General features: G+C 40.0%; 6 protein-coding genes and 1 non-coding gene across 9 annotated transcripts in view; 2 read left to right on the top strand and 5 right to left on the bottom strand.

The window, feature by feature from the left end:
* Positions 1–5,071: 5,071 nt before the first annotated feature.
* DRP2 (dystrophin related protein 2) lies at positions 5,072–31,931 on the bottom strand. Its single transcript, XM_015542894.2, has 22 exons — positions 31,781–31,931; positions 27,488–27,651; positions 25,477–25,633; positions 23,931–24,051; positions 22,072–22,340; positions 21,539–21,685; positions 21,027–21,105; positions 19,297–19,357; positions 18,934–18,995; positions 17,833–17,907; positions 16,696–16,897; positions 16,380–16,465; positions 14,546–14,703; positions 14,056–14,222; positions 12,296–12,407; positions 10,871–11,007; positions 10,497–10,562; positions 10,180–10,245; positions 9,213–9,356; positions 7,332–7,569; positions 5,797–5,917; positions 5,072–5,511 (listed from the first exon to the last, which is right to left on the bottom strand). Exons 1-22 carry the CDS (start codon positions 31,895–31,897, stop codon positions 5,387–5,389), a joined length of 2,874 nt encoding a protein of 957 aa, XP_015398380.2. The 5' UTR covers positions 31,898–31,931; the 3' UTR covers positions 5,072–5,386.
* A 55,400-nt stretch (positions 31,932–87,331) lies between these two features.
* Positions 87,332–168,294, bottom strand: CENPI (centromere protein I). 3 transcript variants are annotated; one of them, XM_042975066.1, is made up of 21 exons: positions 166,905–168,294; positions 165,883–166,020; positions 161,775–161,893; positions 161,380–161,487; positions 145,871–145,919; positions 140,491–140,537; positions 135,266–135,355; positions 134,592–134,720; positions 134,192–134,359; positions 133,919–134,039; positions 125,868–125,959; positions 124,254–124,371; positions 124,102–124,166; positions 119,350–119,444; positions 108,740–108,875; positions 107,900–108,024; positions 105,997–106,045; positions 105,647–105,865; positions 91,417–91,458; positions 90,698–90,714; positions 87,392–87,446 (listed from the first exon to the last, which is right to left on the bottom strand). In XM_042975066.1, the coding sequence occupies exons 1-21, from the start codon at positions 167,233–167,235 to the stop codon at positions 87,440–87,442; spliced, it is 2,265 nt and encodes a 754-aa protein (XP_042831000.1). In that variant the 5' UTR covers positions 167,236–168,294; the 3' UTR covers positions 87,392–87,439. The 3 variants fall into 3 exon arrangements, with proteins under 3 accessions (XP_042830999.1, XP_042831000.1, XP_015398385.2); XM_042975065.1 differs by lacking the exon at positions 90,698–90,714 and having other exon boundaries at positions 87,332–87,446; XM_015542899.2 differs by lacking the exon at positions 87,392–87,446 and having other exon boundaries at positions 89,812–90,714.
* A 2,026-nt stretch (positions 168,295–170,320) lies between these two features.
* On the bottom strand, positions 170,321–182,747 carry TMEM35A (transmembrane protein 35A). The gene is made up of 2 exons (XM_007094076.3): positions 182,518–182,747; positions 170,321–172,119 (listed from the first exon to the last, which is right to left on the bottom strand). Exons 1-2 carry the CDS (start codon positions 182,635–182,637, stop codon positions 171,712–171,714), a joined length of 528 nt encoding a protein of 175 aa, XP_007094138.1. The 5' UTR covers positions 182,638–182,747; the 3' UTR covers positions 170,321–171,711.
* Positions 182,748–196,557: 13,810 nt separating this feature from the next.
* On the top strand, positions 196,558–232,318 carry TRMT2B (tRNA methyltransferase 2 homolog B). Its single transcript, XM_042973959.1, is given in 11 exon segments — positions 196,558–196,608; positions 196,796–196,994; positions 206,100–206,170; positions 217,560–217,663; positions 217,665–217,704; positions 220,270–220,379; positions 220,715–220,929; positions 221,091–221,192; positions 221,956–222,075; positions 222,302–222,401; positions 231,115–232,318. Coding segments are annotated over 11 exon segments (1,236 nt in total). The 3' UTR covers positions 231,239–232,318.
* Positions 213,887–213,989, bottom strand: LOC122235581. The gene has a single exon (XR_006213633.1). It is a non-coding gene; the product is annotated as a U6 spliceosomal RNA (small nuclear RNA).
* Positions 232,319–233,781: 1,463 nt separating the features above from the next.
* Positions 233,782–258,750, bottom strand: ARL13A (ADP ribosylation factor like GTPase 13A). The gene is given in 14 exon segments (XM_042974503.1): positions 233,782–234,506; positions 236,687–236,956; positions 243,990–244,044; positions 245,089–245,181; positions 245,397–245,482; positions 247,522–247,701; positions 247,797–247,887; positions 248,537–248,724; positions 249,256–249,361; positions 250,463–250,712; positions 256,087–256,157; positions 256,539–256,611; positions 257,332–257,444; positions 258,639–258,750. Coding segments are annotated over 8 exon segments (1,011 nt in total). The 5' UTR covers positions 256,598–256,611; positions 257,332–257,444; positions 258,639–258,750; the 3' UTR covers positions 233,782–234,506; positions 236,687–236,956; positions 243,990–244,044; positions 245,089–245,181; positions 245,397–245,416.
* Positions 258,751–288,207: 29,457 nt separating this feature from the next.
* Positions 288,208–288,358, top strand: part of XKRX (XK related X-linked) — a 13,473-nt gene continuing 13,322 nt past the window's right edge. The window contains exon 1 of the mRNA XM_007094075.3: positions 288,208–288,358. This exon is cut by the window's right edge and continues 906 nt beyond it. The gene's annotated coding sequence lies outside the window, so the exon portion shown is untranslated.

The raw sequence follows: 288,358 nt of genomic DNA, 5'->3' as shown, positions 1-288,358 counted from the left end.
AAGTGTACAGCTGGAGGCCATAAAAATAGTATGTCCCACCATCCATGTTGCATGTCCTTGGGCCCCTTTTGTTTCAGTGGCAACCTGTGGAACAAGGGATGCAGGGAGGTGATACCATTGCTGATCTTGCTTTGGCTGTCTTCTATGAGTAGTAAATTGTCTGGATCTGTGTGGGTCTCTTGTTTCTTTCCAGCTGAATTTATCAGCCTGTTTGACAATTTCTAAGACTTAGTTAAAAAAAAGGAATATAAAATATCTCATTGTATACTGATTTCATGTTGAAATGATGTTTTGGATATACTGGGTTAAATGTTAAAGTTAATATCACCTGTTTATTTTTATTTGATATATTTTTAAGTTTATTTATGTTTTGAGAGAGAGTGGGGGAGGGGCAGAGAGGGGGAGGACGGGATCCGAAGCAGGTTCCATGCTGACAGCAGAGAGCCCGAAGTGGGGCTCGAACTCACGAACCACAAGATCATGACCTGAGCAGAAGTCAGATGCTTAACTGACTGGGCCACCCATGTGCTCCTCACCTGTTTATTTATTTGTTTATTTTTATGTATTTAAAAAAAATTTAATGTTTATTTTTGAGAGACAGAGAGAGAGAGAGAATGCAAGTGGGGGAGGGGCAGAGAGAGAGGGAGACACAGAATCCGAAGCAGGCTCCAGGCTCTGAGCTGTCAGCACAGAGCCCATTGTGGGGCTTGAACCCATGAGCGGCGAGATCATGACCTGAGCCGAAGTGAGATGCCCAACCGACTGAGCCATCCAAGCGCCCCATTCACCTGTTTATTTTTTAAATATGGCTGCTAGAAAATTGTGTATGTGGCTCTCATTATATTTCTATTGGACAGTGGTGTTATAGATTGGTGAGAAAAGAAAAATGGGTGTTGGGGAAGAGGGACTCCCAGGGTCTTATTTTGCTAGAAAAATGGCATTAAAAAAAAAACTGCCATAGTTTCTTTGCCCCAGTTACAGGGACATTTTAACACTCCAAAAAATTATATGCCGATAATAAAATATAGGCCTTTAAATTGAGTAAATGTATCTTTATGGAAAGTCACTGCATTGTCCTGATTTTTCTCACATTGCTTCAGGCTGGTGAAAACTCCCTCAGATTGATGAGGATGGTTATTTAAGAATCATTGGTATAGAAAGTTCGTCCCATGAGGGGATAACTGGCTAATTTGTATAGGATCTTGAGAGGTAACCAATCCAGGTAACAGTAGTGGATGGGGCTACTACAGGTGGGTTGGTTTTTGTTTTGTCCAGCAGGTGTTGAACTCATTTGGTAGCCCATGTTTTGCAGTATCCCTGTGGCTTCTTGGCCCACCCTCTCTTCCTACACCCAAATAAGGGAAGGATGTGGAACGTCAGAGTCAGAGTATAACCAGAAGAACCAAAGTAAACAAATACAAATTTATTCTTTTCAAAGCAGAATTCAAGGGAAAGGGGAAAAGCACCACAGTGAGTGGCAATCAAAGTTAACCAATTTGTTCCCAGCCCCACCCACTTTGTCCCATTTCTAGACCTGTGTGCCACCCTGGCCACCTCCCCCCTGCCCTGGATCCCTTCCCCAACTTCCATTCCTGAGACCAGTTGTTGCAGCCAGCAAACAGCATAGCAAGCTCCACTTTGGGCCCCAATACTGCCCTGGAGACAGCAAGAACATTCAGCAGCCACCCCCCCCCCATGCCCGCAAATGCAGCAGCTGTGGGATGAGATGGAGGCTGGGAGCTGATTCCTGGCCTTGAGCCTTTCCCTCTCCCACAGCCATTGGTGTTAAAAGAGTAAGAAAGAGCTGAAGTATTCCTTTGTTTCCAGGGCCAGATTTTGGCAGGGAGGCCCAGAGATAGAGCTGCCCAGCTGAGCAGCTCAGTCTCCACAGCCCGGGGGTAGGGCCCCCCAGTTTCTCTCCCAGGACTGTTTGCCTTAAGGTAGCTTACTTTCTTGGCTGTCACCTATGCCAGTGGAACTTTAATGAGATTCTTGGCCTGAAACGGTCTCAGAGACCTCAAGTTGGCCATTGAGAATGTGTGTTACAGGAATGTTCTAGCATGAAGCTGGACATGGAGCCCAGATTCCAAACACACACCTCAGGCAGCATGGGTATTCCTCAAAATTAACCTGAAGGGAAAACGTCTATCTCCCAGCATTGGCCTCTGCCTGACGTCAGGGTTTCTCATTACTGTGGCCTTGCCAGCCCAGTTCCTGGAGCATGAGAAACTCAAACAGGTTTCTCTACAGAGAAATATTTTTAAAGTTTGGGCCTTGATAGAAATGGGCACTTGAGAGCCTTGATTTCAGCCTTGCCATTCTGGAGGGAAGGGCATGTGTCCTCCTGGGTAGGGCCCTCTTTAGGGAACCATCCAACAAACAGCTTGATGTTCTGCAGCCAGCCTTTTTTAACAAGTTCCCAGTCAACATGACCCTGCTCTGCTCTCAATTTGAGCAGAGGCACCTTCATAACAGCTTTTTGGCCTCTGCCAAATCCTGTCGAGAATAAATCGCCTATCAGTCCTAACTGTTCCCTGATACTACTTGACAACAACCCCAGCAAACACTCATGTTCCTTCTCACAAGTCAGAGGCTTTCCTTAGGCTGCCTACCCAGAAAACTCCCCCTTTACCATTCCTCCAGTACAGGGCCATAAATTATGCAGCATCACACAAAAAAGATACCTCTAGGAGACATGATACATGACAGATGCTTAACAACATACAACACATCTCAGTAAATCTCACCCTAATTTGGATTCACCGTGTCCAAGGATCCATTTACCTCACTGAGGGCAAACCGCCCACACATGCTGCAGTGACTGTCACTGGACCCTTGAGTGATACACTCACCTCAGGCATTAAGGTACACACAGGACCACACACACAGTGTCAGTGACCCCATTAGTGAGAATTCAACCTGCTGCTTCGGTCCACCTACAGCACAAATCCTACATAGCAAGATCTACATCTTCTCTACTATGCCTAGCCCACCGCAGTTGCCATAGGCCCTTGGCAGCCCAAGATCTCTTGGGTGAGGTGGGGGTTATGGGAAGGATTTTCTAAGACTTTCCCGGTCAAAGATTGTTTCATAACATCTGCCCTCTTAAGCCTTAGGCAGGATATGCCTCAAAGACCCTGTGCTCCCTGACCTATAGCAAATGTCTTCTCCCCCATTCCTGCCTACAAACTATGCCCCTACAAATACAGCCTCCTTCCCATGGACAGATGCCCATGCCCTGTGTTTGTTGCCCACCCACAACCTGTTCACCATACATCCAGATACCCAGGCCTCCCATCCAGAGACTTCATGGGCACTAAGGCAGATGCGGTTAGCCCTGGACCTGTGGCTTAGTGCTCCCTGGAAATTCTAGAAGGAGGTAATCCTAGGCTTCTGGATCAAAGCTGCTGCCCTCCTTCCCCTGCAGCAGATAAATCTAACCTCCCAGAAGCTCTACCCACTGGCCTACTGCTTTATTATAACAGAGCACCCCAACTATCTCATACCTTCCTGACCTTGGTGGCAACTGCTGCTTTCTTTGAGTCCCTGAGCCAGACTTATGACCTGGAAGGGGCTGGAGGGTATTCTCTGCGTCAAAGCCTGGCAAAGGTCAATAAAGGCCCATCTGTTCCTTCTTGTTTGCATGCGATGAGTAGAACTCACATTTGCTCTATTTTGGCACCTGAACCATTGTTTAGGGGAGCCCAGGAAAATTCATCCAAGGCCCAGGTGTCAAGGGAACGAAATTTGGAATGAGTGAAGAGAACAGAGTGACTCTTCCCGTTAGATTCCACTGTGGCCACAGGCTTCTGTTGGCTTTGGTCTTAAGGATAGCTTACCCCAGACATGAATGGAGAGACATCCTAGGGGGAGCAGCCAGGATGCGTCTATCAGTCCAACCAGAGGCTGGGGCTAACAAAGAGCAAGGCAGAACATTAATACTTTGAGAGGTATTAGAATTTAATGTGTGAGCAAGGCCAGGGGAGTACTGATGTACAGTAGGTATGCAGGATAGATATATATGTATATAAACTTAGGCAAATTAAGTCAATTGCGGGGCTCTAGGTTATAAAGCTTCTTTTGATAGAAAACTCCCCAAGTGGGCTTTGACTGTTCAAATTTCCCAAGCCCATTACCCACCCCCCCAACCCCGCTATCTACTTTGAACAGTTTCTGGATAAAAGGATTATGGTATATGTAGCCTAGGAAGAGTTAGTTTCCTTTGAGGATTGGATTCACCTTCCAGAGTTAGAAAGAACAGTTTTATGCAAAGGAAGGCCTTGCTGTTGTCTGGGTGGAACGTGGCCAGCTTCCTGATGTGTGGCCAGTGGCTCCTAGGAAGAGGCCACTATTTAAGGTTGCCACTCGCATCTGCCTTATGATTAGCTAGGGACAGTGAGTCACTTCATCTGATTCAGCCTAAAAGAAAGAAGGGTCACAGCCTGCAAGAGTGTTGGGCAGTCACACTCCTCCAGGCTGGTGAGTGGCTTCCCCTTCCTCACCCAAGTAGAGCAAGACTCGCTTGCTGAGCAAGCTGCTGCCTCTACCCCAGGGCTCTGAGGGCAGACCCAGAAGAGCCAAGGGTGGCTTCAGCTGGTTCCTAGAGCAACTCAGCTGGTGTCTCAGGATGCTGAAGCCTTCAAGAAAGAGGATGATTGGGGAAAAAACCAAAGCCCTAAGTATTTCTTTAATGCTTCCAAATGTAAAGTGTAAGTAGGAATCAGAACAAATTGTTCCCCCTCATTGAGGATAGTCTGCCAGGGCCTGAGGCAGAAGGAACTGCAGATATTCTAGGGGGAAACAACATCTAGGTAGCATCAGGATGACTAGAGATATGCTGTCAAACTATAGTATGCCACATGCTGCCCAGACATTTTCAGGGGCACTTTTTTGGGGGTAGGAGGGAGTCTCAGAGATACTCTTTTGCCTCCCTGAGCTGGGCCAGAGAGTAGGACTAACTCCTGCGGGTTCATAATGCTGGAACCCTGGAGTCATTGGGTTTCCTTATCTCCATAATTCCATGGAGAAGGGAAAGGGGCTGATGGGCACTGCTTAGCTCTGTAAGGCAGCTTCTCTGTCCCCATCTGAATGGCTTCCAAGTGCCATCTGCCTGGACCGCAACAGAGACATACTTAAGGGACTGATCTCAAACTTGTGGATTAAAGGGCACATTTCTATAATTGGAGGAATCATGCGTCTTCCTCCCCCAGTCCTCACACATCCAGTTCACATACTAGTGGATCCCTGCTGCTGCCCAGAGCCCAAATAACTCTGGCTGAGGAATGTGGGCCTGGTAGGGACTGGAAATGTTGGGTGAAGGCTGAAGGAAGACTTTGACCAGAAAGAACCAGAAGACTGTGGATTATAGGATGGGGAACTGGCTCCATCAAGAGGCCAGCAGGGTGTTGGCAGTCACATCAGAGCTTCGCACACTGGGGAAGGCATGGCGGAGCTTCTCCATGATGTCTTCTAAGCACAGGCTGACATCTTGGCTCTTTGACCCCACATCATCTATGTTGGAAAAGAGAGATTTGGGAAGAGAACTAGAGATTCCTTGATGAGGACAAGGGGCTGAAGTGGGATGTGGCCAGCTGAAGGACAAACCTACAGCATTTGTGTTGTTCCAGCACAATGCCTAGTATATAGAAGGTGCTCAATATACATGTGTAGAATAAGCAAACAAATGAATCCATCAATAAGCCCATCATCCCCGAAGCTAAGCTCAAAGCCATGAGGAGAAACCAGTCCCAGCCCTAGCAGCCATAGAAGGGGCTGGGAGGAGCCGGAGGAACTTACCTGCTGCCTCAGTATCTGGAGTAGTCTGTCCCTTCTCCTGGGGGTGACTGCCTTCTGACTGCTGTGGAGAGGAAGCTAGGGATGAGCCTGCAGAGCCATTGCCATCTGGTTCGGTGGGTGGCTAGCAAGAGGTAAGGCATGACTTAAATGGCTTTGTTTTCCTGACCTTACTTTAACAGACTCCTGAGCTTAGAAGGGAGACCTCATGCCCATCTCTTTGCCCTTGGACTTTAAGAATTTTTGGTAGTGCCCCAAACAGTGGCTCTTCCTTTTAAGAAACTTCTTAGAATATTTAGTTACCAGTTACCTTCTTCCTTCGACAACATGTGTCAAAGGTTACCAGTTTGTATAAGGATGGCACTGCACCTAAAGGTCTCTTGCTGTCATCTTGGCTATAATTAAGCTATTTAAAACCCAGTTCTCTCTGAAAATATAGAGTTGTACACCCGATCCTCTGTTCGTGATATAATATCATATGTTAAGACCTCCAGGAATTCATCTAGAGGCTATCCTTGGAGGATCTGGGGAAGAGGCATGGGGTGGTATTGGTACATAGAGTGACAATACAGTTTACCCTTGAACAATGTAGGGGTTACGGACACCAAACCCCCCCTGTGTTCAGTTAAAAATCCATATATAACTTTGGACTCTCTCCAAAACCTAACTCCTAATAGCCTACTGCTAACCAGAAGACTTACTGATAACATAGTGAACTGTTATATATATTATATGTATTATATATTATATCCTCACAATAAAGTCAGCTAAAGAAAATAAAAATGTTATTAAGAAAGTCATAAGAAAAAAAAGAAAGTCATAAGGAAGGGAACATACACTTACTGTACTGTAAAAAAAAATCCACATATAAGTGGACCCACATAGCTCAAACCTGTGTTGTTTAAAGGTCAGCTGTGATAAGTAACATTTACAAAGTATTTACTATTCCTGGCATCGTGCTAAATTCTTTAAATTCATTGTCTCATTACATGCTCACAATTCCAGGAAGTTGATATATTATTATCCCTGTTTTACAGATGAGGGAACTGGGGATAAGTGAGGGTAAGTCACTCTTAACACCTGACAGGCGATGATTGGCAGAGTCACATTCAAACCCCAGGCTGTCTGACTCCATAGCTTCACTATATCACATATACTACTTCTCAAAGAGGAAAGGGACAAACATTAACAAAGAGCTCCCTTCCCAGAAAAACTCTTTTTCTTGGCCGTTCAAACCTGCTTCTTTCTAGAAAACATCATAGTAGCAAAATCAAGGTTTCAGATGATCCTTTGAACTTTGTTCTTTCAATACCAGATTCAAATGTGTCATTGGAGAAGTGAGCACCCAGAATTGGCCGAGCAATGAGACATACCAGCCCCTTCCTTCCTCCACCTTTCCTAATTGTCAGCCCAGTTCTCTTTAGAAAGTCATCCAACAGCCACTGCCAAGGAGCTCTTTCTTTCTACCCCTTTGCTGTGCTCTCCAGCTCTCCTCCCCTCGGGGGCTGCTCTGGTCCTCTCCCACGCTTCAGCCTCACCTGCAGGAGCAGCTCCCTTAGGCGCTGCAGCTGAGACTCTAGTTGCTTGTTGTGGTCTTCAAGAATCTGCATGCGTGTCTCCAGGCGGCTCTTGTGCTGCCGAAGGATCCGGGCCTCAGCCAGAAGCTCCTCATTGTGGTGGTCCTGTGCTACCTCGACAGAGCCTTCAGCCAGGGTGGGGGTCTCGGCAGCCTCCTCATGCTGCCACTTCAGGCGCCTCAGCTCTCCCTGGAGAATCCTGCCAAGGACAGAGGAGTTAAGACCTATGGCCCTAACAAAGTATTGACTGTCCAGGTCCCAGATGTCTGCTCATACCTCAGTGTGAGCAACCTCTTTGCTCTCTCACCCCCACCCCCACCCTAGCTGTGTTCTTGGTTGAACAGCCATATCCATTTCTTCTCCAGCACATATGTCATTTACTCTGCCATCCTTGGGCCTTGGAGCAGAGGGAGCTGACATTTCATATAACAAATGTCTTAGGGCTTTGATGTGCTGTTTCAGGGATTAATTCTGACCTTAAAATCAGACAGAAACACAGTCTGCAAATAAATGAGGCATTAGGGCCACTGACTCACCTACTCCATTTGTAGATTTTTAGATTCCAGTGGAAGATGTAAACAAAAGACCACCCATCTTGCCTCTTCTCTCCACTACCTGCCTTTTTGGCCCACTTTGAACACCCATGTTGAGTCATCAAGAAACAGGTTCCAAAGAGATGGTCTACTTTAGGGGACATTACTTTTGCAACAGAACCATTCCCTCACCAATGTTTTCCAGGGCCAGGCCACTGCTGATCTAATACAGTGCTTCTCAAACTATCTGTAACAAAATCCTGGGGCGGGGGTGGGGGGTGGTTTTCAAATTACTGTGAACCAGTAAGTGGTCCAAATGCGTATGGCTAGTACATAGCCCATGCCACACATGACATGCCACACAAGTTCAGCAACACTCAAATGGGTCTATACCTTATTCAATGAAAAGTCCACTAATTATGTGCTTGGATGACATGGCAGTGTCAAATTGCTATAAAAGTTCCTAAAATCTTATTCTCTACTTATCTTGTCTTGAACCAATAATGAAAATTTGGCAGACCAGTCCTGTTCTGAGGACTTTCCACTCCAAGTAGTCTGTGAGCCAGCAGCATGGGCATTTGCCCCTCCCTGGGAACTGGTTAAAAATATAGAACTCTGGCCCCACCCCAGACCTGTGAATTAAAATCTGCATTTTACCCAGTTCCCCAAGTGACTTGTATGCACACTAATGTTTGAGAAACACTGTTCTGAGGAATTCTTTGGGTTCTACTGAATTCCCCCAAAGTGGCTTGGACCCTCCTTAGACCCCTACTGCCATCCGTACTTTATGGACATCAGTGTCATCCTTGTAATCTTCACCTTCCCTCTGCCAGTCTTCAAACACTACATGCAGTGCCACTCTCCTCTTGTTTTATTACTTTCAGTAAGTGATAAGTACCTCTTTCCATTTCTAACACTGAAGATTCCTTGAGGGCAGAGACATGAATACTGTCTTCTGTAATTCTCTGTGTTTGCATTCTCTCTGCTTGCATCTACTGGGTACTTGAAAATATTTGGGTTGAGTTCAAAGGATTCAATTATTATAATAGCTAGTGTTTACTGAACGCTTATGATAATCCAGGTACTGGCTAACACATTTATATGCCTGATTTCCTTTGAAATTCTACAAGTGACCCTAGGAGGTAGATACTATTATCATAATCCCTATTTTATAGATGAGGAAATGGAGGACCACAGAATATAAGTAACTCATTCAAGGCCACATAGCTAGGATGTGGAAGCATCAAGACTCAAATTCAAACTGTTTGACTCTCAAACCCACACAGATCTGTGCCATCACCATACCCACCGGTTCTCATCCTCTAAGTGTGCCAGGATCTTCTGTAGCTCCCCCTTGCTTTCTGTGGCCATGCTGCATGGAGCCTGCTGTCCAAAGGCTGTCTCCCGGTCTGTAATGGGGCTGGAGTGCCGCAGCAGGTACTGGTCCTCATCTCTGCATGGGTGTGGGGAGAGGAAAAGGAGGTGGCCAGGCATTGAACCAAGAAACATCACAGGGCATGAGTTCTCAGCTTCCAGCTCAGGCCTCAGGAGACATATGCTGGAAGATTCACTTCTAAGTCACATAGAAAGGGAAAGGCTATATATTCAGGTTTAAGAGGGATGAAAAAATAAGATGGCAGAGGTCATGGTTGAAGGTATAAGAGAGAGGGTTTTCAGGATGCTGGGGCTTCTGGGTTCTACCTAAAGCTCCTTGGGAAACAATGGGCAAATCATTTCCCAGTCTGTGCTGTTCCCTGACCGTATCCTCCTTTGCTTCCTCACCCACCCAGGGGCTCACTGCCTAAGTCCCAATCAGGGCCAGCAGCTTCTAAGCCTCCTGAGCATGCCAGGAATCTCCCTAGGAATAAAGGGCCCCTTCTCTGACCTATAGCACCAGGGAATCTCTCAAGTCACAATTCAGTTAAGTCCCTGGTGTCTCCCAGGATGTGGCACTAGATGGGGCTTTGGCATCTTGAGCATAGGATAATGATTCATTTCTGCAACTTTAAATGAGGGCATATTCTTCTTCCTTCAAAACTAGGCATAGAAAGATGGGAGCTTACAAGAGGAAGGGACCTGGGCAGATGGCAGATCCATCAATAGAGAGCTTCTATTACCAAATACTGTGCACAGAAAGCAGCTTTCCTTCCTCAGGGCTTCTAGGACCCTAGCCACCATACTCCCCCCACCATCTTGAGGATATATCCTTCCCAAATGGTGGCAGGGGGATCCCAAAGAGAATTATTCCTGGAAAATAAGCAGCTGGGAAAACTTACATGCTGTCATCCGGGGACAGGCTATCATTAAAGAAGGAACAATTTTGACTTTCCATCTCAGCAAGCCTGGGAAGAAAGAGCAGGAACAGAAGGGAAAGCAGGATGTGGGTCCTGTTTTCATCTCAAGACTCTAATCCCACAGTGGGATCATTAGCTTTGATGGCTGCCCCAACTGCCTTTAAGTGTTGGGCGTCACTGGCTGCCACATACCCCACTATGCACATCCCTCTGGTCTTGACTCCATTCTCTTTGCCCTGACTGAAAACCCCGTCCCCCTTAGACTCTTGAAAATCTCCCTCCTCCAAACCCAGTGGTACCTGCTGGCAAAATGCTCAATGCGGGAGTGTGTGTCAGCGTGTGGCAACATCGGGGAAGAAGCCAGCCTAGAAGAAAGCAGCAGACTCAGGCAGCCAAAGAATGGGTAGCTGAGCAGTCTGTTACCTTACAACAACCCTCCCCACCCCCTACCACCAAATTAGGGAGATGGGAAAGAGTTGATGGGAACAGGATACAGAGACTGGATTCTAATCTATTTCTCAGGCCAGATTCCTGTCAGGCCCAAGCTGAACTTCCTTGTTACTAGTCAGGTTTGCCTTGGAACATTCCTCTAGCCCATGCGGGACTCAGCTCCTACACAGCACATCCCCAGCTCAGCAAGGCCTGCAGCCTGTGCCCACCCACTGGTACTCACGTCTCACTGTAGTCAGACTCCAGCACTGATTGCACAGGCAGATAACCTCGCTGAGGGTGTTTGCTGAAATAATGCTTTGAGCGGAATTTGTTCTTTAAAGTTGTGGCAAAGTCCCTCATGTTCTCACTGGATGTGGTCTAGGGGGAGACAGGGCAGAGGGACTCACCCTAATGGCTTCGAAGGTGCTCCCCTAGAGCAGGGAACATGACTGGTAATCTAATCTTAGCCCCACTCCCAGAAAAATTTCGAGAAGGGTACAATTCGAAACTGTGAACACTGGTTGCCTCTGGGAAATTGGACTGGAGAAGTGGGAGCAAGGCTGAGGAGAGAGGGGGACTTTTATATTTTATACACCTCTGTATTATTGGACTCTTTTACAGTAAGTATATATTTGTTAATGCAGGAGGTACAGCATTCTCAGTCTCTCATCTCCAGCCAGTTATCCATGCATGATTTTTATAATATTTATTTTCTTTTTTTTTGAGGGTATTTTTTTTTAATGTTTATTTATTTTTGAAAGAGCATAAGCGGAGAAGGGGCAGAGAGAGACGGAGACACAGAATCCAAAGCAGGCTCCAGGCTCTGAGCTGTTAGCACAGAGCCTGACTTAGGGTGCAAACCTATAATGTTTATTTTCAAGTGGTAATAAAATAAAAATAAAGGGCAAGCTCCCTGCTCCCACTGAGTCACACATGTTTCTGTGCCAACAGAATATGGAGAAGAGATGGTGATTTACAGGGATGGATTCTGGGGAAACAGGTTGAAAACTGGGGTGGTAGGGTGGGAGAAAGCAGTGGGGGGAGATGGCAATATACTTGGGACTTCAGGAGTATCCATGGGGCAGAAAGGGATAAAGGAGTTTGGGGAGTAGAGTTAGCTCAGGGAGCTAAGCACGGAGCTGTGCGTCCTGAATACAGCACAGGAGAAATTCTATGAGTGGAGTTCAGGAATGCTGACCCACCTGGACTCAGGTGGCAATGAAGGGCACAGTTTCCAATGAAAACCAAGTGGCATCTGGGGACCCAGGTAAAGAACATACCCTTTCTAACCTCCAAGAGACTGAGTAATTTGAGCACAAACCTTGGTATTGACTAGAAGGTATGGAAGAAATGACAAAGTAGCAGGTAAAGACCAGGTGACAGAGCAATTCAGGAAATTACGTAGGAAAAATTAAAGTAAGCAACGGGCCGGGAACTTCCTTTCTCTCTATTTTTTCCTGAAACTTTTCCCTGAAGGAAAATAGTGAATGCTTTTTTTTTTTTTTTTTTTTTAGAAAGAGAGAGAGACAGAGACAGAGACAGAGAAACAGAGAGAGTGCAACTGGGTGAGGGGCAGAATATAGTTAGTCCATGCTTGGCAAAATGGATCAAGGGCCTAGAACCTGAGAACTGCCTCCCCCTCCTGCCCGGCCCGGAGGCTCCATACCGGGGTGTAATACTCCATGATGGGGTAGTGCAGCTTGTTGCCTTTGCTGGCCCTGCCTGTCAAGAAGCAGGTCTGGCAGATGTCCACGTTAAATTCTTTCAGACTCCGGTACCTTGGGGAGATGAGAGGTGATAGGACAGAGGATCCAATGTACCATAGTGACCTCCCCATTTCCCTAACATCCAAATACACACACACACATTAGTAGAGGGCGGGACATGGAGTCACAATGCACTCAACCTCCTATACATAACAGTGGCTTCATCCTCACTAGATAACTAGACTTAGTCTAAAGACCACAAACCTCCATGAAATTACATGCTCAGACTCCTAGGAAGTGTGGGGAATAGCATTGCCTCACCATCTTTTTTAAAAGGGTTGAAGTGGGAAGGGATAAAGAGCTCACGATGTCAAATAGCTTTCTTTTTTTTTTTAATATAATTTATTGTCAAATTGGTTTCCATACAACACTCAGTGCTCATCCCAACAAGTGCCCTCCTCTATGCCCATTTCCCCTCTCCCCCACCCCCTATCAACCCTCGAACAGCTTTCTAAACAAAAATAGCCCCAAAGGGTTCAGTCTAACAGGTACCACTGCCTACGTTGGAGAACTTACACTTCCAATACAAAGGCCATTTATTCTACCAGCCTTGGGCAAGTCGGCTAAGTTATTTCCAAAACTTGTTTATAAAAATAACTCTATTATTACTAAATATTGACTAGCCCATAAGATCCAGGTCCAAAACCTGGCTGAACTCCCCAGCCCAGACCTAGTAGTACACAATGGTGAAATGCCTGGACTTAGAGAAGTCAAGAGGATCAAATGTCTATTCCTGGATCTATACTAACCAACGGTGAACCTGGGCAAGTCACATTCCACGTCTGTGCCTCATTTGCTTATAGAAAGCAGGGCAGTTGTAAAGAGAGTGACTTAAGGCTTTAAAAAGTTTTAAAATTGAGCATTTTATGATGAAAGCCTGGAGAATGTAACCAGGGAAACTTCAAATGTCTTGCAATAAGGCCTTCTTTCTTAAGCTTGGTGGTGGATGTTAAAAATTTCAGGGATTTTCCAAGCCAGTTGTTAAATACAACCATTATAAAAAATTACTAAACTCACAATTAAGTAAATAATATTAAAAACAAAGGTAACACATGCCCAGAACCCATCACCTCCTAATTATTTTCCTATTATCTATGCACTTGAGGTTGTTTAAATCTATCATCTATGCTATAAATAGTGTACAACCATGCATCTCTTCTCAACCTCTTGTGGGTACCTGGACATCAGCCACAGTGGGAGTATTTACATCATGGAAATTAGCAAATACTACACATTAGGTTTTGTTTTTTGTTTGTTTGCTTTGCTTTCTGGGGAGTCAGTTGTGAACCATTTGCCAGCATACCATTTGGTACACAGGTGATCTTATATGTCTACTTAATATTCCCTGGGAGACAATGAACAAACTACTTCCCTTTCTGTGCTATTTCGCCATCCCACCCCCTACTTTTCTATACATTTTTTGTCAGTCTGGAATACTTCATAATATAAACTAAAAGAAAAGAAAATATTTCATCATTTCTGATTTTCTAAAAACTTAAACATTCAGTAGTAGAAAGGATTGCAACAACATATAACAGCGTACCATAGATTAGCTGTAATTATATAATTATGGAATATGTACATTGTTTCATAATATATGATTTTATATGTAACATGGCCTATTTAACATTATCATTCTTGCAGGTATTTCTTTCCCTACCTGAAGCCCTTGATGGGGCACTGCCTACAGATAGAGCACTTGGTCTGATGCTTCACTTGCTCAGCAATGGTGACCCGATGCAGGACAGCCAACCACACCATGGATTGGGGCTCCAAGTTGACCCACTCAAGGAACTGTGAAGCTTCAATGACTGGCTTCCCAGTGCTCTAGGGAAACAAGAAGCCCAATGGCAATGAGTGGGGCCCAAAGTGTTCCTAGAATGGCACCCCTCACAGGGACAGGAGAACCAGCAAGGCCTGGGTTGGCCTATGGCCTATTCTAGAGAGGTGTACACCTACTGTCCTGTCCTAGTTGAGCTGGCACCCTCCCCAGTAGGACTCTGGACTTAAAAGCCCAGAGAACCCTCTATTTTGTTGTTCTGAAGAAACTCCTTTACATCTGAGTAGTTCAGATTGAAAGCCTCACCCGTAGTTCTCCCTCCCTTCCTCCCACCTTCCCTCTTATCATCCCTACCCAGTCCCATACTCACAAAACGGAAGCAACTACGGACACTGGGCTCCACGTTGCTGCCCCCAAAGGCTGCCACTTCCCCCAGCTGACGGGGCACCTGAATAGCCTCATGAAGCAGGACACCGAGGTGGCGCTGGTCACACTGGCTGCCTGAATTGGCTACTTGGCTGAAGAGGTCTGCTGGCCCCACCATAAGTCATGGCCAACCCCGATGCAGGAATGCCAGAGAATGGTGTGAGGAGAAGGAGCAGAAAAGGAAGACAGGGAAAGAGTACACAGACTTAGCTAATGACTTTTGAAACTGGAATACCTAAAGGTCTATCCCTGATCTTCTAGAAGCCCATGAGTTATAAAAAGAGCAATCTCCGTGTTCAGAGACAAAAAGCAAGACAGACACAAAGAGAGAGAGAGCATCAGAGAGAGAGAGAGAGAGAGAGAGAGAGAGAGATGAAGACAGAGAGCGGGCTGCATGTCAGACCAGTGCCAGACACAGATATGGCACTGCTGGGAAAACAGATTCTCAAGAAGCAAGATGAAGGAGTGTGGAGTTTAGGTGTGCCTGATCATGAGTCCCCTCCTGTTCACATAGCTCATGTCATCTGACACTACAGTAAACTCTCAACTCTTCACACAAATGGAAACAAACACTGACATGGATCATCCACAATTAGGAGATGATCACCTAATTGACTATGGTCTAATAGAACATAGTCTAATATGTGCAATAGACTATGGTACTCGAACATGGGCTATGGTATTCGAACATGGGCTATATCTGCCCTGTGAGAACTACCCCCATGCTACCGCAATCTTAGCAAAGCTCCTTCAGAGGTTCTTGTCTGTCTCATACATCACCTATGGCTTAGAAAATACTCAGAAGTGGAAGGCATATGGCTTGGATTTTAGCTCTGGGTCCATTACTGGCTAGCTTGTAAGACCTTGGATAAGTCATGAACCTCTCTATGTTGCAGTTTCCTCACTTGAAAATTGAGAAGAAATAATTACTATCCATTCCTTCTCAAAGGAATATTGGGAGAAATAAATAATATCATTGCTATGAACATGCTTTGCTATGTCTCCTTCCCTTTAAAGTTTTCCCAGGCCACTGTTATCCCTCTTCTGTGATCTAATATAGCACATATCCTTTGCCATTCAGATTATTCTAATTAACACTTTCAAAAATGCCTTCTGTGTACTTCTATCTCCTCCTCTGGACTATCAACAACCTAAGGCAGGGACCGTGTCTGACTGGACCTTGTACTCACCACATTTAGCACAACAGTCAACACACATTAAGCACTTGACAACTAACACTGCTGCTGCAGAAAAGTACAAAAAGCCATACAGAAGATGGAGGATGGAGGGGAAAGCAAAGGTAGTATAAACCAGAGAGGTTAAAAACTACAGAAATGCATACTATTCACCTCCCAGATATTGGGGATTATTGTGCCCTGCCCATGTAATCACATGGGACGTCTCTAGTAGAATGTGTGACATGGCTTGAGATTCAGACTAGGGGAGGGCTGAGCCTGATAGGTCACAGGAAAATAGCACTAGGAAGTCAGGCCCTTGGATACCCCAGGAAGCCAACTCAGAGCTTAGTCAACTAATTATATTAGGTCAGAAGAAGTCAAAATCCTTGGAGTAACACTGGAAATAATAACAGGTCTTAGACCCATCTTAGCCTTTGACTGTTGTAAGTTTTTGCATTAGCCTGGACCTCCGTTAGAATGTAGCCTGAGTAGTGCTCTGCTGAGTCATAAGACCTACCTTCTGCTTATTTTCACCCTTCCTCCTCCTATCACGCCTCTCCCTCCACCCAACTCCACTTCAGACTTTGGAGTTGTACTCACATTGCAATTTTTCCTTTACTTCAGTGCCACACAGGCATGCAATGCCGGTCTTAAAGGACAACGCCCGCATCTTTCCACTGCGACCACTAGGTTTAAGAGAAGAGACTGAGAACATGAATATATGTAAAGGGTTAACATCTTAGCATTAATTTCCCTGGCAGACTTTATCCCAGCAGGGCTCTGTGCCAACCATGCCCCAAGTTGAGCTAAGTCCAAGTCCACTGTGGGAGTGACCCCTTCTCACAATGCCCACTTCAGATATCCCATTGGATTTCATCCTGGAGGCTTCTGGGGGGGGAGGGGTACAGGCCCTTACCTATCAAAAACATTGAGGAGCCAGTTGAGGCTCATGTCCACACAGAGTGGCACATTGACCAGGATGCCTCTTTCCTCCTCCAGCCGTTCATATAAGGCCGTCAGGCAGTGAATGACCTCTACCACATCCATCACTTGCTCACTGGCCTGCAGATCATGCTCATTGAAGATCTCCAGGGCTGTGGTTAAAGTTACCAGGTCCACTGGGAAGGAAAAGAGAGGGAGAGTGGCCAAAAGTAGAACTCCTAGGACTACATGAGAAGATAACACCACTAGCATCACCAAATTTGACTGAATCTCCAGACCATCCATTTATAAGTATGATACAAGATTGCCCTTCACCAAGATCCTCATCCTGAAGAGGGAGATGGCAGTGAAAGGCCACGGAAATTAACCCCAAACATGTATATACCCATATGTTCTTTGGCATCAGTTTCAAGAAGATGGTAGGATGTGAGTAAATTCACCTCCTTTGTTGTATTAACTCCCAAGGAGTCAAATCCCATTTTACGTTTCTCTGTCTTTACACACATTTCAACAGCAAACAGGTTTGTTCATGAACCTTGTTCTGAGAACCTAGATACCAGTTATGAAGGCTCAGGTATGTCTGGGTAAATGTGACATGCCTCAAGAGGACTTTCTATTTATCTGGAATGATGGAACCAGCCTAGTCAGACATGCCTGGGCCAGGAAGACTGAATGGATAGCCTTCCTAAGAAAGGCCAGAAAGCACATTTTATCTATAGCCACATTGTCCCCTAACCACTGGCACTTGCTTCAATAGTTCTGCTACATTCAATAACCAACTCCAAGATGGCAAAAGAACACAAGCCCCTGATGGCTCCAAACCTTGGGCTGGACTACTTCCTGCCACAAAACAGTTGCTTGATTATCCATGCTGGGCAGGGAAGGGACAAGGAGGAGGATAGTTATGGGTTAATTTAGAAACAAGTCTGGGGCTTGGAAATAATGGAAGGCCCCTGGAAAGAGCAGGTGCCCACAACCAGCATACTCCAGCTTTTGGAGACAAGCCAATCAACAACCCTGGACAAGGTGGAATCAAAGTGGAAAACAGCTAGGAGATGAGGAAGAGTGGGAGTAGGGTGAAGGCTGCGGGGAAGTGAGATGGGAAACTTACAACGCAGCGCCTTCTGGACTCTGCGTAGCTTCATGGCAGTGCGGTAAGCTGAGAACTTAATGTTGTTCAGATCAGCTACAAATAATGGAAAGAGACACACTCAGATCAGGGAAATGCAAATTAAAACCACAAGATACCATATTACACCCACTGGATTGGCAAAAAAAAAAAAAAAAAAAAAAGAAACAGAAAGTGTTAGAAAAGATGTGGATAAATGAGGACCTGCTGGTGGAAGTATAAACTGATACAACCATCTCAGAAAACAACTTGGCAGTACCTAGTAAAATTGAACATTCACATATCCCACAACACATCTGGCTACATATCCTAGAGCAGTGATTTTCAAGCATTTATTGACCAAGATGCACAGTAAGACATTCATTTGATATCACCGTCCAATATGTACACCCTATGTGTGCATGTATAAATAAATGAATCACAATATTTCAGGAGATAATACCTTACTAGATTTTTGATAAAGTAAAAACATAACAAAATTAATATTGAATATGATTCTTGCAAAGGATCTGTTGCACTTTCAAATTTCCTAGTCTGTTCACAACACACTGAAATGATGTTAGACCTTTAGACTGAAAAACGTGCACATGTGCACCAGAAGACATGTACAAGAGGTTAGCAGCACTGTCCTTACTAGTTCCAAACTATAGACAACCCAAAAGTCCATCAACAGTAGACTGGATGAAGAAGCTGTTGTATATAAAATGGAACACTCTACAGCAAAGAAAGTGAATGAGCTATATTCACATGCATCAGCATGGATAAAATTTGCAACCTTAATGGTGAATCTCTTAGTAGCCAAAACTAAGGCACACGGAAGTCATATTCATCATAGCCTGGACAGTGTCTTTCAAAGCAGGTCTGTAAGAATAATTCCCTAATGTGATGGTAAAATGGTCTAGGAGGAATGTAGAGCCTCCAGTTGAGGGAGGTGCAGAGGAGAAAGGAAGGAAGGCCACTGGGTAAATGACAAGGTGCCCCCTTCTACCCCCACCTGTTTGTTGAATGGAATTCCCTTCTGTTCTTACAGGAAAAAGGCAGCTATATAGATCTCCACCCTATACAGGAACTCTGAATTCTTACCCAGGGTTTGGTATAACTCAGTCATCTTGGGATGGTCCCAGCAAGTGGTCTGAGCCTGGTGGCTACAAACAAAAGCATCAATAATACCAGGGTCCACACCACCCCCCACCCTCCCCACACACATATGCGCTTCACTCAGTGATAGTTTGGATGCAAGGAACTGCAGGATCCGAGGGTGGACCATTAATATCCCAAAGCACCTTTCCCCAGGCAGAATCTTGAGCTCTTGAGATGAGTAGGAGGAAAAACTGGACTGGATGGAGGAATCCCAACAGATAAGGAGTAACAGGGAGAAAAAAAGGATAGGCAAGGGAGGAGGGTGGGCAGGTGAATGACCCACTTCTAATTCAGATGGTCACTCACTTGATGTAGTAGGGAACTTTATTGGGTGAAATTGCTCTTTCCCAGGGAACCTGCACAGAGGCTGGTAAAGAAGAGAAAGAGAAAGAAGTTGGCCACTAATACTTTTTAGGTTCCTGTTGACTCCCCTGCTCTATCCTCCCAAATAGGTGGTTAAGTCCAAAACAGGGATGTCTGACTTGCATTACCAGCTCTTAATAGCCCCTGAAGGTGGGGCAAGACTAATAAACGTACTTCTCTCGCTGATGTTAGGGCAAGGGAAGAAGAAATTGTCACTGATACCCTCATGTGTCAATGATGTGGCAAGGGCATGAAGAGGACTATCTGGCCTCAGCCACCTTGATGATCTCTTCCCTGGGCAGCCTGCCATTTCTACCCATTCAGCTGCAGTGCTGCTAGAGATATGAAGTGGACTACTTTCCTGATGGGGCTCAAAAACTTTCCCTCAGAAGGCCAAGCTTCTCAGCCCTATGGGACAATGGGGAATGGTATTGCCCATTTCTTTCTGGTGAGGAATTCTGGAAAAGGATGCCCTTCTCTGCTCCATGTCTTTATCTTCCAGATGTTTGAGGAGAGGCTAAGTCACCTGGCAAACCTCCTCACTGCAGTTTCCCTGGATACAAGAGCCCTCTATAGGTATAGCTGCATGCCAGTGATTATTTAATAGCAATAGTTCTAACTGCCATTAACATTTATTGAGTTCCTACTATGAGCCAGATACTTTGCCAAATGCTTTGTGTACATATCTAATTTTCACATCTGTATATCCTCACCATCTCCACTGCTACCACCCTTACCTGGATCACCATAATCCCTCACCTGGATTATCACCATGTTGCCCTTCTGCTCAAACCCCTCCAAAGGTTCTCAATTCCATTCAGAGTAAAATCCCAAGTTCCTACCATAGCCTACAAGGCCTTCAGTGCTCTGGCCTCCTGCTACCCTTTTTGATCTCCCGCTTTCTCCTCTCCATATTACTTCTACACCTGCCTCTTTCCTGTTCCTCAGGCATACCCCTTCCTTGAGGTCCTTGAAGTTGCTGTTCCCTGTGCCTGGTGTGCTCTTCCCTCAATTATCCACGTGGCTCATTCCCTTGTCTCCTTGAGGTTTCTGTTCCGAGAGCTCTCAGTGAAGCCTTTCCTGACTACCCTATTCAAAATTGCAATGCCTCCCTCATTAAGTCCAGCACTGCCTTTTCATGCCTTCCCTGCTTTATTTTTTTTCCCACAGCACTTGTCACCAATTTACCTTATATAGATTTTACTTATTTGTTTATGTTCTGGCTTCCCTTACTAGTGTAGAAGTTCTATAAGTCTAAAGACTTGTCTGTTTTGTTCTCACTGATGTAGCTCCAGTGCCTGGAACACTACCTGGCCCACATTAGGTCTTCAATAAATATTGTTGAAAAATTCAAGTTATTTAATATTCCCATAACCCTATGAGTTAGGTAATATTTTCTCTTCTTTTTTCATATGGGAAAATTGATGTTCAGAAAGGTTAAGCTATTTTCTTCAGGCTTGCACAGCTATTAAATCAAGGAGCAGAGGCTCAGATCCAGGTCTCTCTGATTTGAGACCCTGTCCTTTCTTCCACTATACTGCACTGCTTTATCCTTACTGCTTCTTGGATGCCAAGATATATTGGGCTCCTACCAGACCCCCAAGGGACATGAGTAGACTCTCTTGTAAGGTATCTGCGGTTCTGGTAAGTGAAGTCTAGTTTGTCTCACGTACAGGAGAGGAAATGCTGAGACCCAGGCCCAAAGTCCCGGTGGGCATCCTGGAGCTGCTTAAGCCTCTCGCCAACTGACACCTATGGAAAGAGGCAGAGTGAATTCATTCCAGATATTTAGTGTGAGATTTCCAGGCACCTCCAGAAATCTTTGTGAAGTCCTTCACAAGCTAACTCGTCTCTGGCTCTAGATTCTTCCATGGCTCCTAGTGCTTCCACATCACTCCCAAGGGTCAGAGAAGAGCATTCTTAATTACAGGCCGCAGTCACTTCTTATCTGACCCTAAATGCCCACATTTAGACAGGCCCCTCTCAAATCTTCATTTCAATTACTTCCTGAAGCTTAGAGGTTGAGAAGACTGTTCCCTGGCCCCAAATGCTCTACTATTCTTTCCCCATGGAGGTCCCATCCCACTTTAATGCCCCTTCACTTTCTTTTGGCCAGAAGAAGATTCTCCCAAGCCTAGTTATATCAAAGCTCTTTCCATTGGCTCACTCCAGGCTTCTCTTCTACCTGTAGCTGTTTCCACCGAACATTGATCTGCTCCAGGGCGCGGGAATTCTCCATTGACAAGTGTACATCAGAAATGGCAAGTTGATGGGCCAGATCATTCACCAATTTCACTCCATCTTTCATAGGGGAGAATTCTTCTTTGAATAGCTATAGAACCAGGACCCAAGTCCCACAGCAAAGAGAAAGTAGGTAAGAGGAACCATTAGTCATTCATCTCAACTACTCCTTCTTCACCCAGACTTTTTTTCAATAGCACGATCCAGGTGCTTGCTATTAGGCCATTTGGATGAAGGTGAGGGGGGCCACTGTCCTTATCCGCTTCATTTTTTACTCTCAGAAAACACAAGGGAAAGAGAAGACCGTTAAAAGGACAGAGGAGACTCCAGCTAAACGGGCCCCAAAATCCAGCACATAAACTGGAAAAGGCTCAGTTACAACCTGGGACAACAATGAAGCTTCAGTAGCAGGGACATGGTCTGGGAGGAGTGTCAGGTTTCAGGGTGGACTTTAGCCAGGTTAGGGGGCCTGTATACCTTAAGAGCCTGGATGTGCTCAGGGAGTGAATCAATGAAGAGATCCCCAATGGGCTCCCAAGTGGCTCGGACTCCCTCAGCCTGGGTCAGAGTATTGCTTAATTCCTCCATTGCCCCTTGGATCTCCAATAGCTGCTCCAGAGTGTGCTCAATGTGGCGGTGCTGGTCGACACAGCGGGCTGTCAGCTTCTCCCATAGTTCACTGGCCACCGTTGCCTGCTTCCACACAAAGCGGCTAAGGTTCTGGATCCGCTGTCTGGGAGAAGTATCTGTAAGAGCAAGCAGGAAGCCAGGTCAGGCCAACCTGGCAGGGGCAGCCATGGGAAAGACAGAGGCAAAGATATACCTCTGTAAAATGTTCATGTGCCCCTATGTGTATATTTAGTTCTATGCGATTTACCACACATGTAGGTTCATGGATCCAACACCACAGTCAAGAGACCATGTTGTTACTTTCCACTTGCTAAGAGGATTTCTTCATATTCTTAAAAAAATGGGCAAGGTAAACAGTGAGTAAAATATTTTATTTTTTTAATTTTTTAAAAATGTTTTTATTTATTTTTGAAACAGAGAGACACAGAGCATGAGCCGGGAGGGGAAGAGAGAGAGGGAGACACAGAATCTGAAGCGGGCTCCAGGCTCTGAGCTGTCAGCACAGAGCCCGACGCAGGGCTCAAACTCACGGAGTGTGAGATCATGACCTGAGCTGAAGTCAGACGCTCAACCGACTGAGCCATCCAGGCACCCCAGTGAGTAAAATATTTTAAGAGGCACAGTGAGGCAAATCATCCAGAGTCCTATGCACATGACCCTGGAATGCCATTTTGCATTAGTGTCTGCTGCCCACTTCCATCCAAAGAAGGGAAGTATTTTATGCCTAGGAGAGGTTAGCATAACTTTCCCAGCTTTTCTATCTAGGCTCTTAAATTGTAGGTTTCTTCATCCTCCCTGGAACTCCCTTCAGAAGTAGATTCAGACACCCAAAACTCCAGGTTAATTGGAACTGTCCTGCTCTCTTTTGAACTTGTCCTATCTGAGGCCCATTGGATAGTAAATTGACTAATAGCCTCCTACTGAGGGGCTGGAAGTAAACCGAGAGAGTCAACAGCTTTAACAAAGAGCTCAGTTAACAAAGGATCCTTCCAGGCTATTCATAGCCAGTCTTGAAAGGTTGAGAACTCCTTCTGGAGAAGAGGGCTTGCTGGGCTACCCCAAGAATCCCACCCTGCTCCCTTATTTGAACCTAGACCTAGAGTGGCCTACTCTACTGAGGAAAGGGGCCAGAAGTCACCACAATAAAGACCCACAATAAATTTTCTCCTGAAATGTCATCACCTAACTTTTTAGATTTTAAAAAGATTTTTTATTTTCTCATTGATTAGAACATCACTGCATGTCTCTCTATGTCGGAATAAAGGAGTACACTTTTTATTTTATTTTATTTTATTTTATTTTATTTTATTTTATTTTATTTTTCTTTAAAGGAGTACGTTTTTAAAGGACATACTACTACTTTTATTCAGAGTCAGCTCAATGCATTTGAGTCTTTTGTTTTTTCTTTTTTATGTCTCATTAGAACGCCACATATGATGCTCCACATAGTCACATACAGCTTTGAGCCACCCATTGGTCTTCCCTGCTCCAGGTTCTGTTCTCTTTGCTTTTTCATTTTTCTTTTTCTTTCTTTTTTTCTTTTGTTCTCTTTGCTTTTTCTTGCAGTGTGAACCTTGCTCCTTCCCAACTTTGGACTCCTAAGAGAAAATTATTCTCCTAGATAATAGCTGAGAAACTGAGTTTGGGGAAGGATGGAAGGTGTTTAGCAGTTCAAGAAGAAGGTAAAAGAGAGGAAGACTACCCACCTTTGCTCTCAGAACGAGGCTCCTCTAATTCCTCAAATGGGTGCTGGGACAGGAAGGCCTGAGCTGACTCCAGAACAGAGTAGATATAAGGGCCCCGAGACTTGACATCTTCCATAAAGGCCTATGAAGTTTAGCAACATGGTCAATAGGGAAGTAAAGTCTTTAAACTGCTTCAAATTCTATTCTGCAATTGACAACCTTTCTTCCTTAGTGCAACTTGATCCTGTAGCATTATCATGCATCTTTGGGCTACCCAGACATAAAAAGCTGCAGTCCCTCTCTATAAGCAGAAGAGTGACTCTGACATAGGGAGATCTATTTAGTATGAAATGGGTCTGTATATGCCACAAGGTAGAGAGAAATGTAAGGATTTGGTGTTGAAAATCTTGGTTCTCTGGAAGACCCAGAAATTCCCCAGTAAGGGGCTTTAGAGAAATCAAAACCAGACAGGCAGGATTTATATCATAATTTTAATTAAAATTTGTCGAAATATAGAGAAGCGTACACAAATCAAAAGTGTACAGCTCGGTGAATTTCCATAAAGTAATTCCATGTCTGTAACCAGCACTGAGATCAAGAAACAGAACTCCACCAGCATCCCAGCAGGTATACTCAAGGGCCCCTTCTGGTCACTATATCACCACTTCCCCTTAGGTAACCAGTATCCTGACTTGTAATACCACTGATTAGTCTTGCCCATTTTTGAACACTTTGCATAAATGGTATTATGCAGTATGTACTCTTTTTGTACCTGGCTTTTTTTCACTAAACATACTGTTTTTAAGAGTAATCCATGCTGTGGCATTCAGTTATAGTTAATTTTTTTTGCTGTACTGTATTCCATTCTGTTTCCACTTTTTAAATTGATATATAATTGACATAGAAGATTGTGTAAGTTTAAGATATACAACATATTGATTTGGTACATTTATATTGCAATGTGATTGCCACTGTAGCCTTAGCTAACACCTCTACCATGTCACATAATTATTTCTCCTACTGCATTCTGTATTCATTTTTAAGAAATATCTGTTGTTAATTTCTGATTATAAGAGGTAATATATGTCACAGAAATCTTAGAAACTTCAGAAAAGCATGAAGAAGAAAAATTAAAAAGAACTCTAATTTTGTCACCAAGAGTTAACCATTGTGGGCTTTGTGATATAGTTCATTCTTATGTTTTTGTATGTGTGTATACATGTACACACATCTATATTTGTTTTTGTACAACTGAGATCCACCTGTATATAGTTTTTGTATCCTATGTTTTTTTTCACTTAACATTATATTATGTTCATTTTTCCATGTCCCCACTGAAAATCAGGGCAGGATTTTAAGAGAGGTCAGTATTTGATGAAAGGGCCAGGGAGAAGAGTTTTGACTTACTCTGGTGGTGTGATATCCAAAACCCAGTAAAACTGTATCCAGCTTCCTGTTACTTCAGATGTCTAAGCAGAGGTTAAGTGCTCATCTGTCAGAACACTGCAGAAAAGCTCCCTTCCCAGCTGAGAGGTGACACGCCACAGCCTCCGTAGTTCAAACCTACCGCATGTGTCTCCTTCTCCTGTTGCACCAGAGCCACATCCCCTTGCAGGGGCAGCTGAGCTGACAATTCCTCATCTTTCTGGCTGAGCCAGTCAATAATCTCTTGGAGAGGGAGCTGAAGCTTCCCACTGTGGTCTGAGAAGGCCTCTAGGCGAGCACTGCACACAATGCAAAAGACCAGTGATTTTCAACCTTCTTTTTAAGTGGCAAAACACTTTTTCCCCAAACACTTGTGTAGAACTTTAATATATATAAAACAGAGTAAAGAGGAGCTTCTCTGGTTGAAGTAGGAGGACGCCCAGAGCCCTCCATCTTACCCATCCACAGAGGTTCCCAATGTACCTTTGCATGGAGTACAGTACTAAAACCAATGGGTAGGTCCATGAGTGGGGAGGTGTGACAGTGTGGATGTCAGCTAATTCAGTTGCTTGCCCAGCATCAAGCTGGGAAGGGGAGGAAACTGAACAAGGGCATTAGGGGTGACAGCTGTCTGGTTACCCTCTTGCCCTTGAGGAACTCAAACCATGCCAAACTACTCATCAACAGAGGCTTCTCAGAGCCTGACCTCTGAGTAGGAAGAGGATACAGTAAGTGAAAGGGCAAATGAGGTGACTGAACATGGGTGCTCACTTGTGTGAGGACACATACAAATATACATAGCCCGAGGGTCCCAAAGGACGACAGCACCAGAGGCTAGAGATTTGACATATGGAAGGAGAAAAATGCATACACTATAATCATCTCTGTAAGCCATCCCCCACAAATGAACCATGAGCTGAGGACCAAGTGGTAGGAAGCTAGAGGCCAGCCTAGGTACAGCTATCAAGACCATTCCCCTTAGCTGACAATAATAACTATTCATTACTTCCCTACTACCTGGACCAAACCCTTACCTAAGTCAGTACTTCCACTAATTCTCAGAGCAGTGACCTTATGAGGTAGGTACTACTATTGCCTAAGAAGGTTAAGTAATTTGCCCAAGGTCACACAGTTAAATCACTGGTATAGCTATGATTTGAACTCAGGTTTATTTGATCCCAGAGCCTGCATTCTTTCAACTTCTCTACACTGTCTCATTCCAGCCAAAGCCTACCAAAAGCCAGGGGTTTGGGCTTTGATAATAGGGAGTGGAGAGGAAAAGTGTGGGGGTAGGTTATACAGAAGGGTAGGGAGAAGAGGGACAACTGATATAGGAATTGCCTTCATGCTCATACAGATTTGCCTTCAGTTTGGGGAGGAATAAGTGGGCTGATAACCAATGGATGGGAGTAGAAGGCATAAAAGGATGGGAAAGAGAGCAGATAATATCTACTGAGATGGAAGAAGGACAGTTATGAGAAGAAGAGGAGGAAGGAGCACACATATCTTTCATTTATACATGAGTGCTTTTAAGTTCAGAAAGCATTTTCATATCTTATAAGAATCCTTACAACACTGTGAAGTAGTTAGGAAAGTTCTTTCACTCATTTTTGTTTTTGTTTTTAAAAAAAAGAGAGTAAAATTCAGATAACTTAAACCACATATCCAAGGTGACACAACTACTTTAAAATGAAGCTCAGGGGGGCCTTGGGTGGCTAAGTCGGTTAAGCATGGGACTCTTGATATGGGCTCAGGTCATAATCTCAAGCTTCGTGAGATCGAGCCTCTTGTGAAGCTCTGTGTTGACAGCGTGTAGCCTGCTTGAGATTCTCTCTCTCTCTCTCTCTCTCTCTCTCTCTCTCTCTCTCTCTCCCTCTCTCTCTCTCTCTCTCTCTCTCTCAAAATAAATAAATAAATATTAAAAAAAAAAACCTTAGGCTCAAATCCAAGCCTCTTGACTTCTGACCCAGGGTCCTTTCCACAGTCCAGAGAAGGAAGTGGAGAAGTAGATGATGAAGCTGATGAGAGGATGAGAAGTGGATGATGAGGCTGACACAGGCTGAGAGGAGAATGACAAGTTGAAGAAGCAAAAGGAGCCCAACACCACCCCAGCCATTTGCCTAAGGCTCCTGTTTCTAAGGGCCAGGCCTTACCGGAGGTTGTGAGACTTTTTTTTGATTTCATTCCAACACAGATTCATGGCTCGTGGTTCGAGGGGTCCAGCGGCACCAACAGACCCGTTGAATAGCTTTGGGCTTAGGCAGGAAACCCCAGCACCATCCTGAGGAGGCGCAGGGGCAGTAGCAGCAACTCTAACCTGGACAGAAACATAGACATCCTGCAATCCCCAGAGTATGCCACACCCTGGTCTGCACCAAGCCAAGGATGGGACAAATGTGAACAAGGAGAGAGAAGCGCATGTCCCAGGGTATGTTTGGGGGTGGATTATTACTGTAAATTCTGCCAAGACTATTGCCCAGATGGGATTCTGGAAGTATTTTCCTTAGATAAGAGCAGCTCAGAATTGCCCAAACACTGGCAAACACAGCATTCAAGGTAAGCTGTAGGCTCAACCTCAGTGTCCCACACTGAAAAAGAAAAGAAAGCTGAGGGGCTGCATCAAAAGATTCAGGGAGAGAGAGTAGACCAGCCAGGGAAAGATATCAGTAATAGATGTCCTACTTCTCAAATAAATCCAGGCCTTGATGCCCCCTCTCCCTCTTCCCCACCTGCATTTTCCACCAGTCAGAAAGCCTGGAAATAGTCCTAAAGAGTACTGTTCATCTTCCATGGGTTGAGAGAGAACTAAAGCCATATTTTTGACCCTGATCTCCAGAGGATGCTGACCAGAGTCAGCAGTCAGGAGGACCATAGATCCTGCCAAAGGCTTCCCTTGAGCCCTAAATCTCAGAGCCCATCACTTCTTCACCCTGCAGGGAATTACAAGGTTTGGGGGAATGAGGGTTGTGCTAAATAAGTTAGCCACCTCTAGCACACTGCCAGGACTGCCCAGCCAAAGGCAGAAGGGAATTGAGGGAAGGGGAGTTTGGATGAGGAAATCTCAGCCTGTGCTGCTCAGTCCCAGACTTGGGAAACCCACCTGTCTGCCCACCTGTATACCTGCTTGCCTTTTGTAGAAAGAACATAGTTCTGTTGGTGGCTGAGACTCTTCTAGTCTCCCTTTCCCCCCAAACCATACTTCTTTCCCACACAAGACTCTTCCAACAATTTAAGAAAACAATCATCCCATTAAAACCACAGCTCACAGCCACACACTGAAAGGAAGTGAGGGAGCAACCAGGCTCAAGGGCAAAGTTCTGAACTCAGTCACCCTATATTCCCATGAGGTGACCCTACCTGTGCTGCCTGGGAACTCCACTGCAGGATTAGACAGCTCCATGATTATCCTTCAGCTTGCTTCCAGAATCAGTGTCTGGAGAGCCACAGGCAGAATCCTGACAGGCTCTAAGCAGGCTCCCTCAGGGAAGGCTGGCAGAGCTGAGCCAGGTCAGGAGGTGGGAGCTGTCACCCTGTTTGTTTACTGACCCCCCAGGAATCTAGAGGGGGCGGCTATGTCAGGGCTCAGCTGGTGAATCAGAGCTTTGTCCCTGGGGAATTCCAGCTCACTCCCATCTGAGCCCACCACACCGGGGCCAGGAAGGCCCTCCCAGGCTGGCAAGGATTGCGGGAGTGGAACTGGGCATTCCATGGTGTTGAGGAAGGGCATGCAGAAGGTAGTTTCTCTTGATTTATTTTCATTTTCTATGGAAGACACAAAGGACTCACTGCGTCCAGGCCTACCCCTCCCCTGAGGTGGAGTAAAGGATCAGACCACTTTGGTGACAAACCTCTGGTAAGCTATTTTCCCCAAGGCCTGGCAGAAGGATGGGCTTGGAAATAAGCCTTGTCTTTAACTAAGTGTCCTCAGAAGCAGTGAGGAATGTGTGTGGCACACCTGGGGACAGAGCCACAGGATGGTATGATCAGGAAGTTGAACAGCAGAAGATTCATCTGAGCCTACTATGAAAACAAGGGGGTGCTCTACCTTACCTTTGAGAGGCAGAGAGGAGTGAAGGGAGAGTCATTATCCACCTCCTCAGACCTCTCACTGCACTCTAAGGTTAGGGGGAAATAGATTTTTCTATGGGAATCCCCTTGAACCTCTGCAGGGGAGGGAGAAGGCAAAATGGAACTCAGTAGCTCTGTACAGGGATCCAGTGCCAGGGAGGCTCCTGTGCCCTGCTTGTGTTATCCTGGGCCACTGGCCTGTGGGGTAGGGCCCCTTCTGGAAGTGGTCACTCTTCTCTCTTTCAAGCAGACTTGCCTGGGGGAAATGTTAACATTCCCAAGCTAGGCCCCCACTCTTCGACACTGAGGGAAAACACTTCATTTTTACCAAAAAAGTGTTCTGTTCCTATCCTCATTAATCTCCCACAGAGTTTTCTGGGCTTTCCACAGTTCCACATTGTTTCCATGCTGAGGCCCACCTACAGGAATAGTTGGAGCAGCTGCCTGACCCTTTCTGGGGGTCTGGGGTGGAGCCATTCTGGGTGGATGGGGGATGGCAGGGGATGACAGGCCAAGAGCAGGCTCTAGTTCTGGGTCACAGTTTTGCTTATGCTGGGATAATTGGGCTCAAGCCAGTCTCACAGAATCCCCTAGACTGAGAGTTAGAAATGGCTCCTTGTAACTCAGCTACAACCAAGTTGTCCTGGTTCTGAGGGAAGCGCCCATGACGAACTTGGCTCCACCCATATTAGGTTTCATTCTCTTCAGACTTCTTCTTAGTTTCCTAAATCCCCACTTGGCCCCCTTACTATACTCCCTCACCCTGTTCTCCCCTCCTAGTCCTCCCTTATACTCACAAGTACCCCTAGCACAGCCAGGCACACAATAGGCAAATAATGAATAACGACATTTTTTGCTACCAATGGCCTTCTACTTCTGGATTTTATAGCCAAGATGTTTGTTTCTCACTCCACTCCCCAGAGGGCTCTCTCCTTATCTCTTGAAACTTCAAGACAAAGTCAGGGCCATAGGGAAGGGAGAGAAGAAAGTGGACAGTGGCAGAGGAGAGGGGTGGTTCTCACCATTCTCAATCACAAAATGAAGCCCTAGGTCCCTCTGTCTAGGTGGTGAAATTTGGAGGGGGTGGACAAATGTGCAGGGCAAGCCTTTTGGAAGGGCCCAGACTTCTCAATCCCTTGACCCTATGGCAGTCCCAGTCTGGGAAAGGGGTAGGTACACTGGGGAACTCCAAGTTGGCACTTGCCTGAGAATATGTTAGAGGCAGCAATTTCTCTCTGGTTAGATGTGGGAAGACAGCTCAGGAAGACCTGGATGTCATGCCTCTCTGGACTTTTCCTCATTATTCTCTTCAAAATGGACTCCCCAGCACCCACATTTTCCATCCCCGCTGCCGTTCTCCCTCCTTCCCTCCTCCCTGTATATTTAGCTGCTGTCTGCACCCCCAGCAGTGACTCAGCACCACAGCCCATCTGTGAGATACTAGGAGACATAGTACTTTTTCACACCCTTATGGCCTCTGGACCTCAAAGCATTGTAGGACAAGCCAAAATATGTTTATGCTTCCCCCTTGTCCAGTCAACTTTCCCATGGACCTCCCTCATTGTCAGTGAAGGGGGCTATCCTCTTGGGATTACTACCTCTCATACATCCTCTGCCCATCTACCAACATATATAGGCAGGAACACACAGTACCACCATTCCACTCCTAGGGGAGGAGAGAGAAAGGAGAGACAGCTATGAAGCTACAGGGATTCTGCCAGGAGCTGTAAGACTAAAGGCTTGAGAGGAAGAGCCCATGGAAGGAGAGAGAATATTCTTCAGGTGCAGAACATGAAGTATTCCATAAAGAAGTTAAAGCAAAGGAAGATCATGCCTTGCCCTAGGTGATACCCTGAAGGGTTACACTCTTCTGGGACTTTCCTTGGGAGGTCAACATGAAACTAGTCTCCCTCAGCCATTCTTGGCCCTTTCACTTATCCAGACCAACACATTTCTTTGCCCCATGCCCCCTATAAAAGGCTTCAAGGGAGCCCCTGAGTGACTCACTTGATTGAGCATCTGACTCTTGATTTTGGCTCAGGTCATGATCTTACACTTTGTGGGTTCAAGCCTCACATTGAGCTTGGCACTGACACTGAGGAGTCTGCTTGGGATTCTCTCTCATTCCCTCTCTCTCTGCCCCTCCCCTGCCCCCACGTTGTCTCTCTCTCTCTTTCTCAAAATAAATAAACTTTATTTTTAAAAACCTTCATGAGTGATAAGGGATGAGTCAGAAGGAGGTCCCATGCCCTCCAAACAGATTCATGTATATAGAGAGTGTCCCATAGCCTTAGGAAGCATGGACACCCACAAGAACACACACAGATCCTGTGTCTACCCTTTCTCCACAGGACTTTCTTTTGCCATCAGCCTCTTACCTGAGGCTGCAGGCAGGTGCTACGGAGGCTGCTGCTGTTATGGAACTGGTCAGCTGCCCGCCATTCATGACATCGAGGGAGGGTGTAAGGGCATCCCTGCATGACCATAGGTTGCATCAGAACCAAGGCTCATGGGGGGAGAGAATGGGCAGTGCACCAACTGTTGACCATAAGCACCTGGAAAAGTAACAAGGACAGATTTAGAGTCAAGACCTAGAAAAGGCTTATGAACCCAACACTTACCCAAGGGTACCTTGACCAGTTATGTAAATAAGTATTAAAGCTTACTGGTCTACCCAATAGTTTTTCCCAGGCCACCATGTACCATAAGAGGCTTTAATATTGACCAAAGAAGTATTTATTGTTCATCTATTGTGCTTTATGCTAGAGACACTAAGATGATTTGCTATCTGAGATCTCAGAGCCTGAGGAAGAGGGTCGGGGAGGTTGCAGGGTGGGAGGAGGCAGTCATATAAGCTCATAAAATGCTTATGTGGCAAGTGTTATAATCGAGATTTGACCAGAAGGCTTGGTGAGCACAGACTTGGGGACAACTAACTCTGAGAATGTGCAAAGATTTCAGAGAAATTGCATTTGAGATGAGTCTCAAAGGACAAGTAGATGTTTGTCTATGCAGAGAAGGGGAGTAAGAAAGAAGGGTCTCCCCAGTGGAGGAATGCACCTCTGTAAAGGTGGATATCACAAAAAAGCATAGCATGTTCAGAGAACAGTAAGTTCCATTTGGCTAGAGTTTAGGAGGCTCAGAGATGAAAAAGACATGGTGCCTATCCCTGAGGAGTTCACACACAGAAAGAACAGACCTAGAAAAAAATCAAGTCATAAAGTGTTATTTGCATTAATGGTAGAAGTATTTATGGGATGGAGTGAAGGGATAGGTGAGGTGAGTTCTACCTGGTCAGGTCAGGAAAAGTCTCCCTAGAGGAAATACACTTGAGTTGAGCCATGAGAGAGAAATCAGATCGTCATTAGGCAGGAGAGATAAAAAAAAAATTAATAAATAATTCCAAAAAGCACAAAATGAAATGTATGGTGTGACCAGAGTACAAGGTAGGTGCCTTGTGGGGAGCAGTAGACGAGTCTGAAAAATGAGGCTGTGGCCAGATTGGGTCATGCCTTGAATGACAAGCAGAGAATTCTAGGCTTTATCTTGTAGATAATAGGGAGGAACAGAAGATTTTAAGCAGGGGAGTGACTGGACCAGATTTGCATTTTAGAAAGAGCCCTCTGGCTGCCTTTTGGAGTGATTCTCCTAGGGGAAGAATCCACTAAAGAGCTGTTATAATAGGCAAGCAGTTGCAGGGAAGATGGAGCAGAGAGCATGGATTAAGAGATACACTGAAGAGGTAAAATACATTGGGTTCGGTGATCAATTGGATGTGAAGGGTGAAGGAAGTGAAGGAGTGAAAAGTTTCTAATTTGGGAGCTAGGTGGATAACATTACCAACAGCAAGAGAGGGAAGATTGGAGGAGGAGCAAATTTGGTAGGGTAGGGGATGAAGGCAGTGTTCCATAATAAGCTATGCTTGGGCAGTGTTCCATAATAAGCTATGCTTCAGACATATTCAGCTTTAGATGTCAGGAGCTAAGCTGAGAACAGGAAGATATGAGTGAAAAAGTTAGATGTACACAAGGAATGTACACAAGTGTGATGAGAATGGGTAACAAAGACAATGCTTGGAAATGCTAAAAGTCCTATCTTTTACTGTTGGGCAAAGACATGAAAACCCTGATCAAAAGGGCAGGACATAATCATCTTTGATTCCTGAAGTTGATGATTAAATAACCACCATTTGTAGTCTCTATTTCAGTGGTTCCCAACATTTTAGGTTTAAGGGCCCCTTCTTAAGAAAGATTAAAAAAAGAATCTCACTTCACCCACTCATACCTACAATAGTAGCTATACTTTTAGCACTTACAGAGTAAGAAAAAGCACTTATACATTTAAAGATCTGTGGACTCTTGCATTGAGTGCCCTTCCTTCCTCCTCAGGGGCCCATGGTCCAAGATTGGGGACTGTTACAGATCACAAAGATGCAAGAATTTAAGGTCAAAAGGACACTTAATTGTAGTCAAAGTCTCTAGAGATTACACAGCTATGTAGCTCCTCATCCCCAAAGAGATTCTCCAAAGAATGGTTGAAAATATGGCTCCCCTCTCATCTGACACCAACAGAAAACAGATAAAACAACAGATAAAAAATAATTACTATAGATGTGTCACAAGCATGAAGGCTACAAAATGCTTGCTTTCAGACCTCTTGTTATACCAACATTTTTATTTTTGCTGATTACACAAATAATGCATATTCTTTACAGAAAAACTGGAAAATACAAAAAACATCATAAGGATGGAAATTAAAATAACCTATAACACTACCACCCAGAAATAACTAATAGGTATGAAGCCTTATAGTAGTTTTTCTATGAAAAAAATATATCCATACATATCCAATTGCCATCATATGATATATATATATCATTTTGAATTGTGCTTTTTTCATTTATCATTTATATCATGATCATTTAAAATGTTTTTATGTTTATTCTTTTTTAATGTTTATTTATTTTTGAGACAGAGAGAGAACATGAACAGGGGAGGGTCAGAAAGAGAGGGAGACACAGAATCTGTAGCAGGCTCCAGGCTCTGAGCTGTCAGCACACAGCCCGACAGGGGGCTCGAACTCACAGACCGTGAGATCATGACCTGAGCCGAAGTCGGAAGCTCAACTGACTGAGCCACCCAGGTGCCCCAATGTTTATTTATTCTTGAGAGAGAGAGAGAGAGAGACAGACAGACAGAGTGCAAGTGGGGGAGGGGCAGATAGAGAGGGAGACACAGAATCTGAAGCAGGGTCCAGGCTCCAAGCTCTCAGCACAGAGCCCGATGCAGGTCTTGAACCCACGAATGGTGAGATCATGACCTGAGCCGAAGTCGGATGCTTAACAGACTGAGCCACCCAGGTGCCCCTATATCATGATCATTTTAGAATGTCACTATCTATTCCTCTAAAACATGATTTCTAATGACTGCAAAGGTGATAGAGCACTATGGTTGAGGCCATGGGCTTTGGCATCATACAGACCTAAATTCAGATCCACACTATTCAACTTAATAGCAGTGTGGCCTGGGATGAGTTAACTTCTCTCTGAGCTTCGGTATTCCCATCTGCAAGATGGAGAGGACAATGATACTGCCTTCATAGTTATTCTAATTATTAAAATTAATAATGTATTTAAATAACTTAGTACAGTGCCTGGCAATAGTATGTATACTGCTCAATAAATGTTAGCTGTAATCATTGTATCCTATTCAATTGAATGGATATACCATAATTTTAATAATTAGACTTAAGTCACACTGCAATGAACAGCCTTGTGCTTATTTGTGATTCTTTCCTTAGGATATTTTCCTAGAAGGAAAACTTCCTGGACCAAAGGGTATGAACCAATTTCAGGTTTGTGATGCTTCTAAATTGCCCTAGAAAAAAATAGATCACTTTATACTAATACCAGCAATGGATGAGAGTGCCAGTTTCCCAGCATACTTGCCAAGAGTGAGTATTCTTATTTTTAAAACATCTTTGCCAATTTTTTAAGAGAAGATGGCATCTTAAGGAGTACTCCATATTTCATTAATTACTAAAGATGCTTAAGTTTTTCCTATACTTTTTGTGGCCAGTTGTATTTCTTCTTTCATGAACTATCTTTGTCTCTTTTGAGGTTCACCTCTCTGCAGATTAACTTCCTTCCTTCTTATTCCTCTTCTGACCTGATATCAGGTTGATGCTTCACAAAACAAAAATAAAACAAACACAGGAGTCAGAGAATTCAGATAGTCTAATCCCAGTATAGGCAGAGAAGGAATAAACTCCTTCTAGTCCTACCTTGACTATCCTCTGCTGTTTCCAAACTTTGCCACTTGTGACCTCAAGTCATTTCATCTCTCTAGATCTTGGTTTGCTAACCTGTAAAACATTAATGTTTAAGAGTTGTCAAACATTGGGGTGCCTGGGTGGCTCAGTCCGTTGAGCATCTGACTCTTGGTTTCAGCTCAGGTCATAATCTCATGGTTTTTGGGTTCGAGCACTGCATCATCAGGCTTTGCACTGGTGGTATGGAGCCTGCTTGGGATTCTCTCTGCCCTCTCCCCTGCTTGTGCTCTCCGTCTCTCTCTCTCTCTCTCTCTCTCTCTCTCTCTCTCTCTCTCAAAATAAATACATTTTTAAAAATAAAAAAAGTTGTCACACATCAAAATGCTAGCATTCCCTTAAAAAAAAAAAGAAAGAAAATGCTAGCACCCCCTGTACTTGTATAACATGCTTTTGTAGCCTGCTATTGTCTTTCTTGATCCTTAATGCAACCTGGTAAGGATGGCCCAGGAAGGATTATGATCCTATTTGAGAGATGAAGATGCTGAGACACAAGTGAACCAGGGCACCTGACTCCTGACCAATGCTCTTTGTTCTGCACAAAGATTCTTATTTCTGCCTATTTATCTTCATGATGTCCCACATTACCACCTGTACATACTGATTCTCTTCCTATTTTTCTTTTTAATTTGCAGAGGCTGTGAGGAATTGGAGAGGAATCTTAGTCCCCAGATGGTCAAGTGTAGGAAATAAGACACATTTTTTAAAAGTATAACTTAAGGGAAAAAATGATTCATACCTTATGTGGGACACAGAAATCATGTCTTGAGAGGTCACAGAGAAGGAAGTGTTCACCTTAAGTTGGAGGGATTTAGGACGTATTTATGGAAGAGATGGTTTTGAGCTAAGGTGATTTGTACACATGGAGTAGTGTGAAGGATGCTTTGGGGGTGGAACTGACTCTTCTGTGTTCTCCCCTAGGATCCTGCTAGATACCAAATTGTGGCTTTTTGCTACTAGGAATGCCCTTCTTGGTTTTCAAAACCACACATACACCCTTTCAGGAAGATTAAGATGGGAGAAATTATTTCTCTTGGGCAGAGATAAAAGCTTTAAAAACATATGTGAAATACCAGGATTCCAACATGAAAGTAAAATTATTGGCTCATGGAAGATAAGATCCATGCCTGATATTTATTTATATCCCACATATTTTTTAAGACAGTGCCGGGTACAGAGCATTCACTCAGTGAATGTTTCCTGACTTGATTTATGGAATTAAACTCCAATTAGGTAAGCGTACAGGTTCTCAACTTTGTAGGTACAAATCCCAGGAGGCATGAAGAAAAATGCTTTGGATACACATATTTATTTGTATTTTGTGTAAAATGATGTATACAGAATGCTAGCATTTGAAGCAAGCCTTGAAATAGCCAAAAAAAAAAAAAAATGCAAACGACCTAAATGTCCATTACTAGGGGACTAGTTAAATAAATAATGGCATATCCATATAATGGAATTCTATACAGCTGTTAAAAACATAATTAAGAACTCTTTATGTGCCAAAATGGAATAATCTCTTGGGACATAATTTTAAGTAAAAAGAAAAGTAGAAAAAAATAAGGTAATTAGTTTACATTTGTGTAAAACCAAAAGAAATATATGTGCTTATGTATGCAAAAAGTTATATGCAATAAAAGTATACAAAAGAATCTGTTAATATTGATTGCTTTTGGAGAAGGGAGACAGATGGCTACTAGACAGGGGTGGGAGAATTCCTTCCGTTCCTGTGGGATTTTCTCTCAGTTTTAAAAACATACCTGCAGAAAATACATAAAGCATATGTATAAAATATATAGAATTATTATAAAGTAAATTCCCATATAGTCACTGCTTGGGTTGAAAAATAGAATAATTACCCACACTCACAAAAGCCCACCAACAAGAGATGTAGTTTTTACTGAATATCCTTTTGTACCATGTCAATATATTAGCTATTTAACAGCTACTTCCTCCCTCCCTTCCCCACTCCTCACCAAAATGTCATGGACTTCTTCAACTGTTTTATGTAATCATTAGTGTCACAGTTTTTCCATAGCCCAAATAAATAATAACAGTTAAAACTTATTGTATTCCATGTTTCACATAATTAACTAATCAGTCTACATACACCAACTTCTTTAATCTTCACAATAGCCCTATTAAGTGGTTTCTATTGTTTCCATTGTACAGCTAAGAACACAGAGGAACAGAGGCAGTAAGTAAGTGCTTCAGAGTGATATTGTGAATATGCGGTGAGAAGCTGGGATTTGTATCCAGGCAGGTGTGTCCAAGAATACAAATTCGTCACTGTTACACTATTCTGCCTCTGTATTCTAGAACACAGGCCCTGAGGCATTGTAGTCACTAACCTTAGCAAGCAGAGATTTTTTGGCTATGGGCCACCAGATGAGAGCCCAAGAACTGACTCAGTCATGCCTACTCAGGCAAAGATACAAGCAGCTTAGAGAAGGCAGTGAGTCTGGGGTCTGGGGTACCACCCAGCTGGCAAACCCTACGGAATATTTACATGACTTTCCTAGGACATTTGAGAAGTAAAATTCTGGTCAACTGTCCTAGCTTCTGAGCTTCTCCAGGGCTTTAGAACTCAGTAATTTTTTTTTAATGAATCAATAAGCTCTTTCTGCCTGTAAAACTAGAGAAGTCGAGGAACCTATCCTAGAGAAATACTTGCAGAAATGGATGAGGGTAGCTGCTGCAGCATTGTTTGCAATAGCAAAACTCTGTAATCGACTCAAATGTCTATTAACAGGGGACTGGTTAAGTGGACTGTGTCAGAGAGGTGGCACAGCATGACAGGTAACGGTGTGGGCTCTGAGCCAGGACACTCAGGTTTGCATCCTGGCTCCACTACTTATCAGCACAGGTTTGGATAAGCTCCCTGACCTTATTGTGCTTCAATTCCTGCACCTGTAGAATAGGGATAACAAAGAGGCCTACCTCGTAGCCTTGTTACAAGGAGTTAATTCATAGTTTCTGACACCTAGTAAGTACTCAAATCTTACCTATTATTGGAGCCACTCACAAAATGAAATATTATACAGCTGTTAAAAATAAATAGGTGGATCTATATACACTGATTTGAACAGACATTGAAGATACATATTTTAGATAAAAGAAAATAAGTTAGGAATAATATGTCTAATAGAACAACAATTATGCAAAAAGCTTTTGTAAAAAATCTACACGTGTATATGCATAGAAAGAAAGCCTGCAAGGATACACAAAACTGTTCAGTAACATTACTCTGGAGAGTTGTGTGAGGGAGAGTCTCCCTTTGATTTATATACTTTGTGTATGTATATATATGTACACACACAACTATGTATGTATGTATATATATATATATACACATACATGTACATATACATGTATGTATTTTATAATAAGCATGTATTATTCTTGGAAGAAAAATAAATAGGGAAGACTTCTAAATCATGAGAGGCTTGGAAAAAAAACAGAGCAGGGGGAAGAAGACTCCCTTCCCATGGGCTATAGATTCCTCTGTCCAATCCAAACTAACATGAAATGATGGGCCCCCCTCTCTCACAGCACTGACTTTCTACCTGACAGCATGGCACTAAGAGAGAAGACACACATTTCATTGGTACTGAACCTTGTTATCTGTTCCTAAAATAATTATTGCAATGTAGCCAAAAACTGAGGTTTTGCTTCAGATGCTCTCACTTAATGAATAAATCATGGAGCCTCAGATTGTCAAACTGGAAGGAATCTTAGAGATTATCTAGACCAACCCCCTCATTTACACACAGAAACAAGGACATGTGTTCCTGAGAAGTTAGCTGTCAAGCAATTTCGAGAAATGGAGTTTATTTTCCAGTGAAAAGAATCAGAGATGCATCCCCAAGGGGAGCATTTTATTCTAAGGCCAATTAACACAATACATCTGAAACCTTGATACACTGCTGGTGGGAGTATAAGTTAGTAAACCATTTTGCAGAGCAATTTGATGATATCTCCCAAAGGTGAAGATTCTCACACCCTGTGATGGAATGATTCTCTTCTAGATATATACACAATAGCAATAGTCACATAAGAATATCTACAAATGAATGATCATAATAGCCCTGTGAGCCAAAACTTGGAAATAGCCTAAATGTCCATAAACAGCAGAATGGATAAATAAATCAAGGCATATTTATTAAATGACATGTTATACAATAGTGAAAAAAATAAGTGACCTAGAGTCACATGTCACAACATGGATGATTTGTAACTATAACACTGAATTTTTAAAAATTGGACAAGAATATGTACCATTGATATAAAATTTTAAAACATGAAAAGAAATGGTGTGTGCTGTTTAAAGACACATACATATGTAGCAAAAGTATAAATAAATGCATAAGAATCATAAACACCAAATCTAGGAGAGTGGTTACTCTGGAGGGAGCTTTAATCATAGAAGGATAGACAAATGGTTTCAACTCTAATGGTGATGCTTTTTCTTAAGCTGGGTGATGGGTATTCTGATTTTCATTATATTATTCTTTATATCTTTTTGAGTGTATAAAGATTTTCACAATACATTGTTTGAAACAACGCAACAAATCTCATGCTGAAAAACATTCACTTTTCAGATATAACAAAATACTAAAAAAATGTATAAGATACAAATGCTGTACTCCAAATGACAGGATTATTCCTTAAAGCTGTTTGATTTTCCTGGGACTAGTGTCACAGGAGGGAACCTGCTAGAAAAGGAGCAGTGGACTGATAATCAGGAGATAAGGGTCCCACTCTCTCAGATACTTATCAGCTATGGAAAGGGGAACAATTTGATTAACCTCTCAATTTTTTTCACATTTAAAAATGCTGTGTTAGACTAGATTATCTTACACATTTTTCCATGTGACAATTTCTTCCAGCTTTTTGTTTGTTTGTTTGTTTGTTTTGAGAGCAGTTCCCAAAACTGTGTCTGTAGGATGCTAAAGTGTTTTCCATGTAGAAAACTGTTCCCTGGTCAAATCAGTTTGGGATATACCAGGTTAAACAAAATTAAAGAGATTTATTTATGGCACTATATCTCAGAGCTTTGAATATGTGTCCATACATTGTGACTCTCTAAGCAGAGAACTCTGTTATGAAGCATTTTCAACAAATTATTGGACCACAGAATGCACCCCCCCCCCCGCACTACTACCACCACCGCTCCTTACTTTAAAACACAATCTATTAACATTCTCTCAGAACAGTGTTCTATGAGACATCAGTTTGGTAAATGCTGTCCTAGAAGGATTTGTCTCACTTGCTATCTCTGTTGCCAGTGTGTGTTCAGAATCCTTTATAAGGGAGGAATGTGGTTTGATGGTATAGCTTTCCATACAGTGGGTTTCTTTTGGGTGAGTGTCCCTGGCAAGTTTAGAAGGATATCTTCTTGGGCTTCATTAGTTAGAGCTTAATCCTATCTGGCACTCTGGCAGATTTAACATCAGAAACTTCTGGGTATCTATATTGAGAAGTGCTGCATCCCTGACACACTCTACATCTGGGTCTTGGGCCTTTGTTAAGTTTTCTGCTTCCGGCCATGTTCTCCTCCTTTGGGTGATTTTGGAACTGAAGGATGCTCTGGGCCGGAGCTGAGAGATACTTGGCAAGAGCAGAATGCCTGGGGGAACAACTCTCATAGGAAGAGGGACCTTTTCCATATGTCTTCTTCCCCCAGCAAGAGTTTGCAGGAAGCAGGACTGCAGGGCAGAGGCTAACTCACCCAGCAAAAGAGGGGCTTGGTCTTCTCTCAGGGACAGGATACTTATCACTTTCACCTGCAGTATTTCCATTTCCTGGAGGGTTTCCTTGAGGCTCCAAAGTTCTCTGGAACCATCCCCCCACCCAAATCCCAGAGAGCAAATCTTCTGAGATTTGTGGTTCCCACAGGGTCTTTTAAAAGGTGTTTTACCTGAGGGCCTTTAATCTAGAAACAAGGATGCCTTTGGAAAAGTCAGGAACTAAGGTGAACTAGAAATAGAGGTGTTTTTTTTAAGGCTTTAGTTCTTTTGAACAATCACAAAGAAAACATAAGAGGAAAGTATGTTCTTTTCCATTCAGCATGCACCATGCTCTCAGTGGAAACAGGCAGCTACCACTGCCGCCCCTCCTTCTCTATTCCACTCCACCCAAGCCCAGCCCAGCTACCTGCTTGGACCCAACACCCATGAGGCCTAGCTCCACCTGCCTACCAAAGGCAGGACAAACCTTAACTACCCACACAGTCTCAAGCCCACTTACCAGGCTTGGACACTGGGCCTCGTGCCAGGAAAGGTGAGGAGACCAGAAGGAACAAGGTGTTTGACTCCAAGAGATGTAAGCCCCATTTCAAAGCACACCAAGCTATGCTCTCAGAAGTGGAGAGGTACCCTCCTGATTGCAGGAGTTAGAAAGGCAACCAAGGGAAGAAGCAAAGGACAAAATCCAACAGGGAAGATAAATTTAATCAGGAAGTAAGGGCAGATATCAGGATGTGCCTTCAGCACCAGGCTCCTAAATCAGAGCCCAGTTTACTCCAGGGAAGCACTCCTGTGTCCTGTCTGCTGACCAGACATTCATTTACTCAGGGAACCCGCTCTGAGGTCCCACATTTCCTCTCTCCTCCCTTTTCAATCAATGCTCTCCACACCCCTTCCCTTCCCTCCCACCAGGAAATCCACCCTTGGACAAAAGGCATGTCATTGAGAACAAACATAAATGAACAAACAAACAAACAAACAAACAAATAAATAATACCCTTCTCCCTCTCTAAGAAGCAAACCGTAGACCTTCCTCTTATTCATTAGTTGCACACATTGGCTTGTGTTTCTGTGCCAGGGCACCTTTTCTCTCCCCCTCTGAATCCAAGCAGTAGCTACTTCATTGTGGGCATTTTTAAAAGCAAGTTTTCCCCCAAAGGCACATGCAGGAAGCAGGCAGGCACGCACACACACACATACACACAAACACACACACACTCACACACACGCTTACACACATGCACACAGAGTCCTCTGGAGCTTCCCTTCCCTCAATCATTTCCTCTCAGCCAGCCTGAAAAGGGCGAGGCTTGGGAATCATTTCTCTGTGGCCTACCTTCTGATTCCTTCGGGTCTGAGGAGCAGGCTGCAACTGGGAGCTGGGAGGCTGGCGCTGGGCTGCCTCTGTGAATCAGCAAAGAAGTCCCTGAGACAGGAATGCCGACAGCTGCTGTATGCACACTCTCCCTCTGTCTCTCCCACCTTCCTGCCCTCTTCTCTTTCTCCTCCTCCTCCCCTCTCAGAGCCGCTCTGTGTTGCTATGCAATCACATCAGGACTAACAGCATCATTCCGACCTCCAGCAAAGATACCCTTGACTGGACAGAATGCAGAAAGAGCAAGGACAGTTCTGTAAAACTACCAGAGCCTTAGCGGCTCTCGGAGATTTCAATTCATTAGAAGCAGAGGAGGAAAGCGGAAGAGGCTGAGGCAGAGGGGGAGAGGGGGAGAGGCTTCCACTGGGGAGGAGGAGACAAAAGAGGCCTGGAGATCAATACAAGCTGCTGAGTTAGAAGCCTGGGCCCCAACTTCCACAGATCTAGCCCAGATCCAAAGCCAACTTCAGAGCCAGCAGCTGGCAGGGTCCCCCAGTAGCCAGTCCAGGATTCAACTTCTGTGTTGGAGGTTGAAACACTCTGCTCTAGAATCGTCACTGGTACTCAAGGCTCAGTCTTCCAGTCACCCATAAGTTCTATGCTTACCCCTGATAGATCTACATGTAGAAGAAAACCTCCACAATAAGGGAAACAGGATCCACATAAGAGTGAAACCATATGGTATCTGTCTTTCTCTGTATGGCTTATTTCACTTAGCATCACACATGGGGGAGGGGAAGGAAAAAAAAAAAAAAAGAGGTTAGAGTGGGAGAGAGCCAAAGCATGAGAGACTGTTAAAAACTGAGAACAAACTGAGGGTTGATGGGGGGTGGGAGGGAGGGCAGGGTGGGTGATGGGTATTGAGGAGGGCACCTTTTGGGATGAGCACTGGGTGTTGTATGGAAACCAATTTGACAGTAAATTTCATATATTAAAAAATAAAAAAAAAATAAAAAAATAAAAAAAAAAATAAGGGAAACAAAAGGGACCTTGAATGATTTGAGAAAATATATTTCCTCCATGCCTCTCCTCAGCAAATACCCCAGTTGCTCTCCCTCCTTCTGTCCATACCAGCCCTTACTCCTTTATTACCTCTGTTAAGAAGACAGTATAAGTTCCAAACACCCTGAGAGAACTCAGAAAAGCCACTAAGTGGATAGAGGGGATTGTATCCCTTTACAGAGTGCCCAGCACACAGTAGTTTACTTAATAAATATTTGTTGATTGAGTAAATTGAATGGATGGATGGATGGATGGATGGATGGATTGAATAGCAGCCAGAAAGTCACCATGTCCATCCTCCTACACAAATATACTCATACTTAAAGCTCTAGCAGCTCCAGGAGAGGGCAAAGGATAAGAGAAGCATTCTTCTTTCCTCCTTCCACTTCTGAGAACAGGGTGTGTATGAGAGAAACAGTGGTTTGGGGAAGGGGGGTTGTTGCGTAACTTCAAGAATTTGCATCTGGGGCACCTGGGTGGCTCAGTTGGTTAAGCATCTGACTTCAGCTCAGGTCATGATCTTGCAGTTGACGAGTTCAAGCCCCGTGTCAGGCTTTGTGCTGACAGCTCAGAGCCTGGAGCTTGCTTCAGATTCTGTGTCTCCCTCTCTCTGCGCCCCTCCCCAGCTTACGCTATCTTTCTGGTCTCTCAAAAATGAATGAACATTAAAAATTTTTTTTAATATATGAAAATTATTGTCAAATTGGTTTCCATACAACACCCAGTGCTCATCCCAAAAGATGCCCTCTTCAATACCCATCACCCACCCCCCATCAACCCTCAGTTTGTTCTCAGTTTTTTAAGAGTCTCTTATGCTTAAAATTTTTTTTTAAAAAGAATTTGCATCTAAAAATTTTATAAGCTCTGATGGCACTGGAATTTAGAACAGAACATATTTCCTGGCCCAAAGGACCTGGGTCTAGTGCTTACAAACTGTCTATAGGGACTGAGCATAATAATTATTATCATTATTATTATTGAAAACCCTCAGCTAAGAAATAATGTGTATGTGTTTTTTCTTTTGAGATGAAATTTTTAAAAACTTAGGCTGCTGGTTTCAGTAAAAGTTTAGCGACAAGGCGTAATCTCTTTAAAACAAGTGAACAGGGGCACCTGAGTGGCTCAGTTGGTTAAGCATCTGACTTTGGCTCACGTCATAATCTCAGCCTCGCATTGGGCTGTCTGCTGTCAGCACAAAGCCCGCTTCGGATCCTCTGACTCCCTCTCTCTCTGTCCCTCCCCCACTAGCACGCACTCTCTCTCTCAAAAATAAATAAACATTAAAAAATAAATAAATAAAACAAACAAACAAAATGGGAACAAACTGCCCCCTCCCCCAAGCTAGGCTTTTAGAGCTATGTTGAGTGACTCCTCCTGCTTGGCCAAAGCAGCAGCAGCCAAGCCTCTGTGCAGGTCCAGAAAAGGCCTTTGATTTCTGAAGGTGCTTTTGGGAGAACATCCAGCATCTCCATCGACATACCCTCAACAGAGCATTTCATTTCTTAGCAACCCAGCCTAGCCCAGGCCAGACCCTGAGTCTCAGCCCCAGTCTTAGCCCTGGCAGCTTGCAGGGTTTCTCAATACCATGCTGCCCCAGGAGTCCTTTACAACTGACTTGGAAGGACTTGGAGGGGAGAGTTGGCTAGAAGAAAGACCAGAGGGACCACTCTAAGAAACTGTTTGGGCTAGCACGGATGCAGAACGATGGCAAGAGACATACACCAAACACATGGCAACCTCACTATGCACCCTGGCACCAGCTCACCAGTAGGCCAAACAAAACCAGAGTCTTAGGTCTGGAAGGAGGAAGGAGAGTGAGCTGGATGGGGCACCCACTTTGACTATAGTTGGACTTATCCAGATCACAAGGAATACTTGGAATAATCCTTTTTCTACCTCTAGAGAAAGCATTCAGGCTGCAGATACAAAAGTACAGTACCAGCCTCCATGAAAATAAACCCACAGAGTTTGTTTTGAGGGATGTAACAAAAGGTGTCCCCAAATCTCTTCCCCACTGACCCCATCATGATGGAAAAGACCACCCCTCCTTATTTCTCTGTTTAAGGCAGCAAGGGCTCCTGTGAAAATGAGAATGTTACCTACCAGACAAAAAAACCCCACAAAACATTAGGTCATTATCAGCTAGCAATACCTAAGTTTAATTATTAGATTATACTAATAACAATTATAATGGTTAACATTATTGAGCATATATTTGAAGTGCTTTGCACACGTTATTTCATTTTATCCTCACAACACACTTAAAATAGCTTCTCTTGGAGCACCTGGGTGGCTCAGTTGGTTGAGCATCTGACTTCGGCTCAGATCAAGATCTCGCAGTCCATGAGTTCAAGCCCCATGTTGGGCTCTGTGCTGACAGCTCAGAACCTGGAGCCTGCTTCGGATTCTGTGTCTCCTTCTGTCTCTGCCCCTCCCCCTGCTTGCACTATGTCTCTCTGTCTCTCTCTCTCAAACATAAATAGCCATCAAAAAATTAAAAAAAAATAGCCTCTCTTATTGCCCCCATTTTACAGATAAAGCAGTGTAACAGGGAGGTTAAATGACTTGTCCAAGGTCACACAGCTAGTGTGCTATGGAGCTAAGGCTTATCCTAGACTTCGTGGGCAATGTCCACATGGTGAACCACTGCTATTCTGCCTCCATTCATCTAGCAGTGGCCTGAAGAGATGTCAGGCCTATGTAGGTCACTGAGACAAATGTGACTAGGGCAGAAGAATTTCCTCAGATAATTTTCCATCCTTTGTACTTTTTCTCAAGCTATTTCCTCTACTCAAATTGCCTTCTTTCCTTTAGAGGTTAGAGACACAGGGACCTTAGAGGTCAGACTTCTCTCTCTGAAGAGTCCCAAGTGAGCAGATCCCACCAAAAAAAAAAAAAAAAAAAAAAAAAAAAAGGTTAAGGCCATGAATGGAGTATCAAAAGGAAAAGACAAATGATCTTGAGATGAGGTAGAGTTCTCCAGTTTGCCATGGTCCCCACATAGCCTGCTGTCCTTCTCTACTTTACTGTATTTGTTCTACTGGCTTAGCTCCTGTGGGCTTTTCACCATGTGCCATCTCACAGGCCATTGAAGGCACATTCTTTACTGTTGTTGGTCTTCTGAGGTATTTGGAGAAGAGTTGTTTGTTTTCTTTCCTGGAGGGTATTGGGATAGACAGAGTCTCTAGTTGTATTGCAGGAGAGGTAACATCTTTCCTTACTAACTAGATAGATAAGCCCACTCTGACATTTAAGCCCCAATGAGACTCTTTCTCACCCAGGGAACATCTGGACAAACCAGAGCAAGCACATAAGCTAGCTTTAACTATTTCTCTGAGGAGGGCAAAGAAAAATCTAAGTAGTTTGGGCTACAAGCTTTGACTGCAGCTCTATCCTGATAACCAGTAGAAGGATGCTTGAGACCCATCCTGTATCATCGAACAGGACTTTGCTAGGTGGACACAGATAAGTAAAGCATTTCTAGGTAGGTAGAGAGAAAGCATGTGCAAAGGCACAAAGCTTAGAGAATTCAGCTTGCTGAGGGACTGCAAGTACTAGTTAAGATAGGGATACGGGTAGGAAATGGGAGGTGGCAGGAGGTGGCTATGGAAGCACACAAGAAGGTGTGCTAAGGATCATTTAAGAGTTTTTTAAAGGCAGGCAGCATGGTCAGATTTATGTTTTAGAAATATTATTCTAACGCCTTTCATCTAAAGAACAATTACTGAGCTCCTACTACATGCTAGGCCTGTGGTAGATCCCAGGGGCACAGAGAAGACTCAGAGACTCAGAAACTGCCTTGAAGTTGCTCATAGCCCAATGGGTTAGACAATTAAACACGAATGCAACAGAATGATAAGTGCAATGTAGGATGACTTGGAGGGGAGAAAGGCCAGAAGCTTGGATGCCGGGTAGGAGGCAGTTGTAGGTACTTATCAGCTGGGGGTCTGAAGCAGAGGAGTTGGTAGTGAGGGTGAACAGCACCCTCCCCCAGTGATTCCTCCTCATATTATCCTTTCCTTTTATCATTTCTTCCCAGCCTTACTACTTGCTAAGTTGCTAAAGAGAAATAAACAGTGAATAGCTTTTTTGTCCCTCGGGGGTGGGAGAGGTAGTATAGGGTCATTCCCATTGCCATTGGGTCCCTGACCATGTTTACCAAAACTACTTCAAATTGTTTCTACTCTTCTCAAATGCCCAACCCAAGCCCACCTACTTCAGCAAATAATCTCCATTCTTGCTTTACTGAGAAGGTGGGAGCTATCCCTGCAAAATTATTTTCTACCTCAGAATTTCTTCCAGTTTTCTTTCCCATCTATTATCCCCAGAGAAAGAAAACCCCTTTTTCTCCCCCTTCTTAAGGTCAATACCTTTGCTCATCATCTCACAAAATTCTCTTCCTATCTCCTCTAGAACTTTTTCCATAAATTTTCTTTCTCTTGCTTCCATCTTCAACCTTTTTCTTGCCTCTAACACTTTCTCTGCTGTCTAAAAACATGTGAGGAACAGGAATTTTGCTGACTTCTGTGAGCTGAGAAGTGGGAAGAATGTTTCCCTACTAGAGAAAGCCCCCCTCACACCCACCCCCCTGCCACAACCCACCACACACACACACACAACCACGTCAAGACTGTTTTTACAGACAAGTTGGAGAAAGTTTAGAGGAAAGTAAAAGTATCAGAGCAAGGAATTCCCAGGTTTTAGGTCAGGCTAGGAAGTAAAAAGCAGCACTAAGAAAATGAGAGGACAAGAATAACCCTCTGTCAGTTATTTACAGAGTGGTTTTTGCCACTTTATTTGTCTAGCAGAGGTTGCTTCCAATGAATTGGGGTTTCATGCAACAGAACCAAAAGGGTTAAGTACAGGGATAGACAAAGGTGAAATGCCTCAGGAGAAGTTGGGATGTGAGAATGAGTCAGACAGTAGGAGGAGGGGAGTGTGTATGACATAGACAAGGAAGCAGGAAATTAGGAGATAAGTTGGAGAAACATGTTAGGAATATAGGGCCACACTGCTGAAAAGGCTGAATTTTGTCATTGGAGTTGATAAGCAATAATGCAAAGCTATGATAGACCAAGAATTGAAGTCTCAGTGTTGTCCCAGTCAATGTTCTGAACATCCTCTGCAGCTTTTGTCAAACATCTCAAATGCAGAACTCATCTTACACACTTGGTTACCTTCCACCCTCTTTTACTGTTCTTAAAGCTTCTGCTAAACCAGAGCCAGCAGCTGGGATGTTATATAACCAAATATTATGTTCTGTTTGTTTTCAAATGTATTCCATTTAGGCCAAAACCATTTCAGTTACAGTTAAAGTGGAAAAAACACCAAATTAGGAGTTAGAAGACAAAGGTTCTAATCCCAAGTTTGCTACTACATTGCTGTTAACCTTTTGAGACATGGTTTTTTTTTTCTTCTTATGGAGAGGATAATACCTGCCTTGTTCAGTTGATTAGATTGTGAATCAAACAGGATAATGAATGTGAACATATATTGAATATACTGTATTTATAAAGTGCTATTCAAATGTAAAAGATTATTATTTCTATTGCTTCGAGGTCCTAGTGGTTTACCTACCTGCAAAAGACATAAAGACCCAGAGTAGATTATAGCAAAGGAAGCAGTGCCAGGAATGTAATTAGTTCCTGTTTCCATGATAGATCAGGTATTTTTCAAGTTTGCTTGTTTGTTTGTTTATTTAGAGAGTGTACAGGGGAGGAGCAGAGAGAGAGAGAGAGAGAGAGAGAGAGAGAGAGAATCCCAAGCAGGCTCCGTACTGTGCAGAGCCCAATACAGGGCTCAAACTCACGAACTGTTGAGATCATGACCCGAGCCGAAATGGAGAGTTGGATGCTTAACCGACTGATCTACCTAGGTGCCCCATAATAGGTCAGATATTATAGCACTTTAAGTAGACATACCAACAAGGCAGTCAGACTCTTATTAACCATCTTTATGTTATCAATCTTCCCATCCTCCTAGCCAACCCAGAATACTAGACACATGCACACATACTAACAATCTTTACATACGGGATTCCAGGATAGGATATACAATGCAATGAGAACTACTGGCTCTCTAGGCTAAAGAGAACAGCTAATGATTTCTACTTTGATTGTGTTTAGGTTGCTGGGGCAAGGTGGGCATTTCTTGCTTGTAGCTTGTATTGAGAGGAGAAGGGTATTAATATTTTCCTAGCTCATACCCTGTGCCAAACACAGTGTAAGGCACTTGCCATCTGTTACCTCCTGTAACTTTCACAACAATTTGGTGAAGTAAGGATTATTGTTCCCAACTCTGCAAATAAGGAAACTATATAGCTCAGAGATAAGTAGCTTGTTCAAATTTATTAAGCTAATAAGAAATGAAAGCTGGGATTCTACCCCAAATCCGTCTGACTCCAACGTTAATGCTCTTCCAACTTCTCTCCTCCCAGACAGGGCCTCAATATTAAAAGTAGGGCACATCCTAGAAATCACCACTTCTTGGTGCATTCAAAAGCACATAGTGGCATAATACCTGGCAAGTACTTTGGTCACCAACAGGTAGAGGCCCCTTTCAGGGATACTTTTAAATCCTGAACTTGTTTTGGAATCTAAAGCGAGCCTGGGCCTAAAAGACAAGCACCATCAGTGTTTTACATCTGGTAGTGATATCCATACAGTTACACTAAAGAAAGGCAAGATACTTGCCTAGCAGATGCAAAATTATAATTTCAAGGTGAGAATCTGTCAGTGATAAAAGGATGCCTCACACAGTGTTGTTCGGCCAATAACCAATCAAACTCAGAGTTACCACACTAGCCCCTCCTTAGTTAGGTTCAACTTTAAATTCAATCTTATAGGAGTGGATAGAGTCAGTAGGTACCAACTTGGTATGGTTTAAGGAGGATTAAAATGCCATTACTAATCAAAATGACTTCCTCCACCGGCCCTGCCATGAGACCTACAGTTTCCTATTAATCACTTCTCTCAGGTTAAGGCACTGTCAAAATATAAGTGCTATCTTCAGTCATTATACATTATACTCATTAGTTTATCACTTTCATTCTAATCACCAGACAGGTATGAGACACAAGGCAAATGACTATGAAGGGGAAGGCAGAGGGAAAGATTCAGTGTGACGTATGATGGGCAGCTAGAGTCCAGCAGGGCCAGATCAAGATACTTAGAAGCACCAAAGAGATAATGTTATAAACCCCACACACCCATATATAATTCAAGATATAAATAATACTAACCTGTAAAATAAGCATAAGATGGCTCAACAAAAATCTGATCTTTCCCATAATTACTACTATAATTCTTTTTTATTGCCATATAATTCACTCTTTAAAAGTGTACAACTTAGTGACTTTTAATATATTCGGAGTTGTGCAACCATCACCACAATCAACTTTAGAACATTTTTATCACTTACCCCCGCAAAACCCTTATCAGTCACTCCCACCCCCACTTCCACTCCCAGCCCTAGACAACCACTAATCTACTTTCTGTCTCTATAGATTTTCCTATTCTGTATATTTTATATGAGTGGAATTATACAGTATGTGGTCTTTTGTGTCTGGTTTCTTTTACTTAGCATGTTATCAAGGTTCTTCCATGTTGTAGCGTGGATCAGTACTTCATTCCATTCTGTGGCTGAATGATATTCCACTGCATGGATATGCCACAATTTACTTATCCATTCATCAGTTGGTAGACATGTGGGTTGTTTCCTCTTTTTGGTAATTATGACTACTGCTGCTATGAACATTTGTGCACAAGTTTTTACATGGACATATGTTCTTGATTCTTCTAAGTATACACCTAGGAATGGAATTGGTGGGTTATGTGGTAAACTCTATGTATAACTTTTTGAGAAACTGCCAAACTGCTTATCAAAGTGGCTGTACCATTTTATATTCCTACCACACCAATACTTGCTGTCTTTTTTATTATAACCATCCTAGAGGCGTGAAGTGGTATCTCATTGTGTCAATCCTTTTTTTTTTTTAATTTAACATTTATTTTTGAGACAGAGACAGAGCATGAACAGGGGAGGGGCAGAGAGAGAGGGAGACACAGAATCTGAAACGGGCTCCAGGCTCTGAGCTGTCAGCACAGAGCCCGACGCGGGGCTCAAACTCACGGACCGCAAGATCATGACCTGAGCCGAAGTCGGCCGCTTAACCGACTGAGCCACCCAGGCGCCCCGTGTCAATCCTTTTTTGAAATGTCAAATATCCAATTCTTTCTTTAAAATATTTATTTATTTATTTATTTATTTATTTATTTATTTATTTATGAGAGAGGGAGAATCGTAAGCAGGCTCCATGCCCAGTGTCCCAACACAGGGCTCAGTCTCACAACCATGAGATCACAATGTGAGCCAAAATCAAGTCAGACGCTTACCCAACTGAGCCACCCAGGAACCCCTAAAAAAATCTTTAATGCCTCTATTTAGCTGATTTACTAAGCATATGCTTGATCTGCCAATTATTAGGCCATCCAGGACTGAGATCAGGTTGAATTGATTTAGATCCTGGAGTTGGAGGGCACATAAGGGAGGGCCTGTTGTGTAAAATATTTCCAACATCAAACCAAGACACAAAGATGACTAAGCCATACTCCTTCTCGAATAGAGGGAGGCAGACATCTTCTCAAACAACTGTGAAAAAAAGTAGAATGAGAGAAGTGCTCTAAGGCAATGGAAGAAGAGGGGGGTGTTGGGACAATCCAGACGCAGTCCTCCCAAAGTATAGTGCTAAGCATCCCCAAATGTCACCAAAGTGGCCCAGCTCTCCATTCCTATGCAGCCACAGCATGAAATCAGTCTTCTTGGAAACAGCTATTAGAGCAGGGAACAAGGCTCTTAGAGATATACTGCACTGAGCCCGAGAGGTATGTTTGTCACTTTCTCATTTCAATCACTATTCATACTTAACTACCCACTGGCTGACTCTTTCAGACTTGGCCTCATTACTTTTAGTCTTACGTCAATTTGTAGGACTGCACTGAAGAATGGCTATAAAGTGCTGTGTAATTCTGAAGTGCATTATGAATAATAATCTCCCATTGCCACCATCTTACCAACAATAAGCAAATCCTACTCCAGCAGTTCCTCATTGGCCTCTTTTCAATCTACTATTTTACCTGAATTGTTCCCATTACACCTCTTTGCAGTATACCCCAACTTCTGGAGATAATGCTTACAAGCAGCCACGCCTTCAGAGAGCTTTTGCAGTCTTACAAGCACTTTGATTCAGGATTTTGCTTTGGAAATAGAAAGCAAGCCAGAGAGATTGCTCCTATTTCATAATGGAGGTGCTGAGGCACAGAAAGATGAAATGACCCACGATTTTTTTTAAATCATGTTTTCAGACTGATGTTCCAGTTGTTCTCCCTGTCTTACCATCACCTCTACCCATAAGAAAACTTCAGCTTATTAAGGTTGTCAGTTTGGGGTACCTATTCCCCAAGTCCTAAGCTTTCCTCCTGAGAGTAGCTAAGAGTTAGCAGGCTGCCCAAGCAGAGCTAACTTATATTCAACAGACCAGAGAAGGTAATTTCACTTTTGAACTGCTCTCTACTTTTCTGAAGTGGGACTCAATTGTGCTTGAAAAATGTCAAGCACAACCTAATTGCTCTTAGCCATCTGTCTAAACCCTGCTCACAGCAATGGGCCAGGGAGTTGTAAAAACACGTGATTCTGCCTGAGGGAGGCCTTGGGGAAGCCCTTCAGAAAATAGAGACCTCTAATCACTTATTTCTTTATTCAAATATTTATTGAGCACTCACAAATTTTAAAACTTCAGAGTAGTAATAGCATAGGGGTTACTAGCACAGGTTCTGAAGGTCAGCTGCCTGGGGTCAAATCCTGGCTCTAATGACTGCTTATTGACTTTAGAGTCCCTCTTGGTAAAACAAAAATAATAAAATTACTCATGACTTAGGGTAGATACAAGGATGAAATGAGAGCTACATGTGAAGTGCCTAGCACATTGGCTGGTGCACTGAAAATATTCAATAAATGTTAGCTATTGTTGCTATTTGTGTAGAATCATAACAAACCTGTCAAGGATCAATGGATAGGAGTAAAATTTTACAGCTCTTCAGCCAGTTTCATGGGCCCATTGCTGGAACTGCTCTGGGGAAGAATCATGTCCCGAGAAGAGTGGTTGTAAAGGTACCATGGTTGGAGGAGGTAAGTAGAAATGATACTTAGATGTCAGAGAACTGCTTGTTGCACCACTGAAATTTCAGAAGATTATCAACACTGAAGAGGATATTATTGGGGTGCCTGGGGGGCTCAGTCGGCTGAGTGTCTGACTTTGGCTCAGGCCATGATCTCACAGTTCGTGAGTTCGAGCCCCACGTTGGGCTCTGTACTGACAGCTCAGAGCCTGGAGCCTGCCTCAGACTCTGTGCCTCCCTCTCTCTCTGCCCCTCCCCTGCCTGTGCTCTGTCTCTCTCTAAAAAAATAAATGTTAAAAGAATTTTAAAAAGAGGAAATTATTGCATGCCAATACATTGTATTCTAAGGTAAATGATTCCTCTAATGTAGCCAGGCCTCGACCAGTCCTGTTTTCCATCACATGACAAGGAGCACAATGCAGACGTAGGGCAGTGATTGTTAGGTGCAAATCCCAGAACCTGACAAATCATTCCAACTTCTCCCAGTAGCATTTTACCTGGGATTAGTCCTGCAAGTTGGGGTACTCTGACCCCAGGAAAAGGCAAAATTGTGGCCAAGAAATATCTAATCAATGAGCCAAATGAAGAGAGGACTTATTTAGGACTACCTTGAGAGGGTAGAGGGTCTTTTGCTGGGGCATGGTTTGAAAAGAACTAGGGAGGGTGGAGAGTGGAGGTGATAACTGTTTTGACCAGGCTAATGGCTGTCAGGTAGGAATCTTTAACCCCATTCCTGGCTTTCATGTTTATCAATCATCTACTCTGTGCACAGTAGTGTTAAGTTTCACGAGAGGCACAAACGTAGCAATAAATGAGCTTCCTGCTTCCAACCTGTGATTAAACTGAAGTGGGAAAAATATTCTGTATTTTCTACCTATAGCTTAATTCCAGATTGGGGAGTACAATGATAACAGCTGCACTAACTGCTTTTATTTCATATGCAGCACTTAGAGTTAGGGCTTCTTGAACTCAATTCACAGAGTGACATTAAACTGTGCATAGGCACTTCTGTTTGTTTATAGGATTGTAGCCAGAACTGTACAAAATTCTACATTTATGTTCTCTCACTGGATGGGCATTCTATAGTTTTTAAACAACAACCAACCCAGTGAAGTATCTCGAGTCCTCCCAGTAAGGGCTGGAGGGTCCAAGGACATACACACAGTGGATTAATATCATCAGGCATTCCTGTGCTAAATCTGCTGTTTTCCCTTAAGTCCTTTTGCCAGTTGAAGGCCCTGTTTTTGTTTTCCACTCCTGATGGGCTGAACCTCAGAAACAGTGGGCTAGTGAACAACCATTTGTGAACAATCTAATTGTGAGGGAATCAGGGCAATGGCAGACTGAGCATAATGAACCCTAAGCACTAACCAGCTACCAACCCACGCACTGATACACTCTCCAGATTCCTGTGCCCAAGTTCCTCGTACCTCCCACTTAGGGTAAGAAGGCTAACAGTGAGGGGAGGTACCAGGCGAGGCAAGTACTTTTCTATGATTATTTTTTCTCTTCTACAAGACATTCTCAAAAAGTTCTCCTTTGCTAGTCTAGGGTGGTTTAGGTGTAGTTCTGCTGAAAGCAAAGAGACCCTTTCTTCCAGCTACGTGAATCTCTGGTTCTGTTTCCTGACTCGCACATAGATGAGCCAGGTTTAGCACCCATGCTCTCTATCTAGTCTTTTCTTCTGTTCAAAGCCACCAAGGCCAAACTATCCAAAAGGTTTCTGCTTATTAAAGGTTGCTGCTACTGGTAGTACTACTGTTTCTGTTTATCACTGTTTCTCCTCTTAGAGAGAAGCTCAGCCTGATAGCACAGACTGAGAAATTAATTATTTTTTTTAAATCAAAATATATGTATATATTTTTCAGGAATAGAATTTAGTGATTCATCACTTAGATATAACACCCAGTGCTCATCCCAACCAGTATTCTCCTTAATGCCCATCACCCATTTAGCCCATCCCCCCACCCAAAACCCCTCCAGCAACCCTCAGTTTGTTCTCTGTATTTTAGAGTCTCTTATGGTTTGTCTCCCTTCCTGTTTTTATATTATTTTTGCTTCTCTTATGTTCATCTGTTTTGTATCTTAAATTCCACATATGAGTAAACTCATATGATATTTGTTTTTCTCTGACTAATTTCCCTTAGCATAATACACTCTAGTTCCATCCACGTTGTTGCAAATGGCAAGATTTCATTCTTTTTGATCACCTAGTAATATTTCATTGGATATATATACCACATCTTCTTTTTCCATTTGTCAGTCAGTGGACATTTGGGCTCTTCCCATACTTTGACTACTGTTGATAGTGCGGCTATAAACATTGGGGTGCATGTGCTCCTTCAAATCAGAATTTTTGTATCCTTTGGATAAATACCTCGTAGTACAATTGCTGTGTCATAGGGTAGTTCTATTTTTAGCTTTTTCAGTCATACTGTTTTCCAGAGTGGCTGCAGCAGTTGGCATTCCCTTTAAGACTGAGAAATTAATTCTGACCTCAAGGAGTCACTGTGGGACTTCTAAGAGGGGCTGATATTTAAACTGATCACCAGACAGAGAAGGGCATTCCGGGCTAAGGGAGCAGCATGAGTAAGGGTACAGAGGCATGTAAGTGTGTGGCATGTTCAAGAAAAAAATAGCTAAGTTGGGGTGACAATGGAGGGTATTAGAGCAAGGAGAGTGATGTCCAAGAGACTGGATCAAGGTAGGGTGGGGGCAGATTGTAAAGAGCATTAAATGCCATGTTAAGGGGGAGGTGGACTTACTCCTCTAGGCAATGGGGTGTTCTAAGCAGATGAAACACAATCGAATCCACATTTATAAAATGAGTTCTGGTGGCAGAATGCAGGCTTAACAGGCAAAGGCAAGGAGGCCATTTAGGAGGCTCTACCATAGGGCTAGATAAGAAATAAGAGCCATATCTAGGATAGTAATAGTGGGAACTGAAAAGTGGCAGATTTGAACAACACTAAGAAGTACTGGTATGCACAGGGCCCCCCGGGTGGCTCAGTCGGTTGAGCGTCTGACTTCAGCTCAGGTCATGATCTCACAGTTTGTGGGTTTGAGCCCACCTCAGGCTCTGTGCTGACAGCTCAGAGCCTGGAGCCTGCTTCGGGTTCTGTGTCTCCCTCTCTCTCTCTGCCCCTCTACTGCTCATGCTCTGTCTCTCTCTGTCTCAAAAATAAATATAAGCATTAAAAAAAAGTTTAAAAAAAGAAGCAGTGGTATGCTGGTAAACAACCGGCTCAGCAGAAAAGGAAAAACCCTTAATTTATAGTGTTTGCTGATTTCCACAGTGTAAATACTTCCCCGTAGCTGATTTCAAGCTATCAACTGGATGTCACTGGATGTGGAATTGAGAAGATTTCAATCAGCTCTTTCGAGCCAGCCAGTGTGCCACTATGAAGTGACCAATTAGATGTGGGGGGAGGGTAGCAACGTGGATGGAACTGGAGAGTGTGATGCTAAGTGAAATAAGTCATACAGAGAAAGACAGATACCATATGGTTTCACTCTTATGTGGATCCTGAGAAACTTAACAGAAACCCATGGGAGAGGGGAAGGAAAAAAAAAAAAGAGGTTAGAGTGGAAGAGAGCCAAAGCATAAGAGACTCTTAAAAACTGAGAACAAACTGAGGGTTGATGGGGGGTGGGAGGGAGGGGAGGGTGGGTGATGGGTATTGAGGAGGGCACCTTTTGGGATGAGCACTGGGTATTGTGTGGAAACCAATTTGACAATAAATTTCAAAAAAAAAAAGATGTGGGGGGAGGGGAGGGAGAGAAATATCAAAGATTATGGATGTGTCTAATTTGAATGACTCCTTAGGTGTCAAATTAATGGAGAGAGGGAACTCAGGAGGAAAAACAGATTTTGTTTGTTTGCTTGTCTGGGATGGGGGAAGATAAGAGGTAAGAGGCATATCAGGAGGGAATTAATGACTTTGGTTTTTGACAATGTTGAGTTGGAACTGTTAGCCATGAAATCCAATTTTCAGTGAGGCTCTGCCTGGTAACAATAACTCATACTAATGGAATACTAACACTATACTAAGAACATTATGTATTTTTATGTTCTTTCCCCTTCATAATAACCCTATGGGTCTGGCAGAATAGCTGGCATATAGTAGTTGTTCAACAAATATCTATTAAGTGAATGAATGAATTAGGCACTCTTATTTTCTTTGGTTTATAAAATAAGGGAAATGAAACACAGATTCATTAAGTAACTTGTACAATAGCACACAGCTGGACTCAAGCCTGGATTCCATCATTTTTTTAAAATGTTTATTATTTTTGAGAGAGAAAGGCAGCGAGCAAGCAGGGAAGGGATACAGAAAAAGGGAGACAGAGAATCCAAACCAGGATCCAGGCTGAGCTATCAGCACAGAGCCCCATGTGGTACTTGAACTCATGAACCGTGGGATCATGACCTGAGCCAAAGTTGGATGCTTAACTGACTGAGTCACCCAGGAGCCCCTAAGCCTGTGTGATTCCAAAACCACTTTGCGATACTATCTGTGTGCTGTGGAGACAAACCATGGCATGGAAGTTTTCTTTTTTATCTTTCTAACTCTAGCCCATCACAATGTCTATACATAGTGTTATAGACTGAATGTTTGTGTCTTCCTAAAATTCATATGTGGGAGCCCTATCCCCCAGTGTGACTGTATTTAGAGATAGGGCCTTTGTGGAGATAGTTAAGGTTAGATGAGGTCATAAGGGTAGGTCCCTGATCCAAGGAATTAGAATTGTCCTCATAAGAAGAGTAAGAAAGACCAGAGCACTCTCTTTCTCACTCTCCAACCCCTGCCTTCATGTGTATCCACTGAGGGAGGGCTTTTGAGGACAGAGCAAGAATGTGGCTGTGAACCAGGAAGAGAACTCTCACCAGAAGCTGAATCAGCCAGAACCTTGATTTTGGATTTTCCAGCCTTCAGAACTGTGAGAAAATAAATGTCTGTTGTTTAAGCCACCAAGTCTGTGGTATTTTGTTATGGTAGCCTGAGTTGACTAATACACAAGTACAGGACCATAAATATTTGTTGAATGAATGAGAACTGATCTTAACATTTATATTGGAAATACTATTTTTCAGAGATAAGACCTAGTAGGACATAAGGAAATTAGGAGTTAAAGAAAGCCCCCACATGATCTCTTTGATGGTGGATTTTTCTTTGATGAAAGCTTTGCTCTGTAGGATTATTAAGGGGTTTCTTGCCAGAATTTACAGCGTTATCCATAGCCAAGCCTCAGAAATATCTTCTCCTAAGGATCTTTGTACTCTATTTCCTCAATTCTTAATTTTCTTACGTGATTAGTACAATGGGAGAATTACAAAAGTATTTATTACTTTAACAAAAATGGACTGAGTATCTTCTGTGCCATACAATATGTCCATTATAGTATTCATTTTTTACCACAAACCTTGGCTGTATTTCATGTTAACCCATTTATCCAGTGAGAAAATTGAGGTTGGTAGAAGGTAAGTAATGTGCTCAACGTTCTTATAAGTGAAATCACACATTTAAACTCCTGTTTGGCTTTTCAAAAAAATATCCTCTCCCTTTCTTTACCCTTACTAAACAGTAGGGTGAGACCTCTGCTCAATAATCTTTTCTCTACCTCTTGGCTTCTGGTTATTTCCACTTGGGGGCACAGTGCTAACTATTAATGCATTCTCTTATTTCATTCTCACAACAACCCTAGGCATCTAGCCCAGTATCTAGCTCATAGTAAGTATTCAACAAATATTTTCTGGAAGGATTACTATGTAATAATAATAGGAAGCAACATTTATTGATTTTCCTATGGGTCAGCATCCATTCTAAATATTTTACATGCATTCACTTATTTAATTTCCACAACAGAATGAGTTAGTGACTATTCTCTTTCCACCTTTTAAATATGCCTACTGATAACTTTTTGGGTGTTTCACGGGCATCTCAAATTCAACATGCTTAAAATTGAGTACCTCTTCCCATAGCTCCTTTCCATACAGCCACCCTTCCCTCCCATCTTTCTCCTTCCCTGAGTAGACATCTCTCTGCCTAACATTCTATCAGCGCTGCTTCTAGAAGAAGCATGTATCAAGGCGCCTGAGTGGCTCAGTCAGCTAAGCATCTGACTCTTGATTTCAGCTCAGGTCATGATCTCACGCTCACGGGATTGAGCCCCATGTGGGAGATTCTCCCTCTCCCTCTCCCTCTCCCTCTGCTCCCATGGCCCCACCCCCCCTTAAAACAGAGAAAAGCATATATCATTCTTTGATATTTACACGTATCAATGAATGATGGAAATTGGCCCTCCACCATTTCATTGGTTCTTGAGGAATTATGAATACATTACCTCCACTTTCCACCATAGCAGTGGACATGTGATCTAAGCAAGGTTGGATTCTCTTAGAAAAGTGAATCTCTTTTTGGAACACCTTGTGAAGGATAGGTATTATCTCTGCTTGAAATGTCTGATAGAATTCCCCAGGGAAGCCATCTGGTCCTGGACTCTTATTTGTTGGGAGATTTTTGATAACTGATTCAATTTCTTCGCTGGTTATGGGTCTGTTCAAGTTTTCTATTTCTTTCTTTTTGAGTTTTGCAAGTATGTGGGTGCTTAGGAATTTGTCCATTTCTTCCAGGTTGTCCAGTTTGTTGACATACAATTTTTCACAGTATTCCCTGATAATCGCTTGTATTTCTGAGGGGTTGGTTGTCATAATTCCATTTTCATTCATGATTTTATCTATTTGGGTCATCTCCCTTTTCTTTTTGAGAAGCCTGGCTAGAGGTTTATCAATTTTGTTTATTTTTTCAAAAAACCAACTCTTGGTTTCATTGATCTGTTCCAAAATATAGAAAGGGAAGGAAAACTTCCAGACTCATTCTATGAAGCCAGCATTCCTTTGATTCCCAAACCAGACAGAGACCCTGCAAAAAAAGAGAACTACAGGCCAATATCCCTGATGAATATAGATGCAAAAATTCTCAATAAGATACTAGCAAATCGAATTCAACAGCATATAAAAAGAATTATTCACCATGATCAAGTGGGATTCATTCCTGGACTGCAGGGCTGGTTCAACACTCACAAAGCAATCAATGTGATACATCACATTAATAAAAGAAAACATAAGAACTATATGATCCAGTCCATCGATGCAGAAAAAGCATTTGACAAAATTCAGTATCCTTTCTTAATAAAAACCTTTGAGAAAGTCAGGATAGAAGGAACATACTTAAACATCATCAAAGCCATTTAGGAAAAGCCCACAGCTAATATCATCCTCAATGGGGAAAAAATGAGAGCTTTCCCCATGAGATCAGGAACAAGACAGGGATGTCCACTCTCACCACTGTTTTTTAACATAGTGTTAGAAGTACTAGCATCAGCAATCAGGCAACAAAAGGAAATCAAAGGCATCAAAATTGGCAAAGATGAAGTCAAGCTTTCACTTTCTGCAGATGACATGATATTATACATGGAAAACCCGATAGACTCCACCAAAAGTCTGCTAGAACTGATACACGAATTCAGCAAAGTCGCAGGATACAAAATCAATGTACAGAAATCAGTTGCATTCTTATACACTAATAATGAAGCAACAGAAAGACAAATAAAGAAACTGATCCCACTCACAATTGCACCAAGAAGCATAAAATACCTAGGAAAAAACCTAACCAAAGATGTAAAAGATCTGTATGCTTAAAACTATAGAAAGCTTATGAAGGAAATTGAAGAAGATATGAAGAAATGGAAAAATATTCTGTGCTCATGGATTGGAAGAATAAATATTGTCAAAATGTCAATACTACCCAAAGCTATCTACACATTCAATGCAATCCCAACCAAAATTGCACCAGCATTCTTCTTGAAGCTAGAACAAGCAATCCTAAAATTTGTATGGAACCACAAAAGACCAAATAGCCAAAGTAATTTTGAAGAAGAAGACCAAAGCGGGAGGCATCACAATCCCAGACTTTAGCCTCTACTACAAAGCTGTAATCATCAAGACAGCATGGTAATGGCATAAAAACAGACATATAGACCAATGGAATAGAATACAGACTCCAGAATTGGACCCACAAAAGTATGACCAACTAATCTTTGACAAAGCCAGAAAGAATATCCAATGGAAAAAAGACAGTCTCTTTAACAAATGGTACTGGGAGAACTGGACAGCAACATGCAGAAGAATAAAAGTAGACCACTTTCTTCCACCACTCACAAAAATAAACTCAAAACGGATAAAGGACCTGGATGTGAGACAGGAAACCATCAATACCCTAGAGGAGAAAGCAGGAAAAAACCTCTCTGACCTCAGCTGCAGCAATTTCTTACTTGGCACATCTCTAAAGGCAAGGGAATTAAAAGCAAAAATGAACTATTGGGACCTCATGAAGATAAAAAACTTCTGCACAGTAAAGGAAACAACCAACAAAACTAAAGGCAACCAATGGAATGGGAAAAGATATTTGCAAATGACATTTCAGGCAAAGGGCTAGCATCCAAAATCTATAAGGAGCTCACCAAACTCCACACCTGAAAACCAAATAATCCAGTGAAGAAATGGGCAGAAAACATGAATAGACATTTCTCTAAAGAAGACATCCAGATTGCCAACAGGCACATGAAAAGATGTTCAACGTCACTCCTCATCAGGGAAATACAAATCAAAACCACACTGAGATACCACCTCACGTCAGTCAGAGTGGCTAAAATGAACAAATCAGGAGACTATAGATGCTGGCAAGGATGTGGAGAAACGGGAACCCTCTTGCACTGTTGGTGGGAATGCAAACTGGTGCAGCCACTCTGGAAAACAGTGTGGAAGTTCCTCAAACAATTAAAAATAGATCTACCCTATGACCTAGCAATAGCACTGCTAGGAATTTACCCAAGGTATACAGGAGTGCTGATGCCTAAGGGCACTTGTACCCCAATGTTTATAGCAGCACTTTTTTTTTTAATATATGAAATTTATTGTCAAATTGGTTTCCATACAACACCCAGTGCTCATCCCAAAAGGTGCCCTCCTCAATACCATCACCCACCCTCCCCTCCCTCCCACCCCCCATCAACCCTCAGTTTGTTCTCAGTTTTTAACAGTCTCTTACGCTTTGGCTCTCTCCCACTCTAACCTCTTTTTTTTTTTTCTTCCCCTCCCCCATGGGTTTCTGTTAAGTTTCTCAGGATCCACATAAGAGTGAAACCATATGGTATCTGTCTTTCTCTGTATGGCTTATTTCACTTAGCATCACACTCTCCAGTTCCATCCACGTTGCTACAAAAGGCCATATTTCATTCTTTCTCATTGCCACGTAGTATTCCATTGTGTATATAAACCACAATTTCTTTATCCATTCATCAGTTGATGGACATTTAGGCTCTTTCCGTAATTTGGCTATTGTTGAGAGTGCTGCTATAAACATTGGGGTACAAGTGCCCCTATGCATCAGTACTCCTGTATCCCTTGGGTAAATTCCTAGCAGTGCTATTGCTGGGTCATAGGGTAGGTCTATTTTTAATTTTCTGAGGAACCTCCACACTGCTTTCCAGAGCGGCTGCACCAATTTGCATTCCCACCAACAGTGCAAGAGGATTCCCGTTTCTCCACATCCTCTCCAGCATCTATAGTCTCCTGATTTGTTCATTTTGGCCACTCTGACTGGCGTGAGGTGATATCTGAGTGTGGTTTTGATTTGTATTTCCCTGATAAGGAGTGACGTTGAACATCTTTTCATGTGCCTGTTGGCCATCCGGATGTCTTCTTTAGAGAAGTGTCTATTCATGTTTTCTGCCCATTTCTTCACTGGGTTATTTGTTTTTTGGGTGTGGAGTTTGGTGAGCTCTTTATAGATTTTGGATACTAGCCTTTTGTCCGATATGTCATTTGCAAATATCTTTTCCCATTCCGTTGGTTGCCTTTTAGTTTTGTTGGTTGTTTCCTTTGCTGTGCAGAAGCTTTTTATCTACATAAGGTCCCAGTAATTCACTTTTGCTTTTAATTCCCTTGCCTTTGGGGATGTGTCGAGTAAGAGATTGCTACGGCTGAGGTCAGAGAGGTTTTTTCCTGCTTTCTCCTCTAGGGTTTTGATGGTTTCCTGTCTCACATTCAGGTCCTTTATCCATTTTGAGTTTATTTTTGTGAGTGGTGGAAGAAAGTGGTCTACTTTTATTCTTCTGCATGTTGCTGTCCAGTTCTCCCAGCACAATTTGTTAAAGAGACTGTCTTTTTTCCATTGGATGTTCTTTCCTGCTTTGTCAAAGATGAGTTGGCCATATGTTTGTGGGTCTAGTTCTGGGGTTTCTATTCTATTCCATTGGTCTATGTGTCTGTTTTTGTGCCAATACCATGCTGTCTTGATGATGACAGCTTTGTAGTAGAGGCTAAAGTCTGGGATTGTGATGCCTCCTGCTTTGGTCTTCTTCTTCAAAATTACTTTGGCTATTCAGGGCCTTTTGTGGTTCCATATGAATTTTAGGATTGCTTGTTCTAGTTTCGAGAAGAATGCTCATGCAATTTTGATTGGGATTGCGTTGAATGTGTAGATAGCTTTGGGTGGTATTGACATTTTGACAATATTTATTCTTCCAATCCATGAGCAGGGAATGTCTTTCCATTTCTTTATATCTTCTTCAGTTTCCTTTATAAGCTTTCTACAGTTTTCAGCATACAGATCTTTTACATCTTTGGTTAGATTTATTCCTAGGTATTTTATGCTTCTTGGTGCAATTGTGAATGGGATCAGTTTCTTTATTTGTCTTTCTGTTGCTTCATTGTTAGTGTATAAGAATGCAACTGATTTCTGTACATTGATTTTGTATCCTGCAACTTTGCTGAATTCATGTATCAGTTCTAGCAGACTTTTGGTGGAGTCTATCAGATTTTCCATGTATAATATCATGTCATCTGCAAAAAGTGAAAACTTGACTTCATCTTTGCCAATTTTGATGCCTTTGATTTCCTTTTGTTGTCTGATTGCTGATGCTAGAACTTCCAGCACTATGTTAAACAACAGCGGTGAGAGTGGGCATCCCTGTCGTGTTCCTGATCTCAGGGAAAAAGCTCTCAGTTTTTCCTCATTGAGGATGATGTTAGCTGTGGGCTTTTCATAAATGGCTTTTATGATCTTTAAGTATGTTCCTTCTATCCCGACTTTCTCAAGGGTTTTTATTAAGAAAGGGTGCTGGATTTTGTCAAAGGCCTTTTCTGCATCGATTGACAGGATCATATGGTTCTTCTCTTTTTTTTTTATTAATGTGATGTATCACGTTGATTGATTTGTGAATGTTGAACCAGCCCTGCATCCCAGGAATGAATCCCACTTGATCATGGTGAATAATTCTTTTTACATGCCGTTGAATTCGATTTGCTAGTATCTTATTGAGAATTTTTGCATCTATATTCATCAGGGATATTGGCCTGTAGTTCTCTTTTTTTACTGGGTCTCTGTCTGGTTTAGGAATCAAAGTCATACTGGCTTCATAGAATGAGTCTGGAAGTTTTCCTTCCCTTTCTATTTCTTGGAATAGCTTGAGAAGGATAGGTATTATCTCTGCTTTAAACGTCTGGTAGAACTCCCCTCGGAAGCCATCTGGTCCTGGACTCTTATTTGTTGGGAGATTTTTGATAACCAATTCAATTTCTTCGCTGGTTATGGGTCTGTTCAAGCTTTTTATTTCCTCCTGATTGAGTTTTGGAAGAGTGTGGGCATTTAGGAATTTGTCCATTTCTTCCAGGTTGTCCAATTTGTTGGCATATAATTTTTCATAGTATTCCCTGATAATTGTATCTCTGAGGGATTGGTTGTAATAATTCTATTTTCATTCATGATTTTATCTATTTGGGTCATCTCCATTTTCTTTTTGAGAAGCCTGGCTAGAGGTTTGTCAATTTTGTTTATTTTTTCAAAAAACCAACTCTTGGTTTCGTTGATCTATAGCAGCACTTTCAACAATAGCCATATTGTGGAAAGAGCCTAAGTGTCCCTCAACTGTTGAATGGATAAAGAAATTGTGGTTTATATACATGATGGAATACTACTTGGCAATGAGAAAGAATGAAATATGGCCTTTTGTAGTAACCTGGATGAAACTGTAGAGTGTTATGCTAAGTGAAATAAGTCATACAGAGAAAGACAGGTACCTTATGTTTTCACTCTTATGTGGATCCTGAGAAACTTAACAGAAGACCATGGGGGAGGGGAAGGAAAAAAAAAGAGGTTAGAAAAGAATTTTTTAAAGATGAATGTTGATCAAGAACTTTGGAAATATGGCCTTTTGTAGCAACGTGGATGGAACTGGAGAGTGTTATGCTAAGTGAAGTAAGTCATACAGAGAAAGACAGGTACCATATGTTTTCACTCTTATGTGGATCCTGAGAAACTTAACAGAAGACCATGGGGGAGGGGAAGGAAAAAAAGTTAGAGCGGGAGGGAGCCAAATCATAAGAGAGTCTTAAAAACTGAGAATAAACTGAGGATTGATGGGGGTGGGAGGAGGGAAAAGTGGGTGATGGGCATTGAGGAGGGCACCTGTTGGGATGAGCACTGGGTGTTGTATGGAAACCAATTTGAGAATAAATTTCATAAAAAAAGAAAAGTGTATCTCAAGTGTATATGGAGATGAAAGTTGGCTAGGCTTTGGTAATCTAATATTAGCACTCTAAAGAGACATTCCATAATTTCCTGGTACAGAGAAACTCATAGTTTCTTCTTTTTATTCTGTACTTTCTAAGGTCTGATCCAGCTCTTCCTTCAGTTGTGACCTACCCTTCCAATGAATTCCATTTTTTGTTTAAGTCAGTTAGAGACTTTTCATTTTAAATTTAATTTTTTTGCTGTTTGCCACCAAAGGATTCTGTTTAAACCAAACTCAGTGAATGGTACCATTTTATTTACCCAGTAGTTTAGGTTAGAAATCTGAGAATACTAGGCTAATAATGTATTTATCAGTCTCAAAGTCTGATATTAATTTTACATCTTATATCTTTTTAATCTTTCTATTTTTATTGCTACTGCCTTGATTCAGGCCTTTGTCTTGCCTTAAATGCAGCAAAAGTCTTCTGGTTTATTCCCCTTCTGATATTTTCATGCTATAGTGAATGCTTTCTAAAAACCCAAATCTGATCATGTTACTCCACTATTTAATACCTTTTGTGCTTCCCCATCCCATTGAAAATGAGTTTTAATTCCTTATCTTAATGCAAAGGGCAACTTATGACTAAGCCCCTGCCTACAATTCTCCCTCTAGAATAAAAGAAAATAAAACCACTATTTTTGTGTTAACATTCAACTACCCCTCTACCACATAGTACAAACCAATAGGCAGGAGATATTTTCAAAATATTTCCTCAAAAGCTCTTAACTCCTGGAGGAGAGTTTTATTCATCTTTGTAATCACAGTGCCTACTCATAGTTAGACACATGATACTTAATTCTCTTCACTCTTTCTCATGCTGGTTATTCTCCAATAATTCCTCAGTGGAATTATTTCATTCTATTTCTTTGCTGCTTTGACCCTTCTGTACAAGCCAAAATGTATACATTATTTTCTTTCCTTCCTGTGGTGGTCCCCCAGTGAGTCCATGCTTCCCTATATTCATGCCCTATGTGATTCACCCCATATCCCTTGAATCTTGACTGGTCTTGTGACTTTTTTTTTTTTGACCAATAGATAGAACTGACTGTGTGAATGCTGAGGCAAGGTTAGAAGAAGCTTTACAGCTTTTACCTGAGCAACTTGGACCACTCCCTCTCAGAGCCCAGCCATTATGCTAAGCTCAGGCTGCATTGAAATGGCACATGCAGTTGCTCCAGTTGACAGCCCCAACTGAGTTCCTAGCCTACAGCTAGCATCAGCCACCAGTGATGTGAATGAGCTACCCTGAATATCCAGCCAACCAAGTCCTTTGATGAATCCAACCCCAGCCAAGAATTGCCCAGCTGAGTCTAGTCGGCTCACAAGACTGTGTGAGACAAAAAATAGTTTTAACTTTGTGGTGGGTTTGTTATACACCAAGAGATAATTAGAACACTGTTCTCATTCCAGCCTGTATCTAAAAAAAGTCTCATAGATAAACTAGCTCATGTTGTAGGATTGAACCTTCTTTCCTGGTTATACTATTGTCCAGTCTACTAAATTTTTCCTCCTAGGACAAGCATTCAGAGAAACTAACCTTACTAACCTTACTAACCTTGACTCAGCCTTACTGTACATCTACAGTTCTGAGTTTCTCTAAAAGAAGTAATATATTCATTGAGATTGACTGATTAATTTTATGAGATAGAGAGAGGGTGTAAGTGAGCGAGGGCTGAGAGAGAGAGAGAGAGAGAGAGAGAGAGAGAGAGAAAGAAGTGGGGCTCACCTGAAGCGGGGCTCATGTTCACATGAAGCGGGGCTCATGCTCACCCAAAACAGGGCTCATGTTTACCTGATTTGGAGCTCAGGCTCACTCGAAGTAGGGCTTGATCTCACCCCATGTGGGACTCAAACTCATGAATCATGAGATCATGATGTGAGCCAAAGTTAAATGCTTAATCAACTGAACCACCCAGGTGCCGTGATTGGATTTTTAAAAAATTAGGAGTAGTACTGATTATGGAACTTCTGACATTCATCCTAAATAATGGCTAGGTACTTTTTTCTTTCATCTCTAAATGTCTGTTCTTGAACTCTTCTATCGGTAGCTATAGAATCCACAGACATTTTTATCCCTACACTTGGTCTCCCGGAGTAAATCCCTCTTCTGTTTGCAATAGAAAGATACTTAACAAAAGTAGACCACTGACATCTCATTCCCACATTAGAAAAGATCCAATGCTTCCCTGTTTTTTCTTAGTGGCTAGTCACTGAATTGTCAATTGTGTCTTTGTGTTTTTTTCTGGCAATATATATCAATGGCAACAATTATTAAGAACCAAGTTAACTATTTTCTCAATCTCACAACTTCTCCCTGCAAATCCTCAGCATCTTAACTAAAGATTCTCACTTCAAAGGAGAATTGCTAGATAAAGAATCCAGAGTCCATCTACTACTATCACTTTAGGCAAAATGTTTCCTTAGGTACTTATTGATGATAAATTGGGTGAAGAAGTGATAATAATAATGGTTAGCATTCATCAAGTGATCATTATATACTTAGCACTGTTCTAAGTGATTTACATATATTAATTCATGTAATTCTTGTCACAACCCTGAAAAGAAGGTGGTATTATTATTCCTATTTTATAGATAAGGAAACTGAGACACGGATAGATTATTTAGGCCACATACCTAGAGTATGGCAAAGTCTAGATTTGCACCTCAGCAATCTAGCTTCAGAGTCCACTTTTTAACCACTATGCTATTAGGACAAGATGCTGTTCAAAGCTTTCAGACACTCAAGCTTTAAAGAATGAATAGTGAAAGCAGAATTACCCAGTACCTAGTTTTCTTCTATTTTCTTTGTGTTAGAAAAGGATTATTCATTGGTCTGGAAAGGGTAGAACAATTACTAGTATGAATATTATATCCAAAAATGAGTAAGCAACCCTAAAGACAACATCTAAATTCTAGGGACCTGTGCCAGTAATTTACCCTCTGCTCCTCAACTTTACTCCTACCATTCTGTATTTGCTCTCTACAGTTCCCAGGCTTTCTTGCCAACTTAGGTCTTAGGGTCTGACAATAGGAGGCATTAGCAGGAGATCAGAAGGCAGGAGGAAGAGAGATGCTTCCTGCTTTTGGCTCTGATGTGATAGCTGCTGGCAGGAGCTGCAGTGCCAGCAATACCAGAGTTTCTAGCCTTGGTTAAGGTGATACTACTTTGGTAGATATATATGTGATTGTAATAATGTCTCTAACAGTGCAATAGTAGGAACAAGCTTATGAGCTTCACTCCAGAAATATCAGTTTCTGATTTTTGTATCATCTCTTCCTCCTTTTTCCTCCCTGTCTCCCTTTTGCTCTACCATTCTTTTCAAAATCTTTGTAATTAATTCATTTTATTAAATTTCCTGTTTGAAACACTAGAAGTAATTTTGCTTTATCTGGCTAGACCCTAAGACCTCAAAGAATTTACAGATGAGACTATTGGATCCCTATCAAAGACCTTTGAGAAAGTGACAATTACAGGAATGGCATCAGAAAACTGAAAGCAGTGAAATATTGTACTAAAAAAAACCCTTTTGTATTGTGAAGAATAACACATACAGAAAAGTGAGCATACATAAATATATAGCTTAATGGTTTACCAAGAATCAGCCATAAACCAGCACTCAGGTCATGAAACAGAACATTACCAACACCCCAGAATCCCCCTGCCAATCATTAGATTGTCTTTCTTCCACAAAAGCAATCATTAACCTGACTTTTATGACAATCATGTCCTCATCTATAAGCTTTACTGTCTAAGCATCAGTTAATCTTCAGGTAATTCCTGAACATTAATAATCTGTTTTTTTAACTATTATATACGTGTAATCAGGGGCACCTGGGTGGCTCAGTCGGTTGAGCATCTGACTCTTGATTTCAGCTCAGGTCATGATCCTAGGGTGGTGGGATCAAGCCCACATTGGGCTCCACACTGAGTGTGGAACCTGCTTAAGATTCTTTCTTTTCCTCTCCCTTTGCTCTCCCCTGCCTGTGCTCTCTCTTTGTAAAATTTAAAAAAATAAAAATAAATGAACTATTATATACATGTAATTAAACAATATGTATACTTCTGTGCTGGCTTCTTTCATTCAACATTACATTTGTTAAATTAATCCATTCTGATGCAAGGAACTGTAATTAATACATTTTATTGCTCTATAACATTCTATTTTATGAACAAACATGGCTACCAAACAAGGTTTGATCTGAGGCCATATCAATAAAGTAGGAACCACTTGGTAAAATATCAATGAACTAGATGGCATGCTGTGAAGGATGACCAAGACAGTAAAGGTCTAGCTGCTTACCCTGGTTTGGAAAAAGAGAAGGCTTAGGGCATAGAAGGAAAGGAGCCACAGCTGTCTTAAAATTTTTAAAGAGCTACCATGTATAAGAGGAATTGAACTTATTTTATGCAATTTCAGAGGGCATAATTAGGACCAATAGGTAGATGGTGTAAAGATTTCAGCCATCTTATCACTATATTCTTGCCCTTGTCTTCCATAAAGTTCTTGGAGATAAATAGGGATAAATTAAATGATCTTTATGGTTAGTTGCCTGAGCCCAGGGTTTTTAAATGTAATTAAATAGTTCTAGAAATAATCTTTATCTCAGCATTTTCCAAAAACTTTCTGTTGACAGAGGCTTTTCAGCTGGAACAAGCAGAGGCAAATAAATATTAAAGATAAGCCAAAAACTGTATTATATACTGACCATATGAATCATGAGAACTAAATGATGTGAAGACTTCTGAATTGGAAAATTGCCATTTCAGTACTAATCTTTTTTTTTCCAGTTTTACACTAATCTTAAAAATCAATTCCTATACTAGGTAATGCTGGGAACTTTCTAACAAAAAGGTTATCTCAAATATGAAAAGTTAGAGGAAAGCCAGCAGACATTTCTGGGAGCTTCTGTGTGAGCATGTTTGTCTAACACTACTTGCTTTACAGAGTTATAAAGTTCAAACAAGATAAGGTATATATAAATACTTTATAAACTCTAAAGTATATTAAACTAGAAGATGGGATTTAAAAGAAAACAAGGTTCCAAAGAACTCTCAGAAGAATCAGCCTAAAGTTCCAAACCAGGGCTTAGTCTGAATAAGTTTTTCAGAAATGAGGCTCCTAAAAATTTCCTGATGAGATTCTTAAACACAATTAAACACATAATAAGAATTAACCTCTAGAGAAGGAGTTAATTTGTGAATAATTAATAAACACAAAAGGATATACCATTAAACTTTAGACCCTCAGGTCAAAATTTTGCTAAGAAAAAGCCTCTTCTAATCTAACATCTCCTTAAATACAATATCAGAGGTTTTTCTTTTATAAGCTGGCCAAGGTACTAACAGGGTTGTTTAAGTGGCTTTTGCGGAGATAACTAATAATGAAAGTGGTTTTTGCTAAACTTTATTCCCCAAATCTAAGCATATTAAAGAAAGAGGTATGGAATCTGATATTAGTAAATGCTGGAGGAAAATCTCAGAGCTGTCAAATTCTATCTTAAGATTTAAAAAAAAAATGTTTATTGGGGTGCCTGGCTGGCTCAGTTGGTTGAGCGTCCGACTTCGGCTCAGGTCATGATCTCACGGTTTGCGGGTTCAAGCCCCACATCAGGCTCTGTGCTGACAGCTTGGAGCCTGGAGCCTGCTTCGGATTCTGTGTCTCCCTCTCTCTGTGTCCCTAACCCACTCGCATTCTGTCCCTGTCTGTCCCAAAAATAAATAAAAAACATTAAAAAATTTTTAAATGTTTATTTATTTATCCTTGGTGGGCCGGGTGGAAGGAGAGAGAGAGAGAGAGAAAGAGAACAAGTGGGGTAGGGGGAGAGAAGGAGACACAGAATGTGAAGCAAGCTCCAGGCTCCAAGCTGTCAGCTCAGAGCCCGACCCAGGGCTCAAACCCACAAACTGTGATACCATGATCTGAGCTGAAGTCGGACACTTAACCAACTGAGCCAGCCAGGCACCCCTATATCTTAAGATTTTTGATGGATGGGAATGCAAATGGGTGCAGCCACTCTGGAAAACAGTATGGAGGTTCCTCAAAAAATTAAAAATAGAACAACCTTACAACCCAGCAATTGCACCACTAGGTATTTATCCAAGGGATATAGGTATACTGTTTTGAAGAGGCACATGCACCCCAATGTTTATAGCGACACTATCAACAATAGCCAAAGTATGGAAAGAGCCCAAATGTCCATTGGTGGATGAATGGATAAAGAAGATATGGTGTGTATACACACACACACTCACACACACACATACATACATACAATGGCAATCAAAAAGAATGAAATCTTGCCATTTGCAACTGTATGGATGGAACTAGAGGGTATTATGCTAAACAAAATTAGTCAGAGAAAGACAAATATTATATGACTTCACTCATATGAGGATTTTAAGATACAAAACAGATGAACATAAGGGAAGGGAAGCAAAAATAATATAAAGACAGGGAGGGGGACAAAACTTAAGAGACTCTTAAATATAGAGAACAAACAGAGGGTTGCTGGAGGGGTAGTGGGAGTGGGGATAGGCTAAACGGGTAAGGGGCATTAAGGAATTGACTCCTGAAATCATTGTTGCACTATATGCTAACTAACTTGGATGTAAATTAAAAAATAAATAAATTATTAAATGATTATCAGCAAAATAAAATAATTAAAAAATAAAAAATAATAAAAACACTTAGGAATATTTTAACATAGGAAGTTTAAGATTTTCACATTGAAAACCATAAAATATGGGGCGCCTGGATGGCTCAGTCGGTTAAGTGTCCAACTTCGGCTCAGGTCATTATCTCACGGTTCATGGGTTCCAGCTCCGTGTCAGGTTCTATGCTGACAGCTCAGAGCATGGAGCCTGCTTCAGATTCTGTGTCTCCCTCACTCTCCTCCTCCCTCACTTGCGCCCCCCCACCAAAAAATAAATAAACATTAAAAAAAAAGACTTTTGATGGAGACTTTGTCATTTGTAATGAGTACAATGATTTCAGTTATACCTCTCTCAATTTACTATTAGCCATAGTATGATGTCTCATTGTGATGGGGAAAAGCCAAGTAGATGTAGTTGGGTGTTTTGATTTTTGTTTTGTTTTCTTGAAATTAGAAAAAAAAATGATTAAGACAAAATAGAAATAAAAAAATGTTATTTGAAAGTTACAGAAGACAGAAAATGACAAAATATTGCTGAAAAAACATTTTAAAACCTAGATAAATGGATTGATATACTATGTACATGGGTCAGAAAACTTACTATTTTAATATGTTAATTTTACCAAAATTGATATATAGATTTAATATAATAGCGATAGAAATGTCAACAAGGTTTATTGTGAAAATCAACAAGATGATGCTAAAATTTATATGGAAATGCAAAGGTTCTGGAAAAGTCAAAGCAATCTTAAATAAAAACAAACCAGGAGGGCTTACACTATCAGACATCAAGACTTGTATTATAATGCTAATAATACTATAATACTATAGTTAATAATTAAGACAGTGTGGTACTCACGGAAAGACAGTCACATACACAAACAGGAGGAGTGAAGAGTGACATCAATAAGATGGCCACATAAGATGTCCTTTGCTCATATTCCCCTCTCAACATCAGTTCAGAATACATCCACAGACAAAAGTGCCTTGGTGGGAATATGGGTTCCAAGTAAAAGACTGAAATCCTGATACAGTCTATGAATACAGACAGCTGGTTTGAAAAGACAGGCCCACACCCAGGCTGTTGACTCATATACTATGGCCCCACCTATAGAACTGATACAGTTGTGTACCCCTAAAGATTTGGATACAGCCCCGTTTAGGTTTGGTTCTAACACCAGTACCATACATCAAGGGACTCAAAAGGAGTCTTACTGTATCCATAATAGGCATACTGATTTTGGTCCAGACTGGACCTTGATGTGGCTTGTGAAATGGATCCAGCCCCTCTTGGTCACAGTCTGAGAACCCCTAGAGAGCACTGATTTAGATAATTACCTATGGATAAGAGAGCCTTTGTGAAAGTCAAGGAGTCCAGTGGAGAAGTTCCAGCATACCATTTAAGCAAAAAAAAAAAAAAAAAAAATCCAAGACTGGACACAGTAGAGAGAATAAGATAAACAATAGAACTTTACCTGCATTATTCCTCCCTGAAGGCAGTATAGGTTAGGGCCAGAAGAGCACCCCTCAGCTCATGATTTCTCCCACAAGGGAAAACGAGAACATGTAAGTGAGCACTGAGCTTCCCCACCTGTGCAGGACACTGCCAAAGAGGCCCACTTCTCTTTCCCTCCGCCCAGAGTACCAAGTCATGAGTTGTAAAACTTGGGGTTGGTGAGTAGCTGGGAGAATAGGAGCTGGAGTTAAGAACATATCAAAGGGACATGGATCCTAATAACTGTGTCAGGAGTCTGTTCCCAAACTGCTAAGGACTACTCACCTGCAGATCATCCCAACTGGCACATAGACACCCTCAAAGTTCCATGCACTCCATGCACATCTCTCCCTAACCCCTTAGTTGGTTCCTGTGCAAATTCCCAGTGACAGTGAGATCAAGCTTTTTCAGACAGCTAGTGAACACATGCAGAAAGCCAGCCTGAATCACAGAAAGACAATTCAACAAAATCAGGAAAATAATATACAAACAAAATGTGAACTTTAATAAAGAGATAGAAATCATACAAAAGAACCAAATAAAAATTCAGGAATTGAAAAATACAATGAATAAAATGAAAACTGCAATAGAGAGCATTAACATTAGACTAGATCAAATGGAAGAATCTGTGATGTAGAAGGGACCTTTGAAATTATCCAGTCACATGAGAACAAAGAAAAAAATGAAAACATCCAACTTGAAATATGGGATATCATCAAAAGAAACAATCTGTGAATTATTGCAATGAGTCCCAGGAGAGAAGAGGGAGAAGGGAGCATAAAATTTATTTAAGGAAACAAATGGCTGAGAACTTCCCAAATCTGGGTAGACATTTGGCTATCCAAGTTCACGAAGTACATAGGCCTTCAAACAAATTCAACTCAAAGAGATCTTCTCTAAGACACCTTATAATAAAACTGTAAAAAATCAAAGACAAAGAATCTTAAAAGCAGCAACAGAAAAGAATCTTGTAACTTATAAGGAAACCCCCATAATGCATTCAGTGGATTTCTAGTAGAACCCTTATAGGCCAGGAGAAAGTGGTGTGATTTTTTTAAATTGCTGGAGAAAAAAACCCTGCCAACTAAGAATACTTTATCTGGCAAAGTTATCCTGTTGAAATGAAGCATATATAAGGATTTTCCCAGACAAACAAAAGCTGATGGAGTTCATCACCACTAGACCTGCATCATAAGAAACGTTGAAAGGAGATTTTCAAGTTGAAATTAAAAGATACTAATAGGTAACGTGAAAACATATGAAAATATAAAACACACTGGTATAGGTAAGCATATAGTCATATTCAGAATATTCTAATACTATAATATGATGCTGTGTAACCACTTAACTCTAGTAAAAAGGTTAAAGGACAAGAGTATTAAAAATAACTATATCTATAGTAATTTGTTAATAAATATACAATTTAAAAGGGGGTAAATTGTGACATCAAAAACAAAAATAAGGGAAGGAGTTAAAGGTGAGAGTTTTTTTGCAAAAACACTAACTCAAAAAGATATCTGCACCCCTACGTTCATAGTGGCATTATTTACAATAGCCAAGATATTGAACAAGACTTAGGAGACAACTTGAGTGTTCATCAATGGATGAATGGATAAAGAAGTTGTGAAATATATATGGATGGACCTTGAAGGCATTATGGTAAGTAAAATAAGTCAAACAGAGATGGGTGAAAATAGGTGAAGGGGATTAAGATGTCAAAACTTCCAGTTATAAAATAAGCCACAGAGATACAAAGTACAGCACAGTCATTTAGTCAATAACATTGTAATAATGTTATATGGTGACAGATGGTAACTATACTTATCATGGTGAGCACTAAGTAATGTATATAATTGTTAAATGACTATGTTGTACACCTGAAACTAATATAACATTATATGTCTACTATATTTCAATAACAAAAAAGAGAATATATAACAATCCTATATATGCACCCAACATTGGAGAACCTAAATATATTAAGAAAATACTAACAGATCTGAAGGGAAAAATAGACAACAATACAATTATAGTAGGAGACTTCGATACCTCACTTTCAACAATGGATAGATCATCCAGACAGAAAAACAATTTGAAAACTTTGAATTTGAACTAAAGATGAAATGGACCTAAAAGACATATACAGAAAATTCTATCCAACAACAGAAGAATATACATTCTTCTTAAGTGCACATGGAACATTCTCCAGCATAGATTACATTACAGTTCCCCAAACAAGCCAGCAAATTTAAGAAGACTGAAATCATACGAAGAATGTATTCCAACTACAATGATATGAAACCAGAAGTCAATTATAGAAGAAAAATTCACAAATATGTAGAAATTAAATGATACATTCCTGAACAACCAATGGATCAGAGAAAAAATCGAAGGGGAAATTAAAAAAATCTCACAAGTGAAAATAGAAATACAATATATCAAAACTATGGGATGCAGTGGAAGCAGTTCTTGGGGGTAAATAATAAATGCCTCCATTAAGGAAAAGAAATGAAAATAAAGGTCCTACTTTTACACCTTGAATAACTCAAAAAGAAAGGACAAACTAAGCCCACAGTTTGCAGAAGGATGTAAACAACAGAGATATATGAAGTAGAGACCAGAAACATAATAGGAAAGAGCAACAAAACTAAGAATTGGTTTTTTGAAAAGGTAAATAAAACTGGCAAGCCTTTAGCTACACTAACCAAGAAAAAAAGAGAGAAGACACAAATAAAATCATAAATGAAAGAGGAAACATTACAACTGATGCCACAAAATATATAGCATCATAGAAGAATACTATGAACAATTATATGCCAACAAATTGGATAATTTAGAAGAAAGGGATACATTCTTAGGAACATACAACCTACCAAGAATGAATCTTGAAGAAATAGAAAATTCTGAACACACCAGCAATGAGTAAGGAAATTAAATTGGTAATCAAAAGCCTCCCAACAGAGAAAAGTCCAAGACGAGATGGCTTCACTGGTAAATTCTAAAGAATTTAAAGTATCTAATGATTAAATTAATTTAAAGAGTTTATGCCAATCTTTCACAAACTCTTCCAAAGTATAGAACACTTCTTAACTCATTCTATGAGGTCAGTATTACCCCAATATCAAAACCAGACAAAGATATCACAAGAAAATATAAACCAACATCACTCATGAATACAGATGTTGTATATACTCAGTAAAATACTATCAAGTCAAATCCAAACACATATAAAAAGTATTGCATTCCATGACCAAGTGGGATTTGACCCAGGAATGTAATGTTGAGTAAACATATAAATATCAACCAATGTAATTCATGGTATTAATAAAATAAAGTACAGAAAAAAAACCATATGATCATCTCAACAAAAGCAGAGAAACCAATACCTTTTTATATAATAAAAGAACTCAGCAAATGAGGAATAGAAGGGAATTTCCTTATAAAGAACATCTACTAAATGTCCATAGCTAACATCATACTTAATTCCAAAAGAATGAAAGCTCTCTCCCTGAGTTCAAGGAACAAGAAAAAGATGTCTACTCTCCCCATTTCCATTCACCATTCTACTGGAGGTAGATACTAGCCAAGATAATTAGTCAAGAAAATGAAATAAAACACATCAGATGGGAAACGAAGTAGTAAAAAAATCTCTATTTGCAGATAGCATGATCTTGTGTATAGGTAATCAAAATAAATCATCTAAAAAACTATCTGAGCTATTAAACAAGTTCAGCAAGGTTGCAAGATACATGATCAAAATACTAAAATCAGTTGTATCTCAAAACTGCTACAACTGAACAGAAAAAAAAAACCAACCCTGATTTTTAAAAAAGGGAAAAGAAACTAAATTGACATTTCTTTGAAGACACAGAAATGGCCAAAAGGCATATGAAAAGGTGCTCAAATCACTAATCATTAGGGAAATGCAAATCAAAATCATAATGAGATATCACCTCATACCTATTATGATAGCTATTATCAAAACAAGCCAACAAACACAAAAACCCAAAGATAACAAATGTTGTCAACACTATGGAGAAAAAAGAACTCTTACAAAGTGTTGGTGAGAATGTAAATTGTGTACTACTATAAATAACAGTATGGTGGTTCTTCAAAAACTTAAAAATACAATTACTATGTGATCCAGCAATCCCACTTCTGGGTATATATCCAAAGGAATTGAAATCAAGTTCTTGAAGACATACCTGCACTTCCATGTTCACCGCAGCATTATGCACTATAGCCAAGACATGGAAACAACCTAAATATCTATTGATGGATGAATTGATAAAGAAAATATGTTATATACATACAATGGAACATTATTCAGCCTAAAAAAAAAAACAAGAAAATTCTACCATTTGTAACAACATAGGTATATATGTATATATAGAGGACATTATTCTAAATGAAATAAGCCAGCCACGGGACAAATACTACATGATACCATATATATGAAGAATCCAAAACAGTCAAATTCATAGAAGCAGAGAGTAGGATGGTATTGCCATAGGCTGGAGGGAGGGGGAATGGGAAGGTAATATTCAAAATGTACAAAGTTTCAGTAAAAAAAATAAAATACAGATAAACTCAGTTGTATTTTTACATACTGATAATGAACAATAAAAAATGAAATTAAGAAAACAATTCCATTTACAATATCACCAAAAAGAATAAAATACTTAAGAATAAATTGAACAAAGAAGCATAAGACTTGTACACTAAAAACTACAAAACATTGTTGAAATTAAGTAAAGCAGACCTAAATATATGGAAAGATATCTGGTGTTTATGAACTGAAAGATTTAAAATTGTTAAGAGGACGCTACTCCCCAAACTAATCCACAGTTTCAATGCATTATCACAAATCCAATTGTCTTTCTTTGCAGACATTAACTAGTTAATCCAAACTTCATATGGAAATGCAAGGGACCCAGAATAGCCAAAACAACACTGAAAAAAGAGAACAAAGGGGATTATCCACACCTCTCAATTTGAAAGCTTACCACAAAACTACACTAATCAAGACAGTGTGGTACTGACATAAGAACAGACGTATAGATCATTGGAACAAAATTGAAAGTATAAACCCATACTTCTATAGCCAATTCATTTTTGACAAGGATGTGAATACAATTGAATGGGGGAAATAATAGCCTTTTTACTAAATGCTATTGGGATAAATGTGTATCTTCATGCAAAATAATGAATTTGAACCTCTAACTCACACAAAATAATTAACTCAAAATTGATGAAAGATCTAAAATAAGAGCTAAGACTGTAAAACTCTTATAGAAAAAAATATTGATGTAAGGGTAGATGGGGAGGTGGGGTAGAGTGGAAAGTGGGTGATGGGCAGGGAGAAGGGCACTTGTTGGGATGAGCACTGGGTGTTGTATGGAAACCAATTTGACAATAAATTATATTTAAAAAAATATTGATGTAAATCTTCATGACCTTGGTTTAGGCAACAATTTCTTAGACATGACATCAAAAGATAAGCAATCATGGGCATGTAGGTAGCTCAGTCAGTTAAGTGTCCATCTCTTGATTTCGGCTCAGGTCATGATCTCGTAGTCATGAGATCAAGCCCCACATTGGGCTTGGTGCTGGGCATGAAGCCTACTTAAATTTCTCTCTCCCTCTCCCTCTCCCCCTGCCCCTCCCCCATCTCTCTCCCTCAAAAAAAAAAATACAAGTAACCAACGAAAAAAATAGATTGGACTTCATCAAAGTTGAAAAATTGTGTGTACCAAGGGCACTATCAAGAAAGTGTAAAGGCAACGAAACATTTGCAAATCATATATTTGATAAGCATCTTGTATTCAGAATATATAAAGAAGTCTTCCAACTCTACAACAAAAAAGACCAACAACCCAATTTTTAAACATGGGCAAAGGACTCAAATAGGCATTTCTCCAAAAGATACAAAATGGCCAACAAGACACAAAAAGAAGCTCAACATCATTAGTCATTAGGTGAATGAATATCAAAAGCCACAGTGAGATACCACTTCACACCCACTAGCATGGATGTAATTTTTTAACAATGAAAAATAATAGGGGTGCCTGGGTGGCTCTAGTCAGTTAAGTGTCTGACTCTTGGTTTTGGCTCAGGTCATGATCTTGTGGTTCATGGGTTCGAGCCCTGTGTCAGGCTCTGCACTGGCAGCAGGGAGCCTGCTTGGGATTCTCTCTCTCTCTCTCTCTCTCTCTCTCTCTCTCTCTCTCTCTCAAAATAAAGAAATAAAGAAATAAATAAAACTAAACAAAAATGAAAAACATTAGTGATTATGTGGAAAAAAATGAAACCCTCATACATTACTGATGGGAATGTAAAATGGTGAAGACTCATTGGGAAACAGTTTTGCAGTTCTTCAATAAGTTAAACGTAGAATTACCATATGACTCTGTAATTCTATTCCTAGTTATATACCCCAAAGAACTGAAACACAGGTGTTCAAATAAAAATTTGAATGTTCATAGCAGCACTATTCACAACAGCCAAAGGTGAAAACAACCTAAATGTCCATCAACTCATAAATGGATAACAAAAGATGGTATATACATACAATAGAATATTATTCAGCCATAAAAAGTAATGAAGTACTGATACATATTGCATAATGTTGAAACCATTAAGCTAAGTGAAAGAAACCAGACCCAAAAGGCCACGTATTGTATGATTACATGAAATATCCAGCATATGCAAATCCATAGAAAGAGACACAGATTGGTGATTGCCTGGGGCTGGGAGAAGAAGGGAAAATGAGGAGCAACTGCTTAACAAGTACATTTGGAAGGGGTGATGAAAAAGTTCAGGAACTAGATATTGGTGATGGTTGTATAACATTGCAAATGTATTTGTTGCCACTGAATTGTACACTTCAAAATGGATAATCCTAGATTTTGCAGTAATAACATGGAATTCTAAACATGATTAAGATTTTTTATACAGACTATATTAGAAACTGGGTTAACTTTTTGAAATAAGCCTAATTTTTACAAAAAGATGCTCAACATCACTCGTCATAAGGGAAATACAAATCAAAACCATGATAAGATACCACCTCACACCTGTCAGAATGGCTAAAATTAACAACACAAGAAAAAAGAGATGTTGGTGAGTATGTGGAAAAATGGGAAACCCTCTTACACTGTTGGTAGGAATGCACACTGGTGCAGCCACTCTGGAAAAAATTAAAAATAGAACTACCCTACAACCCAGCAATTGCACTACTAGGTATTTATCCAAAGGATACAAAAATACAGATTCAAAGGGGTACATGCACCGTGATGTTTATAGCAGCACTACCAACAATAGCCAAACTATGGAGAGAACCCAAATGTCTACCAACTGATGAATGGATAAAGAAGAACTGGTATATATATATATATATATATATATATATATACACATATACACATATACATGTGTATATGTATATATATGTATATATGTATATACACACACACACACACACACATATATACACACACATACACACATATACACAAAGGAATATTACTCAGCCATAAAGAAGAATGAAATCTTGCCATTTGCAACAATATGGATGGAACTAGAGTGTATTCTGCTAAGCAAAATAAGTCAGAGAAAGACAAATACCATATTATTTCACTCATATGTGAAATTTAAGAATCACCTGAAATCAAATATATACAATTATTCATCTAAAAACGTGAGATAGCTCCCCAATTTTATGTAAAATACCATTCACTGGAACACCTGGGACTTCCTGGTTCATAGACAGTCATCTTATAACTGTACTTGATGAAAGAGGCAAGGGAATCCTCCAGGGCTTCTTTTTACAAGGGCACTTAACTCATTCATAATGGCTCTACCCTCATGACCTAATCACCTCCTAAAAGTCCCACCTCCAAATATCACATTAGGTTTCAACATATGAATTTGAAAGAGGGGGGCACAAACTTTCAGTGTATAGTACACCCCATTATCTGCCTCCCTTTCCCCATCAGCCCTATGTCAACCACATTATTTTCTGTCTTTATAAACATTTGCCTATTTTGGACATTTTCATGTAAACAGAACCATACAATATGTGCTCTTTTGTGAGTGTCATGTTTCACTTCACATAAGTTTTTGAGTTTTTTTCCATAGTATAATATATATCACTTCTTCGATCCTTTTGTTTTGTTTTGTTTTGTTTTGCTTTGTTTTTGGCCAAACACTATTTCATTATATGGAGATAGTGGGTTTTATTTATTCACTCATCAGTTGGACATTTGGGTGGATTCTTTTTGGCTATTATAAATAATGCTGTTATGAACATTTGTTCACAAATTTTTATGGGGACATGTTTTCATTTCTTTTGGGTTATATACTCAGGAGTGGAATTACTCATACAGGATCTCTGTTAAAAATTTTGAGGAACTGCCAAATTGTATTTCAGAGTGGCTATACTATTTATAGTTTAGTCAGCAATGTATGAGTCTTTTAATTTTTCCACATACTCACTTGTTCTTTTATTATAGGCATCCTAATGGTTATAAAGTGGTATCTCATTGTGGTTTTGATTGAATTTACCTAATGACTTTTAATGTTCTTATTATCCATTCACAGACTTTTCTGGGGAGAAATATCTATCTGGATCTCTTGCCCATTTTTTAATTGAGTTGTCTTTTGACTATTGACTTACAAGAGTCACTACTCTAGATAAAAGACACAAGACTTACTCTAGATACAAGACACTTCTCAGATACATGATCTGCAAATTTTTTCTCCCATTCTGTGCATTTTCTGTTCACTTTCTTGGTGGTCTATTTGAAGCACAAAGTTTCTAATTTTGATGAAGTTCATGAATTTTTTCTTTTACTGTTTGTGCTTTTGTTATCTCAAGGTCGTTAAGATTTACAGTTTTTATCTAGTTTTACAGTTTTAGATGTTACATTTAGATTTTTGATCTATTTGAGTTAATTTTTGTATATGATGTGATATAGGGGTCCAACCAGATGGTTTTGCATGGGGATATCCAATTGTCCCAGCACCACTTTCTGAAAAGACTATTCTTTCCCCATTGACTGTCTTGTCATACTTGTTGGAAATCAAACTGATCTTACTTGAATGAGTTTATTTCTGGACTCTCAATTCTATCCCATTCATCTATGTGTATCCTTATGCTAGTATAACACTGTCTTGATTAGTGTAGCCTTTTAGCAAACTGAAATAGAGAAGTGTGAGGACTCCAACTTTGCTCTTTTTGAGGGTTATTTTGGTCATTCATGGCCTATTTCCATTTGAATTTTAGAATCACCTTGTCCGTTTCTGCAAAAATGCCAGCCAGGGTTTTAATAGGGCTTGCATTGAATACTCAGTTTGGGGAGTATTGCTATCTTAACAATATTCAGTCTTCTGATCTATAAACATGGGATATCTTTGCATTTATTAGATGTATTCTTACTTTAAACCATTTTGATAAGGTGTATAACATTGATGTTAAACCAATCTTACATGACTGGCATAGATCCCAGTCGGGGAGTATAATCCCTTGTATATTGCTGGACTTGATTTGCTAGTATTTCTCTGAGCTTGAATGTATAGACTGTTTTCATCAAATTTGGTGTATTATCAGCCATTATTTATTCAAATATTTTTCTATCCCTTTGTTTCCTCCTCTGCTATACCCATTATGAGTGTGTTTGTGTGCTTAATGATGTACCACATTTCTCTAAGTTTCTGTTCATTTTTCTTCATTCAAGTCCATGATTTCCATTTGGAGTGCGTGTGTATGCATTCTATCCCTTACAGATATTTTCTTTTGGATGTCATTATCATCATATATTCCTTTTAATTATTTTAAACATGGTTGAAGTTCCTTTTTTTTAAGTAGGCTCTATGCCCAATGTGGGGCTTGAACTCATGACCCTTAGATCGAGTCGCACTTTCTACTGGGCCGGCCAGGCGTCTCAAACATGGTTGAAGTTTTTTAGACATATTTATAATAGCTGCTTTGAAGTCCTTGTCCACCAAGTTCAGCATCTGATGCTTTCAAAGGAAATTTCTATTTTTCCTGTGGATGGGTCACATGTTCCTATTTCTTTTCCCCTTATAACAGTTTAGATAATATATTGTAGCAGCTCTGGATACTGATTGTTCCTGTTCTGGGGCTTATTGCTGCTGTTTACTAACTTGGCTAGACTAATTCTGTGAAGTCTGTTTCTCCACAGTATGCAGCATTTACTTTTCCTGTTTGGATTTTTTCTTGCCTTTATCTCTAAACCTGGCATCCTAAGGGTCATCCCTGGGTCATTACAGTTTAGCAGTCAGTTACTGATTGACCAGAGTTGTGTTTAAGTTCCTGAGCCAGTAAGGTTTTCATTTTTTGCTGTGTGATCTGTGTGGCTTGGAGACTGCTTTCACATTACAGGGAGTTTACAAGTTTGTTCCACTGAGGACTAATAGCAAAGCAGTTTCCTCTCCAGTTGCTCCTGAGAGAGTGTGGCCTTAGGTATCAGCACATTATTCTATATCAGGCCTCCTTTGCTGTCTCTTTCTGATCTCCCTGTTAAACTTTAGATCTGCTTCCACTGGTATTATACCATGGTTTTGCTCTCTGGTAACTGTTACCTGATTTTTATTTTGAACAATTCCTTGGAGGCATATATTGCTCCACTATCCAAATAAAGTCAGACCCCTCAGACAGGGCCAGGATGTTGCCAATCTTTGAGGTTTTCTCTTACCTCTCCATGGCAGAACTTCTGTATTATAGAACAATATCTGGGACTGTTGGGAGTTGCCATTTGGTTTCTAAGTGCTAGAACACCTCTTCCGAAACAAAGTTGGGAGAGGGAATGGGTGTAGCCTCTACCACAGATGCTATAGCCTCCCTACTACTATTACTGAATCCTATATGTTTTGAATAAATTGTTCTCAATTTGCTGTAAATCCTTTTATTATTCTCCAGAGACTTTGAATGATTGCCTTTGCTAATTTTGACCAATTAGACAGATACTCCTCTGGGAAGATCTCACAGTTTGTGGGTTTGGTCCCTGCGTCGGGCTCTGCTGACAGCTCAGAGTGTGAAACCTGCTTTGGATTCTGTGTCTCCCTCTCTCTCTGCCCCTCCCCTGTTCATGTTCTGTGTCTCTCTCAGAAATAAATAAACATTAAAAAAATTTTAAATGTAGTCTTGTTCAATATCATGTGATATTAACTGTGTTATTGTATCCAGGGCTGGAATACTCACAAATGACCAGGATGTTAAACTCTTGAATAAATGCTTATTCATAGTTTCAGCACTTTTTCCAGAAAGGGTCAGGCAACCTATATTCACCCAGAATGTAGAGTATAACAAAATGCATATTACTTCAATATGCTACTACCTTCTGTGACAGTCTTCAATTGCATTCTGTAAGTTATACTTTGATTACATACACTTCAAAGGTAAGAAAAACTTTTGTATCTTTTTTCTCCCTTTATGGCTTTCAATGAAATTTCACAGGTTTTCTATCATTTTATATGCCAAATCTTTGAAAGACATACATTAGAGTCTAAATTTTGCCAAAGAGGGAATCAAGACGCAAAGTACTTAAGTGACTTCCAAGGTCATACAATTCATTAATGATAAACCTAAAACTAGAAGCAGTGAAAGGATTCCTCAACATCCAGCCTTCACCTCTGTGCACCAAATCTAGTTAGATAAGCTAAGATTCCTCCTAGAAAGCTAAAAAAAATTGCTCTTCTGCTACATAACTAAAAGTAGACTTTAGGGCACCTGGGTGGCTCAGTTAAGCATCCAACTTCAGCTCAGGTCAGGATCTCACAGTTCCTGGGCTCGAGCCCCACATCAGGCTCTGTGCTTACAGCTCAGAGCCTGGAGCCTGTTTCAGATTCTGTCTCTCCCTCTCTCTCTCTGCCCTTCCCCTGCTTGTGTGCTCTCTCTCTCTCTCTCTCTCTAAAATAAATAAACATTAAAATAAATAAATGAATGAATGAATGAATGAATGAATGTTAACTTTAATTCACATGTACTTATTATGCTTCTGGGGAAGACATCTTTTTCTGGTATTATAAATATAAAGCATTGATGATTCAGATCAAAAATATATTCTGTTAAACATTGTTGGCCATTGTTGCTATAACAAAAATACCATAGACTTGGTGATTTAAAAAACAAATTTATTTCTCACAATTCTGGAGGCTGAAAGTCCAAGATCAGGGTGCTATAACATGGACAGGTTCTGGTCTTCTTTCTAGCTTGTACATGGCTACCTTCTTGCTGTATCTTCACATGGGGGAGAGAAAAATCAGTATCTCCCTTGTTTCTTTTTTTTTTTTTTTGAGAGAGAGAAAGCACGCGAGTCAGGGAGAGAGGCCGAGAGAGAGAGAGAGAGAGAGAGAGAGAGAGAGAATCTTAAGCAGGTTCTACACTTACTGCAGAGCCTGACATAGGGCTTGATCCCATGACCGTAGGAACAGTACCTGAGCCAAAATGGAGAGTCAGACGCTCAACCAACTGAGCCACCCAGGTCCCCTTCTTGTCTCTTCTTATAAAAGTACTAATCTCATTGATGAGGACTCCACTCTCATGAACTAATTACCTCCCAAAGGGTCCACCTCCAAATACGATGATGCTAGAGGTAAGGGCTTCAATGCCTGAATTTGGGGAAAAAACATTCAGTCCATAGCATCCATCTTTATCAAAAATAGAATTCTTATGTGACAAAAATATAGGCTTTCTATAATAAAAAATGAAGTAAAAAGTTACATCAATTGAAAAGAGATCTTAAAAGTATAATATCAATTTTAGAGAATATTTTTTCTTATTTCTAGTAAACCATTGTGTGACATAAAATGTATCTGATTTAGAGAGAATGTCTGCTATGTTAACAGAAATTATGTGAGATACCATAGACTTATCTAAACTTTTCTTTCCAGGTCATCCTCAAGACCAAGAGGAAGAAATTATGATAAAAAGAAAAATAAAATGTTAGAAATCTAACAGAAATTTAGTATTGAACATTATTAAGTCAATATTTATAACATCAACAATGTTACATAAATACTAGGTAAAGAAAATTAGTTATTTTTGTACAATTGGGATAATAAACCAAATTTTCTATTTTTCTCTTCTAGACAACTTTTGCACTAAAGCAAAATATTCTTATTTAAATCTTATTTTTGTCATGAACATTCTTCAAAAAAGAGTTTTTAAATAACTAGATTTGGCTTATTTGCACATCCATTTATATAATCTTAAGTGGGTTAAAAAAATTGATCAAGAGAATAATATGGACTAAAAAGATCCCCAGGGAATCCTTACTGAACAAAAAGACAAACATAAAGGAAAATAGTTTTTTTCCTGGGTCAAAAACTTAGGTTTAGAAATTTCTTCCATGACTGGAAGACTGTTAGGGGTTAAATTTTAGGAAAAATAATCAAATCCCTTCTCACAATTGAAGTTCCATATGACCTTAAAGACAAAAATATCATGTCCTGAGTAACAATATGGAAAGTTATTTAGAACACAACCTTAAAAACAAAGAGAACACTCTAAATGAGAAAGGGTATCTATTGGGGACGCTATCACATTTACTTCAAAGTGGCTAAAACTTTTTTACCTGGGTATATAGGCAATATTCCACACCAATAAATACTCCTTCTTGTTTGACACACTTTTTTCACTTGGCTTCCAGTCTCCTGACTTTTCTTTTAGCCACCAGTGGGTCTTTCTCAGTCATTTGCTGGTTCCTCCTTTTCTCTTCTACTTTTTAATGTTGGCATATACCATAGGGCTCAGTCCTATGATGTCTTTATCTGCTCTTTTCTAGCTGCACTAAATGATCTTATATGATGTCATGTCTATTCACTAATGACACCGAAATTAAGTCTGCCAGTCCTAACTTGTACCCTGAATTCTAGACTTGGGATATCCAACTGCCTACTCCATCTTCAACCTAACATGGCCAAAACAGAACTTTTGATTGAACACTCCTCCAAATCTGTTCCTCCTCCAGTATCCCACATCTTTGCAACCCAGAATTCCCCCAGTTGCTCAGTCAAAAACCTAAGAGTCACCCTTTTCTTCTCTCTTTCCCTCTCATATCCAAGCTAACAGCAGATCCTATCTTCTCTACCTTTAAAGTAGAGCCTAAATCCAATACCTAACCATCTCCCCATCATCTACCATACTAGTCTAAGACTCTTTACTGGAACTCTAATAACTTAACCGGTCTCTCTGCTTTAACCCTTAATTCTCTTCAGTCTAACTAACCTTCAAACAACAGCTCCCATACAGGTAAGCCAAAGTATATCACTCTTCTCTCAATCCTTCTAATGACTTCTTATTGTATACCACATTATTAGGGCCTTTATGAACTACTCGATGGTTTCTTTCCTATGTCATTCCTTACCATTCTTCTCCTTTAATTACTATGTTGTAACCTGACTGGTCTCTCTGCTAGCTCTCAAAAGTATGCCAACTAAGTTAACATTTTTAAGCCCTTCACAACTTGCCTTTGACTCTGCCCAGAATGCTCTTCCCCCAAATATTCACATGGCCCATATACTTATTTCATTAGGGCTTCTGCATAAGTCACCTCCTCCAATAGGCCTTAGTCCCTAACCACCTTATCTAAAGTAGCAACCCTCTAAATATTCTCTCCCTATTCCTTGTTTCTTCTTTATAGCACCTCATGTTATATTTCTGCTTACATTTTTATTGTCTGCCTTCTCCAAAAGGACGTAGTAAATTTCACAAAAGCAGTACTTTGTATTGGTCACAGCTATACAACCAGCACACAAAAGAATATCTGCCACATAGTAAACTAGATAAATATGTACTGAACCCCAAAAATGAATGAATGGGATTCGAGTCTGAGCACTACCCAATAATATAGTTTTATTTTGCTTTAGAGGAAAAACAAAAGCCACAAGAATGTGCCCTTAAAACCAAAAGTAAACTCAGCTTAATTTCTCTCAAATGACATGAATTTTATTAAAAGGAGAAGAGTTACTCAGTAGCAGTGAATTTGAATTTTCAGCAAAATATTCTAGCTATGATAAAATTTTTTTAAAAGCTTCAGAATGATCCCCCAAAATAAAGTCTCGGTTTATTTAAATGAGCCTGAACATGTAAAAATGGGACATGTAACATATACATATATACACATACACAAAATAGTACAGTTTTATGAAATCAAAGTGGAATAAATGGGAACATTTTAGATTATCCCACAATCCTCTCCCCTTCCTTCTCTCATCAAATTGCTACCAGTGAAGGCCCAGGAAGCTACCAATTAGCTAGAGCTGGCTTTAAGCATTAGAAATGTATCCTGTTAACTTGATGCTGACATTGTTGTTCACAATAAGGAAAATGGCAATATCCCCAGAGGTTTCAGAAGCAGCAGGGCTTTTTGCATGAGTATGTCTGTGGCTTAACTGCCACTATATGTTATCTGCTCTCTTCCACTGATGCAACTTAGAGTCCACAAGAATGTGAAAAATTCCACCATCTAATAGATGAATCTCTTTATGTATAATCTGGTGGAAGGCTGAGACTGATGGTGAAGTCAGTTTTCACTAGTGGGCTAAAGAATCTAGATCTTGAAAAATAAATTTAGCCACACTGAGGCTCTCCTGAGCCATGCACAGAAGGCCAGTCCAAGTGCTCCGAGGATGGCAGTCTGTTGAACAGATTATGGCAACTCAAGTTGAGCCACTTGGCCTCTCTAGCAACAAGGAAAAGAATTTAGTCCGGTATGGTTAGTTTGTTTCAGTCAAAACTCATTTAATGTTGATGATGTGGTTTATGCTCTCTGGTCAGGGGGGTAGAAGAACGATGAATACTACTCCTTATGAAAAGTTTCAAGCCTTGTAACCCCTCTGAAAATAAATAGTCCAAATACCAGTTCCATTTCTTTCCCTGCAGGCACAAAAAGGGGAAAATTACTTATCAAATATTTACTAGGCTTATTCTCTACCTCCTGATCTTTGCCTAGGAAAAGTTCCCAATGTCCTGAATGCACATACCAAGAGTTAGCTCAGAGGAGCCAGGTTTATAACTGGAACTCAGGCACTAAGTAATATTCAAACCAGAAAGTACCCATAATTTAAGGGCTAAACATTCCTTTTATTATACTGGCAAAAAATTTTTTAGCTGTTCAACTGAACAAGTACTATGAAATGGAAATGGGTCATCATTCGCACATTCTAGAAATTTAACATTTAAAATAGCTAACATGGGACCAGACATTATATTACTGCCTACATTAAATATGTACACAACAGAGTTTCTGTAACAATGAGACAACTGTGTTAGGTTTTGTTGAATCAGCCTCATTACAGTCACACTTTGAATACATGCAACTGTATTATAAAATGAGAAAATGCACAGATACAACAGCAAGAGTCAAACTATGAATAGCTGTATCTTAGAGAAGACTGTATAGGGTATGTGCCAATAAATGCACATCAAAGTCACTGGAATGAATTCAGAAGGCAAACACTTCACTTTGACTTTGTGGAGGCAGCAGGATTAAGGTTGGGAGAAAAGTGAAGGTATAAATTTTTTGATGAAATGAAGCTGTAGTAAATCCCTGAACATGATGAATATAAATTTATTTACCCGAACAGAGCTCATGTTTACTCTCCTTTCTTCTGGCCATTCCTTAAAAAACAAAAGCAAAAAAGAAGTGGGGAGATATGAGGATGGAAATATTTGGTTAGTAAAAATTACTAGAAAATTAAGATAGCTCTTCATTGTCTGATTCATTTGCTACATTTTATTCCTGCTATCGCTTTTGGATTCCTTTTGAATAAACACTCACGATAGCCTTCGATATTGCTCCCTAGAGTACACACAGAAGGAAAATAAGATCACAGTGAAGAAAGTATACATCATTTTGCTAATTTATGGCCTCAAATATGTACTCAGTCACTGGGGTGAAGATGAAAGATGTTAGAGAAGGCTTCTTCTGAGGTATAGGACACCCGAACGGAGTCCTGAAGGATGAGAAGGAAGTCTGGTGAGGCAGTCTCTGTACACAGTAGATTCTATAAAAACTGTGATTCTTTATGAAAACGCAGATCTAGGTGATCTCATTTATTTCCTATCTTTAACTATCACCCACTATACTTCAATGAAAAGTCATTAATTCTAAAACAAACATTTTTATATATTACTAAAACTATGCCTATTAAACTATATATAACACAACGTCTTCTAACACTTAAAATTTAAAACATTTTTATTTTATAATGATTGAGTTTTAGACGTAGGCAGATTTTGATCATATATCCTTTTTATAAACATGAAATGATAAATATAAACAAAATTAAGTAGGGAAAGTATTCAGAGTCCTACTCTTCTGAATTACTTTTCTACTCAAGAGCTGTAGATAACTATGTTTTTTTTTCCCACACAATATCATCTTCTGTGCCAGAGTGTTGGCAATGGAACATTTCTTATAAGAACTAAAAGATACTGGTACTGGGATCCCAATTACATAAACCTAACCTACTTTTGGCACCTGCTTCTAAGAAAGTCCATAACATGTATAGTTTACTGCTTCCCTCCCCTCTTTCCTCCAGGACATTTGGTTTTTGGGGCTTAAAAGAGTGTTCCAATATTTCCTGCAAGTTTTTTCCCCAAGCTTCTGACAACCATCCCACAAGGTCTGATTTTGGCAACCCCCCAGGGCACACTCAAAAACAGCAAATGATGGGGCACGTGGGTAGTTCAGTAGGTTGAGTGTCTGACTTCGGCTCAGGTCATGAACTCGCGGTTTGTAGGTTTGAGTCCCATGTCAGACTCTGTGCTGACAGCTCAGAGCCTGGAGCTTACTTCTGATTCTGTCTCCCTCTCTCTCTCTCTCTCTGCCCCTCCCCCCTCACACTCTGTTTCTCTCTCTCTCTCAAAAATAAATAAACATTTAAAAAAATATTAAAAAAACAGCAAATGACAACTATATCTTGATTGCTGCCTGGCTGACACTGATCACAAGACTCATCCTGATCTCTGAGAAGTTCAAAAGTGAAAAAAATGTGTTTTTACCGATTAAATATACTCTAAACTCCATGCTGATGAATTCCATATTTATATCTCTAGTTCCAACTTCTCTCTTGTGCTGCAAGTCCAGCTACAAACTGCCTAATTACACTTCTCTTAGATATCTAACAGGTATCTCAAACCTAAGTAGGTCAAAACAGAACTTGAGTCTCAACTTGCCCTCCCCCAAAACCAAAATAACTTCTCCTATTCTTTCATCATTATTCCTGTTATTAATAAGTGGAACCAACATCAACCCAGTTGCTCAAGTAAAAAAACTCGAAAGTCCTTTTCTTTTCCTCATTCCCACTTCCAATAAAATCATCAAGTCCTGCCTGTTCTACCTCTGCAATATATCTCAAACCAGTCCACTTCTATCCATCTCCACTACCACCACATATATACAAATCTCTATTGCTATCTCCTGTATAGACTCCACCAACAGCCTCCTTATTGGTGCCCCTGCAGCCACTTGGGCCTCCTCTTATAACTCTGTCCTCCAGAAAAAAGCCAAAGTGATGTCTATTAAACATAAACTCAGACCATACTACAACCCTGCTTTAAAATTTTTTAATTGTTTCCCATGACACTCCTAACAGACTCATAAGAGAGATAGCCCCTGAATCTCTGCCACCTTATTTCATTCCATTTTCCCTCTTTTCCTTAAGCTCTAAGCCAAACTGGCCTTCATTTTTCCCTTGAACCCCTTGAGCCACTGTGCCATTCCCACTGCCTAGAATGCTCTTCTTCCAGCTATTCTTAGGCTGGCTTATTCTCATCTTTTAGAAGAAATCTCAGACCAAATACCACCTTCTCAAAAAGCCTTCCTTAAATACCCATTCCTCACAACTCCCCAGTCACTTTCTCTCACCCCACCCTGTTTATGTTCTTCATAGCACTTCTCAAAATTTATAATTATCATGTTTATTTATTCCTTACTTGTTTATTGTTTGTTCTCATTAGAATATAAACTCCATTTGGGCAGAGATACTGGTATTTGTCTCCATAGGCACTATACTCCCAGTGTGAGAAGCACAGTAAACACAAAAATATTTGTTGAATGAATAAAGAAACAACTATTGATTCAAAGGTAATTATGATAATAAAATGTAGAGCTTCAGAATTGCCTGAAATGAAGGCTCTTCAAATGTTGAAAATATTTTGACTCATTAAGTGAACAGAGCTCTTTGACACTGAAAACTGGTCAAATTATATTTACTAAATTATCTCTAAAAAGCTGACTAATTTGAAACATTAACAATGTTAAAATTCAGTAAAATCAAAATGTCAGAATCAAATCATACTACCATGGTATCAGAGGTTATTTTTACCATCTCAAAGGTAAGATACTTAGATAATGAACAGTTAGTTGGTGACAAGGGCTCAAAAAGGCGCTCTTTTTAAAACAAAGATTGACATTAAAGCCTAGTACTTTCAGAACCATATAGAAACATCATCAGTTTAAAAACTGGCAGTTTCAGGGGCGTCTGGGTGGCTCAGTCGGTTGAGCGTCCAACTTCAGCTCAGGTCATGATCTGACGTTTCCTGAGTTTGAGCCCCACGTCGGGCTCTGTGCTGACAGCTCGGAGGCTGGAGCCTGCTTCAGATTCTGTGTCTCCCTCTCTCTCTGCCCCTCCCCCACTCATGCTCTGTCTCTCTTTGTCTCAGAAATAAATAAACATTAAAAAAATTTTTTAAAAAAACTGGCAGTTTCACATTTTGCCAAATGTGCTCTATGCCACTAGAATTTAAATCTTCTAGTCAGAACCAACCTTCCTTAATAAACATTTTAAAAACTGTTTTCTGCTTTAAAAGAATGTGTCAATTCCTGATCTTTCAAAATGAGTTTGCTCACCTATGTTCTAGTTGATAATATTTACTACTTTAGAGACTGAATTTTATAACACACACGGTCTAGAAGAAAAAATTATTTGACTTATAAAAATCATTTATACTTTATCTATGGTTTATTACATGCTTTGCCAAATAAGAACTGGATGCAACATTATTGACTGGGTATGGAGAAACCAACAACCATTCATGGTTAGCAGTAATGTAAATCTGTATGAATTCTACTGAAAGGAATTTAACAACACCCAACAAAATTAAAAAGACATAACCTTTGAGAACAATTCCACTTGAGAGCAATTTTATCCAGACACACTTGTATATGTATGAAATGATGTATATGGTTTAAGAATATTCATTAGAGGGACACCTGGGTGGCTTCGTCAGTTAAGCATCTGACTCTTGGTTTCAGCTCAGGTCATGATCTCACAGTTCGTGGGTTCAAGCCCCGCATGAGACCCTGTGCTGACAGTGTGGAGCCTGCTTGGGATTCTCTCTCTCTCCCTCTCTCTCTGCCCCTCCCACAGTCAATCTCTCTCTCTCTCAAAAATAAATTTTAAAAATTAAAAAAAGAATATTCATTAGAGTATAATTTCAAAACAGAACTAGAAACAACTTAAATGCTCAACTTACAACTTACATGCTTAACTTTAATATAGATTCATATGATGGAATACTATGGAGACAACAAAAAGAATGAGGCAGCCCTTTGCATACAAAAATGAAACAAAGCCAAGATATTGAGTCAAAAATTCAAGAGGCAGTAGATATCGTATATAATGTTGTAAAAGATCATTTACACAGAAATATACAATATATCTCTAGAAGGATATTCAAGAAATTGAATGTGGGTGCTTTATGATAAAAAGTGTCCATATGGAGTTTCACTCCCAGGAGAAGATCATGAGTTCTATGGACACACTCCCCAGAAAATGAGAAAATTTGGCAAAGACCATTTTTAAAAACCCAGCACTTAAAGTATCTGGAAATTGTCCTAAGGGTATATTAATGTACAAATATAACAATATTTATTCAAGAAAATCTACTAAAATTCTGTAAGAACAGCAAGTGTCTGGGGCATGTGACCTGATCTTTCCTATGTGAGTGTGGCTGAAAGGTCAGGGCTGTAAATACCTACATTAAGAATGAAGGAGGGGCACCTGGGTGGCTCAGTCAGGTTAGGCCATGACTTCAGCTTAGGCCATGATCTCTCGCAGTTTGTGGGATCGAGCCCCACACTGGGCTCTGCACTGGCTGTGTGGAACCTGCTTGGGATTCTCTCCCTCTCTCTCTCTGCTCCTCCTCCACTTGCACTCTCTCTCTCTCAAAATAAATAAACTTAAAAAAAAGAATGAAGGAAGATTTCAATTGAATAATCTAAACTACTGCCTTAAACTAGAAACAGGAAGGCAAACTAAACTCAAAGCAAAAAGAAATTACAGGTGACCCTTGAATACAGGGGGTTAGGAGTGCCAACCCTGGCACAGTCAAAAACTCTGTGTGTAACTTTGACTCCCCAAAAACTTAACTACTAATAGTATACTGTTGACCTGAAGTCTTACCAATAACCTGTCAATTAACGCATATTTTATACACATTATACATTGTATTCTTAAATTTTTTTTTAACGTTTATTTATTTTTGAGACAGAGAGAGACAGAGCATGAATGGGGGAGGGTCAGAGAGAGGGAGACACAGAATCTGAAACAGGCTCCAGGCTCTGAGCTGTCAGCACAGAGCCCGAAGCGGGGCTTGAACTCACGGACTGCGAGATCATGACCTGAGCCGAAGTCGGCGGCTTAACTGACTGAGCCACCCAGGCGCCCCTATACATTGTATTCTTACAATAGAGTAAGCTAGAGAAAAAAATGTTATTAAGAAAACCATCAGGAAAATACATTTACAGTACTGTACTGTATTTATTGAAAAAAAAGGGGGTACCTGGGTGGCTCAGTCGGTTAAGCAACCAACTCTTGGTTTCAGCTTAGGTCATGATCTCACGGTCATGGGTTGGAGTGGGCTCTGTGCTCACAGAGCAGAACCTGCTTTGGATCTTCTGTCTCCCTCTCTCTGCCTCTACCCCGCTCATGTTCTCTCTCTCTCAAGAATAAATAAATGTTAAATTTTTTTAATTAAAAAAAGAAAAAAAGAGAAAGAAAAAAATTCTGCATTTAAGTGGACCCATAGGAGTCTCAGACTTCCTAATTCCAAAACTTACTCCAAAGTTACAGTAATTAAAACAGTATGGTACTGGCATGAAGACAGACCTATATACCAGTGGAACAGAACAGAGAGCTGAGAAATAAACCCTCATGTATAATATGGTCAAATTATCTTTGAAAAAGGTTTCAAAATCATTTAAAGGGGAAAGAACAGTCTCTGTAACAAATAGTGCTGGGAGAACCAGATATACACAAGCAGAAGAATAGAGGTGACCACTTACTTTATACCATATACAATAATTAATTCAAAATGAATTATAAACCTACACATAAAACTTAAAACTATAAAATCCCTAGAAGAAGACACAGGAGGAAAGCTTTATGACATTGGATTATGCAATGATGTCTTGGATATGACACTGAAAGTACAGGCAACAAAAGCAAAAACAGAAAAAAAGGCAAATGGGGCTACCTTAAACTTGAAAACTTCTATATATTAACAGGCACAATTAAAAGAGTGAAAAGGCAACCTATAGAATGGGGGGATATTTTGTAAATCATTTATCTGATAAGGGGTAAATATCCAGATTTTTAATTTTTATTACCTTTTTTAAAAGTTTATTTATTTTGAGAAAGACAGCATGTGATATGAGTGGGGGCAGGGGCAGAGAGAGAGAGAGTGAGAATCCCAAGCAAGCTCCATGCTGTCAGTGAAGAGCCTGACATGAAGCTCACTATCACAGGCCATGAGATCATGACCTGAGCCGAGATCAAGAGCCAGATGTTTAACCAACTGAGCCACTCAGGCACCCCCAGACTTTTTATATAAAGAACTCATACAACTCAACAACAAAAAAATAAATAACTTGATTTGAAAAAATGGGCAAGGGACTTGAATAGACATTCCTCCAAAGAAGATATACAGATGACCAATGAACACAGGAAAAGATGCTCTACATACTAATCATTAGGGAAATGAGAATCAAAACCACAATGAGGTACCACTTCACATTCATAGGATGGCTATTTAAAAAAAAAGGGGGAAAATAAGAAGTGTTGGTGAGGACATGGAGAAATTGGAACCCATGTGCCCTGCTGGTATGAATATAAAATTAATATGGAAACACCTACGGAAAACAGCACAGTGTTTCTTCAAAAAAATATAAATAGAATTACCATATGATCCAGCAATTCCACTTCTGGCTATATACCCAAAAGAACTGAAAGCAAGGACTTGAACATACAATTTTATAGCCATGTTCATAGCAGCATTATTTTCAAGAGCCAAAAGTGGAAAGTAATCCAAATATCCATCAAAGAGCAAACAGACATGGGTGGATCTAGAGCGTATTATGCTAAATTAAATAAGTCAGACTGAGAAAAACAAATACCATATTTCACTCATGTTAAATCTAAAAAACTAAACAAATGAACAAGCAAACAAAAGGCAGAATTAGACCTATAAATACAGAGAACTGATGGCTGCCAGAAGGAAGGGGGAGTATGAGGGATAAGCAAAATGAGTGGTGGGGAGTGGGATACACGGCTTCCAGTTATCAAATGAATGGAGTCATGGAAATAAAAGGTACAGCATTATATGGTGACACATGGTAGCAACACTTGTGATGAGCATAGCATAATGTATAGAAAGACTGAATCACTATGTTGTACAACTGAAACTAATGTAACATTTTGTAAACTGGAACCTGCTTCAGATTCTCTCTCTCTCTCTCTGCACCTCTCATGCTCATGCCCTGTCTCTCAATAATAAATAAATGTTAAAAAAATTTTAAAGGAAAAGAAGTCTTTTCAACAAATGGTATTAGGAAAACTGAAGCACCACATGCCAAAAAATGGAGTTAGATACCTATATCACATCCTATGCAAAAATTAACACAATTTTTTAATCTAAAAAAAAATCACAATTTTTAATCTAAAAAATCTAAATATAAGAGCTAAAATTATAAAACTCATACACAAAACATGGGAATAAATTCATGATCTTGGGTTAGGCAGTGATTTCTGAGCTATGACATCAAAAGCACAAACAATACACTAACAACCAATTATCCAAAAAGGTAATTAAGAAAATCCTATTTATAATAGTTTTCAAAAGAATGAAATATTTAGGAATAAACTTAACCAAAGGATATGAAAGACTTATACACTGAGAAACTATAAAACACCAATATAAGAAATGAAAATATATGTAAAAATGTTTGAAAGACATCCTGTGTTCATGGATTCTGAGAATTAATATTGGTAAAATATACATACTAGCCAAAGCAACATACAGATTCAAAGATTCAATGCAATCCCTATCAAAATCCTAATGGCATTCTTTACAGAAAGAAAAAAAAAACTATGAAATTCATAGAGAACTACAAAAGACCCTGAATAGTCAAAAGAATTTTCAGCAAGAATAACAAAGCTAGAGAAATCATACTTCCTGATTTCAAAATATATAGCAAAGCCTCAGTAATCAAAACAATATGGTACTTGTATAAAAACAGACACAAACCAATGGAACAGAACAGAGCTCAGAAATTACAAGGGTGCCAAGAATACACACTTGGGAAAGGAGAGTCTCTCCAATAAATGGTGCTGGGAAAACTGGGTATCCATATGCAAAAGAATGAAATTGGACCCCTACCTTACAACACTTACAAAAACAAACTCAAAATGGATGAAAGACCTAAATGTAAGACAGGACGACATCAAAATCCTAGAGGAAAAAACTGGCAAAAACCTCTTTGACCTTGGCTGCAGCAGCTTCTTACTCAACACGTCTCCGGCAGTGAGGAAAACCAAAGCAAAAATGAACTACTGGGACTTCATCAAAATAAAAAGCTTCTGCACAGCGAAGGAAACAATCAGCAAAACTAAACGGCAAGTGACAGAATGGGAGAAGATATTTACAAATGACCTATCAGATAAAGGGTTAGTATCCAAAATTTATAAAGAATTTACTCAACACCCAAAAAACAAGCCAGTGAAGAAATGGGCAAAAAACATGAATAGACACTTCTCCAAAGACATCCAGGTGGCCAACCGACACATGAAAAAATGCTCAATATCACTCATCATCAGGGAAATACAAATCAAAACCACAATGAGATACCACCTCACACCTGTCAGAATGGCTAACATTAACAACTCAGGCAACAATAGATGTTGGCGAGGATGTAGAGAAAGAGGATCTTTTGCACTGCTGGTGGGAATGCAAACTGGTGTGGCCACTCTGGAAAACAGTATAGAAGTTCCTCAAAAAATTGAAAATAGAACTAGCCTATGACCCAGCAATTGCACCACTAGGTATTTATCCAACGGATACATATGCTGTTTCAAAGGGGCACATGCACCCCAATGATTATAGCAGCACTATTGTTGATAGCCCAAATGTCCATCGATGGATGAATGGATAAAGAAGATGTGGTATATATACAGATAAAGAAGATGTGGTATATATATACAATGGAGTATTACCTGGCAATCAAAAAGAATGAAATCTTGCCATTTGCACCTACGTGGATGGAACTAGAGGGTATTACGCTAAGCAAAATTAGCCAGTCACAGAAAGACACATATCATATGACTTCACTCATACGAGGACTTTAAGATACAAAACAGATGAGCATAAGGGAAGGGAAGCAAAAATAATATAAAAACAGGGAGAGGGACAAAACATAAGAGACTCTTAAATATAGAGAACAGAGGGTTGCTGGAGGGGTTGTGCGGGGGGGATTGGCTAAATGGGAAAGGGAGGGGCTTAAGGAATCTACTCCTGAAATCATTGTGGCACCATGTGCTAACTAACTTGGATATAAATTTAAGAAAACAAATAAATTATAGAAAGAAAAATTCAAAATTAAAAAATCTATAAAAAATTTTTAATTAAAAAAAGGAAGAAATCCTGCCATTTAGGACAACATGGATAAACCTGAAGGAAATTATGCTAGGTGAAATAAGCTAAACACAGAAGGACAAATATTACATGGTACCACTTATGTGGTGAATCTAAAATAATCAAACTTGGGACACCTGGGTGGCTCAGTTGGTTGAGCATCCAACTTCGGATCAGGTCATGATCTCTCTGCTGCCAGTGTGGAGCCCGCTTCAGATGCTCGGTTTCCCTTTCTCTCTCTGCACCTCCCCCACTTGTGCTCACTCTCTCTCAAAAATAAACATATACATAAATAAACAAACAAACATATTCCTAGAAATTGAGAGCAGAATGGTGGTTGCCAGGTGCTGGGGAGACAAGGACATACAAAGTCATTTTTCAAAAGCACAAATGATAAAGGAAAAAAATTCATAAATTAAAAGTTCAACAAAATTAAAAACTTTTGTCCTTCAAAAGATAGCAACAATGAAAAGACAACCCACAGAGTAGAAAACTTTTATAAATCATTTCTCTGATAAGTAATTTAGAATATAGAAATGATTCTCAATGAGTCGATAACAATAAAACAAATACATTAAAAATAAACTAATTTAGGGGCTCCTGGGTGGCTCAGTTGGTTAAGCGTCCGACATCAGCTCAGGTCACGATCTCGCGGTCCATGAGTTCGAGCCCCGCGTCGGGCTCTGGGCTGATGGCTCAGAGCCTGGAGACTGCTTCCGATTCTGTGTCTCCCTCTCTCTCTGCCCCTCCCCCGTTCATGCTCTGTCTCTCTCTGTCTCAAAAATAAATAAACGTTAAAAAAAAATTAAAAAAAAATAAACTAATTTATTTTTTATTTTTCTAAATGTTCATTTATCTTTGAGAGAGAGAGACAGAGCACAAGTGGGGGAGGGGCAGAGAAAGAGGGAAACCCAGAATCTGAAGCACGCTCCAGGCTCTGAGCTGTCAGCACAGTGCCCTATGCAGGGCTCGAACCCACAGACCGGGAAATCATGACCTAAGCTGAAGTCACACGTTTAACCGACTGAGCCACCCAGGTGCCCCCAGAATAAACTAATTTAAAGTAAAAGTAAACCAAAAAATGGTCTGACTCTTGATTTTGGCTTAGGTCACGATCTCATGGTTCTTGAGTTCGAGCCCTGCATCTTGCTCTCTGCTGTCAGCACAGATCCCGCTGCACATCATCTGTTCCCCTCTCTCTCTGCCCTTCCCTTGCTCATTCTTTCTCTCAAAATAAATAAACTTTAAAAAATGGGCAAAAGGTCTGAACAGACCTTTTTCCAAAGAAAATATATAATGGGCAATGGGCAATAAGCACATAAAAAGATGCTGAACATAAACAGCTATCAGGGAAATAAAAACTGAAACCACAATACGGTACTGTATCACACCCTCTAGGATGGCTAGAATAAAAAAAAGAATAACAAGTCTTGGGGAAGATATGGGGAAAACAGAACCCTCACACACTGTTGGTACAAATGCAAAATGGTACAGCTACTTTCAAAAACAGTCTGGAAGTTCCTCCAATAATTAAATATGGATTATACCATATAATCCAGCATTCCCACCTCTAAGTATATCCCCAAGAGAAATGAAAACATGTTCACACAAAACCTTGTATACAAATCCTTATAGAAACATCATTCACAATAGCTAAAAAGTGGAAATAACACAAAAGTCCATCAACTAATGGATAAGCAAAATGAAATATATCTGCCCCAAAAATATATTATCTGGCAATAAAAACAAATGAAATACTGATACATGCTATGCCATAGATAAACCTTGAAAACATTATGCTAAGTAAAAGAAACCAGTCACAAAATAACATATATTTTATGAGTTTATTTTTATGAAATTCCAAAATAAGTGAATCTACATAGATATAAAAATAGATTAGTATTTGCCTAGGATGGGGGCAGGAAATGGGGAGACAGAAGTGACAGCTAAGGGGTGTAGATTTTCTTTCCAGGATAATAAAAATATTATAAAATATATTGTCATGAAGGCAAAGCTCTGTGAATAGTCTAAAAGCCATTGAACTATATACTTTAAATGTGTGGATTATACTGTATTTGAATTATATCTTAATAAAGCTGTTTTAAAAAGACTAATTTTTTTAAAGTGCCCTATCTTTTAGAGGTATATAATGAAGTATTTACAGCAAAATTGTATAACATTTGGTATTTGCTTCAAAGTAACTGGGTGGGGTGAGAGGGTTAAAACCGGTTGGGAGTAGAGACTGAACTGGGTGATGGGTATGTGGGGATTTATTTTACTATTCTCTCTACTTGTGTATGTTTGAAATTTACAACATGAAAAAAGTTTTGTAAAAAAAAGTAACAAAGACCTAATGCTATGGTAAGGAATGCCAAAATCTATGGAAAGGTAAGCCAGTATCTAGAACGTGAGAAGCCAGATGGGTAAACCTCATTCTCAAAGTCGCTCTTGGCTTTTCTTCCACAGCTTCCAAGGGCAAAGGTAACTAAAGTCAAAGCACAGGTTCTGCCAAAGTGGGAACTCTTATAACCCAACCCCCAATTTAAACTAGAGACTCAAAAGGCTATACCTTCAAGGTAAGAGTTCATCAGAAATAAATTCGCCTTCTCAAAGGCTGGTCTATCCACCTATGATCAAGGGAACCTTAGGCATAGTACTTGTATTAGGGTAGTCCCAGACAAAGAGCACTCCTAGGTATCTATGGAAGTAAATGAAAGTTCTCTCTGCAGGAAGATATCACTCTAATCTGATTCCTTCTACAGATAATATTCCAGGTATCCAGCACATGGCCAAAGATAACCAGACACACAAAGAAATTAAGCAATATGAGGAAGAAGCAGCAGAAAAAGGAGGCAAGCAGTACACACAAACACTTCTGATACTGGAATTATCAGATTATAAAACAATGTTTACTAAGTTAAAGAAAGGCAACACTGGATGGTTAAAACAAGAAGCAATAAAAATGGCTACCTAAAGACAAAGAAGAGAGAAGAAGAAGGAGACAAGGATGGAAGAGACATTTCTACAGTTTAGATTTGGAACTAGGTAAATGTTTTACATATTTTATGTTAAAAGTAACCTCTAAAGCATGAAAAGAAACTGAAACAAATATACCTAAATGTATATAAAATAAAGTACATGCTCTGTACAGTATTAGTAGGATTTAGTCCAGAAGCAAAAAGAACTAAAATTATTTCAAATTTCATCCAGTAGTCTCATTGTTAATAGTAATATAAATACTATGAATTTGAAACAAGTTTATATATATATACAAATCAGACAAATTATTATGAAGATGAGAAAGAAAGAACGAATATCAGAAAATCACTAAATTATACACCTCTGAAATCCCTCTATGTACTTAAAAATATAATTTTAATGCAAATACCGAAATCATTCAATACGTTTCTGAAGGCCTACAAACTAATTTTTTCACCATCTGGTCCTTGACTACACTTCAAAACCTCATATCCTATAATGCTACAGTCTAAACTAGTGGTTCTCAACCCTGGTTGTATATCACAACAATTATATTAAAAAAGCAGATTCTGGATGTCACCATATTGTTATTAGATCAGAATCTCAGGGTGGGAGCATCAAGGATGTATACTTTAGAAAAGCACCCTGGGTACTTCTCAGTTAAGGGAGAATCCCTGCTCAAGCCCTACAATTCTACGTAAGTTCCCCAAACGTGGTAAGCTCTAAATAGGGGTCAGCAAACCACGGCCCAGGTCTCACATCCAACCCAATGCCTGTTTCTGTAAATAAACTTTCATTAGAACACAACTCAACCCATTTGTTTACCCACTGTCTATTGCTACTTTCATGCTACAATGACAAGGCTGAGTAGTCTTGATGGAGACAACATGGCCTGCAAAGCCTAAAATATTTACAATCTGGCCCTCTAATGGAAAAAGTCTACTGACCCCTTATCTATCTTTGCATTTTTCTTCAAATACTTCTCCATCTTGGCAAGATCATGCTCATCACTCAAAGCTCTGACTGGCACCACTTCTGTAAAGCCTGAACTGGGTTAGTACCCCTGTATATTTTTTTCAATGTCCTCTGTACTTTCCCTATATTACTCATCATTACTCTCATTATATTTAATGACCACCACCCTAACTAGACCACAAACACCAAGGACAACACCCAGATGTGTCTTGTTTACCACACTGTCTGATTCATTACATGCATATATTAAACATTTATTCAATAAATATCTCCCCCCTCCTGTACATTTCTTTTCCATCTTGTTAGATTTCTCAGTGTTCCAATCTGTTAAGGGAATTCTGAATCTAGATTCTATCAGTGTATCTGTAATCCCATCATATTGTGTCATTTACACATTTGATATGCACACCATTTGAATTCCTCAAGTCACTGATAGTGGTGAAAATGACAAGGCTGGTAAAATCCTAAGGAGACTGGAACCCCTCCCTGCCAGCAAAGTGACAGCCATCAAATCAGCAGTCTTTGGTGTAGCCTACATTTTCCATTTGTCTAGAAGGATTTTATGAGAGTTTCCACTTCTTCACAGCCATTTCTTACCTGGTACCATCTCTACCCAAGTAGAACTGAACTAACAATCACTCCCCCATCTTTCTCACAACGGTACCTTTTTCTCATTTCACCTCACTATACTGTAATAATATTTACAAGTCTGTCTTTGCCACAAGCCCAAGCCTGGAGGATAATCCTCCTTGGGAGGATAGAAACTTACTTAAATTAACTTTGAACCTCCAGAACCTAGAACAATGTCCAAAAATCTAGCTGACACTAAAAAAGGAATGAATGAACACGTCTTACAATTCAGACACAATTTATTGCATTTCCTATTTCTGCCATTATAGCACTCCTACATAAAATCTAAAAATCCTTTAAACGTCCTTACCTGGAGCAGAAAGGAAACTGTATAACTCAATAGAGCTGGGTGATGAACTAAATTTAAACTGCTTTTATAATCTGCTACTCCAGCTTTTTCTATGACTTCATGGTCAATGTACAATCCTTTCTGGAAAGGTTTGGATGTCCACAGGCAACCAACCATCACTGTCAAATAGTGATTAAATTCTTTATAGGTCTTGGTGCTGAAATTGAACTCTGATTTTGTCTGTTGGGAAAGAAAAGAAATATTCTCATTATAATCTTTTCTTCCTTTCCTTCTTATTCCCAATAGATCATATATATCCAAACTCAATTTTTCAACAATGGTGATTTAATACAGAGCTTTGTCATCCATACCTTTTGTACCAACTCATTTTTCTTTGCAGCAGTCAAATTTTTACGATACCTAAAATGGAGAACAGAATGAAATTTTGAACATTGAATGCTTTTGAAATGTGTAAACATGAAAGTGTACATTAAAATTTTTTTAATGTTTATTTATTTTTGAGAGAGAGACAGAGCGTGAATGGGGAAGGAGCAGAGAGAGAGGGAGACACAGAATCCAAAGCAGACCCCAGGCTCCGAGCTGTCAGCATGGAGCCTGACGTGGGGCTCAAACCCATGAACCATGAGGTCATGACCTGAGCCGAAGTCAGCTGCTTAACCAACTGATCCACCCAGGCACCCCAAAAGTGTCCATTTTAAATGTAAATATATGCAGATGTGACATACACAAATACCCAGCTGTCTAGTTAAGGTTTTTATTCTTCTGTGCTACACTGCTCTTAAAGATAAAAGTTAATAGATGCTCAAATACTGAGTTGTACATTTAAGATATGCACTTAACTATATGTAAATTTTAGCTGCCTGAATAAAAAAGAAAAACCAATGAAGGAAATGCTTTTAATGTTTCACTATAAAAAATTAATAGAGGCTCAAGAGCAGTCACTGATATAAAACATGTTCTCTTAATGTAGAAAAAAGGTACAGTGGAAAGGATAAACGGGAAACTTATAAATTTATTTTTTTCTTGCCTGGGAACAAGAAAATTTATTAATTAGTTTATAAACATTCTAACCTTGGTATAATCCTTAAAGTTATGCCAAAGGGGTCTACGACAATTGTGGACTAAAAGAGTAATTTCAGGGGCACCTGGGTGGCTCAGTTGGTTAAGCGTCCGACTATTGATTTCAGCTCAGGTCATGACCTCACAGTTCGTGGGATCAAGCCCCACATCAGGCTCTGCACTGAAGGGCCAGAGCCTGCTTGGGATTCTCTCCCTCTCTCTCCACCCCTCCCTTGCTCACATGCGTGCTCTCTCTCTCAAAATAAATAAATAAACATTTAAAAAATAAAAAGAGTAATTTAAGTCTATAAGTGAAAGAATTAGAGGGGATCAGAAACTCCTCTTACAGTTTCATATAATTGGCAATATCTCCCCTCATCTACCAGAAAATGTTCACTTTTTTTAAAGTTTATTTATTTATTTTGAGAGAGATAGAAAGCGGGGTAGGGGCAGAGAGAGAGGGGAGAGAGAGAATCCCAAGCAGGCTCCACACTGTCAGCACAGAGCCTGATGCGGGGCTTCAACTCACAAACAGTGAGATCATGACCTTAGCCAAAATCAAGAGCTGGACGCTTAACCAACTGAGCCACCCAAGTGCCCTAAAAATGTTCTTTTTACCAGAGATACTACATAGAACTAAACTAGTTGCCAGCAACTAACTAATTTTTCTTTAGGACACAGCAATGAGAATGGACAATGCTGAGGGCACCAGTACCACTGCACAAAAGATTTGTTAACTAAGAATTTTTTTTTTTAACTTTTTAAAATTTGAGTGTGGCTGACACACAATGTTAGTTTCAAATGTACCACACAGTGATTTGACAAGTATACGCATTATACTATGTCTACCACTGTAGCTGTCACCATACAATGCTATTACAATATCACTGACTATATTATTCATGCTGTGCCTTTTATTACCATTAACTATGAATTTTTTAAAATCATATCCCCCATGGTGACATTTCAAAAACACAGTTAAAATAGTCCCATATTAGAAGGTCATTACCAAAAGAAAGACATGTTTCCTATTTCAATAGGTTCTGGCAGGAAATAAAAATAGTTTTATTGTCTTTAATATTTTATTGTATACAATATATTACAGGGTATAAATTATAATTTATTGTATAGTTGAAAAACAAAGATAGAAGTATGATGTGTTAATTTATATAAAACAGTAAAAATGTTTTGTACCTGTCCATGATATAACACAGCTGGTTCAGGATACTGGAATCTAGGCTGAGGAGAGCAGGATAGAAGATCCCCGGAGGAAACAATACCACTAGTGGAAGGTTATAATTTATATATATGTCACATACCTTTTGGGAAGAATGATAACATCAGTATACATATTATTTCCCAGAACCCCTCAACCAAGTTCACCCAAAGATTTATCAATAGAGAATAAGCAATAATAGAACATCACATTTGAGTCTGCCTGATTCATAAATTGAATAGGTAATCACAGCCTGCTTAAAAATGTACCTCACTAAACATCAAACTTGCCATAAAGGATTATTTCTACAATGTCATTACTAAAATATTCCATTTTTTTCTGGGGAGAGCGCTTTAAGTTGGGAAGAGAGGAGAAGGGAGTCCTTAAGGGAGTATTAAGTCCCATTAATAGTGATTTATCATATTAGTTAGCTATCAACATGGAAAATGAGCATGCTTCTAAAATATACAGCACAAGACAATTAGTGCAGGGAGGAAGCCAAGAAAACTGAGATTAGTAGCTACTTCCGATAATAGTTTTGTCCACATCAAATACTATAAAATATAAGAAGACCATAATCATAGAATGTCTATTAAAGCAGTACCTGAACTTTTCACAAAAACCATTTGTTTCTCCATTTTATGTAAATCAGTTATTTAGGTGAGAATCTAATCATGAACTTCAAAATAAGAAGCTTATTTTAACTGTGTTAAACATAGTCACAATCCAACTTAGTAGTTGTACATAAAATTTAAATAGACCAGTAAAGCGGACAGCCAACACAAAAATCAAAATAGACAATATGGGATGTGTACTACCTTCTCATAGAAATCCAAAATAAAGTGCAGTAAGAAAGTATTGTTGCTTTCCAAGCGCATTGCAGTAGTGGACAGCCACCCTATGTAGTCAATCAGTTCAGACACAGTGTTCACGGATCCACCTAAAGTGGTATCCCTGCAATAAGAAACCATGACACTCAGACCCACATTAGCAAAAGTCTTCACAATTTCCAAGCTAAAGTTAAATAATATATAGCAAAAAGTTTTTTAAGGATTCCAGAAAATGATCAGTGCTACAATGTATAATTGAGGTTTTTTTTTAAACCACAGTGATTAACCATAAAACTACACAGTGCTCCAGGGAACCATTAAGATAAATTCACAGAACATGCCCAGCAACTACTCTACTAGTAAACATCAGAGAAAAAAGATTAAGCTCCAGACAGACTTTAGATGTCCAGGAACCACAGAATTCAGCAAATTAGTTTCTAAGTATACAAACCAAGACTCAGTTTTACCTGAATTCCTGAGTTGAAATGCTATTAAAACTAATTTCACTTTAACTGGAATTCAATTCAATCCTAAAACTGAATTAGTATAATTTTTGGCATCTTTCTTCCAGTAATAACCAAATGTGGTTATATTATATCCTTCCCAAATCAATAAACTGTGTCTCTTTATTTTTTTTAAGATTTTATTTTTAAGTAATCTCTACACTGAACATGGGGCTTGAACTCACAACTCCGAGACCAAGAGTTGCATGCTCTACTGACTTAGCCAGCCAGGTGCCCCAAACTGTGTCTCTTTAAATCACACTTAAACACTGACTCCTGATTTCACTTCTCTCTCTCTCTCTCTCTCTCCCTCCCTCCCTCCCTCCCTCCCCCCCCACCTCCGCTACCTCTCTCTCTCACACTTTTTTTTTTAAATATTAACTTAAATTTTTTTAATGTTTGTTTAGTTTTGAGAGAGAGAGAGAGATAAAGACACAGCCTGAGCAGGGAGGGGCAGAGAGAGAGGGAGACACAGAATCCAAAGCAGGCTCCAGGCTCTAAGCCATCAACACAGAGCCCAATGTGGGGCTCAAACCCAAGAACAATGACATCATGACCTGAGCTGAAGGCAAAAGCTTAACCGACTGTGGCACCCCCTCCCCCGGACCTTGTGCATGCATTTGCTCTCTCTCTTCAAAAAAAAAAAAATCTCAAGAAAAAAGGGAATAACAAGTTCAATTCATCTATCCACTCACCCTGTTCTTCAATCCACTGTTGAGTGGACTAGGAAAAGACTTACAAATGTGATTTCATACCTTTACCCTCTGATCTAGGTGGCCAACAATGGTTATGCACAAGAAATAAAGAAAGGCAGATAGTCTTAGAGCCTGAGAAATGATAATGACTCTACCACCACCCACTGATGGATCAGTGTCAGAGTGAACAGGGAAAAGATTAGGAGACCAGTCACAAAGGTGGGCATCCATATTGTCAACTGGCTATTTGCAAACTATATTTTAAGTATGATTTTTGGCAGCACCTGGCAAATGTTTCTGAAATAATTTGAGCAATGATGATTGCTCACAACAGCATACTTTGAAGTGCTTCTCCACAGGACACGGAGGCACTTTAGATGAAACAATATTCTGTTCAGGACTGCCTCCTACTCCCCACACAAAGCAACATGTTTACCATCCTTGGCTCCCACTCACTAAATAATGGTAGCACCCTCTTCCCATTCACAGTGCCAACCAAAAATGCCCAATGGAGAACCACTGCTGAGAATAGCTTCCTATCCTTCCCTCCTTATGATCTACAACTACAATTTACTCCCTCTTTGACAGTCATGTGGCATATGGTCATATGAGAGGGACATGGTATAATATCCATATTGCCAAATAGAAGGAGTTACTGAGAGCATAAGAGCTATATTATACAATGCCAAGTGGTATTATGACACTTAAGTTATCTACACTTATGTCCATTTGTTTAAGACTTTTAGAAAACTCCTTTTTAACTGCCCTGCCGAAATTTATGACACTAGTTTAAAAAGGATCCTAGGGGCCCACGGAAGAGGGTACGAAGGGCAGAGAGGCAGTGCACGCTACACGGACTGCAGGAGGGAGCCAGGGTGGTGGAGGGGCAGCCCGCCCGGCAAGGTGGAATCCCCGAGTCTGGCTTGCAAAAGCGGAGGGGCCAGACTGTGTGAGTTCCGACACCAGCGGGACTTAACATCTGTAACTTATAAGTCAACAGCTCTGCTCTCAGAGAGCTGGGAGGGTGAGAGGACGCCAGGAGGGAGAGGTGTTGAGCCCTGAAAGACAGACCTCAGCTCGGTGGGGAACAAAGGCTCTGGACAGCGCCATCTCCCTCTCCCATCCCCCAGCCGAAATCCCAAAGGGAACCAGTTCACGGCACCAAACTTGCTTGCACCATGCAAACACCCAACGCTGTGCTTCTCTGGATCCATCTCTCCAACGGGTCTGCCTGCCTCCCTCGGGTGCTGCAGGGCACCTCCTGCAGGGGACCACCAGCGCAAAACAAGCTAAGCCTGCCCCTCCCACCCCTGGGCACCCTGCGGATCCACCACAGCTAATACGCCAGATCCCATCAAAACAACTCCACAAGCCTGGCAGTGTGCAAGTAGCCCAGACAGGGGCCACACCAATCCACAGTGAGTCCTGCCCCTGGGAGAGGGGAAGATAAGGTACATACAAGTCTGACTGTGGCCCCATTGGTGGGTTGGGGACAGACATCGGGTCTGACTGCAGCCCCCCCCCACCAACACAAGTTACTCCAAATAGCACAAGGGAAGTGCCCTGCAGTTCCGTGCCACCCCAAGGACTATCCAAAATGATGAAACGGAAGAATTCGCCTCAAAACAAACTCTAGGAAGTAGCGACAGCTAATGAATTGATCAAAAACAATTTAAGCAATACAATGCAACAAGAATTTAGAATAATAGTCATAAAATTAATCACTGGGCTTGAAAAAAGTAAAGAGGACAGCAGAGAATCTATTGCTACAGAGATCAAGGGACTAAGAAATAGGCATGAGGAACTAAAAAATGTTATAAATGAGGTGCAAAATAAAATGGAGGTGACCACACTTGGATTGAAGAGGCAGAGGAGAGAATAGGTGAATTAGAAGATAAAATTATGGACAAAGAGGAAGCTGAGAAAAAGAGAGATAAAAAAACCCAGAGTATGAGGAGAGAATTAGAGAACTAAGTAATGCAATCAAACAGAACAATATCCGTATCAAAGGAATTCCAGAAGAGGAAGAGATAGAGAAAGGGGCTGAAGGTGTACTTGAACAAATCATAGCTGAGAACTTCCCTGATCTGGGGAAGGAAAAAGGCATTGAAATCCAAGAGGAAACGAGAACTCCCTTCAGACGTAACTTGAATAGATCTTCTACACCACATATCATAGTGAAACTGGCAAAATACAACGATGAAAATTCTGAAAACAGCTAGGGATAAACATGATCTAACATATAAAGGGAGACCGATAAGACTAGTGATGGATCTACCTACTGAAACTTGGCAGGACAGAAAGGAATGACAGGAAATCTTGAATGTGATGAACAGAAAAAATATGCAGCTGAGAATCCTTTATTCAACAAGTCTGTCATTTAGAATAGAAGGAGAGATAAAGGTCTTCCCAAACAAACAAAAACTGAAGGAATTCATCACCACTAAACCAGCCCTACAAGAGATCCTAAGGGGGATCCTGTGAGACAAAGTACCAGAAACATCACTACAAGCATGAAACCTACAGACATCACAATGACTCTAAACCCATATCTTTCTGTAATAACACTGAATGTAAATGGGCTAAATGCTCCAACCAAAAGACGTGGGGTATCAGAATGGATAAAAAAAACAAGGCCCATCTATTTGCTGTCTTCAAGAGACTCATTTTAGACCTAGGACACCTTCAGATTGAAAGTGAGGGGATGGAGAACTATCTATCATGCTACTGGAAGTCAAAAGAAAGCTGGAGTAGCCATACTTGTATCAGACAAACTAGACTTTAAATTAAAGGCTGTAACAAGAGATGAAAAAGGGCATTATATAATAATTGCAGGGTCTATCCATCAGGAAGAGCTAACAATTATAAATGTCTATGTGCCAAATACGGGAGCCCCCAAATATATAAAACAATTACTCACAAACATAAGCAACCTTATTGATAAGAATGTGGTAAATTGCAGGGGACTTTAATACTCCACTTACAACAATGGATAGATCATCTAGACACAAGATCAATAAAGAAACAACAGCCCTAAATGATACATTGGATCAGATGGACTTGACAGATATATTTAGAACTCTGCATCCCAAAGCAACAGAATATACTTTCTTCTCGAGTGCACATGGAACATTCTCCAAGATAGATCACATACTGGGTCACAAAACAGCCCTTCATAAGTATACAAGAATTGAGATCATACCATGCATACCTTCAGACCACAGTGCCATGAAGCTTGAAATCAAACACAGGAAAAAGTCTGGAAAACCTCCAAAAGCATGGAGGTTAAAGAACACCCTACTAAAGAATGAATGGGTCAACCAGGCAATTAGAGAAGAAATTAAAAAATATATGGAAACAACTGAAAATGAAAATACAACAATCCAAACGCTTTGGGATGCAGCGAAGGCAGTCCTGAGAGGAAAATACATTGCAATCCAGGCCTATCTCAAGAAACAAGAAAAATCCTAAATACAAAATATAACAGCATACCTGAAGGAACTAGAAGCAGCACAGCGAAGACACCCCAAACTCAGTAGAAGAAGAGAAATAATAAAGATCAGAGCAGAAATAAACAATATAGAATCTCAAAAAACTGTAGAGCAGATCAATGAAACCAAGAGTTGGTTTTTTGAAAAAATAAACAAAATTGATAAACCTCTAGCCAGGCTTCTCAAAAAGAAAAGGGAGATGACCCAAATAGATAAAATCATGAATGAAAATGGAATTATTTCAAACAATCCCTCAGAAATACAAGCAATTATCAGGGAATACTATGAAAAATTACATGCCAACAAACTGGACAACCTGGAAAAAATGGACAAATTCCTAAGCACCCACACACTTCCAAAACTCAAACAGGAAAAAATAGAAAACTTGAACGGATCCATAACCAGTGAAGAAATTGAATCAGTTATCAAAAAATCTAACAAATAAGAGTCCAGGACCAGATGGCTTCACGGAGGAATTCTACCAGACATTGAAAGCAGAGATAATACCTATCCTTCTCAAGTTGTACCAAAAAATAGAAAGGGAAGGAAAACTTCCAGACTCATTCTATGAAGCCAGCATTCCTTTGTTTCCCAAACCAGACACAGAGCCAGCAAAGAAAGAGAACTACAGGCCAATATCCCTGATCAATATCGGTGCAAAAATTCTCAATAAGATACTAGCAAATCGAATTCAACAGCATATAAAAAGAATTATTCACCATGATCAAGTGAGATTCATTCATGGGCTGCGGGGCTGGTTCAATATTCACAAAGCAATCAATGTGATACATCACATTAATAAAAGAAAAGACAAGAACCATATGATTCTGTCAATCGATGCAGAAAAAGCATCTGACAAAGTTCAGCATCCTTTCTTTTTTTTTTTTTTTTCAACGTTTTTTATTTATTTTTGGGACAGAGAGAGACAGAGCATGAACGGGGGAGGGGCAGAGAGAGAGGGAGACACAGAATCGGAAACCGGCTCCAGGCTCCGAGCCATCAGCCCAGAGCCCGACGCGGGGCTCGAACTCACGGACCGCGAGATCGTGACCTGGCTGAAGTCGGACGCTTAACCGACTGCGCCACCCAGGCGCCCCCAGCATCCTTTCTTAATAAAACCTTCGAGAAAGTCGGGATAGGAGGAACATACTTAAACATCATAAAAGCCATGTATGAAAAGCCCACAACTAATATCATCCTCAATGGGGAAAAACTGAGAGCTTTGCCCGTGAGATCAGGAACAAGACAGGGATGTCCACTATCACCGCTGTTGTTTAACATAGTGTTGGAAGTGCTAGCATCAGCAATCAGACAACAAAATTAAATCAAAGGCATCAAAATTGGCACAGATGGAGTTAAGCTTTCACTTTTTGCAGATGACATGATATTATACATGGAAAATCTGATAGACTCCACCAAAAGTGTGCTAGAACTGATACATGAATTCAGCAAAGTTGCAGGCTACAGAAATCAGTTGCATTCTTATACACTAACAATGAAGCAACAGAAAGACAAATAAAGAAACTGATCCCATTCACAATTGCACCAAGAAGCATAAAATACCTAGGAATAAACCTAACCAAAGATGCAAAAGATCTGTATGCTGAAAACTACAGAAAGCTTATGAAGGAAATTGAAGAAGATATAAAGAAATGGAAAAACATTCCGTGCTCATGGATTGGAAGAATATTGTTAAAATGTCAATACCACCCAAAGCAATCTACACATCAATGCAATCCCAATCCAACTTGCACCAGCATTCTTCTCGAAGCTAGAACAAGCAATCCTGAAATTTGTGTGGAACCACAAAAGACCCCGAATAGCCAAAGCAATTTTGAAGAAGAAGACCAAAGCGGGAGGCATCACAATCCCAGACTTTAGCCTCTACTACAAAGCTGTAATCATCAAGACAGCATGGTATTGGCACAAAAACAGACATATAGACCAATGGAATAGAATACAGACTCCAGAATTGGACCCACAAAAGTATGACCAACTAATCTTTGACAAAGCCAGAAAGAATATCCAATGGAAAAAAAGACAGTCTCTTTAACAAATGGTACTGGGAGAACTGGACAGCAACATGCAGAAGGTTGAAACTAGACCACTTTCTCACACCATTCACAAAAATAAACTCAAAATGGATAAAGGACTTGAATGTGAGGCAGGAAACCATCAAAACCCTAGAGGAGAAAGCAGGAAAAGACCTCTCTGACCTCAGCCGCAGCAATTTCTTACTTGACACATCCCCAAAGGCAAGGGAATTAAAAGCAAAAATGAACTATTGGGACCTCATGAAGATAAAAAGCTTCTGCACAGCAAAGGAAACAACCAACAAAACTAAAAGGCAACAGACAGAATGGGAAAAGGTATTTGCAAATGACATATCGGACAAAGGGCTAGTATCCAAAATCTATAAAGAGCTCACCGAACTCCACACCCAAAAAACAAATAATCCAGTGAAGAAATGGGCAGAAAACATGAATAAACACTTCTCTAAAGAAGACATCCAGATTGCCAATAGGCACATGAAAGGATGCTCAACGTTGCTCCTCATCAGGGAAATACAAATCAAAAGCACACTCAGATACCACCTCACGCCAGTCAGAGTGGCTAAAATGAACAAATCAGGAGACTATAGATGCTGGAGAGGATGTGGAGAAATGGGAACCCTCTTGCACTGTTGGTGGGAATGAAAACTGGTACAGCCGCTCTGGAAAACAGTGTGGTGGTTCCTCAAACGATTAAAGATAGATCTACTCTATGACCCAGCAATAGCACTTCCAGGGATTTACCCAAGGGATACAGGAGTGCTGATGCATAGGGGCACTTGCACCCCAATGTTTATAGCAGCACTTTCAATAATGGCCAAATTATGGAAAGAGCCTAAGTGTCCATCAACTGAAGAATGGATAAAGAATTTGTGGTTTATATACACAATGGAATACTACTTGGCAATGAGAAAGAATGAAATATGGCCTTTTGTAGCAACGTGGATGGAACTGGAGAGTGTTATGCTAAGTGAAATAAGTCATACAGAGAAAGACAGATACCATATGTTTTCACTCTTATGTGGATCCTGAGAAACTCAACAGAGGACCATGGGGGAGGGGAAGGAAAAAAAAAAAGGTTAGAGAGGGAGGGAGCCAAACCATAAGAGACTCTTAAAAACTGAGAACAAACTGAGGGTTGATGGGTGGTGGGAGGGAAGGGAGGGTGGGTGATGGGCATTGAGGAGGGCACCTGTTGGGATGAGCACTGGGTGTTCTATGGAAACCAATTTGACAATAAATTTCATATTTAAAAATAAATAGATAAATAAAAGAATCACCTTTTAATTTTTTTTTAACGTTTATTCATTTTTGAGACAGAGAGAGACAGAGCATGAACGGGGGAGGGGCAGAGAGAGAGGGAGACACAGAATCGGAAGCAGGCTCCAGGCTCTGAGCCATCAGCCCAGAGCCCGACGCGGGGCTCGAACTCACAGACCGCGAGATCATGACCTGAGCTGAAGTCGGACGCTTAACCGACTGAGCCACCCAGGCGCCCCAAGAATCACCTTTTAACAACAACAAAAAAAAAGGATCCTAGGTGGGTGCCTGGGTGGCTTGGTCAGTTGAGCATCAGACTCTTGGTTTTGTCTCAGGTCCATGATCTCATTGTCTTTGGGATGAAGCCCCACATTGGACTCTGCCTTCCCACTCTCTCTGTCCCTCCCCCACACTCACGAACTCACTCTCTCTCAAAATATAAATAAATAAACATCTTTAAAAAATAAAAAGAGGTTCTTTGATTGGAATTTAGTATTTTTGAAAGAAAATATAGAAATGGAAGCCTCCTCTATCGGGTTACCTGAAGATTTACACTGCAAATTGGCGAAAGATTATAAATGCAAACACAGTATCTTTAATAGAACTGAGATGTTTGAAGAGGTTAAACATTTAATTTCCTCATGATCGTGGTTCTCAAACTTTAGCTAGCATCAAAATTATCAAAGTTTTTGTTAAAACATAGATTACTAGGCCCTACATCCAGAGCGTATTTCAGTTGTTCTAGGATAGATCCTGAGACTTTGCATCTCTAAAAAGTTCCCAGTGATACTGATGCTACTGGTCCCCAGTCATCACCTTGAGGAGCACAGCCTTACAAGAAACTTTCACTACCCATAATATTCTATATCCTTCTAAAAGTGACCAGACATATGTGATATATGGATACACTACAACAATGAATATGAATAACTAAAAACAATTTCTAGGCAACTCCCAAGCTTTTATTCACCATGTTCCTCTCAAAGGAGGAGATCACTATAGGTATAAGAACACATAGGAAAATAGGAGCTAATCTAACCAAGCTAACCACTAACCACGTGCAACTGAAGCTAAGGGATCCCTATGCTTAAATAAACTGTGACTGATAATGTAAGGAATTTGAATGCTAATTAGATATTTGAAGATATTAACTAATTTTATAAGTCAAAGAAAGACAAATACCATATGATGTCACTTAGATATGGAAAAACAAAAGAAACGAACAAAGAAACAAAAAACAAACAAACAGAAAAAGCCTCATAGAGAACTTATGACTGCCAGAAGAGATGGAGGTCAGGGGGATGGGCAAAACAGGTGAAGGGGATTAATAGGTACAAACTTTCTATTATAAAATAAGTCATGGGGATGAAAAGTATAGCAAAGGGAATATAGTCAATAATATAGCAATAACTTTGTAGGGTGACAGATGGTAACTACACTTATCTTTTAAGTTTATTTATTTATTTTGAGAGAGAAAGACAGCATAAGCAGGGGAGGGGCAGAGAGAGAGGGAGAGACAGAGAATCCCAAGCAGGCTTCGCACTATCAGCACGGAACCTGATTCAGAAGCTCAAACTCACAAACCATGAGATCATGACCTGAGCCGAAATCAAGAGTTGGATGCTTAACCAATTGAGCTCCCCAGGCGCCCCATAACTATACTTATTGTAGTGAGTACTGTATAATATATAGAATTGTCAAATCACTATGTTATACACCTGAAACTAATATAATGTTGTATGTCAATTATACTTCAGTTAAAATTTTTTAAATGATGATAAAATAAAGCTATTCATTTTTTGGTGTTATACTGCTATCATTTTTCAACAGTTGAAATGATGTGTGGGTTTTGCTTTTTCCTTAAAAAAACCTAGAACAAAAGAAGAAAATGAGGAGTGTTATAAATTAGAAAAAAAAAATTAATCATGACCTGATAACTGTTAAAGCTGGATGATGCATACATAAGGATAACACTGTACTATTTTCTGTCCTTTTGAATATGTTTGCAATTTTCTATAAGAGTGTTTTTAAAATTAATGTTAAAAAATAATGTGGCTGATAATACAGGAGAAGCCAAAGATTTTATGTAGAAAGAGTAAAAAAGGGCACATTTAACAATAATCAACATAATGGAAAGCTGGGGTTCTTTTTTTTATTTTAAAGTGAAAAGACATTAATGTACGTAACCAAAATACATCAGAGAAACCAAAACCAAAACTGTACAGAAAAATTACAGATTTTCCTAACCATCATCAGAACTGACTTTACATGTAAGTAAGAACATATTTTATAAAGTGAGCTAAACTGAATGGAAGCCAAAGATGCAAGTTTTAACATCAGTTCTCCAATGTTTTGCTATAGTAACTTGTAAGTCACTTAGAGGATTAGGGGTTGGTTTCTGATTTATATAATTGAACTTGAAGAATTTAGCATCCCTCACAAGATTACAGGGAAGAAAAGCGAAAAGAAACAAAAACATTTTTGTTAAGAAAGCTATGACTACGTATTTACAATAAGGTCTCGTGCCATACTATTAAACTCTATCTGCAAACATTTTAATGCAGATCATCTCTTGTGGAGTGTTGTAAGAGAACTCACAGAGGACTGTCCATCACAGGTTTCATGTGGATGTCTGTAGAAAGCCACAACAGCCAATTCTGCAGTAGTTCTTTCAGACTCTGGAGAACACTACACTGAGGAATCAAAACAAAAAAAAAAAATCATTCATAAAACCATTCAGACACACTACAGTGTCGAGAACAAATTAAAACCAGAGGCTTGGCGGTGGAGATGACTGCCTCTAATTCAAAACCTAATAGCTGCTGCTCCAGCCTGATCAGTCTCCAAGAGACAGATGAATGCCAAGTACAAGATTATATTGTCATTTTCTCTACAAGACTGCCCCCAGCTTATCAGCCCAGGAACAGACTCTTGTTTCTCTAAATTACATTAATTTATAACATATATTACATCTTCAAATAAAGTATCACCCACCCCTTACTGTCTCCCCTTAGATATCCTTTAAAGTTGCTATAGAAATGAGTTTCCCATCCATTTCACCTTGTGTCACAACTGCAATTTACTCCCTTTTTGACAGTCATAAACTTTATCTTACCTTCTGTAACTGTGGAAAACAAACAATTCTAGTCATTCTCAGGCTTTGCCTTGATTTCTCAGGGTCTCATTTACATACAAATACAGTCTTGACAGAAGTGTGCCCAGAGCATTAATAAGGATAAATCATAGTATCTATAAATTTGAAAGCTATCCATATCATCCCAAAACCTAATACAGGAAACCTTTATTACATATCCTTAACAACAGGGGGAGAGCATTCGCACATATCCTTAACAAATAATGGCCTAGATACTCTTTGAATATCTCCAGTGATAGGATGCTCACTTCACAGAATAGTTCAATTAATACTTTTTAAAGAAACTGACACCTTGCATTCAGGTTATAAATATGTTCAAGTTGAAAGTGACCTTGGAATCACCTAAAACAATGTTCAATTTTGGTGTCAACCAAGGATTTAAACATCTGAAAAGGTAGTAAATATTACCATGTCATATTCAGAAAACTAAATCCTTTCATTCCCCACTCACTTATTCTAATCCACGCAGTCCCCATATTAAAGTCATGAGATTTTTAGGTTTATGAGAGGAACATGGGTTAAAAAAAAAAAGGTTGAGAAGCACAGCTCTACCCTATATAAGAACCTTCTCTACATAAATATCCCCAGTAGATACACCCACTAAGCCTATGCTTGACCTATTCCAACACCAGGAAATATACTACCTCTTAAAGTCCTTTATTCCATTTTGAGTTTCCTCTATCTATAATGAGATACTGCCGTGGGGTGCCTGGGTGGCTCAGTAGGTTAAGCAACCAACTCTGGATTTCGGCTTAGGTCATGATCCCAGGGTCGTAGGATCGAGTCCCACATTGTGCTCCATGCTGAGTATGGAGATCTCGCTTAAGATTCTCTCTCTCCCTCTGCCCCCCACCCCACTCTGGCATGCACACACATTCTCTCTAAAAGAAAAAAGTTTCTTAAAAAAAAAAGATACTGCCCTATATCTAATACTGCCTTCTGAAGTCACATAGAGATCTGCTCCTTCCATGGGACAATCTATCAATTATTTGAAAAGAACCACAAAATATTCATCTTTTTTCCTCCAGGCACAATATTCCTGGTTCCTTTACTATCCCAAGCTAGAAATCTTGAAGTCATCTTGTGTCCTTCATGCTTCATTTCATCACCAAATCCTATCATTTTTTCTTTTCAAAATGCCCAACTTTTCCATTCCTTCCAACCCCCCTGTAACTACCTAGCCCAGGCCTTCACATCTGTAAGATTACTTTATCCTCCTAGTCAGTCTTCTTTTTCTAGTCTCATCTCCCAAACCCCCATTCTTTCTCTATGGCTACCAGACCTTTGTTACTTAAGTACTCTACCCATTATATCCATCTTCCCTCAAAGAACCGCGTATGGCAAAGGAATAGCAGTACATAACAAGGTCTTAAAAATGTTCAAACTCTTTCCTTTTACCCAGTAACTTCACTCCTGGAAATGGATACCAAGAGAAGAAATCTGTATTATGAAGATGAGCAATATAGTTATCTATACCTACAAAGAAACAAATTAGAGATAATAACAGAAAAAGGATTAAATACATTATTGTGAACTATGACTAGGTATTGACTATATTTGACTAATTCTGGATTGATTTTTTTGAGAGAGAGAGAGAGGGAGAGAGCACGTGCAAGTTGGGGAGGAGGAGAGGGAGAGAAGACGTCTCAAGCAGGCTCCATGCCCAGTGTGGAGCTTGATCCCACGACCATGAGATCACGACCTGAGCTGAAATCAAGAGTCGAACACTTAACTGACTGAGCCATCCAGGCTCCCCTGTATTCTGATTTTTAAATTTATGTCCACTGTTTTTGTAATTATATAGGAGATATAAATCAATGTGGACAAAAATTAGAAAATTAACATGTCAAAATGAAAAAAAACACTGTTACAGTGGATTTGTGGGATTTTCTCAACCAAAATTCTTCAAGAAAAAAGTTGTTTACTGATAGGCACAACTAGCTAAGCACAAACAAAAGCACTGAAGATGTGAAACTATTAGAGTTTTAAACATTATTTATTATGTTAAGCTGGGTAATTAAGCTATACAATAGCTAAGGTGATAATAAGTCATTAAAAGCCTCATAAACTCTACTCTGTTTTCTCTTTTGCCTTTTAAAAGCCTCAAAAACTGGAGCACGTGGGTGGCTCAGTTAAGTGTCCAACTTCCGCTCAGGTCATGATCTCACAGTTCGTGAGTTTGAGCCCTGCATTGGGCTCTGTGCTATCAGCACAGCTATCAGCCTGGAGCCTGCTTCAGATTCTGTGTCTCCCTCTATCTCTGCCCCTCCATCCCTCCCTCTTTCTTTCTCTCTCAAAAATAAATAAACATTAAATAAATAAAATAAAAGCCTCATAAACTAACTGAATTTTTAGCTAATTCTACCACAGGTCACATTGCTGTTATCCTTAGCCACTTTCCCAGAATGAAAACCCTTTGATCACTTATCCTTTCTTGTACCCTATACTTCTCTGTGCTTCTTTCCCTCTTTCATTGATCTCAACCTTCCCAAATCTTTCAATTCCAGTTTCCATAACTTCTATTCCATGATAATCTAAACCTATACCTTCATATTCTTCAAAGTATGCTTTCCCTCTTCTTATTCTAGTCATATCCTGGCTCTCCCTCCCCACTCGAGGACACTTTTCTCTGAATACATTTCCATATCTCCCTCCAATACCTGGAGGTAAGCAATGACCTAGCTTCCCTGCTAACATGAGAAAAGAATGTAAGCCCATTCTTTGAGAAGGTAAATATAAAATCAGAAATGAATCTCCCTTTAAAAGGAAAGAAATCTGGTTCTGCCCCCATGATTCCACTGAAACTCCTCACAAAGGTAGCACAAAACTTCTGTATTATCAATTCCAAAAGAAACTTTCTTTGGTCCTTATCTTTCTGGATCTTCCTGGGATATACGGCAACATTCTTCCTTCACTACTTCTTGATATCCTGTATTCCTTTTGTTTCCTTGGCACTACTGTTCTTCTGGCTCTTTTCATAGCTCTTGAGAAGGTTCCTTCATAGACTCTCCTTTTCAGGTAAGTGTTGAGTATTCCCCTGAGTTCTGTCCTTGGCCCACCATCTGTTTCCTTTCTTCTAACCCTTCCTCTCCCCAGCCTCCCACTCTCAAATATAAATATATGTATGTGTGTATAAATGCATATATAATTACTAAGTTGGACCATATGAAATTAACACTGATCAAATACTTTTGACCTACAAAATGGCAATTTTGTATGGTTCAACCTAATATTTATAGATAAATAGCTCCCCAGAATAATGGAATAAGAGAAGAGATAAAGAATGACTCAATTACAAGATAGGAAGAAAATCACAAAAAGCTGCAAAATGAAGTCTCTGAAGATGTTGGCTGGGGAGAAGTGGTAGGTATTGTCATGTGAATGATGACGTTGGTCAGGTAGTAAGTATAAATAATATAAATTAACCTCAAATCCAAGTTAATGTGACAGGTAGTTAATAAAGTACCATTTGATTATGACAAATACTAAGCAGGACAAGACATTTTTACTGTAAATGTGGCCAACAGTAAGTGACTTAAGGTGAAAACAATGTTACAAAAGAAATACTCTTTATATTGTCACTCTTCTGAAATAGGAATAACCATTCTATACAAAAGTGGCTCTCAGACTCAGTTGGGTAGAACTCTTGGAACTCAGTGGTCTTTTTGGAAAACACACCAAAATAGTAACACATTTTAATTTTATATAAGGTTGGAACAATTTTATTAGCAGAAAATAAGAATGTTATAAATATACAGTATGAATGTCACAGGGGATTTTGTTTGTTTTGGCCATTACTGTATTCCCAGTGTCAAGAAGAGCATCTAGCACATGGTGGGTGTTCAATAAATATTTGTAAAATGAGTAAGGGTATCTATAAAAATATCAAACACAACAATCCAACTAAGTATGGTTAAGTATTTCCCAGTTTGTTTTTATTAATACTAATTTGCCACCTGTTCATTTACTTTGTCACCTGCTACAAGTGGAAGCAGTTCAGGAAAACTGTATGCAACAAAACCTTTACAAAAGAAAATTCTATGCATTAACTTTGACTTGAGTGATGTAGCATCTCGAATCCAGATCCAAGGGAATCCTGGTAGAAAACCACTGCTTTAATGTGGGTTTGGAATTATGTACCACTGACCATAAAACCATACTTCCTATTTAATCTAAGCAATACAGTATTCTCTTACCTTGAAATAAATGGTTGATATAAAGAAGAGCTGTGCTAGATGGTCAAAAAGAAGTGGTTTCACCTCTAGGAATTGAAGAAAAAAGATTATTCAAGATTCCTTTTAATAATATTACAATGAATTAAAGGACTCCAAATTTTCATGATACATACCAGAGAAGCTACTAAAAGGAATCCAGCTCACAAGCTGAAGGAACTGTGATCGACAACAGAGGCCATCCCAGAGAGGAAGGCTCTTATACAGGAATGTTTCACAGGAATAGAACCCCTCCTACAACACAAGTCCATAGTAATAACTCATATAAACCTCTTCAGTCCATAATTACTCTCTAAGCAACCAGTTTATTCTGTGCTATAGTTCTTTTAGACCAAATTTTTTGTCATCAATATAATAAAAGCCTTGGGTTAAGTGCCAGAGTTCCTCATAAAAAGGACCAGATGATTAATACTTGGATACATTACCATCTTCACCAACATAGTTTTCAAATACCATAAAACATCAGTTAGAAAGAAGGTAAAAAGACAAGTTATGTAATGTTTTTAAAGATAAATGAAATTGTACTACTCTGGAGTATATGCAGTCACTTGCACAGTCAATAAGATGTACACAATGTTATAACAGGGCTGTAATTTCTTTAGAGGCCATAGACCAAATTCAAACTCTGGGCAGCTCCATCAGGAGGAATACTGAATGTATATGTTGCTTATATTTCCACCAAAGAGAGGATCCAGGGCTTTCCTTTTTTTTTCCTGTGTTGCCCTGGGCCTTAAATAATGGCATGCACCAGGACTCCATCTTAGACCTCCTTCTCATGACATGAGTTCTCTGGACAATATCATCTATAACATAGCTAAAACCAGCACCTATATAATGAGGAGTCCTGTAGTTTAAATCTCATTCCTCAGCACTAGACTCATTATCTAACTGCCTACTGGGTATGACCTTTTAGATATCCAACAGGCATCTTTTAAGTCAAAATTCTTTCCTTCCAAGCCTGCCTGTTCCTTCTACATTTCCCTTTCTCACTGAATGCCATCATCATCCTCCCAAGCAGGAAACCTAAAAGTCTACCTAAATTCATCCCTTTACCCTCACCACCATAAAAATCACATCCAACTTCCAATTCAATGGTCTCACACCAAACCCTTAAGATTTATTCAACACATTTATTGGGCATCTTTTTTGTATCACATACCAAGATGAGCAATTGTACGGGAAGAAAATTTAGACATAGTTCCCCCTGACCAGGAGCTTATGTGTGAAAACAGAGATGCTGCAAGAGACAGGATACAGGTAAACACAGTGAACTAAGAGCACATAAAACAAACATCTAAACCAGACTAGGGCAATGAGTATAGGCTTCTTGATGGTGCTGAGTGGCAGCTTAAAGTACAGCTAGGTTACTTACGTAGGCCAAATAATTAATTGGCTAGTACATTAAAAAATATTTACTGATTATGAGAACACAGTAACCCTATGAGATCTTACCAATGAATTCAACTGAATGCATTCAGTTAAATCTTCAGTTTGTTCTCTTAAATTACAGCCCTTTCTCTCTTATTCGCATGATTTAAGAAATTCTTTCTTCAAATCCAACAGTACAGAGATAAACATCAATTCAATTCAAGTCTATTTATAACAAGTTTTGAAATGAGTAAATACAGTTTACAAATGATGCCGAGCACTAAAGAAAAGGCATTCAATGGATATCTAAATAAATTTTAGAAAGAAGTGGTGGCATGAATATGAAGCAAGTGGAATCTTACTTGTAAGAAGTACTCTGCCCTGATGATAGTGTCCAGTAAGTTGGCAAATTCTTTTCCATGTTCATAATCATTCACCTTGTACCAAATACACTCTGGAGCAGAAATATTAAACATAAGCAACCGGTTGCATGACAATAAAAACTATACAAAACATAATTACCACTACTCTAAAATGACAAATGATAAATATAAACAATTAATCAGTCTTATACATCCTGATACATCCTAGCCAACTTGCACTGCAGACTGTAACAGTTATGAGGAGTGAGATCGATGTTCCTCAAGAACTTCATGACATAGGGAAATCTTACAGTGAAAAAATAAACTAGTAAAATTAACATACAATAAATGTGATTAGCTTAAGTCACATAGTAGTCCAAGAGAGTATAAATGTATGAATTAAAAGTTTTAGTATAACCCAAACTTCAACTAGGGTGAGATGGGGATAATCTCCGAGTGGTAGGACTCTAGTAAGTGGTAATCTAATAAAATATCACATCTTATCTAAAGAAAAACTGAGCAGGAGAAGGAGAGTTAGCCTGGAACTAACTAAAACCAATTTTGAACACTAGAAAAAAGTCAGGAGTTGCTTACCCAGGAAAGAAATGATCTGGTCAACAGAAATACGATCTCTAAAGAAACTGATCCACTTGGAAAAATTAAATTCTCAGGTCTTACTAGGGCCTGGATGAAAAACTCCCTTACTGCTCTTTCCTCAATTCTGTAATTAAGAACTCTTCCGATGACTAATTTGGCTCCCATCTACACTGACAGCAGAGACGAGATATTATTGTTGGCAGAAATATGTAACATGAACATGTTACCAAAAATAATTCTTTTTTTATTTTTTAATTTACATCCAAGTTATTTAGCATATACTGCAATAATGGTTTCAGGAGTAGATTCCTTAATGCCCCTTACCCATTAAGCCTATCGCCCCCTCCCACAACCCCTCCAGCAACCCTGTTTGCTCTCCATATTTAAGAGTCTCTTCTGTTTTGTCCCCCTCCCTGTTTTTATATTATTTTTGCTTCCCTTCCCTTATGCTCATCTGTTTTATATCTTAAAGTCCTCATATGAGTGAAGTCATATGATATTTGTCTTTCTATGACAGGCTAATTTTGCTTAGCATGATACCCTCTAGTTCCATCCATGGAGTTGCAAATGGCATGATTTCATTCGTTTTGATTGCTGAGCAATACCCCATCATATATATATGTGTGTGACACACACACACACACACATATATGTGTATATATATACACATATATGTGTATATGTGTATATGTGTATATATATGTGTGTGTGTATATATATATATATATATATATATATATATATATATATATATATGCCACATCTTCTTTATCCATTCATCCATCGATGGACATTTGGGCTCTTTCCATACTTTGGCTATTGTTGATAGTGCTGTTATAAACACTGGGGTGCATGTGCCCCTTTGAAACAGCATACCTGTATCCCTTGGATAAATACCTAGTAGTGCAATTGCTGGGTCATAGGGTAGTTCTACTTTTAATTTTTTGAGGAACTGCCATACTGTTTTCCAGAGTGGCTGCACCAGTTTGCATTCCCACAAGCAGTGGAAAAGAGACCCTCTTTCTCTACATCCTCGCCAACATCTATTGTTGCCTGAGTTGTTAATGTTAGCCATTCTGACAGGTGTGAGGTGGTATCTCATTGTGGTTTTGATTTGTATTTCCCTGATGATGAGTGACGTTGAGCATTTTTTCATGTGTCGGTTGGCCATCTGGATGTCCTCTTTGGAGAAGTGTATATTCATGTCTTTTTCTCATTTCTTCACTGGCTTGTTTTTTGGGTGTTGAGTTGGTAAGTTCTTTATAGATTTTGGGTACTAACCTTTTTTCTGATATGTCATTTGCAAATATCTTCTCCCATCCTGTCAGTTGCCTTTCAGATTTGCTGATTGTTTCTTTCAATGTGCAGATTTATTTTCATGAGGTCCCAATAGTTCATTTTTGCTTTTGTTTCCCTTGCCTCCAGAGACGTGTTGAGAAGTTGCTGCAGCTGAGGTCAAAGGGGTTTTTGCATGTTTTCTCTTCTAGGATTTTCATGATTTCCTGTCCTACGTTTAGGTCTTTCATCCATTTTGAGGTTTTTCTTGTGTATTGTGTAAGAAAGTGGTTCAGGTTCATTTTTCTGCATGTGATTGTCCAGTTTTCCCTGCACCACTTGTTGAAGATACTGTCTTTATTTCATTGGATAATCTTTCCTGGGTTGTCAAAAATTAGTTGGCCATACATTTTGGGTCCATTTCTGGGTTCCCTATTCTCTTCCATTGATCAGAGTGTCTGTTCTTGTGCCAGTAACATACTGTCTTGATGATGACAACATTGTAATACACCTTGAAGTCTGAGACTGTGATGCCTCCTGCATTGGTTTTCTTCTTCTAGATTACTTTGCCTATTTGGGGTCTTTTCTGATGCCACACAAATTTTAGGATTGTTTGTTCTGGCTCTGTGTAGAATGCTTGTGTTATTTTTATAGGGATTGCATTGAATACATAGATTGCTTTAGGTAGTATTGACTTTTAACAATATTTGTTCTTCCTTCCCAGGAGCATAGAATAATTTTCCATTTTGTTGTGTCTTCGTCCACTTCTTTCATAAGCTTTCTATAGTTTTCAGTGTATAGATCTTTTTACCTCTTTGGTTAGATTTATTCCTAGGTATTTTATGGGTTTTGGTGCAATTGTAAATGGGATCAATTCCTTGATTTCTCTTTCTGTTGCTTCATTGTTGGTGTATAGGAATGCAACTGATTTCTGTGCATTGGTTTTATATCCTGCAACTTTGCTGAATTCATGGATCAGTTCTAGCCATTTTTTTTTGGTGGAATCTTTTGGGTTTTCCATATACACCATCATGTCATCTGCGAAGAGCTAAAGTCTGAACTCCTCCTGGCTGATTTAGATGCCTCTTATTTCTTTGTGTTGTCTGAATGCTGAGGCTAAAACTTCCAATACTATGATGAATAACAGTGGCAAGAGTGGACATCCCTGTCTTGTTCCTTAGGGGAAAGCTCTCAGTTTTTCCCCATTGGAGATATTAGCAGTGGGGGTTTCATATATGGCTTTTATGATCTCAAGGTATGATCTTTCTATCCCTACTTTCTTGAGGGTTTTTTTTTCCTCTTTTTTTTTTTCTTGAGGGTTTTTATCAAGAAAGGATGCTGTATTTTGGCAAATGCTTTCTCTGCATCTATTGAGAGGATCTTGTCCTTTCTTTTATTGATGTGATGTATCTCATTGATTGTTTTGTGGATATTGAACCAGCCCTGAATCCAGGTATAAATCCCACTTGGTCATGGTGAATAATTTTTTTAATGTATCATTGGATCCGGTTGGCTAGTATCTTGTTGAGGATTTTTGTGCCCATGTTCATCAGGGAAATTGGTCTATAGTTCTCCTTTCTAGTGGGGTCTTTGGTTTTGGAATCAAGGTAATGCTGGCTGCATACAAAGAGTTTGGAAGTTTTCCTTCCATTTCTATTTTTTGGAACAGCTTCAAGAGAATAGGTGTTAACTCTTCCTTAAATGTTCGCTGGAATTCCCCTGGAAAGCCATCTGGCCCTGGACTCTTGTTCTTTGGGAGATTTTTGATTATTAATTCAATTTCATTATGGTTATGGGTCTGTTAAAATTTTGTATTTCTTCCTGTTTCAGTTTTGATAGTATATATGTTTCTAGGAATTTGTCAATTTCTTCCAGATTGCCCATTTTATTGGCGTATAATTGTTCATAATATTCCCTTATTATTGTATTTGTGCTGTGTTGGTTGTGATCTCCTATGTCATTCTTGATTTTATTTATTCGGTCCTTTCCTTTTACTTTTTGATCAAACTGGCTAGGGGTTTATCAATTTTGTTAATTCTTTCAAAGAACCAGTTTCTGGTTTCATTGATCTGTTCTACTGGGTTTTTGGTTTTGATAGCATTGATTTCTGCTGTAATCTTTATTATTTCCTGTCTTCTGCTGGTTTGGGGTTTTATTTGCTGTTCTTTTTCCAGCTGTTTAAAGTGTAAGGTAAAGTTGTGTATCTGAGATCTTTCTTCCTTCTTTAGGCAGGCCTGGAGTGCTATATACTTCCCTCTTATGACCACCTTTGCTGTAGCCCAGATGTTTTGGGTTGTGGTGTTATCATTTTCATTGCTTCCACGAACTTTTTAATTTTCTCTTTTACTTCTTAGCCCATTCATTCTTTAGTAGGATGTTCTTTAGTCTTCCAGTATTTGTTACCTTTCCACATTTTTTCTTGAGGTTGATTTCGACTTTCACAGTGTTGTAGTCTGAAAATATGCACGGTATGATCTCGATCATTTTGTACTTGTTGAGGGCTGATTTGTGTCCCAGTATGTGATCTATTCTGGAGAACGTTCCATGTGCACTGGAGAAGAATGTGTATTCCGATGCTCTAGGATGAAATGTTATGAATATATCTGTTAAGTCCATGTGGTCCAGTTTGTGATTCAAAGCCATTGTTTCCTTCTTGATTTTCTGTTGAGATGATCTGTCCATTGTTGTAAGTGGGGTGTTGAAGTCCCCTACTATTATGATACTGTTATCAATGAGTTTCTTTATGTTTGTGATTAACTGATTTATATATTTGGGTGCTACCACATTTGGAGCATAATTGTTTACAATTGTTAGAAATTCTTGGTGGATTGACTCCTTAATTATGATATAATGCCCTCTTCATCTCTTTGTGACAGTCTTTATTTTAAAGTCTAGATTGTCTGATATAAGTATGGCTACTCCAGCTTTCCTTTGTCGACCATTAGCATGATAGATGGTTCTCCATTCCCTTACTTTCAATCTGAAAGTGTCTTTAGGTCTAAAGTGGGTCTTGTAAACACTACATAGATGGATCTTATTTTCTTATCCATTCTGTTACCCTATGTCTTTTGATTGGAGCATTTAGTCCACTGACGTTTAGAGTGAGTACTAAAAGATATGCATTTATTGCCATTATGTTGCCTCTAGAGTTGGAGTTTCTGATGATGTTCTCTTGCCCTTTCTAGTCTTTGTTGCTTTTGATCTTTTTTTTTGTCTTTCCCCCCCTCAGAGAGTCCCCTTAAAATTTCTTGCAGGGCTAGTTTAGTGGTCACTAACTCTTCATTTTTGTTTGTCTGGGAAACTTTTTATCTCTCCCTCTGTTTTGAATGACAGCCTTGCTGGATAAAGAATTGTTGGCTGCATATTTTTCTGATTCAGCACATTGAATATATCCTGCCACTCCTTTCTGGCCTGCCATGTTTCGGTGGATAGGTCTCCTGCAAACCTGATCTGTCTTCCCTTGTAGGTTAAGGACTTTTTTCCCTTGCTACTTTCATGATTCTTTCCTTGCCTGAGTATTTTGTGAATTTGACTATGATATGCCTTGTTGATGGTCGGTTTTTGTTGAATCTAATGGGGGTTCTCTGTGCTGCCTGTATTTTGATGTCTGTGTCTTTCCCCAGGTTAGGAAATTTTTCTGCTATGATTTGTTCACATAACCCTTCTACCCATATTTCTCTCTCTTCCTCTTCTGGGACCCCTATTATTCTGATGTTGTTCCTTTTTAATGAGTCACTGATTTCTCTAATTCTTAAATCGTGCTCTTTTTCCTTAGTTTCCCTCTTTTTTCGTGATTCAGTGGTCTCCATAAGTTTGTCCTCTATATTGCTGATTTACTGCTCTGTCTCATCCCTCCTTGCCGCTATGGCATCCATTCGAGATTGCAGCTCAGTTATAGCATTTTTTATTTCATCCTGAGTAGCTTTTATCTCTGCAGAAAGGAATTCTAATCTGTTTTCAATCCCAGCTAGTATTCTTATTATTGTGATTCTGAATTGTGGTTCAGACATCTTGCTTTTATCTGTGTTGATTAAGTCCCTGGCTGTCATTTCTCCCTGTTCTTTCTTTTGGGGCGATTTCATTCATTTCGTCATTTTGAAGGAAGAAAAGTAATTAATAAAGTTAAAAAAATTAGAATTAAAAAATTAAAAACAACATAAAAAAATCAAATAAAGGATGCTAGATCCTAGGTGTGTTATGGTCTTGTTTGTGATAGGAGCTTGACAGATTAGAGAAAAAAGGGAAAGATAAGAAGAAAAAAGGAAAATGTTTGAAAATTTGAAAAAAATGAATGCAATGAAATAGAATAAAATGAAATGGTGGAAGTAAAAAAACAGAATTTGAAATATTTACAAAAAAGTAAAAAATAGAAAAAAATTTAAAGAAAAATATTTTAATAGAAATGTATTAATGTACTCAAGAATAAGAAAAGAAAAACATTGAATAGATGGACCAGCAAACAGACGGAAGTATGATTGAAATTACATCAGTTTCCCCTAGAAGGCAAACTATGAAGCACTTTATAGTCCATATACTAAGCAGGCAGAGAGACTTGTGTTGTTCCTGAAGAGCGAGGTTGGTCCAGTTGGGCGGGGCTTAGTGTAAGCAGGCAGAGAGACTTGTGTTGTTCCTGAAGAGCGAGGTTGGTCCAGTTGGGTGGAGCTTAGTGTAACTGCTCCATTCTCCACTAGATGGTGATGCTTAGATTACTCGGGTGGATTGCTGTGGCACCTGCAGGTGTGTATGCACATGCGTGGAAGGGGTGAAAACGTTGTCACCTAGCTACCCAGTCTCTAGTATCAGAATTCTGTGCTCTCCCCCATCAGCAATCGTGTACCTCTCCTTTGTCTCCAGCTTCCATCCACTCCCTGCTTTTACACTGTCAGTGACCTAGCCATCAGGTTGCCAGGCGGCACCTCCCTCCTGAGTTTTATCTCAGATGTAGCTGTGTTTCCCAACCCCTCACTTCTGAGGGACTACAGCTGTGACCTGCTCAGACTGTCTGGGAAAGGGTCTCACTGAACAATGGCCAGGTACCCACCCGTCCTCAGTAACGTTTGCGGGACCATGCTGCTGCTGACGCCCAGAGACTGCAGCTAGGTGCCAACCTGCCCCAGAAAAACTTCATGCGATTGTGTAGCAGCAGCGTTTCAGGGACTGTGGTAAATCACAACACACATCTGGCACCAGGCTGCCCCCTTAATGTCTTTGTTCCAGCACCAGTGAATATGGTTGTTCTCCAGGGTCCGTTGGGACCCTTGCCTTTGGGGTGGCCACACAGCCTCTACCAAATGTCCTCCCAGCAGGGGAACTGCATCTCCCCATTTGGTCCTCTGCTCCTGGGGACTCGCCTTTCCCACCAGAGAATTGCTGGTTATTGAGCTGCAGATTTTCAGACTCTGCACTCCCCCAGTTTATAAAGTGTTAATGGAATTTAAACCCTCTTCTTTCTCCTTTCTTCCTTTTTTTTTCAGTCCCTGTGGCTTTTTCCACATTTCCACTTTCTCCTCAGCTGCTTTTGGGGGGCTTGTTTTCTCCTGTACTCTCCCCCCGCTCTGTACTCTCTCCGCAAGCAAAAACAGCTCCTTTCCCTCCACGGCTTCTATCTCTCCCAGTTCACCTCTCCACACTGTGTACCTGTGGGGTTCTGTGGTTCAGGTTGTGCAGATTATTGTTTTAAACCTCAAATCAGTTTTCTAGGTGTGCAGGATGGTTTAGTGTTGATATGGTTGTATTTCATGGATAGAGACATAAAAAAAAAACTTCCATGTTGTTCCACCATCTTAAGAATTATTTCTAGCATGAAGTAGTAAGTTGATATCCTGACATGTATTAGTCTTCTCGAGTGTGGTTAGCATTAATCTGATTATTTTGTGGGTTGAACAGCAAGTCTCTGCACAAAGATGAAGAGGTTTTGGGATTGTGATGGTCATCAAAATGGAGCCACCCAGTGAGTTTGGGTGGCCATCCAGCAATGTTTCCTTAACAACATACCTCCTTTATTACTATATCTTAAAATTAGTATAAAGGAAGCATACGAGCTCTGAATATATGATTATTAGAGAGATAGTTACAACATATGAAAGCTCCTCCTATTTAGAATTTGTTACCCTTATAAAAGATATAAGCTATTTGGTTCCCTCCTCATGCAATCAATGAGTTTAAATATCAATTTTTACCTTCCTGTAATGTTTGACTCAACCAGTGATAGAGTCTCAGTAAGATGGACTCGTCTTTGACAACGTTAATATAGTGAAGCAGCAGAGAGTTGTTCAACACTGCACCCATCTGAGAAGGCAGCTGCAAAGACAGAACAATCAAGTGTAAGTATATGAAACGGAGTAAAAGGAACATAGCAACAAGGAAATCATCAGATAGGAAATACACAATAAAAATAAAGGCTTTGCAGATTGAATGGAAAATATAGATAAGCACATGGTCCAGTCACATACCTCTAAGCAATGGATGTTCTTTAAGAGTTGAGGGAAGCTTTTAAGCTGTTCTAGTGGAAAGGATCCATTACTACGGAGATAATCAGAAAGAGCCATCCCTTTTTTCCCACATTCTTTACTGCAGCTACTAGAATTCAGCATGGGTATAACTGAGTAAGAATTCCATTTCTAAAGAAGAAAGACAGTAAAACAATCTATCAATGGACTAGACAGACTACAAACTAAATGTAAAAGCAGTTGTTAAGTTGTTCAGTTAATGAAGTCTAAATGTGGTTCACACAGAATTCTAGGTAATTAAAATGTATTTAAATTTCTATAATCTCTTGAATCATCTGAATGTTTACTGTTTGGCTTTAAGAAAAGAAACCTGCACAAATCATTTGGAGTTTTAGACACTTACTCTTTTTACAGGATGGACATTAGCTGGACCTAACATTAATTTTACAGGTTCAGGAGGGGGTCCCTGAATCCTTTGCCTCACAGCAAGTAGAGCTGTCTCCCACAGATTCTCTGAATTCCTAAAATAAATCTATAAGAAAATTGGATTAAAGTACATAAATAGGTACCCATAACATGAAGCAATATAAAATACAAAATTCTTAATTGAAAATGTATTAATTATGATACATTTTTCTGCCATGCAAATGGTTTTTTTTCTGATCAAGAATCTATTTTATACATTAAATAGAATTAAAACAAAGTGCCAATCCCTTAGAAAACTTCCTAGAAACAATGGCATAATACTAGATTTTTAAAACAGTATGCTGTAGGGGGTGCCTGGGTGGCTCAGTCAGTTAAGTGTCTGTCTTCAGCTCAGGTCATGATCTCACAGCTCATTGGTTCAAGCCCCACATCGGGCTCTGTGCTGACAGCTCAAAGCCTGGAGCCTGCTTCGGATTCTGTGTTTCCCTCTCTCTCTGCCCCTCCCCTGCTTGCACTCTGTTTCTCTCTCTCAAAAATAAATAAACATTAAGAAAAAAATGAAACAGTATGCTGTAAACATTTCAAATCTGTAAATTAACTTAATAAAAATATTTCGATCTCAATATGACTTATCACTCTTTAATCCCTCACCTTTTTCCTTGCAGGCAAAGATACAGAAATCAAAGTAGGAGCAAAGAACTTATACAGCGATAACAAAGCCTGGAGGTGAGGCTGCATTCCCTGAAATGAAATAAGAGTTCTCAATTTTCAATTCTTTGGCATAAGAAAGAAAAGTAACAATAAAATAAACAGATTAAACATATATTCCAACCCTAATTTTACTATGTGATATGGCTATTGGAAGATGCTATAAAAAAATCAAAGAATAAATAATCAGACATTTTAAGTCAACTATCATAAAACTACCCTCATGAGCCTGTGGACTTCTTTTATGACCTTTTCTTTTTTACTTTTTCCTTAATATTTTCTCTTGTCTTCTATGCCCATGCCTTAGGTCTACGTCATACTTACTAGCATGGCTTACTTTCACTGGTAGCATACTCAGGACTCAAAGTTGACTCATTCTTGATTTAGACAGAAAGGTGGGAAGACAAAAAGGGAAGCTAAGAAAACAGGGCAAGGAAATATTAATACATTATCATAATTCCTGGAAAATTAACTAGGAAATCCAACAACAGGTACGCAGTAGTCAAGCAGCTTGATACGACTAAAACAAGTCTTAACAAAAACATTAATTTTAGAATGACAGAAGTCATTACTGCTGGACACCTGGCTATCCAGGTAGATATATCTGGCTATCCAGAGAAAGCATACTACTAAAACGAATTCCAAGAAGGGGCACCTGAGTGGCTCAGTCAGCTAAGCGTCTGACTTTGGCTCAGGTCATGATCTCACAGTTCGTGAGTTCAAGCCCCGCATCAGGCTCTGTGCTAACAGCTCAGAGCCTAGAGCCTGCTTCAGATCCTATATCTCCTTCTATCTCTCTGTCCCTCCCCTGCTCATGTTCTGTCTCTGTCTCTTTCAAAAAAATATTTAAAAAATTTTTTAATGAATTCCAAGGAAATAACCAAATTGTTTTGTTATATTACAATTTTGTTGAATCAAATATTGTACAAAATAAGACAGGCAGAAATTGGGGCTTAGAAATACAGTGTTCCTATTTTTGTAACAGCTTCTTGAAATTAAATTTGTTATAACAAAACCAAAATAATCCAGTTTATCTACACCGAAATATCTTCTGATCTCTGTACTAATTGTCAATTAGTATAAGAGTTTGCTTTGAGTTGGAATGTTTTTTGATAGAGAAAATATTTAGTAGAGGAGAGACCTTTAGAACGTACTGTCTAGTTAACTAAACATATCTTTGTTGTTAAAAAGTTAACACTCTTTTCTTTTTTAAAAAGAATTCCAGTTAAATATGACATATTGAAAATAGATGTTTAACTCTGGGTCCTCCCAAAGCCCCACTAAAAAGTAAAGGAATGAAAAAGGCATAAAGCACAAGTTCAAAGAAAACAAGAGAGGATACAACAGCAAATGAGACATCCCAAAAAGATTTTGGAACCTAGAATAAAAATGGACAAATAGTAACCAACTTGGCAAAACAGAGAAAACAAAATCTAAGGTAGTAACAGAAAAAGGCTCAAAAGCAGCAGTTTCATGTTTTAGAACTCTCAAAAGGACTCAGGAATTTGAGGGACGAGATACCTCTGAAAAGTGGGGGCAGCAGAAGTGCAAGAGAGGCAGCAAACAGGAGGATTGGTTGAAAATCTAAGTAAGAAGCAATTAGAACCCCAAATTCCTTCACCACACTAACAAACATCAAGGTTTTACTCTCTTAAGATGAAACTGGAATCAGATAACAGGCACAGCTGAGGGAGGGTACCAGGACCCTTCCTCACCCCTTTCCACTGCCTGCAACCCAGAGTGCTAGGAACCAAGCTGATAACCTGTGATGGTTAACTGTATGTGTCAACTTGGCTGGTCCAGAGTGCCCAGATACTTAGTCAAACATTATTTTGGGTGTTTCTGTGAGGGTGTTTTAGAGGAGGTTAACATTTTAAATTGGTAGACTTTGAGTAGACTGTCCTCCATAAAGTGGGTGGACCTCATTCAATCAGTTGAAGGCCTATAAAGAACAAAAAGACCAGCCTCCCTCAAGCAAGAGAGAATTCTTAGCAGCCTGCCTTCAGACTTCACCTGTAACACCGGCTCTTTCTGGTTCTACAGGAGACTGTCTTTGGACTAAAACTGAGACATCATCTCTCCAGGGTCTCCAGCCTGCTGGCCCACCCTACAGATTATTGGCTTCCTAGCTTCATAATCATGCAAGCCAATTCCTTATAATAAATACCTTTCTACATATCTATACACACATCCTATTGATTCTGCTTATGGAGAAGCCTGACTAATATAAGCCCTAGGCAGGAAACAAGAGGATTCCTCTCTGGGAAAAGTGACACAGCAATCTCTGGGGCTCCCCAGTGAAACATCAAGATCCAGCAATGAACAATACCTGCTCACATGCAAAAGTTTCCAATCACCATTTTAGTTCTTTACTATTAAATATGGACAAACAACGTTTTCCAGGCATTTGAGAACAGCCTCTACTGTGAAGCACCAAATTAACTAAAGAAAGGAACTCTGAGGAAACAAGAGACCAAGCTGGAAACAGGAAAAGAATCACAGCCAAAGTCACATAGGCTCACGCCTAGCAGAGGGTACAATCCTAGAAACCATCCTCACCAACTCCCCACCCCTGTTCCAAAGACTGTTCTCAACAGGGCCTGGTGTATATATGATAACAACATGCCTGCACCACTTCCCACCAATCATGCCTGCCACCACAAAGACAGTTTCTGTATTTTGTTTCCTTCACAGATCAGGAGTTATAGGTTATGAATGGGTATAGAGAGGATACATGCCTTTGCAGGTGTCAGAAATCCATATATCCAATATATTTTTTCAAACACACAGATTATGCCTGTTACTGCTATACACGTTGTACTACATGTAAGCACAGCCACGATTTCTTGGTTTGATATTGTTGGACTTGACCAAAATCACCAAAATTCAGCTAATCAAAACAATTCTAAATGCCTCTTTATATGGCTGCCTAGGTGGCTCAGTTGGTTGAGCATCTGACTCTTGATATTGGTTTAGGTCATGATCTCATGGTCGTGAGAATGAGCCTTGCCTCAGGTTCTCTGAGCATGGAGCCTTGATATTCACTCTCCCTTTCTTGGGATTCTCTCTCCCTTTCTCTCCCCGTCTCCCACTCACAAGCATGCACGTTCTCACTCTCCTTCTCTCTCTCTCTCTCTCAAAATAAGTATTTAAAAAAATAAAAAATAAATGAATCTTTATAAATGGGCATGGATAATGGAATAATAATGTACTATATAAAATGTTATTAATGAAGCCATATATTTAATGTCTGGGTTTAAAATTTTTACACAATCAGGGGCACCTGGGTGGCTCAGTCGGTTAAGCATCCAACTTCAGCTCAGGTCACAATCTCATGGTCCATGAGTTCAAGCCACATGTTGGGCTCTGTGCTGACAGCTCAGAACCTGGAGCCTGCTTCAGATTCTGTGTCTCCCTCTCTGTCTCTCTGCCCTTCCCCTACTCACATTCTGTCTCTATCTCTCAAAAGTAAACATTAGAAAAAATTTAAAAAAATTTACAATCATGTACTAAACCATTTTTTAAACCTGAACATAACACTATTGTTTCAGTTAATACATCAGCAAGATCTTTTTTAAGTTTATTTATCTTGAGAGAAAGAGAGGGAGTGCGAGGGGGGAGGGACAGAGAGAGAGGGAGAGAGAGAATCCCAAGCTGGCTCCATATTGTCAGTGCACAGCCCGACTTGAGGCTCAATTCCACAAGCTGTGAAATCATGACCTGAGCTGAAATCAACGGTTGGATGTTTAAATGACTGAGTCACCCAGGCACCCCCCAAATCAGCAAGATCTTACTTATGCTAAGAATTTTCTTATTCCATTGAAATGCTTTGCTGTTAACATGAAGAAACTTTATAACTTTTTCACAATTTATATTACTGTAAAATAAAATTCAACTTGGACAAAAACATGATCATTAATATATTCAGAGAGCTAAGAGAAGACACTGGACTGACACAACCAAAACAGGAAGCTATTAAACAAGAACAATCAAGGGGCGCCTGGGTGGCGCAGTCGGTTAAGCGTCCGACTTCAGCCAGGTCACGATCTCGCGGTCCGTGAGTTCGAGCCCCGCGTCAGGCTCTGGGCTGATGGCTCGGAGCCTGGAGCCTGTTTCCGATTCTGTGTCTCCCTCTCTCTCTGCCCCTCCCCCGTTCATGCTCTGTCTCTCTCTGTCCCAAAAATAAATAAAAAACGTTTAAAAAAAAAAATTAAAAAAAAAAAAAAAAAAAAAAACAAGAACAATCAAGGGTGCCTGGGTGGCTCAGTCAGTTAAACATCTGACTTCAGTTCAGGTCATGATCTCACGGTTTGTGAGTTTGAGCCCCGCATTGGGCTCTGTACTAACAGCTCAGAGCCTGGAGCTTGTTTGGAGTCTGTGTCTCCCACTTTCTCTCTCTCTCTGCCCCTACCCTGCTCATGCTCTGTCTCTTTCTCTCTCAAAAATAAATAAACATTAAAAAAAAATGTAAAAACAAGAACAATCATTGAATTGTACTAATGGGAAACCTCACACTGGAGAAGCATGTATGTGCACATTTGTTTGTATTTTTCATTAAACTTGCATGCCTTTCGGTAGGTCATGCAGGCTTCAGCAGTTAAGATAGGCACTACAACTTCCTACTGTTTTATACCCAAAACTTCACAAACTTGTTACCAGGCAGGTATAGTGAAAATAGCAATGCAAGAAAGCTGTAAGGATAAGAGATAATGGTCAGGGAATATACTAAAGTCTATGTGTCAAGAAAGGAATGCTTTCCTAGATCACATCCACAAAAACATAAATAAATAAACTACTACTTTACTTTAATAAAGTAGTCATTTTTGACTACTCTCCAACACTTATTTTCCAACCATAACAACACAGTTTCCTAAACAGTCTTGCTGTTTAACATCTATATATGTCTTTTCTTATGCTGTTCCCACCTCCAGGAGTGCCCTTCTCTTCCTTCTTGGCCTGGTTAAATCCTATTAATCTCTTAAAATTTCTCTTAAGAATTACCACTCCTCCTTGACCCTCATCTATTTATGACTTTTTTATTTTGTTTTCAAAGCTCACCAGATAATAAGCTCCCTGAAGATCATGATTCACTCAATTTATATCCCCAAAGCTCAACTCAGTATCTAGCACAGATACACTGGCCAATTTTAGGTCTTTTTCGTACTCACCATTTTGGCCTGAAGACCAAGCAGTTTTCTCACACGAAATGGTTTGACTAGAAAAGATAAAGAAAAGTACAATGCATGAGGTTCAGAATAAAAACAAACCACGTGGCTCATAAAACATCTTTGTACAACACATCAAAAATATAAACACTCTGTTCAATTAAACCATTAAGCAGACACTCTTAGATAAAAGCACAAAAAATAATTCCCACAAAATCTTGTCATTGAACTAATGCTACCAGTTAACTTTATAAAGGCCAATAGAAATGTTAATTCCAGATACTCTGTCGAACAGAGAGGACGATGGTGGTGTAGGAGGACACTGTGATAACCTCCTGCTGATTGCTTAGATTCCACCCACATCTGCCTAAATAATCCAGAAAACCACTGCAAGACTAGCAGAACGAACTCTCCAGAGCCAAGCATAGACAAGAGGCCCACAGAAAAGGGTAGGAAGGGTGGAGAGGCAGTGCGTGCTACAGGGACTGGCGGGAGGAAGCCGGGGCGGTGGAGGGGCAGCCCACCCGGCAAGGCAGAGCCACCGAAGTCTGGCTTGCAAAAGCAGAGGGGCCGGACTCCATGAGTTCTGACAGCCAGCGGGACGTATCATCTAGAATGTTAAAAGTAAACAGCTCTGCTCTCGGAGGGCGGGAGGGCGGGAGGGCGAGAGGACACCAGGAGGGAGAGTTGTTGAGCCCTGGAGGGACAGAGCTCAGCAAGGGAACAAAGGTACTGGCAAGAGCCATTTCCCTCTCCCATCCCCCAGCAGAAATTCCAAAGGGAACCAGTTCTCATCACTGAACTTGCTTGCACCACGCAAACACCCAATGCTTTGCTTCTGTGGATCCATCCCTCCCACAGGCCTATTTCCCCACCCCCCACCCCTGGTGCTGCAGGGACCCTCCCAAGGGGACCACAGACAGCAAAGCGAGCTAAGCCTGCCCCTCCCACCGGAGCACCTTGCAGATCCACCCTGTCTAATACGCCCTTGGCCAGATCCCATCGAAGCAGCACCACAAGCCTGTGAGTGTGCAAGCAGCCCACACAGGGGCAACACCACTCCACAGTGAGTTTTGCCCCTGGAAGAGGGGAAGATAAGGTACACACCAGTCTGACTGTGGCCCCAGTGGTGGGCTGGGGACAGACATCGGGTCTGACTGCAGCCCCACCCACCAACACAAGTTAGTCTGGACAGCACAAGGGAAGTGCTCTGCAGTTTGGACCTACTGTAGGGACTAACCTAAATGATAAAACGGAAGAATTCTCCTCAAAAGAAACTCCAGGAAGTAGTGACAGCTAACGAATTGATCAAAAACTATTTAAGCAATATAACGGAACAAGAATTTAGAATAATAGTCATAAAATTAATCACTGGGCTTGAATAAAGCATAGAGGATCTTGCTACAGAGATCAAAGGACTAAAAAATAGTCATGAGGACCTAAAAATGCTATAAATGAGGTGCAAAATAAAATGGAGGTGACCACAGCACGGATTGAAGAGGCAGAGGAGAGAATAGGTGAATTAGAAGATAAAATTATGGACAAAGAGGAAGCTGACAAAAAGAGAGATAAAAAAATCCAGGAGTATGAGGGGATAATAAGAGAACTAAGTGATGCAATCAAACAGAACAATATCCATATCATAGGAATTCCAGAAGAGGAAGAGAGAGAGAAAGGGGCTGAAGGTGTACTTGAACAAATCATAGCTGAGAACTTCCCTCATCTGGGGAAGGAAAAAGGTATTGAAATCCAAGAGGCACAGAGAACTCTGTTCAGACGTAACTTGAATCGATCTTCTGCATGACATATCATAGTGAAACTGGCAAAATACAAGGATAAAGAGCAAATTCTGAAAGCAGCTAGGGACAAACAGGCCCTAACTTACAAAGGGAGACCCATAAGACTAGTGCCAGACCTATCTACTGAAACTTGGCAGGCCAGAAAGGAATGGCAGGAAATCTTCAACGTGATGAACAGAAAAAATATGCAGCCAAGAATCCTTTATCCAACAAGTCTGTCATTAAGAACAGAGAGATAACGGTTTTCCTAAAGGAAATAGAAGCAGAACAGCAAAGACACCCCAAACCCAGCAGAAGACAAATAATAAAGATCAGAACAGAAACAAACAATACAGAATCTAAAAAAACTATAGAGCAGATCAATGAAACCAGGAGTTGGTTTTTTTTTTTTTTTAAATTTTTATTAACGTTTATTTATTTTTGGGACAGAGAGAGAGCATGAACGGGGGAGGGGCAGAGAGAGAGGGAGACACAGAATCAGAAGCAGGCTCCAGGCTCTGAGCCATCAGCCCAGAGCCTGACGCGGGGCTCGAACTCACGAACCGCGAGATCGTGACCTGAGCCGAAGTCGGACGCTCAACTGACTGAGCCACCCAGGCGCCCCATGGAGTTGGTTTTTTGAAAAAATAAGCAAAATTGATAAACCTCTACCCAGGCTTCTCAAAAAGAAAAGAGAAAGGACTCAAATAGATAAAATCACAAAAGAAAATTTATTTATTACAACCAATCCCTCACAAATACATGCAATTATCAGGGAATACTATGAAAAATTATATGCCAACAAACTGGACAACCTGGAAAAAATGGACAAATTCCTAAGCACCCACACACTTCCAAAACTCAAACAGGAAAAAATAGAAAACTTGAACAGATCCATAATCAGCAAAGAAATTGAATCAGTTATCAAAAATCTCCCAACAAATAAGAGTCCAGGACCAGATGGCTTCCCAGGGGAATTCTACCAGACCTTTAAAGCAGAGATAATACTTATCCTTCTCAAGCTGTTGCAAAAGATAGAAAGGGAAGGAAAACTTCCAGACTCATTCTATGAAGCCAGCATTCCTTTGATTCCCAAAGCAGACAGAGACCCCGCAAAAAAGAACTACAGGCCAATATCTCTGATGAATATAGATGCAAAAATTCTCAATAAGATACTAGCAATTGAATTCAACAGCATATAAAAAGAATTATTCACCATGATCAAGTGGGATTCATTCCTGGGCTGCAGGGCTGGTTCAACATTCGCAAAGCAATCAATATGATACATCACATTAATAAAAGAAAAGTTAAGAACCATATGATCCTGTCAATTGATACAGAAAAAGCATTTGACAAAATTCAGCAAACTTTCTTAATAAAAACCCTCAAGAAAGTCGGGATAGAAGAAACATACTTAAACATCATAAAAGCCATTTATGAAAAGCCCACAGCTAATATCGTCCTCAATGGGGAAAAACTGAAAATTTTCCCCTGAGATCAGGAACAAGACAGGGATGTCCACTCCCACTGCTATTGTTTAACATAGTGTTGCAATCAGGCAACAAAAGGAAATCAAAGGCATCAAAATTGGCAAAGATGAAGTCAAGCTTTCGCTTTTTGCAGATGACATTATAATATACGTTGAAAACCCAATAGACTCCACCAAAAGTCTGCTAGAACTGACACATGAATTCAGCAAAGTCACAGGATACAAAATCAATGTACAGAAATCAGTTGCATTCTTATACACTAATAATGAAACAACAGAAAGACAAATAAAGAAACTGATCCCATTCACAATTGCACCAAGAAGCATAAAATCCCTAGGAATGAACCTAACCAAAGATGTAAAAGATCTGTATGCTGAAAACCATAGAAAGCTTATGAAGGAAACTGAAGAAGATATAAAGAAATGGAAAAACATTCCATGCTCATGGATTGGAAGAATATTGTTAAAATGTCAATACCACCCAAAGCAATCTACACATCAATGCAATCCCAATCCAACTTGCACCAGCATTCTTCTCGAAGCTAGAACAAGCAATCCTGAAATTTGTGTGGAACCACAAAAGACCCTGAATAGCCAAAGTAATTTTGAAGAAGACCAAAGCGGAGGCATCACAATCCCAGACCTTAGCCTCTACTACAAAGCGGCAATCATCAAGACAGCATGGTATTGGCACAAAAACAGACACATAGATGAATGGAATAGAATAGAAACCCCAGAATTAGACCCACAAAAGTATGGGCAACTTTGACAAAGCAGCAAAGAATATCCAACGGAAAAAAGACAGTCTCTTTAACAAATGGTGCTGGGAGAACTGGACAGCAACATGCAGAAGGAGAAAACTAGACCAGTTTCTTGCACCACTCACAAAAATAAACTCAAAATGGATAAAGGACCTGAATGTGAGACAGGAAAACATCAAAACCCTAGAGGAGAAAGCAGGAAAAAACCTCTCTGACCTCAGCAGCAGCAATTTCTTACTTGACACATCCCCAAAGGCAAGGGAATTAAAAGCAAAAATGAACTATTGGGACCTCATGAAGATAAAAAGCTTCTGCACAGCAAAGGAAACAACCAACAAAACTAAAAGGCAACCAACGGAATGAGAAAAGACATTTGCAAATGACATATCGGACAAAGGGCTAGTATCCAAAATCTATAAAGAGCTCACCAAACTCCACACCCGAAAAACAAATAATCCAGTGAAGAAATGGGCAGAAAACATGAATAGACACTTCTCTAGAGAAGACATCCAGATGACCAACAAGCACATGAAAAGATGCTCAACGTCGCTCCTCATCAGGGAAATACAAATCAAAAGCACACTCAGATACCACCTCACGCTCGTCAGAGTGGCTAAAATGAACAAATCAGGAGACTATAGATGCTGGCGAAGATGTGGAAAAACGGGAACCCCCTTGCACTGTTGGTGGGAATGAAAACTGGTGCAGCTACTCTGGAAAACAATCTGGAGATTCCTCAAAAAATTAAAAATAGATATACCCTATGACCCAGCAATAACACTGCTAGGAATTTACCCAAGGGATACAGGAGTGCTGTTGAATAGGGACACTTGTACCCCAATGTTTATGGTAGCACTTTCAACAATAGCCAAATTATGGAAAGAGCCTAAATGTCCATCACCCGAGGAATGGATAAAGAAGTTGTGGTGTATATATACGATGGAATACTACTTGACCATGAGAAAGAATGAAATCTGGCCTTTTGTGGCAACGTGGATGGAACTAGAGAGTGTTATGCTAAGTGAAATAAGTCATACAGAGAAAGACAGATACCATATGTTTTCACTGTTATGTGGATCCTGAAAAACTTAACAGAAGACCATGGGGGAGGGGAAAGGGAAAAAAGTTAGAGAGGGAGGGAGGCAAACCATAAGAGACTCTTAAAAACTGAGAATAAACTGAGGGTTGATGGGTGGTAGGAGGGAAGGGAGGGTGATGGGCATTGAGGAGGGCACCCGTTGGGAGGAGCACTGGGTGTTGTATGGAAACAAACTTGACCATAAATTTCATATTAAAAAAAAAGAAATGTTAATTCCACAGAATAAATGTAGTAAAACTGGAATAAAAATACTCACCATTCTCTTTTCTGGTAAGTAAATATAGCAAATGGCACACATAAGGGCACTGTTAAAATATAAAATTTTAAAAAGAGAAATGACAATATATCTTGAACAGAGTGGCAATGTATCTTCCTTAAATGTCAATTTTATCCTGATTAAGTAAAAAGGCTGCAGAATTTTGTTGAACAATAGCTCTTAAAGCTTCCCTTTTTCATACTACATAGTAGTGGTAAAAACCAATAGCTTTAATTGGTATCTCATTACACTATTTTTAAGTTTCTTTTGGAATATAGAAACACTGCAGACAATTTAAAAAGAGAAAAAGATCCTTCTACGGGCACCTGGGTGGCTCAGTCAGTTAAGCATCCAACTTCAGCTCAGGTCACGAGCTCATGGCTTGTGCGCTCGAGCCCAGCATCAGGCTCTGTGCTGACAGCTCAGTGCCTGGAGCCTGCTTCAGATTCTGTCTTTCACTCCTTCTGCCCCTCCCATGCTCATGCTCTGTCTCTCTCTCTTGCTCTCTCTCAAAAATAAATATTAAAAAATTTAAAAAAAGATCCTTCTACCTAACAAAAATTCATGCATTCCTTCCAGTAGTCCATATTTAAGATACAAACTTAAAACTTTTATCTTGTTTCCCACTTAAAAGCATTTTCCCATGTTGCTTTGTCTTCAAAATAATCATTTTCAATGATCTTAATATTGCAATGAGTGGATACTTCATAATTTAATTAACCATTTAGCTCTCAGTTTGGCAAATAGCACACATTCAATAGATTTGTTACTTAAGTTACTGAATGACTGGTTCCTTTATAACATTTCATTTTGAGTGTCCATTTATTGAGGTTTTATTCTAGATTAGGGGTCAGCAAACTGCAGTTCATGTGGTTTTGTAAATGAAGTTTTAGCAAAACATAGCTACACACATTTCATATATGAACTCTCTATAGCTGCTTTCCTGCTACCACAGCAGAGCTGAGTAGTTGTGACAGAGGTCTATGGCCCACAGAGCCTAAAATATTTACTATCCTGGCTCTTTACAGGAAAAGTTTGCCACTACCTGTTCTAGAAGAAAACATAGGAGAATATCTATTTTTTTTAACGTTTCTTTTTGAAGGAGAGAGAGCATGAACGGGGGAGGGGCAGAGAGAGAAGGAGACACAAAATCTGAAGCAGGCTCCAGGCTCTGAGCCATCAGCACAGAACCCGATGTGGGGCTCGAACCCACAAACTGTGAGATCATGACCTGGGCTGAAGTCGGATGCTTAACTGACTGAGCCATCCAGGCGCCCCTAGGAGAAAATCTTTAGGACCAGAGGGTGGCGTTTTTTTTTTCTTTCAGAAAAGAAAATGATAGCCACAAAATAAAACATGAAAGAAAAAGCCTCCATAAATTGGAGATCATTCAATTTAGAACATCTGTTTATTGGACAAATAAATAATCTATCACAGGGACGAGTAAACAATAACCTGTGGGTCAAATCCAGTCCACCACTGGTCATTATAAATAAAGTTTTATTGGAACATTGCCACAGTCATTTATGTATTGTCTATAGCTGCTTTCACACTACATCAGTAGAATGAGCAGTTGTGACAGAGACAGTATATCCCTTAAACCTAAATATTTACTAGTTGGCACTTTAAGAAAAAATTTGCCAACACTTGCTGTAAATGTTAGGAAATCAAAAAAGTAGGGGCACCTGGATGGCTTAGTTAGTTAGGTATCTGACTCTTGATTTCAGCTCAGGTTATGATCCCACAATTCATGGGATGGAGCCCCACATGGGGCTCGATGCTGATAGCGCAGAGCCTGCTTAGGACTCTCTCTCCCTCTCTCTGCCCCTCCCCTGCTTGTGCACATGCTCTCTCTCAAAAATAAACATTTTTTAAAAAAAGTGATGTAATGGAATTAGAGAAGGCAACAAAAGCAAAGATTTTCTTTAAACAAATTTGTATTTTGGTAATCATGAATCTAAACTTTAAAATCTGAAGTACAACATTCCATATTGCCTGTCCTCTACTTAGAAATGGGTTCACATTCTGCACATACTTGTAAGAAGCATGAATTTAGATACAGGGTTTTTTCTTAAGGAAAGGACATACATTATGACCAAGTCTGACATAATCTACACAAAATACAGTAACATTGAGTAAAAAACTCACTACCTCATATCCCTAGGATATAAACCATTAGCAACACTATTTGTCATGCTGGGTATGAATGAGTGTCACACAATCACTTGCTCTGGGCTCCAACATTATAGGAACTCTGACATTCTTTTTCAGTCACATCTAAAAAGGAATAACTCATATACATCTAGGACTTTACAAATGTCTTTCTGGCAAATAGTAAGCACTGCCTCTGAGTCACTAAAGAGTCAGGCTCCCACCAAATTATATGAAAATAACTTTCTGAAGTAATGCTTTTAAAAGTTAGGTTCCTTGTTTCTTGATGTGGGTGATATTTACACAAATATGTTCAGTTTATGAAAATTAATTGAGCTGATCAATTATGATACAGGAAATTTTCTCTACATATATCATACTTCAATAAATATTTTTAAGAGACAGAAAAAGGGTAAAGAAAAAGAAAAAAAGTAGGTCCCCCTCCCTCGTGCCAAGCTGATCAAGAAACTCATTAGCATCATGAAAACCACTCAAGTACAGGTATATGATCTGACAAACATTTATGAGTATCTTGTGTTCATTCATTCATTCATGAAACAAAAATTTATTGAGCAGTGACTAAAACAGACAAAAAGGCCTGCTCTTATGAAGTTTATATTCTATGTGCCATGAACAGTGTTACTAAATACTTGGGTTATAAAATGCTCAGTCTCTGCCTGGAAGAACTCAGTCTATTAAGCTATTACAAGAAAGGGGAAAGCATGCTTTAGTATTTCCCACTCTTAACAAAGTATGCTTAAACATAGAATTCATTTGTTTTGCATTTTGATTAGTTTAAGAACAAAAACCATATGAAGTTAAGAGAGATGTCAAAGGTAAAGGAGAGTCGATCACATACTACTTACCATTCATCCACTCCTGTGTACCACAGGACAAACAAAGGGATGAACATTAGTTACTCTTGTTATTCAAGGTACTTCACTTTCATTCTTGCATAGAAAAAGACTTCCTTTGACACTTAATCCACCCAACTTCAGTACCTCCAACTTACCTATACTCTATCTGCTCACTACTAACCTCTTAGTGACTTCCAAAAGTTCACTGAGGACTTACACGTCTGACTCAGTCTTCTACTATAACCCTAATCCCAACTGCATGTCAGAAGATTTAATGTCTCTATCAACAAATCACCTTGTCCTTACAACTTATTGACTTCTGAATTCCAATGACCTGATCACCATTTATAGAACTACTGTATATTAGATACCTTGATTGACCCTGCTTTCATGCCAATTCAGAAATGTTGTTTTACATTGTATCCAGCTGTTTAAGTACATTTCTGAGCTGCCATGAAAGCAAAGAACTGCAGCTCCCAAAAACAAAGTGAAAGAGAGAACACTGAATATTGAACAAGTTCTCACCCCAAGATTTCTGCCAAACCTTAAAAATCTTGAACTTACAGCTTTAATAGCTACAAAGGGAGGTAGGAGATGGGTAGGCAGGTGATAAAGCTTAGGACCCACCCAATGTGTGGAATATACAAGGGATCTATTAGAAAACTAGAAACCATCCAATGTGTGGAATATACAAAGGATCTATTAGAAAACTAGAAACCTCAGGGCACCTGGGTGGCTCAATCGGTTGAGCGTCTGACTTCAGCTTCGGTCATGATCTCGCTGTTCATGAGTTTGAGCCCCACATCGGGCTGTCTGCTGTCAGCTGTCAGCATGGAGCCCACTTCAGATCCTCTGTCTCCCTATCTCCCTGCCCCTTCCCTGCTCATTCATTCTCTCTCAAAAATAAACATTATAAAAAATTTTAAAAAGAAAGAAAACTATGAACCTCAAGAACCATACCCTAAGCACCCAGATATGAAATAAAAACAAATCCCACTGTGCTGAAGAGGACGGCAAGTAAACTTGCCTGTCCTGGCCTTGGAGATGGGTGAAAGGAAAATAAAGCCATTCCAAAGAATATGTAACCACAAGCCAGTCATATATAGGTCTACAGTTTGAATTTACACTAGTGATATGACCTGGAAAACCTCAAGTGAATAATTTTAAGTGGTTCCAGCTTGTACTTCCCAGAAAAAAACATATCTGATAAGGGACTTGTACCTAAAATATACAAAGAACACTTACAACCCAGTAATAAAAAGATACCCAATTAAAAAAATGGGCAAAGGATCTGAATAGACATTTCTCTAAAAAAGATATATACATAGCCAATAAGCACATGAAAAGATGTTCAACATCACTAATCATTAGAGAAACAAATCAAAACCACAACTAAATACCACTTTACATCCAGTAGGATGGCTGAAGTCAAAAAGTCAGACAAATTAAGTTGGTGAGGACATGATGAAATTGGTACCCTCATACACTGCTAGTAAATGGTCCAAACAGCTTGGTGATTCCTCAAAATTCTAAACATAGAATTAACATACAACACAGCAATTCCACTGCCAGGTATATATCCAACAGAATTGAAAGCAGGGACTTGAACACTTACTTGTATGCCAATGGTGACTGCAGCATTATTCATGGTAGCCAAAAGAGAACCAACCCAAGAGTCCATCAACTTGTGAACAAACAAAATGTGGTATATACACACAATGGAAAATTATTCAGTCATAAACATGAATGAAAATCTGATACATGCTATAACCTGGATGAAACTTGAAGACATTATGCTAAGTGAAAGAAGCCAGACACAAAACGACAAAAATTGTATGATTCTACTTATATAAGGTGTATAGAATAAGCAAATTCATAGAGGCAGAAAGTAGATTAGAGGTTACCAGGTGCTGGGGGAAGGAGGAATGGAGAGTTACTGTGTAACGAGTAGAGTTTCTGTTAGGGCAATGAAAACATTTTGGAAATAGATAGTAGTGATGCAATTAATGCCAATGAACTATACACTTAAAAATAGTTAAAGTGGTAAATTTTATGTTATGGAAAAAAATATAACAGGTTAAAAAAATGAAGTACTGATATATGATACAACATGGATGAACCTTGAAAACATTATGCTAAGTAAAAGATGCCAGTCATAAAAGACTACATATGATTCCATTTATATGAAATGTCCAGAATAGGCAAGTCTCTGAAGACAGAAAATAGATTAGAAATAGGCAAATCTACTCAGTGATGAAAAAGAATGAAATCTTGCCATTCGCAACAACATGGATAGAGTTAGAGAGTATTATGTTAAGTGAAATAAGTCAGTCAGAGAAAGGTATCATGATTTCACTCATGTGTAGAATTTGAGAAACACAACAGATAACATAGGGGAAGGGAAGGAAAAATAAGATAAAAACAGAGAGGGATACAAACCATAAGAGACTCTTAAGTACAGAGAACTGAGGGTTGCTGGAGACATTGGGGTTGGGGGTATGGGCTAAATGGGTGATGGGCATTAAGGAGGGCACTTGTTGGGATGAGCACTGGGTGTTACACGTAAGTGATGAGTCACTGGGCTCTACTCCTGAAGCCAAGATTACAATGTACGTTAACTAACTTGGAATTAAATTAAAAAACAGGCAAATATTTAAAGTCAGAAAATAAATTAGGAGTTGTTTAGGAACCCCTAAATAGAAAGATGGGGGAATGATAGATAAAGGGTATGGGGTTTGGGGGGTGATGAAAATGTCCTAAAATTGACTATTCTCATGGTTGCACGTATCTGTGAACATACTAAAAACCAGTGAATTGTATACCTTGAGGAGGTAGACTGTATGATATGTGAATTATATCTCAATAAAGCTGTTCTTAAAAAGTACCCAGAGAGAAAAGAAGAAATGACAGATTACAATTAAACAGAGTCAACAACAAGGGAAAGAAAGAGCCAGTGAAATAATATTTTCAATGTCCTGAGAGAATTTAACTGTCACCCTAGAACAGGGCACTCTAAGACATTTTCAGACAACAACAGTTTACTATCAAAAGATTCTCACTGAAAGAATATTCTAAAGGAAATTGATCTCAGATTGAAGGTCTGAGATGCAAAAACAAATGGTAAGCAAAGATATTGGTAAATAAGTGGGCAAATCTAAACAAACATCAACTGTGAAGATAATAATGATGTCAACTTCATGTGCGTGTGGAGAAGGGTGGAGAAGAATGAGATAGAATTAAAACAAGACAATAGCATATAATCTGGAAAGGCTTTGATCAGAGGTAAAGCGTTCTTAGGACCTTGCTTCATTTAAGATGAGGGTAAAGATACTGGTTACCTTTAGCCTCTATGAAAAATCATATTAGAAATTAAAACTGAGAAAAATTGAAATGTTTATTAATTCATTAAAAAATAATATGCCCATTACATGCTAACATAAATAACATATTCTATGAAAAATAACTATATTTTCCAGAAGAAAAACAGTAGGAAGAGTGACATTGTTGTACATTTTTACAATAAATATGCATGTTAAAATAGATACAATAACACCTAAAAGAACACACACAGAATGTATAACTAACTTCCAAACAAGAATAGGGGGAAAACCACAATCAATCGAAAATAACAGAGAAAGAGGGGGGAAAAAGGCAGAAAAAAGCCAATCATTTAGAAAGTTTCAAATAAGATCTTTGAATTTATTCCTAGTATATCAATAATCACTACACAGGTAAATAATTGTCTAGGTTAAAGACAAAAATCATCAAACAGGATTTAAAAATAAAATCTAGTTACATACTATTCAAAAGAGGCATCTAAGACAGGAGGACAAAAAAAGAAAAAAAGATTAAGTAAAACCCCAAAAGATGGAAATATACCAAGCAACTACCATCCAAAATAAAGCCAGAGTAGCAATGTCAGTCTCCTACAAAACAGACTAAAACAAAAAGCATTTCCAATAACAAAGAGTTACTCCATGTTTATTTATTTGGGGGGGTGGGCAGAGAAAGAGGGAGGGAGAGAATCCCAAGCAGACTTTGCATTCAGAGCAGAGCATAATGGGCTCAATCTCATGACAGTGATATCACGATGTGAGCCATATCAAGAGTCGGACACTTAAGCAACTGAGCCACCCAGGCACCCCAAAGAGTTACTCCATGATAACAGGTTTGATTCATCAGAATGATAAGAAAACTATAATTGGGCAAACACCTAATAACAGATTCAAAATAAATAAAGCAAAAACTGACAGAACTTTAAAGAAAAACTGACAAATCTGCCATCACAGTGGGAGATTTTCAACATACTTTACTCCATAATCGATAGACGGGCAGCAACAACAACAAATCCATAAGGAAACAGAAAATGTCAATTCCAATAACCTTCATTCCCTCACTCTACTTCAACAACTCTCTCGCCATGGTCACTCTGAATCTTGTCATCACACTGAACCATCGACTCCTGAACCTTAAACTCCAATGCAACAATTTCCTATTATTCCAGCTTTTAACCCCACTACAGGTCTTGACAATCACCAAAGCATTCCAAACCTCAGCTGTGTATGTTCCCAGTCTGCCCTCTTCTGTCTTCACCTACTTCCCCTTTCTATCTAGACTCCCTGGTCCATCAGTTCAATCATGCTCTTGTATTCTTATCTGACCTATCCTTTGCATATTAGTAACATTACATATCCATGCTCCCTAACCCCATCTGGGCCTTCAAAACTTCTGTCTCTAATCATCTCCCATTCCCATTTCCATCAGAAGCTATTTCAAAATGTATACTGTCTCCTCAAACATAGTATTTTATCTTCCCCTCCTCACTGTTAGAAGACTTTGCCTCCTACTTGAGTGAAAACTTGAAAAAAAATTACCACTGGGCAGGAACTCCCTCAACTGTGTCCCTTACTAACCCACACATGTATTAGCATCAACACCCATCCTTTTTCCTTATTGTCAGGAGAGGTATCTTGCTTCCTACAGAAAACAAATTCCTATAATTTTAACTCTGATCCCTAGTCTTATTTTGACGCCTTTCCTCTATACCACCACAGAACCCTGTGGATACTCTCATAGGATTTATCACCTTGTACTTATCTTTTCCCCTACTACCTTTAAAGATCTTCCAGGCTAAGTCTCTTACTAGGTAGCTTACCTCAGCAAAGTTATTTAGCTTTTCCACGCCTAGTTGTCTCTTCTCTAAAAAGGGAATGATACAATTTTGCCGTAAATCCTGGCTCTAGTCATGTGACCCTGGGTAATTATTTGACTTCTTTGTGCCTCAAGACTCCTCATCTCTAAAACAGAAAAACAAAGGGGCACCTGGGTGGTTCAGTTGGTTAAACGTCCAATTTTGGCTCAGGTCATGATCTCACAGTTCGTGGGTTCGAGCCTGTGTCAGGCTCTGTGCTGACAGCTCACAGCCTGGGGCCTACTTTGGATTCTGTGTCTCCCTCTCTCTCTGCCCCGCCCCTGCTCACACTCTGTCTTTCTCTCATTCTCTCTCTCTCAAAAAATAAAATAAAACGGGGGCACCCGGGTGGCTCAGTCTGTTAAGCATCCAACTTCAGCTCAGGTCACGATCTTGTGGTTCGTGAGTTCCAGCCCCACGTCAGGCTCTATGGTAACAGCTCAGAGCCTGGAGCCTACTTCAGAATCTGTGTCTCCCTCTCTCTCTGCCCCCCCCCCCACTCGTGCTCTGTCTCTCTCTCTCAAAAATAAATAAACATTAAAAAAATTAATGGCACAAAAACAGACACTCAGATCAATGGAACAGAATAAATAAGCCAGAAATAGACCCACAAACATATGGCCAACTAATCTTTGACAAAGTAGGAAAGAATATCCGATGGAATAAAGACACTCTCTTCAGCAAATGGTGCTGGGAAAACTGAACAGTGACATGCAGAAAAGTGAACCTGGACCACTTTCTTACACCATACACAAAAATAAACTCAAAATGGATGAAAGACCTAAATGTAAGACAGGAAGCCATCAAAATACTTGAGGAGAAAGCAGGCAAAAACCTCTTTGACGTTGGCTGCAGCAACTTCTTACTCAACACATCTCCAGAGGCAAGGGAAACAAAAGCAAAAATGAACTATTGGGACCTCATCAAGATAAAAAGCTTCTGCACAGGGAAGGAAACAATTAGCAAAACTAAACGGCAACCGACAGAATAGGAGAAGATACTTGCAAACAATATATCAGATAAAGGGTTAGCATTCAAAATCTATAAAGAACTTATCAAATTCAACACCCAAAAAAACAAATAATCCAGTGAAGAAATGGGCAAAAGACATGAATAGACACTTCTCCAAAGAAGACATCCAGATGGTCAACTGACACATGAAAAAAATGCTCAGCATCACTCATCATCAGGCAAATACAAATCAAAACCACAATGAGATACCACCTTACACCTGTCAGAATGGCTAACATTAACAACTCAGGCAACAGCTGTGACGAGGATGTGGCGAAAGGAGAACACTTTTGCACTGCTGGTGGGAATGCAAACTGGTGCAGCCACTCTGGAAAACAGTATGGCAGTTCCTCAAAAATTAAAAATAGAACTACCCTATGACCCAGCAATTACACTACTAGGTATTTATCCAAGGGATACAGGTATGCTGTTTTGAAGGGGCACATGCACCTCTATATTTATAGCGGCACTATCCATAGCCATTGATGGATGAATGGATAAAGAAGATGTGGTATGCTCTTATGTGGATCCTGAGAAACATAACAGAAACCCATGGGGGAGGGGAAGGAAAAAAAAAAAAAGAGGTTAGAGTGGGAGAGAGCCAAAGCATTAGAGACTGTTAAAAACTGAGAACAAACTGAGGGTTGATGGGGGGTGGGAGGGAGGGCAGGGTGGGAGGGAGGGCAGGGTGGGTGATGGGTATTGAGGAGGGCACCTTTTGGGATGAGCACTGGGTGTTGTATGGAAACCAATTTGACAGTAAATTTCATATATTAAAAAATAAAAAAAAAAAAAAAAAAAAAGAAGATGTGGTATGTACATATACATACACAACGGAGTATTACTCAGCAATCAAAAAGAATGAAATTTTGCTACTTCCAACTATGTGGATGGAACTAGAGGGTATTATGCTAAGCGAAATCAGTCAAAGAAAGACAAAAATCATGACTTCACTCATATGAGGACTTTAAGATACAAAACAGATGAACATAGGGGAAGGGAAGCAAAAATAATATAAAAACAGGGAGGGGGTGAGGCACCTGGGTGGCCCAATCGGTTGAGCATCCACTTTGGCTCGGTCATGATCTCACGGTTTGTGAGTTCGAGGCCTGCGTCGGGCTCTGTGCTGTCAGCTCAGAGCCTGGAGCCTGCTTCGGATTCTGTGATTCCCTCTCTCTCTTCTCCTCCCCCACTCATGCTCTGTCCCTCTCTCTCTCTCAAAAAATGAATAAACGTTAAAAAAAATTAAAAAAAAAAACATGGAGGGGGACAAAACATAAGAGACTCTTAAATATGGAGAACAGAGGGTTACTGGAGGGGTTGTGGGAAGGGGGATGGGCTAAATGGGTAAGGGGTATTAAGGAACCGACTCCTAAAATCATTGTCGCACTATATGCTAACTAACTTGGATGTAAATTTAAAAAATAAATTAAATTTAAAAAATTAAATAAAGCATTAAAAATTTTTAAAGAAAATAATAAAATAAGGATAAAAGCCTATATCTTGTAAGGTTGTCAAGAGACTTAAATGGGTCAAAACCACATTTTATCTCGTGTATATTTTATACTTACACACATTTTAGTTTGGCCCAGCTAACTTTCTAGTGTTCACTAGTCACATGAGGTTAATGGCTACCATACTGGACAGCACAAGTACAAAAAATAGTAGGTGCTCAATAAACATTTTTTAAAAAGTAAGCTCTGTGTCTAACATGGGGCTTGAACTCATGACCCAAGATCAAGTCACATGTTTCACTGACTGAGCCAGCCAGATGCCCCTCAATATTTTTTTAAAGGAATGTTGATGTAAAAAAATATTGAATTTTAAAGGAATATTTCAGAACCCCAGGACTAGAAAAAATACATAATCCAATATTTTTTTTTACATTTTAAATCTCTGAAAATAGGACTAATCTTATAATTGATGCCGTATGACAGTTTTAATGACAGCACTTTTTAGTAGTGGTTCATAAGATAATGATGTCTCTTACAATTGATGGCATCTTAGAGTTGATAAAATAACTGTATATAAAGCACCAAATGCCTAGCATATAAGCCTCACATATATTAACTATTATGTCTTACTGTTATTTGTATTTTCAATTCTAAATTCAATGTCTGGCATAGTATGCAGTTAATAAATGTTCATTAAGTGAATTTCTACAGGACGCCTTGTGCTCTAAAACTTTGTACATCTAAATCCAAATATATTATATGCCTTCCAAAACTACCTCCTTCCCTTTTATGTTCAAAGGTACCATCATTCTGAGCCATGCTGAGAAATGGCTCAGATCTTGATCTCCTGATCCTTTCCTTAATCCAGTTTAGGTACCAGATCCTGTCAATTCTTCCTTTATAATTTCCACCAAAACCTGTCCTTTCACTTTTTCATCCCCACTGCCACCTCCTTAGTTTAGGACAGTGGTTCTCAAACCTTTTGGTCTCAAGACTCTTTACGTTCTTAAAACTTAGAGGATCCCAAAGAGCTTTTGTTTATCTGGTTTATATCTATAGATACCCACCATATTAGAAATTAAAACTGAGAAATTTAAAAATGGTTATTAATCCATTAAAAATAATAAACCCATTACATGCTAACATAAATGACATATTTTATGAAAAACAACTAATTCTCCAAAAAAAAAAAAAAAGAAAAGACTAGAGTGACATTAATGTTTCAGACTTAATAGAATACAGCTGGATTCTCTGCTTCAGCACTAAACCTGGTGCCCTTTGTTTTCACTGAAGTAAATGAAGAAAATCCAGCCTCACAGACATGTAGTTGAAAAAGAAAGGAATATTTTAATAGCCTTTTCATAAAATGGTGTATATTAGTCTTGATAAGTGGTAGTCTCTTAAGGGTTAGCTGCAATGTGGAATCTGAAACCTTATCAATGAACTCTTTGTACTGTTCTATTAAAATTCATTGGTGTATAAAATTAAAGTCTGTTGAAAAAACATTAAAGAAATAAAGTCTTTTGAAAAAGTATTACGTAAATAAATAAAATTCATTGATATATCTTGCATTTTGAATGGATCTTTTACCCATGTATAATTTTATAACATCATACTTAGTCATCTGGAAAAGACTGGTTTATTGAGTTATACCAAGCTTCCAAATATTGACACATTTCATTACAATTCACATTTATTATTATTGTTACCAATCTCATCAGAAAAGTTTAAGTATTGGGAAGCTGTCAAGTTCACAGTGGTAGATACAAATTTTCCCAACTCATAATTTTCACTTGAAAGCTCAAATCAGTGGGAACAAATACTTCAAGTTGTTTCCTTTGAAATGACAGGCTGGCTTTTCATTTTTGAGAAAACATCTGCCAAATACCCACATCTGAATAACCATAGTTTAAACGTCAGTCATTCAAGTAAAAATGGTATTCCATGAAGAAAGCAGCTAGTTTAGCTCACAACTCAATCACATAAGTGCTATTCCTCAGGACAACAATTGTACTTTAGTACACAGAAGGGATTTATTTGTATCTCCTATTTCATCACACAGAATATTAAAAACATATCTCAAAGGTTGAAATTTAGTAAAATTAATGCATTATTTTTTACTGCTTCATTTGAGAGATTAAGAGAAACTAGCATTTTTGTTTTTTACTACAGTGAAGAACAAAATGACCATTAATACAGTTTGGCCCCACTGCCCTGATTCTGGCTAAGGCACCAGTGAGAGAGTGAGAGAGAAAGAGAGAGCACAAACTGGGGAGGGGCAGAAAGAGAGGGAGACACAGAAGCGAAGCAGGTTCCAGGCTCCAAGCTGTCAGCACAGAACCCAATGCGGGGCTCGAACTCACAAACCATGAGATCATGACCTGAGCTGAACTCAGACGCTTAACCAACTGAGCCACCCAGTCGCCCCTCAGGCACCAGTTATATTCACCATTACTTTATAGCACCATCAGTGCAAATGCCAACACAATGAAAATAGCAGATAACATCTTGACATTGCTATGAAAATAATTTTGACCTCTCAGAACTCCTGAATCAGGGAGACTCAAGGGGCCCACAAATCATATTTGAGCATTTCTAGTCTAGGACTTCATCACTTTATACCTGGATTATCATATTAGTCTCCTAACTATTCTTCCCAACACTAGCCTCTCTCCTTATTCATATTGTTTGGCATACTAAACACAACTTCCAACAATTCTGCTTTCAACATGTTCTTCCCAAAAATTATCACTGATTTCCCCACTGGATAGAGGATAAAGTTCAAATTCTTTAGCATCACCTTAAGACCTCTACAATCTTTCCTCATCCAACTTTTTCAGCCCTACCTTCCACCACTGCCTGACACAACTGTAGTTAAGTCAGACTGATCTATTGAAGTTCTCTGGGAACAAAATTTACACAGCTAATAACTTTGCTTAAAATGTTCCTGTCATATGAAATATTTCCTTTTATCAAATCTCACATCCTATTCAACCTTCAAGGACTAGCTTGACGCCCACATACTTTATTTATGATGCTTTTTCTAATCACTCTGGTTTACAGTGCTCTCTTCCTTCTTGGAAAAGTCACAGCAATTATTATCCCCACATTGTCATATACTATCTTTGATAATTTAACTCTTAAGATATTATTTAACTTTATGTACTTTCCTTAATCCCCCAAACTGGATTTTAAATCCCTGGAATACAGAAACTCTCTGCTAAACTTTTAATCTTCTACAATGCCTAGTACAATGCAACAAATACAGTGAAAACATCAATTTTTAAAAGTAAAATCAATGAATGAATTTCCTTTCCAAAGCCAAGAGGAATTTGGTTAAGTGAATGATTCACACGGTCTATGAACTACTGATGGCCCTTGAAAGTCTTCCAGGTGGAGAGTAGATTGATTTCTTAGAGTTACTAATGTTTTCAAGGGGAATAATTATGCTATTTCATCAAAATCAGTCCACTAGTATCTCATCAAAAGCAATACTCTCCTCATTAATTCTGATGAGGTTTTTGCAGTGGTAATACAAGAAAATGTAGAATAAGTGACCCACAGGACTCTGTTAAAGTGGTTTTAAAGGGAAAAGATTACAATCACTGCCCTAAATTAGCAGACTCCAATGTGGAGTTGATTCTATCTGTAACATTTTATTTCCTTAAAAGAAAATATAAAGCAAATATGGTAAAAACTTTGTTAATATGAAAGACAGGTGCAAGAGTGTTATGCTTTATACTTTTCTATATGTTTAACATTTTATTTTTATTTTTTTTAATGTTTATTTTTAATTTTTTTGATGTTTATTTTTGAGAGAGATAGCACAAGCAGGGGAGGGGCAGAGAGGGAGGGAGACATAGAATCCTAAGCAGGCTCCAGGCTCTGAGCTGTTAGCCCAGAGCCCGACGCAGGGCTCTAACTCACAGGTTGTGAGATCATGACCTGAGCCGAGGGGAACACTCAACCAACTGAGCCACCCAGGAGCCCCTTTTTTAAAAATGTTTATTACTTATTTTTTGAGAGAGAAAGAGAGAGAGAGAGAGAGAGACAGAGACAGAGCATGAGCTGGGGAGGGGCAGAGAGAGAGGGAGACACAGAATCCAAAGTAGGCTCTGGCTCTGAGCTGTCAGCACAGAGTCCAACATGGGGCTCAAACTCACGAACCAGGAGATCATGACCTGAGCCGAAGTCAGAGTCTTAACCAACTGAGCGACCCAGGTGCCGCTGACTATTTTAAAATAAGGAAAAACAGGGGCAACTAAGTGCCTCAGTCAGTTAAGCCTCCAACTTCAGCTCAGGTCATGATCTCATGGTTCATGAGTTCAAGCCCGGCATCGAGCTCTCTGCTGGCTATCTGCTATTGGCATAGACCCGGCTTTGGATCCTCTGTCCCTCTATCTCTCTGCCCTTCCCTGCTCACGTTCTCTCTCTCTCTCTCTCTCTCTCTCTCTCTCTCTCTCTCTCTCTCAATAAATAAATAAACAAACTTAAAAAACTTAAAAAACTTAAAAAAATATTTAAAATAAGGAAAAACAGGGCACTGGGGTGGCTCAGCCGGTTGAGCATCCAACTCTCAGTTTTGGCTCAGGTCATGATCTCATGGGTTCATGAGTTTGAGCCCTGTGTCTGACAGCACAGAGCCTGCTTGGGATTTCTCTCTCTCTTCCCTTCCCCAGCTCATGTGCATGCGTGCTCTGCCTCACTCTCTCAATAAATAAATTAACATTTAAAAATAAAAATAAGGAAAAACTCATTGTGTGGCACTTTGAAGCACACATCATGTGTCAATATACAAGAGCGTACCATTTGATTGATGCATGATGTTGTCCAATTTTTACTTACCAGTGCATCATCTTCCAATGAGGCAAAAAAGAAGCCATAGAGTAAGTTAATTTGCTCCTTGTGATCAATGAAGTCAAACATAGCAACCAGCCAACGATAAAAAAGTACCTATCAAGAGACAAAATGCTTATCTTTAGAGAAATATAACTGGCACAGGAGAGAGCTTAATTGCCCACTCAGGGCTGTTTTAGAAGCCTCTAGCACAAAGTAGGATAATAGATTTTATATCTCAGTAAAAAATTTCTGCTTGAGCAGAGTCCCTGCATCAAGTTATATTGTTCCAAAACCACAGGCTTTCCACAAAAAGCCACTGCCATTACTCCATAAGTGGCTCTTCCTTGCCAGCCCTTAAGTGGTTCTGAAGGACTTATCATCAAAGTGTTTAAAAAGATTACCTTGGTGCTACCAGAACACTTGCCAACACAAAGCCAGGAGACCGCCTTAACCACAGAATCTTCTGATATTAGAGTTGTTGGAATCATGCACTTCAATATCCGAGTGTTTACAACATTTCCTGGAAAGCAGACAAAACTACAAATTAAACTACATTTTAGAATCTTGTTTATTACTTTACTATTATTCACTTAGTCCCAAAAAATCTCACTGTATACTGAAGGCAATAAACAACAGTAATATTTGATAGATCTCTTATCATCATTTCAAAATATAGTTTCAAAAAAAATGTACCTTTAACTTCTAATATAAACTATAAAGCAAATTCTTGGACTCTATATTTCTATTTAAAAAAGGAGGAGGAGTACAGGGTTTCTCTTTGGGGTGATGAAAATGTGTGGGAATTAGAAAGTGGTGATGATTGTACAACTCTGTGAATATGCTAAAAAAAATCCTGAACTGCATACTTGAAGAGTGAATTCTATGGAATGTGAATTATACTTCAAAAAAAGCCTTACAAATTTCAAAGATTATTTTTTATTTAGTTATTATTTTTTAATGGCACAATAGATTCTTATTTAAAGCTACAGACAGACATCTTGCATGAGCTGCTTCATTTAAGAATAAATATATTTGTATTCTCCATCCCTCCCAAAAAGTGGGGAGGACAGCAGAATGAAACAGCTATTCTTGGAATTAGCTGGCAGTAATATCATTCTATACTGGTCCAATCTTTCCATCATACTCTCTGGCTTCCATGGTATACTCCCATCTGGTAATAGAAGTGATGCTGCAAATAGCTTTGTATACACCCTATATCAATTTCTGCTTATGAAGGTTTCAAGAATTAAATGCATATCTCATCAATTTTTTTGGTACGTAAACATTGTTTCATTTGCATTATAATGTAATCACACCAGTCACTGAAAAAACAACTATTCTCAACTTCTCATGCAAATAGAATTTTCAAAAGCATCTTGGATACATGTCTTTAACCACTGTTTCACATGCATTACAGTGTGCTGATCACATCCATTCACTATAATAACACAGTTCTCACTTCTGCAATTAGCATTCTTAGAAATTATCTTATACAGTTTGTTTTAGATGTATTCTAGGATGATGATCACATCCATTTATGGAAATAACACTGATCTTAATTTGGCCCGTAGGTAACATCCTCAGAAACATCTTACACGCATCTTTTTTTTTCCCCTGAGGGTGAAGACCTCTATCTATTTTTTAAATAAAAATTACATATATTTAAGATGTATAGCATGATGATATCATACGCATATACATAGTGAAATGATTACTACAGCCAAGATAATTTACAATTATCTCCTCACATTGTTAACATTTGTGTGTGTGCGGTGAGAGCACCTGAAATCTACTCTCTGACCAAATTTCCCATATTCAATACAATATTATTAACTATTGGGGCACCTGGGTGGCTCAGTCAGTTGAGCATCTGACTTTGGCTCAGGTCCTGATCTCACTGTTCGTGAGTTCAAGCCCCACATCGGGCTCTGTGATGACAGCTCAGAGCCTAGAGCCTGCTTCAGATTCTGTGTGTGTCTCTCTCTCAGTCTCTCCCCCACTCACACTCTGTCTCTCTCTCTCTCTCTCAAAAATAAATAAACATTAAAAACAATATTAACTATAATCATCATGCTATACATTAGGTTTCTAAATTTATTCATTCTACATATACCTCAATTTCTACTCCATCATTCTGTGGAGAAGGAAGGAAGCAGTGATGGCAGGTGATGAATCACAAGAATAAAAATCTCTCTATTCCACTATGGTTCCTTGTTTTCATTTCTCTTTTCTCCCTTACTCCCATCCCCAACTCTTCTAAAGTTTAAAACAGTCTGACGACTAACACTTCACACATGTACCAAATTCAAAGGGTGAATTCAATAGACTTAATACTTACTTCCCAGCAACTTTTTAATTTCTAAAGTGTCTGAAGTCCTTTTTTCAAAACTTTATTAACTTTGAGAGAGAGAGAGAGAGAGAGCGCAAACGGGAGAGGCAGAGAGGCAGAGAGGGAGAGACGGAATCCCAAGGAGGCTCTACACTATCAGCGCAGAGCCCAACACAGGCTCAATCTCATGAACCATGAGGTCATGACCTGAGCCAAAATCCAGAGTCAGAAGCTTAACTGACTGCACCCCAAAGTCCTTTTGTACTTAACTATGAAATTTGTAGCACACCTGCCCCTGAATATGCATTTCAACTTAGCAAAAGAGCTATATGTAAAGATATAGTAGTGATGGAGGGTATCACAGAAATAACGAAAAGGAGAAAAACAATTAAGGAGGCCACATTTCACATCTCCAATTCCAGCTTAACAGAAAAATGAAGTTAGAATAGAAAGAAAGAGATTATTTTTAAAATTGCCATATACTAGTTTCCAAGGCTGAGGCATGCATTTGCCACAAGACCTGACAAACATCATGAAAACCTTCTAACCATTACTTTCTAAGGTATCAAAAAAAGAGAAATTCCAAAATAGAAAATACTTGTATATTCCATACATGTTTTAAGGGGAGAAGAAATAGAATTCACAATAGACACTGATTAGTTAAACATGGATTCCTGGAGGGGCATCTGGGTGGCCCAATCGGTTAAGTGTCCAACTTTGGCTCAGATCATGATCTCCTGCTTCATAAGTTCGAGCCCTGCGTAAGGTTCTGTGCTGACAACTCAGAGTCTGGAGCCTACTTCAGATTCTGTGTCTCCCTCTCTCTCTGCCCCTCCCCCACTTGTGCTCACTCTCTCTCTGTCTCTCAAAAATAAATAAAACATTTAAAAAATTAAACATGGATTCCTGAAAAGATATTAGAACCAAAAAATTTAGGGGCACCTGGGTGGCTCAGTCGATTAAGCATCCAACTTCAGCTCAGGTCATGATCTCGCAGTTCATGAGTTCGAGCCCCAAGTTGGGCTCTGTTCTGACAGCTCAGAGCCCGGAGCCTACTTTGAGTTCTGTGTTTCCCCCTCTCTCTGCCCCTCCCCCACTCTCATTCTGTCTCTCTCTGTGTCTCAAAAATAAATAAAACGTTAAAAAATAAAAGAACCAAAAAATCTGAAACCACTTAAAAGAAGAGCCAATTTTATCAGGTCAAATTTAACTTTGTGGGAAAACACAGAGAATTAATCAAGTAAAGGTAGAGAACTAAAATACCTGGGAGTCATATTTTGATTTCAGCTAGTAATGTGTTGTTGCTTTAAAACCTACACCCCTAAAAACATGATGCTAGGGTATACACAAAGGAACCCAATATGCAAGGGCCAGGAAATAATATATAAAGCAACCAGTTTTGACAGATGTCTTAACAGTTCAAAAAAAAAAAAAGTAGAAAGCCCAATAGCAGTGTGGTACGGTATAAACACTAGAAGGGGAGTTAGAAGATCGAAGTTCCCCAGTTCTAACTCTGACATTAAGCAAGTCTCTTTAACCACTCTGAGTCTCAGTTTCCTCACCTTTAAAATGAAGATGTTCAAGGCCTTAAATACCTTCTGAGTCTGAATTTGGATGAGAGTAGGTTAAAAGGTTCTTGTCAAGTAAAAAAGAATACGGGTCAGGTGTTATTTCTAAGAACTCCTCCTCCATTCAAAATGCACTTAGAAGAGGAAAGGAATCATTTCCACAAAAACAAAAGCATATTGTCTGTTAGATCATAGACACTATAAAGGAAACAGTATCAACAGGGACTTGTCATAGGCAAGTAAACCTAAAAGCAATGATACAGATCAAGTGATCTCTTAAACTGCCTTTTAGCAGCATTATTTAAAGTATTATCTATGCTTCTTAAGAGAAATACTAAAAATGACTCCCATATATTTGGAGATAAGAGTCTATACATTCTATTTGTAAAGACATGTGATAACTAACCATTCTCAACATATGCACACAGAAACTTTTGGTTCATAAGGTAGCTTGAACACAAGAAAGGTCCATTTTATAATCTTACCAAATTGGCTTTATGAAGAGAATAGTACAAATAAGGAACTACAGCTGATACCAATAAACAATCTAATTCAAAGTCTGGAAGGCAAAACTAACTGCAAACTGATGACAAATGTATCCCCTTGACATACCAAATTTGCCACTAAGTGCCACATTTAGTAGAATGTCAATTCCTTCTGGAGCTAAGCCACTCTTCCAAGCCACATTTTCCACAGTTTTCAAGTGTTTTTCCAAGGTTTTATCTCTACTCCGTGAAGTTTCAACAGGACCTGGAAAAAGGAACAATATTAAATAGTGGGACCTTTAAAATTCTTTCAGTCTTCAACCTCAACAGTTGCAACTTGGGATACTATAAAGAAATAGCTTTATGTTAAAAATGTCTTCCCCAAAATGTTTCAAAGCCTTTAAAATTCTATAATATTTAACAGCAATGGAGCAATAGCACCTTCAGTGAGGAAAACTGAATCATGCTCTGGCATCTCTGATCTAAAGTAACTAAAAGCACTGAACTTAGACTATAAGCTGATCCAGTACTAGGGCAGTAGTTCCCAAACTTTGCTGCAAATTGGAATCACCTAAGGAGGCTTTTAAAAATCCTGATGCCCAGACTGCATTCCACACCAATAAAATCAGAATGTCTAAGACTGGATGCCAGGCATCAATGTTTTTTTTAAAGATTCTCAGATAATCTCAATGTGCAGCAGTTTGGAAACCACACTGCCAAGAGTTTGTTTTGTTGTTGTATCCCTAGTACCCAACATACTGACATTAGTAACTGCTCAATAAATGCCTATTAAATAAAAAAAAAGCATGAATGAACAAAAATATGCTTTCCTTTAAAAATCCATTAAGGGAGCACCTGGGTGGCTCAGTGGGTTGAGCATCCCACTCTTGGTTTTGGCTCAGGTCGTGATTTCCCAGTTCATGAGTTTCAGCCTCACAATGGGCTCTGTGCTGATGGTGCTGGGCCTGCTTGGGACTCTCTCTCTCTCTCCCCCTCTCTCTCTCTGCGCCTCCCCCGCTCATGCTTTCTCTCTCTCTCTCAAAATAAATAAAGTTAAAAAAAATTTAAAAAATTAAAATCCATAAGTAAAAGGCGTAGGATATTTTTTTACAGAAATAGAACTTTCATAAGAAAAATTATCTGTCTTACCTTTCTCAAAGTATCTCACTGCTCTTTTCAGAGCATCTTCTGCTTCATCATCAGCATGTCCATAATCTTTCACTGGATCGTTTTGTCCTTGTTTTAAGCTGCACTTTGAGTCATTTAGGTCCTCTTCTTTCAAGGCCAAGAGATTAGTCTTATAACTATCACTATCTTGTGAAGTCCTCTTTTGTGCCTTAGAGTCCTTAACTCTCTTTTGAGGTGACATTATTGCACATGTTCTATACAGAAACAAGTGTGAAGTTACCATTAAACAGGCAAACCATCCCTTTTTACTCCACAAAGACAGGAACCATATCTGCCTTGTATTCCCAAACATTCAGTACACGATAACTATCACACAAGCAGCATACACACAAAATACCTGACAACAATCCTGGCAACAAAGTCTATAGGTTAACTTGCACAGAAAGCCCTTGACCTAAATAGGAATAGGGAGAAACAACTCTCCAAGGTAACATTTACCAGTTGAACTTGACTTATTGTGGAAAAAAAGAACACAAGCAACATAGCAAGCTCTCTTAAAATGGCTCCATCACACAATAAGTCCAAAACTATTCCATCTTATACATTCAATCTCACTTTCTCCACTCACTCCTATATTTCTCCACCCTCCTTGATTTTGCTTTTAATATTTTATGCTCACCACTTTGTGAGTGCTAAGTTAAAACTGCACAGTTCAAAAGTCAAACTGGTGACCAAACTAAGGATTCTCACAACAGAATTATTCCCCATGAACTCATTTATTCCATAAATAATTGTTGATCAACTATATCCAAAGCACAGTTCTAGTTACCAGGGATAAGATAACAAAACAGTCAAGGTCTCTACCCTAATGAAACTTATGGGGGTAGCGTAGGGAGGAGTGTGAAAGAGGGGAGTGATACCATCTGATTTGTTGTAAGACCGTTTCAGCTGCAGTGTGGAGAAAAGAATGTTAGGGGATCAAGGAGTGAAAACAGACCAATTTTTAAAAGTCTTGCAGAAGTCCAGAAGACATATGACTGTAGTCTGAACTAGGCCTAAAACAGAGGTGGAAGAGGTAGAAAATGACTGATATGTTTTGGAGATGGACTGGGCAAGGCCGTGATAAAAGAACTGGATGTAGGGAAAGAAAAGCTAAGAGAGGATCCCAGAATGCCTTTTAAGTTTTGGCCTCAAATAGGAAAAACTAAGGAAATGGTCGGAAAGACAGTTACTCAATCCCACCTCCCTACAACATATGAGGCCGGAGCAGGAGAGCAATACGTGTATCTAAGCCAATGGGAAGTTCCAGATTCTGAGTAGTTTCCTAGGGTACTAGAAAAGAAGGGAGGGATAGCAGCTTCTGAACCCATCCAGTTGAACCGTCCCATCATCGCTTCCCATGAACCCGCCCCTTCACAGCCTGCCCCAGCAGAGAGCGGACTTGGCCATGGTGACTCACCCACTAGACAGATACCTGGGCTGGGGAAAAATCCGACCCCAGCCACACCTTGTAGGAGAGTCCTGCTCAGAAATCAGGAGATTCCCTCCGCTCTGAGGGCCCCCATTTCGCGCAGCCTTTAAAAGTACCTCACCTGTTCGAGCCCCGTGTCGGGCTCTGTGCTGACAGCTCAGAGCCTGGAGCCTGCTTCCAATTCGATGCCTCCCACTCTCTCTCTGCCTCTCCCCTACTCACGTTCTGTCTCTCTTGAAAAAGAAAAAGAAAAAGAAAAAGAAAAAGAAAAAGAAAAAGAAAAAGAAAAAGAAAAAGAAAAAGAAAAAGAAAAAGAAAAAGAAAAAGAAAAAGAAAAAGAAAAAGAAAAAGAAAAAGTACCTCACCTAACACACTCCTTCTTCAAAGCCTCCGGAATTCAAACACCGCCTCCTAGATTCAAATAAATGGACCCCGCCCCGCGCATGCGCTTCTGCGGAGACCCAGTCCGCGGCCAGGCAGAGAGGCGCGCTTTGCTGAAGCCTGATTGGTTGCGTTTCAACTCAAGGACGCGAGGCCGTGAGCGGGTTGACGCAGACCCAATTCCGGAGAGCCGCTCCCCCGCCCGCCCCGGGCAGGGGGGCGTGTGGGCCGTTGCTGCCAGAGCTAGCTGATTGGCCGTAGCTGCCGGAGCTAGCTGATGTCTAGAGCTCCCGCTGTCTTAATAATGTTTGCCTTTGTTATTTTGCTTGAAACCCGACAACTAGTGTCTCGATTCCTGAATTTAACAAGAGCAATTCAGTTATAGTGATCATTTTGCCCAGATTGACCCCAATGTCGGGACTTTGTAGAAAAATATGAAACTGCAAACTTAGCAATAAAGGCTGCTTCTCCCTTGCTGTACAAGAGACTTAGGTTATGAAGCTGTCGCTTTTCCCAGGTGAAGCAAGGGGGTGGGAAGAAAGGGCAGCTGGATCTGCCCTCTTTATACCGAGGTTGGGCAGCCGTATCTTCCAGGGTTTGCTAGAAACCTGTGTCCTCAGGTAGGTGTGGCACCTTGCACGTAACCCGCCAGGCAACACGTAAAGATTTCTAACTTTGGGGAATCAGTGAATTTTAAAGAAACTGGCTAAAACAGCAACATGGCCTTAGTCTGAGACCTGAGTTTAGTCCCTAGTATAATCTCTTAACTAGAGTAGGAATTAGGAAAGGTAAACTGAATGGCTCTCACCGATTTTTTTTTGAGGCCAAAGCATACCCATAAACTGTAGGCAAAACTGTAGGAGAAAACTGAAATCTTAGGAAATGAAGAATCAAAGATTAAGTTGATATATTTTGGAAAGATGACACAGAAATTACTATTGACTGCATCTCATATGATTTTCGGAGTACTTTCATGAACTGTTGTTTAATCATGCATAAGAATTGAATGTTTGATATTTGCTATGACAGCTGCTCCTATCTAGTAAAACTGAAAATTTCTCAAGAGTCATTTTTCATACTTTTAATGATTTCATAGACCCAAATGTGAATCGGAAGGGATTTTAAACCTTCAATCCCCTTCCCTTTTGTAGATGGTGAAACTGGGGCTCTGAGTGGTGAAATAACTTTACTAATATGACAGGTCTGTGGCATTGGAATTTGTGCCACTTTGTGGACACACACAGTGAGAGAACACTGGTTCACCTTTATTTAATATACCTGCAATTTTCTCTGAAATCACTCTTCCACCTTCCCTTGGCATCATCTAGTGAAACAGAACTCCAAAAACCTGAAAATTGTATTGATCCTAATTCTATGGCTTTCTGTTTTATATGCTGACATCACAAAATTGTGGGAAAACTTAAAATGAGACTGGAAAGTTGGTAACCTCGTTAGTATATTAAGTGATTATACTTCTCCTTCTCTTTCTTCTCCCTTATCCAGAATCAGAAATAAAAGAGCCTGAATCGCTTGATATGACCCTTTCTTCCCAGATTTTCATTATTTGTCCAGGCAGTTTCCTCCAAATTTCAAAAATTTTTATTTTGAAAGAATGAGAGAAATAAGACAGAGGTATCAATTAACAAGAACAATGACACTGAAGAAAATACAATAATTTGTACTCCCCACACACACAACACCCCCACCCCTCTCCCCATCCCTGGCACAATAATATTAAAACCATCAAAGTACATCTAACAAGGAGAAACAGCAGTATGGAATGAAGAAAGCAATGTTTCATACTGCTCAATCCAACTAACCCATATCAAATGTCCTTCCCCCAGATAAACTCCACCCATCAGAATTGATAAAGAGGTGTAGAGGAGACAACCATGGGAGTAACTTGGATCTCTGCTTACACTTGCAAAGTTCAGTGAAGATTCAATAGGAGTAGTGAGTCTGGAAGGGAAACACTGGTTACGGCTCCTCTGTCAAGTTTCAGATGATTTAAGAGAACAGCTAGAGTTTGAGATTCACAGAATTCTAACAGGACTAATCCCTGCTCCCTCAACTGCAACAGTGGAGCAGCTGCCAAATCCTGGTTAGCTGCTGAGAATAGTAGGAAGTGAGACAGCTTTTGGCTTAAGAAAATCCAAAAAAGAGGTCTGGTGACAAGTTACTGTGTCAGTTTCAAACTGTGAGTAAAGGAGATTAGTAGGTTGGATTGGGGCAAAGGAAAGGTGAAACTTCCAATTTTATCACTTGAAGAATTAGATTATGTACGGACTGCATATATCCCTTCTTTTAATTAAACTGAATATAGAGTATTTAAAATTTCAACAACTGTTACAGTGGAGGCTAATCAGTATAACGCAGTGTCTCAAATTGAAGGAACTTTTTCCTAAAGTGATAAATTGGTTCTCAGCTTAATCTATTGAGAAAAATTCCCTCATCCCACAGAAACATATCACTTGATTTATACCAGAAGTAAGTAGGATTCTCTTTATAGGAGGTTTATTTTATTCTGCCCTTACTAGAATCAGTCTATAAAGGGAAGGATACCTGTGCAGGATTAGTTTAAGATCAGAACCTTCTCCTCGCACCTGACCTGCATGCATGCACACACACACACACACACACGCACACACACACAGTAAATACATTTTCCCACATATAATCTTACAGTCACATGCTTGCTGGAGTCCATCTCACAAATACACTTCAATAGTTAGCCATATACATGTGCATGCAGCAAGATGTGAGAATTTCCCCGGAGTGATTAAAGGTGGTGCACTATGTCTATGTGGGGAGGTCATTTTAGGGTATAGGTGTACACAAGCCAATAGGGCCATTAACTTGCAGATTATATTTTTTCCTTTCCCTCAAGATAAATCAAATGAAAAACACACACTGACATCTTCCTGGGTGTAATGGAGGCAACTGCCTGGAAGGTCCACTTTTTGCACTTTTGCTTTCCTATGATAACTTCATTTTGCCCTGAGGGGCCTTCTCATATAAGGAGGGCTGCTCCTCTGCATTCCCGGAATTCCCTGCTTGCCCTGGTGGTGGTGAGGGCTTCTTCTCAGAAGACCGGTCTTCTGGCTTGCGAGCAATCAACAGGCGGCAGGTGAGCAGGATTCCAAACACCAGAGCATGGGCGTAGCGTTTGAGAGGATCACCAACTAGCTGATGGAAGAAGAGCACAGCCAACACGAGCAAGAGTAGGAAGAAGTTGGCCACATCTTTGGGACGCCCAGGCACAAGGGTCATGACAATGCCACAGGCCACCTCAAGAGCACCAATGCTTTTGCGGAGGAGAATGGAATTGATCCCCATTTTCTTCAGCAGAGGGAGGGCTCGGACATAGCTCTTGTAAGCACGTTTCTAGAGTGAAATACCATAAGGAATGCCACATTAACCATGATTTTAACATTAGAATGAAGAAAGCACAAGCAAGATCTTCCTTCCCCACCATTCCCTTTCTATGTCCCCACTAGGTCCCAATTTTTTTTTACTGTGGCCCCTAAGTAAAATCTTGTAATTAAGATGAGAAAAAAGCAAGAAATCTTCTGAGGACCCTGTGATCTGAACCTTAGTAACAGCACAAAAGAGAATTTGGCTTTATTGTTAGAAATTACTTTCTGATTATAAATCATAAACAACACTAAAAGCATTTTAAAAAAACTTAGGGATGCCCAGGTGGCTCAGCCAATTAAGCATCCAACTCTTGATTCCAGCTCAGTTCATGATCTCTTGGTTCTTGAGAACAAGCCCCTCATCGGGCTCTGTGCTGACAGCATGGAGCCTGCTTGGGATTCTCTCTCCCTTTCCCTCTGCCCCTCCTGCTTGTGCTCTATCTCTCTCTCAAAATAAATAAATAAATAAATAAACAAACAAACAAACAAACAAATAAACATTTAAAAAATAAATAAAAGAAATTTTATCGGGCCCATAAAATCTGGTATGGATTAGCCATATCTACATTTTCTAGCACTTGCCTCATCCAAACCCAGTTGAATATGAATACCAACCAAAATGAAACAAGGCAAGGCACATTATGGTAAAGCTTCACTAATTTAGACTTCCCTAATTTGGAATCTGATAAGTCAGACAAAAACTGAGCTAGAGTTTATATCTGTGTAATCTGTAAAAATTAAAAAGTGAGTGCTATGTGAATAGAAAAATACAAATGTATGCAAATACTAGACCCTTATATATCTTTAAAATATAGTAAGATAAAAATCATTCTCATGGCCATTGAGATAAATCTTTAGGCCTTTACAAGACACTACTTTGATTAGCCTGGTGCAAGTTCATTAATTTTAATTCAACAAATATTTATTAAACACCTACCATGGATTATGCTATGGAGATAAGGAGGTAAATAAAACAGGGACAAGAAGCTCTTGGTCTAGTAGCAGGAAATAGATACATAAAACACCAGTAAAGAGCAGTGTGGTTAACAGCACATGATAGAAGCCTGTACAAGGTCTAATTATAGCCCAAAGTGAGACACCATAGAACAGAGAAGGGAGTCACTGGATACATTACAAAGCAATAAGATTATATTGACCTTAGAGTAATATTTTTCACTGTATTCAGATTGGCCTGATCCTCATTTTTTAGTAAATCAATGAGATTTCATCAAATGTCTTACTAGGTGGGCCCACTGCTTTGTTTTTAGTAAGTGTCCATTAATTCATTCAACATTTATTAGTGCCTCCTTGTGCTAGGCACTGTACTAGGTACTTTGGATACAGATGTCAATCATTCAAAGGCCCTGCCTTCCTGAAGCTTGAGTTTATATGATGAAAAGTAATGTAAATACAGAAGTGCAATAAAGTGTAATGGGTGCTGAATAATATCATATAGTGGATAGAGTAGAGGCAAGCCAGAGTGGTCAAGTCTCCCTAGATGGAAACTGAGAAAAGCTAGAGTGGAATATTAAAGGAAGAGCAGGTGTTTGCAATATCAACAAGGGAAGCTCACTGCGGGCACAGGAAAATGGACGAGCAAAGGCCCTGAAGCACAAAACAGACGTGTGTGTTTCAAACACTGCCCCAGTTCAGCATAGGTTGGAGGAGGGAGAGGTCAGAGTAAGACATGAGACAGGGGAGATAGATATGAATAATGGATCATGAAAACTATATATATCCTTTTATATATGTCTATATATGTGTCACCGTGAGATCATGGAGAACTATATATGTTGTGTTGGAGAGGTGGACTTTATCCTATAAGCCAGGAGGTGTAACATAATTTGCTTTTGAGAAAGGTCCCTTTGGAAATAATGTGGAGGATGGATTGGGAGAGGTATGCTTGGAAGCAAGGAAACCAAGTAAGAGTAGGGTAATGACAGTAAGGAGAGAGGGAGGGGACAGTCAAGGATACTTTTAATGCAAAATCAACAGAATTTGGTGTCATATTGGATGTGGACACTGAGGGAAAGGGATACGTCAAGAAAGATTCTCTGTTCTCTGGATTGGGTACCTGCATAGAAGAGTGTTACCATTCTCCAAGTTTGGGGATGCATCTGGAAGAACAAGTTGGGGGTGGGGCAAGTGGTAGGAAGGAATAAGGGACTCAATTTGGGTTTTTTTTTAGTTGAAGTATCTCTAAGACATCTAAGTGGGGATGTCTGGTAGGCAGCTCAGTATGAGAGATCTGGGGTAAAGATACAGAATGGATAGTCATCAGTATCCCAGGTAGAATGTATTCAGTAGGGAAAATTGTGTGACAGATGTTTAAGAAATGGAAAAAGGAAGAGAGTCCACAAAGTAGACAGAAGAGAGTGTAGTCAGAAAGTATGGAGAAAGCCAAAAGACAAGGTCATGGGGGCCAAGGTTTTCAAGAAGAGAATAATCAAAAGTTCCAGATGCAAGGCAAGGATTATAAGAATCAGGAAGAAAGCCAACTTGACCTCTTAGAAGCATCTGGCACTTAGAATATGTTCACACAATCTAGGTTTGGAACAAATGTTAAGTCATTTCTCTCACTTCTGGGTAAGTGAATACACCTTATTTCATGGATTAATTATCATGAGTGGCACAAGATAATCCTCTATGAGGACTGTTAAAAGACCAACAGTTCAGTGGAAAAAACCCCATGGGTTTTGATTCAAACAGACTTGCCTTTAAATCCCATCTCTGTCGCTTTCTACTTGGGTGTCCATAGGCAAATTATTTTACCTCTCTGAGCCTCATTTTCCTGGCCAGGGTTAAGATTAAAGTGAAATGAGCAAGGCTATTTGCCTTGAATGCAAAATTTAAGAGGGCACCAAAAACACTTCTTGATTAAGGTAGATAATATCTGTAAAGAACAAAATATCAAAACTTTAAGTAAAGGCAGGATCCAAGTCAGCACTTGCACAGCTCTGCCTCACTTACCTCTTCCTAATCCTGGCCCTGTCAGATCCTGTGTTTAACATTTCACCTCACCCTGTCCCTGAGCATATAAAGAAACACAGCAAGTTAGACATTCTTCCTCCCTCATCCCATTTTCGGTTAATCAGGGATTTTGACAGAAATTAGGGGAGAGGTTCACCAGTACACAGTGGAAAACCCTGGGCTGAACTGAGCCAGACCCAAATGGAGCAGAGAGCATAGATGAGGGTTAGGGCACCTGGTGGTGGGGAAAAGTATGCCTGTTTCCTCTTGCTGTTAAACTAGATGCCACCTGCCAACTCTTTCCACTCTGCACTCTGGTGACAATAGCAGGGCAACATTAAGGAAAGAAATCTAAACCCACGAGGCTTCCTTAACACTTTTAAGGACCATTTCTAATTAACAACACAAAGCTTCCCAAAAGGCAGTTCCTAATCCCAAATGTAAGCTTCTGACAAGATGAATGCAGGAGATAAGAAGAATTTCTTACAGTCAAGTTCAGAGCCAAGACTTTCAGATGCTGGCTGAGTGGCTTCTGGAAATGGTCCTGTTTTGGCTAAGGCTAACCACCCATCATTCAATAATAGATTCTTAACTATACCAGAGTGGAATCTGTAGCATTCGGCCAAATTCCAGGTCTTTAAATAAAGTTCCTAAGACTTCAGCGACCTTTTTTTTTCTTTTTTTTTTTTAACGTTTATTTCTGAGAGATGGAGACAGAGCACGAGCGGGGGAGGGGCAGGGAGAGAGGGAGCCACAGAATCTGAAGCAGGCTCCAGGCTCTGAGCTGTCAGCACAGAGCCCGACACGGGGCTGGAACTCACGAACCATGAGATCATGACCTGAGCCGCAGTCACCCGGGCACCCATAGTGACCTTTTTTTCTTTACATTTGCTGTAACTCCTTATTACTTTTTCAGTTGTTTATCTAACTTCTTAAACAACAGCTGTGGATCTTTTATGAGGCTATTGCCTGTTTATTTCCCTTCTTTCCTACAGAGGAAACTGCAAGACCATAAGCCATTTCATCAAATCTTTAGTTCAAAGCTGAGTAGGTACAGATAGCACCTATTCTCCAGGACTCTAGACAGGGAGTGTTTAATTTGTTAGAGATGGGACTCAGCTTGGGTGGGGTCTTGACATTATAGGAAGCCCTTTATTCTTTCTCCTGTGGAGTAGGATGGAGACATCAAAAGAATCCTACTATTGTTAGCCCCATCAATGTTTGGTCTGGGCCACTTCAGTTCTAACAATAGAAGGGTCACATGTCTTGAGTCTATTATAGTAACTAGATCTCTAAAGACTTTAATTGTTCTGATAGTAAGAATAAAGAGAGTTGACCTAGTCACTCTCCCAAAAGGCTCTCACAGATCACTTTGTTAGATCTGTTTTCTTTCCATTGCAATGACCTAGACCCTGTAACCATAGTTTCCTTATAGGGCAAGGAAGCAAGAAAAGAGGAGTGTTTAGTCAAATGTTTCAAATCCCTTCAATGGGAAGCATCCAGCAATATCCTTGGGCTGAGATTCTTAAGATAAGCTAAATTTCAATTTTAGTTTTGCCCCTAAGTTGCTTGGAGAAAATTATTAAGTATTTTATTATCTGGGTTTCCCCTTTTTATAAATTAAATGTGCAGTTTGGAGATTTAATAAAAAATCATAGCATCATGGCATCAACCAAGGGCCACAAACACACATTTCATTATTAATGAACCACACAATGAGAAGACCATGTGTTTGTAAGCCACAGTGATTATTTTAATGATAATAAAAATGAATCAAACAGGTCTATTTTTTTTAATTTTTTTTTAACGTTTATTTATTTTCGAGACAGGGAGAGACAGAGCATGAACAGGGGAGGGTCAGAGAGAGGGAGACACAGAATATGAAGCAGGCTCCAGGCTCTGAGCTGTCAGCACAGAGCCGGACGCGGGGCTAGAACTCACGGACCGCAAGATCATGACCTGAGCCGAAGTCAGCCGCCTAACCGACTGAGCCACCCAGGTGCCCCAGGTCTATTTTTATTGTATGAGAAAATATGATTCAGACATGAGTCAAAAACATATGGAGCCTTTCTTTAGTCATACTTCTTTTTCTTTTTGTCATTTACTATTCACAACACACCAGGATCCATGATCTCATGTTAACGATATTAAATTTGAACAGCTCAAAACTGCCTAATTACGAAGCACCAGAGTGGTTCAGTCATTTAAGTGTCTGACTCTTGATTTCAGATCGGGTCATGATCTCACAATTTGTGAGCTCGAGCCCCACGTCGGGCTCTGCACTGACAATGCAGAGCCTGCTTGGGATTCTCTCTCTCCCTTCCTCTCTGTCCCTCCCCTGCTCTCTCTCTCTCTCACTCTCAAAATAAATAAATAAACATTTTTTAAAAAACTGTCTAATTACATTCATCTTCAAGTTCAATTAATAACTGGTCCAAGGCAGCTAACAGGACAAAATGCGAACAGAGGCCAAGTGGTTTGGTCCACTTCAGTATATTTATGCCAGTTAGGTAAAAGAAAAAAAATGGCTAATCTACTGTGTACCTCCATTTATATAAAGTTCAAAAACAGGTAAAACTAACTTACATTTTTAGAATTCAGGAAAATAATTACTCTTGGGGAGGTAGTAGCTGGAAGGAGCCCCAAGGGGGGTTTCTGGGGAGCTGGTAACAGTCTGTTTGTTGATATGGGTGCTGGTTGCACAGGAGTATTCTGAAAATTCCTTGAGTGGTTCATTTATGTTAGGTGCACATTTCAGAATGCTATTCTTCACTAAAATTTACAGAGAAAAAAACTATATGAAAGCCAAAGAGGGCACTGACAAAAATATATTTTGGCTAAAATTCTCAGCCTGGTTGCTATCTTAAACAATAAAGGCTGTCTTAGACCATAACCGCTGCAGAATATACTGACTCAAGTATGATTTTCCTGCATCTCTGTAGGGAAAAAGTGCCATATGTGAATTATTATTTCCTAAGGGCTATAAAAAGCCATCACATGTTTGATTGTCAAATATCCATGTGAATGATAAACACATTTTAAGCAATTCTCTTTCCCACTGTTATATAGTACATACCTAAAGAGGAAGCTGGGAAACCTGGTCCTGCTAACCAAACTGCATTTTAGGGCAGAAGAATCTGACTTCAACTGTTCAAGAAAGGTAGCTCTGAAACAAGCACAGCTGTTGGCCATTGAGGGGCCACAAGTTCCTTGGCATAAACTCCAATGTAGTTTAGCATGGGATGGCTAGCTGTATGAACTAAGTAAAGTCACTTCACATCTCAGGGTCAGTTTCCTCTCTGACAGAATAAAGGTACTGTACCACCTCAAAGAGCAGTCTAGGCATCAGTGAATTACTGTCTTATTACCTAGCTGGAAAGCAGTTAATGTCGGTGATTAGAAGCATAAAAGATTACCTAAGGACATTAAATAAACTGCTCAAACAGGAGGGCATTTGACTATAAGATAAGCAAATCAATCAAATCAACAAACCTTCCCTATGAGGGGATGCAAAGAAGCAGAGACTTGCCCTGTTTTCCTTAGGGCCACAATCCCTTGGCTTCATTGTGACAGGAATTTGGCATTTTCTTACCATTCTACATGGGGCCCCTTTTGACTACAGAATGGAACCACTGCTACAAAGAGGTGAATACCAAATTTAGAGCAAGTCAACCATTTGTTTGTTCCCCATCACTGCACAGGAAACTGCTTAGCAACATTTGTAAGCGTTGTCTCCTAATTTCAAGTGAATTAATGAAGGTATTTAGTCAAGGGAGTGATCAGTCATATTGAATTCACGTGGGCTTTAGAGTACTCTATAATGATACTTGCTAAATCTGGAGGAGGTATTGGGCGACACACACCAAATGGGCAATTCAGAGAGACATCTGGAAGTTCTGCATGGAATCCACTGTGCATTACCCGGCAGCAAGTGTAGAGTTTTCAATATTAGCTAATTGCATAAATGTCTGTTCACCAGGGCACATGAAAATAGCATCTTGCTCTTCTAAATGCCTGATTTCAATCCCTTAAACTGACCATTCAAATTAGTCAGGAAGCCACTGCATAATGTAGAATCCATGATCATCATTACTTCACCCAGAGCATTTCTTAAACACTCACTATATGTAAACACTATACCAGATGCTTCCATATATAATCTCGATTAATATTTGCAACAACTTTCTGAGGTAAAGTTGAGGAAATGAGGAAACTGAGACACCAAGAATGTCAGGACTCAAGCCCAAAGCTATCTGACCAAAAGCCTATGCTCCATCCATTAACATTTCCTGGCTTCTGCAGTATACAGGAAAGAAGTTCATAGTCATGTGTCCATTTGGTTCTTAGCAACAATTCTCCATGGAGGGAACAACACGTAGGCATAACACTAATGGTTTTAGAACAGGGGAAAAAATAGTGGCAGAAAAGAAAAAAACCAAAATTCTAAATTTGAAAAATTGGTTTCAAAGTAAAAGTATGGATTGGTGCAGTTGCACTGTTACAAAAAAGAAGCAAGAATGTGCCAGGTATTTTCAAGAATCAGTTGTAAGTTCTGACATCCAAAAATGCAGTTGTGATCATTAATGACTCCTCTACTGAGAGTACTGAGTCATGGACTTGGTTTCTAATCTCTGCTCCCACAACAGTTTACCCTATGATATTGGATCAGTTTAATCCATCAGTAAAATAAGAATAACTAATTAAATGAATTTACCTCACTGATATGTTTTAAAGAACAGATAATCTTTAAACTACCACACTTTGAGATCTTGTAAGAAAAGCCACTGCAGGCAATGCATGACTATCAATGCAGAGGAATCACTCCTAAATGGAAAACAGAAAATTCCAAATAATCATCCCAGCTGATCTAGAGTTGGGGTCCTGAGGGGCCATATGCCCTTCTAAGAGCAAGAAATGGCTCCTGTACTACATAATCAAGATCCAACCAGAGAAATCTGAAGGGTGGTGACCAGCCAAGAGAATGCTCCAATAATTCATTCATTTGCTCATCCATTCAACAAATATAAACTGAGCCCCTTCTTTGTACTAGAATTGAATTTTTCCCATTTCCTATGGATTCAAGAATAAAGCTAGGCCAGCCCAGGACTGGTGCAGTGGGCCCTGTGCCAGACAGCCATCTCCAGCCTGGGGCCCAATGTTCAATGCAGGAGGGGACCTTGGAAAAGGCAATCTGAAAATCCTCCTCAAGCTTCACACTACTGTGAGGTCTACCTCCCAGCTAGATACAGTTCTTCCATTCCCTCCAGATGCCCCTAAACACATAATCACAGAATTGTGTGTACACACACACACACACACACACACAACATAACACACACAATGTTTCTGTCCTGCTGTATTAGCTTACACCTATTTAAATATGTTCCTTTATATGATATGAAAATTTGATATTGGTTTCTTCTGATTTTCATTAGACTGCAATAAACAGCTTGACCCCCTAGGAAGAAACCTACTATAAACCCATTGGTGACTGGTCCTCCTCAGGAACTCCTGCCAAGCTGGCAGGAAGCTTCCTGGGTGACTCCATCTTAGTTGGATTGCCTGCAGAGCCTAACATTGTACTTAGGGTGCAGCTTGGGGGAGGGGGCTCTAAAACAGCTGAGGAGGGCCTGGGGGACAGGGAGTATACTGAAGAAGCGTACTATGTCCTGAGGAAAGGGAAAGCTCAAAAATACCTAAGGTGCACACACAAACATAGAAATATCTGTACATATGAAAAGTAAAGAAAAGCAAGAGCATATTCACGTATTTATAATCTAACACCAAACTACTACCACCAAGACAAAAATATAGTGGCATGTCCCTCCCACCCTGTCCCTCTGCCTTTGGTGGCTTCTGCTACCCCACCTCCCTGGCCCTCCCCAGTGCAGGCTGCCTTGGATACTCATTTTGACCTGATTTCAATTCCATCTGGTCAAGCGTGCTGGGAGGAGGGGAGGGGAGAAGAAGAAATATATTAGGATTTGCCACTGGGGCTAGACCTAGACCCTTGAGTCCCAGCCACCCTCCCCCACCTCAGGGTGATCCTGTGGTGAGAGAGACATGGAAAGCACCAGCTCAAACCCTGACACAGAAGCCAGAGCTGCCTGCAAACATTTTCTGAGCATCTACAATTTGCCAGTCTCCATCCATTTGCAGCTCCCATGGAGGAGCCCTGGAAGGCTCCGCAGTGGGCTCCAGGAGAGCTATTTATTCCTGTCAACGTGTGGGGCTATTCCTCCTTGCCTCAGTCCTAATGGGGAGTCCCTCTTGCCTCTTTTCTCTCTCCCTTCCTGTTCCTCCCCTAAGCTCCTTTCCTTCTTGACCTTGAGAGCTCAGTAATGGGTTCCCTCCCATTACTGGCAGTATGGCAAAGGCAGTGAGAAACAGGTTCTCTTCAGCTGGGGCAGGTAAATGAAGAGGCAAAGTGACGGGGAGAGGCGAGAGACCGAAAGTGCTGGAAACATCCCCTGCCATCCCCTAGCACTCTACAGCATAGGAACAAGTCCTCTTCATGCCCAACTAGGGAGAGCAGCCCAGCCCCCAGGTTGCAGAGGAAATGTTTTGACCAGTCACCTTTGGTGATTCCAACTCTGCAGAAGGGAAAACCTGCAGAGGACCTGGCCCTGAGCATCCACAGGGCAAGATGGGGATTATGGATTATTTCGCAGGAGCGAAGAGGCAGACTTTGCATATTTTGAAGATTAGCCCACAAACACAACACAACACAACACAACACAACACAACACAACACAACAAAACATCCAGGTCTCCCTTGAGTGAAAGGGAGGAAGCAGGTGCTCACTGACCTTTATTTGGGCCAAGACTGCTTTGTTTCAAGCATACAGACACAACACACCCAGGGGGCTAGGGGATCAGTTCTCCTCCTGGAATGAGGAATACCTTTCCTGCCCCTAAAAAAATCACCAGTTTTAGTAGCCCTTTCTCCTCCAGCTGTTTCCCTCCTTCCCCTTTGTTCTTCCCGAAGATGAATAAACTCTCCAGCTTGCTAAACTCCTAGCTCCAGGGGAAGGAATCAGACTTGCAGACTGGTTGCCCACACTTTGGGTGTGCTAGAACGAGGGAAGGGTTCCTGCCAATGACAGGTGCTACGCAGGTCTCAGCCTTCTGGTTTATTTGGAGGTGGAGGTGTACTCGCTAGGCAACCCCTCCCCCAACTGGTGTTCAGTAGCTCCAAAACAGTTGCTCCTGGCATAGCCCACATCGCTCTTGCCCAGATGCTCCTTCAGAGCTGCAAAGTTGTTGGGGAGAAGGGATGGTCCGGGGTGGGGGTAGGGGTGAAGTAGGTGGGACCACGGACGGGGAAGAAAAGAAGGGGAGAGGTACTCGCAATCCCTCGGGGGTGCGTCCCTCATCACCCATTTGTTTCACTTACCATCTCACTGTAGGCATCCTTGCTGAGCCTGGGGGTCAACTTGATAGTTCCCATGAAAACAAAGAAGAGTCCCAGGGCCACTGAGAGGGCCACGACAGTTACGGTTCTGGGGGACGCCATGGGGTTATCAAGGCAGGTCCCAACCAATCCTTCGGCTTTGCGCACCCTGTCTAAGGCGCAGACAGCACAGGGAGAGCTAGAGGGAAGGAAAGCTAGAGGGACGCTGCGGAGGCAGCAGGCAGCTAGAATGACAAAGGAAGAGGAGGGAGCTCGGGAGAAAAATTGAGAGATTGAGATTCAACCTCTCTCACTACAACAATCGCTGGGTCCTAATGCCCTACGCTTACTCCTCACTGGCCAAAAGCACAGTCTAGAAGTTAAATGGAGCCCTCCACGGAGGTGGAAACTTAAAATGGGGAAGTCGTAAAATTGGGAAAAGGTAGGTTATGGTTCGAGTTCAGTCCCTGGGATGTCTCCGGAATGAGGAATCAGGGGAAGACCTCCTTTCCACCACTTCCCACCGGGAGCACTTTTCATTTCTACAGTCCTCTAGTTAATTCACTCCACTCTCATTTTTCAACCTCCCTCCTTCCCTCCCCTTTTCCTTTCCTTCAGTCGAAAACATTAGTCCTCAGTTTGCTGGTTTCTGCAGTGGGTAACATTCAAGGATAAAACTGCAAAGTTTCCAGCTCCATTGCTGCTGAAGAACGCTTTATCTTTCTCTTCCTCAAAAACTTTTAATGGCTCCCATTGCCCAGTGGTTAACTCCAGGGTTTTAAATTAGGCATTTGAGGCCCTCCACATTTTGACCCCTGCCTCTCTTTGGAGGTTTATCTCCCAATAGCTCCCATGCCACCCCTTATCTCCTATCTACTCATGGCCCCATAAACCTGAGCTTTCCCACCTCTCCCTATTCCATCACTCTTCATTAACATTCAACCTTTTCCTCAATGTCACCTCCTCTGGAAAGCCTTTCCTGATCCATTCCCAGCTGGATATCGTTTCTCCATCCTCTGATTTCCTGTACCAATAACCAATGTTTGTTGACTGTTTACTAAGTGCTAGACACTGCCCTTTACTTGTATTAACTCATTCAGTCTTTTTATTTATTTATTTATTTATTTATTTATTTATTTATTTAGAGAAAGAGAGAGAGAGAGAGAGAGAGAGAGAGAATTCCAAGCAGGCTCTGTTCTGTCAGTGCAGAGCCTGACGCATTGCTCAATCCCACAAACCATGGGATCATGCCACGAACTGTGAACTGTGGGATCATGACCTGAGTTGAGATCAAGAGTTGGAGGCTTCACCGACTGAGACACCCAGGTGCCCCAACTCATTCAGTCTTTACAGCAACACTGTAAGCTAGGTATAAGCTCCCCACCCCACACACACCCTTTTGATGAGGCAGTGTTCATTAATAATCTAGAGTCAGGTCCAGAAGGTCCAGGGTTTAAATGCCACCTCTGCAACTAACTAACTTTGTGAACTTGGATAAATCTCCCAACTTCCCCAAGCCTCCCATTTCCATATTTATAAAATGTCTGTGAAAATTCTGCCTCAAAGGTTTGTTATGAGAATTTGATATAAGTAAATTGCCTAACACAGTGTCTAACATATAATGATGTAGCTCCTTTTTTGCTTCTTTTGCTTTCCTAATCTACTCCACAGTTAGTTTAGGTTATAAGCATTTCAAAGGTAGGAACAACTTCTATATATTCCCCATAGTACCTAGAACAACACCTTTTGTGCACGAGATCCTAATAAATCTTCCTTGCAAAAAAAAAACCAAACTGATGAATTTAAATGCACATATCCCTGGGAGTGGTAACACTTTAAATTTAGCAATCATTTACATCTTATTGTGGAAGAATTTCAATCTTTCGTGATTATGATTTGACCTATAAATTAGTGAGTGACTACAATGTGCACACAAGTGAATTAGGCACTATAGGAATATGCAGATAAATGAGGCATAGACCCTGTTCCCAAGGGGTTTGTTCTATAGTAGAGAGTAGGATTTGTTGGAGAGGAGCAAAATGAGCACGTAGGGAAGCCCATTCACATAGTTAAGCAACTTATCAAATATATATATATATGTATATATACCATTTTCCTTTCAAGTTACATGATAATGGGAATGATAATATTCATTATAAAATGTGTAAAATACTGAATAATAGAAATACTAATAATAAATATAAGGAAAAAATAACTTGTGATCCCAACGTGCAGAGATGAACATTGTTATTCTGATTGGTCAATATTCTAATTGACCTTTTTCCTAAATGCCTCTCTATGTACAAAATATATATAAATTAAGTTTTCAAAATTTGATCCTACTAAAGAATCAGTTTTATACCCTGTTTTTTTCACTCGTTAGCATTTTTCCGTATCATTAAACTATCTTCAAAAACAGAATCTTTTCAAAATGATTGTATAATACTTCAGCATCATTTGAATGTATTATACTTCATTTAACTATTCACATGCTAGATATTATTGGTTTAATGGTGTTTGCTTCTGTAAATAAAGATGTGATGCACATCTTTGTATGCCAATCTTTGTCTAAATTCCTGAATTTTTCCTTAGGATAAATTTCTAGAAGTTGGATGGGTCAAAATTATGAACTTTTCATATACGTATATTCCTTTTTTTTAAGTTTTTTTTTTTTTTGAGAGAGATTGAGAGCATGAGCAGGGGAGAGGCAGAGAGAGAAAGGGAGAGAGAGAATCCCACACAGGCTCTGCGCAGAGCCCCACGTGGGTGGCTCCATCTCACAAACCGTGAGATCATGACCCAAGCCGATCAAGAGTCAGATGCTCAACAGACTGAGCCACCCAGTCACCCCTATACATATTCATTTTTATATGTACATATTTAATAATAGCTAACATTTACTTATCATCTAGAGGATACCAGACACTATTCTAACTGATTTGCATGTATTGTGAGATTAGTACTATTAATTCCCTCCATTTTATGAATGAGAAAACAGAGCAAGGAGTGAAGCAATGACCCAGGTCCATAGCAGGGCTGCCACCTATTGGGGTATTCAACTTAAACCTGTGTTGTTCCTCCATTTGCTGTTGCTGCTCCTTTAAATCATTTGAAGAGATGAATGCTTAAAAGACTCTTGATACATATTACTTATGTGCTTTCCAAAAAGCAAATTTACCTTCCCATCAGCAGTATATAATATGTATGCATCACCACATCAGATCTGCATTGAGAATTTCAGTGTTTTTTATCTTCATCAATTTCATTCATAAAAATGTTTTGTGTATTATCAGTGTGTTAGGACATTTTTTCATATATTTGTTGGTCATATGTATATCTTCTGTTTATGTCCTTTTCCATTTTTATTTTGAGTATTGGTGTTTTTTATTGACTCTAAGAACTTTTCATATCATACTAACATCAATTATGTTTTAAATATTTTCCCTAGTTTGTGTTTGCCAATAAATCTGATGGAGTCAAATCTAGCAATACTTTTACGACTTTTTCATTGCTTTTACACTTAGAAAATTCTTCCCAATCTAGCGGCCACTGAGTGGTTCAGTTGGTTGTGCATCCAACTCTTGATTTTAACTCAGGTCACGATGCCAGGATCATGGGATTGAGCCTCATGTGGAGCCCTGCATCAAGCGCACTAAGTGTGGACTCTGCTTGGGATTCTCTCTCTCTCTCTCTCTCTCTCTCTCTCTCTCCCTCTCTCTGCCCCTCTGTCCCTCTTTCTTGCCACTAATTCATGCTCTTTCTCTCTCAAATTAAAAAAAAATTCTTCCCAATCTCAAAATTTAACATTTGCTTATACTTTTTTTTTTAATTTTTAAGTTGATTTATTTACTTAGAGACAGACTGAGACAGAGTGAGTGAGAAAGCAGAGAGAGAGAGGAAGAAGAGAGAATCCCAAGCAGACTGCACAGTCAGCACACAGCCCCATGTGGGGCTCAAACTCATGAAACCTGAGATCATGACCTGAGTCAAAACCTAGAGTTGGATGCTTAACCGACTGAGCCACCCAGGCACCCCCAACATTTGTTTATACTTTTTAAAGCTGTTTTAGGCTTTCATTTTTTTTACATTGAATATTGTTGATGAATTCTGTCTTCACTGGTTTGTGATGCTTCCTTTATTGTATATTGGGTTCTTATCTCTTTATTAGGTCAGTCTCAAGGCTTATGTTCCTTTGATTCGTTTGTTGATTCCTGTGACAATACTATGTTTTAAATATTATAACTTATGTGTACATTTTAATATCTTATAAGCCAAGTGTCCCATCATTATTATTCTTTTTTGAAAATTTCTTTGTTAGTATCCTTATTCATTCTTTTAGGTGAATTTAGAATCACTTTATCAAGGTAAAATAACTTTGAATCTTGACTGGATTGAATTAAACATATAATTAATTTTTAAAAGCTGTCATCTTACAAAATTTAGCTTTCCCATCCAGAAATACGGCATCAATTTCCATGTATTCAAATCCTACTTGCTAAAAGATATACAAATATCCTTGTTTTCTTTGTGTAAAGCATATGCATTTCTTAAAAAATTATTTCCAAGGATTCTATGCTATTTTTTGTTGTCATCACAAATGGATTTTTTTTCTCCATTATATCTCCTAACTGGTTGTTGCTGGCTTACAGGAAAACTATTGATTGCTATTCAGCCACTTCTTTAAACTCTTTTCTGAACTCTCTCTTTTCTGAGTTAAATCTGAGTGTTTCAATGGATTCCCTTGGGTGTCTTCTGGCTAGACAAACGAATCAGCTACAAATAATGATGACCTTTGTTTCCTTTCCAATAGTTATACTTCATTTCTTTTTCCCATCTTACTGTGTTAGCTACAGGCCAGCTAACATTTGCTTGGCCTGGGGCAAGAGTACAAATGGAGGCCCACTTACCACATGTCAGGAAACCATGAATTGGAACACAAATAGAAGGAAGAAAGCCAATGCTTGTTGCTACTGGGACACAATCATTGTTATGGAAGAATCTATTGTTACTGAGAGAGGAAGGACTAGACATGTTGATTTGTCTTTTCTCTTACTAAGCACTTCTGCTGCTCAAATTCTCCCTGAACACCAAAGCATTTGTCTGATAGCAGCAGCAGAAGTCACAAACCTTTGTGGCATTCAGATGCATTTGCCTTTTGTTTCAAGTACACATGGCAAGCAATATGAAGTATTCCCCTGACATTTGAATGATGTTAATGATGAGACCAGGGGTTTAGGGTTGTGTGTTGTGCCAACACTGAGCACTGGATCCTGAATGTCACAAGTGCCCATGTCTTTGTTAATAAATGTTATTTTTGTGTATTTGTAATACGAGGGATCCTCTAAACTATGCCCGGTCTGATGATGGTGCTGGCTACTCAGAACACTTCTAAGCACTTTTAAAGACTAGTTTTGTCTTCAATCCTAGTTAGAACACTTCCAGTTAATAGAGAGCTATCATTTACTGAGGGCTTGCCATGTGTCAAATGCCATTATAAGTGCTCTACATACATTATCTTATTCATTCATTACAACAACACCCCAAAATAGGAACTCTTGTTATTAAGCTTTGCTTGGCTAGGTAACTTCCTCAAAGTCACATGTTTGTATGCTGCTGAGCTGGGATTTGAAACCCAGGTATTTCTAAAAAAGGCTCATTTTATCAACTGCCACATTATGCAAACTTGTATTTAGTCATTTATCATAACATTAGCTATTGGTTTGAGATGATTCTTTGTCTTTAGTTGGCTCTGGAGGCAAAATAGAATACTGGATTTTAAAATTTTTTTTAAGTTTATTTTGAGAGACAGAGACAGAGCAGGAGGGGGCAGGGTCTGAGAGAGGAGACACAGAATCCAAAGCAGGCTCCAGGATCTGAGCTGTCAGCACAGAGCCGGATGAGGGGCTCAACTCACGAACTGTGAGATCATGACCTGAGTTGAAGTCAGACGCTTAACTGACTGAGACACCCAGGTGCCCCATGAATATTGGATATTTAAACTTGAACTTGAAACTGAACTGAGATCCAATAGCTGGTTCTTAGAAAGAGGTGGCTCTCCTTGTTGTCTCTTAGGGGATGAGAAATTCTATTCTTTATTCATACTGTTCCTTACATCCTACCATTTGCATATTTGTAGGTTTTCCTTCCAACTGCAGAGGTCTCTGGGTGGTGACTACACTGGGGTCACAAACTCACATGCCTACAGAGGGTGAAGAGTTAATGTAAATGTGTAAATTCCATGAGACATTAGACAACAGATACTAAGTTTTTTTGTATTGTGACCCCTTCATGCTCTTGAAAATTCTGAGGTAACTGGTAATGAGACCACCTGTTATGTACAATACAGATCATCCTGCATTCTTTTGGTGATTTTCAAAATGTGACCTGAGAACCCGAAGTGGTCTGTTATTTCCTCGAGGTACTTTGTGGGTTTGTCTCTTAGAGACTCCATCTCAGGTTATGATCTCATGGTTGGTGAGTTCAAGCCCCACATTGGGCTCTCTGCTGTCAGCACAGAGCCTGCTTCAGATCCTCTGTTTCCGCCCCCCCCACACCTCCCCCGATCGCTCTCTTTCTCTCAAAAATAAACATTTTTTTAAAAAAGCTTTCCAAGTGATTCTAATGTGCAACCATACTAATGAATATTTCACTCTGCTTTGTTGCCTCAAAACTCAGTGACCTCAGCTGTATCTCGGGGAAACACAAGGCACGTGGTGGAAAAAGAGTGAAAAGTGAAAAGAGAAACAAGGTTATGGTGGGGTGAGTGTCTCTGTCTACTGTAGGCAACATATGTTCTTTATAAGGTAGGTGTGAACAACAAATTCTGAGAACAGCTTACATGGTAATGACTCTTTCCTCAGCTTCACAAGTAGTGCTAATCGAGACTCTCTACAACATCAGACTGAATGTGTCAGTTATATCAAAATACCAACTGACAGGTAGCTGTACTTGGCAAATACTGCTCTTCAATTTTAACTCTTTGAGTTACTTCCAAAAGAGAATCAAGATCATACTCTATACATATCAGGGTTTTTTTTTTTTTTTTTGTAGCTGTCAGGACCAAGTTAGAAACTGAGCCTAACCCAGGATATGACTGTTTCCAGAAATATTGTGTTCTGTGAGCACAGCCTATGCACTGTGTTGTCCCCCAGGGTGCAGTCTCTTGTTTCCTCTTCCTGTAAAGGCAGAGGCAGGCAGTGACTGGAACCCGCAGTTCAGAACATCCCCAAGGGCCCTGAGCACTGAGCCATAAGGAGAGTGCAAGCTTTCTGCATGTCTTTACAGCTCTTCTTTCCGCGAGGGAAGGCAGTAGAGTATAGAGTGCAATAACAGCATCAACAACAGCAACAACAGCATCACTTGGGAACTTGTTAGAAATGCAAAATCTCATGAAAAATAAGATAAAAACAGGGAGGGAGGCAAACTATAAGAGACTCTTAAATACAGAGAACAGACTGAGGTTTGCTGGAGAAGGGTGGGGTGGGGAGATGGGCCAAATGGGTGATGGGCATTAAAAAGGGCACTCTTCAGGATGAGCACTGGGTGCCACATGTAAGTGATGAATCTCTGGTTTCTACTCCTGAAGCCAATCCTACACTGTATGTGAACTAACTCGAATTAAAAAAAAAAAAAGAAATGCAAATTCTCTGGTCCTACCCTATACCTACTGAATCAGAGACTCTAGAAAGGGGCCCCAGCAATCTGGTCTATCAAGTCCTCTAGGGAATGCTGATGCACACTAAAATTTGAGGACCATTGATTAAAAGTTAAAAGATTAGAAGTGGAGACACAGGCATCAGACAGCTGAATTCAAGTGCTGGTTCCACCACTTACTGTGTGACTTTGGGCAAGTTATTGACCTGTCACTAAATGTCAATTACCTCATCTGTAAAATACAGCTACGAATTTTCTTATCTGGAAAATAGGTACCTACATGGAATAATGCATATAGAGCACCAATCATGGGGATGGGGCAGAAAGTATTTCATTTATGTTTCTTCACAGAATCATGGAACATAAAAGCATGGAGGGGCATCTTAAAAACAATCTAGTCCTACCATTCCATTCAACTTAATAATGGCTCTTAAAAGAATTCCAGGTGCATAGCATCCTGAAAAGAAAGTAGAGATACATGTCATTATTATTAAGGGTTTGCTGGTGTTGGTGAGTTAGAGAGGCTCAAAATTGTAGCCTCTAAGTTGTTGTAGAATTTGTGCCCTTGAACTGAATCCCAGGCATGAAGCTGAGGTGCATGTATTGATGGCATTCCAATGTGGAGCAGGACATGGGATGATTGTCCTCTGTTAATTCCTCTACATTAAGCTCTTAAGGAAGAGATTCCAGTATTGGAATGCTATTAATATTGAATTGCAAATTTCAACACTATAAAAAGCAAAGGGCTGGGACCTTATTAAGTGAGAAAATGAACATTTGCACCAGCCATGTAAATATGAGGTAGTAAATATCTGTGTTACCTTAGAAACCAGAACATAAAGGTAGCTAGGTAGTTTGGTGACAGTTTCCAGGGTAATTCCTCCCACATACAACATAAGAGCTTTCCTATTATGTTAACTCCTTCTCTACATGCCCACTGGACCCTCACTCAATGTTCCACTATCATCTCTCTCTCAAAAAAAACAAAAAACAAAAAACAAAACAAAACAAAAAGAACTCCCTTTCTGATTTCCCTGTTTTTGTTAGTGCTGATGCCATTCTCCTAAGTACTCTCTTCAAAAGCCCTTGATGTTTATCAGTGAACGGAAGGGCCCCATAAGTAATATGTATCTCCAAACCTAAGAGATACAGTTTAGAAAAAAATTAGACACATAAATAAATGATAGACTCTTCAACTGAAATTAAAAAAAAAAGCTCAAAGTGGATGAGACTAGCCATGTGTGACTTCCCTGAAGCAACTTCTTGTAAATATAATTTGTAGATATACTGCAGATGAGATTGAGATGCTTACCAATATCTCACCTGGGAGCTACCAATCTAGAATGTAATTCATGTTAAGATGAGCTGTTACCTTGGTAACTGTGACATGTAATGAGGATAGGAGGCAGGTAATATTGTAATGACAGAGAATTCTGGTAACTAGTTGGAGGTGATGGAAAAAAGAACAGTGGAGAGTCAGTGTTTATCCAACACCGTTCAAGTAACAGGAATACTGGTCTGATAGACATGTTACAAATAACCCAAAGAATTCTCTCAAAACCATTCACCATCATCTGTTTAAATTGCAAGTGATCTTCTGATTGCTAGTTTGGTTTCTCTGGTGAGTATCACCCTATATAGAATATTTCAGTCACTAGAAACTATTCCTCACTGGCATTTGGCTTGTAAGCCAGTATCCTATAAATCTGCTTCTTGTAAGTTAGTCCCCTCTGAGTCTAAATCACTTCCATAGGAACTGATAAAATCTCTGTTTCACAGTCTGGAATATGAGGGCTTTACCAAGATGCTTCAATTCACTTTTTTTTTCTCTGATATTTTACTATTTTTCCTTGTTATCAATGTAATGTCTATCCATTGTAAAAAAAATTTTTGGAAAGTACAGAAATGTAAAAGAAGCTGACAAATGAGTCATTCCTAAGCCTGATATCTAGAGGCAACAACTGTAAACAGTTGGTGTATTGCCTTCCAAAGCATTTTTTTGTTTTATACATTTATGATTGTACTGAATGCATAATTCTTTATCCTGCCTTTTTCATTTAAGGTTGACTTCTACACATATTTCCACGTCATTACAAACTTTTCCAAGGCACAATTTTAAGTTAAATTTTTACTAAAGTGTAATCTACATACAGAAAAGTGCACATATTAAGAGTACAGACTGATAAATTTTCACAAAGTGAACACAACTCTGTGACCAGCACCCAGATGAAGAAATAGAATATTATTGGCACCTCAGAAGCCCCCACATTCCCCCTGCCAGCCATTACCCACACCCAAAATGTAATGCCATTCAGACTTCTAACACCATACCGTAAGTGTCATTTTAGTGTCTCTGCGATAGTCTATGAATAGACCATATTTTATGACCATATTTTATGTAATCATTTCGTGTTTTTCTAATGTTGGACCTTGAAGATGCTTTTTAATTTGTAACTGTGAGACTCTTTGGGCATATATCATTGTTCACATCTCTATCTCCTTAGAATAGATTCCCAGAGGTGAAATTTCTGGGGCAAATGGTGTGATATTTTAAAAATTCTTGAGGGGAGCCTGGGTGGCTCAACAGCTCTTGATTTGGGTTCAGGTCATGATCCCAGGGTCATGGGATCAAGCTCCGCATCAGTTTCTGTGCTGAGTGTGGAGCCTGCTTAAGATCTCTCTCTCTCTCTCTCTCTCTCTCTCTCTCTCTCTCCTTCTCTCTCTGTCTCTCTCCCCTGCTTGTGCTCTCTCTAACTAAAAAAAAATAAAACAATAAATGATTCTTGATTCTAATTGCTTTCCAGGAAGTTTCTATCAGTTTAAAATCCCACCAGCAATGTGTGAGAGCATCTGCCTCACTGTCCATGGTCTACTTCAAGGAATAACAGATCTTTTAAAATGTTTGCCAATCAATATACTTTGCATGTTCTGGCATTACTAGTGAGGTAGAACAATGTACTTTTTGATTATTTATATTTCTTTTCCTGTGAATTATCTTTTCAAACCTTTGCCAAGGTTTCTATTAGGGTCACTGTGTTTTTCTTATCAGTTTATATAAGCTCTTTATACACTCAAGATAATGACCCTCTGCCATACTTCTGTATTTTTTTCAGTTTGTTGCTTATTATTTAATGTGTTAATTGTATCTCTGTCATATAGAAATTTTTAAGGTTTATATAGTAATATCTACCTACTTGGTATTTTTTTTCCTACTGGTTTTCAGTTTAGAAAAGTCCTCCTATAAACAAATTCAGATGCATAATTATCTATGTTCTATTTTAGGGATTTTATGATTTGATTTTTTTGACTTTCAACTAATTCATCTGGCATTTTAGTTTATGCATGGTGGGAGGACTCAAATTTTAATGGACATCAGCTTCGGTGCTTGTTACAGACCCAAATATTTCTGAGCCTATCCCCCTGAGATTTCTATTCTGTAGGTGTGGGGTGGGGCTCAGTAATCCCCATTTGTTACAATCATCCCTGAGGATTACATTGTAGATGGGCCTTTGCCCACATTTTGAGAAATTCTTGCAGAACTCAGTGCTCTGTGCTCTGCCTTAGCACATAGACTTAGCACCTCCATCTGGATAACTGCAGCAGTCTCCCTCAGCTTCCAGATCAGTGCACCCTAAAATCTATCCTACACACAGCATCTAGAGTTCTGTTTCAGAAACATCTCATGCAAAACTCTTCATTAGCTGCCTATCGTGAAGGAAACTAGATCAAATCCCTCATCCAGCACTCCAGGCCCTTTATTATCTTCCCTGACCTATTGACCTGATCAACCAGATCACTAATGACTTCAGCACAACTCTCCTGTCTAGCCTGGCCTGCCTCCTCCTGGGCCTTGGACACAAATTGCTCATTCTTGTTTTCCTGTTGCAACTCCTACCTCTCCTCGGGTTATTCAAATCCTATGCATTCAACTCAATTTTCACATTCTTTTCCTTCCCTGACTATTAAGATGATATACTGCTTTGCTAGAATTACCAAAGCCCAAGGCTGTGTAGTCTTCCGTTGTGAGTCTTCCCATCAGGTCACACAATTTAGAGGTTGTAGTCTGTACATTTATCCCTCACAACCTCTAATGAAGTCCTAAGGGCAAGAATGTGATTAATGGAGAATCTGGTTAATGGAAGTGATTTTTAAAAAATGTTTATTTATTTATTCTGAGAGAGAAAGTGCTCTTGCACACGTGAGCAGGGGAGGGACAGAGAGAGAAATAGAGGGAGAGTCAGAGAATTCCAAGCAGGGTCCATGCTGTCAGCACAGAGCCTGACTCAGGGCTCAATCCCATGAACCGTGATCATGACCTGAGCTGAAATCAAGAGTCAGACGCTTAACCGACTAAGCCACTCAGGTGCCCTTAGAAGTGATTGTAATACATGTTATTTCTGAATGTTAATGCTGTAGCCTCTCAGAAATCTTTTCTTTGGATCAAAATGAGAACATTTGACAAATTTCTAGAGACTTCACCTTGTTGTGATTTGGTTTGCTGACAACAAAGTCAAGCAAAGGTTATCTCAGTTTCAGCTCTTATTTAATTTAATAATATTGCTTGTCACTTATGACATGTCCATTTATTGACTTTCCAGTTGAAGAGTCCAACCTTTACTATAATTTGGGATATTTCTTTCCCTTCTTACAAAGCTAATGATTTCTCTTTTATAGAAGAACATGCTTTATTTATCAGATTAAATAAATATAAAAGGGTTAAAGGCTAAATAATTACATTATAGCTTCCTTAATCTCTTTTCTCTCTTTACCCCTCAGGGGTCTGCCTTCTCAAATGACAGACTTGCTTTAAGGAGTTCGCTTGGATGCTCAGAAAAGTAGGGTTGGGAGTGAGTGAATATATGCCCTTTCCCTTTCAGGTAGACAAGGGGAGGAGTCAAATCAATTCATCAAATATTCATTGAGCTCCTATTAGGGAATCTGACTCTGTGCTAGGCACAACAATGAATGCGAAGATGAGAAACTGATAATGGAGCAAAAGGGCATGGGAAGGAGAAGAAAAAAGAGTGAGGAAAGGAATAAAGCCAGTTATATGCATAAAAGGGGACTAAAAGAAGAGAAAGGGAGAAGAGAACGAAAGGTACATTCTCCAGCCTGGTTTCACTTGATAGCAATGTGCAGGCCTAGAAAGCTGAAGCAATGGTTTGAGTTCTAATAGTGCTTAAGAACCACTAGAGTGGTTAGGAGGGCCATAAATAGAGTCAAGCATTTACCTACTCAAGCCTTTGGAATGGAAAGTAAAATTTCTCTCTTTTTTTGAAAGGGTATATACCCACATATGCATGTGTATATACATACACAGTATATAAAATTATTTTTGGGTGATGATAGCTAACACTTACTGAGTGTGTACTTACTGTGTTCTAAGTACTTTGCATATATTAACTTATTTCATCTTTATCACAACCCTGTGAGGTAGGTGCGATTATTATGGACATTTTTTTCAGATGAGGAAATTGAGGCACTGAGCAATTAAGTAACTTTCCCAAGTTCACACAGCTTATAACTGGTGGGTCCGGGCTTTGAAATTTGGTCTGGTTGACTTAATGTTTGCTGTTATTTGAGGTACTTGGCCATGTTTAACTCACTACTGTACTCACTAGGGCTAATGCCTTGCACTTAATAGGCATGTTATACTTTGAAAAAATAAATAACTGAAATGTTGGTTATAAAGTGCTTTCCAGTAAAGCCCGGTTACTATTAAATATAAAAATTGGGGAGCCTGGGTGGCTCAGTCCGTTAGACCTCCGACTTCGGCTCGGGTCATGATCTCATTGTTCTCGGGTTCGAGCTCCACATCGACACCTGTACATCGGCACCTGTACTGACAGTGTGGAGCCTGCTTGGGATCCTCTGTCTCCCACTCTCTGCCCCTCCACCGCTCTCTCTCTCACAAAATAAATAAACTTTAAAAAAAAACATAAAAATTAAGTGTCATTTAATGTAGATTTACTTTGCTGTAAATCTTAATTCTATTCAAAACAATTTTTTTCCAGCACACATGTGTGTGCATACTTCAACGTTCTCTTACTCCTTTGGCTGGGCTCCTGACCTCTGTAAAAATTAGAGGAATCACTGAATGTAGTCCAGGAGCTGGCAAATGAATTAGTGGTATCTAGCTAGCCTCCTTCTGTATTTTGAAGTTGAAAAACAATTCTTGTCCTGAGGTTTTAGGATTTAATAGCCCTGCGTGGGATCCACTTCAGAAACCAGGTTTACCTTGTCATAAGAACTTAACACTTTTCTGAAGCAATATAAAATAGGGGAACGAATGCCTGAAAACCATAGGGCCCCTAATAGGGCCGACTTTTACGAAAGGTTGCAATTTGAAGAAACTACCCCGCCCTTCATCTCCCAGTTTTCCAACCCGTCATGGATCTGAGCCCGCAATTTTGGTTGAGTTATATTGCAAGCACCCCAGAGGTGGGTAGCACACTGTTCACACTTATCCAGATCCACCAATGGGGCGAGAAGCGCAGGCGGTGGGCGGGGTCGCTGGGAGGGGAGGAGAGGGGACCTAGGGCAGAAACCTTGGAGAGGGCAGATGGGGGGTAACGGGGCGTTTAGTGATATTGAGGAAGGTCTCTAGAAAAGTGCCCCGGCAAAGTAGAGAGAAGGACCCCCCGAAACTGGCTGTCCAAGGCAGGGCCGGCTGCCCGGCGCCTGGGAGGAGCCCAGCGTCCCGTCGCGCACTGCCTCGGGCTGGCTGCGTGTGCGTCGGGAGTCGAGCCGCCCTGCGTACCAGGAAGTGACTCTCACTAGCGGCAGCCGTTCAGGCCGTTGGCTGGCTTTTTCGTTTGCCGCCTCAGGTTCGTAAGAGGATTTATTGGTTACAAAGGTTTGGGGGGGGGGTACGTGGAGAGCTCGGAAAGCCCGATTGAACCCTCACTGTATAGAAAACTGCTTACTGAGCCAGTCTGCCCGCGAGACGGGGCATTGAGCAGGCAGGCATGGACACGGAAGGGACCTACTGCGCTCCCTGTACGAGGTTGCGTGCAGCCCTGCGTCAGTCTGTGCTCTGACCTCAGCCCTCCCCTGGCCCTGCACCCCTCGCCCAAATTCAGTGACAGTCTTAGTTACAGACAAGGTGGGTAGAACTTGCCCGAAGAAGAGGGGGAGGGAGGGGCTGGTGAAGCGGTTTGGTGGGGGAAGGACCTGATTGAATGTGGGTTGCCGTGAGGACTCAGCACTACACCCTTATGTCCATCTGGTTTATCCAAGAACCGTGTCTGGGACTAGGCCAATTGAAGGAAGAGTGAACAGAGAGTGTAAGCAGGACCCTTGTCTGTGGGTGAACATTTTGCTCCAAGAAGCTCCTTGACCCCACACGGATCAGACCTACCACAGATTGGAACCTCTCTGGGCATTTCAGGCAGGTTAGCTATCCTAGCCCTAGAAACGTAGTCTACCTTCCTATCTGGCAGCTCTGGACCCTGAGTTCCTTTCCGATTAATTCCTGAGGCAGAAACTGAGCAGTTTTCACATTTTTTTTAAACCCAAGCATTTATTTAAAACAAGAAAAGGTATGAAAAGAAAAGTCTTTTGAGTGGACAAATGCCCCCTGTGACATCAAGAAACAAAGAAATATAATCCACTTTGGTATTATTCTGCCTTGAAAAATATATTTCACTAGAGAAATTACTAAATATGGTGAAAGGCTCTTTACCAGGACAGATGACTGGTTGGCGATAGTAGGGTCCTATTTGAGACCATATCTGATGATTTGGAGGAAGAGACCTAGATGGACAAAAGCCCTCCTGCTGAGGGGTACAGGGCAAGTGGAGCACAGTCATGGTGGCATTCACCAGTGAGAGGATCCACACACTCAAAAAAAATTCTGATTGTTGTGGGGTATGGATAGCTGTCTTCAATTCTCAGCTCTCCTATCCCTCCTCTGGCAATCCCTAAACGGGCCTGCAGCTTCCTTTATCCTTGTCTGTCATCTGGAGGGACCAGTACCACTCCCTTTTCCCTCTCAGTGCCCATTCTTTATTCTTTGTCTCTTACCTCTTCACTCATTTCCTCTCTCTGGCCTTTGTTTTTCTTCATATCAAATACATACATTTGTGCCACTTTAGAAAAATGTTTATTGCAGGTTACACACTTTTGATAGTGTTAATAAGTGGTCCAAAGCAGGTCTTAAGCTCACCACACTCTAGCAGGCACTAATGCAGAATGTTATTAAAGTTCTTTTGTTTGTGTTTTGTTTTTTAAGTTTCCTACATAATTTTACTTATCCTAACAGCACTTGCATACTTTATTACATCCCACTAGTTTTGCAGGTCCAACACATGGAACCATGAAGAAGTCAAGTGATGTGCTTCATATCAGAGCCTAAGGAAGGGCAGTGACTCGTGTTGAATGCCTACCATATTAGGCACAGCCCTGAGCACTTCATACATACGAGCTTGTTTGATTCTTAGCACAACCCTGAAAGATAGGTGTTACTAGTCCTGTTTTTATGAGTGGTGACACTGAGATTCCTAGTGCTTAAGTAACTTGCCCAAAGTCACATAGCTAGTGAGAGGCAGGGCTGAGGTTAGAATATGGCTCCAAAGCTCATGTTATTAATGACTTGCCTCTTCCTGGGAGTAAATTGGATGGAGGGTGCTATGCATTAACACCTGAACTTTGGTACAACTTAAATGTTTTTTTTAGAAATTTGAAATTCCCCCCAAATGCTTCCATGTTGTGACATTTGCTCTCTTTAGTACTTTGTAAACACACAAAATGGTATATGGGCTAAATATTATAGCACCCATGTTGGCATCCTTTAAGTTACCTAGTGGCCATGGCATACTAACTTTACAGTAATAAGAGGAAGCCATGGAGGAATCTTTGTTAATAAATCTATTATTACATACATTGGAGATGTGTGTGTGTGTGTGTGTGTGTGTGTGTGTGTGTGTATTCCGAATTAGGTATGACTTAACATTGGGATGTAATCCAAGATAGAGGCCAAGGGCAAAAAGGTAATTTCGCAGCTCATCATTGATGTGTCCAGCCAAGTCCATTCACATATTCTTGGTGCTCAAACAAGTTACACAGAAATGATCAGGCACCATAAGGTAAATAGGCAAAACACTGAGTCATGTGTTAGAGGAAAATGGATTCCTTCTTCCTTCCAGAGTGAGGCTCTCACCTGTTCTAACTCTTACAGCTTATGCCTTATAGTTACCCCTACTTTAACTTCCCCCTACCCAGTCCCATACTGTCTTTAAACATCATGACACTTATAGTTAACACATACCGAGTTTTTGCCAGGTGCTACATGCTGTGCTCAGAGCTTTACAAACATCATCTCTATTTAATCTTCTGCTGAGTACTTTTTATTAATTATCCCTTATTTAACTCTTATAACCACGATATGAGGTAGGAACAATTATTATCTCCATTTTACAGATAAAAAAAAGGAAGGTGATAGGGAATGATTACCTTGCCAAGTAACTAGTAAGTGGTAGAGCCAGGGGACCACCCAGGTCTGCCTCCCTCTAGGGTCTGCATGCCTAAGATCTGAAACCTTCATTTGTCCCTCCTGTCTGCCATTTACTATTGTCTTCTTTACCTTTCTTTGGCCTCAGACATACTGGGTATGTCAGTGCCTTACTTAAAGGCATCTCCCTTGGCCTCTAAGCCCTATGTTGTCCTGGTTTTCCTGGGTCACCAGCATCTCTTCTTGTTCTCCAAATATTGCCTTTTTCCTAGGCATAGTCATTGGACTTTTGCTCCTCTCTTCACTGAAAGCTATTTTTTTTTAAGAATCTTACAGCTTGTATTTTTTATAGACACTCAAATCTCTAGCTCTGACTTCTCTCATGACTTGTAGTACTGCTTCTCTATTTACTTGTTAGATGTTCCATTTGGATATTTTCCTTACAATTGCAAACACATGCCTCAAAAATGAACTTTTTTTAACGTTTATTTATTTTTGAGACAGAGACAGAGCATGAACGGGGGAGGGTCAGAGAGAGGGAGACACAGAATCTGAAACAGGCTCCAGGCTCTGAGCTGTCGGCACAGAGCCTGACGCGGGGCTCGAACTCACGGACCGCGAGATCATGACCTGAGCCGAAGTCGGCTGCTTAACCGACTGAGCCACCCAGGCACCCCAAAAATGAACTTTTTTAAAAAAAGTTTCTCTCAAAAAAAAGAAACATTTAAAAAAAAGTTTATTTATTTTTGAGAGAGAGGGAGAGAGAGAGAGAGAGAGAGAAAGATAGAATCCCAAGCAGGATCCATACTGCCAGCATAGAGCCCTACGTGGGCCTCAAACTGTGAGATCATGATCTGAGCCCAAATCAAGAGTCAGATGCTTTAACTGATTGAGCCACCCAGGTGCCCCATGAACTTGCTTTTTATTAACCTCCCCATTTCATCTTTATTTTTCTACATAAAGCCTCCCTCAACTCACTGTTGCCTTCACAATAAAGTCCATGTTTTGTTCAGGCATTAAAGTTCTTCCAGATCTCACTTTGATGTAACTTTTCAGCCTCATTTCCTGTTCCCTAAAATGAACTATTGTTTTAGCCAGACTCATCTAGCTATTGTCCTACAAACATCTGATTCACCTACCTGCCATCCTTTAAGACCTGATGCAAGGCTTACCTGCTCTGGGAAGTTTTTCCTGAGCATTTGTCAGGAACTAAGCATATTACATTATTTATTATTGTCGTTTCCTGCATCTGCACTTGATCTTCTCAATTAGATTGTAACTTCGTGACCCTTCTCATATCTTGTGTGGCACAGTGCCTTGCACATAGTCAGCACTTATTAAATATTAGTGGGATGATTGGTTTTTGGGTGGGAAGGTAGAATATGGACAGGGATTAGCCATAGAAGTGTATCCAAGTATGTTGATCTCTTCCCTGGAGGACAAAGAATGTATTTTTCTCATCTTTTTATTTTGGGAACCTAAGCCAGTGCCCGGCATGCAGTAATTCAGTTCCTTTCAGCAGGCCTGTTTTTACCAAGTATTGACTCTGCCAGGCACCGTGCTGGGTGCTGAGTTTCCATAGGGTTTGTAAATGAATGAAGGGTTTTGGGAGTCGTGCTTCTGTTTCCCAACTTCTGTTTGTTCACCTTTCATGCAGGTGAATTTCAGTATTTTGGTGCTTGGCAGGGATTATGAGAAGAGTCCCAATGCATAGGCCAAGGTGTTTCTTCTCCAAGGTGGGTCTCCTCTCCAAACGAGGACTGCTCCCTTGGTGTGCCATAAAACCTCCAGTTTGGTCACAGCTCTTTTTGGGCAGAGCATGTAAGGGAAACTTCATGCATATGATAGGCAAGAAGTGTCAAAGAGGACAGAAAAGGCAGAAGAAACCAAGCCATCTTGGACCACTCGATGGTTCTTAGGAGGAAAGGTAAGGCCCAGGCTGATATCCTTTCCCCTTAGCAAGTGTGAATCTCTGGGCCTACTAAAATTCTGTATGCCTGATGTAACTAACATGGCATTGCAAGGATTCTAGGGGGCACCCAAGTTAGAATACCCAGGGCAGTCTTGAAGACATTGGAGGAACGTTGGTGGAAATGCTTTGTGATGGCAGAAGATATTCTCCTTGCCTCTAAGTGTGTTTTTCACAGAAATGAAATCTTAAACTGGGACCTTGTCTCTAAAGAGGTCCAGGGAAGGTATGCTGGAAATCAGGGATCCAGAGAGAGAATGTACAAATGAATAGTCCCGTTGCAGCCATGAAAACACAAACATACCTCATTTTATACAACAAATGTATTTTCTAAATCAAACTATATTTTAAAAGCATTAGGGAGGTGAGCTATTTAAAGGAACCCAACAGTGAAGCCTTTTGTAATATGATTAATTACCTCCTGATAAATCTGGATTTTTCTTATATTAACTTTGCCCATCTGTTCTGTTTTCTTAAGTAGACAGCACCAAAATGGGCTCTTCTCCCAGACTGTATCTCCCCAGGGACATGGGAGTTAGGTTTTCTGAATAAGTAAAATGCCAGAAAAAATGGTGGCAGAAAGTACTTATGCATAGTAGGTGCTCAGTACATATTTATATAATGAATGAAGTGCTTGAATCATTTTATTTAAGGCTGGCTGATGTTGTGACACCACTCTGGATGGCTGAGCTATGAGGAACAGCTCAAGTTTGGTACCCAGCTTAAGTCTTCACTTCTCCATTCCATCAGGATGAATGGTGCCAAACTTGTAGGAAACTTGACTGCACAGCTCTACCCAGATACCCGAGCAGGTGCTTAAAATCAATACCTGCACTTTCTAACACAGTAGCCACTAAGCTACATGTGGCTGTTTGATTTTAAATACAGTCAATTCTGCTATGATGCTTGTTTTAAAAATTGAAATTTGTTCAAGGGATTGATAGATCAGGGAACAATTTGAACATAACGCACATTTCACGTTGGCTTAGGAGTGATTTCGTCCACGAGAAACACCAGATGAAAGAAGGAAACTGCACCCGGCAGAACTGAGCTGCATAAGAATACCTAAAGTGAACATGCACACATACCTCAAACGTCTGCCGCGTACCATTGCGCACTGAGTGTGTAATGAACTACACTCAGCCACTTCTGCTGCTATATCTTTCTGTGTGTGACACATTACCCTCCTTTTACCACTTCATGATAACTCACAAATGGACACTTCCACAAGCAAACTTCAGGTCTTTGTCGGGGTAAAGTGCCATCCTTATTGTGGTACGCATCTATACATTTCTCAACCATTTAACATGTGTAAAACTGTATTACTCTTTTTTGTTAGGCTCCTATCTCCTATCTTTTCTTTTTTTTAAGTTTATTTATTTTGAGAGAGAGAGAGAGAGAGAGAGAGTGTTGTGTGAGTGGGGGAGGGGCAGAGAGAGAGGGAGATGGAGAATCCCAAGCAGGCTCTGCACTGTTGACACAGAGCCCGATGCAGGGGTTCAAACTCATGAACTGTGAGATCATGACCTGAGCCAAAATCAAGAGTTGGATGATTAACGAACTGAGCCACCCAGGCACCCCAGTTCCTATCTTTTCTATATGCATTACTGATAAAGTTTTGGAATGTGTGTGCCTGACCCCATTTTTACCATGAGCCCTGTGTTTTTTTTTTAAGTTTTAGTTCCAGTACAGTTAACATACATTATTAAATTAGTTTCAGGTGTACACTATAGTGATTCGACAATTCTGTATATTAGTGCTCATCAAGGCAAGGGTACTCTTTTGAAAATTTTTTACATTTGTTTATTTGTGTGAGAGAGAAACAGCATGCGGGCAGGGGAGGGGCAGAGAGAGAGGGAGACACAGAATCCGATGCAAGCTCCAGGCTCTGAGCTGTTGGCACAGAGCCCAATGCGGGGCTTGAACCCACGAACCCTGAGCTGAAGTCGGATGCTTAACCAGTTGAGCCACCCAGGTGCCCCAAGACAAATGTACTTTTAATGCCCTGTGATTTCTTTTGTGTAATTTGCATAGCATAGTGTAGAAATCCATATTATAGCAAAGGTGACTGTATAAGTTAATTAAAATTAAATAAGATTAAAAATTCAATTCTTCAGTCACATGAGCTTCATTTCACGTGCTCATTAGCCATGTGTGGCTTGGGGTTACCATATTCTATAGAATATAATACCAATATAAAACATTTCCATTATCACAGCAAGTTCTACTGGACAGCACCGACCTATAGCTTGAGTGTTCAGTCTGAAAGGTCAGATAAAATAAAGAGCTTATACAAGAGCTCACTCTTGACCTTTCTCCCAATACCTTCTTAGGTCTGTTACTGTTCCATCATTATAGGTTCCTTATTTGCTCAGACCATGACACAAGAATCTGTGGGACAACCTTCTCTTATCCTGTTTGTTTTCCATTCTTTGAGGTGATATTGCATAGACTTCTTGTTTCATTATATATATTCCTTTTAGATGAAATTTGAAGCTCAGAAGAAGATTTTACAGAGACTAGAGTCTTACCTCCAAATGCTCAATGGTGTCAATGTGACAACATCTATACCCAGACCTGAGGGGCTCTGTTGTCTTCTCCATCTATTATACCCTTTGTAAGCCACCACTTCCCTATCCTTTATCTGCTAAGTCCCCTTATTAGCTATTAAGCTAATAATATCACCGGGCACTTATTGGGCACTTCCTGGGGACAAGGCCCTGTGCTAAGTGATTAGCACACATCACTGTCTAGTTTACTGTTTATAGTCACCCTGAGGGGTAGGCACTATTATTTTACAGACGAGAGATTAAATAATTTGCCCCAAAACACACATCTAGAAAGTGCCAGAGCTGAAGTTCACACTCAGGTCTATTCAATGCAAAGCCTACTTTCTCAACCACTATAGTATTTTCTCCTTAGAAGGATTTCAGACTTTGGAAACCTAATGAGGCCTCAGAGAGGCAGAACTTAATTTATGGCAGAGGTTGGCAAACTATGGGCCTTAGGCCACATCTGTCCCACACCTGAGCTTTATTTTATAAATAAAGTTTTATTGGAACATAGCTGAGCTCACTTGTTTATGAATTGTCTGTGGCTGCTTTTACACTGCATGGCAGAGTTAAGTGATTGTAACAGGAACCACATGGCCTGCAAAACCTAAAATTATTATCTGGCTCTCTACTGAGAAAGCTTGCTGACCCATGCTTCATGACAAGATTGAAACTCCTTTGCACTATGGAGTATCTGGAGTGTCTTGACCTCAGCTATGGACTTTCACATATGCCATACCTTCCAAGCAAGCATCATTTATTTGCCCTCATGAGAGAACATTCTTACATCCCTTTTACTTCTGTGCTCTTCAGTTTCATTTGTCCTGTTATGCCTCTCCTGCCCTGCCTTCTCCAGCCTGTCATCAATGGCTACCAAAACAAGTCCACCTTCTCTGTGAACTGAGGTCCAGATGGCAATCCAAAGACTGTGGGGTACTACTTGGGAACCTGGAGAGGTCAGTTGAATACCATGACTAGTATAAATAACAAACCAAGGGCTGAGAGGAGAGGGAAGGTTTAGGAACGGTGTCAGTGGGAGTGGAGAGGGGTGGAAAACATGGTGGCCTTAAAGGAGAAAGATGAGTTCTTTGATGCAGAACGTGATCACACAGTTAATTTTGGATGCCTTTTGGTGGGTAGTCATTGTAACATAGTGCTAGGAATCACAACCCTCACCCTTTTTTCCTCGAAAAGTCATATGCCTGAGCCCCATTTAGCACTTAGTAAATGTTAATGTTGCTGCTGCCCACACATTATCGTCATCATCATTTTATGCTACTTTCTGTACTGGGAGCAATCTCCTTTTTATTACAGAGTTGCCTTTTCTGTTTCATAGTCCCACATCCCTAAAAACTAGAGCTTTCTGTCATAAATCTGCCTTAAAATAATTGGTAGGGGTGAGTGGTAGTAAGGGAAATCACAATGGCATATTTCTGAGATTTAATCCCAGTACCCATTCCAAGATTCCATTCCTGAACTTTCCATTTACCCATTTTCAACAAATCCACTTGAAACACCATCATTTTATATTAGTCACACTGTTTAATACCCATATGCTTAAACTACAGTTCATTAGGGCAGGCACTTGGCTTTTCCCCCCTCTGTGTGCTGAATTAAATGAGTATATGACGTCAGTGTTCTATTATTCAGTAACAAAAACAAAACCCATTACCTTTTATTTCCCTGTTAAAATCTTAACAGAAAGCAGACCTTGTCATACTGTGCATTTGTAGCATGTGAGAAAATATTGCAGACTAGCTCCATTAAGAATAAGCTTCATAATGGCTAGACCAGGAAACAGGTTTTCTCTGAAAAATAGCCTTGAGCTTGAATAGGCACTTTGCTGCCTCAAATCTATGTTTGCCTCTCTGAAAGAGGGAATTTAAATTGCCAGACATTTTCTTTTAAATAATCTTTTATCAAGAAAACAATGTAAATCAAATTATTTTTCTTTCTTTAGACAGAAACATCATCTGTGTGTGGTCTAACCATTTGAAAAACATCCCTGAGAAACACAATCAAGTGGCACAGGTAATGAGGAACAAGGGCTGGTTGAAGATGACCTGAGGCATTGCAGTCTGTAATAGTAGTGTCCCTGACATTTTAATAATAGAGTGGCTACTGGTGCTACAGGGGAGGAGGGGCTCTGTTTTGTAAGCATACCTTGTAACACAGAAAGAGAACATTGCTAAGTGTTTCATTTCCAGAAGGGTGGAGAGCAAGAGAGGGAACTGAATCCATTATTGCATATGTCAGGCATCCAAGGAATTTAATAGGAAGGAGGTATTAGGAGAGAGGTACTGATGAGGGCAGTATAACAAGTGGCGAGTGTCTGAAATATTTGGAAGACTAGTGTTTTTGGCAGAATAGAACTGAGAAATATCAAGAGAGATGTAAGTGATAACGGCATCTACATCATAAGGTTGGCCTCTAAGACATTTTTATATCCTTTTCTTTCATGCACCTACTATTTATTGAGTGCCTCCTGTGTGTCCAGCACTGCGTTAGGTGCTGAGGATCCAATGATGGCTCAAGCAGATATGGTACCTGCCCTTGTGGAACTTAAAAAAAAAAAAAGTCAAAAGCCTTGCTCATAAGGACTGAATAGGACTCCCAGCTGACACTCTTGGTTCCCTTTTGCTTCTTACCAATGCCCACCCTCCTAATGATTCAGGTTTCTAACACTTGGGTGGTGCCTTCTAATAGGACACATATTTTTTTCTAATTTATTCTAGAGGGAGAGAGCATGTGAATGGGAGAGAGGGGCAGAGGAGAGAAAGAGAGAATCTTTTTTTAAAAAAAATTTTTAACGTTCATTCACTTTTTGAGAGACAGAGACAGAGTGTGAACAGGGGAGGGGCAGAGAGAGAGGGAGAAACAGAATCTGAAAGCAGATTCCAGGCTCTGAGCTGTCAGCACAGAGCCTGACATGGGGCTCGAACTCAAGAACTGTGAGATCATGACCTGAGCCAAAGTCAGACGCTTAACTGACTAAGCCCCAAGAAAGAGAGAATCTTAAGCAAGCTCCACGCTCAGTGTGGAGCCCAACATGGGGCTGGATCCCACGACCCTGGTGTCATGAGTCAAATAAAGGCCAGATGCCCATTGTAATAAAAGTAATATTGTATATATTATAGCACTAGGTTGTTCTCACTTTTTTTTATACCTTCATCTCTCTTTCTGTGTTAGTGGTAGTGACATTCCATTCCATTAAAACGATAGGATAACCCTAGTTTGTCCTGATTTGAGGTTTAAATATCTATTCTTGAATATTGAGTCAAAATATGGGTTTTATGGGAGTGGACAGCCAGAGCACCAAGACCTAAGAAGCAGTCTTTAAATAAAATACTGTCAAAGGGGCACCTGGGTGACTCAGTTGAGCATCTGACTCCTGCTTTCAGTTCCAGTCATGATTGCACAGCTTTGTGGATTCAAGCCCCACCTTGGGCTCTGCACTGGCAGCATGGAGTCTGCTTGGGATTCTCTCTCTCCCTCTCTCTCTCTCTGCCCCTCCCCTACTTGTGCTGTCTGTCTCTCTCAAAATAAACACACTTAAAATTTTTTTAAATCCTTTAAAGAAATAGAAGTACATAGTTTTCAAAGACAAATACTAACAGGTTAGTAAGGAAAAATGGTGCTCTTCTGCCCCACCCTTCCATGCTCTTGAATCTTGCTCCCCAGAAACAACAGCAATTATTTTAGCTATTTCTTCTGGGGTTCGATATTTCCAAATAGTACATTATTCTCATGTATTTTGATTTATCGAAGTTACATTTTATTTGTTGACTTCCAGTTATGGTGTATAAGAATTCTCTCTTATTTTGTCTCTCTTCCCAAACTACCCTTCTTCTTCTATGTTTATAGCACAATTCTTGGTTAAATAAATATTTAGTGTTGACATTGTTATAGTTATGTAGATATTCACTCCTGAGCCAAGTACACGTATATGATTGTATTTTCCTTTATTGTACAAATTTTCCTTTCATTTTATATTTTGAAGAACTGAAAACATATAAAAGTAGAGAGTGGTATAATGAACCCCACATATCCACTACCCAGCTTCAACAATTATCAGTATGTGTACAATCTTATTTTATCTATACTCTCACCCACCTTACCTTCCACCAACATATTTGGATTAGTGTGAGGCAAATTCCAGATATTGTATCATATAAAATGTAAATACTTCAGTGTGAGTTCTAGAAGAAAGAACTCAGGGGTGTCTGGGTGGCTCAGTTGGTTAAGCGTCCGACTTCGGCTCAGGTCATGATGACTTCGGATCTTGCAGTTCACGAGCTCAAGCCCCGTGTTGGGCTCTGTGCTGACAGCTCAGATCCTGGATTCTGCTTCAGATTCTGTGTCTTCCTCTCTCTATGCCCCTCCCCTGTTTATACTCTCTGTCTCTCAAAAATAAATATTAAAAAAATAAAGAACTTAATTTTTTAAACATAACTTCATACCATTATTACACCTGGAAATAAACATTTAACCCATAATATAATCAAATATCCAATAAATGTTCAGATTTGACACCTATTTATCACATAAATGGTTTGAGTTTTACATTTGGTTTGTTCAAATCAGTATTCAAACAAGGTGTACACTTTGTATTTAATTAACATGTCTCTTCCTTCTCTTTTAATTTGTAAGTACCCTTCCTTCTTAATTTTTTTTGTTCTTACAATTTATTTTTTGAAGAAACTGATTGGTTTTCCTGTGGAAATTCTCGTTCTGGATTTTGTAAGTTTATTTTGAGAGAGAGATAGAGACCAAGTAGGGGAGGGGCAGAGAGAGAGAGGGAGACAGAATCCCAAGCAGGCTTCATGCTGCCAGCACAGGGTCTGATACGGGGCTCGAACCTACTAATGTCAGATCATGACCTGAGCCAAAGTCAAGAGTCAGACGCTCAACCAACTGAACTGCACAATGCTCCTCTTGTGCTGGATTTTGCTTATTGAATTTTCATGATGTCATTTAATGTTCTTCCTCTATCGCCAGTATTTCCTGTAAACTGGTAGATCTAGAATGTTGATTCGATTCAGATTTAATTTGAGGTGAGAATATTTTTAATGCATATATGTCTGATAGGCCCTCTTGGTGATGTTAGGATTGAACAGTGGATTCAGTGTCATCAGCTCGATCCACTCATTGAAAAATTTCCTGTAGGGGCCTCTGAGTGGCTCAGTCAGTTAAACGTCCAACTCTGGATTTTGGCTCAGGTCATGATCTCAGGGTCATGGGATTGAACCCTGTGTTGGGCTCCACGCTGGTCGTGGAGTCTGCTTAAGATTCTTTCTCTTCCCTGCCCCCACCTCTGCCTTTCCCCCACTCATGCTCTCTCGCTCTCTCTCTCTCCCCCTCAAAAAAAATTCTGTTAGCTTTTCACGTAATGGTTTTAGCAGCCATTGGTGATCATTGCCTAGTCTATCATGTTTTCTTCATTTATTAGTTGGAATTCTAAAAATCACTTTTCCTTATTCCTTATCCTTATTTGGTTACCCTGATGTACTGATACAATCAAGACAGGCTAAATCCTTGGTTCTTTCATCTTCTTCAAACGATGATTAGTTAAATTTGTTTGTTTCAGTATCACTGTAAACTCATGGATATTTAACATACTTGATATGTTTTAGTCTACTGCATTTACTATTATTTTTTGATACTCAAGTTCCATTTTTAACCAATCAGAACCTCTCTACGTTGTCTTAGAGCCTTAGGATGGCCCTGATAGTTGTGGAAAGCTAAGATATTTCTAGCACATCTAATGTGTTTTCTGCTTGAGACTGGGAATCAGCCATTTCTTCAAGGAATCCTTGTCTCTTTTAGTGGGAAATGGTATTTGGAGGCTACAGTATGGGTGCTTATTTATACTGGATTAGTAATACTTCAAGGCCTTTCTACTGGGCAGAGCTAGGGAATATTTTTTAAAGAGAAAATATTAGTTCATAGTGATATATTCAAATCGAATTTGGAATGACAGAACTTTTACTTAAATCCTTTGATTTTTATCTTTTGTCTTACAATGAAAATTTTAGTCCTGACAACATTAAAATACTTATTTATTATATCTTACTACATATATATATCTTATATGTATCCTAATGTGTGTGTATATATATACACACACACACATATATGTATCCTACTATATATATATAATAATTTCCAAACAAGAGTACCAATATTATTACCAACAAATGATAACTGAAAAGAGCTCAAGATGTATGTCCAGTTTTTTTTTTAGTTATCATGCCTCTTGAAATAGTACCTCTCTATGTTCTTTGTAGTTAAACCACTAACTTGATACTTGATATATGGGTTCTTTTTAATTTTTTTTCATTTTGCTTGCTTTCAAATTTTAGGGCTTGTATTTTTTTCATTTTGATTAAATTTTGTTTTATATTTGTAAAATATTTATATGGTTGCAAAGTCAAATCTGCAAAATAAATGTATATTTAGAAAAGTCTAGCTTTCATCTCTACCCAGTTCCCCACCTCCTTCTATAAGTAACAAATTTTGTTTTTGCTTATTTTCAAAAAATAAGCTTTTCTTGGCTCAAAGGTAGCTTAATATGGACTCTGTTCTGCACCTGTTTTTTTTTCACATAATACTGCACTTCATCTTTTTTATTTTTTAGCAAGAGAGAGTGGGAGCACGTGGGGGAGAGGGGCAGAGAGAGACAGAGAATCTCAAGCAGGCTCTGTACTGAGAGAGGCTGATGCGGGGCTCGATCCCACAACTCTGGGATCATGACCTGAGCTGAAACCAAGAGTCGGACACTCAGGTGACTGAGCGACCCAGGCATCCCTCTGTTTTGTGTGTGTGTGTGTGTGTGTGTGTGTGTGTGTGTGTATAGTGTGTGATGTGATGGATGTTTATAACTTTTTATTGACATGAATAATTACCTCATTTTTCCATTAGTTTAGTTTTTTATGAACCTGTTGCTAATTTTTTCCACAAATGCTCTAAGAGCTCTGTCAAACATTCATCTATATTCTCCCTATGCTCAACAACTTGAGTTCAGTTTTTTCCCCAGAAGACATTTTTCTGAGAATCTTCCATCCTAAGCTTCTGAGGCCCTCTGCTGCTTTCCTGTCCTGTCTCCCAGAGCCCCTGTCTTCCTTTTTCTGGTTTATACCCCCTTTTGGATGGAATACGACCTCCATTAGCTTCCTGAGGAAGAGTGCCTAGGAGGTAAACTTCTAGAGCTTTTGCGTGTCTGTGTCTTTTCATTCCTGACACATGACTTAAACTTTCTCTAGATTTCTAGATTTGTGTTTGAATAATTTGCCTTTATAAATTTGAAGACATGGTTTGATTGTCATCTGGCTGCCAGTGTTGTATGAGTCTAAATGCTACTTTAGGTCCTATAGGTAATTTCTCTCCCCTTTTTTTATTCTAGAAACTTTTAGGGAATCTCTTTATCCCTGAAACTTCTTGACCATGTGGGCTTTTTTTCCCCCATTCATTGTGGTACATTTTAGGCCTTGTCAGTCAGGAAGCTAATACTTTCAGAAATTTTCCTGTATTATTTCCTCCTTCCCCTCATTTTCTATATTTTCTTTGTATCTCCTATTATTTGGATTTTGGACCTCGTGGATTGATTCTATAATGTGTTACTCATTCCTCTCCTATTTTCCATCGCTGCCTTTTTGTTTTCATTTATCTGAAATTTTCTTGATATAAATGACAACATCTTCATTGAAATTTTTTCTACCATGCTACCTTTAATTTTCAAAAGGTTTTTCTTCTTCTCTGTTCCTTTAGTATAACATCTTGTTCTCTTTTTAGTAATATGATTAAGTCTGTGTGTGTGTATTTTTTCTTTTCTTTGTATTGTCTGTTTCCTTCAGGAATTTTTTTTCCTATTTTTGTCACTGTTTTTCACAATTGAGACTTCAATCAAACAGCTGGTGATACTTGGTTGACTATTCTGTTCATATTTAAGAGTGAGGCCTTGGGGCTCAGGCGGTTAAGCTTCTGACTCTTGATTTCAACTCAGGTCATGATCTCATGGTTCAGTTCCTGAGTTCAAGCCCCACATTGGCCTCTGTGCTGACAATGTGGAGCCTGCTTGGGATTCTTTCTTCCTCTCAAAATGTTCCTCCCCTGCTTGTGCTCTCTCTTTCTCTGAAAATAAATAAACTTTAAAAAAAATATTTATTTATTTTTGAGACAGAGAGAGACACTGTGAGTGGTGGAGGGGCAGAGAGAAAGGGAGACCCAGAATCCTGAGCAGCTCCACGCTCCAGGCTCCAGGCTCCAGTCTCCTAGCTGTGAGCACAGGACCCAATGCAGGGCTCGAACTCATGAAGCACGAGATCATGACCTGAGCCGAAGTGGGATGCTTAACCAACTGAGCCACCCAGGTGCCCCAATAAATAAACTTAAAAAAAAATAGAGTGAGGCATTAAAAACCTGATTGGCAGTTCAGCTTGAGTGGGTTTGTTGATTCTTGGCTTTACTGCTAGTGATTGTGTCAGGGTGTCCCCCATATGTGTCTCAGGAGATCTTTACTTTGGGACTATTCAGTTTCTTGAGAGAATTATCTCCAAGTTTCTTGCCTGGCTGCTGGACTTTTAGAGTTGTAGCATCCCAGAGGGGTGGGATTCCCACCATTTAGAATGCAGATCTGCATGGAATGTTCCTGGTTCCACCCCTCTACCACTACAACAGTGCCTGGTATCTCCAAACTAAGAGCTTTTGTGGGTTCATTTTCTCGGGGGAAAAAGATTTCCAGTCTCTTGCTACAGAAAAATGGATGTTCTTGGTAGGATGAAGATGTTTACCAGTTTTGTGTCTAGGCTTTCAATCAGACACTCTTTTTAGCCTTGTGCCTTACTTGTATCTTCAGGTTTGAGTCTTGTCTGGGTTGTGTGGAGCAGATCAGCCTTGTATTTTATCAGGTCCCCCTTTATAGGCAATCCAGATGTAGCTTCTTTCATCTTGCTTCAGTTGTCACTTCAGCATGTTTTCCATCTTCTTGTCTTTTCTGTTTCGGTCTTGTCTTCTCTATCATTATCCTTGTTGTTCCTTTCATTTGTTAATTCAACAAATACTATTGAGTACCTTCAAGTGCCAGGCACTATTCTTGGTGCTTAGGATACAATAAGGAAGAAAATCTATCCCTTCCCTATAGAACTTACATTTTAGAGAGATAGTTTTAAAAAAGCATAATAAAGTATATTGTATGTTATGTTATAAGGTGACAAGTGTGGCTATAATCTGAATGTTTGTATCACCCCAAATTTTATATGTTGAAATCCTAACACCCAAGGTGATAGTATTAGGAGGTGAGGTCTTCAGGAGGTGATTAGGCCCTCATGATTAGGATTAGTGCCCTTGTGAAAGAGACCCCAGAGAGCTAGCTTGTCCCTTCTGCTATGTGAGGTTACAGTGAAAAGATGGCTACCAGTGAGGAAACAGGTTCTCATAAGACACTGAATTTGCCAGCGTCTTGATCTTGGACTTCCCAACCGCCAGATCTGTGAGACATAAATTTCTCTTGTTTATAAGCCACTCAGTCTGTGGTATTTTTGTTCTAGCAGCTCAGCCAGAGTAACATAAGTGCCACGGAAAAGTACAGCAGGATCAGGAGGATAAGAAATTCTCGGGTTGGGGGAAGCATAGGTTGTACTTTTTTTTGTTGTTCTAGAACTTAAAAATATTAACTAAGTTTATTTAGAGGTAAGGAGTCAAATCATGATTCTACAAGTAGCAAATTTTGTGTTTATCCTTTGAAATTCTAAAAATATGGAGTGCTTCATGAATTTGTAGCATCCTTGCACAGGGGCCATGCTAAATCTCTGTAACATTCCAATTTTGGTATATGTGTTGCTGAAGGGAGTACTGGCTGTAATTTTAAATAGGGTTAACCTAGGCTTCATGAAGAAGAAGGTATTTGAATAAAGCAGTGACTCTCAACTGTAGGGGTGGGGGTTTGCCTTGTGGAGGACATTTGGCAATGTCTAGAGACCTTTCTGGTTGTAATCACTAAGGGATGATTCAGCAGTGCTGCTGGCATCTACTGGGTGGAGGCCAGGGATGCTCTTAAGCATCCTACAATGCATGGGACAGCTCCCTACAACAAAGAATTATCTGGCCCAAAATATTAGTAGTGCTGAGGATGAGAAACCTTGCATTAAAAACTTAGAGGCAGTGAGGGTGTTGGATATGCAGAGGTCTGAGGGAGGAGCATTCTAGGAAAAGAGAAAAGCCATGGCAAAGGCCCTAAGATGGGAATGTGACAGGTTTTTTAGAGAAACTGAATGTAGGCCCAGAAGCATAATAGGACATGAGGTAAGATGAAGAGGGGCAACATTATGTAGTGACTTGGGGGGTCATTGCAGGGACTTTGGCTTTTATTCTGAGCCAGTGGAGGTTTTGATGGCGAGAACTTGTCATGATAGGATTTAGCTTTCACAGAATCACTCTGGCTGTTGTGTATGGATTATTGGAGGGAAAGTGAGAGATGATATAGAGCAGTGGTAGGTAGCAGTGGAGATGGATGTATGTTGAAGCTAGAACAATAGGATTTCCTGAAGGGTCGAATGAAAAATGTAAGAGAAAGAGAGGAGTGAAAAATGGCTTCAGGTTGTTGGGGGGAGCAATTGGAATGAGGGAGTTACTGTCAACTGAGGTAGGAAAGACTGGTAGAGCAGATTGGGTGGGGAGAAATTAGTAGTTCAGTTTTTAGAATGGTGTGTTTGAAATCCATATTAGACATCTGAGTGAATATGTTAAATAGTTGGTTGGATAGGTTAGAGGTTTAAGAGTAGGAATCTGGGTAATGTAAACATGTAGATGTTAATTTTTTTAATGTTTGTTTGTTTGTTTATTGAGGGAGAGAGAGAGAGAGAGAGCGAGCAAGCTGGGAGGGGCATAGAGAGAGGGAGACAGAGAATCCTAAGCAGACTCTACATGCTGAGCACAGAGCAGAACATGGGGCTCAAACTCATGAACTGTGAGATAATGCCCTGAGCCAAAACCAAGAGTCGGATGCTTAACCGACTGAGCCACCTAAGTGCCCCCAACAGCCCCAGATTTTTAACCCATTCCAGCATCAACCGTAAATCCCTAATCTTATTTGAATACCATCTAAATCAAATGTGGATGAGAGTCAAGGTGTAATTCATCCTAAGGCAAAAATCTTATTCAGCTGTGAACCTGTGAAACCATACAAATTACCTGCTTCCAAAATACAATCTGTGGAACAGACAATAGGGTAGACATTCCCATTCCAGAAGGGAGAAATTGGAAAGAAAACAGATGTCCTAGATTCCAAGCAAGTCTGAAACCTAGCAGGGCAAATTCCATTAGATTTTAAGGCTCAAGAATTATCCTCTTTGGGTTGATGCTCTGTTCTTTGGCCCACTGGTGTGTGTGGCAGGCTCACCCTTGAGGCCCTGGACGTTGGCAGTCTGGCCCATTGAAACTGAGGATTCAGCCTTTTCCCCCTATGGCCTCTTTCCTCTGGGCCTATAGTGGTGGCAGCAGCCCTGCTGACTCTGAATTGCCTTGAGGTAATTCTTCCCTTTTCTTGAAGGATAACACCTCTTGGCAGTCACATAGGTCTATTGTCCTGTCCTGTGGAATCCCAGAAGTGTAAAAGCCTTCCTTCATTATGTCCTGTCTCTTTCCCCTTTAGTCTAAGATGGCAGTGTTTCTGCTGATAGAACTCTATCTCTATTCCTGGCTTCTGCTGAGTTGGCTAATTAGGATCCGTGAGTCACACCTGTGACCTCTTATTCAAAAGACTGTCCAGCCATAACCTTGGTGTTGCCTCCTGAATGTGCTTTCACATTTTGTTATATGGATAGGCTGAGATTTTTCCAGATCTTCAAGTTATGGTTCCTTTTTGCCTAACAATTCCTTCTTCAATGTATCTTTCTCCTCTCACATTTTACTATGAGCAGCAAGCAGAAACCAGGCCCCACCTTCAACATTGCTTAGCAATCTCCTTAGCTAAATATGCACGTTCCGCACTTACAATTTTTACCTTCCACCCGACACTAGGATACAATTCATCCAAGTTCTTTTTTACTTTATATCAATCAAATTCTGTCCAGTTTCTAATAGCATGCTCCTCATTTCTTTCTGAGATCTCACCAGAATCATCTTTAATATCCGTATTCCTACCAAAAGTCTCTGTAAAGGCAATCTAGGCTTTATGTAGCATGCACCTCAAAACTCTCCCAGTCTTTGCCCATTCCCAGTTTTTTCCTTAAATTTTTAATATTTTATTTATTTTTCTTAAATTTTTTAACATTTATTTATTTTTGAGACAGAGAAAGAGCATGAATGGGGGAGGGTCAGAGAGAGAGGGAGACACAGAATCCAAAATAGGCTCCAGGCTCCGAGCTGTCAGCACAGAGCCTGACACGGGGCTCACACTCATGGACCGCAAGATCATGACCCAAGCCAAAGTCGGACGCTCAACTGACTGAGCCACCCAGGCGCCCCTTTAATATTTATTTTTGAGAGAGAGAGAGAGACAGAGCATGAGCAGGTGAGGGGCAGAGAGAGAGGGAGACACAGAACCTGAAGTAGGCCCCAGGCTCTGAGCTGTCAGCACAGAGCCCCATACAGGACTCAAACTCACGAACCATGAGATCATGACCTGAGCCGAAGTTGGATGCTTAACCAATTGAGCCACCCAGGCACTCCTGCCCATTCCCAGTTTTAAAGTCACTTCTAGGGCCGCCTGCGTGGCTCAGTCAGTTGAGCATCTGACTCTTGTTTTCAGCTCAGTTTGTGATCCCAGGGTTGTGGGATTGAGCCCCGAATTGGGCTCCCCTGTTTAACATTCTGTCTTTCTCTCCCTCTTCCCCTTTCTCCTGCTAGCAATCTCTCTGTATATCTCTAAAATAAACAAAAAAATAAAGCCACTTCCATATTTTTATGTATCTGTTACAGCAACATCCCACTTCTTGGTAACCAAAATCTGTATCAGTGTACTAGGGCTGCCATAACAAAATACCACAGACTGTGTGGCTTAAACAACAGAAATATATTTTCCCACAGTTCTGAAGGCTAGACATCCAAGTTCAAGATGTTGGCAAGTTTGGTTTCTTCCAAGGCCTCTCTCCTTGGCTTGTAGGTGGCCATCTTCTCACTGTCTTCACATGATCTTTCCTCTGTGCATCCCTGATGTCTCTTTGTGTGTCCCAATATTCCCTTTCTTATGAGGACACATCAGTCAGGTTGTATTAGGGCCCACCCATATGGTGGCTTCATTTTAATTTAATCACCTCTTTAAAGACCTTATCTCCAATATGGTGGCATTCTGAGGTACTATGGGTAAGGTTTCAACATATGAATATGGCTAGATGCAACTTAACCCATAGCAATCACTCAGCATGAATAATCAGCTGCAGAACTTGTTAGATTTGCCTGCATAATAATCCTGTTTTCTTCCTAGTACTATGAAGCATTCCTTCGACACTCCCCAGTTGAGCCCTGCCTTCTGTTTCATGAAGGTGGGTACTGGTGTGAGTTCATAGTTCACACCAGTAGCTGAGGACACAATGGCCATCATCACTTTCCATCCTCAGGAATTAAGACAGGTGGGACTTACAGAATTAATAAGGGGTAGCTTTTGTAGCAGCCCTTATTTTCACTATCTTCCAGTTGGTTTTGGAAGTTTCAGGGCAGATAGCAGAAACTACACATCCACTGAGTATTTGTGTGGGTTGGGAGGAGGGGTTGGAGGTGAGGATGAGGAGGTGGCAAGGATATTTTTAACCATGCTGCTCGCATAAGCAAACCACAGAGACTGAGGTAGGGTTACCAAGTTAATTATCATGTGAGGACTCCCAGGTATTTTCACAAGAACTTTGCCCATGGAAGTTGGTAGGTACTCTAGTGACTCTAAAAGCCAATTCAATAGAGATGAGAATATAGTCAGAATTTCATAACTCAAATAATACTCTACACTTGTAATGCACTTAAGGCTTTCAAATGTTCCCACGTTAAAACATTCCTATACTTAACGTGATCATCTCAACCAATTCGTGAAGTAGGTAAGAGGAGAGGTATTGAAACCCTCATTTCAGATGAGCAAATGGAGCCATAGAAGTACCCAAGGTTAAAGAGCCAGTGAATAGCCAACCTAGGGCTTGAACCCATGTCATTGATTCCTGACCTTTTTGTAATTAAAAGTTTGAGTATAGTTGACACACATTTCCTAGCCTTTTATTTTTATGTATGTACGTATGCATTTATTTAAATAGATACAACTTTATTAATATCAAAGTAGATTGTGAAATAGGTATTACTAGAGATAAAAAAGAAGACTTAATAAAGGTAGGAGGTTCAATGTAAAAGGAAAATACAACAATTTAAAATTACGTCTATATAATAATATACATATTATATATTATAATTGTATTATGTTTAAAAAGCCTTTAATTCATTTATTTTAATTTTAATTCCAGTATAGTTAACATGCATTGTTAGATTAGTTTCAGGTGTACACTATAGTGAGTCAACACTTCCATACATCACCCTGTGCTTATCACAAGTGCACTCCTTAATCCCCATCACCTATTTAGTCCCCCACCCCCACCTAGCCTCTGGTAATCATCAGATTGTTCTCGATAGTTAAGAGTGTTTCTTGGTTTGTCTCTCTCTCTTTTTTCCCCCTTTGCTTATTTGTTTCTTAAATGCCACATATGAGTGAAATCATTTGGTATTTGTCTTTCTCCAACTGACCTGTTTCACTTAGTGTTATACTCTCCAGCTCCATCCATGTTGTTGCAAATGGCAAGATTTTATTCTTTTTTTATGGCTGAATAGTATTCCATTTTATATGTATATCATGTCTTCTTTATCCATTCAACTATCAGTGGATACTTGGGTTGCTTACAAAATTTGGCTCTTGTAAATGGTGCTGCAATAAATATCAGGATGCATGTATCCCTCTGAATTAGTGTTCTTGTAATAAAAAATGGGCAGAAGACATGAACCAGACATTTCTCCGGAGAAGACATACAGATGGCCAGCAGACACGTGAAAAAATGCTCAACATCACTCATCATCAGGGAAATGGAAATGAAAACCACAATGAGATATCACCTCACACCTATCAGAATGGCTAAAACAAATAATATAAGAAACAACACATGTTGGCAAGGATGCGGAGAAAGCAGAACCCTTTTGCACTGTTGGTGGGAATGCAAACTGGTGCAGCCACCGTGGGAAATAGTATGGAGGTACCTCAAAAAGTAAAAATAGAACGACCCTGGGATCTAGTAATCATACTACTGGGTATTTACCCCCAAAATATAATTCTTGGCGTTTTAACTGTAGAGCTCCAACGTAGTTTATTGTGATTTATCCTTGTGTCAAGCTAACGTTTAAAAATTTTTTAATGCTTATTTATTTTTGACAGAGAGAGAGAGAGAGAGAGAGAGAGAGACAGAGCATGAACGGGGGAGGGTCAGAGAGAGAGGGAGACACAGAATCTGAAGCAGGCTCCAGGCTCTGAGCTGTCAGCACAGAGCCTGACACGGGGCTCGAACTCACAGACTGCGAGATCATGACCTGAGCCAAAGTCAGATGCTCAACTGACTGAACCACCCAGGCACCCCTGTGTCAAGCTAATGTTTAGGCTCTCTTCAGTGATGTAAGAATTTTAAAATGTTCTGAACTCAAAGAAAGAACTTAGTTACCATGATAATTCCCTTCCATGACCTCTTTCTTTTCTTTGAGGACTCACATCTTTGAGGTGGTGTTTCCGTGGGTGGTTGGGATATTTGCAGTGGAGAAGTATGAAGAGAATTGAAAAATTATTGCTTCTTCATGATGGGGCAGAGGCTTAATTTAGTTCCTTATTTACAACAAGAATAACTCTCACACTTTCTTTAGAAAACTATAAAAAAGGCTCAAACTAGAGTAAGCACTGTGTCTATTATATAGGTTTTGTCAAAACCTGATAAGTAAAGCAGTGCTTCTCCTGAGATGTGAAAATAGTGTATTTTTTTTGTCATATAGAACATTGCTTTATGTTAAGTGTTATTTATAATAGGATTTGAGAAATGTGCCTTCTTGTCTGACTATTGCAGGGCTGATTACTGTAGGGCTTGGAGAGAAAATTTGTCAGAGAGAAGTCTTTGCTTGATTCCTGATTTTGTGGTCTGGACAGAAGGACCTTCTGTGTTCAGAAGGAGGCTGTAAAGAAGTTTTTTACCACCAGGCCAGGAGCAGTCTGTGACTTGACATCACTTTACTTCCAGGAAAGGTAAACCTGGGATAGCCAAACAGCAAGCAGGAGGCTGATGGCTTGCCATAGTCTGGGTTGTGGATTGCTGGGGCTGGGCTGCTCATTGTGGAGGAACTGAGCTAAGTAATACTAGCCCTTGTACACCAGCCAGGTGTACTGGCATGAGAACGCAGGCCAGATTCAGATGAGGGAGTGTCTGCATAGACCTCCTTCCCCTGAGAGGGAACTTCTACAGACTCCTCAGGGCCATGCCATGGGGCTGAGTCACCTGAGTGAGATGCTGTCCCCTGCCAACCACCAGAGGTAGAATGGTCTGCCATCCCAAAATACTTTTTTCAAAAATTATTTTCCAGCACCATGATGTGTTTCAGCCATCAGCAGTCCTCCTACTAGCTCCTGTTTGGGGATCCCCACCTCTTTGAAGATCTCTTGGGCTTGAAGATCCACATCTCTCCAGATGCCTTTTTCCAGATTAACACTGCTGGTGCTGAGGTGCTGTATCTGACAGTGGGGGAGCTGAGTGGAGTGAACTCTAACACCATCCTCCTTGATATCTGCTGTGGAACTGGCAAGTGACAGCCCAGGGCAGAATCTACATGCTTCTTAGTTTCCAAACCCTATCTGCCTGGCACCCAGGGCCCAGGTGGGGAGGTGGTGGTAGTGGTGCAGGCATAATGCCAGTGGTTCAAAATCCTAAAATACCCTCCTCTTATCCTCTTACTTCCTCAGGTGTGATTGGTCTCTCTTTGGCTCAGTATACCTCCCAGGTCCTTGGGATGGAGTTGGTGGAGCAGGCAGTAGAGGATGCCAGGTGGACTGCAGCCTTCAGTGGTACACTGCTCAGAGTCTGGAGAGAAATTAAGAGCTGCGGTGTTTCTGTGCTGTGTAAAGGGTTATGTGGGAAAAGGGCATCTGCTAGATCTGTGACCTGCGCAGAGCGAAAGGAGGGTGTCCTGGAGTGGTTGGAATTGGGTCCTGATGGTTTTTCTGAAAGAGGTCCCAATAGGTAATCTCCCCCTCCCTTTTTTTTCATCAAGGTGATGAACAAGCCTTGATGATAGGAAGAGAACTTGACAAAACTTTGGATAATATAGAAGAAGAGCCTTCTTGACATTAAACTCATGAGGCATCATAATATGTGATAGGTTTCAAATAATTTTTGGCAACAGAACCTTTTATTTGAACAAAATCGTATGCCAAACTACAGTATAGAACAGAGATCCCTTTGTTCCCTGTACCCTACCTGCAAACGACTCCTGAGGCTCTGTGAAAATCTCTAATAGAGCAGAAAGAGCACTTGAGTAAAAGTCAAGGTTTTCTTCTTGGTAGAAGTACTTATGTGCTATGTGTCACTAAGTTTTAAAATAACTCAAGATGAAAGGCCTACTGAGGAAAGGAAGGAAGGAAAAGTGCTTTGGCAAAAACAAGGCAAGTCCAAAAGCATTTCTTTCACTGTTATTCAGAGGTATACCAGATCCAAAGGGAAGATGGCAGAGCCCTGGCTCCTGTACATTTCTGTAAAGCTGAAGCCCCCCAATTCCTTTAATGCTGGGCTTGAGTTTTGAATTCTGTTACGTGGGCCTCTCTTCTGCAGGCATCACCAACTGTGAATTCCACACTGGTCAAGCAGAGAATATTTTGCCACAGTTACTAAAGTCAAAGGAAGATGGGCAGTTCATTGTTGCTGTGGTGAACCCAGCCCAAGTGGGACTGTGTAAGGATGGATAGCTTTCCTGTTACAGAACTAGTTGGGTATTCTCATGATGTCCACCACCTTTAGTCCCTTATTCCCATACTATGCTAAGGGTGCTCCCAGCGGGCTGGCTCCGACCCTATTTCTCTATTCCCAAGAAATCCTAGGTGCTGGCCAGTTGGTAGTTTCTGATAACCCAGACCATGATAGGTTAATCATATTAATAGCAATGTGTTTCTTCCTTCAGATTACTACGTGGTTCAAGGCATTCAAAACTGCAGGGCTATCTGCGTACTGACTTTTGTTTCCTATAAGCCCCATGGTGAAACCACAAGGAACATCATTGAGTGAGTCTTGACTTCCCTTTTTATTTTCTCCCAATGATAAAAGTAATTCATATTTGCTATACAGATTTAGAAAACATAAGTAATATAATATGTAACATATATAAAGTAATATAATATATAAAGTAATTCATACTATACAGACTTATAAAACACAGAGTAATATAATATAAAGAAACAGAAAAAAGTCATTATACTATCATCAACAGTCAGTTATAGGGCCAGGTCTTGGGTAAGGCAAGTAAAGCAACTCGCTTAGGGCGAGTTTAGTAACACAAAATTTAGTAAGATGGTGCACAAAATCTCAGTCATTAAAGTACATTTTTAATGCAGTATTTTCAGAAATCAAAATTAGTCCAAGTAATCTATGATGAAAAACATATTAAGTTTTTTTTTTTTTGTTAAAAAACAAGATCTACTCCTGTGCTTGCTAAACCCTGCCTCAGTGACCTTACTCTAATCCTAGTCCTGGTTCCAATGAAACCTTATTTACCAAAGCAGGCATCCAGGCTGAGGGTTGTTTCCACTTTGATTTTCCAAAATATTGCATTAACATATTTTTGTCTTGATTACTGAGTTTTTTGGCACCCTCTTAAATTTTTCACCCAGAGTAAATGCCTCTTGCTTCACTCCAATCCTGGCACTGGTCAATTATTTTGATTTTTCAAATGTTTTCTTCCTTCTCTCTCTCTCCCTCTCCTTTTTACATAAGGAAAACAATTTCTAATATTCAAACAACATAGGTGGGTATGAAGTATAGATGATATACCTGGATGGAACAAGTGAGAGTTAAAAATAAATGAATAGAGCTTTCAAGTCAACAAGCTGGAAAAAGAGTAATAAACCTAAAGGAAACTGAAGGGAAAAGTCAATAATGCTGAATAGAATCCAGAAATTAATGAACCTATAGACCTGACAAATAAACAAGAAAGTGTTATTGGAAGAAGAAAATAAAACAGATAAATCTAATCAAGAATATGAAAGAATAAAACATAAAAATATAAAGTCTTAGAAAAAGAGCATAACTACAGATATGAAGAATTTTTTTAGGTTTATTCATTTATTTTGAGAGAGACAAAGTGCGAGTGGGGGAGGGGCAGAGAGAGGGGGAGAATCCCAAAGAGGCTCCATGTGATCAGTGCATAGAGCCTAATGTGGGGCTCAAACTCACAAAACTGTGAGATCATGACCTGAGCCAAAATCAAGAGTCAGACCCTTAACTGAGCCACCCAGGTGCCCCAGATTTTTTTAAATTATAAGAAAATACTTTGTACAACTCACAATATATTTGAAAACCTAGATGGGCAATTTTCTGGGGAAATGCAAATGGATAATACTAATTTTAAGTAAACCTAAACAGACCAGTAACCATGGAAAAGAATCAAGAAAGTTGTCAAAGAGCTTCTTCTCCCCAAAATAAAAGCATGAGACCGATATATTTTCACAATCTTATTTCCTTGTCTATTCTTGCACATTTACCTCTTCCAATTGTCCTTTATTTTAATTTATTATACTGTTTAAAAATGTTTTTGAGGGGCACTTGGGTGTCTCAGTGGGGAAAAGATGGGCTGTTCAGTAAATGATGGTAGACAACTGGGTAGCCAGGGTGAAAAACACAGTTGGATCCATATCTCACACTTTATACCAGGATAAATTACAAAGCAGCCAGAGATTTAAATGTAAAAAGGGGACACCATAAATGTACCCCAGGAAATCATAAAATTTCTTTATAATCTTGGAATGCAGAAACCCTTTCTAACTATGAAAATTTAGAAGCCATATAATAAAAGGTTAAGTTTGCCTACATAAAAAGTAACTTCTCCCTTTGTTACACCATACACAGAAATAAATTCAAAATGGGTCATAGAACTAAATATATTAGTTAAAACATAGGAGTAAATTTTTGTGACCTTCAGTTAGGCAAAACTTTCTTAGATATGACATTAAAAACCCAAGCAACAACAACAAAATATATACATATACATACACACACACATATATATATCAAATATGTGTGTGTATATAACTGGACATCATCAAAGTTAAAAATCTTTTGTGATGTAAATGATACCATCAAGAAAATGAAAAGACAACCCATAGAATGAGGGTAAATATTTGCAAATAATTTATCTGATAAGGGACTGATACCCAAACACCAGACATAAAAGGCCACATCTTGTATGATTCCATTTATAGGCAATGTCCAGAGTAGGCAGATCTCAAGAGACAGAAAGTAGATTTGTGGTTGCCTAGGGCTGAAGGTCGGAGGATTGTAGAGAAGTAGAGACTGAGGGCCAAAGAGTGCGTGGTACCTTCTTGGGTTAATGAAAATATTCCAAAATTGATTGTTGTGATAGATGCACAACTTTGTGAATATACTAAAAACCACTGAACCTGGGGCACCCAGTCGGTTAAGCATCCTATTCTTGATTTTGGCTCAGTTAATGATGTCATGTTGATGAGATTGAAGTCCATGTCAGGCTTTGTGCAGGGTGTGGAGCCTGCTTGAGATTCTTTCTCTTCCTCTCCCTCTTTTCCTCCCCTATTTGCACATGCACTCTCTCTCTCGTAAAAATAAAAATAAAATTAAAAACCCCTGAAAAAAGAAATAAAAATAAAAAATCACTGAACTGTATAAATGGGTAAGCTTTATGGTATGTGAATTACATCTTGATAAAATAGTTAAATAACTTGCATGATAAAAAGCACCAAAATCAAAGATGGGAGATGACATACAAACTGGAAAAAAAATTTGTAGTTCATATCATAGACAAAGAGTTTTTTCCTTAAGTTATAACAAACTCCTAGAGATTGATAAGAAAAAAAATGAACAGCACTAAATAAAAATGGACAGAAGACATGAAAAGAAAATTTAATGTGTTTATGAACCATGAAAGGATGCTCAGTCTCTTCTATTGTAATGGAAATACAAATTAAATGTACCCTGAGATACCACTTTTTACATATCAGATTGGCAGAAGTTCAAAAGTTTGATACTACACTGTTAGCAATACTATGAACTCTAAAAAATTACTGGTCAGAGTATAAATTGGTACTATCCCTGGAGAGGGAAATTTAGCAATATAGATTATAAATGTATATATACCCTTTAAGTCAGTAATTCCATTCCTGAGTCTTTATCCTGCAAATACACTGACACATATGTAAAATAGTTATTTATTGCAATATTATAACAGCAAACAATGAAATATCTTAAACGTCCATCAGTGGGAAACTAGTTAAACTATCAATGCTGTATCCGTACAATGGAATACTGTGCTGCCACAAAAAGGAATGCAGATGTTCTCCATGTGCAGATATGGAAAGATTTCTAAGGCATGTTATTTTTAAAAACAGCTTTATTGAGATATAATTCACATATAAAATTGGTCTATTTAAAGTGCACAATTCTGTGGTTTTTACTATGTTCTCAGACTTGTACAGCCATCACCACTATTTCCAGAACTTTGTCATCACTTCAAAAAGAAACCCTGCACCTCTTCCCTGTTACTCCCCATTTTTCCCCAACCCCCTGGCCCTAGGCAACCACTAATCTACTTTCTGTCTTTATGGATTTGTCTATTCTGCAAAGTTCATACAAATGGAGTCATACCACATGTGGTTCGTTGAATGTAGCATCTTTTGCTTATCATAATGTTTGCAAGGTTCATCCATGTTGCAGCATGCATCAGTATTTCACTCCTTTTTATGACTGAATAATATTTCACCTCATGGATGTATCGTATTTTATATATTCATGCATCAGTTGATGGATATGTGAGTTGTTTCTGCTTTTTGCCCTTTATGAATAATGCTGCTGTGAACATTCATGTGCACATTTTTGTATGGACATACACTTTCATTTCTCTTGGGTATCTAAGATACCTAGGAGTGGAATTGGTGGGTCATGTGTAACTCTATGTTAACCTTCTGAGGAACTGCCAGCCTCTTTTCCAAAAAGCTGCCCTACTTTACATTTCTACCAGAGGTTGTATGAGGGTTCCAACTTTTTGATATCCTCACCAACTCTAGTTACTGTCTGTCTTTTTTTATTATTTTCATCCTAATGGGTGAAAAGTGGTATCTCCTTGTGGTTTTGATTTGCATTTTCCCAGTGGCTAATGATATTGAGCAGTTTTTCATGTGCTTATTGTCCATTTGTATATCTTCTTTGGAGAAATATCTATTCAGATCCTGTGCCCATTTTTAATAGGATTGTCTTTTTATCATTGAGTTTTAAGATGTCTTTATATATTCTAGATACAAGTCCTTTATCAGATACGTGATTTGCCAAAATTGTCTCCCATTTTGTGGGTTCTTTGTTCACTTTCTTGGTGGTGTCCTTGGAAGCACAAAAGTATTAATTTTGAATATGTCCAGACTATTTTCTTTTGTGGCTTGTGATTTTGGTTCTAAGGTATGTTACTAAGTGGGAATAGGAAGGTGTGCAGAAGTGTTTATGTAATAGTAAACTGTCTTTGGGAAAAAAGGACAAAATATGAAAATATAGATTTATATTTGCTTGTATAGGCGTAAAAAAACTGGTAAATTATATAAGAAAATGATAATGACAGCTATCTATAGTGGGAGAGAACTGCAGAGATAGGTCCACAGTTGGGAAGGAAACTTCACTGAATACTTTTTTATGTTATTTCATTGTTGAATAAAATGAAAATATTTATTATGTAAGACAATATATTTAAGAATGCAGTGATTAAGAGTAAACCTAGGATTCTGCTAAACACCCTTACTGAGTAAAATAAACATGGCCTCAAAAAGGCAAGAAAAATTTATTTTGAAAAGACAGTATGTGCGTATGGTAGGAGAATTAAAATAATACAAAAGAGTATGGAGGGGATAATGAGTCTCTTTCTTGCTCCTGACCCCTAGTCCTTCAGATGTCACCACTCTTACCAGTTTCTTGTGTAGCCTATCAGAGATATTCTGTGATGGTACAAGTGTGTGTGTGTGTGTGTGTGTGTGTGTGTGTGTGTGTGTGTGTACACATACATGTATGTATATATACTATCCCTCTTTTTTTTTTTTTAACAAATAGAAACAGACTAAAACACTGTTCTGCACCAGGCTTTTCGCTTAACAGTAGATTTTGGAGATTGTTCTACAATAATGTATAATGTGCATCAATACTTATAGGTCTACTTAATTTTTTAAATAGGTAATATAGTTTTAACTTACATAAATGTCATTTAACAAGTTCCTTGCTCCTGAATTTTAAGGTTGTTTCTACTCTTTTGTTACCACAATGCTGCAGTGAATATCCTTGTACCTATACCTTTGCACATATGTGCAGTGTATAGGCATATGTGATGAATAAGTGTAGGTGATAGTATATATAGTAGATAAATTCCTGTTGTCAAGTTACTGGGTTAGAGGATATATGCTTTTGGGGCATCAGGGTTGCTCAGTCGGTTAAGCATCTTGACTCTTGATTTCGGCTTAGGTAAAGATCTCATGGTTTGAGAGGTTGAGCCCCCTGTGTTGGACTCTGCGCTGACAGATTCCCTCTCTCTCTGCCCCTCCCCTGTTCTTGCTCTATCTCTCTCTCTCTCTCAAAATAAACATCTTTTTAAAAAGGATATATGTTTTTAACGTTTTCAGGTATTTTCTAACAGCTCTAAAATCAACTTATCAAAAATATTTTTTTGGGACTGTGATTGGAAGTACACTGAACTTACTAATTTAGGGAAAAATTGAAATTTTTACAGTGTTTTTTAAAAATTTTTTTAACATTTATTCACTTTTGAGAAACAGAGAGAACAGAGTGTGAGCTGGGGAGGGGCAGACAGACAGGGAGACAGAATCCAAAGCTGAGCTGTCAGCACAGAGCCTGACACGGGGCTCGAACTTACTGACCACAAGCTCATGACCTGAGCCGAAGTCAGACGCCCAACCAAGTGAGCCACCCAGGAGCCCTTACAGTGTTTTTTATGCCCAAGTATGTGGTATGCCTCTTCCATTATTGTAGTCTTATGTAATTTTGTAAAGGTGTGTGTATGTGTGTGTGTGTATTACGACATGGGTCATTCTTCTTAAGGTTAATATAAGACATTGTAAAGCTTTATTGGTATTATGTATGGGACCTTTTTTTATTACTTTTTCTAAAGTTCATTTATTTATTTTGAGAGAGAGTGAGAGCATGAGCAGGAGAGGGGCAGAGACAGAGGGAAAGAGAATTCCAAGCAGGCTCTACACTAGTGGTGCAGAGCCTGACACAGGGCTCGAACTCACGAACTGTGAGATCATGACCCGAACTGAAACAAGAGTCAGACACTTAACTGACTGAGCCACCCAGGTGCCCCATCATTACTTTTTCTAACTGGTTATTGCCAACCTATGTCCAGCTACCTTATTCTTTTATTAGTTTTATTTGTTTTCTTGTTGATTCTCTTGCATTTTCTTGATAGCTGGCAATATGATCACCATATCAAAATAGTTTTATCTCTCTCCTTCTAATATGTTTTCTTTCTTATTACATTGGATAAGAAAATGTTCCATTATGGAAGCAATAGTGAATATCTTGTCTTGTTCCTAATTTCAATGAGACAGTGCTGTTTAAACTATTCAGAGTCAAAGTCTAGGATTGTGATGCCTCTGCTTTGGTCTTCTTCTTCAAAATTACTTTGGCTATTTGGGGTCTTTTGTGGTTCCATACAAATTTTAGGATTGCTTGTTCTAGCTTCAAGAAGAATGTTGGTGCAATTTTGATTGGGATTGCATTGAATGTGTAGATAGCTTTAGGTAGTATTGGCATTTTAACAATATTTATTCTTCCAATCCATGAGCATGGAATGTTTTTCCATTTCTTTATATCTTCTTCAGTTTCCTTCATAAGCTTTCTATAGTTTTCAGCATACAGATCTTTTACATCTTTGATTAGGTTTATTCCTAGGTATTTTATGCTTCTTGGTGCAATTGTGAATGGGATCAGTTTCTTTATTTGTCTTTCTGTTGCTTCATTGTTAGTGTATAAGAATGCAACTGATTTCTGTACATTGATTTTGTTTCCTCTGTGACCTAGCAATAGCACTGCTAGGAATTTACCCAAGGGATACAGGAATGCTGATACATAGGGGCACTTGTACCCCAATGTTTATAGCAGCACTTTCAAAAATAGCCAAATTATGGAAAGAGCCTAAATGTCCATCAACTGATGAATGGATAAAGAAATTATGGTTTATATACACAATGGAATACTACATGGCAATGAGAAAGAATGAAATCTGGCCTTGTGTAGCAACGTGGATGGAACTGGAGAGTGTTATGCCAAGTGAAATAAGTCATAGAGAGAAAGACAGATACCATGTGTTTTCACTCTTATGAGGATCCTGAGAGACTTAACAGAAGACCATGGGGGAGGGGAAGGAAAAAAAAATGTTAGAGAGGGAGGGAGCCAAAGCATAAGAGACTGTTAAAAACTGAGAACAAACTGAGGGTTGATGGGGGGTGGGAGGGAGGGGAGGGTGGGTGATGGGTATTGAGGAGGGCACCTGTTGGAACGAGCACTGGGTGTTGAATGGAAACCAACTTGACAATAAATTTCATATTTTAAAAAAGAAAAACTATTCAGAGTCAGCCAGGGAAACAAGAGCTCTTCTGTTTTGTCAGTTTGAGAGTAAATTGGTATAACCTTTTGTAGAACAGTTTAGAGATACATATCTTAGGGTCTTACAAACATACAGGCCCTTCAACTCAGCAATTGCACTAAATAACTAAAAATGTGTGCAAAGATATAACTATTAAGGATATTCATGAAGGGACTTTTTGAAATAGCAAAAAGTTAGAAACAGCTTACATTTCCAGTAGCAAGGGATTAAAGTGTGTTACACATATTTAATGGAATACCATATAGCCAATAAATGTGAGGTAGCCTTACATATAGTGGAGAGATGGACATGATTAACTGAAGAAACTGGTTGTAAAGCAGTATGTACAATATGTACAATGTGACTCCATTTTAAGAAACCAGTTTAAATATACATATTTAGAAAGATATAACCTGAAAAGTCAGCAGTGATTATCCTTTGTGATTTTAGTGGTGAATTTTTGTGCTTATTTTTGCTTGACTGCCTTTGAAATAAGGGAAAAAGGTAATCTACTTTGAAAAAATTCAATAGAATAATTTAATTCAATAATATTTATTAATTAATTTCCTGTCATATGAATCATACAGAAAAGTATATGGCTTGGGCTGCTTGCTCTATTCACTATTGAACCCCTACTCTGTGTCACAAACTGGGAACACAGAGATAAACAATAAGCACTCTTTGCCTCGTTTCTACCCTTGAAATGATTATACTCCACTGAGGAAGATGGTTAAAAAAAAAAATCCCAGGTAGTTACATTAAATATAATAAATGTTATTGTAGAGAGAAACACAGGGAGATGTTGGAACACAGGGAAGGGCTTATATTTGTTTTAATGTTTATTTTTGAGAGAAACAGACACAGCACCAGTGGGGGTAGGGCAGAGAGAGGGAAACACAGAATCTGAAGTAGACTCCAGGCTCCATGCTGTCAGCATAGAGCCCAACGCGGAGCCGAACTCACGAACCGTGAGATCATGACCTGAGCTGAAGTAGGATGCTTAACTGACTGAGCCACCCAGGCGCCCTGGGAAGGGCTTACATTTTTAAAAAAATGGTGTTCCTATAGTTTCTCCTTGGTTTCTAGGAACTGATAATTATCTGTTTCTACAGGATGTGTTGTCCTCCAGACTCTGCTAAGAAGCTCCTCGGTGAGCCTTTTGTCCTCAGAAAAGCTGTGCCTATGGATCTGTTCCCTCACACCCTGCACTGTGAGCTGGTGCTCCTCTTCACTTGATAAGCAGCCTCCTACGAGACTGCAGGCTCTTTATTAAGGCTGAAGTTTCAGTAACTTCCAGGTTTGGCATATTGCTACATTGCAGACCCTGAGAGCATCATTGGAGAAACCAGTCTTTGGATCATGATCAGGAAGAGTGTTATAGGTGACTCTTGAACAACATGGGTTAGGGCCACTGACCCCCCCCACACAGTTGAAAATCTGCATCTAACTTTTGATTCCTCAAAAACTTAACTATGAAGAGCCTACCTTTGCCTGGAAGCCTTACCGATAACAGAACCAGTAAGTTAACACATATGTTGTATGTTATATGTTATATGTATTACATACAGTATTTGTACTATAAAGTAAGCTAGAGAAAATAAAATGTTATTAAGAAGAGAAAATACATTCACTGTATGGTATTTACTGAAAGAAAAAACCCGTGTGTAAGTCCATCTGCGTAGTTCAAACCAGTGTTGATCAGGGATCAACCATATCTGATGCAGATTTATAACCTTAGCTTTCAGGGTCCCTTGCTTTCATGTGTGTTTGCCTGGTGTAGCCACTCCTTGGCCCTGAATCTAGATTGTTTGCAGTCAGCCTGTCATGGCTCCCTTGGTCGTCGTTTGGTCTTCTCTCCTCTGTTTGTGGTGTGGTGATAACTGAGCTTTTCACTACAGCTGGTAATAATATCAAATTGACTTGGGTCTCTATTTTTGCAGAGATTTTGTTAGATAATGTTCTGCATTTATGAACTATTCAAGGATTAGAACTAGAAATAAATCTAGCTTTTTTAAAAAGCATCGGAAGCTATAATGTCATTGCAGGGTAACTTCATGATCTCAGGGCTTTATTCCTTTGGGTTTTCTAGGCTGTGAAGTTCTAGAATACCCTTTAAAAATGTGGTTACCCCTGGGAGCAATAGCACCAATGATCTCTCATCTATGGAGAGAGAATTTGTTATAGTAGACACCTTATGGGAAAGAAGATCTTCAAAGAAGAGACGAAATACCTGTAATTGTGCTATGTAGTATGGACACAGAAAGTTCTAGAATCCCCTAATGATCCAATACATACTATAATAAACTGGATATTGAAACTGGCTTCTCTAGTCCATGATTTATTCAACTCTGGAGTTGTTCTTGGTTACTTGTCCAACAATTTAGATTGTGTTTTGAATCTTTTTAACAGCCTAAGTATGTGTACAAAAATCTGATTTACAAAATGATATTGGGTCAACTACTATTTTTAATTCTCAATCCTAAGTAACTTCTAGAGAAGCCTCCTCAGAAAAGTGTGGCTATTAAAGTTACTATATACATATCCATTTTAAAAAATACTAGAAGGAAATAATGTAAAGTGATTGAAAACAGTGTTGACTTACGGCAGTTAGATAAGTTTTATTTTCATTTCCCTATTTTTCATTTTATGTAATGGGAAAATGACTTTTATTTCTCCTCTTTTGTTCCCCATAATGTAAATGGCAATACTGTCTATTAGTTACCTAAGCCAGAAACCAGAGTTATCTTTCTCATTCTCATACCCCACTGCCTGCAAGGGGGATTCCACCTGGATATCTTCTTGATACACCAAACTCAACATATCTAATGCTGCATGCTTCACATCTTTCCCCCAAACTTGTTCTTGCTCCTATATTCCCAATTTTGATGAATATACCAATCTACTCACTCAATCCAAAAGCTTTAGAATTCTGAGTCCTTCTTCTCCTGTACCTCCTGCTCCCATCTAACATAGCACCAAGTCTCCATCTCTGTAGGTCACCACATTATTGCTCAAAAGGCCATCTTCTTAACTGATGCTGCTGTATCCACTCTTGACCCCATCCATTCCATTCTCTACAGCCATAGTGAATTTTCCAAAATGTCAATCTCATTGTGTTTTCCCAGTGCTTAAAATCTGTAATTGACTTCTTATTGCTTTTAAAAAATCCAAAATTCTTGGGGCACCTGGGTGGTGGCTCAGGTGGTTAAGCGTCTGACTTTGGCTCAGGTCATGATCTCACTGTCTGTGAGTTCAAGCCCTGCGTTAGGCTCTGTGCTGACAGCTCAGAGCCTGAAGCCTACATCAGATTCTGTGTCTCCCTCTCTCTCTCTGCCCCTCCCCCTGCTCATGCTCTGTCTCTCTCTTTCTCTAAAATAAACATTAAATTTTTTTTAAAAGTTTAAAATTCTTGATGTAGCTTCAAAGGCCCTTCATAATCTGGGCAGCTCATTTTTCTATACATATTGAATTCCTTCCCCTGAAAAAGAAAAATGTCTTCCATTCTGGTCCTTTTATACTGTTTCCTCAGTTTGTAAGGTGCTTTTTATTACCTCTCCTGGCTAATTCTACTTCTCTGTTTCTTAGGTATTCCACAAGGAATATCTAATGAATATCTAATGAATAAATACAGAATTGGCCAGGGATAATCAGCTTCCTGATAATTTTGTTGGTGTTATTATATTGTGAGGTGATCTTAGAATCATGCTTCTGTCATTTTTATTATGAAAACTTTCAAATATACAAGAAATTTGAAAGAATAGTACAACGAACACCAGTATATTTACCAAGATTCAACAAAGTTAACATTTTGCCATATTTGCTTTATCTCTGCGTATATTTGTTCTTTGATAAACTATTTGAAAGTAAGTTGTAGACATCATGACACTTCACTTTAAATACCTCAACATACATCTTCTAAGCATAAAGATGTTTTTCTACATAAGTATATGATACATAATACCATAAGTACTGCTAAAAGAAATTAACAGCTCCTCACTGATCTTCACTAATATTTTTTAATATCTAATCCAGTGCTTCCTGAAGTATGCTTTGCAGACTGCTTGATGGTTTACAGGGAGATAAGGAACTTGCACCACAGTGGATCAGTGCACAACATACTTCACTGAGAAAGTTTTGTCACAGAACAATGTCAGCTGAATAAAACAATGTGCTTAGTGACATAGTTCATTTACATCTATTGGATGGCTGAGTAGCAGTGTTCTGTATTCACATTTCCCCAGCTGTCTCCTAAGTGTCTTTTATGTCCAGTTCATATGTTGCATTTGGATGTGGTGTTTCTTTGAATCTAGAACAGTCTCTCCATTTTTTTTAATGGCCCTACCTTTTAGAGACCCACATTAGGAATCTGGCTGGTTGTAGTGTCACCAACCATCCTGGATTGCCTGAGACTCTCCTGGTTTTAGCAGTGATCCTGTATCCTGGGATAGGATGTTCTCTGTTTCTTTATGGTGGTGTTTGGGTCCTCTTTCCAGCCCTGAATTTCCTGTAAATGAGAAGTTCTTGGGTCAAAAGTCTTGGTTAGATTGAAATTAAACCATTTTTGACAAGAATGCTTCATAAGTAATGTCATGTACTGTATGTCACATCTTATTTGGAGGCATGCAGTGTCAGTTGTCCACTCTTAGTAAAGGTGATCAGTTAGGTTGTGGCCCTCAGAATGCTCCATGTAATTTTCTCTTTATAATTAACTAGAAATCTGTGGGGTGTTTCTTTGGTACCATATGATTGTCCTGTTCCCCAGTAACATCCCAACCAAAGATTTTAACATCTATTGATTACTGTTTCCTGACTCAGTAATTCATTTTTCTAATTTTTAAAATGTATTCTCTGACTTGGTGATTTAATTGGGGGCTGGAAGATGTTGAGAAACTCTGGGTGTGGGGACCAGCAACGTGTTTTAACATGTTGCCCAGGTGATTCTGATGCTCACTCAAGTTTGTGAGCCAGTGGTTTCGAGCCACTGTTCCTCAGCCTTGGTTGCGCATTGGAATCACCTGGGGACTATTTATTTATTTATTTATTTACTTACTTACTTACTTATTTAATGTGTTTATCAAATTTGGAGAGAGAGGGAGAGACAGACAGACAAGAATACGAGCAGGGGAGGGGCAGATAGAGAGGGAGACACAGAATCCAAGGCAGGCTCCAGGCTCTGATCTGTCAGCACAGAGCCTGATAAGGGGCTCAAACTTGCGACCTACAAGATATGACCTGAGCCACCCAGGCACCCACCTGGGGACCTTTTAAAACAAAGGTTCCTGTGTGTCACTCCCTCAGAGATTCAGATTTAATTCATTTTGGGTGTGGCCCTAACATCATTATTTTAAAAACTCCCTAGAGGGCTCTAATGTGCAGGTAAGGATGAAAACCCGGTCTAGGGTTTTTATCTCCAAGCCCAGTGTTTGGCTTGATGAGTGAACGTGCACATTAAATTGCAGATAAAAAACTAGCTGTGTAATACATAGGCCAAATAGCTTGCTTTTTTGCTTCCTCCTTGTCTAGACCCACCCAGGGTCTCTAAGCACTGGTTTGCAGTCCTTTGAAAAGATTTTCATCCCTTGAAAGCATTCTCCTTCCCATGGTTTCAACAGTTATTCTGGTGGGTGTGGTAGAGAGTGGGGCTGAGATACCATCAGTTGCTAGTAATCCTAGCCAAGCCATAAAATTAACCTTCATACAGGGCAAGAAAAAAGTGAGCTCATTTTATTATTAACGTATGACAGTTGTTTTAAGGGTTTATTCTCAGCCTGCCTCTTACCTGTCTTCCAGAACTGGCTTCTGTTTTTAATGTTTTTATTTATTTTTGAGAGAGAGAGAAAGAGAGAGAGAGAAAGTACAAGCAGGGGAGGGGCAGAGAGAGAGGGAGACACAATCCAAGGCAGGCTCTAGGCTCTGAGCCGTCAGCACAGAGCCTGATGTGGGGTTGAACTCACAAACCATGAGATCATGCCCTGAGCCCAGGTTTGATGCTTAACTGACTGAGCCACCCAGGTGCCCCCAGAACTGGCTTCTTCTTGTTAGGCTTGTCTTAGAGTTGCTGAACCTATGAATGAAATTTTGACATTGCCCTTATTGCAGGTGTGGAGTTTTATCTACTGCAGTGGTTCCCAGTCTTAGCTGCACGATGGACCTCCTGGTTCCTGGGGCTTGGGCCCTACCCCCAGATATTCTAATTTACTTGATCCGGGGTGTGGCTCAAGCATCTGGAGTTTTAAAAGATCCTTCAAAGTGATTCTAATGTGCAGTCAGGGTTATGATCCTCCAATTAGAGCTGTGGTTCCCAAACTTGTCTGCATAATAAAATTCCCCAGGGATCTTTTAAAGGTTCCAAAATCCATGCCACACCCCAGACTAATTAAATCATCACAGCCTCTGGGATGGGACGCACACATTGGTAATTTTGAAGTTTCCCCCGGTGATTCCAATGTGCAGCCAGTTTTGAGAGCCACAGGGTTAGGGTATTTGATGGTTTGGGGGTTGGAAGGGAGAAAAGAATGATTGTCATTTGCTGAGATGTAAGTCTTCCAACCCTTCACCTTCAAAATCACATTGCCAATTTATAATTTACAGGATCATCATTGTCATTTTTCTGAGAGATGTATTTCAAAGTGGCATGGCCATAAAATGCAGTCATGAACCAATTGAAGCTCCCTTAGAACTTACCAATTAATTCAAGTCCAAAAGGACAATTGAAATGGAATATAATTATGTCCCAGACTTAAAAATTTTCCATCAGCTGATTTGATTCTGTCATTGTATGTATTTCCACATTATGTTTCCCATTGTTTCTTCTCAAAGGAGACTAAGTGGGGTGGCAATGCTGACATCTAGACCAGATCCATACAGTAGAGGAGCATGTCAATATCAAGTCCATTCCTAATTGTTTGGGATCCTCAGAGGACATGGAGGGTGAGAGGTGTTTGCTCTGAGGACCTAAAAAAGGAATTTATTTTTAAATAAATGTATTTATTTTATTTTTAAAATAAAAAATTATTTTTAAAATATAAAAGGAATTTATATTTAAAAGTGTTGGCATTTACTACTTGTATTTTACTGAGCACCTTTATTTGTAACCAATACAAGGAATACCTGCAAAGAGAGGGTTGTATATCTATACTCAGCTGTTTAATAGTTTTTCTCCTCCACCTAGACTGTGAGCCTTGAGGGCATAAGAGCTATAATGTGTTCACTGTTGTATCTCTGTTTAGCACCCAGTCCAGTGTCTGAAATTTATAGGTGCTCAGAGAGGCAATATAGTATACTAGCCAAGAGGACAGCTTTGGAATCAGTCTGACCTGGGCTTGAATCCTGACTCCCATCACTTTCATGCTGTGTGACCTTGGGTGAGTTGCTTATACTCTCCAACCCTCTGTTTCCTGCCCCTCTCCCTGTAAAATAAGGGTAATAATAGCATAATAACTTACTTCATGGGATTGTTGTGACCCATTCAGCAAAACAGTATTTGTATAGCACCTTGCACATTGAGTGGCACATTCTTAGTAATACCAGTGAGAGTATTCTTAATAATCCCATTATTTTTTGAAGGAATAAATGGATGGCATAGCCTGCTTTCCCTTCCCTCTCTTGAGATTAACAAGCAAAAATAACCTAATCAGTTTGGTTTCTGTAAGATTTCAATACTTAATTTCAGGCAAATAAAACCAAGCACACATTGGAAAGAGTGTCTTCCCTGTTGGTGTTGGTGTTTCTCAGTATTTATGTTATAGTCAAATATTGCAACTTCTAGTAAAAAGTTTAAATACGGTTTGGAGAGAAAAATGAAGCAAAGAAAACAGATAAGGCCATCCCTTTCATTTTGTCACCCTCAAAATATTGTTTGCTGAAATAACCCACTTGTCAAATCCCTTTGTACTGCTGTGAGAAGTGCTAACATAAGACATGTTTTCTGAAAATAACTGTGATGAGGTGTCATGAATTAAGGGCTTTGGTGCAGAACTGATTAAGTTCCTTTATGGGTAAAATAGCTCAGGATCATAAATTGCCCAGAACCTCTACTGGCCCACCCTTTCCACCTCCTAAAAGGAAACTTGTTTCTAGGAATATATTTTTTTTCTTAAACTAAATGTACTATAAATGCTGCGGAGTATCCTAAATTGGATCCTAAACAGAAAAAGGACATTAGTGGAAAAACTGGCAGAATCTGAATAAAGTCTGTAGTTTAGTAAATTGTACCATTGTTAGTGTCATAGTTTTGATCAATGAATTAGAGTTATGTGAGGTGTTAATGTTAGAGGAGCCTGGATAAAGTGTATATGGGAACTCTGTTTACAACACTTCCACACATCTAAAATTACTTCAAAACAATTTTTTAAAAACTCTAAATGTAGTCTTTTAAAAACAAAACATACTGATTGAAAACTAATTCTAGAAAAACCAGGTCTGGGCAGGTGTTGAGGCCAGGACTCCAGGGATAGAATAGCGCTCACCTAGATACCCAGATATGTGCTCAAGCACTACCTGTGATAAGGTGACAAAGGGCAGGAGTAGCATGTAGCAATTCTTTTATAATAAGGAATTTTTGGCAGCCTATCAAAAAGCAGTTCCTTTCTTTCAGTATAAGCTAGCCTAGTTTAAAACACAGCAGCCTGGCCTAAAAGAGGTCCAAATATAAATGCTGCAATCAAAAGACATAGGGTGTCATAATGGATACAAAACAGATCCATCTACATGCTGCCTACATGAGATTCATTTTAGACCTAAAGGCACCTGCAGATTGAAAGTGAGAGGATGGAGAAATATTTACAATGCAAATGGGTGTCAAAGAGTAGCGATACTTATATTGGAAAATCTAGACTTTGAAACAAAGACTGTAACGAGATACAGAAGGGCATTATATTGTAATAAAGGGGACAATCCAATAAGAAGACATAACAGTTGCAAATATTTATGCATCCAACATGAAAGCACCCAAATATGTAAAACTTTCATTGATGGACATAAAAGAACTAATTGATTGTAATACAACAACAGTAGGGGACTTTAACACCCCACTTACATCAATGCACAGATCATCTTAACAGAAAATCAACAAGGAAACAAGGGCTTTGAATGACACACTGGCCCAGATGGACTTAGCAGATATATTCAGAACATTGCATCTTAAAAGAGCAGAATACATATTCTTTTCAGGTGCACATGGGACATTCTCCAGAATACATTAAATATTAGGTCACAAATCAGGCCTCAGCAAATAAAAAAAGATTGAAGTCATACCACACAACTTTTCTGACCACAACACTGTGAAACTAGAAGTCAACTACAAGAAAACATTTTGAAAGACCACAAACATGGAGGTTAAATAACATGCTACTAAACAATGAATGGGTCAACCAAGAAATCAAAGAAGAAATTTAAAAAATACATGGAACCAAATGAAGATGAAAACACAGTGGTTCAAAACCTTTGGGATACAGCAAAAATGGTCCTAAGAGGAAGTATATAGCAATACAGGCCTACTCAAAAATCAAGAAAAATTGGGGTGCCTGGGTGGCTCAGTTGGTTAAGCGGCCAACTTCAGCTCAGGTCATGATCTCGCGGTCCGTGAGTGTGAGCCCCGAGTCGGGCTCTGTGCTGACAGCTCAGAGCCTGGAGCCTGTTTAAGATTCTGTGTCTCCCTCTCTCTGACCCTCCCCAGTTCATGCTCTGTCTCTCCCTGTCTCAAAAATAAATAAACGTTAAAAAAAAAAATTAAAAAAAAATCAAGAAAAATCTCAAACAACCTAACATTATACCTAAAGGGGCTAGAAAAAGAACAACAGATGAAGCCTAAAGCTAGCAGAAGGAAGGAAGTAATAAAAATTAGAGTAGAAATAAATGACATAAAACTAAAAAAAAAAAAAAAAAATCCAGTAGAACAGATCAAGAAACCAGGAGCTGGTTCTTTGAAAAAATTGATAAACCCCTAGCCACACTTACCAAAGGGGAAAGTGAAAGGACCCAAACGGAATCACAAATGAGAGAGGAGAAATAACAACCAACACCACAAAAACATAAGAGAATATTATGAAAAACTGTATGTCAACAAATTAGACAACCTGGAAGAAATGGATAAATTCCTAGAAACATGAACTACCAAAACTGAAACAGGAGGAAATAGAAAATTTGAACAGATTGATGACCTGCAGAGAAATTGAATCAGTTACTTAAAAAACTCCCAACAAACAAAATTCCAGGGCCAATGGCTTCACAGGTGAATTCTATCAAACATTTAAAGAAGAGTTATTACCTATTCCTCTCAAACTATTCCAAAAGGTAGAGATGGAAGGAAAGCTTCCCAACTCATTCTGAAATCAGTATTACCCTGATACCAAAACCAGATAAAGACTCCCCTAAAAAAGAGAACTACAGGCCAATATCCCTGATGAACATGGATGCAGAAATTCTCAATAACATACCAGTAAACCAAATCCAACAATACATTTAAAAAATCATTCACCATTATCAAGTGAGATTTATTCCTCGGTTGCAAGGTGGTTCAGTATTCACAAATCAATCCACGTGATACACCACATTAATAAAGGATAAGAACTATATGATCATTTCAATAGCTGCAGAAAAAACATTTGACAAGGTACAGTTTCCATTCATGATGAAAACCATGAAAAAAGTAGGTTTAGAGGGAACATACCTCAGCATAATAAAGGCCATATATGAAAAACCCACAGCTAATATCCTTAATGGGGAAAAACTGAGAGCTTTTCCTCTACAGTCAGGAAGAAGACAGAGATGTCCACCCTCACTACTGTTATTTAACATAGTACTGGAGGTCCTAGCCACAGCAATCAGACAACAAAAAGAAAAGGCATCCAAATCACCAAGGAAGTAGCAAAACTTCCATTATTTGCAGATGATATTCTGTATAGAAAACCCTAAAGAAACCTCACAAAAAATTTGGCTAGAACTGATCAACAAATTCAGCAGTCACAGGATACAAAATCAATGTACAGAAATTTGTTGCCTTTCTAAACACCAATAATGAAGCAGCAAAAAGAAAAATTAAGGAATCAATCCCATTTATAGTTGCAACAAATACAATAAGATACCTAGACAAAGAAGCGAAAGACCTATACTCTGTGAAATGTAAAACACCGATGAAAGAAATTGAAGATGACACAAACAAATGGAAACACATTCCATGTATTGAATAGCATGGTAATTCTTAGGACTGGGCTCATTTTTCCAAGCAGATATAAAAGGCTTGCTGTCTCTTAGCACCAGAGTTCTATTTTAGTTCCTGGAAGTGGCGACTAGCAGGAGCGTGGGATTGTGTGGGATTCTTGAGTCATCATCACACAGCACAGTTTGAGTGCTTTGTTAACATCACTCTGCCCACCACCTGACGGCAGAGCCTCCTGGGCTCACTGGACCTGAGCCAGGCCCTTCATAGGCATAGGGATGGAAGTACAAGCCCCCTGACTCCCACAACCCTCAGCTGATACTATTTCTGTGTCAACAGCAGGAAGTTCTTGCTGCTTTTTCACTCACCTGGGATAACACCACCTGTGTTTTGCACAGAGATTGATATGAAAGAAAAGGCAAGGAGAGTAGGAGGATGGATTGTTATAGCTAAAGAAATAAGGCATAGGCCAAGGGTGCCATGGCTACAGATGTTTTAGCAATACCTATGAAAATGAAGTAGGATGCAGAGATGATTTCCATTCCTGGAAAGCTGGCAATAACTCTCATTCTCCACACCCCTTCCTGTCAGAAATCCCAGTTTTGGTCATTGACCCAGTTACTGGGTCAACCCAGTAAAGGGTTTACAGGGGTTAGTGACAAAGCAGTGAGTCCAGGTGACCCCTGCTCCACTCATGGCCAATGGCATTTTATGGTTAAGAATGCTAGTTGTCAGGATTCTCCTGAGAAGAGTGGTGTTGTATTCATTGAACTTGGTTAAATCTCACTAGTAGAAACTGCCTTGAAAATGAGTGATTCTAATTGGTTACTGGGAGGGAAGAATGATATTCAAAATACAACAGGTATGGCCCAAACACCAAACACTCAAATATTCAGGGGATTTATTGCTATGTTAGCTACTACTGTTTTGCATGCTCTAACCCTAAATGATTGCTGTTCTTTCTTGACTCTTTTTGTGTTCTCACTTTATGACCTGTGTTCTGCAGATCACACTGGATACTAGTACTGCTGGCAGGGTACTTTTGGCAGGTAGAAACAACATATAAATGAAGAGTGGTAACTAGATGTCAGGGGTTGAAATCCATTCCAAGCAAAGGGACACCCCCTCCACCTCTGCATATTGAATTCTCTAGTCAGAAAACCAAGGCCTATCTTGCAAGACAAAATGAAGAAGTACTCAGAGCCACATGGGGCTTGTTGAATGATGGACCAGGGTCTTTTTGCTCACAAAGTGCTATGGCAGGAGCTAAGCTTTAAAAGTCCTGGAGGAAGGAGGCTAAGACCTTGACAATGAAAGAAGAGAAACTCCAAGGCAACCATTTGCCTGAAAGTAAATTTGCCCCACCTAGGGTCAAGAAAGTATCCTTAATCTAGATCTCCGGGCTGCTATGCTGAGATATGGATTTGTAAGACCTTTTTGGCAGATTTAGGATTTTCAAAGACAAGAATATGGGAGGCAGTGGTTGGCAGTGGTTAGCGTTACCTTAAATTCTCCATGCTCTTTTTACATTAGAATCCAAGACCTCTCTCTTTGGGTTGTTCTTTACAGAAAAGAGGATACCTCTCCCAGAAGGAGGGCATACCTGTCTAATGATCTAAGCCCCTCCCCTAATCATAATAATAGTAGCTTGGATTTAATGAGCTACTTATTATATGTCAGGCACTATGCTAAGCATTTTTATATGGACTTTCCCCTTTGATCCTGACAACAACCCTGTGAGGTAGGTGTCCTTATTCCTGTCTTCACTGGGGGAAATTGCCAGGGTTACCCAGCTTGATATGGGATTTGGGAAGTACAGTAACAGCCTGCTGCAACAAAATTAAGGTTCACTTGACAAGTAAATAGAGGTATGCTGGCTGTATTGGGGGGATATTCTTTAAATAACTTTGTGATTGATAGACTGTGTATAGGAAAATTTAGTTGACACCCAGGAACATGTACGTTATACAAGGGGAAGTGTGCCAATATACTGAAACTGAGATTTATCGGGTTGTTTCAACCTAAATTCTCCAACTTGCCCACATTTATAGGTAGCACTCCCACCCCCTTTTAACCACACTTCCCTTTTGGCTGAGAAATTATTTCTGTCTCATAAATATACATGCCAGAAAGGCAAATGTAGATGATTCACTTTTCTTAAGAACACTGGTTTGTTGAATTACATTTTCTGTCTGATAAAACCCTTCTTCAGTAGAAATAGTTGAAGAATCCCTGAGTGAGAATGATTGTCAACATAATTCTTCAGTGACATTTATTAGGCAAATTGGAGGAAAGTAGGTGGGTCAGGAGTGGCCAGAGAAGACCCAAGGAGGAAGCAGTATTTTTGGACAGGAAAGATAGAGTACTGGCTTGGGCACACAGGATATTTGGATTTTAAGAGTATCTCTGTCAGTAATCAGCTGTACAATCTTTGCACTTAACCTCTCTGTACCCCAAACTCCTTCATCTGTTTAACAACTGAGGTTGGATTAGAGGCTCTGTCTCAGAACCCTGTCAAAAACCCACAAGGTGCCTGGGGTAGTTCTTTTGGAAATAAGGCCATGTGTAATGCATAATAGCAAATGATGCAATCTTAGTGTCATACCCTCTAGATGGGGTTGTAAGACCGATCATTCTGTGCAAGGTTTCTATCCTTCAGAAACAAGTATGGACTAGTTGGCTTAGAAGTTAAGAGCTTGAGTTATGGAGTTGGACCATAGTTTGAAAACCAGTTATGCCACTTCCTAATGGGTGCCCTGGGACAAATGATTTCACCTCCCTGAACATCAGTTTCTCCTTCTGTAAGATGATGTAATAAATAGTACCAACCTCATAGGCTTTTGAAGATGAAAGGCAATAGTATGTAAAGCATTTAGCCCAGCACCTGGCAAAATAGAAGTACTCAGTCATCCATGTCTGCTACAACTATTGTCATACTTATTTCTATCAATGTAATTCTCTTGACTTGGGCATGGCTACATTTCTGCACTTTTCTGGATATAGCTTTCTCTTTCTGCATGGAATTTGAGAAAAGCATAAGTAGATCTTTCTGGCCTAATGCCAGCTCTAGAGTCAGACCTGGATTCAAATCCCTGCTCTGCTTCTTACAGAGTGTGGGACCTTGGGCAAATTGTTTAACTTTTCTGCTCCTTAGTTCCCTAATATGTAAAATGCAGGCAGGTGTACTGCCTACCCCTAAGGGTTGTTGTGAATAAGATGATGAATGTGAAGAACTTAGGCCTGTGCCTAAGGCCTGACATCCAGAAGGCTCTCAATAAATGTTGGCTGTGATACTGATGGTGAAAGTAATAGTTGTAGTAATAGTAAATACTACCACTACCCTCCTGGGATGGAAGACTGATTGTGTTCAAGTTTGTACAGTTTTTGCATACCTAACCAAAGTGTTGGGAGAGGCAGTAATTGTTCTTCCTGGCGGGATAGCAAGGGAATTGCTGCCAGGATTTACAGACCATGGCAGGGAACTTAAAACCGACTTGTTTTCAGATGCATGACTGAAAATGATTCAGTAGGGCATAATTCTCAGCAGAAAAGTTCTATTTATTTCTGCCAGTCCTCTTACACCCAAGAACCTTAGGGGAAAAAAATGTAATCACAAAATGACCCTCCACTTCTAAGACTCTATTTCAGTTGGTCACCCATAACATGTTGTTTATAGGCTTCATGAGGAACATTTGGGTGCAAAGACCTAAAGCCTCTGTTCTTCTTTGCCAAGGTCATCTTCATTCTCAAACGGATGCCACCTAACTTTTCTTAAGCCTCTCTGCAGGTATAAGCTTCATTTGACGACTAGAACATAGATGTACAGGAACAATGGGAATCCTCAGGGATATGATGTTAGATAGGTGGATTTGTAGGGGGACTTTAGAGGTATTAGTAAGTAGAAGTGAAAAAACTGAGCAGTACTAACGATTCTAGAGATGAGCCCATTTGCTGAGGGAGGGATATGAGATGGTTTTTTTGGATTTCCCTCCAGTTTTCTCTTTAATACCCTGCTAAAAGTCTAATAAGAGAAAGAAAACAGCCAGTCAGTGCAAGTGAAGCTAAACACCAGGTTTCCTGTCATTCCCAGATCACTCCTGGTTGGGAGGGTGTTGGCCCTTATGCACAAGAGGGTGTAAGACTGCTCCCCTCCAGGCACCTGCCCTCTGCCCCTGGCCCCATACTTTCTCTCAGTCTTGCTGTCTCCCCTCTCCCCTTCATATAATGAATACTAACCACAGGATCCAGAGGAAGCTTCACAGGGATTTTCCAGTAACATCTCCTCTGTGTCCCAGGTATCCAGTTTTTTTCCCCCCTGGGTTCTGAGGTTATAGAAATGAAAAATGGATTTCAATTTTAGACCGAGATTTAGGGGTAGTTTCTGACATCTCAAAAAACACTTCCTCTGCTCTTCTACAAGATTTCTCCCACTCAACTCTCATCCTCGCCCCTCATCCCCAGAGCAGTGCCTCTCTCCTCCTTAATGGGTCTGGCCAAGTCTAGGCCCCTCCATATAGGTATAACAACCCAAGGCTCTGGGGTGGCTTGAAGGGCTAGATACTTTGGAGAGCAGAGGCAACATAATATTGACATTTGACCATCATTGAAAATGGGGTCCCAAGTGGCCATTAACAACAATGGGCCTAACAGACACATGAAAAGATGCTCAACGTCACTCCTCATCAGGGAAATACAAATCAAAACCACACTGAGATACCACCTCACGCCAGTCAGAGTGGCTGAAATGAACAAATCAGGAGACTATAGATGCTGGAGAGGATGTGGAGAAACGGGAACCCTCTTGCACTGTTGGTGGGAATGCAAACTGGTGCAGCCACTCTGGAAAACAGTGTGGAGGTTCCTCAAACAATTAAAAATAGATTTACCCTATGACCCAGCAATAGCACTGCTAGGAATTTACCCAAGTGATACAGGAGTGCTGATGCATAAGGGCACTTGTACCCCAGTGTTTATAGCAGCACTTTCAACAATAGCCAAATTATGGAAAGAGCCTAAATGTCCATCAACTGACGAATGGATAAAGAAGATGTGGTTTATATACACAATGGAATACTACTTGGCAATGAGAAAGAATGAAATCTGGCCATTTGTAGCAACATAGATGGAACTGGAGGGTATTATGCTAAGTGAAATAAGTCAGGCAGAGGAAGACAGATACCATATGTTTTCACTCATAAATGGATCCTGAGAGACTTAACAGAAGACCATGGGGGAGGGGAAGGGGGAAGAAAAGTTACAGAGAGGGAGGGAGACAAACCATAAGAGACTCTTAAATACTAAGAACAAACTGAGGGTTGATGGGGGGTGGGGGAGAGGGGAAAGTGGGTAATGGGCATTGAGGAGGGCACCTGTTGGGATGAGCACTGGGTGTTGTATGGAAACCAATTTGACAATAAATTATATTTAATATAAAAAAAAAACCTCTTGTGATTCAGGCAACAACATGGATGACTCTTAAGTACATTGTTCTGAATAAAATAAGCAGACCCCCCCCCCAAAAAAAACCAACAATGGGCCTTCAAGGCCTCATAGCTTTTTTTTAATGCCTTTATTGTATTGGGAGACATTGTAAATGCTTATTATAAAACCTGGAATTTCCAAAAAAGCAAAAATCCAAAGAAAGTCACCTAGGCCTTTTACTTCTCAAAATCACCTAGTATTTTACCCCTAGAGAAAACCACTGCTGATGTTTTGGTGATTTCCCTCCAGATATTCTGTGCATGTATACACATCATTCTAAACATGCTAGACTCTGATTTACCATATTCTCTAACAAAATTTCAGGTTGTGGAAAACTTTCCATGTCAGTAAATATAAGTCAACATTATCCCTTTTAATGTCTACATCATATTCCATTGTATGAATGCACCATACTTTATTTAGCCATTCCCTATTGTTAGCCCTTTGCTTGTTTTCAACTTTTAGCTATTGTACACACTGTTGGGTTTCCACATTTTTAAAGTTCTTAACATGTATATATACATATTGAGAGAGGGAGAGCAGAAGAGAGACAGACAACCAAACTACTCACCATAAAGTAGTGAGTAGTACATAAAGGTTGTACTAATTTGTACTTACACCACTGGAAGTCATAACCTTTAAGATAACCTGATAGCTGTGCAAACAAAAATCTTGTGTCAGCCAGTGCTGGAGTGCTGGGGCATCATACTGGGCTACCAGATGATGGTCCCCAAACACTCTCCCTGTACTTCATTAACTTCTTCTAACTACTAACCATAGTATGAGAAAAGAGCTTCAGACTCAAAATAGGAATATTCTTGTATAAATCATGAGAGAAGGCCTATATATCTTTCCTGACTAACCACTGGTCCAGCATTACCTTTAAAAGGATCATCTTCAATGCGTGGAGCTGGGACTGCAAGTCATCACTTTGATTGTCACAAAGCTCAGTAGTGTTCCAAGTTCTGTTTCCCCCAGAACATTCACCTTCCTCCATAGGTTCATCTAAAGCAAATGTTACTGATATGTTCTTTTTAGGACTTAATCTTAAACCTTCTTTCTGTACAACAAGAAAATGGAGAAAAAAGTCAGTTGGTTCTCTGATAGTTCAGAGTGATTGGTCCCTTGGACAGTAACATTTAAAGAGCCATTTACCTGTAGGATTGGCTTTAGGGGCCTAGCTTCCATCGAGCATTGTCCTAGATGCTGTCTTTTTTCTTTTGACATTCCCATCCTGGTAGTGTGGCTGGGGAAGACAGGAGAGAAAAAGCAATAGTGCAAACAGACACACTTCAAGCTCCTTAATTGAATGCAGCTAGCTCCCCATCCCTGCCATATGCCTTTGGACATTGAAAGGAGGAAAGGACAGAGCAAGAGGACATTTAGATCTTTTATTCCTCAAAACCTTAATCAACTCCTGTTTTCTTTTTTTCCTTTGTGTTCTTCTTTTCCATATTCCTGTTCTCTCTCATCTTTTCTTATTATCAGGAGGATCAGATAACTGAAAGCAAAGAATGTGGGGTGGCTCCAAGACTTTCAGCCATAGAAGGTTTCCAATAAATTTCTTAAGTGGTTCCTGCTCCTTTTTTCCTCTGTGTGGCCCAACCAAACAACAGAAACCCTGTTTTGGAGAAGCTCTAATCCTAATAGGCTGGCTTTACCTTTATACAACTCATCCCACTAACATGACCACTCAAGTTGTGCTGAAGGGAGGGTATACCTCACAGTGTTGGAATGTTTGTGGTCATTGCCCTAGCCACATTTGGGCCAGTGGATCTTGAGACATTGCTCAGCACTGCACAGAATCCAAACACTACCCAGAAGTTCCTGCATATGTTGAATATGGACTCCTGCATCTGTTCTTATCAGTACACCTAATAGAGGCAGCTCGGTACCTGTCTGATGAGGGTCTTTCCCCAGAGCTTCTGGTGCCCTTGGAGGTTGGGATGCTTGAGGGGAGTGGCTGTCGGCGAGTACACAGCTCTTCATATTTATCCCCAATGACAGCTAATAGCCAGCGCAGCCCTTCAATTATGGGCTGATGGTTCCTTCTTTGGAAGTTTTTGATGATTGAACAGGGTTCCTATGATAAAAAAGAGAAGAGAAGGCTGTAACCCAGGAGCCTGGGACCCCAGAGGCCCAAAGTCCTAATTATTATCAACCAAGAACAGAGGTACACTTAAGCTCTGCTCTGTCTAGAGAGGCTCTAAGACTTCCTAGGAGAGACTTAGCACTCACTCCTGAGAAAGTAAATGAAAGACAAATGTTAAGGTCTTTTAATAAGTTGTGGTGTAATGTCCTGGATGTCTGACCTTGGGCAAGTCACTCATAATCTCTGAGCCTTAGCCTCTTTATACATAAAATGAGAATACTGAAACTTCTAACTGTAAAGAGCTATTTTGAAGTCCTAATGAGAAAACAGATGTGAAGGTGTTATAAGAATGTGTTATTTACTGTCAGTGTCGAGTCAAAAATCATCACTGTAGATGTTGCCTGTGGGGGAGGCTTTGCCTGAGACCTGGCATATGTGGCTGATTATGGAATGGGCCCAGGGATGCATCAACTGGGCTCAAGAGGGTAAAGGAGGGGATTAAGGGGGTGGGTAGATACTTACCACTCAGCACAGGGACTTGTTATCATTCACTAGCCTTTCTAGGAATAGATATTCAATAATATCACAGGGTAGGAGGGCATCCTTCTTGTCCTGTTTGTTTGCCATGCTAGAGCAGGGCATAGGAGAGAAGGAGGAAACAGAAGAGGAAGAGTGTAACAGAAATAGAGTCCAAGGGCAAGCAAAGAAGGGAAAGAGGAGGAGAACCAATTCTAGTACAACTACTACATATCCAGGAACTAGCTTCAAAGACATAACCAATGAGATGAGTCAGAAATTTTTCCAGCCAACTCTCAGTGGAGGAAAGAAGAGCACAAATAATTTTAATTCAAGAGAATTCCCAGGCTTCATCTCTCACTTCCTCTACACTATGCCACAAAACTTTAATTAGAATTGCTAACCAGGATATGAACAGATTTAGAGTTTTGACACACTCTCCCAACCTTTGTTCATGCTTGAGTTGGGGGTGCTAATGAGGAATGAAAAAGGCAAAAATAGAGTGGGGGAGGAGTGAGGATTGATGGGCCACCTGAATTATCACCTTGGAATGAGTGCTAGTTACATAACTCTTGGGTAGTTAGCCAAAGGAGGAGTCCATTGGCATCAATTATACAAAATAAGGATTGTTTTCTGCTATCTTCTCAGGGCTAGAAACTGAAGCCAGAAAAGAAAAAAAATCAGGAAGGCAGTCTTCCAGAAGAGTTGAGGGAAGGGGGTGGAAGATCCAGATATTACTCTCCATTTCACTTTGATGCTTGCCTTCAGAATTACCTTTCTTTTTAATTTTTTAAATTTTTTTTAACGTTTATTCATTTTTTGAGACAGAGAGAGACAGAGCATGAACGGGGGAGGGTCAGAGAGAGGGAGACACAGAATCTGAAACAGGCTCCAGGCTCTGAGCTGTCAGCATGGAGCCCGACGTGGGGCTCGAACTCACGGACTGTGAGCTGAAGTCGGCTGCTCAACCGACTGAGCCACCCAGGCGCCCCCAGAATTACCTTTCTATAGGTAGGTAACATGTTCCCCCAGGGCAATATGTGATAGAAACTGGCTCTTAAAAACAGCCCCCAGAGGACTGGCCCACTTCCCTTCACTGAGCCCAAGGGAGGAGAAGGTCAAGCTGGGTATGACAAAGGGACCACCCTTCCTCCATCTACTCTTCTGGAGGTACAAAATGGGAAGGGGAAATTGGTCACAAAAGCAGTCTTACAGTAGGATAGGTTTCCCTGCCACTCTTTTATCAGACAGCAGACGCGTTAAGATGATCTTCACTTCCTGCATGCGTCCCAAGTCACTGGAATCCAGGACAAAAACAAGTCCGTGTGCCTGTGCATAGTAGTTCGGCCAGGTTTCTTGGCCCTTCATGTCTCCACTCAAGTCATAGATGGAAACTTCATACTCATGCAGTAGGAGTGTAGTCAATTCAGATTTCATGCAATTGTTAATCCTACTTGGAAGTACTATGCATAGGGGAAGAGAGGAGAAGCAACCACAAAGCAGGGGAATAGAGTTAGATGTGAGAATTTGTTAAGCAGTGATTTGAAGCTTGACCAGAGCCTTCCCTGAGGAATCCCACTGAGGCATCCTGCCATCCTGCTCACACTCACGGATTCATCTTCCTAAACCAGCACTTGGTCATGCTACCCTTTCCTGGCTCAGTAACCTTTGGTGAGTGCCCACTGCTCCCAGGATAGAATACACACTCCTTTGCCACCTAACCTCCCAGACCTGACTGGTGTCCACAGTGCTCCTGGTACACACCCAGTTTCTTCCTCTTTCTGCTCCTTGGCTCATGTTCTACCCGCCCCGGCCATTCCACAAGAATGTCATGCTTTGTCTTGTTCTGGGCCTTCAGAAGATGCTATCCCACTGCTTAGAACACTCTTCCATTACTCTTTATTTGGTTAATGCCTTAAAAAAAATATATCAATTTACAGGCACCTGGGTGGCTCAGTTAATTAAGCCTCCGACATTGGCTCAGGTCATGATCTCCCAGTTCATGGGTTCGAACCCTGCATCAGGCTCTGTGCTGACAGCTCAGAGCCTGGAGCCTGCTTCATATTCTGTGTCTCCCTCTCTCTCTGCCCTTCCCCCACTCATGCTGTGTCTCTCTGTCAAAAAATAAACATTAAATAACTTTTTATAAATAAATAAATAAATAAATAAATAAATAAATAATAAAATATCAGTTGAGGGACACCTAGGTGGTTCAGTTGGTTATGCATCTGACTTGAGCTCAGGTCATCATCTGACAGTTTATGAGTTCAAGCCCCACATCGAGCTCTCTGCTGTCAGCAGGGATTCTGCTTTGGATCCCCTGTCTCCCCCTCTCTCTCTGCCCCTGCCCTGCTTGCACTCTGTCTCTCTCAAAATAAATAAATAAACCTAGTTTTTTTTTTCCTTTTATATCAATTTAGATCTTGTTTTCTCTAGAAAGTTTTCCCTAGCTCACACCACCATCCCCTAGTCTAGACAGGTGTCTTTCTTCTGCGCTTAACCACTCTCACAGCACATATTAGTGTTAGAAATGTTATGATTTTGTTATATGAGTTATAAACTACAACAGGACAGGAACGCTTTCAGTTTCATTCACTATTATACTCATGATGCTGAGCACAGAAGGTGGCATACAGCTAGCACAAACGAATATTTGTTCAATGGATTTTGATGAATGAATGAATGAATGAGTGAGTGAATGAACAAGCGGCCCTTCTCTCCCACCCATTCTTCAAGGCCCAGCTCAAGTAGCACTTTCTTTAGGAAGCCTCTCTGACCTATCCAGCTCTCACTTCTCTCTTGTTGAGCACGTGGTATATTAAACTTGTTCTTAACCTCATTCTGTGCACGTCCTATGTTCCCAACTAAAATATGAGCTCTGTCATGGCGGGGCTCTGCATTACCTTACATACAGTAGGTGTTCAACAAATGTTTATGGTGCCTGTTACTGTGGATACAAGTATGAAGTTCTCTTCCTCATATCTCCTCCAAGAAACCATTCCTAACTCAGATACATTTACCATTTCAAGGCTATTGCCAGAGCATAGTATCCCATAGGGCATTCCATACCTCTTACAGCTCTCATAGAAATGCAGTTCAAAATGACAATCTTTATACACATTCCAGTCTTTTGAACTGACAGTCCTGGCCTAGCTCTCTCCCCACATTAGTACTAAAGTGATTTTATAGATTCTATACACTCATACCTGGAAGTTCTAACACCAACATTGGTAGCTTATTTATATATAACCTTAGACCTGCCTGTGACATTTTTCCATGGGATTGCAAGAATGAGTCATTTAGCTGAGAAGTTAGTAAGATGCTTTCAGATCTTTGGAAATGTACGATTACACACATATTTACATGTATGTGTGTATGTGTGTGTGTGTATTATTATCATTACATTTTAATGTGATCTTATAATTCCTGTTTTCATGTCAGTCAATCATCTTTTTTTTTAAGTTTATTTTTGACAGAGAGAGAGAGAGAGAGAGCGAGCGAGCACGAGTGGGGGAGGGGCAGAGAGAGGGAGACACAGAATCTGAAGGAGGTTCCAGGCTCCGAGCTGTCAGCACAGAGCCCAACGTGGGGCTCAAACTCATGGACCGCAAGATCATGACCTGAGCCAAAGTCGGATGCTCAACCAACTGAGCCACCCAAGTGCCCCTCACCTTTTTAATTATAGTTTTCAGTTAACATAGTTTTCAGTTACAACTTTGGTGTGATATTTGCTATGTCTGTATTAGACTACTTAAAAATAATGAGTGAAACTAAAGGTAATTTTCAAATCTTGTTTCCTGCATCCAAGCAAGCTTTATATTATTTTTTCTCTGTCAGAGCAAATCATTTCCCCTAGATTTTTTTTACTTTTACTTGAAAACTTACCAGTTCCTTTAGTAATGCAATGTATTGTTGGTGAACCTTAGAAGCCATGAGAAGTTGTTCCCTGATAATTTACATTTCTCTTATTTTCTCTATTAATTTATAAATTCCCTGAATACAAGTACTGAGTGTAATTCATCTCTGTATCCCTAGAAGAGTATTTCATAAAGGATTGTCTTGGGACTGTCTGCTTCAGAGTTACATGGGGGTGATTGTTAAGTTCTACTTTATACCAAATGAATCAGAACCTCTGTGTTTGGGACACTGGCATTTGTATGTTTAACAAACTCCTTTAGTTAAGAAAATCCCCAGGTGATTTTTCTGCACTTCAAAGCTTGAGACCCACTGCCCTAGAAAGCAGTGAAACTCATGCCTGTTGTGTCTCAGCATCATCTGGTGCACTTGTTAAGATTTTGAATCTGTGGGTCCACCCAGACCAAAATAACTGAACCTCCAGGCACCTGGATCAGTAGGTATGAAATCTCTCCAGGTACTTCTGAATTTTGGCTCTCAGTACTCACTATGCTCCATGATCACCTGTGGAGCTTTTAAAACCTAAGACGCTAGGCCTCATTCTTTGAAGGTTTGATGCCATAGATCTGGGGTGGGGCTTAAGCATCCTTTTTTTTTTTTTAAAGCTCCCCAGGTGCCTGCATGTATAGCCGATTTGAGAGGCACTGCTCTAAATGCCCTCATCTAGGGCATCTGCTTATGCTCATGTTGGGGGTTTCTTGCCCCACGTGACTATGCCAGACAAAAAAGTTATAGTGAATGGTATCCTTGATAATAATGGCTTATGTCCCAAAATATTTTATAGCTGGAATCATCAAATGTTCACACAAGTTATGACTTGTAGAATGGAATTTCTTTCCTAGGCTGTTGTCTGTTCTTAACAATCATAAACATTTGCAGGAGCAGGTGAGGTGATCTATTGCAATTTGGGTACAGAGCAACCTACTAGATTGACTCTGGTTGTCCTGCATGGACAGAGATGGCCTGAGACATTCTTCACAATGTGAAATCAGTAGCACTTTGCTTCTTGACCATTAAAAACTATTCTTTGAATGAAGTTACAACCATAAGCCTATTGGTTTATGAATCAGCCCCTAAGTTAGTCACCAGCCACAAGGCAAGTTATACAGTAACGCATTAAATAGACTACAGGCTTTTTCCTCTAGGAATTAGAATGAAAAGCAGGTACTATTCTCACAGACAAAATAGTACATGGCTAATTGCAGATGAATGCTTCCCAAAGCTGGCTGGCCATCAGAAACACCTGGGGAGTTTTTAAAAAATAGATTCCCAGGCCTCACCCAGAGTGGATGGGAATCTAGGGGTGGGGCTGAGTTGGGGCTCTGAAAATTACCCCCACTTTTATCAGGAATCTTGTGATTTATCTTGGCTCCTTGATTTTCCTGCTACTGTTTACCTTTTTTTTTTTTTTCATTTTTCTGCCTATCAGAAAGTTGGGAGAGACAGGGAATCCATTTTGCTGCCTACTAGGGGAAAGGATGGGGAATGGAGAAGTTGTAAAGAGGCAATATGTTGCCTGAGGAGAATGGTGGAATGGGGGAGAACATTCATTCCACAAATACTTTTTGAGTGCCTGCCTGACGGTACTAAAAGTACAGACTAAAGATACAGAGCTGAAAAGATCCATTACTTCTCAAGGGGCTCACAGTCTAGGGGATGGGCTTGCTGTTGTACAGTGATGTGTCTTAAGTGCATGATAGAGGGAGGCACAGAATAGGGTGGGATCTAGGAAGGAGGTGCTGAGCATTAGGGGTAGCCCAGGTCACACTGGGGTCAAGCTTAAGCTTGTGACTCAGGGCATTTGATTAAGCAGTTAGGTATTGGAGCGAATGAAATGCTAGGTAATGAGATAGCATGTACAGAGTGTGTGCATGTGAAATAGAATGGTATGATCACAGAAGAATAGCAAATAATTTGTTTTGGCTCTATCAGGGAGCATATGCAGAGAGCATGGGAAATGAAATTGGAGGAGAAGTCAGGGGCCAAATCGTGGAGAACCTTGTATACTGCTAACGAATTTAAGTTTTGTTTTGATAACATTGGAGAGGAATTGAATGGTTTTGAATAAGGAAGCTCCATGATCAGGGTTTTGCATTAGGTCTTTCAGGCAACCATGTGGATTGAATACTGGGGGTGGAGGACAACTAGAGATGGCAAAATCAGCTAGCAGGCAGTTACTGTGGTTCAAGGAAATTGATGCAGACTTCAAGTAGACAAGTAGTAGAGGAGTCAAGTTAGCCCTTTCCTGTATCTTGCTGAGAGCCCAGGTTATATAAAGTTCAGCCACATCATCATGCCCCTTCTTTTATTTAATAAACATTAATGGAGGGCATCCTATGCTGGGATCCCTGATTGACTGGTTAGCAGTTAGATGGGTCTTCACAACTAGAATAGTAGCTTCCTGAAATTCTGTGTAACTTCTTCTTGAAGTGTCAGGGTATTAAACTGGAGATCTGGTATTAAAGTTGCATGTCTCTGAACTGACAACATTTCTCAAGCTCCAACCCTCTATATTAACTGTCACAAAGAGTTTCATGTTATTAAACTTCTTCATCGTCCCACACTTGTCTCTCTTATCTAGACCAAATTCTACTTTAATTGAGTTCTGAAACTAGACACTGTTTCAAACATGCTATCCTTCATAATTGACTGTAGTACTTAACATAGTTTGAGCTCATTCACACTACACTATGAGAGGAGCTTCAATTAGGATATCTTATAAAGGGAGAGGTGACAGACATTACATAAACAGGCTGATAATACCCAATGAGAGGAGTGTGTGTGTGGGAAGTGTTTATCTTCAAAAGAGCAAAAGAAGGAACCTGAGGGCCATGGAATACAGCTGGGAAGGAATGGTTATTTCATTGGTCTCTGGGGCCCATGGGAGACCTAAACTAGTATCTAATGCTCTTAATTCCTTACGTCTTTGGAAAGCCTCCACAAGAACGGTTTTGTCTGAGTTGTCTAATCCAACGATAATGATGGTCACATTCCTAAAAATGGAAAAGAAAAATGAGCCAAGGCCTTAAAAAGCACTGTTCGTTCTCAGGAGAAACAAGGAATTCTACTATTCCTTGATTGACTGAGGCTCTGCCTGTCGTAGTCCCAATGCATGTACCATAAAAAGCACACCCAAGGTGGTATAAAGTGGTATGGGAACCCCTTCCCAAAACCTCTAAGGATACTTTTCTTCCCTGATTTACTTGCCTTGTAGAATTGGCCATCCTCCCCCAAACTTGTCTCCAGTCTTGCAGATGTTGCTTAATCACATTCCTTCATAATATATGTCATGAAGATTTGTCCCCTGAGGGACTGTGGGCAGATATGTTGGAGGAAATGGTGGAATAGGTCTAGAGAAATAACTGCAAAATTACCTTTGTGTCTCTTCAGCTGTCTTTAGCTGAGACCAGCAGGATGTCAATAGCCGGAACATGATTCAGCTTGGTTCTTTAATATTAAGTGAAACAAGTAAATGAAAAATAAGCCCCATTATTAGCACTGAACCTAAGTCAGCTTATGAGTACACAGGTGCTGATAAATGACAGAAGTCCATAACTTCATTCTATCCAATCTTGTCTATAAATGTCATAGAGGGAGAAACTGGTTATTCTCAACTCCACTGATAGGTACCTGCAAAGTGGGGGATTTCTTATTAAAGCAACCCACCATGGGCATGATAACATCAGGTGTGGCCTATTTCTTCAGTCATAGTTCATGTCTGTTAGGAATATCTTCATTCAATCCTGGATGGGGACAGGGTATGCGCTAATGCCTTGGAAAAGAATCACATTAGATTTCAAGTAGGACCTATTGGGAGACCTAGTCTAAGTAACAACAGTACATTGGGCTTGGTTCTCTTATTGTTTCTGCTTCAAAAATGTGGGTGTTGGTGACCCAGTCTCATAGATTTCATACAATTTCTAGTGCTTTAAGAGACCTTGGAGATTGGGACACCTGGGTGGCTCAGTCGGTTAAGTGACCAACACTTGATTCGGCTCAGGACATGATCTCATAGTCATAGGGTCAAGCCCCACATCAGGCTCTGTACTGAGGGTAGAGCCTGCTTGGGATTCCCTCTTTCCCCCTCTCTCTGCCCCTCCCCTGCTCATGCTCTCTCTCTCAAAATAAATGAATACGCTGAAAAAAAAGAGAGACTTTAAAGATTACCTAGTCTAATAGATTTCAAACATCAGTCCATGTGCCTCACTCTCAAAGATTCCAGAGAGCTGCATAAGCTCCCCAGGTGATTTCAAAGTGCATCCATATTTGGAAGTCATCGCCTAAGTAAAAAGGGCAATTTAGACAATCACTTCAAGGTTTCTCCATGTTGTAGCATATATTAGTATTTTGTTCCTTTTTGTGGTTGAATAATATTCCATTGTGTGGATATACTACATTTTGTTTATCCATTCATCAGTTGATATTACTTCTACTTTTTGGCTCATAGGAATAATGCTGCTGTAAACATTTGTGTACAAGCTTCTGTATGGGCATATGTTTTCAGCTCTCTTGGGTATATACCTAGGAGTGTAATTACTGAATCATATGATAACTTTATGTTTAACCTTTTGAGGCAGTGCCAGACTGTTTTCCAAAGTGGCTGCAGTATTTTACACTCCCACCAGCACTACGGGAGGGTTCCAATTTCTCCACATCTTCACCAACACTTGTTATCTTTTTGTTTATAGCTATCCTAGAGGGTGTGAAGTGGTATCTAATTGTGGTTTTGATTTACATTTTCATAATCACTAATTACATTGGAGCCTGGAGCTGGGGGAAGTGCTGCTTGGGTTAGCAAATACTTCAGATGGGATTTGCTTAGCTATCTAATGAGCACAGTGCATGTCCAACTTATCAATGGGTAACTCAGCAGGGTTCTGCAGAGTCATTCACTATTTTGGAGAATTGCTATTCCCAAATAGAGACTCACACTTCATGGTATTACTGAGAGTACAATTTATTCCCTAGGAAAATCACTTGCCTCCCCATAAGGACCCCCTGGAGAATGGCTATGGCTTATGCCAAATGAAAGGGAAACCTTATATATGGCCTATGATCAAATCCAGCCTTACTCCTGCTTTGCTTATGAAGCTGATAAGACCTAGAGCCTGAAACGCCAGAGCCTGATTGCCTGGGTTCCATGATAGCTATCTCCCTTTGAGATGAGGCCAGTAGCAGCTTCATGTCTAGTTCCTGATAATTGGCAGAGCTTTCTAGCTTGATCTCAGGCTCTGTGTATTTGCTAGTGCCACCAAGAAAGGTCAAACTGACATCACACAAGTTTTTCCTCAAGGACTCATTCTAAAGAAGGATAAATAAATAGGATAACTGAGGAAGAAAACAATTAGACTAAGGGTTCCCAGTCCTTTCTTTCATTTCCAGTATCTCTCCTATGTATCCTGGGATTAAATCACCTAAATTAAACGTTCAGATCTCTTATCTGTAGAATGGAGATAATGATATATTTTGCTTACCTTGAGGTGGTTAATTATTTATCTGATTACAAGTTGGTTCTTTTTGGATGAAAGACATAAGATGTGTAGAGTAATAGGAAGGTGTATTTAGCTTTATAGCTTTCTTGCCAGATTAATACAGCTCAGTTGCCTGCTTATGAGGGGTAAGGCAATGGCCTAACAATGGCTGTCAAGGTTCTGACATATCTATGGCAACCACTGCCTGGTTCACATCTTCCTATCTTGTATGATTACAGCTTATTACTAAATTAACTTTTAGTCATCATGGGTTTTTTTTTTTAGTTTACAAAGTATTTATATATAGTATACAAAGTATGTATTTATTTATATGGAACTTAGTATGTGCCAGCACTCATTTAAGCACATTATACATATTAACTCATTTAATCCTCATTACAACATTGACAAAAAGTAGGGGCTATTGTTCCTACTTTTTGGAGATGAGGTTCACAAAGAATTTATTTTCCCAAGGTTACCCAGATAGTAAGTGGTAAATCCAGAATTCACACCCAGATGTTCTGGCTTCAGGGTCTGTATCTTAGGTTAAAGGTCTCCACAGGCTGTGTGAGTGAGATGATCTCAGGTACCAGAGAAACTGCCTCTGCTCTGGGCCTATCTCTTCTGGTCAAACTATATCTTTCTCGTTTTTTTAGTGAAGTTTTTAAAAATAAAACTTCAGGAGAGGGAGTTAAGATGGTGGAAAAGTAGGGGGACCGGGATTTTCCTCGTCCCCCAAACACAGCTGTATTGAGGTCAGATCACTTGAAACACTCAGGAAATTGATCTGATGAGTGGCAGAAGGAGCTCCACAGGTGGGGGGAGGCAGCTTGTCAGGATTGAGGTGCATGTATGTGAGTTGGGAGAGATAAAACGGCATAGGAATGGAGGAGAGGGAACACTTTCTGTGGAGAGACAAAAGGGAGAGAAAGAGGGGTTGTGAAAGGGCGGCATTGAGTTAGCACAAGAGGAAAACCTCTCTGGACCATGGACTGAGAAGCAAGAAATATAGAGAGTGCCAGTTTCTTTTTTGCAAACAGCCTTAGGAGCTAAAACTCAGAGGTTTGGAAGTATGTGACTTTCTCCTGAGCAAAGCTGGGAGCTTAGCTCATGCTTCTGGGGAGTAGGGAGCTAGCCTGGAGTGCATAGCATGGTGTGTAGTGATCTCAGGGGTGCACAGGGAGAGAACAGTCCCCTTCCTGAAGTATGCTTAGGAAAGTGTTAATTGCCTCCCCAAGGACAAAAGATCCTGCAGGTGCCAGCCAAAGGCCTTTTATCAGCAGGAAACAGTGGCTCTACTCTGGAAAAGGGGAAAGGAGCCCCACTGAGCTGGGTCCTTTAAGACTTTGGGTTTTGAATCCCAGCTGAGTGCCTAGAAGGCACGGGAGAACTGTGGAGTGGGGTAAACTGACCGCTCTTGCGGCTCTGTGAGGCCTGCCTGAACAGTGTGGTTTGAGACGCTGTAGTCTCCTCCAGTCCAGGGAGGAGAGATTGGGGTGTCGCCATTTTTCTCAGCAACAACATAGTGGGACTTCAGAGAGCAGCACAGTGGCCCCAAGTGGATGCTGGACCCACTTACACAAAACTCCTCCCCTCCATGCCTGGCAACCACTTATCTACTAGAGCAAGACTGACCCAACACAGCCTGCCTTTCCTCCAGACCAGCACAGCCATGGGTCCCAGGTACCAACAGACAACTGTTTTTTTGTTTGTTTTGTCTTTTCTTTTTTCTTTTCTTTTCTTTTCTTTTCTTTTCTTTTCTTTTCTTTTCTTTTCTTTTCTTTCCTTATTCTTTCTACCCTCTTCTTTTTTTATATTTGGAATCAGGATCATAGTTTCTGATTTGTTTTTGGTCAATTCTTATTATATATATAAATTTTGTTTGTTTGATCAGGCATTTTTATTCTATTCTTTTCCAACCTCTCTCTTTCTTCATATTCTTTATTTTCCACTACCTTTCTGTGGATTTAGCTGTATAGTTTTTTTTTTTTTAATTCTGTTTGGTCTTCTTTTCTCCCCTTTCAGTTTTCTCTTATTATGTGATCAGGCTTCCCCCTACGCTTTTCCTTTTTTCCCCAGGGTTACTTCAATAAAAAAATCAAAGCACACCTGGTGGAGGGTCTAAAAACTCCACCACTATAAGCAAGGAGAAGCTCTGCACAGGACTGACCAGTAGGATAACATAGCCAAAATACAACAACAGAGTGTGCACAACATACACCAAAAACACTTCCTGAAGTTCCAGGCCCTGGATAGTGTATGACCCCTTTTAAATATAGTAGTATTCTTAGATGCAGGATACATAACAAGATTTTAAAACGCACAAAAGACAGAAATTGAGCCAAAATGACAAAATGGAGGAATTCTCCCCAAAAGAAAGTTCAAAGAAGAAATCACAGCCAGAGAATTGCTCAAAACAGATATAAACAACATATCTGAACAAGAATTTAGAATAGCAGTCATAAGACTAATAGCTAGGCTTGAAAAAAGCCAAGACACCAAAGAAACACTTGCTGCAGAGATTAAAGACCTAAGAACTAGTCATAATGAATTTAAAAAATGCTATAACTGAGATACAAAATAAACTAAATATAGTAACAGTGAGGATGGAAGAAGCAGAGAAGAGAATAGGTGAAATAGAAGATAAAATTATGGAAAATAATGAAGCTGAAAAAAAGAGGGAAATTACTAGATCATGAGGAGACAATTAGAGAACTAATTGATTCTGTGAAATGAAACAATATCTGTATCATAGGAGTCCCAGAAGAAGAAGAGGGAGAGAAAGGGGCAGAAGGTATATTTGACCAAATTATAGCTGAGAACGTCCCTAATCTGGGAAAAGAAACAGGCATCCAAGTCGAAGAGAGACAGAGAACTCCATTCAAAATCAACAAAAACAGGTCAACACCACAACATATCATAGTGAAACTGGCAAAATACAAAGATAAAGAGATAATTCTGAAAGCAGCTAGGGACAAATGGGCCTTAGCCTACAAGGGTAGACACATAAGGGTAGTAGCAGACCTGTCCACTGAAAGTTGGCAGGCCAGAAGGGGGTGGCAGGAAATATTCCATGTGCTGAACAGGACAAATATGCAGCCAAGAATCCTTTACCCAGCAAGGCTGTCATTCAGAATAGAAGGAGAGATAAAGGCTTCCCCAGACAAACAAAAGCTAAGAGAGTTCGTGATCACTAAACCAGCCCTGACAGAGATCCTAAGGGGAGCTCTGTGAGTGGAAAGCTGCAAAGACTACAAAGGATGAGAGAATATCATTACAAGCATGAAATCTATAGACAACACAATGGCACTAAATTCTTATCTTTCAATAATCACTCTGAATGTAAATGGACTAAATGCCCCAATCAAAAGACATAGGGTATCAAAATGGATAAAAAAACATGATCCATCTATATGCTGCCTACAAGAGACTCATTTTAGACCGGAAGACACCTGTAGATTGAAAGTGAGGAGATAGACAACCATCTTTGATGCTACTGGACATCAAAAGAAAACCAGAGTAGCCATACTTATATCAGACAAACTAGATTTGAAACCAAAGACTGTAACAAGAGATGAAGAAGGGCATTATATCATAATTAAGGGGTCTCTCCATCAAGAAGAGCTAATAATTATAAATATTTATGCCCCCAACATGAAAGAACCCAAATATATAAATCAGTCACAAACATAAGCAAGCTTTGGGATAATAATACCATAATTGTAGGAGACTTTAATACTCCACTTACAACAATGGACAGATAATCTGGGCAGAAAATCAATAAGGAAATAACAGTTCTGAATGATACATTGGACCAGATGGAACTAACAGATATATTCAGAACATTTCCTCCTAAAGCAGCAGAATACACATTCTTCTCAAGTGTACATGGAACATTCTCCAAAATAGATAACATGTTGGGTCACAAAACAGCCCTCAACAGGTATAAAAAGATTGAGATCACACCATATATATTTTCAGATCACAATGCTATGAAACTTGAAATCAACCACAAGAAAAAATTTTGAAAGTCCCCAAATACATGGAGGTTAAAGTACATCCTACTAAGGAATGAATGAGTTAAGCATGAAATTAAAGAAGAAGAAATAAAAAATACATGGAAGCAAATGAAAATGAATGCAGCAAAGGCAGTTCTAAGAGGAAAATACATTGCAATTCATCAGGCCCATCCCAAGAAGCAAGAAATGTCCCAAATACACAACCCAACCTTACACCTAAAGGAGCTAGAAAAGGAGCAGCAAATAAAGCCCAAAGCCAGCAGAAGAAGGGAAATAATATAGAGCAGAAATAAATGATATGGAATCCAGAAAAACAGTAGAACATATCAATAAAGTCAAGAGCTGGTTTTTTTTTGGAAGTATAAACAAAATTGATAAACCCCTAGTTAGACTTCTCAAAAAGAAAAGAGAGAGGGAGGCACCTGGGTGGCTCAATTGGTTAAGTGGCCAACTCTTGACTTCAGCCCAGGTCATGATCTTGTGGTTCCTGAATTTGAGCCCCACATTGGTCTCTGTGCTGACAGTGTGGAGCCTGCTTCGGATTATCTCTCCCTTTCTTTCTGCCTCTCCCCCACTTACTCTCTAGCTCTGTCTCAAAATAAATAAAAATAAACTTAAAAAAATTCCTTCTTAAAAAAAAAAGAAAGAAAAGAGAGAGGACCCACATAGATAAAAGCATGAATGAAAGAGGAGAGATCAAAACCAACACCACAGAAATAAAAACAATTATAATCTCTTACAATGATGAAAAATTATATGCCAAAAAACTGGGCAATCTGGAAGAAGTGGAAAAATTCCTAGACACTCAGACAGTACCAAAACTCAAATGGGAAGAAACAGAAACTTTGAACAGACACATAACCAGCAAAGAAATTGAATCAGTTATCAAAATTCTCCCCCAAAATAAGAGTCCTGGGCCAGATGGCTTCCCAGGGGAATTCTACCAAGCATTTACAAAAGAGTTAATACCTATTCTTCTCAAACTGTTCCAAAAAAATGGAAATGGAAGGAAAGCTTCAAAACTCACTTTATGAAGCCATCATTACCTTGATTTCCAAACCAAAGACCCCACTAAAAAGGAGAATTATAGGCTAATATCCCTGATTAACATGGATGCAAAAATTCTCAAAAAGATACTAGCAAATAAAATTCAGTACATTAAAAGAATTATTCACCATGATCAAGTGAGATTCATTCCTGGACTGCAGGACTGGTTCAATATTCACAAATCAATCAACGTGGTACATCACATTAACAGAAGAAAGGATAAGAACCATATGATCCTGTCAATAGATGCAGAAAAAGCACTTGAGAAAATACAGCATCCTTTCTTTATAAAAACCCTCAAGAAAGCTGGGATAGAATGAACATACCTTAAAAATATAAAAGCAATATATGCAATGCCCACAGCGAATATCATCCTCAATGCAGAAAAGCTGAGAGCTTTCCCCCTGAGGTCAGGAACAAGACAGGGATGTCCACTCTCATCACTGTTGTTCAACATAGTGTTGGAATCCTATCCTCAGGAATCAGACAACAAAATGAAATAAAAGGCATCTAAATTGGGAAAGAAGTCAAAATTTCACTCTTTGCAGATGACATGATACTCTACATGGAAAACCTGAAAGACTCCACCAAAAACTGGTAGAGCTGATACATGACTTTAGCAAAGTTGCAGGATATGAAATCAATGTACAGAAGTTGGTTGCATTTCTTTACACCAGTGATGAAGCGACAGAAAGAGAGATCAAGGAATTTATCCCATTTATAATTGCACCAAAACCCATAAAATACCTAGGAATAAACCTAACCAAAGAGGTAAAAATCTGTACACTGATAACTATAGAATTCTTATGAAAGAAATTGAAGAAGACACAAAGAAATCTCAAGGATTGGAAGAACAAATGTTACAATGTAGATACTACCCAAAGCAATCCCTATCAAAATAACACCAGCATTCTTCACAGAGATAGAACAGTCCTAAAATTTGTATGGAACAAAAAAGACCTCGAATAGCCAAAGTAATGTTGAAAAAGAAAACCAAAACTGGAGGCATCACAATCCTGGACTTTAACCCGTATTACAAAGCTGTAATCAAAGAGTATGGTATTGGCACAAAAGCAGACACATAGACCAATGGAAGAGAATAGAGAACCCAGAAATGGACGAACAAATATATGGCTAACTAATCTTCAACAAAGCAGGAAAGAGTATCCAATGGAAAAAAGACAATCTCTTTAGCAAATGGTGCTGGGAGAACTGGACAGCAACATGCTGAATAATGAAACTGGACCACTTTCTTACACCATATCAAAAAATAAATTCAAAATGGATGAAAGGCCTAAATGTGAGACAGAAAACCATCAAAATCCTATAGGAGGAAAGAGGCAGAAATCTCTTTGACCTCTGCTACAGCAATTTCTCACTTGACATGTTTCTAGTGGCAAGGGAAATAAAAGCAAAATGAACTATTGGGATCCCATCAAGATAAAAAGCTTCTGCACAGCAAAGGAAACAACAAAACCAAAAGGCAACCTAGGAGTGGGAGAAGATATTTGCAAATGACTTATCAGAAAAAGGGTTAGTATCCAAAATCTGTAAAGAACTTGCCAAACTCAAAAAACAAATAATCCAGTGAAGAAATTGGCAGAAGACATGAATAGATATTCTTCCAAAGAAGACATCCAGGTAGCAAACAGACATATGAAAAGATGCTTAACATCACTTATCATCAGGGAAATACAAATCAAAACCACAATGAGATACCACCTCATACCTGTCAGAATGGCTAACATTAACAACTCAAGCAACAACAGATGTTGGTGAGGATGTGGAGAAAGGAGAACACTTTTGCACTGCTGGTGGGAATGCAGACTGGTGCAGCCACTCTGGAAAATGGTATGGATGTTCCTAAAAAAATTAAAAATAGCACTACCTTATAGCCCAGCATTTCCACTACTAGGAATTTATCCAAAGGATATAAAAATGCTGATATGAAGGGGCACATGCACCTCTATGTTTATAGCAGCATTATCAACAATAGCCAAATTATGGAAAGTGCCCAAATGTCCATCAATGGATGAATGGATAAAGAAGTGGTGTATATATATATAATGGAATCCTACTTGGTAACAAAAAAAGAATTAAATCTTGCCATTTGCAACAAAGTGGATGGAACTGGAGGGTATTATGCTAAGCAAAATAAGTCAGAGAATGACAGATATCATATAGTTTCACTCATATGTGGAATTTGAGAAACTCAGTAGATGATCATGGGGGAAGGGATGGAAAAATAAGATAAAAACGGAAAGGGATGCAAACCATAAGAGACTCTTAAATACAGAGAACAAACTGAGGGTTGCTGGGGGTGGGGTAAGTTGGGGGGTTGGGTTAAATGGGTGATGGGCATTAAGGAAGGCACTTTTTGGGATGAGCACTGGGTGTCATTTGTAAGAGATGAATCTCTGGGTTCTACTCCAGAAGCCAAATAACACTGTATGTTAACTAGAAAATAAATTTTAAAAATAATAAAATAAATACAGTCCTAAAAAACATAAAATAAAACATAAGCTTCATTTTTAGGATGATTTTAGATAAACAGAAAAATCACAAAATTACTACACCTGTTTCCCATATACCCTGCACCCAGCTTCCCCTATTTTTAACATCTTACCTTAGTATGGTGCATTTTTTGCAGTTAATGAACCAGTATTCTTTATTGTTCTTTTTCTGTTTCAAGATCCCATCTAGAATACCACAGTACATTTAGTTGTCAATTCTCCTTAAGCTCCTCTTGGCTGTGACAGTTGCTCATATTTTGTTTTTGATGACCTAGACAAGATCTAGGGCAGGTTATTTTGTAGAATGTTCTTCATTTGGTGTTTGATATTTTTCTCATGAGTAGATGGAGTTATGTGTTCTTGGCAGGAAAACCACACAGGCAAAGGCCGTTCTTATCATAATATCATGACTACATGCTATCAACATGACTTATTAATGATGATGTTGACTTCGAGGTGGTGGTTGTCAGGTCTCTCCACTGTAAAGTTACTCTATTCTTCCCTTTCCATACATGACTCTTTGGAAGAAAGTCACTATGTGTAGGCCACACTTAAGGAATTGGGAGTTATGCTCCACCTCCTTGAAAATGGAGTATCTACATAAATTACATAGGTTCTTTGGGATTCTTCTGTATAGGATGTTTGTCTATTTTCACCCATTTATTAAATCATTTATTAATACAATATGGACTCATGGGTATTCATTTTACACTTTGAGTTATGATCCAATACTACTTTATTTTCTTGCTCATATTGTTCCAACTTTGGCACTGGGATTTCTTTCAATAGATTCCTCTATCCCTTTGAAATATCTCCATCATTGTGTTTTTGTTTGTTTGTTTGTTTTGAGGACTTTCTTACTTTCTGGCACTATAAGATGCTTTTGGCTCATCTTCTGTATACCCTGCCCTCATTATAGAATTAGCCATTTCTTCAAAGAGCCCTGGATATTTCATTAGAGAATGGTCTTAGAAACTAAGATCTAGGTAGTAGATGTGCTCATTGCTATTTAAGTGTCATTGCTTCTAGGCCCTCTCAGATGACAGAGCAAGGAAATATATGTGTGTATACTAACTTGTGTATATATCTATAAATATTTATGTGACAATGTTTATGTATATTGAACTAAACATGAGATCATACTGATGTCTTCAACTCTAACCCATCACCAGGTGGATCATTCCAGCCTTCTTCCTTTGCTCATCTGTAACCTCCCACTCCAACAAGGAGAAACCCAGCTTCCACCATCTATGGTCTATTTACTTGATTTTTCAAATCCCGTATAAATATATAGCAGTATTAGAATTAGAATTGTTAGAACTTGATTAGCTAGAATGTAGTGTTGTGTGCACTTTCCTTTTGCCTTTGCACTTATTTCGAAAGTTACTTGGGTCAGTACTTATCCTACTTTAGTGAAGTTGTTTCATATGTTTGTAATACACATACCATGATAAGTTAATTTTATGTGTCAACTTGAGTGAGCCACGGGGTGCCCAGATATTTGGTCAGACATTATTTTCAGTGTTTCTGTGAGAGTGTTTTTGGATGAGATTAACATTTAACTGAGTAAGGTAAATTGTGCTCCCTAATATGTAGGCCTCATCCAATCAATTGAAGGCCTGAATAGAACAAAAAGGCTGGGGACTCTTATAGGAAGATGGTGGCATAGGAGGACGCTGGGCTCACCGCGTCCAGATGATCACTTAGATTCCACCTACACCTGCCTAAATAACCCAGAAAACTGCCAGAAGACTAGCAGAGCAGATTCTGTGGAGCCAAGCACAGACGAGAGGCACATGGAAGAGGGTAGGAAGGGCGGAGAGGCGGTGCATGCTACACAGACTGGCGGGAGGGAGCCGGGGCAGAGGGGAAGCCTGCCGGCCAAGCAGAGGCCCCAAGTCTGGCTTGCAAAAGCAGAGGGACTGGACGGAGTGTGTTCTGACAGCAAGTGGGACTTAACATCTGTAAGGTTATAAGTTAACAGCTCTGCTCAGAGAGTGGGAAGCTAGAGGACAATGGGAGGGAGAGTTGTTGAGCCCCAGACGACAGAGCTCAGCTTGGCAGGGAACAAAGGCACTTGCCAGTTCCATCTCCCTCACCCATACCCCAGCCAAAATCCCAAAGGGAACCAGTTCCTGCCAGGGAACTTCCTTGCACCACGCAAACACCCAACGCTGTGCTTCTGTGGATCCATCCCTCCGGCGGCAGGTCTGACTCCCTCCCGGTACCGCAGAGCCCCTCCTGAAGTGGATCACCAAAGGAAAAGCAAGCTGAGCCTGCCCCTCCCGCCCCTGTGCACCTTGCTGATCCACCCCAGCTAATATGCCAGATCCCCAGCACCACAAGCCTGGCAGTGTGCAAGTAGCCCAGATGGGCCATGCCACCCCACAGTGAATCCCGCCCCTAGGAGAGGGGAAGAGAAGGCACACACCAGTCTGACTGTGGCCCCAGCGGTGGGCTGGGGGCAGACATCAGGTCTGACTGCGGCCCCGCCCACCAATGCAAGTTATTCAAGACAGCACAGGGGAAGTGCTCTGCAGTTCTGTACCACTCCAGGGACTATCCAAAATGATGAAAAGAAGAATTCCCCTCAAAAGATTCTCCAGGAAATAGCGACAGCTAACAAACTGATCAAAAACGATTTAAACAATATAGGAGAAAGTGAATTTAGAATAATAGTCATAAAATTAATTGCTGGGCTTGAAAACAGTATAAAGGACAGCAGAGAATCTATTGCTACAGAGATCAAGGGACTAAGGAACAGACAGGAGGAGCTAAAAAATGCTATTAATGAACTGCAAAATAAAATGGAGATGACCACAGCTTGGATTGAAGAGGCAGAGGAGAGAATAGGTGAACTAGAAGGTAAAATTATGGAAAAAGAAGAAGCTGAGAAAAAGAGAGGTAAAAAAATCCAGGAGTATGAGGGGAAAATTAGAGAACTAAGTGATGCACTAAGGAGAAATAATCTACGCATAATTGGTATTCCAGAGGAGGAAGAGAGAGGGAAAGGTGCTGAAGGTGTACTTGAAGAAATCATAGCTGAGAACTTCCCTGATCTGGGGAAGGAAAAAGGCATTGAAATCCAAGAGGCACAGAGAACTCCCTTCAGATGTAACTTGAATCAATCTTCTGCACGACATATCATAGTGAAACTGGTAAAATACAAGGATAAAGAGAAAATTCTGAAAGCAGCTAGGGATAAACGTGTTCTAACATAAAAAGGGAGACCGATAAGACTCGTGACGGATCTCTCTACTGAAACTTGGCAGGCCAGAAAGGAATGGCAAGAAATCTTCAATGTGATGAACAGAAAAATATGCAGCCGAGAATGCTTTATCCAGCAAGTCTGTCATTTAGAATATAAGGAGAGATAAAGGTCTTCCCAAATAAACAAAAACTGAAGGAATCTGTCACCACTAAACCAGCCCTACAAGAGATCCTAAGGGGGATCCTGTGAGACAAAGTACCAGAGACACCGCTACAAGCATGAAAACTACAGACATCACAATGACTCTAAACCCATATCTTTTTATAAAAACACTGAACATAAATGGACTAAATGCACCAACCAAAAGACATAGGGTGTCAGAATGGATAAAAAAACAAGACCCATCTGTTTGCTCTCTACAAGAGACTCATTTTAGACCTGAGGACACCTGAAGATTGAAAGTGAGGGGATGGAGAACTATTTATTATGCCACTGGAAGCCAAAAGAAAGCTGGAGTAGCCATACTTACATCAGACAAACTAGACTTTAAATTAAAGGCTGTAACAAGAGATGAAGAAGGGCATTATATACTAATTACAGGGTCTATCCATCAGGAAGAGCTAACAATTATAAATGTCTATGCGCCGAATACGGGAGCCCCCAAATATATAAAACAAGTAATCACAAACATAAGCAACCTTATTGATAAGAATGTGGCAATTGCAGGGGACTTTAATACCCCACTTACAGCAATGGATAGATCATCTAGACACATGGTCAATAAAGAAACAAGGGCCCTGAATGATACATTGGGTCAGATGGACTTGACAGATATATTTAGAACTCTGCATCCCAAAGCAACAGAATATACTTTCTTCTCGAGTGCACATGGAACATTCTCCAAGATAGATCATATACTGGGTCATAAAACAGCCCTTCATAAGTATACAAGAATTGATCTCCTACTATCATACTTTCAGACCACAATGCTATGAAGCTTGAAATCAATGACAGGAAAAAGTCTGGAAAACCTCCAAAAGCATGGAGGTTAAAGAACACCCTACTGAAGAATGAATGGGTCAACCAGGCAATTAGAGAAGAAATTTAAAAATATATGGAAACAACTGAAAATGAAAATACAACAATCCAAACGCTTTGGGATGCAGCGAAGGCAGTCCTGAGAGGAAAATACATTGCAATCCAGGCCTATCTCAAGAAACAAGAAAAATCCCAAATACAAAATCTAACAGCACACCTAAAGGAAATGGAAGCAGAACAGCAAAGACAGCCTAAACCCAGAAGAAGAAGAGAAATAATAAAGATCAGAGCAGAAATAAACAATACAGAATCTCAAAAAACTGTAGAGCAGATCAATGAAACCAAGAGTTGGTTTTTTGAAAAAAATAAACAAAATTGATAAACCTCTAGCCAGGCTTCTCAAAAAGAAAAGGAAGATGACCCAAATAGGTAAAATCATGAATGAAAATGGAATTATTACAACCAATCCCTCAGAAAGACAAGCAATTATCAGAGAATACTATGAAAAATTACATGCCAACAAACTGGACAACCAGGAAGAAATGGACAAATTCCTAAACACCCACACGCTTCTAAAACTCAATCAGGAGGAAATAGAAAGCTAGAACAGACCCATAATCAGTGAAGAAATTGAATCAGTTGTCAAAAATCTCCCAGCAAATAAGTCCAGGACCAGATGGCTTCCCAGGGGAGTTCTACCAGACGTTTAAAGCAGAGATAATACCTATCCTTCTCAAGCTGTTCCAAAAAATAGAAAGGGAAGGAAAACTTCCAGACTCATTCTAGGAAGCCTGCATTAATTTGATTCCTAAACCAGACAGAGACCCAGTAAAAAAAGAGAACTACAGGCCAATATCCCTGATGAATATGGATGCAAAAATTCTCAATAAGATACTAGCAAATCGAATTCAACAGCATATAAGAAGAATTATTCACCATGATCAAGTGGGATTCATTCCTGGGATGCAGGGCTGGTTCAACATTCGCAAATCAATCAATGTGATACATCACATCAATAAAAGAAAAGATAAGAACCATATGATCCTGTCAATCGATGCAGAAAAACCATTTGACAAAATTCAGCACCGTTTCTTAATAAAAACCCTTGAGAAAGTCGGGATAGAAGGAACATACTTAAAGATCATAAAAGCCATTTATGAAAAGCCCACAGCTAACATCATCCTCAACGGGGAAAAACTGAGAGCTTTTTCCCTGAGATCAGGAACACGACAGGGATGCCCACTCTCACCGCTGTTGTTTAACATAGTGTTGGAAGTTCTAGCATCAACAATCAGACAACAAAAGGAAATCAAAGACATCAAAATTGGGAAGGATGAAGTCAAGCTTTCACTTTTTGCAGATGACATGATATTATACATGGAAAATCTGATAGACTCCACCAAAAGTCTGCTAGAACTGATACATGAATTCAGCAAAGTCACAGGATACAAAATCAATGTACAGAAATCAGTTGCATTCTTATACACTAACAATGAAGCAACAGAAAGACAAATAAAGAAATTGATCCCATTCACAATTGCACCCAGAAGCATAAAATACCTAGGAATAAATCTAACCAAAGATGTTAAAGATCTGTATGCTGAAAACTATAGAAAGCTTATGAAGGTAATTGAAGTAGATATAAAGAAAAGGAAAAACATTCCGTGCTCATGGGTTGGAAGAATAAATATTATCAAAATGTCAATACTACCCAAAGCTATCTACACATTCAATGCAATCCCAATCAAAATTGCACCAGCATTCTTCTCGAAGATAGAACAAGCAATCCTAAAATTCATATGGAACCACAAAAGGCCCCGAATAGCCAAAGTAATTTTGAAGAAGAAGACCAAAGCAGGAGGCATCACAATCCCAGACTTTAGCCTCTACTACAAAGCTGTCATCATCAAGACAGCATGGTATTGGCACAAAAACAGACACAGAGACCAATGGAATAGAATAGAAACCCCAGAACTAGACCCACAAATGTATGGCCAACTTATCTTTGACAAAGCAGCAAAGAACACCCAATGGAAAAAAGACAGTCTCTTTAACAAATGGTGCTGGGAGAACTGGACAGCAACATGCAGAAGGTTGAACCTAGACCACTTTCTCACACCATTCACAAAAATAAACTCAAAATGGATAAAGGACCTGAATGTGAGACAAGAAAACATCAAAACCCTAGAGGATAAAGCAGGAAAAGATCTCTCTGGCCTCAGCCGTAGCAAATTCTTACTTGACACATCCCCAAAGGCAAGGGAATTAAAAGCAAAAATTAACTATTGGGACCTCATGAAGATAAAAGTCTTCTGCACAGCAAAGGAAACAAGCAACAAAACTAAAAGGCAACCAACGGAATGGGAAAAGATATTTGCAAATGACATATCGGACAAAGGGCTAGTGTCCAAAATCTATAAAGAGCTCACCAAACTCCACACCCGAAAAACAAATAATCCAGTGAAGAAATGGGCAGAAAACATGAGTAGACACTTCTCTAAAGAAGATATCCAAATGGCCAACAGGCACATGAAAGGATGCTCAATGTCGCTCCTCATCAGGGAAATTCAAATCAAAAGCACACTCAGATACCCCCTCATGCTAGTCAGAGTGGCCAAAATGAACAAATCAGGAGACTATAGATGCTGGAGAGGATGTGGAGAAACGGGAACCCTCTTGCACTCTTGGTGGGAATGCAAACTGGTGCAGCCACTCTGGAAAACAGTGTGAAGGCTCCTCAAAAAGTTAAAAATAGACCTACCCTATGATCCAGCAGTAGCACTGCTAGGAATTTACCCAAGGGATACAGGAGTACTGATGCATAGGGGCACTTGTACCCCAATGTTTATAGCAGCACTCTCAACAATAGCCAAATTATGGAAAGAGCCTAAATGTCCATCAACTGATGAATGGATAAAGAAATTGTGGTTTATATACACAATGGAGTACTACGTGGCAATGAGAAAGAATTAAACATGGCCCTTTGTAGCAACGTGGATGGAACTGGAGAGTGTGATGCTAAGTGAAATAAGCCATACAAAGAAAGACACATACCATATGTTTTCACTCTTATGTGGATCCTGAGAAAGTTAACAGAAACCCATGGTGGAGGGGAAGGAAAAAAAAAAAAGGTTAGAGTGGGAGAGAGCCAAAGCATGAGAGACTGTTAAAAACTGAGAACAAACTGAGAGTTGATGAGAGGTGGGAGGGAGGGGAGGGTGGGTGATGCGTATTGAAGAGGGCATCTTTTGTTATGAGCACTGGGTGTTGTATGGAAACCAATTTGACAATAAATTTCATATATTGAAAAAAAAAAAAGAACAGAAAGTCTGACCCTCCCCCAAGTAAGAGAGGATTCTTTCTACTTGACAGCATTGAGATTTTTTTAGTAATTGCCATGAATACCCTAAATTTATGACAATCTAGTTTATTTATTTATTTTTAAAGCTTTGCCTGTAATAGATACAAATTTTCTTTTTTAAAAGAATCTATAATGTTTATTTATTATTTTTTTAAAAATTTAATGTTTACTTATTTTTGAGAAAGAGCATGAGTGGGGGAGGGGCAGAGAGAGAGGGAGACCCAGAATCTGAAGCAAGCTCCAGGCTCTGAGCTGTCAGCACAGAGCCTGACTCAGGGCTCCAACTCACGAACTGCGAGATCATGACCTGAGCCGAAGTCAGATGCTTTACCGACTGAGCCACCCAGGTACCCCTAATGTTTATTTATTTTTGAGGGAGAGAGAGAGAGAGAACACAAGCGGGGTAGAGGCAGAGAGAGAGGGAGACGCAGAATCTGAAGCAGGCTCCAGGCTCTGAGCTCTCAGTACAGAGCCCTACACGGCCTGAACACATGAACTGTTAGATCATGACCTGAGCCGAAGTCATGACCTGAGCTGAAGTCGGACTCTTAACCAGCTGAGCCACCCAGGCGTCCCATGACAATCTAGTTTAAATTGATAACCAACTTATCTTCAATAGCATGCAAAAATTCTGCTTCTTTATAACTCAACCCTAACTTTGTTGTCAGAACTTAGTTTGTATATCATGTGCCCAATAATTTAAAATTATTCTATGCATTTCTTTTTTTTTAATTTATTTTTGAGAGAGAGGGGGGTGCAAGTGAGCGAGGGGCAGAGAGAGAGAATCCCACACAGGTTCCATACTTGTCAGCGCAAAGCCCAAAGCAGGGCTCCAACTCACACACCGTGAGATCATGACCTGAGCCAAAGTTGGATGCTTAACTGACTGAGCCACCCAGGTGCCCCTATTCATTTATCTTTTGAATCATATAGGAAATAAAAGCGAAGTTACAAGCCAAATATGCAATAATACTAGCTTTTATGTTTGTTTATGTATTATTTTTATGTTATTTACCTGGAGATCTTTATTTCTTTTTGTTGTTGTTGTTGATCTTTATTTCTGTGTATGGTTTTGAGTTACTATCTAGCGTCCTTTTGTTTCAATTTGAAGGATGCCCTTTAGCACCTCCTGTAGGGCAGGTGTACTGGTAATGAACTTCCTCAACTTTGTTTATCTGGGAATGTCTTAATTACTCCATTTTTGAAGGACAGTTATGCCAGTTACAAGATTCTTGGTTAACAGATTTTTATTTTAGCACTTTAAGTACATCATTTCACTGACTTTCAGCCTGCAAGGTTTCCAATGAGAAATTAGCTAATAATCTTACTGGGGAATCCCTTGTATGTGTTGTGTCACTTCTTTCTTGCTGCTTTTAAGAGTCTCTCTTTGACTTTGACTTTCAATAGTTTGACACATTATGGGACTCATTATGTCTCAGTGTGGATCTCTTTGAGTATCATATTTGGAGCTCACTGGGCTTCTTGATTGTGTAGGTTCATGTCTTTTCATCAAATGTTGGAAATTTTTAGCAATTATTTCTGCAAATATTCTCTCTGTACCTATCTCTCTCTCTTCTCCTTCTGGGACTTCTGTAATGCTCATATTAGTCCATTTGATGGTGTCCCATGGATCTCCTAGGCTCTGTTCACCATTCTTCATTCTTTTTTCTTTCTACTCCTCACACTTGATAACTTTGATGGTCCTATTTTCAAGTTAATTAATTCTTTCTTCTGCCTTCTCAAATTTGCTATTGAACCCCTCAAGTAATTTTTTTATTTCAGCTATTGTACTTTTCAGCTCTAGAATTTCTACTTGATTCTATTTATTATTTCTGTATCTTTATTAATATTCTCATCTTTTTCATACATTGTTTTCCAGGTTTTCTTTAGTTCTTTGTCCATAGTTTCCTTTCTGTCTTTGAGCATATTTAAGATAGTTAATTTAAAATATTTGTCTAATGAGTCTCATGTCTGGGCTTTCTCAGGGATGGTTTCTATCAGTTTATTTTTTTTCCTGTGAATGAACTATACCTTCCTGTTTCTTTGTATGCCTCGTGTTTTTTTCACTGAAAACTAGATATTTAAATATAATGTGGTAAGTCTGGAAATCATATTCCCTCTTTCGCAGAGTTCTCTTTTTTTTATTGTTGTGGGCTGTGGTCATCTGTTTGTTTAGTGATGTTTTCAAACTATTTTTACAAAAACTATATTCAGTGTTATAAGTTGTCACTGAAGTCCTGGTTTTTTTTAGCTTGTATTCAACTAGTTTTGAAGAGATTTCTTTGAACACAAGGAACTAAAAGAAACAAAAGAAAAATAACTCGCTTCTTCCAGTCTTTCTTGTGAACCACAGGACTTTTTTTAATTAAGACTTTATTTTTTAGAGTAAAGTTCACAGTAAAATAAAGGGAAGATACAGAGATACACCATATTCCTTATTCTTTCTTAACCTAAGTAATGGAGGCCTCAAACTCCAAAGGATCTGTACAATCATTAACCAAGCTCCCTGTCTCCAGTAGCTAAGCTTTGTGTACCTGAGAATACCTTATGGGAGCCTGGTGAGTTTGGGAGATCAACAGGGTTGATGGTCACTTAACCATGAAGTCAGGTGGCTAGGTTTCTATAAGCTTTTTCTTCTACATCTTCACCCTCTGTCTACTTGCCGGGAATGCTGCTTAAGTGTATCAGCAAACAACGTAATGTGAAACACTAATAAGCAAGTGACTGTTCCAACCTCAAGCTGAACTCCTCCAAGCACTTCACTCTTATTTGACTAGTTCTGGCAGCAGCTACTGTACACAAAGCCCAGCCTAGAGAACAGAAAAGCTATAAATGCTCTCCAGTATAATTAAAATGGACTATTGGCAGAATACTCAAAACAAAATTGTAAGTCCTGAACAACACAGATTTTAATGTTAAGGGCCTACAGGGTATTTAGGAGAAAACAGAATTCTTGAAAGCAAAAGGCAGTACCTGGTCCCTGCTCTCCCTGACCTACTATGGTTACTTTTTTCTCGATTACTTAGTAATTGGCTTTAAATTCCCCAGGCTGTTGGGGCGCCTGGGTGGCGCAGTCGGTTAAGCGTCCGACTTCGGCCAGGCCAGGTCACGATCTCGCGGTCCGTGAGTTCGAGCCCCGCGTCAGGCTCTGGGCTGATGGCTCGGAGCCTGGAGCCTGTTTCCGATTCTGTGTCTCCCTCTCTCTCTGCCCCTCCCCCGTTCATGCTCTCTCTCTGTCCCAAAAATAAATAAAAAACGTTGAAAAAAAAATTTAAATTCCCCAGGCTGTTAAGACCTCGACAATCTACCAGAGTGGCATGTGACACAGAATAAGATAAAGCTTTAGAAAGGCAGGCAAAAAAGAAAAGAGGAGACTCTTGAATGGGTTACTTCTGTTTTTCGATGTTGGAATTGATGGTCTTCCTCTTTGATCTTTGATTTAATAATGACTTTTTAAAAAAAATGTTTATTTATTTTGAGAGAGAGAGAGAGAGAGCAGGGGAGGGGCAGAGAGAGGGAGAGAGAATCCCAAGCAGGGATCCATCTCACAAATTGTGAGATCATTACCTGAGCCAAAATCAAGAGGTGGACACTTAATCGACTGAGCCACCCAGGGACCCCTACTGATGGTTCTTAAGAAGAGCCTTAAAAGAGATGTTTGGGTTCTGTTCCGAGCACCACCACTTACTAGCTTTGTGTCCTTGAGCAAATTAATATTCTTCAAACTTCAGATACCTCATCTATAAAATGGCAATTACAATACTATTTACTTAATGTGGTTGTTGAAGTATATAAAGTACTTAGCATGGCAAATGGTAAGAGCTCAATAAATTAATGATGATCATTCCTGTTATTACAATGTCATGGAAGCAAAGGAGGAGAGCATTTCTAGTAGGAGAGGGAAATCTGCTCTATGTAATGCCAAATGTAGCAGAGAGGTCAAGGATAAAGAGAATTGAGAAAAGCCAAGAATTTTGAAACTCGATTAGAAATACAGAATGATATTTACATTTGAGACTTAACTCCTGAGTTCCATTTACTGGAAATGGGAATCAGTTTAAAGGGAACAATCTATCACTTTTTGTGGTCAGGATACATATTTACTTTAGCTTTAGAGTATGTAAAAAGGCAGCCGTGACAGCAATAAGCTGACTCTTGCCATGCTGTCCATTAGAACTTTCTGTGATGTGGAAATGTTTTCTGTGGCTATTGAGCACTTGAAATGTGGCAAGTATGACTGAGGAACCAAAATTTTAATTTTATTTAATCTTAATTAGTTTAAATAGGCACATGTAGGTAGTGGCAGCCATCAGTCTAGTTGAGGAAGCAAGGCATATACTCTTGAAACCAGTTAAATGCCAAAAGGATTGGGGTCAGACAGTAGAGACTTAATTGTTCAGAAAAAGAATGATACCTTTATGGGATGGATAATTTAAGGAGAGACCTGTAGAGCAGGTGAAACTTGGGCTTCACCTTGAAGGATATAGAGTGTTTGAATAGTAGGATAGAAGGCAGAAGGTCATTGCAGATGGGTTGGAGGGGGTAGGCAAAGATTTAGAATTAGAAATACCTCCTATATGAGAAGTTTTAGGACAATAGGCATTCTAGAATAGAGCATTTATATTAGCATTTAGGTGGTTTTGGGTCAGGTCATGGACAACCTTGAATGCTAGAACAAAATATTTGGGCTTTGTCCACATAGGCCAGTGTTTTTGCGAGGCTTGCTTAAAACACAGATTCCCAGGACCCACCCTGACCTGCTAAATCAAATTTTGGGAGTTGCAACTTAGGAAATCAGTATTTTAAGCAAACTCCTCAGGTGTGTATGATGCACATTCAGGTCTGAGATATATTAGATAGGCAGAAGGGAGCCCTTGGAAGCTTTAGGTCAAAGGAGTGACATAATGATAGAGGTATCACAGGAAGCTAGATAATGTGGGAAAGTGTAGCATATAGAAACTAGGTAAAGAAACCAGCCAGGTGACTGTTAAAACAGTCCAGATATGAATTTCACAAATGCAGATCTTATTTCTGGCTGGTGTCCTTCAAATTGTCAAATTGATTCCTAATATTTCCTATATTTCAATTTATCACACAATTTTTCTGCTGTTTGAAATGACTAGGGCCCAGGCACTAGAGCCTGCTTCCTGGGTTCAAACCCTAGCCCGACGATCTAAACTGTTTTAGCTTAGAGAAGCCACTTAGCTTTTCTGTGCTCCAGTGTCCTTATTCATAAGCTGGAGATGATCCTAGCTCCTATCTCCTAAGGACATTGTGAGTATTAAATGAGATCATAAACAGCTTACAACTGTACTTGGCATATAGTAGACACTCAGTGTTGTTGTTAATATTATTTAAACTAAAAAGCTCTTTTAGTTTATTCTAACTTGTATAATAAAGTTGAGCAGTTGCATTTCAAAAAAAATGTTAAATTTTCCCACTTACAATATTAAAACCAGGCCCTAGACTTTTTGCCTATTGAGTTATATTTCAAAGCTTAATTCTTCACTTAATTTAACATATGGGTATCCTTCATAAATTAAATCTCGATAGAGGACAGATTGTTCTTCTCACTGAATGTATTAACCTATGGTTAAGTTACTGGCTATGAATTTCATCTTTTTAAACTTTGTATTTTTTATACTGTTACTAACTTTCAACGAATGCTGTTTATGATATTTATTTGAGAAACAAGAATGACTTCTTTTTGTTCTTCTAGGGGACTGATAATTAAAATAGAATTCAGTTTCTCGTCTGGGTATTGGTATGGTATATGTCCTGGTATTAGTGACCCCATGATATACCATGGCATCAGCCACAGCTTTTTCAAGGAATGAGAAACTCCTGTGTGCCTCACTTGGGAGTTTGTGAACTCCTGGTCACTATGAACTTCTGTCTTCACTCTTCTTTCCAGGCCTCACCCAAACAGAAGCTTCTCCTAGCCTCTCCAGTTTCCTTTGTCAGTTAGCTGCCTGAAGCAACTCTCAAGATACACCTTCAAGCCTTGAGGGCAGAGAACGAGGGAAATAGCTAGAGACCTGGGATGGCCACATACATACTTCTAAGATAGGCTGAGCAAGAACATTGCCTTAGACTCTTCTTTCAGCTTCCAAAAACAAAATCACTCCTAACTTTGTTCACTTAAATTCTATTACATAGTTGAAAAAGATGGGTCTGTTACATGATTGGTTAAAGTTCTTCTTAAATTTTCTTTTAATGTTTACTTATTTTTGAGAGAAAGAGAGAGAGAGAGTGCATGAGCGGGGGGAGGGGTGTGGGGGTCAAAGAGAGGGAGATACAGAATCTGAAGCAGGCTCCAGGCTCTGAGCTGTCAGCACAGAGCCCGACATAGGTCTCCAACTCACGAACTGTGAGATCATGACCTGAGGCCAAAGTCAGATGCTTAACCAGCAGAACCACCCAGGCACCCCAGGTTAAGGTTCTGTTTTGAACAAATGAATACCTATTTTCCCTGCTGTCTCCCTAGTTGTCCATTTCCCTTCCCTGGAGTCAGTCACTGTTAACCAGTTTTTGTGCGTGTGTGTATCCACCCAGAGATACTGTATGTATATTTGTATACATACACCCTTAATTTTTATACAAATTGTGGCATACCATAAATACTATTCTGCACCTTGCTTTTTTTCACTTAATCTATAGACTACTGTTTCATATCAGTACTTAAAGATACTTGCATATCTTTATGGCTGCATGGCTGCACAGTATTGCATCCTTCTTATAGATGAGCAGAATGTATTTAAGCAGTCCTTTGTTGGTGGATATTTAGCTTTCATCCAGTCTTTGGCTATTATAAACATGTTTATATATATTATATTTCACATGTGACAATATATCTCTAGGACTCTAGGAGAAATTGGTAAGGGCTCTTTGGTCATTGGCTTGTTTTTGGTTGCTTGATTCTATAAAACCACAGTATTATGCATGAAATCAGAGATTCTAGGATGTCTAGCCATACCTAACTACACAGATGTCACAGGATATTAGGCTAGAAGGCATCTTAGAGATTCCAGAGAGGGCCAAGGACACACAGAGTTTTAGAAGCAGATCCAGATTTAAAACCTGCACTTTTTTACTCCAGTCCATAATGCGACTCTTTTTTACTACACACTGCTACTGTCAGAGAGATTTGGCACAGCCTGATTTCTGTCCTGATAGGCATGACTGTGTATTATCTGGCCACTGTGATCTCACTAGCCTGTGTTTACCTGATTTCTCTTTCCAGGGTCTGACGTTTCCAACCTAATTTACCCTACTTTTCCTGCTGTTCTGACTTCTCCCAGTAATAAAAACTCCATATTTAATTTTTTTTAATTAGAGCTGAAGTTTTTTTTATGGTTTGGGGACCCTTTAGTAGTAAAGACAAGTAGGAGAGGCAGGAGTACCAGTCGGGTAATTTGGTAATGGCACAAGATTCATGATCTTAACTGTTGCTTTCTACTCTTAACTCATTCATTGACTCATCATGTACTCTAGGGGGAGTCTGTTTCTCCTCTTGGCCCTGCTGGAATATCTCCTTTCCTTGGCCATAAGGTTGAATACCTCAAGGTCCAATGAGTGCATAATGTGCCCAATAAGAAATAATATGAAAGTGTATGCAGACAGTTTAATTCTTACTGAATTATACTAGGGAGCAAACTACAGGTGACTTTTTGTTTACATGTAGTTATCATATGATCCAGCATTTTATCTGTAGATATGTACCTATGTGAATTGAAAACATGTTTATGCAAAAAGGTATATATGAATATTCCTAAGTGTACTATTCATACTAGCCAAAAAAGTGAAAATGACCCTATGATGGTTAATTTTATGTGTCAACTTGGCTAGGCCTTGGTGTCCAGTTGTTTGGTCAAACAGCAGTCTAGATGTACTGTGAAAGTATTTTTTTTGGATGTGATCAACATCTAAATCAGTAGACCTTGAGTAAAATCTCTTACCCTCCAAAATTTGCCTGGACCTCATCCAATCAGTTGAAGACCCTAGGAGTCTATCTTCAGACTGCAACACAGAAATTCTGCCTGTTTCTTTGAATGACACACTGGACCACATGTATTTAAGAGATATATTCAGAAAATTCTATCTTAATACAGCAGAATACATATTCTTTTCAAATGCACATGGAACATTTTCCAGAACATACCACGTTAGCCATAAAACAAGCCTCAACAAATATTGTATATATGTATTATATGTACAATGGAATATTATACAGCCATAAAAAATAATGGAATCTTACCATTTGCAACAACATGGATGGAGCTAGAGAGTATAATGCTAAGCGAAATAAATTAGAGAGAGACAAATACCATATGATTTCACTCATATGTGGAACTTAAGAAACAAAACAAATGAACATAGGGAGAAAAAAAAGAGAGGCAAACCAAGAAACAGACCCTTTTTTTATCTAAATTTTAGTTAGCATACAGTGCAATATTGATTTCAGGAGAATTCAGTGATTCATCACTTAACATACAATACCCAGTGCCCATCACACGTGCTCTTCTTAATACCCATCACCCATCTAGCCCATCTTCCACCCACCTCCTTCCATCAACCCTCACTTTGTTCTCTATCTTTAAGAGTCTCTGTGGTTTGTTTCCCTCTCTTCTTATTCTCCTCCCCTTCCCATATGTTCACATTTGTTTACAAAACAGACTCTTAACAATAGAGAACAAACTGATAGTTACCAGAGGGCAGGTGGGTGGGGCAGAATGGGTGAAATAGGTGAAGGGAATTAAGGAGTGTACATTTGTCCTGATGAGTGCTGAGTAATGTATGGAATTGTTGAATCACTATATCATACACCTGAGACTAATATAACACTGTATGTTAATAATACTGGAATTTAAATTAAAAGCTTAATTAAAAAAAGTTCTGTTTGCAGCCTTTGTACTCAAGACTGCAACATCAACTCTTTCCTGAATTTGCATCCTGCTTGCCTGCCCTGCAAAGCAGCCCTCATAATGGTGTGAGCCAATTCTTTAAACTATCTCCCTGCCCTGCCCTACCCTCCTGTTCTGTTTCTCTGGAAAACCCTAATACAAACCCTGATGTCCATAAACTTATAAATGGATAAACAAAATGTGATATATTCATACAATGGAATATTATTCACCATAAAAAGAAATGAAATGCTAATACATTCTACAACGTGGATGAATTTTGATAACATTATGCTAAGTGAAAGAAGCCAGACACACAAAAGGCCATATATTGTATGATTCAATTTATTTGAAATGTCCAGAATAGATAAATCCATAGAGATGGAAAGTAGATTACTGGTTGTCTAGGGCTGGGTGGGGGAACGGAATGGGTAGCAAGGGCTTAATGGGTATGGGGTTTCTTTTGGGGGTAATGAAAATGGTCTGGAATTAGGTAATGGTAATGGCTGCACAACTTTGTACTAAATCCATTGAATATTACCCTTTAAATGGGTGAATTGTATGGTATGTGAATCAGATCTCAGTATAGCCATTATTTAAAAAAAGAAAAAACAAGGCTTAAAAAATAAATACTATCTATCACACTCCTCTGTCCTGTCCCTCCCGTCTACTAGGCAATGTATGTAGAGCTTGCCATCTGCCTGGCAACACCCATTGTCCCCAAATTCCATGCTGCATTTTGCAATAGCACTTCTTCCCTGACAATGCTAATTTAGATGGTAATTTTAACCAGATTTTTATTAAAAATTTTAAAGTTTATTTATTTATTTTGTGAAAGAGCAAGCGGGGTATGGGCAGAGAGAGAAGGGAGAGAGAGAATCTCCCTCAGGCTCCGCGCTAACAGTGCGGGGCCTGATGCAGGCCTCGAACCCACAAACTGCGAGATCATGACCTGAGATGAAATCAAGAGTCATGCTTAACTGAGCCACCCAGATGCCTTTTTTTTTTAAAAAATTTTTTAACATTTATTTATTCTTTGAGAGACAGAGACAGAGCATGAGCTGGGAAGGGTACAGAGAGAGGGGGGGAATCACAGATTCTGAAGCAGGCTCCAGGCTCCAGGCTCCAAGCTGTCAGCACAGAGCCTGATGCAGGGCTCAAACCCATGAACCGTGAGATCATGACCTGAGCCGAAGTTGGCCGACTAACCAACTGAGCCACCCAAGCACCCCCACCCAGATGCCCTTTAACCAGATTTTAAAAAACAAAAATGCTAGGGAGAAGGGCTTCAGGGAACTCCCTTGTGTTTTAACTCCAGGCCCAGATCTCACCTATGGATGATACTGATGAAGGAGTGGCTCTGAAAAGGATAGGAAAAATTCTCTGTCCTTAGGGAGCTTACAGTGAAAAGAGAAGGTTCAGAGGCTATGTAACTGATTTTGCATTAGATATCTTTTAAATATTCTAACAGTTCTGGGCGCCTGGGTGGCTCAGTCAGTTAAGTGTCCAACTTCAGCTCAGGTCATGATCTCACAGTCTGTGTGTTTGAGCCCCGTGTCTGGCTCTGTGCTGACAGCTCAGAGCCTGGAGCCTGCTTCAGATTGTGTCTCCCTCTCTCTGCTCCTCCCCTGCTCGCACTCTGTCTCTCTCTCTCAGAAAAAAATAAACATTAAAAAATTATTATGATTCTAACAGTTCAAACTGAGCTTTCTATAGAAGGAAACCATTGTTCCATCCTAGCTACCAGATTCTCTGGGCCTTGCACATCACCTCCCACCAGCTAGTATTCTATGATGACTATCAGCCACTTGCACATTTCACTCCTTCCTCTCCTCTTTAAATTTTTTGCAGTGTTTATTTACTTTTGAGAGAGAGTGAGAGAGACAGAGTGTGAATGGGGAAGGGGCAGAGAGAGAGGGAGACACAGAATCTGAAGCAGGCTTCAGGCTTTGAACTGTCAGCACAGAGCCTGACGCAGGGCTCGAACTCACGAACCAGGAGATTATGACCTGAGCTGAAGTCAGACGCTTAACTGACTGAGCCACCTGGGCACCTGTCCTTTCCTCTTCTTTCCTGCATGCCAGCTACCTCTTACAAGTCAGCCCTGCCCTCAGTGGCTTTGAAAGTTTAAACCTATCCCAGAGGCTTGTGTGGTTCAGAGGTGTTCTGAATGCTAATAAAGATGCCAAGAGCTTTTAGACTCTTCCTGCTGAGTTGGGGTTGGAAGTGTTGCAAGGGAAAGTAAAATCTTGGGTCTCCCTTGCCTGCAGAACTTTGGTTCTGCAAGAAGAGGAAATTGACCATGAACACTAGCAAGTATTCAGGGGGCTGCCTAGGGATATCACCTCAGATGACCAGTTTTTGGGAGATGAGTGGTCTTAATTTTGAAGGTGTTCCCAGGGCCTCAGTAGTCTCATGACTGTCAACATTTCCAGTGTCTCTACTCCTAAGAAGAATAAAGGACTGGAGAGATTGCCTATAAGGAAAGAGAGTTGGACAGAAACAGGGCAAATTCTCAGTTTCTCCCAGCAAGGTAAAAGGAACAAAGAAATAAGAGACCAGAGGATTTAGTGACCTAAAGAGAGTCCTAGAGCTGAGGATAGAATAGCTGGTGGGTGAGGAGGATCAGATGGCAGGAAACTTACAGGTCTATATCAGCCATGGGGGAATCCAAAAAAATGTGTAACAGTAGAGGCTCTGCCTTTAAGGAGCTTATGGCAAAATGTAGTTGTGGAATAAAAATTAATATACTTGAAATAATTTGTAATTTGGTAGTAAACCATGGTGTTGACAAAAAAAAAGTGCTGTAGGAACTCGAAGAAAGGACATATCATGTGGCCTGGCATGCTCTTGTGAACTGAATGGCTAACTGAGGCAGTAGGTGTCCCAAAGGACTTTATGCCCCAGCTACAGTGGCCACAGCTTTTAGAAAGGCGTGTGCCTGAGTCTTGCATGGTTTCCTGGAGGAAGTGTGGGAGAGGAAGATTCATCATCATCACCATTTTTTTTAATTCTTTAAAAAAATTTTTTAAACAATTTTTTAAAAAATTGTTTATTTTTGAGAGAGAGAGAGAGAGAGAGAGAGAGAGGATGAGCAGGGGAGGGGCAGAGAGAGAGGGTGACACAGAACCCGAAGCCAGTTCCAGGCTCTGAGCTGTCAGCACAGAGCACGATGCAGGGCTCGAGCACACAAACCAGGAGATCATGACCTGAGCAGAAGTCAGACGCTTAACTGACTGAGCCACCCAGGCCCCCCTCATCATCACCATTTTTAAAGTATTATTGTCACCAACAAGAACCATAATAAACATTAATTGAGCATCCCTCCCTCAGTCTAAACTTCTGTTGGGTAGGCAGGGCAAACACAGAAACAGTTGAAGGGCTAGTGCAAGAAAGCTTGTGCCAGGAGCACAAAAAGAGAGAAAAGTGAGGGTTGGGGAGGAGAAAGGTTTCCTGGAGGAGGTAGTCGTTGAGCTGACCCTTGAAAGAAGTTTAGGGTTTGGATAAATGGAGAAAAGAGTGAAGGAGCCTGTAAATGACCTCAAGACACAGAGGTGGGAGTGAGCAAGGCAAGTATAATTAAATGAGAAAATTTGCTGGACTGGAGCAAAGAATGTGTGGTAGGGTAATGTGGACAATGAAGTTGGAGAGGGAAGCAGCGTGGTGATAACAGAAAGCCTTTAATAGCATACAAAAGGAGTTGTTTAGGAACAAATTAGGAAGGCCTTTTCGATTTGTGTATTTGTGGGGTGGTGAGGGCACAGGGAAGGAAGAAAGGCTAAAAGAAAAACTTTGGTCTCCTGTGCTAGCGTAACCAACTTATCCCATCTCAGCAAATTGAGATGAGATTGTCACCCTACTTGAGATCCATCTGAGGAACAGGTTCCTAAGAAGCCCCCAGAAATTCTTCCCCCTGTACTGTTGGTGGAGAACCCAGTTGGAAAGGCCAAGCCAATTAACACCCTATGTGAAGCGTTCTGCATGTTGGCCTGCCTTGTGAAAAGGAAAGGAGGAAGGATCGGCCTGTTAACCCAGCTGCTAGCACAGGTGCAGACCAAGATAGTGTGCCTGCTTCAAAGGCAACAACATTTAGACATTGATTTGTCCCTGAATCAGCCCTGGGGAAAGGGAACAGCAATTGCAGAAATCTTCAAATTCAACACCACGCCAAGAATAAATCTTTCTTGAGGCCATCATTTTGGTGGCTGCTAGTTGGCCACTCCTCACATAGATTCTTTTTAATGACTTCCTGCAGCAAAAGGAGATTGGCACAGGAGGCTACATTTATATTATTACCAGGAGGCAGATGTTTTCTCTTTTTCTCTGGGATTTAGAATTATGCAAATGAAGGCATGAAAACAAAAGCTCAGTGAGGTGGGGGAGGGGTGATCTTAAGAATCCTGGCAAGGGGCGCCTGGGTGGCTCAGTCGGTTAAGCGGCCGACTTCGGCTCAGGTCATGATCTCACGGTCCGTGAGTTCCAGCCCCGCGTCGGGCTCTGCGCTGACAGCTCAGAGCCTGGAGCCTGTTTCAGATTCTGTGTCTCCCTCTCTCTGACCCTCCCCCGTTCATGCTCTGTCTCTCTCTGTCTCAAAAATAAATAAACGTTAAAAAAAAAAAAAAGAATCCTGGCAATATTCTGAGCTCTGTAAGATATCCCTCTCAGTTTTTACTAGCAGTTCCTTTGGCTCGTCTCCAGTCTATTTAGAATTTGGCACCTCTTTCAGCCAAAGACCTGAAAGTTCATTTTAAAGTTCTTATCCTGGCCTCATCTTGCAAATGGGGAAATCAAGGCATATGAGTTTTCAGGTGTCTGTAGGCTGACCTTGAGTCCTGACACCCCACTATCTGTTTCTATCTTACCTTTGCTGCACACAGTCTTGCCCAGAAAGGAAACTATGGCCCAATTGCCTCTCAGGTCTCCTCCGCCCCACCCCACCATGATATTATCTGGAGGGCAATAGGACCTAGGGAAGTTCAACCCTGAGGCAGACAGAGACGCACCTGCCTAACAGCGTGAGTTGAGCAAGTGTGCAAGCGAGCTAGTTCGGGAGGGCGGGGTAGAAGTGGGCGTCTGCTGCTTTTGGGGAAGAGGAAAGCTGTGGCTCCCTCTGGGATCCGGGGTTCGTGGTGGAAAGCAATTCCGAAGACTGGCCCAAGCCCTTTTTTGCCACGCCTCTCCGCCCGGCGCATCCTTGGGCTGCCTGCCCTGGAACTCGCAGGCTGGTTTTTTGCTCGGCCCCAGCTGTCCCTCCCACCTCGCCCGCCCCCGCCATAATTGCCTGAGTTCCAGAAGCTGCCGACCTCCCGCAGCTAGAACTGCAGACCAGGGAGGACCCCAGCGGCAGGCGGCACCCAAGAGTTTGGTGACATCTGCCTTTGCCCTCCGGGGCTGGCGTCCCGCACGTCGTGCTTCTAGGTAGCAAAGTTTCTCTGTAGAAAAGAAGTACGTTTAGCCTTGTGTTGATCCTACCGCGCGCGCGCACCCTGCTTCTCTCCTGGGAGATTGGACATTGCGCTCGGGGCCCCGGCCTGCTAGCTGCCTTGGGGGCGGGGCTTGGGGAAATCCGTGGAGTCCGCCCGAGTACCCTCGACTCTTCGCAGGTCCTGGAGAGAGCGCCGGCGAGCAGGC

Source organism: Panthera tigris, chromosome X, assembly GCF_018350195.1.
Source record: "Panthera tigris isolate Pti1 chromosome X, P.tigris_Pti1_mat1.1, whole genome shotgun sequence".
NCBI lineage: Eukaryota > Metazoa > Chordata > Mammalia > Carnivora > Felidae > Panthera > Panthera tigris.
This window is presented reverse-complemented; position numbering and strand designations above follow the sequence as displayed.

Bases quoted from the DNA above. Each gene is read 5' to 3' on its own strand.
- DRP2 (XM_015542894.2), bottom strand. From the start codon at position 31,897: ATGCAACCTATGGTCATGCAGGGATGCCCTTACACCCTCCCTCGATGT. The intron at 21,686-22,071 runs GTATACAGGCCC...CTGGTTCTATAG, and splicing joins AGCACATCCAGGCTCTTAAG to CTATTCAAAGAAGAATTCTC. The intron at 14,704-16,379 runs GTGAGTACAACT...TGGGGCCAGCAG, and splicing joins AGTAAAGGAAAAATTGCAAT to ACCTCTTCAGCCAAGTAGCC.
- CENPI (XM_015542899.2), bottom strand. From the start codon at position 167,235: ATGTTTGGGAATACAAGGCAGATATGGTTCCTGTCTTTGTGGAGTAAA. The intron at 119,445-124,101 runs GTAAGAGAATAC...TTGATTCCTCAG, and splicing joins TATCAACCATTTATTTCAAG to TGTAGTGTTCTCCAGAGTCT. The intron at 91,459-105,646 runs GTAAGGACGTTT...TTGTTTTTTAAG, and splicing joins CAGTTTCCTTTCTGCTCCAG to GAATGGCCAGAAGAAAGGAG.
- TMEM35A (XM_007094076.3), bottom strand. From the start codon at position 182,637: ATGGCGTCCCCCAGAACCGTAACTGTCGTGGCCCTCTCAGTGGCCCTG. The intron at 172,120-182,517 runs GTAAGTGAAACA...ATTTCACTCTAG, and splicing joins AGGATGCCTACAGTGAGATG to AAACGTGCTTACAAGAGCTA.